Source organism: Grus americana, chromosome 1 (assembly GCF_028858705.1).
Source record: "Grus americana isolate bGruAme1 chromosome 1, bGruAme1.mat, whole genome shotgun sequence".
In the NCBI taxonomy this organism is placed as follows: domain Eukaryota; kingdom Metazoa; phylum Chordata; class Aves; order Gruiformes; family Gruidae; genus Grus; species Grus americana.
Window position 1 is genome coordinate 208,227,039 of NC_072852.1, and position 288,358 is coordinate 208,515,396.

The window sequence follows — 288,358 nt, forward strand, 5'->3', positions numbered from 1 at the left end:
GAAGACAAAAGACAGATTCACAAATATTCCCTGCCTGGTTATTTTCACTTTGATCCTAACACGATGCTTTACTCCACAGGGCTGTAGGTCATGTAGTATGTTCTGGCAAGGAGCTTGTGCTAACCCTACAGATTAACTCCAGGAGGCTCCAGCAGCCCTTCTCTGACAGATGCAGAATTCATCATTGGCACTCAGGCTCTCCTCTGGGCTTGGGCTCTACCAGCTCACGCCGTGTGAAAGGAGCTATGCCTTCTGGGCATCAGACTTCTCAGCTGTGTTAATTAAACCCTACCAGCTAACCTACGTCAATATAATTTCTTTATATCCCATTCTGAATACAGTCAATAAATAGTTGGCAGGAAAAGACCTTTTTTTTTTTTTTTCTGAAGGAGGCCAATTAAAGAAATAATTTGAGCATTGCCCCCATGAATAGCTGGGGAGAAAATGACATTGCCATTATTGGCAGATTTCCACCATTTGTCTCTATTAGCCATGTGTTGGCTTCTGTCAGTAAGATTTTATTTTTGTCTAGCTTTTCCTCATAGATATCGGAATTCTTTACAGCCCGTTAGGCTACTATGGGATATATTTGGAAACACAATTAGTGATCCTAACGCTCCATCCCTCTGTCCCCAGGGGAACTCCACTGAAATTGTTTTGGGTTTAGGCCTGTGCAGCAAAATAATATGGCTTATGACATGAGGGAAAACATTTTGTGCAAATGAACAGAAATTAAAATAGAGTCAATGAAAACCGCATTCTTCCTGGGCACAGAGACAAAAGATTAGGTGGCCAGCACTGTAATAAATGCATTGCTTTCCAGAAAGGAGGCAAGAACCAAACAGAACTAAAATACACATATGAGTACTTGCTATATGAGTACTTACTTCCCATTCCATGTAAGTCTGGAAGACTGCATTTTAAAATTAATTTCTGTTCAAATAGCCTCCTACCTAACTTTTAAGGAGTATCTGGACTACTTTTAACTTACCAGGAGTTTTCAAACAAATACTGAGGACTGAATAGCACAGCATGCCACTTCTCTGTCATCAGAAGTCTCTGACTTGTCCTCTGTGCTCCCTTCAACTCCAGGCTAAGTCACAATACAGAGACAAGAGCCTAGGTTATTGCAACCTATCTATCTACTCCAGATCTTCTGTTGGTGGAGACCAGTTCACTGGTCATTGAATAACATAATCTGTCAAAAACCCCAGGATTAATTTGGAATGACAGTTCCCACTGTTGAGAGTAGAACTGGACATTGTATCTTCCATCTCTAGGAAGTGTGTGATAGGGAAATACTTCTCCAGAAGGACTTTCCTGTGTCAGAGTTACCATGCTTCCAGTTCCTGAAGAAGTTCTTTTCTTCATAGCAGGTTGGAAAGGCAGAAGAGGCTCCCTTCTGGGGTGAGCTCTGTGGAGAAAGGCAGCACAGGAGCTATCTCTTCCATCACAGTGGAGAGATACTGGAGACATCTGTGATTGCCTTCAACTAGAGAGATCAAGATGGAACCAGGTACACAAACGTGCAAACACACGTACACACATCTTATGTACTATACCAAATGTCTCACGGGACATACTGTCTGCAAACTCAAATTTTAAAGATAACTGATGAAAAAACTTGTTTTGAACTAGAAGGTATAACATGATTTAAGAATCATAGAATCATAGAATGGTTTGAGCCATAAATACTAGATTGATAGTTTTGGTATTCCAAATAGGAGCCACTCATAAGTACTTTGGAGGCAGAATATGAAGACAGGGGATAGTCTGTATAAATCCTTGCCCAGTGCACCAGTGCATGTGAAACGTATGCATCGAGATCTGAACATTACTATGAGTATCTGTGAGAAAAAAAAGTGCTGTTACTGTAATTAAAACAGCATAAAACATCTCTGGAAATCAGAGTCAGGAAAAATTCTTTCCACCCTGCATGCTAAATGCACTGTCTTCACATTTGTTGAGGAGATATTTTGAATTAAAAGTCGATTTTTTGACTTTTTGTTGTTGTTTAAAATCTCCCAGTTTTTCTTAATGAAAAAATAGGCATTTTTTCAGCACACTTGAGTGTGAAATTGAAGAGGTGTTGTTATATTACTGTGGATAATGCTGCTTTATCTATTTCCACTGATTTTATTAATTTAAAGCATCAGTTCCTTTGACTGATTTGATTTAAGTGATGTATCCTCAGAAAAGCTGAGAATCCTCTTAGATTCCTTTAGCTGAAGATCCTTAAATTGTTGTGCAATAAGATTTTCTTGGTAGCTGACATTTCTTAAAGCATTTTTTTTTTTATAAAAAGAGAATGCATTGCCCTAAAAAGTGTTGTTTAATAGTAACAACTCAATTTTATCCTCTCTCCCAACTGTTCGATGAAACACTACTGTATGGGCTGGAGCAAGACACACAGCCTGCCAAGGTCTGACATTCTTTATCTGTAAAAAAACCCTATCAAAACACCACAAGAGAGCGTTGTGGGACTCGGCCTTTCAAGCGCCCGTGAATTGCCGGGGGGCTCTCGCTGCGTGTCACTGCCCGCCTGCTGTTTCATGAGTTTTGTGTTTCAGGAGTGGCAATGCTGATTTACCTGCACCCCGCATTCACTAAAATGCTAATCAAAGAAATACGGTCTCAGATATAGATTTTCATTTTCTTTGACTCTTCCCACTTAGCAGAGTGGAGCGATCCCCCAGGAGGAATTGTCGGAGAAGAAATCTCACTAGTTTACGACCGAACTTGATGAGTTTGCAAATGGCATTAAATGAGAAGTCCACCCCATGACTGCAGGCAGCCCAGATGTCCTGCTGAGTCCCCTGTCCTCTAGTCTGTAAAAGAAAACCAAACCACAAACAGTTGGGGAAAAAAAAAGGAACAACTTTTATTGACTTGGGAACAGTTTTGCTAGGGTTCACCACCTGCATCACATTAGCATTTCGGGAAAAACTTCCCTTGATGCTTATGATACCATTGCAATCACACTGGCCGACTGACAATTGGCAATCCCCTTACTGCTGTCACCAAATGGTACCACAGAGCAATAGTGTCAGCAGCTGTTTTCCTCCACATGAGACATTTGCCATTTTGCTCTAATTTGTACTGTTTAACTCGTACAATGGGAGCCATTACAGTATTTCATTAGGACTATTCCTTAACCATGAACTCCTCAAGGGGCAGAACAGTAACAAGCAGCCGTAGCAGCTAAGACTAAAGAGCCCTATTTATTGTTTGGTTATGTCTTCATGCTGTGGGGATTAAACCCATTAAGATATCATGGAAGAAACTGGCCTAGCCATGACTGAATATTAATACATATAGTCACAGAATCACAGATGGGTGGGGGTTGGAAGGGATCTCTGGAGATCATCTAGTCCAACCCCCCTGCTAAAGCAGGATCACCCAGAGCAGGTTGCACAGGATCACGTCCGGGCGGGTTTTGAATATCTCCAGAGAAGGAGACTCCACAACCTCTCTGGGCAGCCTGTTCCAGTGCTCGGTCATCCTCAGAGTAAAGAAGTTTTTTCCCATGTTCAGATGGAACTTCCTGTGTTCCAGTTTGTGCCCATTGCCTCTTCTCCTGTCACTGGGCACCACTGAGAAGAGTCTGGCCCCACCCTCTTGACATCCACCCTTTAGATATTTGTAAGTATTGATGAGATCCCCTCTCAGTCTTCTCTTCTCCAGGCTAAACAGACCCAGCTCTCTCAGTCTCTCCTCGTACAAGAAATGCTCCAGTCCCCTCATCATCCTCACAGCCCTCCACTGGACTCTCTCCAGTAGTTCCCTGTCTGTCTTGAACTGGGGAGCCCAGAACTGGACACAGAACTCCAGATGTGACCTCACCAGGGCAGAGTAGAGGGGGAGGATAACCTCCCTCAACCTGCTGGCCACGCTCTTCTTAATGCACCCCAGGGTACCATTGGCCTTCTTGGCCACGAGGGCCCATTGCTGGCTCATGGAGAGCTTGTTGTCCATCAGGGCTCCCAGGTCTTTCTCCGCAGTGCTGCTTCCCAGCAGGTCAACCCCTGACCTGTACTGGTGCTTGGGGTTGTTCTTCCCTAGGTGCAGGACCCTACACTTGCCCTTGTTGAATTTCATTTGGTTCCTCTCTGCCCAACTCTCCAGCTGACGTAGTTTAGCCCCAGCCCCAGCTGAGCACCACGCCACTGCTCGCTCACCCCTCCCCCGGCGGGATGGGGAGGAGAATGGAAAAACAACGGCAAAGCCTCGAGGGTTCGGATAAGGGCAGTTTACTGGGACGGCAAGGGAGAGGGAAGCAATCAACAGCAGTACTGATAACAGATATTCACAATGGGTGATAACAGAAAGCAATTTACCAATCCCAGACCCACTGACAGGACGCTCAGCCTGTCCCGGACCCACGCCAAACCCGCCCCTGCCCGACTGGCCCCCTTTTATGGTGAGCATGATGTCACATGGTATGGAATAGCCCCCGGCCAGCTTGGCTCACCTGTCCTGGCTCCTTGTGAAATTAACTCTATCCTTGCCAGAACCAGGACACCAGCCTGTCCAGATCTCACTGAATGGCAGCGCAGCTTTCTGGTGTATTGGCCACTCCTCCCAGTTTTGTATCAGCGAATTTGCTGAGGGTGCACTCTGTCCCCTCGTCCAGGTCATTGATGAATATGTTGAATAGGACTGGACCAAGCACTGACCCCTGGGGCACAGCACTAGCTACAGGCCTCCAACTAGACTCTGCACCACTTATCACAATCCTCTGGGCTCTGCCATTCAGCCAGTTCTCTACCCACCCCACTGTTCACGCATCTAACCCACACTTCCTAAGCTTGCGTATGAGGATGTTATGAGAGACGATGTCAAAAGCCTTACTAAAGTCAAGGTAGACAACATCTACTACTCTCTCCTCATCCACTCAGCCAGTCATGCCATCACAGAAGGCTATCAGATTGGTTAGGCATGATTTCCCCTTGATGACTCCATGCTGACCACCCCGATAACTCTCTTTTCCTCCACATGCTTAGAGATGACCCCCAGATACAAGCAATTGGTAAGCAGTATTAGCTGTCAATAATGCTTCAAACTTTATCTCAATCACAGCACCAGTCACGCTATGGCCACCACTGTAGCACGGTGTCTAGAGGAACTCAGTTTCTAGAAGAACAGCTGGTTTCAGTGGAAAAAGGAAAGTATGCCATGGTGATTTTTAACGTGCTTTTAATTTTTTTTTCAAAAAACATCTTGTCCTGAGACCTAGATCTGGCCTTTGACTACTACAGAGGTTACAGATTTGCAAATACATCATTCATTAGTGGAAACTGGATTCAAGGATGTTTGGGCTCCAAGGATATTTTGTTTGGGGAGTATCATTTATTAGACAAATCTGGTTGGCATTTATGATGATAGTATGCTATTTTCCCAAACTTGCTTGATTACGCCTCTGCCTTGGATCAGCTATGATAATATTTATTCCGATGGGATCTCATTAGTTGCAATGCAAGAAATTATTGCTAAATTAACTGGCTCAAAATATTAGTTCTGCATATATTTACTCATAGAACTATTTATAAAAATCATTTGGCTCAAGTGAGTATAAGATTCTTCATTAATGAAGTGAGACGTTCATATTAGTGCTTTAGTCCTTTGGATCTGTCACTATTTAGGGCCTGACACTAAACTTACTGAAGTTGTAGGAAGGTTCCCATTATCTTTAGTGGATTTTGGATCAGACTGCTTATGGTGAAGTTCTTTTAGATCATGTTAGATGTAAAAGAGAATAAGGGCTGTAAAAGAGACTAAGGGTCAGTTTTATCCATTTGCAAAGCTGCCATTTAACTTTCAAAGCAGAAATAGATCAAGAGAGATTTGCGAAGTGAAAAAAAAAGGCTGATTTTGGAATAAAATTTAACTAGTTAACTTCTTAAGGAGTTTTAGACATTTTAGTGTATCATTTTCAATACTTCATTTCTTTTCAGACCAATTGTACTTCAGATGATAGTACTTTTTAAAGCAGGATAGTTGGTGTATTTAAGGGCAACTAGTTAGAAGACTCTACAGACCTCCAACTTTTGGCACTTTGACTTATAATCATCCAATATTAATTAACACCTAAGATGACAGACTAGTCACTCCTGTAATTCTCTAGGCAAAAAGCATGTTTTTCTTTATGCATGGTCTTTATTAGGTATACAACCTAGCCAGGATTAACTAAAAATATTGGACATATTCTCAGAGTTATTACTTAGATCTCTTTGGAACTAAATTAACTAAATTGAACTAAACTGTTGGCTTTATAAAGGAAATGCTTCCCTGTACCACTACTCCATAAAGATCCAGAACACTATTCCTTACTGAAGAATACACACCGCCAGGGTATTTCTTGTCCTTTATTTAAAAGACTAGCAAGACAAATAAGAACTTAAATCTACATCTAGATTTTACTATTTCCTTGCATTCTCAGGAGAGAGGAGGATTTTTACACACAACTGCTCCGAACACTGGTAGCACTTTCAGACTTTGCAAGCTGTTTGCTTCAACAACAACAACAAAAAAAATCTGATTTCTGCAACCCATGATGAAAGAGCTGTTTACAGAAGCTCACCAAACTCTTATGTATATATGGGGACCTTATTTAAACTTTCAGTCTGTCTCTTTTATTTCCCAACAGCATGGATGTAGCCAAAGGCAATGCCTGTAGTCCCACGGTAAATGCCTTCTCTGGCATGGGGGCCAACATCCAAACTCTTTTTCCCTCCAAAATAGAGCGACCTTTTAATTGAGAACGGTGCATGGGCTGTGCCAAGTCCTAAATTATGCCTGGGAGTTATTTAGGAAACTTTGAGCATAAAAATACCCCAGGCTCTATCCTAACAATTACACAGTATAAACAATCACTTGCTTGTGTCTAAGACTGTGCCCTGGCATTGTCTAATTTACTGTTACTGCTAATAGGAGTACGTGCTGGTCATACAAAGTATCTCAGGTTATATAAATTCCAAGCCATGCTTAGGTGCTGAATATAACTCAGAAACAGATAGGCCCTATATTGGAATAAACCCAAATGGAGATATTTCCTATTTAAGAACTAGAAATACCTATTGATTAGCTATACACGTCAGCATATTCTCACATGGGATAACTCCCTGCTTCGCATTCTGCCTGCTATACTCCTCAACAGGGTGAATGATTAATATTTATAGATGCCAAACAAAAGTTGTATTCATTTGGGTAGTTATCCCAAATGGATGAGAACCCAGCTGAACCAATGCAGCCAGAACAACCCCCCCCGGTTACTCAGACTCCCCCCACACCCTGTTGTACCCTAGCAGCACCGCTGCTTTGCCCTCTTTTCCCACGGTACAGCAGTTTCTCCCAGCTGCTGGGTGCTATTTCTAGCTGCAGCCCTCCCTCTGAACATGCAGCTGCTTTTTGGGAGCAGTGAGGTCCTAGACTCGGCCATTCGGCATCCTTCCCACTACATCCTTGCTGCAGCTCTGCCAGTGTGATCCATACTCGGGTCTGGCTTCAGCCGGTGCGGTTCTTTGTTCAGATGCTGTCGCTACAGCCTCTGCCTCCTCGGGAGATGGCTTGTGCGAAACAGAGGGAGGTCAGCTCACAGGTGGAGGGGGGGAATTCCTTGTTCACTGGAGGTTTTCAAGATGTGACTGGACAGGGTGCTAGATAATCTCATCTAGGTGCCCCGTCCCATGAAAGGTTGGACCAGATGATCTTTGGAGGTGCCTTTCAGCCTGGGCTGTTCTGTGGTTCCATGGGTGCTGCAGGATGTAAAGTCCTGAGTCTGTGCTCATTCTAGGGATTTTATTGTTCTTTCAATCTCTTTGGTTCTTCCTTACAGGCCACTCTTCTGGAGGGAGTTTTCCACACAAGATTTTAGCCTTGCACTTTGAGATGAAAAGTCAGCTTTCTGTTTTAACAGTGGCAGTGAAAGCTTTGTGAACACGGCTTCCTAACAGGGCTCAAAATCCTGCAAGTAATAGAAGAACTCCACATTCAGATTTATTTTTTGAATCTCCTAACTCTGAAGCTCCTGTGAAGACTTCTGAAGGAAGCAACAATATTTGAGTACCTGGGTTTAGCGATACATGGCAAAGCTATTTAGAATATTCTCAGTACATGGGCTATTGTCTTACATTATTCTACTACAGACAAGGTTCTTACGCATTCAGTACATGAATTAAAAAAAAAAAAATAGAATAACATACTTGGTGCATGGATATAGCCACTAGATGGGAGGCAAGAGCTGGTTAGGAACTGGGACCACCAGTGCTACAGGATGCATTTGGGGAGCTCTCATCGGCTGCTACCGCCAGCTGTGACATCATACCACATGGGAGCTGCACACTAAGACATCTGGGACCACAGTGTACACAAGCAGGTTATTCACTGAACTGGAAACTTTTTTTATGAATTGGTAGTGGTGGTGATGAGGTGGTTGAGGGAGCGGGATATTTTAAAAATAAGTGTGTTAATTTTCTGCCTCTAAATGGCTTTGCCGTAGGAAATTCTCCGCTTTCATCTGCAGCGCTGATGGAAAGGAACATCTTTCACTTTATCTCATCTACATGAGGTCGATTAAAAATACAGCTGCCAAAGGCTTTTATGGGGCAGGCGTGATATCAGACTATGCGTTAAGAGGGTGGAATTCGAGTCCTTACAATGTCACAGACGTTCTGTGTAGCTTTAGGCAAGCTGCTTTCTTCCTCTGCATTTCAGTTCTTTCTCAGCTTCCTTTTTTTTTTCTACTTAAGTGGCATATAATGGAATTTTCTTTCTTCCTCAGTGGAGAGTAATACTATAAAGACTGTGCTATCATAATACTGTACAATACAGCAATGTCTTTGAGCAATTCATGGATACATTTTTTAACACGAAAAAGTCTGAATTTTTTGCAGTTTTGTGTGGCTCCTTATATTTAACTCTAGCCAAGATAACAGAAATTTGTTCCAGCTTTTGCCTAAAACTATTTGTAAAAAGTGACCAAAGTAAAAAAGATTTTAAAAATGTAATAATTTGAAACAAAAAGGCATACTGATCTCAGCCAAAAGGGGTGTGGGTTGAGTAACCAGTGGCCTAAGCTGGCCATGTAAAAAATTAAGAGTAACAGATGAATAAGTAAGAAAAAAGGTGGTTTAACTCAAAAGCCTTTGCTGAAGTTTTTTATACAGTGACAGAGGCAGAAAGAAGTATAATTTGAGACCTCTGACATATGCCGTCTATACCATTCTGGTAGGACCTCGAAGGGCACTGCAATGCGAGCACGCTGTCACATCCTCATCAAGGGAGTTACAGCAACGTCACTGAGACAGACAGAGGGACTCGGAGGATCCCTCATCCTCCCCACCTTTGCCAGCTTTGGCAATGTCTTGATATTAAACCTGGAGTTTACTTTGCCTTTTTTTTTCCTCTTACCTTTTTTCTATCTTTTGTTCTTATCTTACCTTTTTCTATTTTTTTTTTTTTCCCCAGCCAAGAAAGCATGTTCAGTAACTCTGCTGACAGAGTTTGCCTGGGCATGGAACAGCTCATTGAATCATGTTAACATATGTATTTTTCAGTTAAAAAGGTTCAAATAAGAACACCAAACCCAGAACCTATACATCAAGGTCCTTGCTGGAGTCTGGCTGCCTGCGCTCAAGGCCAGCTCTGACGTGGCCTCGTCGGGGACCTCTGCCCCTCGGCTCAGGCCCTTGCCCTTGGTTTTTGCTGATCCTGAACTGCTGACTTGCTTTGCTGACTTGCTGGCCTCGCTCTGCTCTTCTGGCTGGGTGTTGTGGGATGGTGCTGTGTCGGAGGGGCACTGCCCTGTCCCTCGCCATCACCTGCCTTTCCTGCCCTCGCCCAGCCCCTGCTCCTGCTGCTCTCTGACACCGTATTTTCCATTCTTCTTGCTTTCTTCTTTCTCCTTTTTTGAAAATTGGTCTTGCTTTGTCCTCAAGAAAACAGGACAGCAATATTAACAACTTCAGATCACCTCAATGAAATTGTCTTTCGTCTTCTCCCTACAAAGGACTATCTAAATGACAGTCAAATGTGGAAAGTTTCCATAAAACTCCCTCTCTTTTACAACACAGAAACATATCAAGTCATGTTGCTAAAATTATAACTTCATCAATATTTTAACTATCTTTCCTTTAAGAAGTTTTAATAATGTTTACCATGAGATGAAGCATGCCCAAATATCTTGACTTAAGCCTTCATATCATTTAATATGCTAATATTCTCCTTGGGATGAGTCTTACCGATGCCTTTAACTTCTGTACCCCTTTGGTCCACCAAAACTACCATAAAACTGATTATTTATCAAAGAAACAAGTCTTTCAGAAGCATTTTCCCCTGTCTGAGAAGGTACTTGTTCTAGCCAAACTGAAAAGGTTGGTAATTAATAGATCTTGGATACCTGTTACTGAAATTGTGCTTTAAATATGATACATGGAGAAGGTGGATTGTACTTTGGAGAAGCAGGAGCATATTCTAGCAGAAACAAACCTGGGCTTCCAAAGTTCAGTCCCCCAACAGGTACAGTCTAGTCCCTTCTCCATTCCAGATATTTTAATGATTTCCGAGGTGCAATCCTTTGCTAACAGTAAGGGTTAGCATCCCTGGGCTAACCACTGCAACCCTGCTGCTCATTGCTGTTCATTATCTGCTGCATCCTCCAAATGAAGTAATTGCCCAGTCTGACCCTGGAGGTCCAAATTCTAATCATGCTGTAGAGGTTAGAACTTGATTAACGGTATATGGAGATGTCCCCAAGGAGCTGCTGTCTGCTGCAGTACCTGTGACAGCACGACCCACTGAGCTGCTAACACAGGAGCATTGACCCACGTTGAAAAGCCTTCTGTGTCCTCAGTACAGAGTTTTAAAATCTTCATGGAGGACTAAATGGCACTTAAAGCCCATGAACTCTTCCACTAGGCATGAAGATAGCCTTTCCTCTCCCGCTCTAGGTTCGTAAACCAGCTTTATTATCCAGTGAAGGAAGGATTTGCCCAGGATCATTTCTTAGCCCAGCAATGTTTGGTGTCCGCCTCTGCTGCCTCTCCTCTCCTACATTAATAGCCTTTCATTAGCAAAATCTTACTTCTGGCCAAAACGTGACAAACTACTGCATACCTAGAACACAAGTATACAAATGGACCTGGCTCATTTGGTTCTCTCCCCTCCGTTCCCCAGGAAGTGACAGCATTTCTTCAGGGAGCCTCAGGCTGCTTCCTTGGCCTGGATTACCCTTTAAGAGCAAAAGAGTTGTGCTGAATAGGGGAACAATTTACACAACACTTTCATTTGTGAAATGCTATTGAACTGCTAGTAATCACAGTGCTGTAGTGTATCTAGGGGAAGCTGACCCAGATTGGAGGAACTGAGCAGAAATCACATCCATAGTTTCCTTAAAGCCTCTCACTGCTGTGCTGGTAAATGTCAGCAGCTGCTATTTTTATTTTCATACCGTCTTAATTTGTCTGAACAGGCCAAGGTAAAAAGGACTATGTCCTGTTTTCACTAGTGGCTATCCCTGGTCTGACTACCACTGAGTCTGGTGTTCTGGAGCAAGCTATGACTGAAAAAAGACATAACAGACACTTTTACTGGGAATGGCAGGGAGAACTGGATTCAGGAGATTCTGACCTCCATTTCTGTGTCCATCACACCAGAGACGGTTAAGCCTTAACTCCTGGTGTGATTCACAACATTTCTTTACACAGGAAAGCAGCATCTTGCACAGCAAGCATCTCCTTCCTCTCTCCACCTTGCTCATGCTCTGCTCGTGTTCCATCTACAAAGGACACTGCAACTTCTTGGCTCTTTTAGGAACTACCTGCTTGCTGACCCCCCCTTCAACACATCTACACCAGTGAACAAAATCTATACTAGTAACTAGAACAGGGTAGGGTCTTTTTTTCTGAGCATGAGGTAAGAAAAACTAACAGACCTAATAGAACCCAGCCTATATAGCTAAAGTCCATCACCCTCCAAAATGGAATAGCCACATCCAATCTTCTTGTTGGGAATGGTCCCCGTGCAAACTGTGCCTGGGAAAGTGCAAGCTCAGCTCAGAACCATGCCAGGTTTTTGATTAGAATTCAATATAGATAATTACAGAACAGTGGTTGTACTCACCATCTAATAAGCTAACTGGTATAGACACAGTCCAAATGGCTCCATAATGGGGCAGGTAGCCCACTCACAAACCAGGACTGGCACCAGGCAATCACCTTTCAAATTTTAAAGTTGTGATTGCCCCTTGCTAATCAATAGCAGATTTAAAACTCTCCACGAAATTGTCCTATTTAGAACATAAATTGGTGATGTAAATTGGTGGATTTCCAAAGATACATATTTTTTACTTTCAGACTGTATGTAATCCTTTAATGCAAACCAAAAGAAACAGAGACCTTTCTGGAAGCAGCAATGGCTTCCACCAAGAAGCAGCTCTTTCTCGCTTCAGTCCTTCTTTGTAGGCTCACCTTTGTATAACTGTTAAATACTTTCTTATTTTGTTTCTGACATCAAGCTTATCTCAAGCCCTAAGCTGAGAAAAGAAGAGGAAGGAATGATGAAAAGGGATAGTAAAAAGGGATGAAGATAGTAGTGTCATTTCTTTTTATGTTACATACAGGACTGTAACTGTAAATCAGTACCAGCACTGCATGAATCCAGTTTCCATTCTGTTGTCAGAAGTCCAGAGCTAAGTATAATATTCAGCATTAAATGAATATGAATTATTATTATTATTCACCTCAGTCTAAATATACAGCACTTGTAAAAGATGGATATGCTCATTATTTTGAAAATTTCTTTGTGAAGTAAAGAACAGAATGAAGTTCTACATAGAAGAAGAGGTGTTCACTGTATTGATAAAGTAAATGCCGTTCAAGGTAAGTACTCCAGAAGAAGTGGAGGTCAGCAGGTCAGGGGAAGTGATTCTGCCCCTCTACTCCACTCTTATGAGACCCCACCTGGAGTACTGCGTCCAGCTCTGGGGTCCCCAGTACAAGAGAGACATGGAGCTGTTGGAGCGAGTCCAGAGGAGGCTGCGAAGATGATCAGAGGGCTGGAGCACCTTTCCTATGAGGACAGGCTGAGAGAGTTGGGGTTGTTCAGCCTGGAGAAGAGAAGGCTCCAGGGAGACCTTCTAACAACCTTCCAGTACCTAAAGGGGGATTATAAGAAAGATGGGGACAGACTTTTTAGCAAGGCTTGTTGTGAGAGAACAAGGGGTAATGGGTTCAAGCTGAAGGAGGGTCAATTTAGATTAGACGTTAGAAAGAAATTCTTTACTGTGAGGGTGGTGAGGCACTGGAACAGTCTGCCCAGAGAAGTTATGGATGCCCCCTCCCTGGAAGTGTTCGAGGCCAGGTTGGATGGAGCTTTGGGCAACTTGGTCTAGCTGAAGATGTCCCTACTCACTGCAGTGGGGTTGTACCAGATGACCTTTAAAGGTCCCTTCCAACCCAAACCATTCTATGATTCTAAGACAACAGTTGTTAATGCATCCTTTTGTTCCACTAAATGCTTTATTTATGGGGTTTGGGATACAGTTTTATGCAATTGACAATTAAAAAGCAAACACTGCAGTCCACAAAGAATTAGATCTTCAGGGAGAAGAATATTTTTGTCAGACTGTAGTAAGATTTGTTTCTAATTACAGTGTAGCAGTACTCCTCTGTGAATGGAAGACACCATTTCATTGTATTTACATCGAAAGCTGAAATGATGGCTGCTCATTTGTGACACTGACATTTCATGACTCAAATGTGCTGCTGTGTTGGGTTTGTGTGGCAAGGTTTTGGTAGCCGGGGGGTCTACAGGGGTGGCTTCTGTGAGAAGCTGCTAGAAGCTCCCCTGTGTCTGACAGAGCCAATGCCAGCCGGCTCCAAGATGGACCCGCCGCTGGCCAAGGCCAAGCCAATCAGCGCCTCTGTGATAACATATTTAAGAAGAAGAAAAACACTTAGAGAGAGAGCTTTTGCAGCTGGAGAGAGGAGTGAGAAGATGTAAGAAACTCTGCAGACACCAAGGTCAGTGCAGATGGAGGGGCAGGAGGAGCTCCAGGCGCCGGAGCAGAGATCCCCCTGCAGCCCGTGGTGAAGACCATGGTGAGGCAGGCTGTCCCCCTGCAGCCCATGGAGGAAGGAAGAGGGGGTGTAGAGATTCCACCTGCAGCCCATGGAGGACCCCACGCTGGAGCAGGTGGAGGCACCTGAAGGAGGCTGTGGCCCATGGGAAGCCCACGCTGGAGCAAGCTCCTGGCAGGACCTGTGGACCCGTGGAGAGAGGGGCCCACACCAGAGTAGGTTTGCTGGCAGGACTTGTGACCCCGTGGGGGACCCATGCTGGAGCAGTCTGTTCCTGAAGGTCTGCACCCCATGGGAGAGACCCACGCTGGAGCAGTTGGTGAAGGACTTTCTCCCGTGAGAAGGACTCCATGCTGGTGCAGGGGAACAATGAGAGGAGTCCTCCCCCTGAGGATGAAGAAGCAGCAGAAACAATGTGTGATGAACTGACCGTAACCCCCATTCCCCGTCCCCCTTGTGCTGCTGAGGGGGGAGGAGGTTGAAGCCGGGAGAGAAGTTGAGCCCGGGAAGATGGGAGGGGTGGGGGGAGGTGTTTTAAGATTTGATTGTATTTTCTCATTGCTCTACTCTGTTTTGCCTAGTAATAAATTAGATGAATTCCCTCTCTAAGTTCAGTCTGTTTTGCTCGTGACAACAATTAGTGAGTGATCTCTCCCTGTCCTTATCTCGACCCATAAGCTTTTTGTTGTACTTTTTCTCCCCTGTCTAGTGAAGGAGGGGAGTGATAGAGCGGCTCTGGTGGGCACCTGGCCCCCAGCCAGGGTCAACCCACCACAGCTGCCAATAAAATGAGAAGCATGAGAATTTTTTACTGCTCTCCTTTCCCCTTATCCCGCCTCCACTGTGGTGGGTTGACCTTGACTGTCTACCAGGGGCCCACCAAGCTGCTCTATCACTCCCCCTCCTTCAGGAACAGACTGCTCCAGTGTGGGTCCCCCACGGGGTCACAAGTCCTGCCAGCAAACCTGCTCCAGTGTGGGCTCCTCTCTCCATGGGGCCACAGGTCCTGCTAGGAGCCTGCTCCAGCACGGGCTTCCCACAGGGCCGCAGCCTCCTTCGGGTATCCACCTGCTCCGGTGTGGGTTCCTCCATGGGCTGCCCGTGGGTATCTGCTCCACCATCATCCTCCATGGGCTGCAGGGGGACAGCCTGCCTCACCATGGTCTTCTCCATGGGCTGCAGGGGGATCTCTGCTCCAGCGCCTGGAGCACCTCCTGCCTCTTCTTCTTCACTGACCTTGGTGTCTGCAGAGTTGTTCCTCTCACATCTTCTCACTCCTCTCTCGAGATGCAATTGCTCTTGGTGGTTTTCCCCTTCTGAACTCTGTTACCCCAGAGGCTCTACCACCATCACTGATGGGCTCGGCCTTGGCCAGTGGCAGGTCTGTCTTGGAGCCAGCTGGCATTGGTTCTGTTGGACATGGGGGAAGCTTCTAGCAGCTTCTCACAGAAGCCACCCTTGTAGCCCCCCCCTGCTACTAAAACCTTGCCATGCAAACCCAATACATATGCTTTCATTCATCCTATTCTGGATTCCATTTCTTATACACCTGGGACACTGCACTGGTTTTGGCTGGGATAATTTTCTCACCCATGCTGGAGCAGTCTGTTCCTGAAAGGACTGCATCCCATGGATAGGACCCATGCTAGAGCAGTTGATGAAGAACCGCAGCCTGTGGGAAGGACTCATGTTGGAGAAGCTTGTGGAGGACTGTCTCCCGTGGGAGGGACCCCACACTGGAGCAGGGGAGGAGACTGAAGAGGAAGGAGTGGCAGAAATGAAGTGTTGGACTGACCGCAACCCCATTCCCTGATGCAGGGGAAGGACGTAGAGGAATTGGGAGTGAAGTTGAGCCTGGGGAGAAGGGAGGGGTGGGGGGAAGGTGTTTTTAGATTTGTTCTTATTTCTCATTATCCTGCTGTTTAATTGGTAATAAATTAAATTAATTTCCCCATGTTAAGTCTGTTTTACCCATGACGGTAACTGGTGAGTGATCTCTCCCTGCCCTTATCTCAACCCAGGAGCCTTTCGTTATATTTCCTCTCCCCTGCCCAGCTGAGGAGGGCAGTGACAGAGTGGCTTTGGGGGCACCTGGCCTCCAGCTTGGGTCAGCCCACTGCAGTGGGCTCAGCTCCACCTCCAGCGTGTAAAGTAGAGCAGATCGAAAAAGTATTAGAACACGAATCTGTACTTATGGAGACCCGACAGGCAGGAGCCGGCATGCAGGGGGCAGAAATGGTGGCTATTCTCGAGCACAACAGTTATAATGCAGTGGTCCAGATGGACTATGGCTTGCTCACAGTTTGAATATATTATGCAGGCAGAAACAGGCCATCAATTATTTTCTGAATTACTCGCATTGGGTCTGGTTATAAAGACTGTGCATGTGATTGATTTTTACTCTGTTTAATAGGATGGTTTCTGTGGATGGAAGGACAGCTGCTAATTACTTCCCGGATATGAGTGGCTGACCTGAATTTCTAAGATAAATGCCAAATGGTACACTTTCTAGTTTTCACAGAACATTAAATAAAGCTAAAAGCAGATGAAAAAGAGCTGGATTACCACATTCACTGAACAAATCAGTACTACTGCAGGTACCTGTATATATAGAGCAATTGCAAATTTCAGAATAATAAACTGATCCTGGGAAAATCCTACAGATGTACTTAGCCCAGTACTCAGTTGTCTGATGATCACAGATTTCCTAATGTCGAATACTTTCTGGCACTTTCCAGGATGTGCTATTTTTTTGTTGTTTGCTTGGATTCGGTTCTTCCTCAGAATTAAATGGAAATGACCTATGCAGCTATTTTTTAATTCCTATAATTAACATTTCCTGCAGCTTTAAAAAATATTTTCAAGCACATCTTGTAATCACTAACTGATTATGGTTTTACGGTGTCCTACAACTACTCTGACTTCAGGAAGCTCAAGAAGGCAGATAATCCTCCTCCCCTTCACACTTGTCTTTGAACACTACTTCACAGGAATACAAGGGCCATGAAAGCCTTGCAGCTGGTGGCAGGACAATCCCCCCAAGACACATGAAAGGAGTCCCCGCAGTGCATGCTGCGATCTGGATGTTCAGTTGCTCTGAGCTGTAGCGCTCTGGAGGTTTTCTTAAATTAGAGCAGACTCTGGGAGTAATGCTTTATGCCATAGGCTGTGCTAGTTCCCAAAGCTGATGTGAATCATAGGAGTGGGAGGGTGGCTGACAGCCACCTTCAGGCTCTGCTGGTGGGCCACATATTTCTGTGATATCACAGCCACAGGTATCAAAAGAGACCAGAGCTGATGTATTATATCTAGCTGTGAAAAATATGAATGGTAGAATTCCCTTTTAAAAAAGGAGAGATTTGTCTTACACCACCACAATTCTTTTCCCTTCTTCTATCATTTATTTTCAGTTCTTGTGTGTATACTAAATGCCGTGGAAACATTGCATGAGGACATGTGGGATGTTTGAAGGTGCAAAGCCTGCTGGAATAGTGTTGGAGGACTCTGGAAATGGAAGGAGCCAGACTTCACACATTCTTGTCCAAGGTGCTTTTTGGGAGCTGACTTGAAGAGGACCATCCCCTGGTGCCTGGATATAGTCTTGGAGAAATCTGGTTAGAGATCCAGAACAGGGCCACAAAGTGAGACCTCCCCACTCCTCTTTTATTACAGAATACTCCAGTACAAGACACAGCTGACCATAAGTTGGAGACAGATGTCAAGACCTGAAGCATCTCTGGTTATGTGCAGAACTTTAGATATCTAGCTAATTTCACAAGCATAAAGGCAGGTCCATGCAGATGTTTAGAGTAAATGGAGGGTTATATTTCTAAGACACCCTCAGAATTCAAGTTTTTCAGATTGTAGCACTGGTGATGTTAGCAGGATAATATGGAAATGTGTTGTAAACCTGACACACTGCCCAAAAATATCACATGATATCCTTGAGTGCGACTTGGTAAATTTGTCATGCACTGCATCTGTTTTTATTTAGATATTTAAGATAAATGAGATAAGAATGGACAAAGATTCACAAGTACCTGAACATCTGCAATATTTTCCTAAGTGACCTACTTACTGAAGGGATGCTGTACTTTGACTTTGAACTGTACTGAAAGGAAGTTGACACTGGCAGCCCACCAAATTAAACAACAGAACCTTGGTGTTGGCAACGCTTGACTGATAAGTCTCAGTATATACAGATCCATATGCAAATACAGATCTTTTATTTTCATTGAGTGACAGAAAAAAACATTTCACTTTAGCCACATGATAATGATTCATGCTGGGGAAAATCCTGACGGCGTTCTCAAATGTTTCTGATATTTGAACTGAGCTGATAATTTCTATTTGAAGTATGAACCACCAACAGCACTTTTGACAGCTGCAGCATCTTCCGTAATCATATTTATTCTTCATCAAAGCTTAAAGAGAGTCAACACACACCAGGCTTTTAACATTTTGTTACTCAACAGCTACGTTTTACAGATTCCAGGGGGAACCATCTAACATTTCTGTGTTCACCACAGGTGTAGCAATCAAACTTGTGAAGAGCAGTTTTGGAGTTTGAAGCATAGCTGTTGAACGCAATGGTCCTTTTATGATCTGTTCTTAATCCGTGACATTGACAACATGGCCGCCATCTTCAGCCACGTACCTCATGAACAACCCCCAGCATGAGTATATGCTGGCAAAAAAAGGACCTGGAGGTCCTGGCGGACACCACATTGAATGTGAGCCAGCAACAGGCCTTTGCCTTGAAGAAGGCTAATGGGCTGCTTAGGCAAAGTACTGGCACCATGTCAAGGGAGGTGATCTGCCCTTCCCCTCAGCTCAGCAATGGTGTGGCCACATCTGTGGCCAGAACTGTGTCCAGTGCTGGGCTCCTCAGTACAGGAGAGACATGGACATACTGAAGAGAGTCCAGTGAAGGGCCATGAAGATGATGATGGGCTTGGAGCATCTCCCCTACGAGGAAAGGCTGAGAGAGCTGGGACTGTCCAGCCTAGAGAAGAGAAGGCTCAGGGGGATCTTATCAATGTATATAAATACCTGAAGAGAGGGTGCAAAGAAGACGGATCCAGGGTCTTTTCAGTGGTGCCCAGTGCCAGGACCAGAGGCAATGGGCACGACCTGAAACACTGGAGGTTCCCTCTGAACATCAGCAAATACTTTGCTCCTGTGAGGGTCACTGAGCACTTGGACAGGCTGTCCTGAGGGGCTGTGGAGTCTCCCTTTGTGGAGATATTCAAAAGTTGTCTGGACACGCTCACATGGTCATGCCTGAGCAAGGGGGTTGGATCAGATGACCTCCCGAGGCTCCTTCCAACTTCAACCGTTCTGTAATTCTGTGATTCTATGAAATGCAATGGAAGATCAACCTCTGGACCTCCTTCCAAAAGACTTGTCATGGCAAAGAAAGGCAGGTTGCTCCATGCATAGCATGAAACTTCATAGCAAGAAGATGTTACAAAACAGTTCCTGATTCAACACACAGCAAAATAAGTCCTTCTAAAAACTTAAGAGTCTCCTAGTGTATCAACTGCACTTTTTAAAGATGTTGACCATTAAGATGCTGACTTTTTCACAACAGTTTAGGATGTTCAGTGCTTGATATTCGTATGAAGAAAAAGTGAAAATAGGAATCTTTGGAAATGGGCCATTACAGACCAGAACACTGATCATAAAGAATCTGTGTGAAAGGAAGCTCACGCTTGTGACCAAGGATTTGGAAAGGGGTAAAGAGATGTATACATGTTTTCATGTCAGCGACGAAATGACAGTAGCTATTGCATTTTGATACATAGATGAGCAGGATGTAATGAAATGTGGATGCCGTATTCATATTCAAGGTGATTTCAAAATGTGTTCTTAGATATAAACCAGTGAAATAAATCTTGGAGGAATGCCAATCATTTGTCAATCAGACAGGATTATAGTGGACAGACAGACAGATGGCAACATAGTTGAGGCCCACCAATGGCTCATTAAAACATCATGCAAAGTAATCACCTTGCAACTTAGTACCTGAGTAAAAGTTAAAATACAAACTGTTATAAAAAGCAGAAGTAAAAAACAGTCAGGTGTAGGCAAAAGGGTTTTTAGTGTCTTTGTGTGTCTCCAGGTCTGGTCTCCTCATATGCAAATGAACACACGAGATAGAGAGAACAGAGTGGAAGGGGACAGAAACGATGAAAAGCATGGAATGGCTTCTCTGTGAGGGGACATTAAATCGACTAGGACTCTTCAACCTCGAAAAGAGATAGGAGAGAGTATGACAGTGATCTGTAAAACCAAGAATGACTTGGAGAAAGTAAATGCAACAATTATTTTTACATTACTGAACTAGGGGTTATCAGATGAATATGAGGTAGCAGGCTCACAAGGCACACTTTTTTGCACACACACAATAATTAAAGTATGGGACTCACTGCCGCTGGATGGTCTGGAAGCCAAATATAAAGGATTACAAAAAAAGATTGCATGAAGAAATGGAAGAAAAGTCCCTCAAGAAGCAGCCCCAAAACTAAAGCTAGCTGACATCTGTGTGGAGGGATTGTATATTGAAACAGTATTTCTGTATATTAACTCTGTTCTTGTGTTGGTTTTTTCCCCCTAAAAAAGTGTGGAAATTTAGCCAGAGAGTAAACTCGGGTTTAGACAGACCTAGTAGAGCAGCTATTCTAATAAGGAGTATTTAAGTAGACAAGAAAAAAATTCCTGAAAATGGCGCTTAAAGATTTCAGGGTTAGCTTTTAATAAAAAAAATAAAAATAGAAGAAGCTGGGTATTGTACTCCATCTGGCCTTGTTCTGAACTAACAAAACCAACCTGAGTTGAATCCGTGATTTCTAAGAGGCAAGCTGTATATGCTGTTCAGAATATGAAGCCTTGGGTAAATAAGCATTTGGTGACTGCAATATTCAGATCATGAAGTAATTTTGCATTGATGGATGGATGACTAGAATTTAACCAGATGTTTGCATTAAAGCAAATCCTTCTATTCTTACCAAAGAGGAACAGAATGCATATTACAAAATAACAACTATCCATCACATTATAGTTTCTCCTACATTTTTTGAATATTCATTAATCATCACTGGTTACTCAGATACTTGATATAATTTTTGGAGCATATTAGAAAAATCTCTTTAAACACATAACAAACATCCTCCCAGAAGAAGAAACTTTCATGCAAACAGTGGCAAGTAGTTGAAACAAATCATTTTCCATTGGGTAGGATGTGAAATAAAGATGTATTACACCCTTAACGTTTTTTCAGTGTCTACACGGGATTTACTGTGAACCAAGTCCTGAGATGCAATGACAACAAGGTAGAAGGAATGAACACTCTTAAACTGAATACACATTCTGAATATACATTAATGACCTGACATGCTTTTCTGAACAAACTTTGGCATTATTAGAAACAATGGACAATACAGAATATCCATGGATATGAAGAAAATACATATACACTGCATAAAGGCTTGACACAAGCATTGTAGTTAGTGAGTCAGTTCCTTAAAATAAACAACCTGCAGTCACAGATTGCCTACTGAGAACTCTTTTCCAATATAAATTCGAGGAAGCTAAGTATTAACTCACTCATAGGGCTCATTTTTTAATGAAAGTTTGGAGAAGTACGTTATCCAGAAATAAACATAAATTTGACAATTGAAAATGAATGTTCTTCCCATTGGAACTTATTCATTGTAGATAAATGAATTAATGATGCTTGCCTGAAGATGACTGAAGCTTCTGAGAAGCTTTGGAGGATTCTTGCATAGAAAAAAGACAAATTATTTTATCATATGTTCTCATGGCAAACTTTTCTGTTTTAGGAAACCAACAGCCAGAAACTTTATTACTTAAGTCAGCCAAAGATATAGGCAGAACCTTTGGAAGTTTTGATGAAAAAATACCAATGGGTTATTCTGGGAGCTCCTAGCATAAAAGACACGTTAAAGGGTAGGTGCCAGGTTAGTGGAAGATCAGTCTCCAAGTGTTCAAAATTCACAACAGACCAAGCTTGCTGGGAGAAGGTTCTGTTGAAGGGTGATCCTTTTAGGCTAGACAGTATAACTTCAGTTGAAAATCCTTCAGAACATTATGTCTTTCTTTATGATAGGACAAAATCCTTTCCCTTCTTCCCCCTCAAACAGCCCTATATTAGGGTCTTCAAACCATGAAAATAAAAGTTCATGGAATTATAGAAGCTTTTGTTGTACAAGTCCAAAATGTTTAATTTCAGAAGAAAAGTTTAAGAGAGTAAGGATTCTGAATATCACGTCAGAGTGACCTGGAGCTCTGATTATAGCTTTGATTACAGAGTATGGTTGAAATCTATTTAAATGACTTGTTACATTTGATTTCTAAAATGAAAAAAAAAAAAAAAATAACAGGAAATACTGCTTTCTTTCAATATGGATAAGAACATTTACTTATAAGCTGAGAATTTCTAAGTCCATGCTGCTTTGCATTGTTTCACTATCTTCATTTCCCTGAGACGTTTATTTTGCTTCTTGGGGAAGCTGTTAAGAAATAGTATTCTTATTGACAAGAGTGTGCAGAGAAGATGCAGTGTTCCTGTGGAATCCACAAAAAGTGGAACATCAGTTTCAGGTAGTGAGTAATTTGATATGAAACAATTAGTTACAGATAGCACTTCATATTAGTAACTCTTTTCTTGTTCCAATGGTTGATCCATCATTAAGTATGATTTTCACAAATATCCTTTTGAATCATTTCTTGTTTCACATAGGAGAAATAATTTGAACTTGTTGGAGCCGATTTTCAGGAGGCCAATCTGCAAATCACTGACAACCTGAGCCGCCAAGCACTGATGAACTCTTGACTCCCACTCTTGTTTTCAGTCTTTGCTTCTTAATTATGGCTCTATGCTTGCAGTGCCCTGTCTGAAGCTGGGCTCCCCAGCCTTGCAGAGGGCAGCAGATGTCAGCAGGGCTTTATGGGGCCATCAGACCTGCGGCTGCTGCAGGACCAAGGAGCAACACTAATTCCCATGAGCCAGCCCATGCAGCTGCTCCTAAAAGGCTCTGAAGGAGGAAAAAAAAAAAAGGATACAAGTCAATTTTCTAGCGCTGGAAGGCAGACACAAATTACCCAATGTTTCATAACTGCATGAGCTGTTGCACATGGCGAGGGACCAGCTGCATGCGTTGCCTCAGGCCTGCTGCTCTTGCTGAGGGCCCATCACGAGGGGCGGCTGGAGCTCCTGCGTCCCCTTGCAGGGAAACCGTGTGCAGCCACCGCAGCGTGGCCAGGACGAGGTGTCCAGGATGCAGTGGGAAGCTGTGCTAGTTTCAGCTGGGACAGAGTTAATTTTCTTCACAGTAGCTAGCATGGGGCTTTGTTTTGGATTTGTGTTGCAAACAGTGTTGATAATATGGAGATGTTTTTGTTATATAGACATGTTGTTGCTGAGCAGTGCTTACACAGAGCCAAGGCCTTTTCTGCTCCTCACATCACCCAACCAACGAGTAGGCTGGGGGTGCACAAGGAGTTGGGAGGGGACACAGCCGGGACAGCTGACCCCAACTGACCAAAGGGATATTCCATACCATATGACATCATGCTCAGCATATAAAGCTGGGGGAAGACGAAGAAAGAGGGGGGACATTTGGCATTTGTCTTCCTGAGTAACGGTTCCAAGTGATGGAGCCCTGCTTTCCTGGAGATGGCTGAACACCTGCCTGCCCATGGGAAGTGGGGAATGAATTCCTTGTCTCGCTTTGCTTGTGTGTGCAGCTTTTGCTTTACTGACTAAACCGTCTTTATCTCACCCCAAGAGTTTTCTCACTTTCACTCTTCCGATTCTCTCCCCCACCCTGCCATGGGGGGAGCGAGCGAGTGGCTGTGTGGGGCTGAGCTGCCGGCTGGGGTTAAACCATGGCAGAAGCTCTGTGGAGAGTGAGGCCTGAGGGTGTGAGGGGGCACCTCCTGCCACGGACACCCGCCGTGAAGCTGACTCGCAAAGACCAGCCCAGGCAAGGTGTCCTGGTTTCAGGACAGGGACAGGCCTTGCTCACGCTCAGGTATTTGAAAGGGCAGATGCTTTAACCGGGCACCCACCAGCAGGGCTGCTGCTGCGCCAGGGCACAGAGGAAAGCGCAGAACATAAATCAGGAGGCGTCAACGAGCTCAACACGGCTGCCCACTCCACACCCTGCCTGGAGGACCAACACCCACTCTGCCCTGTGCTGGGCTTGTCTTTCCAGCCGCTATCTATGGTTCGCTCCCGCGGCGCGCGACCCGTGGGGCGGGGCGCATGCGCAGCGCCTCGCCGGCCGGCTCCACATTGGCGGAAGGGCGAGCGGAGAGCCGGCGGGGAGATGGACGGCGCGGGTGGGGAGGAGCTGGGTGAGGCGTGCCGTGCGGCCCGGTGGCGGGGGCTGCTGAGGGGCAGCGGGATGGCGGCTCGCTGCGGAGCGGAGAGGAGGAGGGGGCGTGAGCGTGAAGAACGGCCAACTTGCACCCCCCTCCCCTCGAGGCGGAATGGTTCGGCCCACGGGGGATGCGCTGCAGCGCTCAGCGCATCGGGGCGGGTGGGATGAACCATCCCACTTGGGGGAGGGGTGGGTTCTGTCCTCTCGCTCCTCCGCTCCAGGCGGCCCCGGCCTCCCCGGCGCGGTGCGAGGGAGGCGGGCGGCGAGGGCTGAGCGCCCCGGAGCCGGCCCGGCGGTACCTGGGGCTGGGCGGGGCTGAGGGAAGCGGAGCGCGGCGCAGGGACCGCGGGGTCTCTCCTCCCGCCGCGGTCTCCTCAAAGAAGGAGACTCGGCCGGGGGCTCTCCACGCCGGGCGCAGGGCAGGCCGCGGCCCCGCTTCGCTGAAACCCGCCGCTCCGGGAGGCAGGGACGGGTCTCTGAAGGCGTTAGTCTCACCTGGCTGGCTCTTGGTTTCGTTGGGAAGTCACGATCTTGTATAGAAGTTTAGGGAATGCTTTCTCTTTGCATCGTTAGGTGGTGTTTTTATCTGCCGTGACAGGTTGTAGGTTTTTTGTGTGTTGATATATTAGCTGTATTTATTAGAGGTTAGTCTTCGGACCTTTAAATCTGAGTGTGGGAGGGCACATAAAGGTTCTCTTGTCTATCCGTAGGTGGACAAGAGGCAACTCATAGCAGGTTTAGTTATAAATTATAACTGATTCTGGGCTGGGCAGACTGAAAGTCTCATCTCAAAGCTGTATTCCACTGTAATCTCAAGAATTTGTCCTGTCCAGTGGTAATGATGGGAAGCAGGAGATGTGCTTCAGATTTTATTGTCCCAAAGGCTGATCCATCTTGCAATGAGAGATTGTCACCTCCAAAGCAAAGGTGGCAGAAAGTAATGTTAGCTTCTTCTTGCAAAGGTTTAGAGATCTGACAGTTTCTCTGTTAGAAACGTTAGAACCAGAACTTTTTTTATGGGATTAACTGTTTAAAAATGTAGGTCAACACCTGGTAAGATTTCAGAAGATTTTACATGATTTGGTCCTATCAAATACTTAATAAAATGTAAATCTTACCAATGTGTTAGCACTTGAAAGTGTGTTAATCATGTTGAAATGTGTAGCTTGGTCTAGACAGAACAGTGGGTTATTTAACATCTTTCCAAATAAATGATCCATTGTGGGCTGGGGTAAAAGCACTCCTCTGAAAGTGTATAATAAACTACAGAGACCTGTGTGCCCTCTGGTTTAATAATTCAGATGTTTTATTAGCCTTCTGCATTTGACAGTACGATGCAGAAGCAAACAGTTCTTCCTGCTTACTGAGTGGTGTTATTGGCTTTCAGCATTTGTTTAGAAATAACTGTTCTCAAGATTAATAAATTCTACCATAAAGCAAAATAAATCTAATTTATTAAGTTACAGTCTGTAATGAAGAGAAATAAATGACACAAAGATATATTTTCCACAGAAAAACAGAGTGATTCAAATAACTACACCAAGCATACCTTTAAAGTTCTTGAAAAACAAACAAACACAACAAAAGCTAATGCTAACTTTTACTATTCTGGAAAATGTAATTATTAATATTTAATAAATGAGACGCGTTTTCCCTTTTAATTCACATTCTGGAAAATAGATTTTGGTTTGAGGTTTTTTTGTTTGTTCTTGTGTCTCTTGTGTTCAGTAGGAGTTGCGGTAGTGGAAAGTAAAAAAGGAGCTGGCTTGTGTATGGTTGAATGGGACTATCTGCTGGCTTCTCCCTTGAACTAGAAAAAGCTACAAAAATTCTTCAGTCTTGACAAGCATGCCCCTAGCACTACCATTCATAGTCACTTTGTGTTGATCCGTCATTTCTTCGGCGGTTGTGGAAGCACGTGACTGAGTAATGTGGCGATCCTGCCAGATTCACATGGGTTTGGTGGACAGCACTGTACTTTACAGTTTGATGCCTTCTGGAGAAATGCTGGGAACATTATTTATAGCCTGAAGTTTAAGGAGTGGAGAAACAGGTATTTCTCTCTGTGGTTGAGGGAGTAACAGAGTTATGCAGCAAGCTGCTTACTGAGCCATTTGCGGATTCTGAAAATAATTAGTGACAATGTTTTCTTTGTAACTAATTTTTTCTTGCGAGCCCTGGCTCAGAACGCTGAATGGAAAAGCTCTGCTATTCAGAGATGTGATCGCTAATCTTGTCCCATAAGAGCAGCCACAGGCTTGGTTAGGTGACAGAGGCTCTGGGCATGCCCTCTGGGTCATGAATATGGCATTCTGTAGCCTGTGAGAAAATATTAGCATAAACCCACATTTTAGGCTGGTGCAAAGATTATGTGGTTCTGATTTTCTCTTTTATACAGCAGTCTAAACAGCTGCTTATAAAACTGAATCCTTATTACAGAGGCAGTGGGTCACCCTCTATTTAATAAACACATTTCACAGGACTGTGATTCTTGTGCTGCATTTCTGGCCACGTTAGCATGTTCTTGTGTAGAAGCTGTGACTGAGCAGTGAAGTATCTACAAGATCCCCTTTGCCTACTGCTTTTTGACAAGCGTTTAATAAACATGTGAAGTGGTGCTCCAACAAGACCTGTATGTTCCTTCTCCCATAAATGAGTAAAACCAGCTGACATAAACAATGATAAGCTATATCCTGTCCCTCAAATCTTTTTATGCTTGTATGTCAAATCCAATTTATTTCTATTTGATGACACTGACTTCAAAACCCTCAAGGAAAAAAAACCCATCATATTGCTAAATTAGATTTGGAAACGGGGTTTTAGATAGGAGTTTGTCAGGGAGGTGACCTCCAAAGGAACAATGGGAGATTGTATTTGCTTTTGTTTTTAGTATCTCCTTTGCCTTTAACTTGCTGTGCAGCCCCGGCAAACTGCTTGATCCTTTTGCCTTTGTTTTGCCCATAAAATGAAAATGATGGAGATCAGTTTTAGCACTTGTGGTTCAGTTAATTTTGGAAGTGTTAATTGCTTGAGCAGTATGGAAAAATTAACTAAAGTTCCCAGTGAAAATTCATTGCTTTGCAGAGCTTTTGAACCAAAGGATTACTTGAGTGTGCTACAAAAGCTTTAGAATTAAGTACCTTTAGTAACAGTTCAGAGGTTTCTTTGGCAGTACGTCCATAAATGTTGGCAAGATGCTAGCAAATTCTAGGAGATAGAAAAATATACTGGAAGATACAAAACTGGAAATACTGGTCATAACAATTTAAACACTACAGATTTAAGTTCACTATGTAACTCATGGTTGACTAGTGACTGAAATTCTTCAGAAGTCTTTGAGGATACAGCGTGGACATTTATGCATGATTGTAGTGTGACACGTAGCTGTGATGAATCAGTGATTTATCTCTCCAGTGGGTTAAGGAATCAGTTTAACGTTGCAGTGGTAATTCTGGGAGAAGTTGAAATGCTCTTTGTGTTGCCTTGCTAGATAGTAGCAGTACTTGTAGAGCTTTTTGGCATCCTGCTGACATGGGTATTCACAGAAGAAAGTAGAAACAATGACAAATACTTAAATAACTGTTCAAGATGATCTGAAGACAGCATTTGATCTGAAAAGATTTTTGTGGTGGCACGAGGAGAAGAGAAATTTGTATTAGCTGAAGGAAAGACAGGGCTGAAAATCAACTGGCACTTTGGCTAAGTAAAACCAAAAGGGTGTGTAGAAGGGAATTTCCTCATTGTTAGTTGTGCTGAATAAAGCTGGTGCAAAATTTTCAGTGAGTCCTGTGACTGAACGCTGGGTTGGATCAGATCGTTAATAGTGTGTGGTGTTTGGATGCTGTCTGCACAGCTTGGTGGAGCATGGACCTAAGGCAGGCTGAAGTGTGCTCTGCACCACGTGCTTTGTGAGACAGCAGGCAGCCAACTTCATCTCTGATTGAGGTATGGCAGTGCATATGCTGTTCTTGTCGCTGGAGTTTTGAGGTCGTGTTTAAACTGCATGTACTGGACCTTTCTAGGAAAAAATCAGTCAATGTGTGCATTGTATGCCAATTTTTTGGCAGTGGCTGTGGACTTTCCAGAATAGTTAATTTCAGGCTAGGTCCAGTATGCAAAGCCCTTCCTCAAACCACAAGTTTGAATCCATTAAATTTGGGTGTTACACAAATCTGGATGTCAGTGTGAGTATGGACTGTGCAGTAGGGACATAGCCACAGTGTTCCAAAGGTAGAGATCTATTATAAAATGAAAACCCATCCTTAGAAATTTGCATGATCCAAACTTTTAATTACGTCCCAGTACCATTACTGTTAACAGATTCACGTCTTAGGTCAAGCTATACACCAGTCATGGGATAAAGGAGGAACGATGGAGAAAAGAGGCAATTAATGAGCATTTATATGGCTAGAATAGTGACCAAATAGCATTGTTGGAATACTTTATATAATGCAGTATTTCAGAGGAACCTGTAGTAGGTATAGTTACCACAATATGAGTTGGTGCTGATTGCTGTTACTTGTGTTTTAAAACTCTTCTAGTGGAATTTATTCTGAAATGAGCTATTATGTTAGAATAGGATCAGCAAACTGCCAGCCTTAGTGTTACAGATAGGAAGCAGATATTCTGAGGTCTAATTTAAGCTATTTCTGGGAACATGGGTAAATAGTTGACCTAATCTATTCCAGTTCTGTCTGTAGCTGTTGTCCAGGACTTGTATGCTAAAGGGTGGTTGAAGAGATTTGAAGGTACTGTTATGGTTATGAACTGGTCCCATAAGACAAAAAAAATAAATAGATGTAGATTTTAAAGGATTATTCTGTGGAGTTTTACAGGCGCAGCCTTCTACTGGGTGCTTGATCTGAAATCAGATTCTTTCAGTCTGGATTCAATTTCTTCAGAAGCTAACCTTTATGTCTTGGATTTCTACTTTTTTTTCTTTTTTTTTTTTTTCTGCTGACCTGCAAATATATTTTAGAGACAAGAGATTTAGTCTGTAGCAGTACACAAAATTTCTCAAGACTTACTATAACCTATACACATAAAGGACATATAACTTTAATTTGTGTTTTATGGGGTACTGTATTGAACAGTAGTAATGTTTTTTTATTATTGTTGTTTATATTAAGTTCAAATTTGTTGCTTTGATTCTTGTCTTTAAAAAAAGAATTTCTTTGTTTCCAGTTATATACTCAGAAAAATAAATTTCTGCGTAATAACTGCGTTAAAATAAATGTTTCTCATCTGGTAAAAAAGGCCAGTCATAGAAGATAATTAATTAAACCTCTTACTGTGTTTTACTTGTGTGCGGTTTTGCTGCTGTTGTAACCAGCTGCTACCTCAGAGAAAAGCTGATGGCAATGGTTTTTGAACTTTGGAAGGCCTGGTTGTATTTTTGAGATGAATTAGATGAACTTTTTTTTCTTTTCTTTTAAGGATTATCAATTTGATCAGCATTTTTAGAAGTTTTATGTTTAGTTACAGGAGTGTGCTAAACTAATAGCAATAAAATCAGTTACATAATGCAAATACTGTGGAATGAATGTTGGCAAAGATTGTATCTGTAAAAAGAAACATATACAGATGTTTGTTTTAATTGAATGCAACTTTAAAAAGCTTTTAGTGGGACATTTGGGGGAAATTGCCTTGTTTCTCTGTGGTCAAATAGACCATTTTAAACGTTTAAGTAAGGTGAAATCTTCCCTTCTCTCTGGAACAGCTGGTGCTAAGTTCTCAACATCAGGAAATTCCCTGTAAAAGCATTGTTTTGACACTTACTGGCTTGGCACAGGAATAGTCTGGCTTCCGCTTAGCTGTGTTTGAAAGAAGCACATTTAAAGAAATGCTTAACATCCTGCCATGCTATTAACTTCTATTAACATTCAAGTCTTCATTCATTTCAAGCCGTAGCCCAATGATGATGGACAGCTTAGCATGACGTGTACTGAAAGCAGAATGTAGGTAACTAATATGTAACAGAAAGCGGTCTGTGTGCAGAAAATTTTCAGTTCTTGCACATAGTGACTATGGAATAGCAGCTGCTCCTTCCAAATAGGATGTTCCCTGCTACTGGGACTCAAGCTTTATATGAAATGTGTTGCTTTGTACATCGAGCCACTTCGTAAATAAAACTTTAATGTGGTTTTCAAAGTAAATGTTTTTTATGATGCATTGCTTTTCTGTCGTTATCAGTGATAGCTCACGGCTTTCAGCTGGGAAGGCAATTGAGTATGAAATTGGGATGTTCTGTTGCATAAGTGACACTAATAAAATAGCAGAATCATGTGGGAAAACAGATACTAAAAAATATGTAGCTTATAGCTCCCCAGGACTTGGAAAAAAATATTCAAACCATCATCATAAACATATTTAGACACCATTTTTTCTCTGAAAGGATAGTCAGGTACTTAGGTGGCTTAAGTTAAAAATGCTGCTATATTAAATTCACCTTTGCCTTCCTTTTGGGTTAAGATGAAGACCTTGCCATGAAGAAGGAGCACAACTGTGCTTGAAGCAATCTAAAGTTGGAATAAGAAAATATACCAAGAGCACATGCTTACAGTTGTTTTTCTCAATTGTGAGGCTGTGTGCTGTGCTGCAGATCAGAGAACTCCACTGTGATTTTTGGCAGTTTTATGGGTCTTCCTGAATCTTGTCAGCGACTCTTGAAATGGCAGACTGTCTGGAGAAGAGTTCAAGTACAGAATGGCATATACCAAAAGGCGTAAACAGAAGTTACAAAACAGACTTTTAAAATGTTTGTACGGTGTGCAGAAAAAATGAATAGTTATGAGGCTGAGAAGAAATGTAATGTCATGGAGGCTAATGCACAAAGGTGAAAACAATCCAACCCAAAGTATTTGTTATTTTGATATGGAGATAATTTAGTGGATCCAGCAGAGAATGAAAAGAAGGAAAAAGAACATGTTGTAAAGGTTGTGTATGCTTGAAGATCATTTGTATGGAAAATCATTTAAGTGAAAGCTCGAGAAATAGCATGAGGACAAAATATTCCATCACAAAAATTCAAGGCCAGTAAAGGTTAGTATATGTGACTCACGCGTAGCAATAGTTTTTGCTTATGGAGGGGAAATTTTACTCACTGTTCCAGCAGTATATGATTCAAAATGCAAAACCTCTCCTCATGCAAATTTTAAAAAAGGACTATTACGATAGTGCTGTTAGTTTAGGAAATGGTATAAAATTGCCACTATACGTTATCTTCCTCTGCTCAGCATTCGTGAGACCCCACCTGGAGTACTGCATCCAGCTCTGGGTTCCCCAGTACAAGAAGGACATGGAGCTGTTGGAGCGAGTCCAGAGGAGGCCACAAAGATGATCAGAGGGCTGGAGCACCTCTCCAATGAGGGCAGGCTGAGAAATTGGGATTGTTCAGCCTGGAGAAGAGAAGGCTATGAGGAGACCTTAGAGCAGCCTTCCAGTTACCTGAAGGAGCCTACAAGAAATCTGGACAGGGACTATTACCAGGGCCTGTAGTGACAGGAGAAGGTGCAACGGTTTTAAATTGAGAGATAGGAGATTTAGATTGGACGTAAGGAGGAAATTTTTAGACTGTGGGTGGTAAGACACTGGCACAGGTTTCCCAGAGAAGTTGTGGATGCCCCATCATTGGGAGCATTCAAGGTCACGTTGGACGGGGCTTTGAGCAACCTGGTCTAGTGGAGGGTGTCCCAGCCCATGGCCAGGGGTTGGGGGGTGGAAGAAGATGATCTTTAAAAGGTTCAACTTCACTCCCGGCTTCAACCTCCCCCCCCCTCAGTGGCACAGGGGGATGGGGAATGGGGGTTGTGGTCAGTTGATCACACATTGTTTCTGCTGCTCCTTCCTCCTCAGGGGGAGGACTCCTCTCATCGTTCCCCTGCTCCAGCATGGAGTCCCTTTCACAGGGACAGTCCTTAACGAACTTCTCTAACGTGGGTCTCTCCCATGGGCTACAGTTCTTCACCAGCTGCTCCAGCGTGGGTCTTTCCCACAGGGTGCAGACCTTCAGGAGCAGACTGCTCCAGCATGGGTCCCCCATGGGGTCACAAGTCCTGCCAGCAAACCTGCTCTGGCGTGGGCTTCTCTCTCCACGGGGCCACAGGTCCTGCCAGGAGCTTGCTCCAGCGTGGGCTTCCCATGGGGCCACAGCCTCCTTCAGGTGCCTCAACCTGCTCCAGCGTGGGGTCCTCCACGGGCTGCAGGTGGAATCTCTACACCCCCTCATCCTTCCTCCATGGGCTGCAGGGGGACAGCCTGCTTCACCATGGCCTTCACCATGGGCTGCAGGGGGATCTCTGCTCCAGCACCTGGAGCACCTCCTGCCCCTCCTGCACTGACCTTGGTGTCTGCAGAGTTTCTTACATCTTCTCACTCCTCTCTCTGGCTGCAAAAGCTCTCTCTAACTGTTTTTTTTTCTCTTAAGTATGTTATCACAGAGGCGCTGATTGGCTTGGCCTTGGCCAGCGGCGGGTCCGTCTTAGAGCCGGCTGGCATTGGCTCTGTCAGACAGAGGGGAAGCTTCTAGCAGCTTCTCACAGAAGCCACCCCTGTATCCCCCCCAGCTACCAAAACCTTGCCATGCAAACCCAACACAGTGGGGAAGCTGGTTATCCTTTTGAGTCAGTATAGTGGGTCACATGATTGGTTGCAATCTTGAGGAGTAAATTGTATGGTGACAATTCTGTGTGAAATATACTTCGTTAAAACTCCATCATGCTCATGTAGACATCTCCTTAAAGCTCACGTTTACCATTATCAGTAGCAGGCAGAATATTGGTCTACTACCCAAATGTCCTGCTGTTTCTCCAGGAGGCATCCCTGAAAAGCATGGTGGTTACTGATAGATAGCAAAGGGGTTTTTTTCCCCACAAGAATTGATTCGTTGGAAGTGGTGATACATGAAGGGACTTAAGAATTTAAATGTACAAGGACAGTATGTACGGCATGAAAGATGGAGAGGCAGGAACAGGCTCATCAGCTGGGGAAGAGGCTGGCTTTTTGAAGTGGATCGCTGGCGTATATTTTCTAGTGTGAGCTTTCTTCCTGCCTCTTTGAGAATTCTTATGTTTTCATTGCTGCCATCATCTCGCTCCAGAACAAAGTGCAGGATGTAAGTCAAATGAGGAAAAGATGAAGAAAAGGGGTAATGGTCAGGCATTCAGTTGTATAGGTGAAGAGGCTGGCTTCTCTTTGAATCATGATTCAGTCTGGAAAGAGAGCACCCTCTCCGTTTCATGGGTTATCTGTCATTCTGTTCTTCTTGGTCTTCCATGACAAATACAGCAAATTTAAGTAAATCAGGACAGCACGTATTATCTGCCCTGCATATATCCTCCTTCTGTTCCATTAATTCTTACATTCAACAATGCTTTGCTTTTTCTCATAATCAATCAACTATTGTGTTGGACAAATGAGCTTATGGCTCAAGATCAGACGTAAGGCCAACCAGGGGAATGGAAATGTGTCTGCTTGTGGTGGGTTGAGCCTGGCTGGGGGCCAGGTGCCCACCAGAGCCACTCTCTCACTCCCCTCATTCACGAAACAGGGGAGAAAAGGCATAACGAAATGCTTGTAGGTCGAGATAAGGACAGGGAGAGATCACTCACTAATTATCGTCACAAGCAAAACAGACCGAACTTAGAGAGGGAATTCATCTAATTTATTACTAGGCAAAACAGAGTAGAGGAACGAGAAAATAAAATCAACTCTTAAAACACTTCCCCCCACCCCTCCCATCTTCCCGGGCTCAACTTCACTCCCAGCTTCAACCTTCCCCCCCTCAGCGGCACAGGGGGACGGGGAGTGGGGGTTACGGTCAGTTCATCTCACGGTGTTTCTGCCGCTTCTTTCTCCTCAGGGGGAGGACTCCTCTCATCGTTCCCCTGCTCCAGCATGGAGTTCCTCTCACAGGGTGCAGACCTTCAGGAGCAAACTGCTCCAGCGTGGGATCCCCCATGGGGTCACAAGTCCTGCCAGCAAACCTGCCCTGGCGTGGGCTCCCCTCTTCACGGGTCCACCGGTCCGGCCTGGAACTTGCTCCAGCGTGGGCTTCCCATGGGGCCACAGCCTCCTTCAGGTGCCTCCACCTGCTCCAGCGTGGGGTCCTCCACGGGCTGCAGGTGGAATCTCTACACCCCCTCCTCCTTCCTCCATGGGCTGCAGGGGGACAGCCTGCTTCACCATGGCCTTCTCCACGGGCTGCAGGGGGATCTCTGCTCCGGCGCCTGGAGCTCCTCCTCCCCCTCCATCTGCACTGACCTTGGTGTCTGCAGAGTTTCTTACATCTTATCACTCCTCTCTCCGGCTGCAAAAGCTCTCTCTCTCTAAGTGTTTTTCTTCTTCTTAAATATGTTATCACAGAGGCGCTGATGGGCTTGGCCTTGGCCAGCGGCGGGTCCATCTTAGAGCCGGCTGGCATTGGCTCTGTCAGACACAGGGGAAGCTTCCAGCAGCTTCTCACAGAAGCCACCCCTGTATCCCCCCCGCCACCAAAACCTTGCCACGCAAACCCAACACACTGCTACAGATCACCAAGTCGGGAAGAAGAGATGGATGAAGCCTTCTTTAAACAACTGGAAGAAGCCTTCTGTTCACAGGTCCTGGTTCTCATGGGTGACATTTACCACCTAATACCTCCTAGGGGGGCAATGTGGCAGGACCCAAGGAATTGAGGATTTTTCTGGAGTGCTTGTAGGATGATGTCTTTCATGCAAGTGCTCAATGAGCCAACTAGGGAAAATGCGCTGCTGGTTCTGCTACTCATGAATATGGAAGAAAATGGACAGCAGCCTTGGCTGCAGTGACAATGGATGATGAAGTTGAAGATCCTGAAAGCAAGGAAGGCGAGTTCTGGATTAAAGTACGCTCTGTGAGCGTGAATGTATACATGCTCAGGTTGTCTTGGTCAAGAGTCTAGGGAGAGTATAGCAAACATTTTTGTTCTATTTATTTTGTAATGGTAGAGCAGAAAATAAGAACTGATTTGTGTATCTCTCTAGTGTATACAGGGAAGAAACATTTATTTTTTTTAATGATGTAACCTAGAATTTAGATAGATGCTAAGCATTAGTTTCTAAATAGCTGCTCTTTTATTTTCCTGTCACAGTAGAACCCAGAAAAAAATTAGTGCATTTTTCCAGTCTGATTGTGCTGTTCTTTGGTGACAAAGTGGGAGGTAACTTCTTTGATGGTGTCTGATGGAATACTGGTAACTAAGAAAAACAGACTTGAACTTTTTTGAACCTTCTCTAAATATCTTTAAAATTTCTTGCTGTTAAAGATTTTGATACTGAAATCTTGTTCTGTAGTGCTTTAAATTTTTGTGGATTGTTTTTTTTTTTATAAGATATTTCTACTGTGAATTAAATCTACCAGTTATTGCAGATATGTGTATTTTGCTTTGGGCTTACTTGGTACAATATTTCATATGTGTTTGTGGAATGTACTGAAATAATCAGGACTGGTATTTACATAGATGACAGAATAAACTATAAAAACCACCCAAAACTAATCTTGTTTAAGGACAGTCCACTCTAAAGCAGTCTTTCAGTAAGCTACAAAACTACTTCACAGGAAATGTTACAAATGACAAATGGTTTAAAAAAACCCCTTTAAATAATAACACAGTAGGTGAACTGAGGATGATTAGATTGTAAACTCTTTAGGGCAGTGTTTTCTTACTTTGTTTCTGCAGAGCAATGAGTTGCTTAGCACTTCTAGACATGAAATTAAGTTAAATAATTATCAGAGCTGGGATAATGATAACACTTGGATGACTGGATGGGTTTAAGCATGGGCAGATGGAGAGGAATACCTTGTCTGAGAAAGCTTCTTATTACTTAAAAAATGAGGGGAATGCTCGACTGTGTCTAGATCTGTTCTTAAAGAACTACCTTTGTGATAAGAAGGATCAGGAAGTTGGGAGAACAGTGAAATGGGATGTCTATAAAATTCAGAGTCTTCTGACTGTGATGTGGTTGCGTGGTAAGCAGTGTGGATGTATGTATATATCAAGCATTTCAGTATCAGGCTGGAATGGAAGACGAGAAATTAACTTTTCTCTCTTGACTGAGCAGTTGCTGCTACCAGTGCTGTTGGTCCTAAAAGTTATGCTGGTCCCCTCATACTGCTAAATTGGAACCTGACTTGCTGCATGTTGTCATTATTGTTTAGCATGACAAGCAACATCCTACAAAATGTGATGGAGTCAAAACCGGAAAAGTAATTTAAAAGTGGTTTCTTTTATATGTTGTTGAATCTCATGTGATCACAGACTCTGCACACTGGTAGTTTGGCTTGTTCCTAGTGAAGGTGTGCTCTTGTACACTTAGAAATACCCTTTTTTTTTAAATAGGAAATGTTAAAAATACAGGGATTTTTTTTTTTGTGAAAATGATGGAAGTGGAGACTTACTCAACACATTTTATGAATGGATGCTGTGGTAGGCAAGTGTAAGATAAATAATCTTTTTGCTCTTGGCAGGATTTGTTTTGCTTAACTGTAGTAATTTAAAAATGGTTATAATTTAATCAACATTAAACTGGCGTAAGCTGTTAGTTTTGCCTGAAACGCAATTTTATTCACTACTGGCTGCTTGCTATTGCTTGGCGTTGTTATTTAGCTGGATGGTGGAATTGCATTTGTTGACTGCGGTGGCAGTTTATGCTATTGTAAAAGGTTCATGAAATTGCAGCTTTCAGACCATGCAGCCTGATTCCTTTATCTTGGTTCTCTTGCCAGTGGCTGGAGACATCTTCTGCAGTACCTGTCTTACCTATCTGTTTTAGGGTGGGATGACTCTGGGGAGTGCCCTTGCTCACCACTGATCAGAGTAGCCTAAATGCTTAGTTTTGCAGTAGGTCATGGTGGGTAAGATGAATCTCATCCTTTTGTAACAATGGATGACTTTTCTGTTTCGCTTTATGTTGTATTAGCTTGCAAAATGATCTAATCCATCAACATTTTGATGATACATAGTTGTTTTTCTTAATGAACAACTGTGTGTTTGGCAATAATAATGATAATGATAATGAGATGGTGTGCCACTTTAAAGAGAGAGAATTTCCTGTGTAAACTTGTTCTGTGTGTATCTATCTGCCTAAATCAGCTTTATAGTTAGCAACACATGTAAACCTCATGACATGGGAAGTTTCAGTTGTGTTTTACTTGTAAATGCTAAGTTTGTTTCTAATGCTAATATAGTGTTAACTCTGTTGGACAGACATGGAAGTAATGAAGCCTTTAATTGATGAACAAAATTCAGATGGCATCTCAGATGAAGAGCATGAAAATAATTTCCTGCCAGTTGAGAAGCATTACCAGCTTGATAACGAAGAAGGCATTACGTATGTGTTACTCTTAAGTACCAACTTAATAAAATTGGTTGCCTCTAACTTGTTTCTCATGAGTAGTTTACTGAACTCTTAAGGGCTTTTCTTGCATCTGCAGTAAAGTTTTGTGGTTATAAATAAGGACTTTGCATAGTTCTTCCAAAAAGCAGGCTATTTTGAATAGGTTCTCTGTTCTTTGGAAGCTAACAAATATCTAGTAATAGCTGTAAAATATTCCAAGGTGCCCGTTGTTAAAGTGATGGGGTCACTCAGAATCCAAGCACTGTTTAAAGAAGGTTTTGATTGATTTTATTTTTTTGTAAAGAGACTTCAGAAGACTTTGGAAATAATCTGTTTGTTAACATTTAATTAGAAGAACTTGTAAAGGTTTTTTTTTCTTTTGATAAAGTTTTGGATGTCAGATGTGATTTGCAGCTGGTAATTGTTTTGAATGTTATTGATTCTAAAATAGCATTGATGAAACTTGATAACTTTGAGGCAAAAGAACAATAAAATTGCACAGAAAATGACCTTTCACAAGCTGAAGGAAGGAACTGAAAATCAGACTTGTATGTTCTATTTGAGGGAGCTCACATGTAAAGATGAATAAGAACATTGTTTGAATGTGCTGGACATTCTTTAAAGTAGCTGAACCACCTTAAACTAGTTGAAGCTCACAGTTTATCCTTTTATTAATAAATGTCAGAGGGTGTGGTTTTGGTTTTGCTTTTTTCTCCCCCCCCGCCTCAACATACTTCTAATGTGACTTTTTGTATTTTTGTTCTCAGGTTTATACAAACACTTATGCACCTCCTCAAGGGAAACATTGGAACTGGGCTTCTTGGTCTTCCACTTGCAATAAAAAATGCTGGCATTGTGGTAAGAATTTAATTATTTTTCATAGATTTGAAAAATTATGTAGAAAGATCTACAGATATGTGTCTGAGCCTGAAAAACTAAAATCTTGATACTTTTTGTTTGTCATTACCAGCTGCAACAGAGTTATGTTCAATTTTTCCTCATTAGCCTAGTGAAGTTAGTGCTGATGATTGAGATTTTTAATTATTTTTTTAAAGTTACCACTTCACCCCTAAGACTTTATAGCATATGTTGTATTTTTGCTTAGCCAAAGTGTTTTTTCTGGCAAAAGCAAAAACTTTGTTAGAAAAAAGATTTTGTTTCACTCAGACTCCTACAGTGTCTCATTGGAATTGTTATTATGGGGTTCTCTTAGCTTTGTCCAAGCTTCTCTAGCCAGATTATATGTCCTAGGATGCAGCATCAACTTGTTAAATCAATCTCATGTTTCTGCAGAAACAGGGTATAGCACAGGCTAGTTTATATTGGGTAACAAACAATGCATTTCCTAAGACAGGGTAAATTTCATCAGTTGAAATATTCACCTTATTAACTAAATAATCTTGTAGTTCTTTATTACAGGATGTTCAGTTTAAGAATGAAAGTTACATGTGAAAAGCAAGTACCTTCTGTGAAAACTTTTGGTCAGACTTCTACTCTGAAACAAATTATTTAATTTGAAAATTGTCTATAACTTGTAATTGTAGAAGTTACCAGGGTTGTGGTGGTTTTCTTTTTTTTTTTTTTTTATACTGCACATAATCAAGTCTACTAATGTAAAGAAACCTTTATTATCATTAATGTTACCACTCTAAAGTGATTTAAACCACTGTTGCAAATTTTGCAAAATTTGCAGTCTTATGTCTGTCTTGCCTTTTTTTTTTTTTTTGGGCATATATCTTAATGAAGCTGTTAAAGGAGTGAAGATGTTCATGCCCATTTGGTATTTATGGCTTGATCACCCCTGAGTAGCTTTCAATCAAGTAGTGAACTAAAAGTAAGAAATGCCATAAAATATCAGCAGCCAGTCATCCTCTGAGAGGGAAAAAAATCCAGTTGCATAAAATTTTTAAATCTTTATTTATTTGCTATAATGTGAAATTTTTGCATGTAAAGATTTTCTCCCAGCATATTTTCATGAAAAATTCTGTTTATCTCCCATGTCCTCCCTTTTTTTTTTCCATACCAGATTGGACCAATCAGCCTTGTGTTCATAGGAATTATATCTGTTCATTGTATGCACATCTTGGTACGCTGCAGCCACTACCTATGTCAGAGGTAATGTGGAACTACTAATTCTGTTGCTCAGTTTGAGTATTATTTTTTTCTTCTTTTCTCTTTCTGATTTTTGGCCTACAGAATGTCCTGATGCTGTAGCAGTTTCTTCAGATCAGAATCTTGTAAATGAAAGAAACAACGCTCAAATTCTTGTCGTGCAGCTTATAAATGATAGCTGTGCTTTATGCAACACTGCTTTAATACAGTGAAAACATATTTCTTCTCAGCTCATACACAAAATGAAGTTGGTTTAATTTGTATGACCCAGTATACTGTTCCCTGTCTTAGCTGACAAATAATCAGATCTTTCTCATTTTGCTTTTAATTGCTTAGCTTCAGTCCTTTAGTCCTTCTTTATCTTCATAGCTTTCTTCATAGCTTCTGAATTTTCATAGCTTTGAAAAGTGCCCAATTTATAAACAACCGGTTTATAAATATGTTATAGGAATAAAAGGTAAACTAAGAATTGCTGTTAATGTCTTTCATGATTACATGCGAGCTCTGTCTCTGTGGATTGTGACTTGATTCTTGAAAACTGTAGTGCTGAAGCGATGCGTTAAAATGATGCTAGTGAGCAGATGAACACTAGATATTCCTCTAAGTGAGATGTACAATACTGGGAGGGAAGCAGTTATTCAAATTTAATTGATAGAATTTTTTGATTAATAGTGACTTTTATTAAACATTTTTATCCTACTGTCAGGTGTTAAAGAGAAGCAGTGGGAGGGTCTCATATTTAAAATGTGCAATGAAGTTTTTGAACTGAATAGAAACACAAAACTGTTTGTATCCCTGGAAAAACTATCTTACTAGTTTAATGTGATGTTGTACTGTGAAGGGATCCTGTAATTCCTGAATTCTTCCCTTTTTCCTCTGTAGTTTTGAATGGCCTTTGAAGATGTACATAAAACTAAGATCACTGAAACAATTGTGATTGGCTGCTTGTCCAGGAAAATCTGTTGAATCCCGATGAAGTTCTTTGTGACTTTTACATTTGAGATGAATTTAAGCTGATATTATAAGAATCTAATTTTGGATTAATTTATCAAGAAACTCATTCTGTAAGAAACTGATTTAGTACTCTTGAATTAGGGGGAAGCAGCGCTGTGGTGCACATGCTTGTAGGATGCTGAACAGCCTTTCCTGGGGGAGAGAAGCCTAAACTGTTCCTCTAAAACTCAACAGCCACAGAATGGTGCCACAGATCATTACTTATTATAACCCTGGGAGGCCACCAGTGTTGGCAAGGTAGGGACCTAGGCCCTCATCATTTCTAGTAACTCTGTTCTTTCTTCACTCTTTGATTTCAGGATGAAAAAATCCTCACTGGGATATAGCGATACAGTAAGTTGTGCCATGGAAGTGGGGCCCCTGACTGCTCTTCAGAAACGAGCTTCATGGGGACGGTAAGTTTGCATTAGAATTTAATTTAAATAACTTAGTTATTAAAAATTAATAGCTTCACTTGGAATGGTTAGGAGATTTCCTTTTTACTAAGGTGTTACCTGCTTTAAGAATGTGTTCTCCGGGCTTGAAATATTTTTCTGCAGTGTTATTTGTTACTTCCTGCAGCCAGCTAGTAGTGGTGACATGGGAGGATTGGGGAGTGTGTCTCTCTGTTAGGCAGTTCAATTTTTAGGTCTATAAGAGCTGTGAAGAAAGAATTCTCTTTAGTAATGTAGGAAGAGATGTGGTGTAATGCATTCTGTATCATCTAATGTAATGAAGTAATTTAAGTTTTCATTCTCTTTTACTGTAAACACATTTCTCTGTATCAGAGTTCACTCTTTGAGGAGGTTGACGCTACAAATATAAATTACTTCAATATATTTATCCTGAAAGGAAGCAAAGCAATTCGTTGATTCCTGTTTAAATATAACCTACAGATAATGGAGAGATATTTACTATATTTTGCAATAATGATATGCAGGTATTAATAGCTTGTTGTCTCTTAAATATTTTATCCCTCTTTTCTAAAAGACCATTATTTTTTCTTTGCCATTTGTTGCTGTATAGCTGTTTATTGAGTTTATGGCATGACTACACAGTAGTGAAACTCAAAAACTCAGACATGTTGTTCAACATTAATATAAAGTGGTTTTATTCTTCACTTGAGGAAGAATTTTTTGTGGTCCTGTTATTTTCAAGGATGCAGCATCTTGCATCCTGTGTTTTGGCTATTATGTTGTTTCAAAAAACAAACAACTGAGCTAGTCTTTTAAGATCTTTTGTGATGACTTCATAGGAATGGAGTAGAGCTCATTTAGAGGGAAAATTGGTTTGTAGTGAAATATAATGACAATTCTGTAATGCACCAAAGAGTTACAAGGCACAAACAGCAATTTGATTTCCAGAGATGTGGTGCTGCAGCAAATCCATTCTCTGAAGCAGATCTCTGCTGTATGCCTGACTCTAGCAAGGGGTTTCATTACAGCATGTCTTCAGGCCACCGTTGTGTATAACATTTTTCAAAAACAATGTGAACCATAATTTAGAGTGGTTTTTCAGTGAGACACAGTGTCTAAATGTGTATTTGGATAGATTCATATAGACCCACTTAGTAAGATGTGAAAATGTTTATCTTGAATTACTTTAACTTATATAATGTAGACTATATGAGACATTTCATCTCTGGTCTCAGTGGAAACGGCTTTGTCAGGGGCTAATGGACTCCAGCAGAACTTGTACTTGCATTGAATATATGTGTCTGTTGTTTATATTTGTACCACATTGTGAAGCCTTTGAATTTTCATTTTACGCCACTTTGAAATGTGACTACCTTTCTTTTATTTTTTTGAGAAACTTTGGTACCTACTCAGTGTTACCTTAAAAAAAAACCCCAAACCCAAAACAAAACCACCTTGTTTTGCTGGAAGAGGAACCTGCATTGCAGTTCTGGTGAGATTCATGTGGCACTTGAATCTAGCATTTTAACTGCTGTAAAAAGGAGTAGTAATTGTGTATTAGGTAGAAGTGAGTTAATTGTTTGGATCCTAAGTGTAATATATGTTTGTTTTTTCTTCCCCAGGTATATTGTCGACTTTTTTCTAGTGATAACACAGCTGGGATTTTGTAGCGTTTATGTTGTGTTCTTGGCAGAAAATGTGAAACAAGTGAGTAGTGTTACTGTATGGAAACAGCTATGGTTTTAGATTCATTTTTCCTCACTATTATTTCCTATCCTTATAAAGTCCGCCAGAACTACATGTAAAATGTGAAGTTGAGACATGCACAGAATGGGTTCTACCACAGTTTCCACAAAAGAGCTTTCGGTAAAGAGGAGCAATGTGCAGGGCGAACTACATTCAGATCTTGTGCAAGTATTTGTGGCTTCATTGCCCTCTGATTTGTTTGTTGAATTTGAAAATTAATTGTGGAAATAATAGAAAATAAGACTGGAACTGGTCTAGGAGCCAGTTGTCCCTGAATTTTTTTTTTTTTTGCCAGGCCTTCTGCTGACTTCCTTTTTTTTCCCTGACCTCCTGGGCATATTTTTCCATTTTCATATCACTGGAATCTTTCTTTGGTTCTTGTTTAGTCTCTTCCCTTTTCTAGAATAGTCTCATCTGCTACAGAATCAATTGTATCTAAATCAATCCTGATTTTTGTTCTTAAAAATGCCTGACATTGAAATTTCCGCAGCTTCCTCAGTAGGTTCCAATGGTGTCTTATCTGTTAGACTGCTGCTGCTTTGTAGAAGCTTAAAATTTCTTATTGGCATTGTAAGTCTTTTCTTTCATGTTCTAGCTATAAATAATTTATTCTTTTCTCTTTGTGGATACCTTTTATGTTTTTGAATATTGCTATCATGTTTCCGCTCTAATATTCTAATAATTGTTCTTGCTTTTCTGTGAACGCTCTGCATTTGTCACATCTCTCTTTTTTCCCAAGTTTTGTCCCTGAAGTTGGTTATGCTGCTCCAGCGGAAGTTTTGCTTGTGACCAATAGAGCTGAAAGGTTATTTCACAGGTCTTACAGATCATATTCCGGACTTGACACTTCAGTATAATGGTCATCTTGTAGGAGCATGTCATTGCTAACTCATGATTGACTTGCGATCCACTGTGATCTCTCAATCCTTTGCTGCAGAGCTGCATTTGGGCAATCCTTCTGGTTCTTCTTTCTTCTTACCTATAGAATCCTTTATTTTTCCTTACCAGGCTGATTTTTAACAGTTCTCAGGTTCAATCCTGTTCTTCAATATTTTTTCACTTTCCATCTGGAATAGATATTTAAATCCTGCTTACTATATCATCTGTGTTATTAATGAAAATATTAAATAGCACCACTCATGTAGCATTTCATGTGTTTTACTGTAACTACTATTACACATATAATACATAGTATTAAACATATGCAAACACATTTTGATATCTTATAGATTTTTAATTAGACTGGATATTAATTATTAGAAAAATACTGTGATTTATTTGTGCAAGTTGATTTATTTCAGGATGTCTAAAATTAAAATATTTCATCATGCCATATATGAAAAAGTCAATTAAAAATTGCAAATGAAACCCCACAACCACAAATGCCTATACACCTCCCAAGCAACCCCCAAACCTTCCAATAAAATCCAATATCCCTTTTCTCCCCCCCCCCAACCATCTGTCACTGACAAAAGCAAACAAAACCATGTCTATCACTTTCATGACAGCTGCTCCTGCTTTCATTCATGTTTTTGTCTCTCATTATCCAGTCCTTCTAAGCGCTTGGAGATGAGCTGTGGAGATTTTTCTGTTGATGGGGTCCCTGATGTCTCCTGGTCCTTCCTCTTTGCACACTCAGCAGTTTGTGTGTCTGAGCTGGTGGCCCATGGGAGTTCAGCCAGCACAGGGTGGCTGCTCTGACAGGAGCCACAGGCACTTTGAGCTTCTGGTGCTCTCTCCTGCATGGGCTTATTAAGATGCCAGGACTCTACCAATGTACTCTGCTGTGTTTTCTGCTCATGAGATTAGGTTTATGTCAATTGAATAACCATAATGAGGGTGAATCTGAGCCTATATCTAAACATGTATGCTTCTCATATGTAATGAGTGAAGTTGGTGAGCATTACTGAGCATTAGTCATTCATATAGACTCTTATTCTACCCAAAAGATAGAACAAAGGTGTCTTTGCCTAGCTTAACTTACTTTAATGAGGAAGAAGAGTGTCCCCCTGGGCAGTTAGTACATTGAAGATAATATAAATTCCCCCCCCCGCCCCGTAGATGAGCATTTATATTGTGTTTAAAAAGTATTCCAAGTTCTACAGATAAACATCCTGTCAAGATCAGGAGAATTTGTGTATTTGGAAGCTGGATATTCTGTAATTTGCATCTTGGAAGAGAAAAAAACCCCCAACCCTTAAAAAGTACAGTCCCACTGTCACAATCTCTCTCAATACCTAAAAATCCTATTTTACATCTGATGTCTTTTTGCTGGCCTTCTGAAGTGGGGATTTTTATTGCATGCTTTGCAATGTAAGTTTGAATTAGAACTTTTCCCTTCGGGTAAGTATCTAATCAACCAGTTGTTATGTGTGTATTTTGACCTTAAGCAAAAGATGAGACCAAACACACACTTTTGTAGATTTTGAAAAACCCAAAACCTTTACAGGAAACCTGTTTCTGCTTTATTGAAAAGAGTTGAAAGATCTTATAGAAAGCAACCTCTGCAAAGGCAGTGGCTGCAAAGACCCATGATGAATACTGTGTGAATGAATTAAAAGTCATCAGCAATTCAGAAGTTCCACTTCCAATTGTATTGAATTTAGATTGCCTCGTGCTTTCTCTTCTGGGAGGGAGAAGGCTGTGGTTTCTTTCTGGCGACTTTCTGTTGCAGAAATCTGTCCCGTAGAGGGCACCAAAGAACACAAATTGGTACTGCTTTCAGTATTATTTGGGGTAGTGGAAGGATGAGGAAGTGAAGAGAGGGAATGTAGGGGTGTAGAACTAAGAGGAAAAACATAATGAAAATGGTACTCATACCACTCCTTCACCAATACCTCTGCATTATGCTCCCTACTCATTATGTTTGCGTGTTGGTGAGTGCAAACTAACAGCCCACTGGAACCAGTGGGAACCTCCACTGAGATCTTTTCTTTGATATTCCTAGTTAAAACTAGTACCAAACCAAACTTAGTAGTCTCTTCCTTCACCTTATTTACTATTTCACAGAACAAAAAGCAACAAAGCATTTTAGAATGGTTCTGCCATGTGAATTGAGTATTCATCAATTCACTTTACTTTGAGGTGAATATTTAGTTAGACACACAGTGGTGCATGTAAGTCTAAATATTTATTTCATCTCTTGAATTCTGTGAAATGTTTGGTATACCCTTGTCACTAATGGATATGCAGCATAGGTTCTGGTGCTAGATCTTTTCTGATTAGTGTTTGTGGAATTATAATGATGTGGGCTGCATTACAATAGAGTTTTCCAGACCCTTTGTGCTACAAAACGCTGTTTCTAGTTATATCAGATTTGAAACAAAGCTTTTCGTGAGGAATCAAAGGAACGCAGGTTTGTGGCAAGAGTTCTTATTAAGTCTGGCAGCACGCAAATATGGGGCTTACGGTGAAGGTGTCTGTAACTGGAGAAGAATGGTAAAACTGGAAGAAGAGCTGGAGATTGACTGCAGCAAGACTGGAGCATGAACATAGTTGGATAGACAAAAAAATCTGTGCCCAAAAGGCGATGGTCCCCTTTCATACCATAGTTACTTTGCTCTTCCTGCTTGAGCAATGGAAGACCTGAAGCCAAGAGTCTTGGAATTTATCAACTTGCTCGTGAGTATTTGCTGAGTTCTCTGGAAGTGTCCTTTTCTCATTGTTTGCTGATAAAGCTAAAAAATGAAAACCTGTTCTTGCTGTGTGGGAGCACTGTATTAGATCTTTAGGACTTTGAAGATGACACATCAGTGGGATGCTGCATAATGGAATTTTGACCTTTTTTTTTTTTGGTAAAAAGGAAAAAAAAAAACCCACCCAAAACTTAGGAAATTGTGCTTAGACATAAAATTAGAAGTGTTAAAAGTGTTCCAAAGATGAGTACTGAGTAAAATGAAATACCAGAACTAAAAGAACTGTGAAACATTTCTTTGACCTTTTCATGCCAAATTACAGGATTACAATATATTCTTTACCTGCTTGATAACACTGTTTTTGTGCCAGATCTGGCCTTGTCTATTGTACTGGTTGTTTTTCTAAGTTGAATGAAGAAGGAATAAGAAGGAACCAATGAGCTCAAAGACTACTGTTTTGATCCCACTAGATGTTGAAAAGTCCATGGACTGTGTGACAGAAAGACTGGGTTTTGGGATAAAGTCAAGGAAACAGTGGTCTTGGTTGAAGAGACTGAGGAAATGGAATTATTTCTTGCTATAGTTCTTGGCAGAAGTGTGTTCATCAGTTGAACTGAATTTTCTGCAGTCACTAGTTGTGCGGCAGTCATTTTCTGGGAGCCTGACATCAGGAATCTGATAACCAGATTTGCACAGTGTTCATGGATACAGCTGACTGTGGTGGATGCTGTGCTTGGGATACGTAAATGAGACATTAGGTGAACCACTCCTGTAAACAAAGCTGTTTCAGACACCACGCCACCGTGTCAGTTACTCCTTGAATAATGGAAGTGACTTCTGATGAAGTCACCTTGTGACCAGGGACTTCCATGCCTGTGTACTTCCTTTCTACAACCCTAATGATATTTCTTCATGTAGTTTAAGGGAACGTTTGTGGAACTTCCAGGTTCAGCTATGATAAGCAGCATAGAACAAAATGCAGATAATGTGTGTTCAGATTGGAAGTTGAACAATATCCACTGAGTTCTGTGACATACAAAAGAATGTGTACGTGTGTGTTTTTCAAGCACAGATCCATTGAATGGATAAGTGGAAAGATTTGTCTAAGTTGGCTGATATTCTGACGGTATTTCAGATTATATTGCTTTGTTTATAGGAGAGAGGCAGTTAGTTATGATGTCTGCTGTTCTTGGCCCGGCGTGACTGCCATATGCAGTGATATGCTAGCAGAGAGCAGCAGGAGACTGAAAGGGATTGTTGTCCGGAATAGGAATCTGAGATTATATTAATTCTAATATTTAGGAGAGAAGGTTAGACAGAGAGTGAGTCGTAGTCAGTCCTAACACAATCAGTAGTAAATGTGCACTGAGTTAAACAGCATATGAGAAAAAGTTTTTTAAAAAAAGAAAAAGAAAAAAGTCCTACTGCTGCTTTGTATTTTGTTACTTGTTAGAAGAGTTTTAAGTGTTATCTGTTTATTTATTTATTTTTAATCTAGTAAAGCACTTTGAAAGTGATGGTAATGTTAGTCTGCACCTGAATAAATCAGTATAATCTCATCTTCATTAGAGTTTTGCTCTGCTGCTCTTTACTGTCAAGTCTCCCACAGCCAATTGCTCCACTCTAAGAGGGAGAATAGTGGTCCTTACTTTTTACAATTTTTGCATTTTACTTTCCAGCTCGGCTTTCTTCCACCTGTCAGTCACTCTTGCCTGTTTGTTTAGCGCTCTCACAAGATTAACCTTTGCTGGATCTTATCTGATGTGCCTCTTGTGAGTCAATGTACAGAGTCACTATTCTGTCATGTCCCAAAATCCACCTCTGAGGTATGGATAGTTCCTGTGGCCTTGCCTAAACCTGTAAGTGGTACTGCCCTCCTGATGTTGTAAAAGCTGCTTTATTGATATGAAGTTGATTTAAAGAGGTGTATGTATATCCACAAAAGGGAATGAACTGTCCTCCTGTGCTTTTATGTCAGTAGAAGTGATAGTACCAGTTACATGGCATGTGCATGTATACATAAAATTCACTCCCAAAGTATTTTAGTAATGTAAAAACTTGTATATAATGGACAAAATGAGAATGGCTTGACAGTCAACAGTTGAACTGAAACTTTCAAAAGTTTCTTTTTTTAATAAATTGAAATATTAATTTTTGAAGTTAGAGGCTTCATATTTTGCTGAAGTAATAGCTAGCGGAGAGTAAATTTCAGAAACGTCCTCACCCAGACAACACTACTGTCTTCAGCATATTACAGTTCACAGTAACCTCTTCATCTGCTGGCAAGCTGATCTCTAAAATACTCTTCCTGGGATAAGTGTGTGCACTTTCAGCAGTTATTAGGGGATAAGTAGAACTTAACTAACCATTTCACATGCTTTTTCTCTCTACAAAGCCATAATCCTCCATAGGATAGGCTTCGGGAAACAGGGCTGTTTCAGGTAGGGCTCTGATTTTTTTTATTATTTATTTATCTAAAGAATTACAGCAGAATAATCTCAGTAGGGTAAAGGCTATCACAAATAAATAAGATTTGTTCCATTTTCTGAGTAGAGTTACAAAATACCTTCATACAAGGACAGCTGTGACCACACAGAACAAAGATGGGAAGAGAGTAAGGAATTACCCTGCTTTATATTGTTGCAATCTGGTTAAAGCAGTGGCACTGTTGTGCTCTGAAGACACAGAGAAAGCAGGGAGTCTGGGACCAGATGGGCTGTATCCGAGATCTGATATTTCTGGGAGAAACTTAAAGTCTTTGAAAGACCATACAGAGTGGGGGAGGTCCCTGAGAACCAAGCAGAGGCAAATGTACTTATCTTCACAAAAGGCCAGGAGAATAATTTGGAGAATTACAAGCCAGTCAGCCTCTCTTCAATCCCTTTGAAAGTCAGGGATTGAGTCTTCATGGAGCATGTTTCTGGGTACATGAGGGAGAATAAAGTAACTGGAACCAGTCAGCATGGATTTACCAAGGGACTGACCAACTTGATTGACTTCTGTAAGGAAAAAAAAAAGTCTGAATTTGTACATAATGAGAAAGCACTAGATGTGACCTTGATTTTTAGTAAGGTTTTTCATGCTGTTTCTGACAACATCCTTGTATCCAAGTAAGGCTGTTACGGTCTGTGTTTTGCCAATTCTGCATCAATATTCATTCATCTGCTGATGGCTGTGGAGAGTTTGTGTGCAGCTGTAGTATGTTCTGTGCTTTCCTTATGTTTTTATGAAAATAAAGAACAGATAATTATAAAGGTTATTTTGTATGACCACTCTTACCTAACACAACATGGAGGTGTGATCTGATCTCAGGGTAGCTGATCACAGTAGGCCTAATCTTGAATAGAATTATATAGAATATGGAATATTGTCTACTACATTTTCCAGCCATATTAGCCAGTAAACTCCAGTTGAATGTCTAGTTGGAATTTGGTGGTGTTAATAGAAAAAAAAATCAAATATTTCTGATTATAGAAACTTTTTATTGGGATTTGTGTATAAAAATAGAATGTCTTTGTCTTAAGAGAAAACTGAAGTGGTTGAATGCTTGAAATGATTGGAATAGAAGCAGGTTTATACTGTGGTATTTTAAAAATGTATTTTAGAACCCAAACTGTATCCTGCCTACAGTTATTTCTTTAGGAATAATTTTTTTAATAGCTCATCAGGCTTAAAAACATTTATATAAGTCGAAGGCACATTAGATTAAGTATTTATTATAGCTGAGGTTTTCAATGGGACTTATATGCTCGAATCACTTTGTAATTCTTAGAAAACCCTCTTATGTGTCCTTGTGTGCAGAGCAGCTCTGGCTGTGTAAACACATGAGGCTGTTGTTAAAGTGAAAGGCTGTTAAAGTGCTTGTTCTGTATTTCTATTTTAAATATGGTGGGAAAGCAGGAAACTTCTACAGAGAGCTTTACTTCATGTGACATTAGGAAAGTAATTTGATTAAATGTTCGACGTATTGCTTGGCAAAGTGGAGTTATTGTAGCTGTGTGGATTCACTGGAAGTCAGTTCTAAATTGTGCTGGTTTTGGCTGGGATAGAGTTAATTTTCTTCACAGTAACTAGCATGGGGCTGTGTTTTGGATTTGTGCTGAAAACAGTCTTGATAATACAGAGATATTTTCGTTCTTGCTGAGCAGTGCTTACACAGAGCCAAGGCCTTTTCTGCTTCTCACATCACCCCACCAGCGAGTGGGCTGGGGGTGCACAAGGAGTTGGGAGGGGACACAGCCGGGTCAGCTGACCCCAACTGGGATATTCCATACCATATGACATCATGCTCTGTATATAACTGGGGAAGCTAGCTGGGAGGCAGGATCGCTGCTTGGAAACAGACTGGGCATCGTTGGGGTTTTTTTAGGGTGGTGGTTTGTTTTTTTTTTTTCTTTCTTTGGATGGGCTAGTGAAGGGTGTCCCTGCCCATGGCAGGGGGGTTGGAACTAGATGATCTTTAAGGTCCCTTCCAACCCGAAACATTCTGTGATTCTGTGACACTTAATATTAGTGTTTCCGTAATGGCTGGTGTCCTCTGTTTTGATTCAAAGTGAGATTTGTAGAAAACATGTGGTTGCAGAATTGTCTTTTATCTTTCCCTTTTTCATAATGAAAAAATCTGTCTAGCACTTTTTGTTACAGAGAAAAGAATTTTAAGTTAATTCTGTCTTCCTGAGTTTGTGGATTGTTTGAAACAACGGAAATAATTTGTGTATTTTTTTTTTCCTCCTAGACTTGTAAAGTCTGAATTTTGGCGAACTTGCTAATTTGAAAGACTTGGTTTACATATGCTTGGTTTTACATTATCAGCTAACTCCCTTTGCCTCATGAAAGTATCACAGTCCCAATGATCCCTTGATTGCCTATCGTATCTCCAGCCTGTCCTCTTTTCTCCACTTTGTCCTCTTCCTTAAAGTAAAAAATTAATAGCCTTGAATTACTGTGACCTACAAAATAAATGACATTAAGTACTGATAATTGTGGTGGTTGCTTAGAACTGCCATGGCTACGTAAAAACTCACATAGTAATGGTAATACTTGCCCATTTTATTGTAACAGCTTAACGTGTTTGGATTTTTGAGGAAGTATCTATGATCTTACTATTTCACTTGCACAGATAACAACTGATATTTTAAAGAGCAAACCAAATTGAAAGAATTGCCCATAAATTAATCAGTCTTGGGACCATGTCTGTGAACTGTGTGATAAAGATAATAATATTTAAGAATCGCTACACTTTTACGCTTCTGGGATTGTAGGGTTATACAGCCTTCCTCTGAGTTCTGTTCTATATTAAGTTTTAAGACTGTGGCGATAGTAGTTCATTGTCTGGCAGTACTTAAGGGTGAGAGTATTATCTTAAGTTGTTTTGCTATATATTGATTTCCCATTTTTGTTTGTGCTATAAGAACTAATTTTTTTTCACTGTCTAGGTATCTTTTCATAGTCATCAAGCCAAAGGCTTTCTGCAGCATGAGCAGATTAAGCAGAGTCATGTGCTGATTTGTAAGGCGGTGAATGCAGTGGAAACAAATTTTGGCAGTTATGGCCACATTAACATTTTTCCAAAAGATGCAGTGAGAGTTGTGAATAGTGCCAAACTCAGTCTTCTGAATTGCACCGTAGGCAACTATTGTAATGTTACATACAAAAAACCTAATACACTTTCACATTGTGTACTGCTGTTTATCTATAGGCATTAATTTATATCAGTTTAGGACTCTCAACTCTTTCTAAGCTCATGTGGGTTTTTTTTAAGTTGAGTTATCTTTGATTAATAAAAGAGTGAATTTAAGAAAAAATAATTTGAATTAAAATAAATATAGGGAGGTTCATATTCCAGCATTCTTTTGTATGCATGCTGGTATGATGTGGATAGCAAAGGCATAAGATTTTTAAGCATTGAACTTGGGTACAATAGCAGTTGGTCATCTAACCCCCTTACTCTCCTTAGGAAAATTCAAACTTTAATACTTAGGCCTAGATCCATCTTACTTGCATTCATTTTACCAAAGTCTCCTTTTCTGAAAAGAATCTGATCTAAACTGCTCATGTGGATTTCCTCTTTAGTCAGTGGTAGGATAAAAACGGTTTCAGATCTTTCAGGTCCTGATTTCTCATTTGTCTTAAGGATGAAACACTGGCTAAAAGTGCCTTGTCTTCCTCTCTGCACTGAGAGTACAGGGGTCCTGAAACGCCTGACACTCAGCAGGTAAAGCAGAGGGACAAATGCCCCTATAGAAGAACAGTGATGTGACCATATACAGAGACTCAGTGCTACCACTGTTTAACACGTTTGGGGTTTTTTTGGTTGTTTTTTTTTTTTTTCCCCTACAGGTCCATGAAGGATTCTTGGAAAACAAAACTGCTCCCATAAATGTTAGTGCCACCAGCAGTTCTTCTGAGAAAAGGAGTACTGATTTACGAATATACATGCTGTGTTTCCTGCCATTCATGATCCTCCTGGTCTTTATTCGTGACCTTAAGAGCCTGTCCTTGCTTTCATTGCTTGCCAATCTGTCCATGGCTGTCAGCCTGGTGATCATTTACCAGTATATTGTTAGAGTGAGTATAAAAAAGTTTATTATCTTTTTTTTCCCCAGTGTGGCAAGGTGTATTTGTTGCATGTGGCAGTTGGTCTCTGATAGATCTATACTGACTATTGCTGAAAGGCAGAATTATCTTGTATTTTATCGAGGCATTTTAATTTAAGGAGGTGCCTTAATACTTGAGACATGGTGTAAACATGGACTTTTACAGTACTTTTGAAAGAAAGGATAATATTGCTGCTCTTAAGAAAATAGAAGTATGTATTGTAATGACCTGGAGTCAAGTGGAAGTATATGTGAATTTTTATGGGTTGCACACAGAACTTGCAAGGTTTTAATCTGTGGGCAATCTTTCTGTTGCAACAAAAGAACATTTCCGACAGCAACATTTATTTCTAGTGTTTCTCCAGTACAATCAGGAAAAATTTAACACTTACCCTTTAAGAATAGATATTGCAGAATTCCATCTCCTGAGAAGTTGAATAGTTGCTGCATTTTCTGGGTTGCTGCTGTGTTTCATATTTGGAGGCATTTTGTAATGGAACAAATTAAACTGATGGGTGGAAAAAAATCACATCTAGAAACATATACATTTTTATTAAGATTTTTGAAAAGTGCTAAATGGTAGCCACTGTTGCACACACAGTGTAGATAAGTGGTGGGTGTCACTATTGTTTGAGAAAACTTTCACGAGTGTTATGAAACAAGCGGGAAGTAGAAGATGGGGAGGAAGGCAGAAAAGCCAGCTAGAGGTATTGGCTGGGCAAGGAGGCAGTAGAAGTTAACATAAAGAGATTGAGTGAGATAGAGAGTAATTAATTGTTATGCAGGAACTCGCCTTCCATTAACAAGATTTTCTTTTACTGTCCCTTATGGTTGTGAAGAATATCTGTGCAGTATGAAAGCAGATAAGAAAATGCAATACTCTGGCAATAACATAAGTTTGCAGAAGGTTAAGTTTGAGGCATGAGCTTTCCCTTTTGTTTTAGTTGATGCTCACTCATATACACCAGTGTGATACTTTAAAAGTGAAAAATTCTAGCGTCAGTAATATGAACCTAGAATAAGTATATCTGCAGGTGTCTGTGCATGGGTGGGAAGGTGTCTATAAATGTGTATAAAGGACTAAGTTTGGGAGGAAACCTGAGGATTCTAAATAGCAATGTATACACCACTGTCAACATGTACTGAGTTTTATTTTCAATAGCATAACAAATCAGTTAAAATTGTAGGAACAGCTAATGCGCTTTACATAGCACTGTTTTGCTTTGTTTTCTTCAGGATATAGTAGATCCTCAAAAACTGCCTCCTGTGGTTGGCTGGAAGAAGTACCCGCTGTTTTTTGGGACTGCAATATTTGCTTTTGAAGGAATTGGTGTGGTAAGTGCTTTTTTGTGACTCTTTAAAATACCTGAATCTGTGCTAGATGATGGGATACAGGCAGTTTTACTCCTATTGTTATTTAGTTGTTTTTGTTGAAGCACTAATCTCCCATGTTGATATGAAAAGGATTAATTTACCTTGTCAAATAAGGCAAAAGTTGAGGACACAACATCCCTGTCAAAGCGGAGTTTGGTGAATACTGATTGCTACATGGACGGTTAGCAGGTTCCCAAATTACAAGGATGTCTTTACTTCCAAATAGATGGAGATAAGAGTGTAATAATAGCCAGTATCATAATATGCCATATAATAATATAGTACTCAGCTAATATGATGATACTATAATTATAATGATTCAGCAGCTCAGTTTTAGGTGATGAGTGTGTAAAAATAGAAATGTATTTATCATCCTTCTTTTTCTTTGAGATCACTGAGGACAAAGTGATTTATCAGAACTACATTATTCTTCTTGCCTCAAACTTATCTTATAGATGTGACTTGATAGAGATGATAAGGATAGAAACGTCAGAATATTTTTGATTCATTGCCTTCTGACAATGAACCTCAGTTCTTCATTGTTTCCTGAAAGATGTCAATTCAATAGATTTATCACTCCAAAAATCTGTTTTTTAAAAGTAGATCTCTTTTAATCTCTTTTATTCGCATATTTCTGCTTCTAAAGGCTTTCTCATTGTATCTCACGCTAGCAAAGTTTACAAGTTAGTTAGCACTTTTGTTCCACGTGGTATATTTTTAAAAATAGCCAAAGAGGCTTCTGGGAATGAAAGATGATAATGTCTTTAAACTGTTGGGAAATTACAATATACACTTTTTTTTGTTACTAATTTAATTACATACTTCAGCAAGTGTTACTGTATGCTTAAAACTAATAAACAAACAACACCCCCCACCTTCTTAAAAAACCCTCTAAACAAACCAAAACAACCCCAAAACAGCATGCAATTAATCTGAAATGATTGTCATATCACAGGAGAGTTTTCAAATATCTTTTCTTTTCTGGAACTGTCAGCACTGAATTAAACCAGAATATTTCACCCTACTGCTGTACTGTCACTGCCAGAAGCGCTGAATTGCAAAAACTCTTAACTCCTGTTATGTTATAGAAGTGTGTTTTCACACACGGGATATGTGGATCTAGTGACTGAATCTTCATTTCTCAAACTGTTCTTGACTGTTTCTCAAACTGTGAACTGACCGGTATGGAGGTTTAGCTACCGTATATCTGAGTGTATCTGGACATCTTTCCTTTTGTCATCTGGAAGTTCTGTCATAGGAAAACAGCCATTTATCTGGGATTGTTTGATTGTTTGTTTGGTCAAAAAAACCCCATGCTGAGTGAATCTGATAAATTGGACTATACTAAGCTTCTTGCTGTTAAATTGTATCGTCTGGGACTTACTGCATGTGTGTAAATGCAAGTCACGTACAGTAGGTCTGATAGGTATCCCAGTTGTATTAGATTTGTTGCTCATGTACTGCATAGCACGTGGGGGTGTGTTTGTAGCCAGGAAACCCCAAATGAGAGTCCTGTGAGCGTCAGGAAAGTGCTGAATGCTTACTGTTTGGTAGTGGTAGTTTATTGAATTACAGGTAGGGAATTGATTTATGGTAATTATTTTCTGGCACATTAGATTCCACATTAGACAGCTTGTGGTGGGTTGACCCTAGCTGGGGGCCAGGTGCCCACCAGAGCCGCTCTGTCACTGCCCTTCTCAGCAAGGCAGGGAGGGGAGAAAGGAAGATGGAAAAACAATCCCAAACTCGTGGGTCAAGATAAAGGCAGTTTAATGTAGCTAAAGCAAAAAGCCGCGCATGGAAGCAAAGCAAAAAGCAAAAGATTATTCTCTAGTTTCCATCAGCAGGCGATGTCTGGCCACTTCCTGGGAAGTGAGGCTTCAGTATGCGTACTCCTTACTCCAGAAGACCAACATTGTAAAAAAAAAAAAAAAAACCAACAACAACAACAACAAAACCCAACAACGAATGCCCCTGCCCTGTTCCTCCCCCTATCTCTCAGTTTCTTATTGCTGAGCAGATGTTCTATGGTATGGAATATCCCTTTGGTCAGTTTGGGTCAGCTGTCCTAGCTGTGTCCCCTCCCAAGATCTTGCCCACCCCCAGCCTGCTGCTGGTGGGTGAGAAGAAATGTTGGAGAGACGGCCTTGATGTGTGCTGGCACTGCTCAGTAGTAGCCAAAACACTGGTGTGTTATCAACAGTTTGCTAGCTACCAATACACAGTACAACACCATGAGGGCTGCTGTGGGGAGAATTAACTCCATCTCAGCCAAACCCAATACAATCTCCACCCCTTATTCCATACCATTTGTATCATGGTCACGCCCCACACACTTTAATACATATATATATATTTTATAACCATTTCATTGTATTTACTTCTTATTAGCTACTATCTCCAGTCCTTTAACAGATAGATGTTACGCTGCCGTTCTGTGAACTTCCTCTGCTCCTCCAGATGTTCATGAACTGGCTATGACTTGGGCCCAATCCGTCAGGATGGGTGTTCAGGATAGGAGTAGCAATATGTTCAGTTGTTGGGCACCAACATTGGCTTGCTTTGGGCTGTTGTTGCATTCATCTGGCTCCCTGTGAAACTTGCTCTTCGTTGGTTTGGGTCATTCCTTCTACATTACTTCCTAGAACGTACAACTCGCATTACAGATTATTTTACCCCAAGGTTAAATCTCCTTGAGGTACACACCGGGTCTCTCCATCCTTCTGCATTACCCACCAAGTACACCCAGGTCCTTGAGCAAAGACAATCCCAGGAATGGGTTTGCCTTTTCCCATGGGAGGAGCAATCCACACGGCCTTCCCCAGCCACTTTCCCACGTGTACTACAGCGACCTTCTCTCCTCCCACAGTATGTAGGGGTTTTGTTTGGGCAGGACCAGGATAGTTAGCAGATCCTCTGGTATTAATCAGCCAAGTGGCTTCTGCTAAATTTGTATCCCAGTGCTTCCATGCCCCATTACCTAATGCCCTCAACATAGTCTTTAACAGTCCATTATATCTTTCCAGAGGCTTGTGGGTGATAGGGGACCGGTTTGCTGGGATTGCTTGCCTGTTCAGGTGTGAAGTCTCAGGCTATAGGAGGTGATAATCGCCCTAGGAACCTGCCCAAATCCTTCCACACACCCTGCCACCTGGGGACCGGCTGCCTCAGGGCACGTTTCAGTATTGCCTCACTCAAAAGTTGTCTCCCCTTAAACCAGGATAAAACCAAACTCCACAACACCCGTAATATGCCAGCAGTATTAATTAGTAATATTAATGAGCTTACATAAGGGTGAACAAGGACCTTGGGAGCCTGCATAATGAAACCATCCACATCAAACCCAGGTAGAGAGATGTGTTCCCCCATCATCTCCACAAGATAGCTCCCCCAGCACAGCAATAACATCGATGCCAGGGCTATGCACATAACCATTGTTTGTACTAGCATGCTCCCAAGTTCCTTCATCCTCCTCACAAAATAGCTCCCCCAGCACAGTAAGATCATCAACACCAGGGCAAAGCACAGAGCAGCCATTGTTTGTATCAGCATGTTCCTAAGTTTAGCAAAATGGAGATAAGCAGCACAACTAACAAACCCCGTGACGTGCACAGGAGCTTGCAAATTAATAACTACTATAGCTGTAGCACGCTTAATACAAAACTGCCATTGTCGTGCCCCATGTTGGGCGCCAAAAAGGACTGTGGTGGGTTGACCCTGGCTGGGGGCCAGGTGCCCACCAGAGCTGCTCTATCACTCCCCTCCTTCACTAGACAGGGGAGAAAAGGTATAACGAAAAGCTTGTGGGTCGAGATAAGGACAGGGAGAGATCACTCACTAATTAACGTCACAAAACCAAAGCAAAACAGAGGAAAGAGAGGGAATTCATCTAATTTATTACCAAGCAAAACAGAGTAGAGGAATGAGAAATAAAATCAAATCTTAAAACACCTCCCCCCACCCCTCCCATCTTCCTGGGCTCAACTTCACTCCCAGCTTCAACCTTTCCCCCCTCAGTGGCACAGGGGGACAGGGAATGGCGGTTGTGGTCAGTTCAGCACACATTGCCACTCCTTCCTCCTCAGGGGGAGGACACCTCTCATCGTTCCCCTGCTCCAGCATGGAGTCTCTCTCACGGGAGACAGTCCTTAACGAACTTCTCTAACGTGGGTCTCTCCCATGGGGTACAGTTCTTCACCAACTGCTCCAGTGTGGTCTCTCCCACAGGGTGCAGACCTTCAGGAGCAAACTGCTCCAGCATGGGTCCCCCATGGGGTCACAAGTCCTGCCAGCAAACCTGCCCTGGTGTGGGCTCCTCTCTCCACGGGTCCACCAGTCCTGCCAGGAGCTTGCTCCAGCGTGGGCTTCCCATGGGCCACAGCCTCCTTCAGGTGCCTCCACCTGCTCCAGCGTGGGGTCCTCCACGGGCTGCAGGTGGAATCTCTACACCCCCTCATCCTTCCTCCATGGGCTGCAGGGGGACAGCCTGCTTCACCATGGTCTTCACCATGGGCTGCAGGGGGATCTCTGCTCCGGCGCCTGGAGCTCCTCCTGCCCCTCCTTCTGCACTGACCTTGGTGTCTGCAGAGTTTCTTACATCTTCTCACTCCTCTCTCTGGCTGCAAAAGCTCTCCCTCTAAGTGTTTTTCTTCTTCTTAAATATGTTATCACAGAGGTGCTGATTGGCTTGGCCTAGGCCAGCGGCGGGTCCGTCTTGGAGCCGGCTGGCATTGGCTCTATCAGACACAGGGGGAGCTTCTAGCAGCTTCTCACAGAAGCCACCCCTGTAGCCCCCCCCACTACCAAAACCTTGCCATGCAAACCCAACACACCGCTCCTTAGATTTACATCAACACTAGTAGCATTGACTTCCAACATAAACCTCTGAAGAACTGCCCAGAGCGTTGTGCTTGATTGAATCCCTGGTTGTTACTAATGAGATCTTTAAGAACTCCAAACTTTTTTCCTTCTTTTATTCAAGAGCATATAATGTTGGGTTCATTTGAATGGTACCTTTAAAACATAAAAATATTGCTTGATATTATTAGATATTAGCATCATACAGTTATTGCATATATTTCTGTATAGGTTGTCTCAATTTCTTACTTGATGTATTGGGTCTGGGTGGGATGGAGTTAATTTCCCCCACAGCAGCCCCACAGTGCTGTGCTGTGCTGTGCTGTGCATCGGTAGCCAGCAAGGTGTTGGTAACACACCGGTGTTTTGGCTGCTGCTGAGCAGTGCTGGCACACACCAAGGCTGTCTCTCCAACATTCCCCCTCAGCAGCGGGCTGGGGGTGGGCAAGATCTTGGGAAGGGACAGAGCCAGGACAGCTGACCCAAACTGACCAAAGGGATATTCCATTCCATATGATGTCTGCTCAGCAATAAAAGCTGGGAGAAAGGAGGAGGAAGGGGGGGGTGTTCGTTATTTATGTTTGTCTTGTGGAGCAACTGCTATGCATGCTGTAGCCCTGCTTCCTGGGAAGTGGCCAGACATCGCCTGCTGATGGGAAGTAGAGAATAAACCTTTTGTTTTTCCTTTGCTTCTGTGTGCAGCCTTTTGCTTTATTAAACTGCCTTTATCTGGACCCACGAGGGGTTTTTTTTTCCATCTTATTTTTTTCCTCTCCCTGTCCTGCTGAGGGAGGGGAGTGATAGAGCGGCTTGGTGGGCACCTGGCATCCAGCCAGGGTCAACCCACTGCAATTGATCATAATTTACTTACTTTTCAAACCAAACGAAGAGTGTGTTTTAGTTTTTTCACTTTCTTACTGATGTTTACAAACTAATTAAATGTTTATGTTCATTATGGTTTGATATACTTTGTGTATTACACAAGACAAAATAATGTGGCTAACTGCAAATTAAAATTTTTGTAAAAGTGAAAATCTAGAGCTTAATGTTTCTTCCTTATATGTAGAATGATATTAATATGTCTGTGCCTCTCAGGGATATTTTGAACATGCATAATGTTTGCTGTGCATTCTTATGCATTCTTATGCTTTAGTTGCGTGCATCACTGAGAAGATTTGAAGAAAAAAATATTTTATAATTTCGAATAATCAGTACTAAATAAAGTTGTTTAAGCATGAAATAAAAAAGATGAGTGAAGCAAAGCGAGACACACGTTTTCACTTTAAATAGTTAATATTTCATACAGTTCTTGGTGATTGATTTAATTGATAATTAGTTATTACAGCTCAGTTACCATCATAGACTGAACTGTGATATATCTGTATGCGTGTTTGTGACCTCCTGCAAATGTGAGGTGGAACACGTTTAAAATTCTTTCACTGAGGTGTAAGCTAATGCGTTTCAATTCATATTACAATGGATTAAGAATATTCACGTAGCTGATGATTTGTGATAACCTGTTACTCTTTGTCTTAGTTACTGTTGTTCCTATGTCCATGTGGTTGAATAGTTCTGATAAGGAAAAGAAACCCCACCACTGAATTAGATTGGCTCCTTAGTCTGTTCTCTCTGACTGCAGGCACTCAAAATGGATTTCCGTCATCTTAGTCTTGATGTTAGAGACTTGATTTTAGATTTTTTTCTGGAATGTCTTGCAAATAACACATTTCTGTGAAGCTATCTGAACATCAGATTATAAACAGAAGACTTAAGGTCTTAATTTTATCAGAAAAGTTGATTATGGTTGATTCATTTTATGCATTAAGTTGGGTGTAAGCAGTTATGAGGCCTCGTTTTCCTTTTCCTTGATTCCAAACATACTTTGTGCTAATTCACGCTGTACTCATCTGAGAGCTGCCAGATTATTGAATGTTATGAACAGGGACAGCAGGTGAACTTCTGAGTTCTTTTGGCTGGTTAAGTCTTCTTAAGCAGAACCTGACAAGAGAGGAAAAATATCCTTCGAGTGGTTTGTCTACCACCATTTTTCTGTGTAAAATGGTCTTTCCTGCTAGGAATATTTAATGATCAACAATTTGAGTAGAGGAATAAATGATAGATAAGGCACAGTATAAAGCAGTACACCTTAGCCATAGTAGTCATGAGGATTTTTTTTCAGATACTTAATTGATTTTGTTTTCATTTACAAGGAGTGGCTAATGTAGAAAGAAAATAATTGGCAGTTCATAATGTCATGCTCAGTATGGAAATATGTTTGTCTGGTTTCTTTGAACCAAATAATAGACTGCAGAGGAAATACTCTAGCACTGATTTTTTTTCATTCCATTGTTCCAAAAAGCTTTTCATATATTGATTTTTTTCTTTTAGTTTAACACTTGTCATCACTTAAAGTATGACTGTAGTTCTTTAGTAACTCGATTAAAATTAGTGAGACTAATTAAACAGAGGAGTCTGACGTCCTGTTCACAATGGGGAATGTGATTCAGGGAGGTGCAGTGCTTCAGCAGATTCCTAGTAGGATGTCCTTGATGAAGTGTATTTCTTTTTCAGATGGTGAGTGTAGGAACATGGGTTTTGGTTAAAATCTGTCATTAGTTTAGGACTGATTAGCTGTCCCTGTGTAATAAGAAAATCAGCAGTATGAAAGTAGTTTGGAATATTGTTGCTTCAGCTGTAGTCGATCCCTAGATAAATAGACTTTAAGAACCTTAATTTTACTGAATTGTGTTTGTAATAACTCAAAGGAGGAAGAGTAGCCTATTTATAATTGAAATCTAGAATCTCAAATAAACCAAGTCATTGCCTAGAAACTAATACTCTTGTAATACTAAGAGGTAGTTAAACATTTCATAAGCCAGTGTTGGATAACAATTTTGAGATACTTTCATTAAAACTAAAATTAATAATATGATGAATTGAGCTGTTCATATCTATCTGAGAGTGCAATCTAAACTCATTTGCTGGCAGATTTGAACTATTTTGACATTTTGCTGAAGTCCAGGCAAGTTGTTAATTTATTGCTACAACTACTACAGCAGAAATAACATCGGTGCCATCGAAGGGCTGGTTAATGGTAACACGTGCTGAACTCTGAGTGATGCTTGTAACAGGATTAAAAAGTGCTGCAGTCTGTTGCTCGTACTATGCATTTCTTTGCTCCCTGTTTGAATAGTCTGTAGAAATGAGGTCACTGCTGATTGGTATAAGGTACCTGCTGCAAATTGTGAATGTCTTGGCAGCCAGGTGGTAATGATCGCTGTGTGCTAGCAGGAGGAGTTGGCAGCAGGGGTACCCAATGATCCCTGAATATTGAGTTAAATAGGAACTGAGGGCTCGGGACTGGCAGTCTGGTGGTTATCATTCATAGTGTGGAGAGTCGTTTTGGGTTTTCAACACTTGTAAGTTAAGATTTTAAGATTGTCAGGGTGACCTTGTGAAAATCGTATTGACTAGTGGTATTAATACACTTTGTGAAACACTAGTAGCAACAGAAATGCAGTACTATTAAGTGGATACAACAGACCATTTTAGATATTTGGTTTTGTTTTAATCTTGAAAGTGAGGATTTCTGTTCAGAAGGCAATAATATGTTGATTAAGAGCTGGAGAAACTATATTCAGCCCTCTGTGGACCTTTTTAAGTACAGGGCTCTGCTAGGGATGGGAGAATCTGCAGCTGCTTCTTTCCCTCTGTGCTATAGCTCCTCTCTGGCTGTGGGTTCCCTGTGCCAGATGATGCTACCTGGGAAATCATGGGGCTTGTGTTCAGGCCACAGAAGAGAAAGGGAGTACCAACACTACTTCTTGAATACATTAACTGCAGGTGATATAAGGGACTGAATGTGTCTTTCAGAGAACTCGTAACGTTATTTTGTAAGAATCATGTTCGAGAGCCTCTTTCATATTCCAAAGGTGAGTAGGTCTGTTTTTATAATGAATGTGAGATTTTTGTTACTCAACTAAAAAGTAACTTCACACTGTGATCCTGAGTGTGCCCAAAATGTAGTTAAACCTCTTGAACATACTTTTCAGAGGAGCGTAAAACCAAAGCCTTCAGGCTTGGATATGTCTGTAGCATTACCGTCTGCAGGTAATAGCTTTGCATAATGTTATGCTTATATAATAGCAGTTACACTTAATGAATATTCTGCAGTGAAAGTCTGGTTGGCTTTCTTGTTCAAGGTATAAAAACCAAATCCAAATGTGGAAGTGATATTTTAATATAAGCTTCAGGGGGAAGGAGGATGAAATAGATTCATAACATTTAAACAAGAAAGATAATTTTTCTTCTCTATTACATATAAATATGCTAAGTTAAGTACAGTTTGTACAATTGAGTACATTTGGGTTTTTTTTCCTGTTGAGTGCTGCAGACTGATTAGCCTACAAAGTGAAAATGGTACTTTCCAACATTAATTTCAGGTTTGGGAAAAAAGGCTTCTGATATTTTAGCCTATTACTTGAAGATGTCTATTCAAACTGCTTTTGAACCTGGATATCACAGCTTCGCAGTAGAAGGTAGAGTGGCATTTGTACACTAAAGGACAGGCTCTGGAATCCCATTAGGCAGCCGCTAACCAATTCCAGGATTTTAAAAAGAGAAAACTAAGTGGATTATAATTTTAAAATGTCATTATTTGGATTTTGAAAGTGATGCAGATGAGCTTGTTAGGCCTGTGGCTTTGAGATAAAAGCCTCTCATTGTCAGAAATTCTTTTGCCAGATTAATATCATCCTTTAAAACAATTAATGAAACCCAGTGGCACTCTTCTGTTAAGACTGTGGTGGGTTGACCGTGGCTGGAGGCCAGGTGCCCACCAGAGCCGCTCTCTCACTGCCCTCATTCACTAAACAGGGGAGAAAAGGCATAACGAAATGCTTGTGGGTCGAGATAAGGACAGGGAGAGATCACTCACTGATTGTTGTCATGAGCAAAACAGACCGAACATAGAGAGGGAATTCATCTAATTTATTACCAAGGAAAACAGAGTAGAGGAATGAGAAAATAAAATCAAATCTTAAAACACCTCCCCCCACCCCTCCCATCTTTCCGGGCTCGACTTCACTCCCGGCTTCAACCTTCCCCCCCTCAGCGGCACAAGGGGACGGGGAATGGGGGTTACGGTCAGTTCATCTCACGGTGTTTCTGCCGCTTCTTCCTCCTCAGGGGGAGGACTCCTCTCATCGTTCCCCTGCTCCAGCATGGAGTCCCTCTCACGGGGTGCAGACCTTCAGGAGCAAACTGCTCCAGCGTGGGGTCCCCCACGGGGTCACAAGTCCAGCCAGCAAACCTGCCCTGGCGTGGGCTCCCCTCTTCACGGGTCCGCTGGTCCAGCCAGGAACTTGCTCCAACATGGGCTTCCCATGGGCCGCAGCCTCCTTCAGGTGCCTCCACCTGCTCCAGCGTGGGGTCCTCCACGGGCTGCAGGTGGAATCTCTACACCCCCTCCTCCTTCCTCCATGGGCTGCAGGGGGACAGCCTGCTTCACCATGGCCTTCTCCACGGGCTGCAGGGGGATCTCTGCTCCGGCGCCTGGAGCACCTCCTGCCCCTCCTTCTTCACTGACCTTGGTGTCTGCAGAGTTTCTTACATCTTCTCACTCCTCTCTCTGGCTGCAAAAGCTCTCTCTCTCTAAGTGTTTTTTTTCATCTTAAATATGTTATCACAGAGGCGCTGATTGGCTCGGCCTTGGCCAGCGGCGGATCCATCTTGGAGCCGGCTGGCATTGGCTCTGTCAGACACAGGGGGAGCTTCTAGCAGCTTCTCACAGAAGCCACCCCTGTATCCCCCCCACTACCAAAACCTTGCCACACAAACCCAACACAAAGACCAGACTGCTTTGGTCAGAAACAGACATTTAACAGGTAAGATGACATCATCTAAATTTGCTTAGAGCATCTCTAGACCGGAGTGTATCAATTTTATTAGTGTTCTTTTGAGGTGATGCAAAGGCTTGTATCATCAAACTATAAAAGGTGGGAGTTCTCAGAGGATGTTTTTGCATTTGGATATCTAAGCGTGTAGGTGACTGGATTTGATGACAGTGGAGATAACCTACTCCTAAATGTACGTGGTAAATGTGGACTTTAAATGTCTTGTCAGCAAGAGGCAGGGTATAGCTGTTGTGCAAAATCACTTGGTTTGGATGCCTTCTGAAGATGGTTAATGTAAGAGAGGAGGAAAAAGATTATGGGCAAATGTGTAGAAACAGAATGTTTTTAGATGTAGCAGATTAAAAAAATGTATCAGAAACTAAAAAAATTGGTTATCTGTCCTATTCAACTGAATGCTGATAAAATCTCAGGCAACTTGATATTACCTCTTTATCAAGTTAAATATTCCCTACCACTTCCTGAGTCTGGAGAAACGTCTTTTTACCCTGGAGAACCATTTGCTTGTGCACATTCTAACTTTAATACTTCCTGTGTTTATTGCCGATCTTACTAACACAAACAGAAGACTCCTGAGCGTAACTTTTCAGGCAGCATTCCATACCTGATGCTTGCAACATTCAAATGTTTCTTTTTCCTTAGAAAACTCAAGATATGCATGCATTTACACAACTAGGAAAATAAAGGCATTTAAGTTTACTGCTTGCTCACCTAAAATGTTTCTTAATCATTATGTGATTGGTGACTTTGGAGAAACAGAAAAAGAACAAGAGGGACAGTGTGCCAAGCTGTCGTGTTCTGCTTTGCCAGCTTGTGGCAGGTGGGTTTTGGAGTCTGATAAACGTGGCTTCAGATGGAAAACCCTGTCTTAGGTGGAAAACTTGTCCGTCTTTGGCTCTGCTGCACGTATACTTGAGAGAGACATATACTTCTTATACTAATTATACGTGTAATTGAGAAGCAGAGTTAAATAATTTCAGGTAGAAATATTTTATGTAGTTTATTTTCCTTTTTTGGTGTCAGATTTTTTCGTTCCCCCCAGCCCGTCCTCCTGTAATTCTAAACTGCTGCTATTTTGCATTTACTTGTAATGGTTTCAGGTAAGATTTCCTCCTCCTTTCCAATATGGTCTGAGTGACTGCTTATCTGCAGTATATGGAATTGTCCAAGTAATATTTAAATATGAATTTTTATTATATGACAAACCTTTTGAATATAGCTGTGAAGATGCAAAAATGTTAGTAACTTTTCCTGGAGAGAGCAGCTAACTAGAATAAATGCTTGCATCCTTAGTTTTAGACTTTCATATCTGTCATTTAATTGGCAACATCTTAACTTTACCATCTATAATAGTATTTTTTTTTCCCCTCTCTGAGCAGCCTTTTCATCAATGACGGTAGCATTGCAGTGTGTGTGTGTATAACAATAAATAAAATTGAAGTTCTAGTTTACCTCTTAAATATTTTGCCAACATATTTATTTTATAAATTAAATCTACTGCATGTCATAGAATAATTTACATTTATTGGATCAAGCATGATGGAGACAACAGGTTTTTTTTTAAAAAAGTGATTTTATTGCTAAACCACAACAATGTCTCAAAATACTAGATATTAATAGACCTATGTTTTTGTCAAAGTACTTTTAAACTCAGTAATCTTCTTGAATGTTCACTGAAGAATAGTGTTTCTAAACCAAAAATTTTTTATGAATACACATTCTCCCGTATTTGAAAGACCCCTAATCATCCACTGTTGAACACTTCCGCAAGCATCAGTAGCGGCTCTCTAATAAACATTGTGGCTTAAAAATCATATTGATTTGTCAAGACCAGCAGGAAAAAAACACCTGAAGGAGATGGGAGAGGTGGAAAGGAAAAATATTGTAATGGTGAAGGCATTTGAAAGAAGAAGGTTATAGTAGGAAGTGGTATGTTGTGTATTCTTCAACTTTATTGTGTATTCTTCAACTTGTCTTGTACTTGAGCTGTTTGAGCGCTTCACAGAAAAAGTGATGAGTAGTTTAGCTGTCAAGGTGCCATGCTCTCTTGTCAAATGGAGGTGTATAAAACTTTCTACTCTTCTAAGAAAAGCAAATAAAATTGTCAATGTCTTACCTCCCTTCTATTTTGGATGGATTGATTTTTTTCAGAATAGGATGGTTGTTTCTTTTGATGATGATCATGTTAAAATCTAAGATGTGAATTGCAAACCCTGTCTATTGCTAGGCTTTCTATGTTGGGGTCCTGTCAGTTTTTAACTCAGTCTAGGAGCGTATATGACTGTTTTAAATGTTCCTTTTACCAGGATAGAGAAATTTCTGTGTTTAGAGTTGTAAAACTTTATAGCATCCTTAATCCTGTTTATTTTCTGTGATACTTGTTAATCCTCGATAAAAACATTGTAATTTATTTTTTCACTTGTGCAGTCATGGAGCTTGCTCAGCCCTGTGTGGGACCTTGCACTATATGTATACTTTGTCCCATGTCACTTCAGAAGCTAAAGCAACATGAGGGTTGAAGAGCATTTTGGACAAAAGTCAAAAGGCTTTGTGGGAAGACTAAATGGTTTTAAACTGTTTGCATTGAAACAGATTAAAGTTCATAAATTGTTTGACTCCTGCCTAGAAAGAAGCAGATATGGATAAGTGAGAACTTTGTGATCATTATAGCTTATTTTAAGGTGATTGAAATTTGATGTGGGTTTGATCCTTGGCTGACATAAAGGTTTAAGTGTCATTGCAGCTTTGGGAAACTTGATTTTTAACTCACGAACCAGAAACAGTCCAGAAATACGTGGTCATGTACTATACCTTTATGTATTATTGCAGTGAAATATACTCTTCAGCAACACTTGTTGTGTTTCTAACTCATGTTTTCTTTTATCATTTATCCTACAGAAATTTTGAGAGTAGTGTAAGTTATGGAGGACATGCTAGAATATAGTATGGTATAGTCTGTAGGCTACAGTTCCAGATGCCGGGGGGACAGAGCGAAACTGAAGAGTGTGGCTGGAACTGTCTGACTAATTAGGAACATAATTTTCTATTGACTTATATCTTTTGCTGGATAAAATTACATACTAGTGTAAAGCATATAGCACTTTAATGATTTTGACAGGACAAGTATAAAATATTAGTGACAGAACTAAGATGCTGCTTTTTAGTTTTCAGTTTGCATTGTGGGGAAGTATTTAAGATTTTGTGAATATAGTCAGATAAGACATGATGGTACAGAAACTTGCATAGATTCTCTCCAATTTCAGAGCAAGCTAAAGATTAAATAAATGTCATAAGGGAGTGATAAATGAAGCTCTTAAGCATAAAAAAAAGTAAAAAGGAAAAAAGAACTTCTGGAGAAAATGAATGCTAGGTTCAGATGGCATGCTAAGTAGGATTTATATAATTCCTTCAAGCATTGTTAAATCAAGGCCATCAGAATTGGGCAATAGATTGTTTTTTGTGGATATGAGTAATTCTTTTTCCTGGTGAAACAGATAGGAAGCTGCTTTGCTGGAATCTGAGAAGATTGTTTTTTGGAGTGATTGAAATTGCTTGGCAGATTTCAGAAGGTAGTGTTCTGTAATGAGAACTTGGCTTCTGGATTTATTTAATTTGTACAAATCTTTTACTATAAAAATTGATGTACAGTCACCATTTGGTTTGCATCTTTCCTTGGGTAATAGTAGCCACCCTTTTATTTGCAGTCATGAGGGATCTGTTAAGGAAAATTAGATTGTTTATTGCACTTGTTGCAAAATAGTGACTTTCTGTATCTTCCTCGAGAGAGTGAGCTTTAAAAATGTATCCAAAAGTGATGGAATAAAAGCTTGTTGCTCAAAATTCTACATAAGACTTTTTCTGTACAGTGAAGGAGGAGTGGACAAGGGCAGGCAAGCAAAACATAGCAATGTAATAGACGTGTTATGATCATTATTTTACTTGGAGAAATCATACTTCTTCTGCAGACAGTTCGCCAGTACGCTGTAGGGTTGTAGATCCACCTGTCAGTGAACAAACTAGTTCATTGCTACCTTCTGCAGACAAGAAGTGTAGGTCAGACCTGGGCTGCAGTGGTTTACGGAGGATTCCATCTTCTGGCTTTGGGGGTTAGGTAGTAGAAGTTATGTTTACATACCTTGAATATTTTTGATGTCAGCTTCCTCAGCTTTTGTGCTTTCAATGAACAGCGCTTTATTTTGTTGTAGTAGGACATGATTATAGATGGATTTTTTTTTCTGAATAAATATTAATATATTGGTTTTAATTTTCAAAAATTCTTGAGTTGTCTGTACCTTAAACTAATCAAAACATCTGTATAGCTGTCTCTTCTACCTGAAAGACTTCTTTTAAAAGTGTAAGGGACGGAGGGTTGCTTCATTCTTGCCATTTTAGTGGCATTTCCTGAAAAAGGGAAAGATGACCGTATGTATTTAAACATTGAGCATGTCTGCTATTAAGTTATCCGTTACAAGATTAAGTTTTAGTGGCCATGACAATTAAAACGCAGTTCATCTGATTATCTGCAGGCTGAATGCTCTTGCAGGTTTTTTGGTCCAGTCATATAAAAAGTACAATAGAGATTTCTGGTTAGAATTAGACAGTCCCGTGCAGCGCAGTTGTAGAAAAATGGAGTGTAGCAGGATATTCAAGGCAAGGAATGAGGAGACGGTGGTATTACTGGGAGATTAATGTTACAGTGGTGAGGCACTGGAACAGGTTGCCCAGAGAGGTTGTGGAGGCCCCCTCCCTGGAAGTGTTCAAGGCCAGGTTGGATGGGGCTTTGGGCAACGTGGTCTAGTGGAGGGTGTCCCTGCCCATGGCAGGGGGGTTGGAACTAGATGATCTTTGAGGTCCCTTCCAACCCAAACCATTCTATGATTCTATGTTTATATCTACTGCATGCAGTTTGAAATGAGAGGGAAGATACTTTGCATAATGGTTGATGGTAGATTAGTCAGGTTATTTCAAAGATTTGATTATGATGCTTTGCCAGTAAATTGTGGGAACTTTTGAGTTTATTTGGTGGATGAAAGGAAGATGGATTATGCTTGTTTTGTAAATTAAGAAACCAAAGTTACTGAAGGAATCAAGTATTGAGTTTCAAGGAAGATAATAGTAGTGACATGTGCCAGTGTCTCAAAAATGATAGGAACATCTCTGTGGAGCGGTGACAGGGAACAAGATGGAGAATTTATTCAATTGAGGAGGGAGAAAAAAGGTGGAAAATGAGAAAGTATGAAAAGGATCTGTTTTGCCTAAAAAAAATTATTTCATAGGTGTTTAAGGCTATGACAGGGGACTAGTGTGAACTGGGGGAGAGTGCACAGAGGAAGCAGAGCATGGAAATCAGAAGCAGGGAAAAGATCCTTGAAATAAAAAAAAGTTTTTTTAAAAAAAAAGGTCTTTGAAACTCTGAAACTTAACTTATCACATGGATCTCATGGTTCTCTCGCCTCCAGCATTCTGCCCCCAGTGACCTTGCTTAGGAGAGAAGATTATTCCCCAAAGTTTTCCCTGACCATAGTATTTCCCATCACTAGTTTGTGCAAAGTTGTATGTGTGGTGATAGGTTAGAGGTCTGAAGAGTGTGGGAGGTATTCGACTCGATTAATGATACTGCCTGTTATAGCAGAAGGGGTTGTTTCAACAAGCATAGAACAACTTTGAAGCCTTAGTGTGAGACACTGAATTGATGCAACATCCCTTTTGAGAGAAGATATTTTGACGCAAATATTGGACAGATAGATTTGGAGGTGCACCTTTTTTCTTTCAGAGCTATTTAGTCATCTCGGTAGGGTGTTAGCTTTTTAAGAAAATAATTTAAAAGAATTGAAGAGTGAAATAAATTTCTGGCTCAAGAAAATAAGGACAAGAAGGCATATTCAGCTCCAGTGTTCCAAAAAGGAAGAAATAAAACCAAAACTAAAAAGCATTTGTGAAAACAACCTTATCTCTTTTGCATTGAGTTAAAACGTTAGGCTTTCTGAAGTCATTGCAACAGGGACTGTACAGGGACTGGAAAGAAATTTAGAGTGAAAATCTATCCAGCAGCTGCCCAGCAGTGACATAGTGTCAGAACAAGCACTGGCTCATGTCGTACCTCCCGTCAGCCTCTGTCCTCTTATGAACACTTCATGGACCTTTTGGATACTGATGGAATTTAACAGCTTAGGGAGCAGGGAGTTTGTGTAGTGTATGTGTAATTGGTTGTTACTTGGCTTCATGTTAATCCTGTGAGGTACAGAATTTTTCAGCTTGTCTGGAGTAGGTGCTACTGGAAACTGTATAAAACCTGGCTCAAGTCCTTTGCATAATTTCTTTGGGGATCAGTTCCACCAAGGGAAGAATCTCCTGCAGTGGCAGCAACTGGCTCAAAATGCCTGCTGCTGCTCAGAGAGAGTGCCTGAACCTGGGAAGGCTTGCCGCTGAGGCTGGGAAGGGACACTCTTGCCTAGACTGATGCAGGGAAGGCTGTGTTAGCATCCTCATCTGTTCAGTCTGGAGGTGGATCTAGTCCTGATGCTAACTCAAGAGTAAGTAGGGAGAAATTAGCATTTTTAAATATAATTTCTCATGGCTATAAAAACCAAAACAGACTAAAATGTCTTTGACTAATGATATTATCCTGTATTTCTTTTTGCATATCTTTTCCTTAAATTCAGTATAAATGAAGGTTGTAATGTTAAAGTGAGGTTGATGATGTGGGAACACATGTTTAGATGTAGTATGTTTTATTTTGACCTACTCATTAGTGTGCATGAAGTGACATCATTAATGAGGAAACTTGGTTTAGTGGATAGTTAAAAGCAAGAGTTAGTATGCTTAAGAGAAATGTCCTATAAAGTTTTTAAATTGCTTTTTTATTTTTTTTCAGTTAGGTCTTTGTTTTCTTGGAGAAACGTGGGTCTTCAGAGTGAGTGGGTTTAAATGCAAACGATAAAAAATCGTGGTACAGGTAGAAATTCAAAAAAACCTATATTTGGATGTTTCCTCTGGACTCAAGCACATAGTATGTGTTTTCCTTTATGAACTAAGTTACAGATAGACAATTGTGTCATAATCTTGTCTGCCTGTAAAAAGAAGTTTGTGAAAATATAAAAAGATTAAAAAATAAAATATAGACAGCTATTAAGAATAGAATAGAACAATAGTCATAAGTTGCCTGTGAGGAATTGTAAGGAATTGTATTTGCTCTTTGTTCTATTGATTTCACATTACTTCAATTCACATATTGATGTCTAGATTGAATTTCTCGTAATAATAACTTTTTCAATTTTTTCACATATGGCCTATGAGAAATCACAGCATCTTGCTGGAGGTAGCAATGTTTGTCCATAGAACCACAGAAAAATTAAGTTGGAAAAGAGCTCTGGAGGAGATCAAGTCCAAACTGCTGCACAAAAAAGGTCTACCTTCAGTTGGATTAGTTTCCTTGGGACCCTATTCAGTTGAGCTATGAAAGTATCTGAGAATGAAGACTCTACAATCTCTCTTGGTAGTCTGTCCCAGCAGTTAGGTGTTCTCTTTATTAAATTATTTTTCATTATGTCCAACTGAAAATTCCCCTTGTTGCAACTAGTGACGGTTGCTTCTCATTCTTTGACAGCGCACCTCTGAAATTGGCTTGGTCTTCTCTGCAAGCTCTCTCTTCCTTTGGTTAGCTGAAGGCTTCAAGGAGATTGCCTGCCCTAGCCTTCTCGTCAGCCTCTCATGTGCTCCAACCTGCTAGCTAACTTGACCTCCCTCAGCTGAACTTCTCCCGTATGTGAAGGTCTGTCTTGTATTGGGTGACCAAACCTGGACGTGGTATCCAGGTGCAGTTTCTCAAGTGCCAGAGAGGAAGAACCACTTTCTTTTGACCTGCTGCCTATTCTCTTGCTGGTGTAGCCCATGTGCATGCACAGCCTGCATAAAGGTGGGCTGCTGACTCATGTTCAACTTCTTGTCTGACTTGTGGGTGACGTGATGGTTGGAGGCGATCACGAAACGATAGAGTTTTCGATTCTCGGAGAAGTAAGGAGGGAGGTCAGCAGAACTGCCACCTTGGACTTCTGGAGGGCAGACTTTGGCCTGTTTAGGAGCCTGGTTGAGAGAATCCCTTGGGAGGCAGTCCTGAAGGGCAAAGGAGTCCAGGAAGGCTGGGCATTCTTCAAGAAGGAGATCTTAAAGGTGCAGGAGCAAGCCATCCCCATGTGCTGAAAGATGAGCTGGCGGGGAAGAAGACTGGCCTGGCTGAACAGAGAGCTTTGGCTGGAACTCAGGAAAAAAGGAGAGTTTATGACCTTTGAAAGAAGGGGCAGGCCACTCAGGAGGACTACAAAGATGTCTGGGAGGTTATGCAGGGAGAAAATTAGAAAGACCAAAGCCCAACTAGAACTTAATCTGGCTACTGCTGTTAAAGACAATAAAAATGTTTCTGTGAATACATAAGCAACAAAAGGAGGGCTAAGGAGAATCTCCATCCTTTATTGGATGTGGGGGGAAAAATAGTGACAAAGGATGAGGAAAAGGCTGAGGTCCTTAATGCCTTCTTTGCCTCAGTCTTTAAGAGTAAGACCAGCTGTTCTCTGAGTACCCAGCCCCCTGAGCTGGAAGACAGGGACAGGGAGCAGAATGAAGGGGAGCCCATTTCCCCCAGGGGGAAATGGTTAGTGACCTGCTCCACCACTCAGACACACACAAGTCTACGGGGCTGGGTGGGATCCATCCGAGGGTACTGAGGGAGCTGGGGGAAGCGTGCATTGTGTATGTGTAAATGTCATTACTAATAATAGTTATTTATTAAAATTTGGCACAGTCATATAAACGTATCTTTTAATGTCTTTCTTTCAGAATGGCCATAGCCAGTTTTTGTCATACATACGTAATATTTTGCTATTTCAATTGAAGATGTAGCCAAAAACTAGGAAGCTTCTTTCTCTTCTGCATTTTTATGAATAGCCTGCAGGGCTTTTTTGTCTGAGAGAAGGCATCATAATGAACAGTCCCGTAGACTTTGACTTGGTCTCCCTCTGACTCTGAAATCACAGGAAATTTTTTTCCTCCGTTAGTAGTCTCCTGTAGATTGCTTTTGCAATTTCAGAGGGGCAAGCAATCTCTAGGATTTCTTTCCTGCCAGGAGTCATGGTGGAAATACATGATTTTTTTTTTTTTGTTGCTGGCATGTGTGTCTGAGTTCACTGCCCTCCTTCTGCCAGGAATGTATGAAATGAATGCTGGAGACTCAGGAAATCAAATCTTTGGGACAGTGAACTTATTAAGAGACTCCTGATATCTGTAAGCTGCGCAAGCAGTTGTCATTAAAGCTCTGCAGAGAAAATATAGCTTGGAATAAGATCTTACTGTAACAAGTCATGCTTGTTAAGATTCCCAGAAGCTGTAGAACATGGTAGGACTTATGCAGAAAATATATTCCATTTGTAATCACCAGAGAATTAACAGATACACACTGAATGAGCATTTTTATTACTGGTCCAGGCCCAAATGCTATCTGTTTGTAGGAAGTTAAGAATGGGAAAAATCAGATGAAGGGAAAAATTGCCTGCAATTTGCATCCTTCAAAGCCCTTAATAAGGAGGTATGTTAAAACAATCTAACTGCAACTAAGGACAAAAGAATTTGAAGTGCTGTCTGTCCTACCTGGCAGTTTTTGATGTGAAATATAAAAAGATGACTTGATAGGTATTGTATGGACACAGATGCTTAATTCATTTAGAGGAATGAACTAATTTTGTCTGTGTGGCAGTAAAGTAATACTTCTAGCCACATGTCTCCTTTTGTATTTTTCTGCTGCTCAACACTGTCATTTAAAAATTGAATTAAGTTTTGAAACTCTTCCTGTTTTAAATTTTGCATTCTCCACCAGATTGTTACAGTGCAAGCTCGGATTGCTTTCTGAAGGAAAAACATAAGTGGGGGCTCTGAATTATATAAAGAAGATCCTCAGTTAAGATGTATAATGTATTTTAATTGAAGATGAACAAAAATTTGGAAATGCCTCCAAATGTGCATCTTTTTTAGAGATCTCTTTATTCCCAAGTATAAAGTGACTTCTTCAGGATTTCTGGTGTAGGAGAAATAAAACCGTGTGGGATGGATTGGCAGTGGTGATACTCAATGATAGGTCAGGAAGTGAGTATCAGTGGGTGACCAAGAGGAGAGGAATGATTGCCCTATAGAAAATAATATGGCAGCAATTCAAATATACCAATTTGTTTGTTAATTAGTGGATGAAATCTGCTTTTTTCATAACTTGTATTCATTAAATTGAAACCAGTAAATATTCAGTCATTTAAGAAGCAATTTTGTATGAGGGACAGTAGATGTTACAGGGCAACTCTGATAAAGATTTGACATGTGTTACCCAGAGATGACAAGCTTGTTTAATTAGAGTGTCATTCTGTTAATCAAATATAACTTGCATGTCTACTGAAAGATAAGCTCAACTGCGGTCTTTATTCCACTGACTATATTGAGTAGCTCTTCGTTACCGATCTTCATTACAGAAGTTTAGACACTTTACTTATATGTAGGCAGGTCCAATTAGGTGTTTTAATCTTGAATTATCTCTCACATTGAGTATCTGAGATGAGTGTGCAGTTCTTCTGAATGACATAGGGAAAGTATGTTTGTCTAGAGCATCCACATACTTTCAGTTTGTGTCTTAAGGAAGACATGAAACGATCTGTTATGATGATGAAATTCAAAGGGGTAAGAGCAGCAAATGAGCTTGTTACTTGGATTTCCTGCCTTGCCTGGGAATCATAGAATTGGTTTGATTGGAAAAGACTGTTAAGATCATCAAGTCCCAACTGTTAACCTAGCCCTGCCAAGTTCACCACTAAACCATGTCCCTAAGCACCACATCTATGCGTCCTTTAAGTACTTCCAGGGATGGTGACTCAACCACTTCCCCGGGCAGCCTGTTCCAGTGCTTGACAACCCTTTCAGTGAAGAAATTTTTCCTAATATCCAATCTAAACCTCCCCTGGCACAACCTGAGGCCATTTCCTCTTGTCCTATGACTTGTTACTTGGGAGAAGAGACCAACCCCCACCTGGATACAACCTCCTTTCAGGTAGTTGTAGAGAGCAATAAGGTGTCCCCTCAGCCTCCTTTTCTCCAGACCAAACATCCCCAGTTCCCTCAGCTGCTCCTCATCAGACTTGTGCTCTAGACCCTTCACCAGCTTCGTTGCCCTTCTCTGGACGTGCTCCAGCACCTCAATGTCCTTCTTGTAGCGAGGGGCCCAAAACTGAACACTGTACTCGAAGTGCGGCCTCACCAGTGCTGAGTACAGGGGCACAATCACTTCCCTAGTCCTGCTGGCCACACTATTGCTGATGCAAGCCGGGATGCTCTTGGCCTTCTTGGCCACCTGCGCACACTGCTGGCTCTAATTCAGCCGGTTGTTGACCAATACCTCCAGGTCCTTTTCCACCAGGCAGCTTTCCAGCCACTCTTCCCCAAGCCTGTAGTGTTGCCTGGGGTTGTTGTGACCCAAGTGCAGGACCCAGCGCTTGGCCTTGTTGAACCTCATACAGTTGGCCTCGGCCCATTGATCCAGCCTGTCCAGATCCCTCTGTAGAGCCTTCCTGTCCTCCAGCAGATCAACACTCCTGCCCAACTTGGTGTTGTCTGCAAACTTGCTGAGGGTGCACTCGATGTGTTGGTGGCTGAAAACTTAAGTTGGAACTTGCTAAGTATATTTGTTTATACGCTATAGTACATGTAAAAGGAAATCTCTCCAGGAAACTGCATGCAATAATGGTTGTAATGCCTGTATCTTCACTTTGAAGTGATGGCAAGCCCAGCAAGCTCGCTTGGCTATAGTTTAGGCTCAAAGCACCTACACAACATTTAGGAAAAGCAGTGCTTAGTGTGCCTGGCCCTATCTCTGTCAGTAAAATGTAAAAGAGGATGGATCCGTATTCTGGTTGTCATGGACTCAAGCTTTCTGACCGGGAAAAGCTGAGACTGAGCATGAGATTGCGTGTCAACTGTGTGCACGGTAGGTTTATCTGTGATGAAGACTGATAGTGGAGACATACCTAATAAAAATAGTAGATAGTCTTGGATTCTGAACAATTCAGTTAAAAAAAAAAAATGTGTTTTTCATATTGCCTGTGTATTTTCATCTGGGCACCATAAGTTTCTCTTGTCAGTTTTTCTAACCTGTAAATATTGCTTTATATTTCCACACTGATGCTCTTTTCCCACCAAGATAGGTGCTTTTTAGTAATTGAGCATTTCTATTGACTGCAATAAAACATTGTGATTTTCCAGGCTTTAAAACATTATTGTAGAATAATCTTTTTTAATAACAACACCTAAATTTTGGAAATTGGCTTTGAGAGGGGGGACAAAACTAGTCTTACTGTGAGGCCATAAAGTGTAATTGATTCTCCCTCCATTTCCAGGTACTCCCATTGGAAAACAGAATGAAGGACACCACGCGTTTCCCGCAGGCGCTGAATATTGGCATGGGAATAGTCATGACCTTGTATATCTCATTAGCCACGCTGGGGTATCTGCGCTTTGGGGATGAAATCAAAGGCAGCATAACTTTAAACCTGCCACAAGATAAATGGTAAGTACATACGTGATTTAAAACCAGTAGTCTAGAAGACAAAAATGTTGCAGAGGTTGTTCCATGCCTCAGTGCTGTCATGCTTATAACTGAGGGGTGCTCAAACTCTTTTAAAATATACTGTATATACTCTCTTTGTGCCTTCTATAGTTGAGCTATCACCCTGGCCAGCAATTTCTTGCATATTAAAAGGAATTGCCTCTGGAAACAGATCAATGATGTTTATAGTAAAGTATTGCATCTCTAGCAGAAGCTAGTTCCAGCTGTATTGAAGGAGGGAATATGCAGTTTCCAACCAGCTATATTGCAGTTCTGAAACCAGCTAGTTTTATCTTGGATATCTTGGTAATTTAGTGGCCTTTTTTAGTGGAATTACAGGGTTTAGCAGGTAAACAACCGGAATAGAAGATATCAAAGCTGAATAGATTTCTAGTTCAGATGCAAATCCATGGATGATGTGTAGTAATGGCTTCCTATCAGGAAGATGAAGTTTGTGGTTGTCAGTGTCTCAGGGATATAATTTTTATTTAGCTTTTTTTTTAATGCTACGAGAGCTGCACATGTCACATGCTGAAGAAGCGCTGAAGACTATTTCGACTGGTGCATTCTTAGTTCCGTATCTATCTACAGATGGATATATACTGTAACTATTGACTTAAATATAGCTCTTAATTTTTTAGTACCTTTATATCTGATGGGCCTAAAATTAGGTATATCAGCAGTGCACAAGTGAAAAGCTGAAAAGTATTTTCATGTTTTCATTCTGATCAAGTAATGTCTTACATGTTATATGCTCACATCTACTGGTTGTTTGGTGTCTGTTGTGGTTGCATATTGAAGTAGTGAAATCTCCAATTATGTGAAGCAAAAACTGAGTGCTGACTCCTTTTTTATCCTTTGAAAAAGAGTAGAATGCATTTAAAGAGTGTTCTTAATTTTCAAATGTTACTTTTTTACTCTATTTTTCCATTTTCATTCCTTGGACTCAGTATGAACTATTCATTTTTAATATTCTTCAAAAGTTTTGTTTAATTGCCTGATTCCAATGCTAAATACATGAAGTGATAATAAAATGCATCTTGAAGGATGAATGGGTTTTTTGGTTGCCAGAATTTTCATGTATCTATTGCTGCTTTTTTTGCTTGTTTTGTTTTTTTACTGCTGTTATGGAAACAGATTTTGTGATGGGGTTTTTTTCCTATTTTTTCCTATGGTTCTGTTTTTTGAGGCATATTGCTCATAATATGCATTTAATTGTGTCATTTCATTGGACGTACATTAAAAAACCTAGAAGTGTTCAAACATTTACTGCATCTGTTCTGTCTGTACAATGCATCTGAAAGGGAGAATACATCTATTTGTAATATTACATGGTATTGCTCGCTGTTAATAGAATTAGTGAAAAGTTTGTTCTAAATGGTAGACCTGGGTTTACGTGTGCCTTAAGAGAAGTCCTCTTAAAAGAGGAAGAGGGAGAGGAATGTGGAATATAAGGTAAAGTTGCTCACTCTGTTGCTTTTTATTGCACTCGTGCAAGCAACAGGATGAACTTTATTCTGCTGTAATATTCTGCTTTATTCTGCAGCCCTGCTGTCTAACGGGGCTGTTCAGATAAGAGTTTTCAAATAGCTCTTGGCTACAGTGCAGATGTGATAATAAGATGATATTTATCCTGATGGCTTTACAGACCCTAATGCAAAGGAAGAGATAATAAAAGAGATGGAAACTGGTGTTCTATAAGGTGGAGAATTGGCATTATAAGTTTAATAACCTCAGAGCTGCTCAGGGCACATATGTAGAAATAACAGTCATCTGTTTTCTTCTTACCCTGGCTACTACCCCAGAGCACCAAATAAAATTAGGAGGACAAGCAGCTCAGTGGTACACTCATGGGTCGTGATGTATGATGCTATTGCTGCGCAGTACTGTGGGTCTAGCTGATACAGTACTGATGAACAAATATGTGCAATTAACTGTGCTAGCAAGACAAATTTCCAGTGAACTGTATGACAATATTTTGTTATTTGGTCCTCACATAAAAAGCCAGTAAGTGGCTGGATTGAACTAGAAAAACGCAAGGAGCAGATGAGTTTTTATAAGAAAGCGGTCATTCGAAAGAGCCTGGAATGTAGCTAGGCAGTGAGACTTGGCTTATGTGTTTAATTCCAGGTGGACAATCCTTGTCTTAAAAATAAACCTTTCCTGATAAAGAAAATGAAAATTCTGCTGCTTTCTGCATTTTATTTGATGTTCTTGCAGATGAATTGACCAGAAGTCATACATAGGCCCTAGACCTGTTAAGTTCTTAAGTTTAATTTAAATAGATGACTGTTCATATTCTTAAAAACATTCTGCTAGATTGGAGCTTTTAGAGAAGAGAATTGTTGTGGTTCTAGTTTAGATTGTGTTTTGGAGTACAACTTGGCACTCAACATAATATATTATTTAGAATATGTTGAAAACTGACTTTATGAAAAGAGTAGTTTTCAGCTTGTTTTTGCTGATCTTTAACAACAACTTCTTTCTGGAACCAAAGAATTCTATTTTACTGCATTAAAATTTGTATTTTTTACATGTGGTTATGTTTAGCTGTTTGGAATATCTTAGTAATTGTTTTTCATGTCCTCAGAAGTATGCAGGGTACCTGGTGACATGAATCTTTTTACTCGATTCATTGTTGACTGAGGAGAGGACACACAGCCACAGAGTACAGTTTACCTGATTTATTCATGATCACTAGCTGTCTCCTGACCCAAGCCAAGGAGGGGCACAGTTTGCCTGAAACAGCACATATTTATAGTCAAAAAGTGCATAATTATTGTCACGTGACCATCAGTTCAAACCAAGTCCTGCCCCATCTGCAAATTTAGATTATGGAAGTTCTGCTTTAGTATTCAGTAGTGTCCTTGGTTGGGGTCTCATAAAATCATAGAATGGTTTGGGTTGGAGAGGACCTTTAAAGATGATCTGTTCTATCCTTGGCATGGGACACCCTCCACTAGACTGTTGCCCAAAGCCCCATCCAACGTGGCCTTCAACACTTCTAGGTATGGGGCATCCACAGCTTCTCTGGGCAACCTGTTCCAGTGCCTCACCACCCTCCCAGTGAAGAATTTCTTCTTTGTCCATGGCTGAGGTCTCATCTTCTTGAGGCTGAAGGTTCTTTCCACTGTCTGTTTTTTCATTAAGATATAAGTGACATTCTTTGTGCAACAATTCCCTTACTATGAAACCCAAAGGTTAACTACCGTACAAATATTATAGCATATTAAAGTTCAACAAGATGTTACATGGTACTAATTCAAGTGGAAGCTTAGCATAATAAATGCCCTATTTGGTCTAGCTGTATTTATGCAAGTTTTATTACAGTAGTTTCCGATTTTTTCCCTTAAAAGAGCTACAACATAATCTAAAACGTAAAATTGAAGAGAGGCAGACTTTTGTTAACTTCTTTTAGCTCGTATAAATGATTTAGAACTTGTGTAATGGAGATGCTTACTTTAAACTACTATGTATTTAAAGCTTTGATTCTTGTTTTTGAATATCTTTTAAAAATTATTTTTTTAAAGGTTTGGGGTGATCTGAAGCCTGAGGATTACAGGCTAATTGTGGGTAGCTGGTCAGTTTTTTCTTTTTGTTAACCAGCTAAAATCCATCTAAGCTTCTGGAATAAGGACAGTGATGCAGAGCTGATAGAAAAGTGACTCTGTTTTTTCCTCTACATTTCTTAAAGCTGCTCGGCAATCAAAAGGAAGCGTGTCACGAAAGCAGTGGCTTCTAAACTAGCTACACCATTATGTCACCATGTAAAGTGATGTAATAGTTTTTCTGTCTCTTTGAATATGTCATTGGGGCTTTATTGAGTTGTCTATAGTGATAGTCGAACCTTTGATACAAATAATTTAGGACCTGTTAGTCAAAATGTACTTTTAGTCAAAGGGTATTTTTCTTTCCCCATATATACTCTTTTAATTTCCTCTGTGTATTTGTTCAGCTAATAAAAAAGCTGATTTTTTTGTTGTTAGCAGTCTTTCAGTATCATCAAAAATTGATAACTTGATGAACGGGCTTGCAGTTGTGAGATGAGAAGCATGTAAGACTGGGCTGAAAGGGCTATTCAAGTTCATCAGCTGTATTCCTCTGCTCAGAATCACTCAAGTGTACCAAAACCATTGCTGGCCATGTGTTCAACACTTCCTTCAAAATGCTGAAGGAAGGGTGATGGAGGTGTCCTGTTGTGGTGGGAAAGAGCTGAGCTGTATGGATACAAATTCTGCCATGCCATGCCATTTGGTGGCCACAGGGCGAGGGGTCAACAGCAGTCCTGGCTGGATTTTATTTACTAATAACAAATACGGATTATGATACTGAAAGGGAGGACACTTTGAGTGATTCCTGCCAGGCTTTGAGAGATACAGATAGGGATCTAATTTGTTCTTTCCCTGCTCTTCATGCTGTCTTTTGTTTTCTTACTGTTGCAAGTTGCCTTTGCTTTCTAGTTGAGGTTGAACCTCTTTCTGAGGACTGAAGCAAATAAAGGTATTGAGTGCTTTGGTCTGCTTGGCATCATCTTCTGTTATGACAGGTTGTTTATGAGAAATATTTCATCTCTCATTTGTGAAAACACAACACCTCATGGCAAATGAACCAAAACTTTACTCAAAAGCTTTGATCGTGTTCTTAGTTCCATTCTTAGAAAGAAAATCATACCAAGAGACTCATAACTTCAGTCAGTTGGCTGAAAGCAAACCTGTGACAAATGCTTATAGTTTATGCAGCATGGATTAAAAATGCCTCTCAATTTAAAACTGTTGGTGGCATGGATAATTCTTTGTTGCCTGTTCATTCAACCACAAGTAACAGTGATAAGAACATCTGCACTTCACGTTTTTTGGAAGAGTTACTCTAGTTTTTTGAGAATTGAACAAAAATTCTCAAACAAATTTCTTTGAGACCTTCTCTTGGAGTAGATCTGCAGACATTTAGTTTACAAAAAGCTGGAGATGTAGGAAAACCTTCATACAGATGAAGGAAAAAATAATGCTACAACCATATAGCAATGGATTTCACTGTGTTAAGTGAGATAAGAGCATGAGCGTGATATCTAAAAAAACTTAACTATCTTGGGGAAATAAAAGGTATTGGTTACCTAAAATTTCACAAGACAGTGCCAATATATAGGTTATTTTCCAACATAGGTAAGGAAGCAAGATGCATGAGTCCATGCAAAATAATATTGAAGTTAGGCTGCCAACCCATTCAGGCTTTTTTTTTTTTAAATATTTTCCTTATTTTATACCTCAGCCTCACAGCTGCTTTTATTATATTTCTTACTGAGATATAGTTTATATGAGGGTAGATGTGAACTTTTTTCACTGATATCTTCTTTGTCTTCACCTTTGATATGACACTTTTTTCCTGATAAACACTAATAATCTTTTCCTTTACTCACAGGATAGAGTTTTCTGGTTCTGCACAGATTTAAAAAAAAAAAAAGTACATAAAGATTAAAGCTGAATGATCTGAAATCAGTTAATCTATTTGGAATATTAAAGAGTATTTTGAACCAGTTTATGCAGAAAGAAGTTAAATGTAGCTGAGTTTTATATTGCTATAAAGAAACTGTCCATTGTGTTGCATTTTCTGAACATTTTTATCTATACTTTGATGACATGCAGGGTGGAATAACACTAGAATGGAAAGATATTAATGAGAATAGAAATTCTTCCCCGTTTTTAAAATGTAGCTTGTGCCTTTTACCAGTCTGTTTAGAGATAACTTTGCTTTTTATGTAACTGAATTCTTGGAGTGGTGCAAGACAGCAGCTTGTCTTTGTCTGGCACAGAATTTAAAACCATCTCAAAGTAACTTTTCAACAAAATGCAGAGTCTCTGAAAAAAAAAAAAATCTTGATCCCTAAATGTTTGTCTAGTTACAGCAGCTCTAGTTCTTTATGTTAGGACAGACAGACATTCCTGCATCAGAACGAACTCTCTTCTATACGTGCATACATTCTTTTTCCAATTTCATTTTCTTAGTAACATATCCTGCCAATCCACCACTGGCTTAAGGTTGGCACAATTTGGAGCCGTAGAACCTAGTTCTCCTTTGTGTTGTTATAAACCCTATGAAATGCCATCACATGGCACAGTAATTTAATGGTATTCTATACCTAGTGGTTTTGAACAGGAGAGTATGGACAGCAAGCAAATTTGCTTATGGATATTTTCTAGCCCTAGAAGGTACTCCTTCCAATTTTAATAAGTAAATAAAATTTCTTAGGTGTTCTCTTCGAAGTGTGAAAAATCTTTTTAGGGACACTTTGTGAATATGCAGAAATCTGAAGGATATTGGCCTTGGTCTTTAAAGCGTCCAATGTTTACTGCCACTGTGAAATGTTTGTCAATGTACAGATTATATTTGATGTGAATTTGGAATTTTATTTTCTCAAATAACTGTTGGCTGTTTAACCTGTTCTTCTTTAAGTTTATTAATTTATGATTGCATGATACTGATATTTTTTGGGGGGGTGTCCATATTTTGGTAGTTGTCTTAACTTCTGCAATTTCATAGGCAGTTATAACTTGCAAAGCAGATAATGTTATCTTCTTGTATGCTGGGGGGGAAATACATATATGTATGTATAGCCTTAGTGCCATTAGCAAGCTAGTTTTTTATGAAAAATTTGCTGCTTACATGCATGTGTGTAAATATTTTCAACAGGTTGTATCAGTCTGTAAAAATTCTGTACTCCTTTGGGATTTTTGTGACCTACTCGATTCAGTACTATGTCCCTGCGGAGATTCTCATTCCAGCTGTCACCTCCAAAGTGGAGCAGAAGTGGAAGTTACTCACTGAGCTTGTGGTGAGAGCATTATTAGTCTGCTCAACCTGTAAGTATGTGCAGAACGCCCATAAAAAAACTTGCTATTACACGTTGTTGGGGCCTGCTTATTTAAATGCATGTTTTGTTATTTATTTTCCCAAGACTAGCAAACCTGAAATTTTGTTTCAATGATTCAGTATGTTTTGACTTTCATGAACAAGAGAATCTAATGTTGTATTTGTGTTTTAACCACACTTTTTTTAGTAGCTGTGACCGATTATTTGACAACCACGTCTTTTGCCAATAACACTCTAAAGCTGCCAACTTGAAAATAATTTTCTTAGAATTAAAGTTTTTAATAGACACATATTACAGTTTCCTGTCAGCATTCCTCTATGCAGTCTGCAGTACATGCTGCTCATGGAGAAACCCTTTTTCTGTTTTGTTGGTCGGAGGATTAAGCCTAAGGTGTGCTGCTCTGTATCCATAAAACAGCACTGGCAAACACGGATGCCTGGCCAGAGTGTTCATGGAGCGCCACTTATTTTCGGTGATAATGCTCCAAAGTAGTTCTGTATCTCTCCCTTCACTGCCTTTTTTACTGCTGTTGTTTTTTTCATTTGTCCCCTACTCTTCCCATCCCTCCTACTGTGTCCCTGCTTTTCTTACAGCTAGTGTAGATCTCATAGATACTAGGAGTTAGCAGCAGCGCTCATTGAATGGTGAGCAGTCTCATCTAGGAATCAATACTCCTGAAGATAATGAACTGAGGAGGAAGTTTAGGTTTGTCTTTACAGCTCCCATCTAAAGTGCTGAGTAACATAGGAAGCTTTTCTCAAAGATGTTATAAAAAATTGTTTCTAGTACAAATCTGGCTTCTTGACTCTACCATTTGTACTGAAACGAGCTGTTTACATTAAAAACAATCAAAACTGCCAAACAAGCAAAACCTGCTAAACCTTATTTTTTTAGGGGGTAAGTATTGATGAAAGAGAAGAGTTTCGTTTCTGTTGGCTCTGTTCTCTTGGTGAATGCTGACCAGTGGCTAATGTGCCGGATGGCAGCTAATAATTGTTATCAGAGAGAACCTGAACATCCAGTGAGACCTTCTTAAGGTCAACCCTGTTGAGAGAAACAGTTTAATGTCAGTGCAATTTAATTACTGCAGTAAGCAAAAGGAAATACCGTCGATCTAATAACTTGCTGCTCTGAAAATACATCTGCTATGTGAAATTTAAAAAAAAAGGAAAAAAAGTGAAAAGCTTTCTTGTATAATGACATGCAAATGTCCCGAGGTACCATATAGCCTGTGTTCGGTTTCCAGTGTTCATGATGCATAGTGAACCTGTTAAGATTTTAAGATTGAAGACAGATGAATAGCTCTTGTAATACCTGAGAAACATCTAGATAAAAATGCTTCAAGCTCTAAAATGCTTTTTAGTGTCTCTCTGGGACCCCACTAAATTCTCCAGTCTTAACTGTATCTTGGTGTCACGAGGCCCTCAACTTCCGCTCATTCTGTGTGGCCCTTTATGTGCCCCTTAGAACCTGCCCTGGCAATGATACCACGATAGATCTGAAAAGCTAAAATTCGTGTAGATCCAAACTGTTGTTTACAGCTGAAGGTTTTGAGAGTTTAGAGGTCGAAAGAAGTTTTCAGAGATGTGTCTGATGAGAAGAGCTTGTGGTGAATAGGTTTCAAAGCACATTTCCATGTTTGACTTGGGAAAATTATAAATGACTCCATGATATTCAGCTGCAGCTTGATCGTTTGTTTCTTTGTTTTCTCAATTTTAATACTGAGCTTTGTAAGTAGTGGCTAGTCTGGGAAGGCAAAACTGTGGAACAGTCTCCAAGAAAAGTAAGTAGAAAAAGAAAGATTAAAATCTGGAAGAAGGGTCTGTAAAAGGTAAAAAGAAATGTAAGCAAATCAGAGGTGGGGTACCTTGTGAGTGGGACTTGCAAAAGGACCGGTTGCCTATTGGGTATAATTAACTACAGTTGGGTGAATTGGGACAGGAAGAATCTAATCCAGCATGAATTGTGGTGGATCCCTTTTTCCCAGAGGTATGTTGGCACATATTCTTTCTTCTTTTTGTTTTCATGCAATTATTTATTGTGCTGCTTTTTTTTCCCCAGATATTTCTTTCTTTAAAAAACAGCAGCAAATGGTCTTTATTTTCTGAAGGCATAATAAATACTTTAAAATTATTCAGTATAAAATGAATGCTATATTTCTATTTCTTTTAAAAAAATCAGTGTGTAGAAAAATTGGACCTGGTTTGTGCATTCAGACTTCTGGTTTGTGCATTAAAACTTATCTGTGATGTGAATCTGTAAAATGGACCTGCTGTGGTGTTACAGGTGTTCCTGGGATATTTAAGAGTATTTAATTGTTTGCTGCAAGGCACAGAAAAATAAAATTAAAAGTTTGTTCTTCAGTGTTTGATATTTGCCAGGCTTTTGTGTGATAAGTTGTATTTATCCCAGTTGCCATTTCAGGGTTTTTTTGGGTAGTTTCTACAAATTGTATACATGCAGTATCTATAATACTTTTTCACCAACAATTGTGTGTGTAAGCTCCATCCTCTGTCATTTTTCATTGAAGCACTGGTTATAAACAGAATTGATTTAAATAATGCTTCACTTTGACTAAGTGCAGAACATGGTTTCTAATATGATTCAGAAAGTGTTTCTTTAATAGAAAGAAAAAATCCAAAGCCTTTTAAATTGAGTTTTAAAAATTAAATGGTTCTGGTATCAGTGACAGAATATGTTGTAATGTCTGGACCATTCAGGGGTCATACACTGATTAAAGGGACTCCGCTTGATTGAAAATAATTGTCTGAAAAGAGAAACTTCAGCTATGTTGCTGATAACACATTAGCTTTTTAAGAGAAGACTTGAAAAATCAGTTATTACTAATTTTGGGGGCTTTTGCATTACTGAGGTAAAAATTCGGTCATTCTTTTATCATTACAGTATATCAGAAACTTGCTGAGAAAAAGCATACCCCAGAGTGTTGGGTGGTTTGGGGTTTTTTTGTGTCTGGTAAGGTTTGTTTTATGTTAGGACTTGGCAAATGACTGGAGATGTAACACGCATCCAGAAACCCATAGGTATTGCTTAGGGTTTTTCATTATTTCCTTGCTCACTTTTGGGCACTTAGCATTGCAGGAGGATGATCACGAGTATATTATGTATTTTTAGATTTCCATGTTCTGCTTCCTCTGCTATTGTTTCACAAAAGAGACGTTATCTGAAGCGCACTATAGAAAATACACTTAACCCTTAATGTCACCTGTCTGAGCCAAACCTCCAAGCTTGGGGCAGTGGAGGGGTGCACCCAGCACTGGGAAGTGCGCGGCTGGGCTGAGTGGTCGTTGCGTTGGGACTAGGTCAGTCTTGGCTCACTGAGCAGTTCCTGCAGAGCAGTGAGATCACCTTGACTCTTTCTAGACAGGATTGGTAAAGCTGTTCAGAAGATTGGTTTTTACCATATTGGAAAGGATTTTACAAATAAATTTAAGAAAATGTTTGCAGTAAGTGTCTGAAATTTCACATCTGTTCTTAGCAGCTTTTTCAAGACTCTGACATGCTATTACTCAAGGTAAAAGCAAATAGTAAGGGGTATTTTTGCTGTGAGAGTGCTAGACTGGCAAAAGCATACTTTTCCTTTGGTTATAACCCCTTGTTTGTACTTTTGAACAAGGAAAGAGGGAACACAAATGACTTGGCAGACCTTGTTCCCTACTGTTTTTCTTGCTTCTTCTAATTTAAAAGCATCTTAGTATTGCATGGGTGAAAATGCAAGTCAGATACTTTTGAATTTTAAGAAAAGGGGAGGGGGATGTTTCCTCCGCATTTGATATTGAACACTTCTCTCCGTTTGATTTCCAAGAGAGGTACATCTCTTCCTCTTTGCTTGGATTTCACTGTGTATGGTGTCACAAGTTGGAAGATCACACCTTACTTCATAAATCATAACTTCATAAACTAAATCGTTGTTTTACAAACTCAGGCGAGCACCTTGTGCGCTGACCGGAAGGATGAGCTAGGCTTCTGGTGAAAGTCCAGTCTAGAGCTGGAGACTGGGTTTGGTAGTTGTTGAAAGCAGGTGGGAGCTAGTCTTGTAGCTAGCTAGGCAGAACTATGCTTGAAAGCTGGACTAAGCATCACTGTGGGGGGCCAAGTTAGGAGTTAGGAACACATACAAACAGAAGGAATGGGACAGGAGCCACTGCAGGATTTGGAAAGCACTGAGAACAGATATGGAGGTGCAGTGTTGTGTAGATACTCACTGGCTGTCCTCAGGTTGTGCTGGGAAGTTCATCACTACAGGAGTCCTCCAGGCACGTGCCTAGGATCTCCAGCATCTCTGCCTGATGACTTATCAGCTTTGTCCTTTGGTGAGTCAGTTCAGCTTATCATAATAGTTAGAGACACTCCTTGTAAGACATAAGAGGACAGAAAATCTATTTGATTATGCTCAGATAGTACAACCACATCCTCATAGCATCAGTAGGTTCTGTTACTGTCGTGTATGCATTTTTAATTGAAGTGTAAATGGTTTACGTTTGTTTTCTCACAGATTTTACTTAGCATTTGTGGTATTTGAATGTTAGATAACTTCAGTACTTTGAAATATCTGTCAAAGTGGAATTTTTTTAATGTTGAAGCTATTTACCCTCAATTTATATCTTTAAAACGCATGTCACAAAAATAGTTTGGATCTGTGTTTGCTGTATCTGCTTGGATACAGTTGGACACCGTGCTCACGGTTCAACCCTTAGCTGAGCCTGTCGTGTGATGGGGTTGTGGCTATTGCACATTGGGATTAATCATTTGAGTGTGAAGCTTTTTAGTTTGCTTCTGAAGGAACTGGACCATCCTGGCTGAATTTTTAAAACTTTGTTAATTACTTTACATAGAACAGTGTAAGTTTTACTTTTATCTTTTGAGAGACCAGTTGGGGAGAAAAAGACAAAAACCTTCTACCCAAATGAGTCCTATTTAGTGCATTGCTTGAAATAAGCTGCCATTATATCATGAGATTCTTTTTCCTGCTTACCTGACACTGATGGAAGTGGGGAGAGTTTGAAGAGGTTTTGCTGAGCCTAAACAGTTAATTCTCCTGTGTTAACAACTTCAAAATATGCTGAGCACATGGAGATTGAGAGGAGACATCACCAGCTTCAACTGCCAAGCATTAGTCAATATTGATGCTGAATAGCATCAAACATACTCAATTCTATTGATGCCTCAGGGGAAAACTGTGGTTAAAAATTTAGGACAGGGCAAGATTGTAAGTTTCTAGTAGAATGTAAATGTCTTGCTTACTGTCTAGCAAAGACTTACTCATGTCTTCTGCCAGAAGGGCAATAAAATTAAATTGTGCTTGCTGGAGGTGTTGGAAGAATTAAAAAAAAAATAAAAAAAAATAAAATTTAAGAAAATTGTTTTAATGTGAATGGTAGCAGCAAATCCATGAAGAAGTAAAGGAATAACATGGAAAAGAACAATTTAAGTGGTACTTTAGTTTTTAAATAATAAGTTGCATTTGATTTATTAGTTTCAGTATAGTACTGAAAGATTTTTTTTTTTTTTGGTGAATTGGTAAAAGCTGCTGAAGAGCTTCAGCAAATACAATGGAGAAATCTGGAGTTGGGAGTTAATAATATCTTTCATCCAAACGAGAAATAGAGATGTCTTTTTAACAGCTTAATTTAGAGCTGCATTCCTGCAGCCACAGTGCTCCTGTTAAAATGAAAATTAAGAGATACTGCATATGGATATGGATATGGGGATATCGGTTGAATTGTCAGCTGTTTTGATTGTTAGCTTAAAATGAAACAAATTGAATTGAAAGGCTGATCCAGCTGAGCGTGAACTGAGCTGTTATTGAGCTGCTTTCCATTTAAAAAAAATTAGCCTGAGCTTTGTGTGTAATTTTACCAAGAGAATAAATGCATTATTCAGTTGAATTTACCAGTTATGCTTGTCTAAATATTTCCCCATTTTAACTGTACCTGGTTTTAGGAAAGAACAGTTCTTGATGCTGAACAATTAGACACAAGATAACATGATGTTTACCAGATATCTTACATTGTTCACTGACATTGTGCTGATAAAATACTCGCTCAGGGTAGCTGCAGCAGAGGTAACACGAAGGAATTTTAAGATCTATATAGATTTTAATACATGCTTTTAGGATTAAGTGATAATCATTTCTACAGAAGTGGTTTGTGTATCAGTCATTAGACACAGAATTTTTTAATAAGAATTTGTTCATTTTAAAGAGTGATATTAATGACAGATATATTGAATAGTTAACTTTGTGATTTAAAAAAATTCCACATGGGTTTTAGGATATTTGTGTGAACTGTTAACAGGCCCCTTGAAGTGGGCTTAAACACAAAATAATTGTGTATGAATTGTCAAAGGAATAAAATGAAATATTAGATTAATTCCAATTTTTTTTTCAGTGTGTGTTTGTATTTTTTTTCTTGGATATGGGTGGCTGATGAGCATAATTCTTATTTCCTAGTAGAAGATCCTGTGCAGTGGTTTTCAGTCGAGAGATGAGAACAAGCATCATTGTGTGGTTTTTAGGCATATGCTTAGGCATGAGAAATAGATATGTAAAATCCAGGTTCTTCCAACCTGTTTGAGTATCTTTGCAAGAAGAATGGATCTGTTAATATCAGGGTTGTGTCCTGATGATGGTTTCCTTCTTTTGATGTGCCCTTATGAATTATTGCACATCTTAGGAATTGCCATTGGTATAGGCATCACTTTATGTACGTATAATAACTAATGTTCTTTCTCAAAGTAGAAATATTAAACTTTTTTTTTTTACCTGATGTTAACATATGGATACCAGACATCTATGGATTATGATTAAAGGTTAAACGTTACGGAGTATTTGAATGATGCTAGAAGTGTTTCTTTTTGCTGGTTGTTCTAGAGACGTTAACTTGTGAATATACATTGTATGAGATAATGGGTTGGGGGTTTTCTTTCTAAACCGAGCGCTGCTCCAGAAGTAACCGTAGGGTCCAGCAGAATGGTATAACGTTAGTATTCAGCAAAGCCTTGTGAAGCCAACTGGTTTGGTTCTTCCTTCTGGTCCGTTGCTTCAGCTGACATCAAATCTTCTTTAACAGTGACTTTGATATGGACCCAAACAAGATATTACTTGCAAATGGTTATACTTTTAAAACCTTACTCAGAAAGTTAAGGTTGTGAAGTAAATTATTGAAAGCTTTAAACTTGTCCTGCTTTATTTATTTTTTTAATTCTGTTTTAATTGTTTTTTAATGCTGTGTTGATTTGGCCTCCTTTGGTTCATATATTAAGATTCTGTGCATAAATTCAGATTTTGAAGCATAGCTGTTGTCCAAAAATTTTTCTAGGTATTGGATAGGAAGAAGAGTATGGGCTTTGTGACTGAAGTGAAAAATAGCAGATTTTAGAAGAATAGTAATAAAAATTAAAAGTATTTTAAAATAACAGCAACGTCTTTGTCATAAAATTTGCTTGCTTTTTCTTTTTGGGACATTTGTTTTATTATTTAAAAAAAACCACTTAAGAACAAATAGTTTAGCAGTGCATTTATGTACTCTGAAATAGTTGATCCTATTCTGGGGCAGGAATTACTTCCTAGTAAAGGCACCTTATTACTTACCACAGTTTAGTGTTAGCATTAAATATGTATTTTATAACTCTGCAGGAATTCTTGTGGAAAAAGCATTATAGTATTTTAATTGAAAATTGGATTTATAGCAGGGCCTTTTTTTTTTTTTTTTTTTAAGTTATGGTTTCTTTTACAGGTTCCTTTGCAAAATTTAATCTAATCTATTCCAGTTTGCTTTTGACACTTTTTATATGAATTTTGGTGATGTTTATTTTTCTTATTTCTAACTATAAGGATCCCTTTTCTCTAATGCTTTATGGATTTTGTGCCAGGCACTGATACCGGCTGGGTTCCTTGGGACGGCTGGTGACGGCTGGGTAGTAACGGCACCGCTGGGCTGGGCAGTCAGGAGCCTGCTCTATACACGGCAATGAAGGCAGAATTGTGTGGCACCACACTCTTACATGTGCAAGTTTATTTTGTAGATGTGTAATTCTAAATGAGATGAACTTTATTCTCTGTGGTTTATACCAGTTTCCATCTGACTGGTTTCAATATCAGTATAATTTTAATCTATAAAACATGGAGCTTTCCTATCCAATACCACAGCGCAATCTTTTTGCTTACTCCCTATCTGGTATCTCCTGAATATCAATCTTACCAATTTTCAGTGACAGTGTAGCTGTAAAAAAATCATGAATCTGGTGTTTTCTAAATTTATGACTTGAAACTTTGAAAAAAATATGGGAAGTTTAACTTTTTTTTTTTCTTTGCTCCTAAAGGAAATTCTAGCACAGCAAATTTCTTGATACACTTCTGAGCCTGATGAGAAGTAACACATGTGCTCAGTTATCCTGAGCCACAAAGATGATCAGAGGGCTGGAGCACCTCTCCTATGAGGACAGGCTGAGAGAGTTGGGATTGTTCAGCCCGGAGAAGAGAAGGCTCTGGGGAGATCTAATTGCAGCTTACCAGTACCTGAAGGGGCCTACAGGAAAGATGGTGAGGTACTGTTTATCAGGGAGTGTAGTGACAGGACAAGGGGTAATGGGTTTAAGCTGAAGGAGGGTCGATTTAGATTAGAAGTTAGAAACAAATTCTTTACTCTGGGAGTGGTGAGACACTGGAAGAGGTTGCCCAGAGAGGTTGTGGATGCCCCCTCCCTGGAAGTGTTGAAGACCAGGTTGGATGGGGCTTTGGGCAATGTGGTCTAGTGGAGGGTGTCCCTGCCCACGGCAGGGGGGTTGGAACTAGATGACCTTTGAGGTCCCTTCCAACCCAAACCATTCTGTGATTCTATGATTCTATGATCCTGCTGCTATTCAGGAGAGATGGGTTTAGTTTTGGGCTGTGACATTCTGTGTTACTTGAAGAACTCATATGATCTTCCTGGATATAATACTTAGTATTTAGGAGCATTCCAAAGCCATATACGTGTATTTACTATGAGATGGTCAAGTACTGCAATGAGAGTATAGTAACAGAAATAGTGCAGCAAATGTAGATGCCAGTGTGTAATACTGAATATCTGAGTGGTTTATATCTGTGTCTCACTAAGGATTCCTGCATAGGGCATAACTTCTTTAAATGCGTTAACAAAATCACTCTGTACATGGTGAAAAGTGTTTTTTGTCAGAGATAAGACTTAATATTTTGTTTTTGTAGTTTAGATGTTATTAGTGCAAAGGAAGCCAGGAAAAAAGATGAGAATTATATTACGTTTGAACAGTTTAGAGATTCCTTTCTAACTCATGCCTTCAGCAAATACAGTGAATAAAAATCACCAGACTCTGTTTACTATTTTCAAATACTTTTAGTTACTTCTGCTACAGTGACTTACTGTGAAGTGCAAGTTGAAGATTCATAATACCATTTACAGTGTAAATCTATGTGGCAGTCCACGCTCTGAAGATTTTAGGTGAGGTATGGCATAAGTTGCAAAGTGCTTCATGGGTTAAGAGTCATCTAGTTTAGCGTGCAGGAGTCTGTTCTCTGGACCTCTACACCTGCAATGGTCATCCTAGTTAGATAGTTGGAATGTCACAATTCATCTGATCTATTTTACATAATTGCTTCTAGATGAGCTGAACTGGGCCAAAGAAGTGCTTCTTTCCTTCTTTGGGCTATTTGAAGGAATACAGGAGAGAAATAAATCTAGCATTCAGTATGATGAATCCTTCTCAAGAGTGAGAAGTGATGCTGAAAATCATGGTCAGTTGCCTGCAATTCAATCCTGTCTTTCTTTTCTAAAAATTTTAAAGCTAATCAACCCTACTTTTATTTTTTGTTCCACTGTATTTTCCATCTGTATGCTTACAAATATAATGAAATGGTAATATGAAAATTCTTTGTCCTAATAACAAAAATATGTATATTCTCTAGCTAATCAAAAATGAACTTTGTTTGCAATATGTTCATGACTTTGAATCTCTCCGTTATTTTGGCCCATTATATTTCTATGCATGAACTGACTTAGAAGAGAAGGTCATTATGGGGTGTCTTCTTAAATGTCATGCAGAAGTCAGTGATTTTCTGTCACGCTTACTGAGTGCAGTAGCTATTTTTGCATGTACTACTTACGTATTTTACATCTATCTAGTGATTCCTAGACTTGAAATTTCCATAAGATCCAAAGATTCCTGAGGGGAAAGTAAAGGAAAAGGCAGATGGAAAAATACCCCTTTTTCCTAGTGCCTGGTTAAGAGGAAATAGCTAATGGTGCTTGACATTGTTAACAATCTCCCAATTATTTTCAAGAGATTGGCATATGTCTTCCTTCCTGCCTTTTGATACACAACACAGGGTTGAAAAGGTATATTGTGATAATGGCAATACCAAAAGTAATAGGATGCCATGCTATGCTTACTTGGTTGATCTGAGTTAAATATTATTAAATATTTATCTGTACTTTTTCATTTGATAAGGTCCCACAGTGTAGATGTAATGATAATGAACAACATTGATTTACAGTTACGGAAATTCTAAGGGAGCTGTAGCACAAGTGCTATCCTATTCACTTTTTAATCCTTGTGTTTTCAAAGTCATGTTCAAGGATTCATTCGTTTGTTCTTTCCTGTTGTATCCTGTAAACTTCTTTTTTTTCTTTTTTTTTTTAATTTCTTCCTTCTCCCCCCCGCCCATTTTTTTTTTTTCTTTTTAACCTGGAACTTTTCCTAGACCTGACTTTCACTGTGGCCTCAGACCTTTCTCCTGGCACAACCAGAAATGCTGTATTTTTCAGTTTATGGCATGAAGGGAGGAAGAGGAATGTCTTTACAGGATGACTTTACAATACATGAGTCAAATTAACAGTTTACTGCTTACAAATGTAGGATATCTTACTCTTCTCCTATTCTCTCTGTTTTTTTTTCTGCTACCCTGGCATGTAATTCCATTTTCTTCCTCATGCTGGCTTTGGCATTTGATCAGAAAAGAGCAGATTGGAGTCACTAATCAGCACAACCCCCACGTTCTGTATTTAACTGTTTCGTTTATTTTTTTAATTCAGCAAGTGATGGAATGTGTTGTGGTCTGACTTGCAGTAATTGCTCATTGATCAAAGCCGTTCTGCAACACAGAAAAGTATAAATTCTGTGTTTTGAACTTTGGAGTTAAATTCCGTTTTTTATTTCATGCGAGTTTTTCTAGTAAGGTTATTTAAATTATAGTTCTTCCTTCAGTAAAAAATATCTTGAATCACATTACTGTCCAATAAACTGGTAACTCTTTAGCAAGTCATTTCTGTGGTAAAACAAAGCATACATAACTGATAATAATACAGTATCAGGCAGTCCCATTTTAATTATAAGCTTGAAAATTGCAACACACTCCTTTTGAAGTTTTATATATTCCACAGCGTTTCAGCTGAATGTCCTACTTACTGATACGCCATGCTCTCAGAGGGCAGTTTTGACAAGATGACTGAGCACAGGCCACCTGTGGATGGGGTGCCTAAAGCACTGGAGGATGCCAAAGGATGTTTTTCTGTGAACTCCTGACTGGAGCTGTTCATTGGTATTAATAGTTTGCCTCGTCTGGCCTTTGTGCTGTTTGGTGTATGTACTGGAAGCTTTGATTCTGCATTAAGGTTGAAGTACCTTAATTTGTGTGCCAGTTTGGCTGATTGTTGGGGCAATGTTTCAGACTTTAGTAAGGGAGCTTAAATGAAAAGGACATCAGAAGAATGTCTGTGCTGTGCTAAAACCTGCACTTTAGTATTAAAGACAGTTTTCTAGCAAAGAAAGATGTAGATGAATTTTCAGATTAGACTAGCATCAATGTGTGATGACTTCTGTTCACTGCAGTCCTGACTGGTTGAGGAAAAAACCTGTTTACTCACCTTCCCAGATGGATTTGGTTTCCACTGTTGCCAATAATGAGGAGTCGTAGTAAGTCTAAAAATGTTCTTTTGATCTTTTTTTATTTTTTTTTTTTTACTTTCAGAAACTTTTGTCCTGCAGCGGAATCTCATAAGGTGTTTGTCATGCTTAAGTTGGTATCTAGTATGTTCTGTAACTACAGATGATGGCATTGCTTGCCATAGGGGATGAGTTCTGTTACTGTGTCCCACAGAAAGAAAAAAGGGAGGAGGCAGCAGTTTTGGATGCAAGACCAAAAAAGTACATATTATTTCATTCTATTTCTGTGTTCTCTTGGAGCAAGTCAATTTAAAAATTCTCTTAGCAGATATTCTCTTATTTTCATCCTGGTGCTTTACCAAATTTCAGACCAGTTCTATAAATGTAACAAGTCTTCAATTACAGAAACAAAATTACTTCAATTAGGACGAGTAGCATGGCTGTGTAGTTGTTTTCACATGGCATGATTTATAAAGATAGCTGATGCAAAATGTCAAACAGATTTCTACAGTTTGAGTCAAAAAAATAACTTAGCTTTTAAGATAGAGGTGTCTTCTGTCTTCTCACAAGTAGTAGGATATCTTATAATGCATGTTATATAAATGTATGGTATGAAGCAGGTCAGGGAATTGCTCGAATTGCCATTTTGGCTATAGCTCTTGGACATTGCGAGAACTTTGACACTGAGAATCAATTAGCCAGGACTACCAAGACCACTGATATGACTGTCGAGTAAGACCTCTCATTAGCTTGTACACCGTGTGTGTCACACGCTTATTTTTCTTTTAATTTATATTTTTATAATATCAATAGTCAAGTCAATATTTTTATATTCTGTTTTATTTCCTTTAAAGCTTATTACTATGGAAACAACGATGTAATTGGTCTAAGCAAAGTTAGGTGGAGTACACAAATTTATTATGCAGATCCGAAATGGTTTAAGATTTCTTATGATATATGCAGTAGTTTTATCTTGCTTTCCTCTGGTCTATTCTAAGCTCAGCAGACTCTGGCCAGGTAATTCATAAATTACAAACTTTCAAGGGCAAGGAAAGTACAGATATACGAGGGAGCTGAATTTGAAGAACCTCTTCCATCTGAATCAGGATGGATATATAGATTTTAAGGAAAAGTAATTCTTTACAGGTGGAAGTTCCATATCAAATAAATGTTTCTTACTGCATATAATCCAATACCTGCTTGAAATGAGAGTTGAATTATTGTACCTATTATTTTTCTTGAATTATTCCAGCTGTCTACTGTCCTTTCAGTGTAATGGTGCACATGTGCAATATTGTACCACTGCTATATGGTTATAGATAAATTTTTGCACTTGCATAAATATTCTCTTTCTGGATAAAAATCTTTATGATGACAATGCTGTGCTCTGAAAATATAAGAAGTTGTATTATGATTACCATGATTACATGAAATATTTGTTGGTATTACCTACCTAAATGTTTGAAAGAAAATTGGAGACATTTAATTTCAAAAGGTCTTTTAAGAATTTTGTTGATGCCAACTGACATGTTTTGTGTAATTGTGTAGTGGCCTTTTAGAAACTATATATTTCCTACATATCAGTTTAGTACTTTCTTTAACACGTTGGTAGGAAGGACATTTATCTATTATGGGAATAGGAGAAGAAACATTCTTGGAGGAATGTTCTTAAAAGTTCATTGATGGATTATTTTTTTATTTATTTTTTTTTATTTAGTTTGATTTCATAGTTTTGTAGAGCTTGACAAGCAGTTAAGATATTTGCAGTAATATTACACTTGTGATATGTGAAAGAAAGTTTTATATCTAAGTCTGTAAAAACTTGTGTTGCAGTTTTGAAAGTCAATATTTCAAGTTCTTTTTAAAGTAACATTTTAGTTTTTTTTTTCTTGGACTCAGTATTTTGTAATCTTGTAAATGTGAATCATATGCCAATGAAGAGACTTCCTGCCAGTTGTGTTCTACTTGAAGTACAAGGTATTATGTTCAGGCAGATTAGTAGCTTCTAAAAATAAGAGAAGAGTGGAAGGATGTACCAAATGCCAAGATTGTTTTGTATTATAAAGGAGAATCCAGGACAGAAGAAATGCTAAGCAATTTCTTCCTGTAGAATCACTTGCCCCAGCTCCAATGCCTAGGGCAAGTTTATTAGCCTTCACTCTGTGAAGCAGTTTAATAAAAATTGATTAAAGATTTTCAAGGAAAGTGTGTCTAATCAAATAAGATGATTTAGCTACAAACATTGATTAGTTTGAAACATAATTTCCACTACTGAAGGCTAGTTGGTTCAAAGTCAGGTTTCCAAAGGAATTAGGTGTATACAATTGTTCCATCAATGTATCCCCACAAGTTGCTTTTAAAATCATAAAATAATAGAAGAATTTAAGATTGGAAGGGACCCTTGGAAGTCATCTAGTCCAACCCTGTGCTCAAAGTTAGCCTAACTTCAAACTTTTCAGCCACTTCTGAAAGACAGCTGATGGTGTGAATGACGATAGTTAATACAAATTTTTCATAAAACTTAAGTATAGGTTGGAGACTGGGTGTTTCTACTGCTGGGAAGATGGGTAGAATTTAATATTGTGTGTTCTGTTCAGCATTAGATGTTTAGTCTGAAGGCTCAATTCTGGACTACTAGTAAAGTGTAATGCCTGTTGGGAGGGCAGTAAGGAACCTGTGGAAGAGAAACTGGGGGAGGCAATTGGGGGGAAAAGTTAGAAATCCAGGAGAAAGTTGAGTGGCAACACTAGCAGAATCTCCTTTCAGGAAAATACTGAGATAACATATTTCATTTTGATTATTCATGCATATGTCTCTTGTAAGGAAAACTCAGCTCATACTTGACAAGTTAAGGAGGAATGACTATGCATTGTTCTCAGGAAGGCTGTTGGAAGTTGCTGTAAGCATGCTGCGCTGTATTACTAGACTCAACAACAAAAAGTCCTAATACTGCCTCCTGTGCAAATATTTCTATGAAATGGAGGAATTCCAGTATCAAGTAAATCAATGAGAAACTTGTATTTGTACAAAAACATCTTAAAAAGGGTTTCATAGGGTTGAATAACTTTGTGTATCCAAAGACCCTAGGATGGTAAATTTGGCTTCAGAATATGATTCCTGCCTACTGGGAGGGAAGGAGGATGAGAGAGAGGGTAGATGGGGACGATTTTTTCTCTGGGTAAGTCTTATTTATGTGATTGATTATATCATATTCTGAATCATGGTATCTGAACAGATTTAGCTTGTGCCTCTGTAACAGAGAAATATCACATCTAGGCCACTTACTGGAGGCTGTCATTTCTGAGAACAGGGAAGAATGGGATCACTGTGCATCTTTTTTGCCTTTTTCACACTTTTGTGAGTGTGGCAGATCAGGAGCACTAGCTAAATCTACAGAGCTAGTCATTACCTTTTTGGTTACTCTTTTCTCTTTACAGCCTGTTGACAGTCCTTCTAGTAGGAGTGCATCTTATGCAGCTGGGAGTTGCTACACCTATTTTTAACAGTTACATCTTATGATATAAAAAAATAAATATACAAACCCATACATATTGTAACATATAACCAAACACAATGAAAGTAATGCTCTGCAATAGCTTAACTAGCATATATGTACTGTACTGTATGCAATGTGGTAGGTATTCAGATATTTGTTCTCCAATTTGCAACTTTCAGTCCCTTGTTTACTATTGAGATGATTTTTGATAAATCACAAAAAGTCTGACTGCCCTCTGTTAGGAATAAATCCAGTTCTCTCGTATCATGGTCTCACACTGCCAGCTCTCATTCCCTCTTCCCTGGCTCCGTGTTGCTTCTCATGCTCTAGGTTAGCAGAATTCCTGTCTTCTTATCACACTTCTTCCTTTGTAGCCTTTGCGACACTTTTGCCCTCTGTCTTTGCTGGATTAAGATCAGACACCACATTTTTTTTTGTTCTGTACAATTCAGCTGTATTTCTGTGAACTACTGCTTTTTCACTCTGTCGGTACCTGCCCCTTGCTAATTGCATCCTCCTTGAACTTTCAGATCTCTTACCTCCATTTTTGCTTTTTGTTGGAAATAGCCACTTAATCTCTAGTTATGTGTTTATCCACTATTTCTCCAGTATCCAGAAACCTTTTGTTTTGTAACTTTCCTGCATTTATTTTATTTTTTCATCTTTGTTTGTATGGCTTTCCCTGTACTTTACGCTTTGTTTTAATTGTTTAACTTAATTCATCTGTTATATCAGACAAGGAGTCAGAGGATTATTAGTATAAATGCATGGAATGAGCCATTATTATTATGTGACAAGTAATCAACTTGACACAATATATTCCAGATCGGAAGTCTAAGTGATTTGGCGAAGACAGCTGCAATTACATGGTTTATGTTTCCTTTAATTATCCCTATTTGATAGTTACAGACTATATTTCTTACTGGAATGTGGAGGCAAAGTGATTGCACATATTTGCTGCAATGTGTACTGCTGGGTTTATGGTAAGAGTTTAATTTTAAGACCTGGTGCTTAGATGTATAGACTAGGCTAAAAAAATTTACTATTAAATTAAATGTAAAAGGATGCATTCTAAATGTATGTGGAGTTGGATTTAAAATTTTTATCTTCTTTCAAGTTTGCTGTCTAGAAGTTGTGTATTCTGTGGAAATGTCTAGTAGAGTTAATATGCAGCTCAGAGACCTGAATGAGTTTTGATTGCAGAAGCACATGTTCTAGATTTGTCACTCTGAGGAATACAGAGTAATCATTTTGGATATCATTGCTTAAATTAAAGCCCTGTCTCTACAGCGAAGTAATTTTTTTGTAATTCTTTAACAAATTCAATCTGAAATAATACTTAATGAGCTAGAAAGAAATTGCAAGGCAGCTAGCTGAGGTTAAGGAGAGGTTAAAGTATCATGAATGAAAACTAAAATAATTAATTTTTGTGGCTCTATTGAGCTGGATGTCTTAGATCTAATTCTTATTCAGCTTTGTGCCAAAAAAACTGTGGAGTAGTGATAAATTAACCTGCCTTCTGAGAGTACAACAGTCTGATGTGGTATTATGAAAAACTGAATTGCTTGGCAAAGTTAACATTTCTTTAGTAGAAGAAAAGGGACCAGAACCCTTTGTGTTTTGGGTCTTACTGGGTGCCTTTCCATGAGTCAGTGTTTTAGAAATGGCTCTTTATAGCTTTTTTATTATCTATTAGAAGGAGCTGCCATCCTACGTAGCTTTTGGTTGTGTCCACTTCAAATCAGAGAAAAGTGCTTGAAGTGTTGGGCATGTAAGTCTCAGTTAGAAAGATGACTCTAGTGGCTTATTACCCATGCTATTTTATTTGTGCCTTTAAAATTTTTCCGTTTGCTGTGGTACATGTGTCAAGTTTTAAATTTTAGTTACTGTGCTTGCTTATCTTCTGTCTGCTAGGTCTAAGGATCCTTTCTTACCACATTTTTTGTTCCACATGTTAATGCAAGCAGGCTATAATTAATTTATAGTTGGTGTACTCTTTGGTAAACTAAATAGACAGTGTAGGAGGCGTTTTCCAATCCATCTTGTTCAAGATAATCTTTTTATGCAGAGTATAAACGAATACTTATACAGTCTCTTTCACATCTGCCAAAACAGAAACAATTTTCAGTACAGAGCAATAACTTCCCTATTTTTACTTATACTCTTTCATGTTTATTACTACCTTATCATTTGTGGTTGTAATATCAGCCTCACATTCACCTGGGCATCTGCCATGCTTTCCAAGATGGTAAAGCTGAGTCTTTCATTCTAGACCAGGAGTCCTAGGGCTAGATGTTTGTTTAAGGCCAGGTTGGATGGGGCTTTGGGCTACCTGGTCTAGTGGAGGGTGTCCCTGCCCATGGCAGGGGGGTTGGAACTAGATGATCTTTGAGGTCCTTTCCAACCCAAACCATTCTATGATTCTATAGATCAAGCCTGGTTCCCCCAGCCTCTTCTCATAGGGCAGCTACTCCAGCCCCCCAGCCACCTTGGTGACCCTCTGCAGATCATGCTTCAGTTTATATAAATGTCTGTCTTGTGCCAAGGAGGCCTAAAACACTGTGTTACACTGCCACAGGATCACTTTTCTGTATGACATTTCACCTTCTCTCAAGGTAAAATTCCATTTTGTTGCTCTGAACGTGAAGTATATGCATATCCATGGCACTGTAGGAATAGTGATCACTAACGATGAGAATTACGGCTATTGGACACTCACTCATGTCACTGAAAGTTAAGTCATGCACAAAATTTGAAAATTCAAAACCTCAAGGTTTTGACTTATCCCAAATTTTACTATACAATAAAATACTACCTAAATTAAATACACTTTTTTGTTGTTCTAAATAATTCTTTCAATATCAGTATTTCATTTTTAACTGTCGTAGACCCACTTAGCTAGTTTGTTTTTTCATAGAGCAACTAAATGTTATGGGTAACCCATAAGAGTCCTGTTCTTCAGGAATACTGAGTTAATGCGAGTTTCCCATAAATGTGGGTGAGAACTGTGCATCTAACTCACCACATTCTCAGCAGAGAATAAGCCACTTCCTTATGCATGTCATGTTCCAGTTATTTTCTCAAATAATGCTAGTTATAAACATTTCTTAATTACTCAGTGTCACAAACAGTTCTTGTTGAACGTATGTTGGTGACAATTACTGAAGAGTATTGCATATGATTACTTACTGTAGGATAAAACCCAATTACTACTGAACTCAGATCTGTTATTACATTCTGGAAATTTTATCCTATCAGTCAGACTTACTGGTAACTCTAATTTGGTCTGATTGTAACTCTGCTGTACTGTTGTGTTTATTATTCACGTCAAGTCTGTTTTGTCCTGTTAGAAGCTCCAAACTGGTTTGGTGCTGCACCAGGAAAATGTTGTAAATTAGATATGGCATCTCTGCTCTGACTTCTGCTAATACGTTTAAAAATGAAATTCTTGCAAAAAGGCCTATTGTACAGCTCAATTTTGTGAGATATCAGGGAAGAATAATAGTATTGTATTTTAAAAGATAGTATTTGTTTATTCCTATTTTGTTTATAACTCATTCAGTAGTACATATTGTAGAATATGCAGTAGATAATGTACTGTTTGTTTGCACGTCTTTCAATTCTAGCTGTCTCCCGTAGCTTTTAACAAGTGCGTTAATAAAGGCCATGTGCTGTGACAGACTTCCATGGTCTTTCTAGTAAGCAGATCTGTGTTAACATTTTATTTCTCTTGCACAATTCTATGTCATTCTACATCATCTCTGATTCTACATAGTTACTGTATTTATCAGAGCTGCTTCTGATGTCCTTTAAGACTCAACCATATTTATTACTCTTGGAATTTTGAGACTGTAGATTTTGTACAGAATATTTCCCTCATTTAGGACATAATACAGATGGTGCTTTATTAACAAACTGCAAATCATTATCCACTTACCCTTCAAATCTAGTCTGGAAATTTAGTAATTTCCAAGGTCCTTTTTTGTTTTTTTTTTCCACTAGTTTTTAAATACATTATAAACACAAATGTGTTTTCAGAATTTCTACCGGTCAAGTGAAAGGTGAGAGTTAAGGTGGAAAAAACTAAGGTAAAAACTAAGTGTTCTTTCATAAGAAGTGCTCAATTTTAAGCATTTAGAATATTATTTTTCAGATTACATGGCATTATATAATGTAATGCTCTTCATGTGGTGTCAGTGCAGATTCTATTGCCATCAGCTGCATCTGCAAATGCTCTGCACTTCTGCAGTCCCCCTCCTTTCCCTCGAAGTGCTTTTGTTACGTTTTGTTTCGTATGGAAGTTCTCACAGGTGGCATTTCTATGGTGTTATGCATAGATGCAACACTTGTTCTCCTGTAAATTAAGACGGAGCTTAAACTCGTAAGGGGAGTATAATGGTCTAGTTAGATCCTCATAAGCCTCATTAGATTTACATGTACTTTCATGCTTTTAGTGACAGAGATCCTACACTGTTTTAAGGATCATTATCTTTAATTCAGTCATAAAGCATAAAGTTGTCATAAACAAATTCAGTCATAAAGCACAAAAGTCTTATCAACCAGTTCTAACTACTGGAGGATTATCTAGGAATGCAATTTGTCTTGCATATCTCTACATGTGTTTACATCTAAATTAGTTGCATTGGCTCCCACTACTGTGGCATAAGTTTTAATCCATGGGGTCAGTGGAATGTAAGATCATAGTGTCTTGCTTTCTGAAGAGGAATTTCATATTTGGTTAGGTAAATTGTACCCAAAATTTAATTTACCATGTTGACTGGATCTCTACCTCATATAATGGAGTCTACACAACTACCTTGCCTATAGGCACACAGATTTAGGTGAGAAGAATTCAGTTCTATTTTTTTTATATTTGTGTAGATTTCCTTTAGAAAAGGAAAGAGTTGAGCTAACTTCTTTCTATATTCCTGTTTTTCTCCTGAAAATTCACCTGAGAGTCCTAAAGGAACCTAGTACTAAAATGCAAAACTGTGTGTGAACTAATATTAAAACAGCCCTTGCACCATAGGACTGGCAGGCTGTGAATCTAATTTCAGTGTATTTAAAAAAAAAAAAAAAAGGGTCTAGTGGGGATGGAGATGATAATCAAACCTTATGGGTAGTAGAATTCCATGCCAATGGTGAGGAACTGTTGAAGGAGCTTGCAAAGATGAGAAGCTTGCAGATAGCTGGCAGATGAAATTAATTTTAGATAAATTGTTAGGTAATGCATCAAGAGGAAAGTAATTTAAATTGTGCTTACAACAGTGCTGGGCTTAGACATACCCATTAAAACTTGGGAAGGGATGTTGGAGTCATCGTCAAGAGGTTTCTGAAGCCATCAGCTCAGTATCCAAAAAGGCCAGTGAAATGGTCAGAGAACAAGACGACACAGGGCATCGTTTTGCTGCCATATAAAAACTCGACTGCCCACAGCTGTGAGTGTCAGTGCAGTTCTGATCTCTGTATTTTCACAAGGATGTACTGGGATGAGAGAGAGTGTATGTAGAAGAGCAAGTGTTCTCTGACTTCAGCCCACGTTCAGCTCTGGGGGATTCAGTTTCTTATTAATACATGCTGGTAAATATATCCATTCCTTGGCCAAAAAAAATGTTGATAGTTCAATGCAAAAATAAATAATACCGTAGCTATTATTTCATGTTACTATTACAATTTTTATTGGCAATTTTCAGAGGGATAAGAAGATAACTTACTATTTTCATTTACTTTTTTTGTTCTTTGCATAGTGGAGTTTTTTTGTTTTGTTTTTTTTCTTTAGTAGATGGTTGAACCCCAAGGAAAAGAACAGCTTGGCTAATGAATGGTCTGTATATACATAACTGTGCTGTACTCTTGGAATGAGAGAGCTGGAATGACAATAATCACAATAAAAATAAACACACAGATTATTGTGAGCAATTGTTTTAGCCCAGATAACTGTCAGTCTACATAACATAAAATTACAGGGGATAAGCACAATAGAAATAATTGCTATGATTAAATATGAACAGAGTGCTTGATAGCAAAATAAAGCAAAACCACATTATTACTGATTTGGTTACCAGAGTGCAGGGTAGCATTTTAAATTCACTAAAGATGATCAGTCTTCAGGTTCTTTGTAACAAAGGACTGCGTATAATGAAAAACAATAGTGTGACAAGTTTTCTCAGAAGGATCTTGGGTCCTGTGGTTCTCTGTGCCACAAATTGAATTGAAAAGCCATGAATCTAGTAGCATTCATGGAGTGAGTTCAGAGCAATTCACAATGGTGACTATTGCCCATCTTACTTGCCAGGATATGGAACATAGTAACAAATTATATCCTTAGGCAGACAGGCAAGGTAATGTTTCTACTTGGTATTGAAGGACATTTCTTAAATAAAAGGGAACAGAGAGAAGTTATGGCTGACTTTTTTGTCACATATTTCTTCAGCTCTGTCACCTGGAATAGCTACACTTTGCAAATGAGAGGTGCTGGAAAAACTGGTATGGTTATACTCAGCATAGTTCAGCTAAGGCTGATTTTCCGTGTGTTGTGTATAGCAAACACTAGACATGCTGAATAGCTTTTGATGCTTCAGAGGACTGGAGAAGGAGTTTCTATTTAGGATATCATTCATATTTGCTATTCTGAAACAGGATATTTTGAAAAGGGTTAGCATTTCCATAAAGCTGCCTGCTGGTTTATGTACAACTATAAAGTTATTCCACAAGCTGAGAATCAAAATATTTTTCTCTAATAATATCACAGTGGAAAAAATTGCAAAATACATTACGTAGTGGTTTGTTTTGTTGCATATATTCAGATATGTGTCTGTATATTTCTCATGCAGACCACAAAACATTAAAGAAAGAAAATTTATGAAGCAGACTCTAACCACTCTTGTATAAAGCCAGGTTCATTAAGTCTCTCACAGCAGTAGAGAGTAGGCGAGCGTTTCTCACACTATAAGCTATAGTCTATAGTGTATCGACTAAGACTGTAAATCACCAAAATAATGGCTGGTATCAACAGCACGCATTATAGCTCAAATTATAGTTAACCTTTTCGCCTAATTGGTAGTATGCTTGCATGGCAGCATTTCATACACTAAAATATCAAGGCAGTTTCTGAATTTCTCTTCCAGTCTTTCTCCTACCTTCAGATCACTTTTCCTTGACCTGCTTAAAATATCTATAGTATTTATACCAATAAATTTCAGCAAAACTGCTTCCTCAGATACCAATATCAGTATGTTTTTCTGATACTGAAGAATTTAGGATGCATATATTTTTTTATATATATATATGTATACAAGAGGGGGAAAAAAAGATAATAGGGAGCAAAGACATCTGACACATATTTGGAGTCACTAAAAAAACCAACATGTAATTTCAGTTTCACCGTTGTCATCTAAAGGAATACCCATAGTTTTTCGATTCTTCAACCAAAGGCAGGTTATGATAGCTCTCTCCTTTCACAAATTCATTGTACTTAAAAATGATACAATGTTAGTGGATATTGGACAATGAGTACTGGAAAAGATAGATACTGTAAGTTAAAGCAAAATTTGTAAACAGAGTAAAATACTGGCACAAATAAGTTAATGTTATATATTAATAATTGGGGGTTTGTACCTTTTGAAAGATGTGGCCAGAGTTGGTGAGTGCATTAAACTGGAAAGTGTGATGAAGGGCAAAGCATGTGCCATTATAAATGGTAATTTATGTATGAATGGACTATATGTTTTATGCACAGAGAAGAACATATGTAGCCCTGTCAATAAAGACCTTTGATCTCAATTGAAAACAAACAAGAACGGGCAAGAAAACACATGATTAAGTAACTACCCAGCAGTTGTTCATCATAGGCTGGCATTTCTCTATGTACCGTTAGCAGTCAGTTTATTGAGAAATTCCCAGCTATTGTACATGTAGATGATGCTAAAAGTACTTTGAGGAAAATGAGTTGAGAAGTATATGTTCTGCTTCTTTAGTCTTCACAGTTCAGAGTGCAGTTCAGCTGCACGCCAGTGGCTAGTGACAGAGCTTCTGCAAAGGTGGTGTATGAGGTTAAAGTAAAATCGTAAAATTTACTTAAAATCTGCAAATAGTGGAGTCCTGATACCAGAAATCTGTCCTTAGGGGCAGACAGGCTGATGAGAAAAAGATGTCCCTTGTTGGGGGCGATTCCTTGGTTGAATCAGAAGTCATTGAAAGTCCTGATACTGTGTTTCTTGTTTACGCACTTCAAGTAGCACTGAAATTAGAAGACCTCGAAGAGACTTTACAGAAACCAGTGGTTGACAATATAACCGAAGAAGGATAGTGCATATTTTAGAGAGCTGGATGATGCGCATGAGGTGTTAATAATTGCTTCAAGAATCACCTAACTCTTCTTTGACTGGGAAAGAGTAACTCCTGCATGGGGATACTTAACGTTAGGAAACTATTATCTGTGTTTTGATGCAATTCACTGGACTACAGGAAATGAAAAGATAAGGAAGAATTCTACTATTACTGTTCTTTTAAAAAAGCTGTTATACTTTTGTTGTCCTCTCCTTGGAACTCACTTGGTGCTGTGATCCTGCAGTGTTGCACAGGCTATTTCAATTGGCTACTTGTATGTATTGAGATGACTTGGAAGAGATTGTACTTGTATGTCCTTTCAAGATTTCTTTTATTACCAATTTCTTTGTTTCCTTTGCCTTTCTTGGTCACAAGGTTCATTTTTTTGAAATTCCTACACTGCACAACAGTTGAAAATCTTTCATTTCTTCCATGTGCATGGAATCATGGAAAATTGGAGTTTCACATAAGTGGTTATCTAACTTCCGGTTCCTAATATAAAAATTCAATTTTTTCTAAACAAAAAAAAAATCCATCAGAAACAGTGTTAAAATAAAAAGCATGGAAAAAAGTAATGTTGAAGGAGAAAGACTGATTTAATATTTATAGGCGTTTTACTTGCAGAAATATTGGGACTAAATTATTGGTAATAAGAATGTGTTTTGAAAGCACAAGAATTTGTAAAAATACATCATCTTCAGCTTCTGTATCTAAACAGTTCTTCCATCTTGCTTTTCTCTGTTTTGATAGAAGTCGTTCTGTGTTGATTTAGTGTTGTCTTGGGGTATTTTTATGCAGAGGGTACTGTTTAAATTTTGGAGCAAAGGAATTGTTTTGATTTGAGTGTATAATCTGTTGTTTATAGACAAATGTGAACTTTTTGAGGTTGATAATAAAATGATCTAGTTAGTTACTTTTTGAACTCTAAGGTTGCACCAGAAACTTGGGACTTGTTTGAAGTGAAAAACCAATAAGTTACTTAAAATATAAATTAGTTTGAACTTAAATTCATCTAGAACATACAATGAAGTAGTTTAATACAGCTCATAATTTACAATTCAGTTTCTTATGACATGATAGCTTTTTTAAATAATGAAACTGGATAATTTGGTATATAATTGTAGTTCCCTTAATTTCATAATTCCATAGCCTTTTCTGAAGATTACACTTTGGTTTTGATCACAACCTTTTTAATCAGTATAGAGCTGAAATGGAGCAAACTATAACGCAAAGGAGCAAGGTTCTGAAAAAAATGCTGGTAATTTTGCTCTCTAATAGCGGGTGCTGGTACTGACTGCAGCACCCCTGCAGAGAGCTGAAGAGTAGGTGAAGTATTTGCCTGACCTCTGATTCGGTGGGGAGAGGAGAGATGATGGCAAAACTTAAAACAATCCTTTGGGGATTTGGGAATTTCTGGAGCTCAGGCAGGGAAGGAACGTTTTACAAGGAAAGGTGATGCACAGAGAAGTGGGGCCAGACAGTTGAATGGCAGGAGAAAGATGGTACCTTCATTTTTTCCTGGAGATCTCTTGCCTCCAGGAGTGGGGGAGTGCTGGTGGTGCTGGAAATGTTTCTGATCCCAATGAACTCTCTTCCCTTGTCATCAACTGGTATTCAGAGAGACGGAGAGACTAAAGCAGTTTAATATAACTGTTAGTATTTTATGTGCTCAGCTGGTCAATGCATGAGCTGATTATCTCAGATGGATTTAGCTTCTTTTTTTACAAATTCAAATCTTTTGTTGTTCTGAACAAATTATTATTTTTTTTGTGCTTCTACATTCCAAAATTTAATTGCTTTATCTGCTATGTTTATTTGGAGATAAAGAGACAAATTGCACAATCTACTTCAGTGTTGTACTTACGCTTTTGGGGACAAGCAAATTTGGACCTTACATTTTGCAATTGGATGTCTTATTTAAAAGTGTAGCCTTCAGAGTCTAGGCTTTTCTTAAGTGGGAAACAAACATTCTACAGTAGTGTAAGTTATGGTTAAACTTCTGGGATCAGTAACTTTTTTCAAATAACTTGTTTTACGGATACAGGCAATAGCTTCTTATCCTTCAAAGAGGCAGCAGAGGATTCAAAACTAAGCAATGGTTTTCCTTATAGGCATTTGAATTGATTTTTCAGTTATTCGTGTTGGCAATGTGATTAGATTTCATGTACTAGAATTCCTTTCCAAAGTGTATAATGCAGAGATTAGTCCGAGGAACCTTTTTTTTTTTCTTCCAGCTTCCCATGATTTTGCACATTTCTTTCAGGCCTTATGCTATCAGAGCCAGTCACTCCCATCCATTCCAGGTTGTTTGTAGGGTATGTACGTATGGTGGTTTTCAACTTTTATTCTGAAATGTCAAGTGCTGTAGTAGTGTTGTACGAAAAACACTCCATAGACTTTTAGCGAGTGACTTCCAACCTGTAAAAAAAATACATGAGGAGCACCTGGACCAGGGCACAAGGCTTGTTTGACTCCCACCCTTATGGTCCTCAACAGTACTGTCTGCATCTCCAGCTTTTTGGTGCAGGCTTTGCTGTCTCCTGAAGTTTGTCTTTAACTTGTTGGGTGCTGCTACAATCCAGGACATGTGAGAATATATTTTTAAATGATAAGAAGATCAATTGTTTGAAAAAAGTATATTTCAGTATAAAATACGGAGTTCTTTTAAAGCCAGTGCCTTCATGGTACAGAAGTGGAAGCAGAAAAAACAGTCAAAACCGGGCTACACTGCACAGTGCTGGCAGTGGCAGAGTTGTTGCAACGTCTGAACTAAGTCTTGTTTAATTACCCTATATTTATAGTGAAATGCTGTATAATCAGGTAGTAATTATGTTTTATGGATTGAATCATAATTATCTGTAAATTTCCATCTCATTCCAGTGATCTTCGTGTATGAGAAAGCTGAAAACTGTAGTGTAATTGCAGGGTTTTTCTGTTCCATAAATGCTAATGCTTATCAATAGACAGCAAAAAAAACCCCCAAACAACCTTAAATAAATGAAAATTGTAATTAGTTGTTTAGCAAAAGTAATTTTTCTAGCTATTGGCCTGATCCCAAGCCAGTGAACTGAATGAAGGGTTTGGGACTGAGCCTTTATGTGTGTTTTTTATAGATCCTGAGGCGTAAGATGGGTGAATAAATCTGGGAGCTGTAGCAGTTTCCTGGGGAGGAATGGGAAAAGATGAATCTTTATTTTAGAGAAGATAAAGATACTCATTGTTATGAAGGGACAAGAGTCATGGTGCATGTGCGATGGCATGTCAGAAAGAAAAGTATTTAACAGCTACCGTAAGCACAGGTGTGGAAGTGGACTAGTGCAGACGGCAAAATGCTGTTGATCTGAATTAAATTATCTGAAGTTCCTTCTGAAACCATCAGTGGTTTAGCTTTGAAAAACCTACGTACAGTGTAATAGACTGAAGTTCTGTGATCAATAATATCTTCTTTATTGTGATACAATAGCAGAGCACATAATCATACATACAGTTGGCTAAAGTCTCAATTAGAATTTATTCCTAAATTTCTTTCTTTTTTTTACACTCAAAATTTTGCTACGGGCTAAGACAGAACACATTATACACAAATGCAAGGATTTAATAATCAAGTGTAATTAATATTTTATGAGTATAATTAAAATACAATGCAGTTGTTATTAGTCCGGTTACAATGATACTAGCACTCGGTCCAAATGAATTATGGCAGAAAAGCTATATGCAGTGTGAAATTTCTATACACGGTGTAGGATTATTCAGTAGGTACATGAGTTTGCTAGATTGTTAACATATATATTGTATTCACAGAACTAAGCTAGAACAAGTTAGGCAAAAATCAGTTTGACTGTTTGATGGCTAGAGAATTGCTCTCACAATTAAAACAAGGTAAAATCAGCTCAAGCTGATACAGGTCCAGAGACCCTGCGCTGTTAGGTGTGTAGAAAGCGTGTGGACTCTTTCTGGTAATAGCAAAATCATATTTAATGGCTTAGGTGTTTAATTAAATTATATTTTTAAATATTGTTATGGATGCAAACTAATTGCATGCAAAACTGTTGAAAAAAGATACTTTAAATGTATCAGAGATTTTAAAGACTGAATACTTCTGTTTATTCACAACACAATTCTGTACCATCTTTTTGTAGCAACAGAATCTTCTCTTTGCTTGGATGAGAAACCTTCACTTTGTCTTTTCCTGACTTGTAAAATGTTCTCCCATGTTCTCATATTACGATATTCTGTTGGGATATGATACATTCATGGAAGAACTGGACATTACATTCCACTGTTGGAAACCAGATGTTAGTTTTGAGGCTTCATCAATGTTAAATCTCATTTTCTTTTTTTTTTAAAATGTGGACGAACAGCTATTTCTGTTTTCCCTGTTCTACATCAGTAGCGTCTCTCCTCCATGAAGTAGCAATGCTAGTGTGTATGTTTTTGTCTAGTGGAGATGTAAAACATAGTACTTACACTGTCTTCATTGTGCCTTATCTGCTCTGAGGGGATGGCCACCGAGCTGGTGATGCATATACATACTGGGAAAATAGATGTTCCTTTGTTACCATCTTATGTTCTTGCCACCTACTTATTTGTCCAAGTGCTCTCAAGAGATATCCTAATTGTTAGGTACTTTGGAGTTCTAGAGAATTGGCGCCATTTAGCACGCATGTGACTCATTACAAATACTCTGATTTTGCTTGATGTTCTTACAGCGCAGTTAATCCCCCTTTCCCCTATTGCTAGTTGAACGGTTTGGGCTTTATAGACAAAGGGACACCCTTAGGTCATTTACAAAGAATCTCTGATTGAGATAATTAGACACAGGGTGTCTAGGATAGTATAAAATATGGATGTTTATGTTGTTAATAATGCTGGTATTCACAGTGCCTGCCTTTCAGAATTGCACGTATGTTCCAACCATACAAGTTTTTAAAGTCCTCTAATGTGGTGTAAAAGCTATGATTCCAGTATGTTAAATTCCTTTCACTCAGTTTATTTTATAAGTATACAAAAATCAGGTTGGAGAAAACATGCAGTCTGCTAAACCTTCATTAGCTATGATCTCACATTGAAAAAGATAAATGCTTATATTACCGAGATAATGCACGTACTTCTTGTGCTCTTCAGTTTAGACTTTACGAAGTTAACCTCTATTCTGTCTGTCTTTGTGTTCAGTATTACCATTTAAATTATTTGTGCTCTTCTAATTTGTCCATGCAACTCTATGTGCTTGATATGGCCAAATTACTTTTATTCTAAGCTGGTATGGGTTTTTTTGCTTTTGAAAATACTGATCTTACAAGTGTTCATATATATGTGTGTGTATACAGTTTTATGCCCCCTTCCCAGCATTATTTCCAACAAGAAAAAAAAAAAAAGAGGAAAAATGTGGAAAAACTGAAATGTATATCACCTGTATATAAGCAGTTCCATTTACAAGTAAATGACAAAAAAATCTTCCAAAACATGAAAGCAAATCTAGAATCACAGAATAGCGGAGGTAAGAAGGCACCAGTGGAGGATGTCAGCCCTGGTTCCCTGCTGAGCGCAGAGCCAGCGAGAGCAGGCTGCTCTGGGCTCTGTCCAGGTGGGTTTTGAACACCTCCAAGGATGGAGACTGCACTTGTTCGGGAATTTGACCACCTTCACAGTGAAGATGTTTTTTCTCATGTTCAGAAAGAAATTCTTGTATTTCAATTTGTTCCTGCTGCCTCTTGTCCTGTTGCTGGGCAGCGCTGTGAAGACTCCAACTCAATATTCTTCACTTCCTCCCATCAGGTACGTGTACACATTGACAAGATCCCCCTGAGACATCTCTTCTCCGGGCTGAACAGTCCCTACTCAGCCTCTCCTCTCATGAAAAGTGCTCAAATCCCTTAGTCATCTTTGTGGTCCTTTGTCAAACATGCACCAGTATGTTTGTGAACTATGCAGATGTGCATCCTTTGATCTAAAAATACAATATTAAAATGCATTTAAGTGTTTTAAGAGCAATATTTCTTTAGATTCCAGTTCTACTTGTTCTCAAAGCTACTTAAGCACTTTGAAAATTCAGCCTAACTCTCTGAGATATTTAAAATACAGAGAATGCCTAAGAAGATACGGTCAGAAGGGTAAATAAGAGATTTAGTTGAAAAAGCAGTATATTTTTAAATCCCACTATTTCCTGTACAAGCCTATGAGCCACAAGCCAGTGGAACAATTGATATATAAATTAACATATAACCCCTAGAAAATGACGCCGTAATTAGTGAGAGAGGTGTGGGACACAAGGTAGCTAGTTCCTAAAACTTCTTTTCCATTACAATGGTGAATTCATCATATAAACACAAAAAGTTTTTATGACTAGCCAAATAGTAAGTATTCAACATGGTAGAATGTGTCTAAATTATAAATTGTCTTTTGTATTTCTGTATTTATTGTCTAGGTTTATAAGATAACACTTTAAGGAATGACAGCCTACAATTAATACAGCCTAGATCTAGACAGTTACACTTGCTGAAGTGCTGAGCCACCCAAAAAGTGTAACTGAAGAAAAGTGGTGGTGGTTTGGTGATTAGCATTTCTGACATCCAGCACATGTTTGAATATGGATTTCTTAGTTTAGTTCCTGGTATCTGTCAGAGAGGAAGGAGGAAATTTCTTTTTCTTTTTTTTTTTTTTTTTTTTTTTATTACTGTGAGTTTATTCAGCAAGATTGGAGTGTCCACCCTTAGCCAACAAGATAGATGTAATCCTTCAGCTTTGCAGTCGTTCGGAAATGGTTGTTAAATCAATACATGCACTGAACAGCAGAGGTGATAAAAGGACTTAGCTCTCACAGAATGGTTGCAGCTGTTGGAATTATGTTTATCATGTTTTACAAATGCTTGTAGTTTCTGAGTAGTTCCTAGCAGTGAAGAGTGGGATACGCTGTCTGTACCTTCATGTGCCATTGAACAGGACCTGGAGCTCCATCGTCCTGCTCTGCTCTAGGCTGCTCTTTCTGTTTCTCCCATCCTGTTGAGGAGGGTAAGGCTTTCCCCTTTCCATAGCATTTTTAAAGAACTGCTGGTTCCTGTTGCCTGGAGACCTAGATAGGCAAAAATCAGAGCTGAATCCATTAGTTCCTGTTTATGTAGGCAATAGGAGTGGTGTTGCAAGAGTGAACTGGGAATCTTTTTACTACCAACAAAAGTTACAGCTTCCTGATGAGTTGCCTGTTACCATTCAGAAAAGACTCAAAATTGCAGACTTCAAAACTTTTCACAATTTGCTGTTTTGGTGTGCTTTAGAACTATGTAACTTTTTAGATTATTTTTTCTGAGTCACACACTGATCTAGTTTAAATCTCAAGACCAGACTCATTCAGCTCAACACTAGGCACTTACCTCTCGTGCTAAAATGAGGAGCATCAGTGCCGTCAACTTCCTTTGGAGGGGACGAATGCAACTTCAAATCCTAGAGGGGCTCATTTCTGCTCCGACAGCTGCGATCTCTCCTATGTACTTGGCCAAAGGAGTGGTTGCAGCAAAAAGTTTGAGAAACAGATAAAAAATACACCAACATTTCATTTTAAAAATACATCTAAAACATTCCCAAGGTTGTTTTCCCTGTGTAAGCATGTTTCATGTTTTTGAAATACCTGATGATGAGGCAGACAGTATGGATAGGTGCTTCTTGAGGGTGAATCAATCTTCCAAATTCAGCCCAGTTAAAGTCAGTACAGGAATGTACTATCAGGCATGTGAAAACGTCTTTCCTTTAATCTTGTCTTGTTTCTTAGTGTGACTAGATCTTAATGTGATCCACTTTTCATTGCATGAAGACTCAATTCTGCCATTTTCTCTTTTTTTAGTAAAGTGTTTCCATTTTAATTCTTTTAACAGTTACTGGGTTTTGTCAGATGGTCCTGACAAAAGCACAAGAAGAGGATAGTTTGCTCAAGTGGTATGTGTTAGAGTGCCTCAGTCACAGATCACTGCGTTCTCAGTAATTATTTCTGCAGTAATACCATGGAATTATTTTCCAAAGGCATTTTCAACATGAAAAATTGATGCTGGTGGTTCATGTGCATGCATCATGTCTGTAGAGCACCTTGCACACATCAATTAGGTAAACATTACTCTTACGGTAGATAAAGCATTCGTAAAATACTACTGGTCTTGCAGGTTAGACTGCACTCAGAAAATAGTGTCAGTTGAAATATATAATGATGTTGATTACTCAGTTAACCACAAACTTGTCCTAAAATGTCATGCTGTACTAAACCATTTGTTTTGCATCCACATTCATGGGTATCTGTCTGAAATTAATACTGGGATTAAATATAGTAATGGTATAATGAAAATACCTGTGACTATGTACTGCAAATTTGTCTAGAGGAAAGAAAAGAAAATGTGATATATGAACTCTCTGTAGAGGAAACAATTTGTTTCAGCTAAGGAATTAAAATAACTTACAGCACATGGTTTAAAAGTCAGGAGAATAAACCTTGACACAAAAATCTAAGTATGGTGATGATTTTTTTTATCCGATTGCTCAATTTGTAAGAACACAAAGAAGAAGGGGAAGCAGAGAGGTGAAATGTCTATTAGCATGCTGGAGCAGAGCTGTACTGTGAGCTTCAGGAGCAGAATGGTTTATCAAGGGGAGCAGAGTTCTCTGGGTAGAGATTTTCAGCAATTTTGTGAAGCTGTTCAATTCAAACCCTTGTTATTTAAATGGTATTGTAATATTTCATAGTATTCTGATTTTTTTTATGTCATGAAAGTCTTCATTGGCATCACCTATGCCACGCACAAGTTGGAAAAGACATTTCTTATTAAAGAGTGTTTGTGAGATGTTTCATTGCACTGAAGTTATAAATTACATAATACGTTTCTTGTTACATAGTCCTTTAGAGCCATGGCATCATTGCTGTATTTTTTAGTTTCTTAAACCAATAAATGAAGCTGAATATCTTCCCCAGGAATTTCTTAGTAATACTCAGTCATGAATCTTAAGCATATCTACTTTAGCTGATACGGAAGGACACCTGTGACATTGAAGAAATCATTGTCAGCTTGTCTTTTCTGCACAAAAAGAATTATCCACAAATTAAATAAAATAATCAAAACTAAATAGTTTTCATACCTTCTCCTATTCCAAAGGAGCTAAGAAAATGGATTCTGTGAAATTCTGCGAGTTGGTAGATGAAAGGAGCAAATAAAGGGATGAGAGACAGACAGGTGATGTGTATCTACAGTAAACCTTGCCAACAGAAATGCTTCTGAAAGGAGGGATGCTTTTTGGGTTGCTTTTGTAGAAGAACAAAATGATAAGCAGAAATAGATTCAATACGCTTCATATCCAGCACATTCCTATAGAGAAAAAAACCCCAAAAAAACAACACGAAATTGTGACATACTGAGGGAACAGGTGTGTATCATTTCCATATTAATTATCACTGCATCAATTTAAATTGAGTTCTTAAAGGAGGCTTCCATTTACATTGGAAGATGTGGTGAAAACTTCATTCCTCTTCCACTCGAATCCGCAGGGAATCCCTGGTTGCTCTTAGCACTGGCTTCTCAAGGCACTCATGGAATGTAATCCCTATTGCAAATATCTGGTGGACCTGTCAAGGATTTCTGTGCATTCCTGGTGCTGATCACTTGGAAATCCTGGGGGACAAAGTATGTTGAGGGGCAGGATTTAGTAGTAGCAGTTCTTAAATGTACTTGATTATAGTTCAGAAGAGAGTTTACCTGTGGCCCTTAGAAATGGAATACAGCTATGGTATTATCTTGATCGACCTTACAACACCATGTAATACCTTGACTGCCATTTGTGATGGCTAGATTAAGAAAATAAGAAGAAGGAAACTGGCTGCATGAAGGGGCAGTCCCTGTCCGTAGTTAGCAGCAGGTCTGACTCTTCCTGCAGGAAAGCAGAGAATTGCGATGCAGAGAAAAGGACTGCAGCGTCACGGATAGCATTTTTCAACCTGAAAGTTTGTTTTGAAGCACACTTCACGATTCCTTCTAGGCTTCAAGTTTTAATTTTGTTTGATGGACTGTCAGGATTTCCGTGGGTCAGTTGCAGAATAATCATGCCTAAGGGAAAGCTTAAGGCTATTGTGGAAACAGAAAACTTGACTTTGACATCCATCGACTGGAGAAATTAGAGGAGTTTCAATGATATGCCTAGCCTCGTGGAGCACTTGATGGTTTGTGTAACATGTGGCTTTAACAAAAGCATTTGCATCGTATGGACAAGTGGCAAGATAATTGCAGTGGAAGATAGTAAATAGATTGCTTCCCTAATCCAGTTTAGAGACAAGACTCACAAACATTGGTTGAAACATTTGAAGGAGTAGTGACTTACAGCAAGTAAAGTACGAGTTTGTGGCATGGTTTTTTTTTAAAGGCAGTAAGTGAGTTTGAGTTTCTCCCTGCTGTTTACTCTGTATACTTCTTTTAAATGGAATGTCTTTACCATTCCAGTTAAAACAAACAACATGGAAATTCTGCATTTAAATTGTGCCCATGAAATAATGTGGTGGGTTGAGCTGGCTGGGGGCCAGGTGCCCACCAGAGCCGCTCTCTCACTCCCCTCATTCACTAAACAGGGGAGAAAAGGCATAACGAAATGCTTGCAGGTTGAGATAAGGACAGGGAGAGATCACTCACTAATTATCGGCACGAGCAAAACAGACCAAACTTAGAGAGGGAATTCATCTGATTTATTACTAGGCAAAACAGAGTAGAGGAATGAGAAAATAAAATCAACTCTTAAAACACTTGCCCCCACCCCTCCCATCTTCCCGGGCTCAACTTCACTCCCGGCTTCAACCTCCCCCCCTCAGCGGCACAGGGGGACGGGGAATGGGGGTTACGGTCAGTTCATCTCACGGTGTTTCTGCCGCTTCTTCATCCTCAGGGGGAGGACTCCTCTCATCGTTCCCCTGCTCCAGCATGGAGTCCCTCTCACGGGGTGCAGACCTTCAGGAGCAAACTGCTCCAGCGTGGGGTCCCCCACGGGGCCACAAGTCCTGCCAGCAAACCTGCCCTGGCGTGGGCTCCTCTCTTCACGGGTCCACAGGTCCGGCCAGGAACTTGCTCCAGCGTGGGCTTCCCACGGGCCGCAGCCTCCTTCAGGTGCCTCCACCTGCTCCGGCGTGGGGTCCTCCACGGGCTGCAGGTGGAATCGCTACACCCCCTCATCCTTCCTCCATGGGCTGCAGGGGGACAGCCTGCTTCACCATGGCCTTCACCACGGGCTGCAGGGGGATCTCTGCTCCGGCGCCTGGAGCTCCTCCTCCCCCTCCATCTGCATTGACCTTGGTGTCTGCAGAGTTTCTTACATCTTCTCACTCCTCTCTCCGGCTGCAAAAGCTCGCTCTCTCTAAGTGTTTTTCTACTTCTTAAATATGTTATCACAGAGGCGCTGATTGGCTTGGCCTTGGCCAGCGGCGGGCCCGTCTTGGAGCCGGCTGGCATTGGCTCTGTCAGACACAGGGGGAGCTTCTAGCAGCTTCTCACAGAAGCCACCCCTGTAGCCCCCCCGCTACCAAAACCCTGCCACGCAAACCCAACACAAATAAATACTGTTAAACTTTTTAAGGTTGGTGAGGAAGTTATATAAAGCTAGTGTGAGCAGAAAACACCTGAGTGTGATGACGGGATCTATCAGTATAGGTGCTTACTTAAGTTGAAAATGGGATATGTGATTTTAGTTTTTTGTTGAAACAAAGAGGAGGGAAAATTAAAAGAATGTGTTAAATATGGGGTTCTTATGTTTTAATCAAATCCAGCAACTAGAAAATGAACTCTCAAATAAAATCTAGGAATAATAATTTTTCTTGTCAGTGGTGGTGTCCAGCCTTTTTTTCTGTTGATTGAATACATTTGTATGGATGATACCAAACATTCATAGCTGATACGGTTTTTGTATGTCCATGATAACATGAATGCTGAAAAATGGAATGGATTTCTGTCTGGAAAAGTTATCCTTATTTTAAAAAAGTCAAGCATGTTCAATATGCAGCATGCAGTTTTGTATTCAAGTCTGGTCTCAAATTGTGTTATCCTGTACAATTCCTTAGCTTTGCTATAAAGCCTTGACATCAAGAAATCACGAAATCAAGGTTGCCTTTACAGTCTTAATCCTTCCTATTGTCTAAAGAGACTACTACATTCTATATATACAAATATATACATTTGTATAATGTCATACCCATTATTTATGCCTACATACTTTTCTGGTTGTCAAAGATTTGTGAAAAGTATTTATATTAAAAATTTAAAGTAAGAGCTCCCACTCTCATAAGCAGACCACTAGGGCAGTGCAATCAACAGCACTAATTCTTCCATATTCTTCTTTTTAAGACCAGACCCTTAAAAATGTGTCTGTACAATATGCAGACCATAGTCTTTGCTTTATTTTGAACTCCCGCAGTTTAGAGTCTCTTAATTTGTCCCTGATACAGCTAATATAGGTAGGAGTTTTGTCTTCTATTAGAGTACTTCACGTTTATTGAAATATCTTTCATTGGATGGGATTGATACCTTAACCCCAATCAAAGTCACAAAAGTCTGTTGGAATAAGGTGCAATATTCTTTCATTTTAAGCAAAGGCTTATGAACCAAAGTAAATAGGTTTGCCAAACTTTTTTTTTCATTTCCTGTCCAATTTTGTCTGGCTTTTAGTCATTGAATTTTTGAAACACCATCCTCCACAAAATCTAACTATATTTCTACATTTTCTTTTCTCCTAGTACAGACTAATCAGTTTTCAAATTGTTCCCATCACCTGTTTTTCCTTCTGATCTGCATGTTAATAAACTCAGTTTATTTCATCATCTCTAACTTAGCATTCAAGTGTCAACTTCATTAATGCTGAATGAGATGTTAAAGTTCCTTCATGCACCTATTCACTTCTTGACAGCCAAAGATTCAGCTCTGTAGAATTGGGAAAGTATAATTTAGAATGTGATCTCCAGTAGTCCAGATCTAAAAATTCCAAATATTAAAAGCACTTACATTTGAGAAAGTTTAGATGTTTGAGACGTTTTTTTTTTCTAACGTTTTTCTATTGCTATCCTAGGGTATTCCAAATCCCTAAGGATTTATTTTTGTTCGAGTCACGCTGCTCTGTCTGACACTTAGGTTAAATGCCGTCATTCAGACTCTTGTCTTGAATTATCCTTGTGTGAATACATGTAAGTAATTTTAAATTTCAGTTCATCTATAGGAAGCAATTTATGATTTGATGAGGTGCCTAAGTGGTATTTAGCTTTAAGTGTATGAAAACACTCTGATGTTCAGATTTACACAGCTGATATTTTTGTGCAGTGTACCAGTAAGATTTATTTCTTTAGTTTGTCTCACGCAACTGCAGGTGATCAGGCTGTGAGGAAAGCAGTCTGCGTATTTAGATGCCATAATGTAGAGATACAATACTGGGAAGATTTAATTGACTGTTTTTGAGGACCTGAGTTTGAAAATTTGGCCACAGCAAATCTGCAGGATGAAATCATGTTGCATTGATTTCAGTTAGTCTTTCTGCAGTTCAGGATATGTCTGGGCCAACTGGGAAGTAGTAATTTTAGTCTGATTTCTTCAAAAGTCCATAGTATTTGATTTTTTTTAATTTAAATTATCCATTCAAACAACTATCGATGCCAACTGCTATGTGTTCTAAGGTCATACTATATTGCTTTGGATTTCATCCCATAATTTGTTTTTTTTTTTTGTTAGCAGAACTGTGTGATATCAGCCATAAATAGTCCAGTCTGTACAAGAATGTGGTAAGGTAACATGAAATTTGTTAAAATTTAGAGTATTTAATATGCAGTACCATAAAGTATTTAGTTAATTCCAGAATGCCCATAGAATATAACATACGTATGTGATTACGAAGGGCTGTGACCTTTAAATTTATTTGTATTATTTTTATTTCTTCATTCGACATAGGTGAAAGTATTTAATAAAAACAGTTCCAAAGCTTTTAGAATTTGTGAATATGTACCTGTTGAGAAAACAAACAGATTGTATCTCATTCTTTAATGTAGAGAAGCAAATCTCTATTGGACATGTGTGACCGTGTGATGTGTATTAGCAGTTGCGCTTAGGCTAACTACTTTTAGGGTATAGACTGGGTAGTTACTTGAGTTGAAATTCAGTGTAGTCAATGGAGGAGCAGAAGAGGCAGGATAAGTCTCATCCCTAAGGTAATCCTCAAACTGATAACTAAATATTGAATTAAATTTTAGAAGAAAATCAAACTTCTTGTGCTTTACATCGATAGTGGTTATTCTTTTTTTCTGTCTTCAACATGGTAGAAGCTTGAATAACGGCCAGAACTTCCAAGTTCTGCTGTACTATTTTTACAAAGAGTTACTGTGCCAACATTTCTGATGTAAAAAGCGTGTTTATTTGGATAGCGTTTGATTGTCACCATTCTGCAGCTGCTGCATCACACATTGCATTGTTACGACAAAACTAAGCAGTGCTACGATGTTGATTACAGCTTGTCAAGCATTTCAGGCTGCTCCTCTATACTTAACTGAAGTAGATATTTTCTAAAAGTATGGGTCTCCAGCAACACCACTAAATTTCAGAAGTTTCTATTTTATACCATTTTAAACTGTAGTATTATACAGGAAAAGATTTTCTTTAAATTGATTTTTATTTTCTTGAATGGAGAAATGAAATTGTTTTGAATCCTTTTCAATGTCATTTCTAAAAGGTTTCATTTTTAGTGTACAATTTTATAGGCAGTTGAAAATAATGTAGAGTGGACTACGTTTTTATTTTTGACACTATAATACAAGGCTAATGAAATATAAAAACACAGCATTGAAGTAGGCAACTATTTTTGTTCTGATGTGCAACTACTACATCTTACATTTAGCTTTTTGTTTGATTATAAATTCTGCAGGGCAGGGACTTCTGTATAATAGGTATAAAACAACTTGTAAAATATAGCATGATTCTGCATCAATTTTATTCTATGATAAGATTAAAAATAAAATTACCTCCTTCATGCAGTCTTTCCGTGTTTCTCTGTTGATATATATTTACAAGAAAATTGTGCTGAAGTCAAAAGTGAGATTTGTTCACCTGAAGGCATGAGAGATTTTCTGGAAGGAAACAGAGCTGTGTGAAATAAAACTGATGGTGGTTTTATATGACATTTAGCACAGTGAACTCCTGCCATAGAGATATTATAGATGTCCAAATATTAATCATTACAGTGTCTTACCTTATTGCATTCATGATCATTCTGATATTTTCTTTCCTTGAGAATCTTTATTTTCTCTTTTGTTTCACCTCTTTCCATCTCCATTTCTTTCACTGCAGCTAATTCAGGGCTTCCCAAAATGCGTGAGTATGGCAAGAACCTGAATCAGTCGGTGCACTGTTGTTTTCAACGACTCATACTGATGCAGCTTTGTAGCTGTTTGACACTCAGTACACTGAACTGAGAGTGACAAGTCTGCCAGTCATAAAAGCGGTAGACACCGCTTTTTCAGATCAAAAAGTGAAATACGTTTCTCTTTACCAACATTGAGAAAATGTGAGCTGAAAGCCATTTAAACTGCAATAGAACTGCATGATACAGCGCTCTTGACAGGCTCTCTGGGTGCATCATCTTGCTGCCTCTGCAACTCCTCCTCAAATGTTTTCTCCTCTCTGCTTCTTTTGATTGCATATTGCCTAGGGAGGAAATTAAACCATGTCTTTTTATCACATTCCCTTAAATTTTCTTCTGAAAATTTAAGCTGACTTGCCAGTTATTTTTAAAATGTAGTTTATTAACCTCCTTCAGGAGGAAAGTTAGAATAAGAAATGTTCTTGTGGTGGGTTGACCCTGGTTGGAGGCCAGGTGCCCACCAGAGCCGCTCTCTCACTCCCCTCATTCACTAGACAGGGGAGAAAAGGCATAACGAAATGCTTGTGGGTCGAGATAAGGACAGGGAGAGATCACTCACTAATTGTTGTCATGAGCAAAACAGACCGAACTTAGAGAGGGAATTAATCTAATTTATTACTAGGCAAAACAGAGTAGAGGAATGAGAAATAAAATCAACTCTTAAAACACCTCCCCCCACCCCTCCCATCTTCCCGGGCTCGACTTCACTCCCGACTTCAACCTTCCCCCCCCTCAGCGGCACAGGGGGACGGGGAATGGGGGTTACGGTCAGTTCAGCACACGGTGTTTCTGCCGCTTCTTCCTCCTCAGGGGGAGGACTCCTCTCATCGTTCCCCTGCTCCAGCATGGAGTCCCTCTCACGGGGTGCAGACCTTTAGGAGCAAACTGCTCCAGCGTGGGGTCCCCCACGGGGCCACAAGTCCTGCCAGCAAACCTGCCCTGGCGTGGGCTCCTCTCTCCACGGGTCCACAGGTCCAGCCAGGAGCTTGCTCCAGCACGGGCTTCCTTCAGGTGCCTCCACCTGCTCCGGCGTGGGGTCCTCCACGGGCTGCAGGTGGAATCTCTACACCCCCTCATCCTTCCTCCATGGGCTGCAGGGGGACAGCCTGCCTCACCATGGTCTTCTCCACGGGCTGCAGGGGGATCTCTGCTCCGGCGCCTGGAGCACCTCCTGCCCCTCCTTCTGCACTGACCTTGGTGTCTGCAGAGTTTCTTACATCTTCTCACTCCTCTCTCCGGCTGCAAAAGCTCCCTCTGTTTTTTTTTTTCTTCTTAAATATGTTATCACAGAGGCGCTGATTGGCTTGGCCTTGGCCAGCGGCGGGTCTGTCTTGGAGCCGGCTGGCATTGGCTCTGTCAGGCACAGGGGAAGCTTCTAGCAGCTTCTCACAGATGCCACCCCTGTATCCCCCCGCTACCAAAACCTTGCCATGCAAACCCAACACAGTTCTGTTTTACTTTATGTAGTGAATTCAGTAACAAGAATTGCAAGAAAAGCTGGAATTTATTTACTTCCTTTTGACATCACAGGGAGAGACAAAGGATTGTAATGAAATAGTGCAGCCCGTAAGTAATTAAGAGTCTTAAGCTCTGTTTGCCAAAATGTCTTTGACAGTGAGTCTTGTAGCATTCCTTAATTGTATGTTGCTTCATCTATTTTCAAATTACTGGCAGAGGTTGTACTTTATACAGAAAACTTTATCCGCAGTACCAGTTTGCACCTTCCAGTAATGAATTTGGTCTTAATTTTAATTTCTTACAGCAGCCAACAAAGGTACTGTTGCCCACCTGTAATGTGAGTGGGTATGTCTCCCTTTGGAAATTAGGCTGCTATGTTAGAAGCCTAGTGCAACTTTTATTTAAACTTTAAGGTACTGATGATTTTGTCTGTAAAAATAGGTATATTTTATCTACATTACCTATTGAAAAGTTACAATTTAATTTGCAGTGTGACAACTGACAATAAGATGCCGAATCACTTTGAGTAAGTAGCTAACGTGGATTTCTGTTGAGATTCCTGCTTGGGACTCCAGCTCTTTTTTATTAAAAGTCTGTCCATGATGTAGCTTTTGAGTAATTGTGTGCCCCATCAGTCCTTTTGTTAAAGCCTGGGCAATTAGGTCACAGCATGTGGACAAATTTGATGGGACTGCAGAGTTTCTGCAGAGCTACAATAATCACTTCTTCAGCCATCCACTAACTTTTCGAGGACTTGAGTAAGAACCTCCTCTCATCCCTTCTGAAATGCTGTGTGAATGAAAGCTGCTCTTCTTCTTGGTGATGGAATAGGAAAATTTCTTCTGAAGGATGATCAGTGTATTGTGCTTTGGAGAAAGAATTGCTGAACTCCTTACTTGGGCCGGAAAAAACGTAAACAAACCCAAATCTACCAAAGGTATAAGTTGGTAATTGTACAACAGTAAGTTGCCAATAATTAGAGAAAACATCTTCAAGATCTAGCACAGGTTAAAGCCATCCTGGAGCAAAACCTGGTTTTGGCGGTGTTTGGCAGAGCTAAAGCACGTAGCTCAGGAAGAAGTTGTGCTGAACTGGTTTTGGTGTGGAAGTTTAAGGTGAAAACAGAAGACTTCAGTTTGTTAATGAAGAGATTTCGAAGAAGATTTTTAAGGGCTGATATTTGAAGAAAATTAAACTAACATGAATAAGGATCAAATCACCATAATAATGGAAAGGACGAGCCAATAAAAGAATGAAAGAACTATATTCTGAAGATAAAGATATCATAGTTGTAATATAACTTACATAGTAATCTCTTGCTCATAGTAATCTCTTTCTCTTAATGTTTGAGCAGCCAGCTGAAGTGATTGCTTTGATCATGGCAGAAGCCCTCCTTTAGGTTTGGTTTGGTTTTGTATCCTTAGTAATTCTCAGCATATTGCTGTTTCATTTTCCTTTCAGTGGTAGGTTACAGCTTACATCTCAGAAATTCTTAAAAAATCGTTTACCTTTATGACTGAAAACAGATTTCACAGAATGTGCCTGTCTCTTCATGGAAGCCAGTTCACAGTAAAAGAATAAGGGAGTCTGTCACCCATAGGATGAATTATCTGTTTTAGAGCACTAAAGGGAAAAAGTCTACTATTTTAAGTTCTCTTGTTAAAGAAAACATACATTTATGGGGTTTCTATTTATTTATATTTCTCTGCATAGCAGAAAATGAAATTTGAAGTTGTTAGTAAAGTATAATACATTTAGGCATAAGAATTCTGTGTAGGGCTGGTTTATCTCATACGTCTTTACCCTGTCTGATTGTTGTGCTACTGAGTTGATCTGTATTTCTTGCAGTATCGCCTTATGAACATGGCTTAAGGAAAGGGAAGCCCAATTTTCCTACTTCTCCCTCATTCCACTGGGATTTATCACAAATTGTTTTCCCTTTCTTATAAAGTTGTATCCGTACCTTCAGTGGCATCCAGTCAGCCTGGAGTGACGCGTTTAGTTGAGTGGTCTTCCCTGTGGCTCTGGCTTTAAAGAAGGATGAAAGAGCCAGTGAGTCCCTTAATTGATTTTCCTGTTTGCAGATAGGATGTTTATGTAGCCAGTAGAGACATACAAGCTAATTAGTAAGTTGGAAGATACTGAACATTGTCCCCTCTTGCTGAGAACCTAGCTCAGGAAAGATAAACAGTTTTGTTATGGAGCAGTTCAATTTTGGGAAAAGTTAGGTACAAAAAATTCAACAAAACCAGCTCAGATAAACTCTTCTGACTGACAATTAAGTCTATGACGTGGCTGGGTACAGTTTTGGTTTACAAATTGTTGGCATTTTGTTTTAATTTTCTAGTGGTAATTATTTTTCCTATCTAACAGACCAGCAAGATATTCAACCGTGGTTCTAGTAGAGGCACACTGTGGTTCAGTGAATTCCCTGCTATGGGCTCTGTCCGTGCAGAGTTCTCACTCCTCTCTCCAGCTGCAAAAGCTCTCTCTAACTGGTTTTTTTTCTTCTTAAATATGTTATCACAGAGGCGCTGATGGGCTCGGCCTTGGCCAGCGGCGGGTCCATCTTGGAGCCGGCTGGCATTGGCTCTATCAGACATAGGGGAAGCTTCTAGCAGCTTCTCACAGCTTCTCTAGCTACCCCTGTAGCTCCCCCCACTACCAAAACCTTGCCATGCAAACCCAACACACAAGCATAGTGTTAATTCACATTTTTATGTTAATTTACATTATTTTTAGTAATGTGGAGACTACAGACAGCAGGTGTACACACTTCTATGTGTTAACGTGTGTGTGGCACTCTGGGTATCACTCAACCGACAAGGGGCATTTAGGTAAGATTTTTATCCAAATTTAAGAGTGACAGGGAGTCAAAGTGATTGTGTTCCTTTAGCAGCACTACGTGGTAGAGAGCAAACTCTGCTTTCCCAGGGAAGGCAGGGGAAGTGCAGTTTGCACCTGCGATTGACTGCAGTCTTGTGTGAGCTCGTAATCAAATGAGTGAAAAGTGTTCTTTACTCGTCTGTATTGCTAGGTTAGCATGAGGGAGCATTTAAAATTTGAATAGTGAAATACCATTTTTAATGCATACTGAGTGAAAAAAATTTCAGAAATTGATTGGAAGGCTCTTGAAATGAGCCCCAGCAGGACATCTGCTGCTAAGGTTGGGTTGCAACTAGCAGGAGGTCCTGAATGCAGACTTCGAATTAGAAAAGCCCTTTATTTTCAAAATAATTTCCTAATTTATAGATGAAGAAAACTATTTTTTGTTGTGCAGAGAGCCAAATGTGCATTTTTTCTTTCAAGATGCTTGAAATGATAGGCAGATTGCAAGTAAGCCTTTTGAAGATCGCAAAGGATAAAGGTAGCAAAAGCATTTCTTGAAAGTATTTGAGAACTTTTTCACTGCATATTGAAAACAACTAACAATAAAGAAAATATAACTTTTCTGCCAGTTTGTATACCGGCATCCTAGTGCTTCTTTTTCTTTTTGATAAAAGTGAAACATTGCTTTGTTTTAAATTGTTTCTTAAAAAATTACTTCATAGCTGGAATTAGTCACTCCAGGCATTTTCTTTGCTAGTGCTTTAAATGAGCATAAAAGCTAAAATATTAATGATGCCTTAGTGCTATTCATGATTAGTGGTTTGATAAGCTGATCCTCGCAACAGGCTTTCAAGTGTCTGTCTTGTTTTATAAAGGATTGGAGGGGAATTGCAGGCTGCTAGCAGCAGTTGTGTGCTTCTGTGTGTCTTCTGAACTGCCATGGGTCAAAATTAACAATTTGTTTTGTTTTGTTTTGTTTCCTCTACCCTTACCATGTATAAAGGGCAGCAAAGTTAACTCTAAGTCTTGAGATACAGGTGGAACTGTATGAGAATTAAGTCCTTTGTGACTTGATTATAATGACTTCACCAGCCTGCTGCAGTTAGGACTTCAAAGATCGCTTGTCATAATGAAGGTATACAGCCTTAAAATGTCAGAGAAAAATTAAGAAAAAATGTATAGCATGTTTAAATGAATTGCATCCTTGCGGTGTTACACTTTCACATTACTGTTTTATTTTCTTTTTATGTGATTTTCCTTTCCCTGCCTTATGGAAATATTGCAACTCGCTCTGAAGAGGAAGATGCTTATGAATGGCTCTATGATCTGCTCATGCGGATGTGCCACAAACAGAAGGGATGGATAAGACCTTGTCATTTACTCTTCCTCCTCACTGAAAGAGTATCTTTTTTACATTATATTCCCAACTACTTTGTCTCATCCAAAAAGAATCATTTACCTTGAGAGTGTTTAAGAGATCTTGTGATAACAAAAGGGAGGGCCAAAATCTGAGCATTCTTTTGCACAAAAACTGTTCTTCATTTCCTTCGTAATTGATCCTTCAAGGTCTTTGGGAGAGGATCTCATAGGCCTCCTGAGATAAAGTTCAGAATGTGTGTCTAATCTATCCACATTCAGTGCAATTAAGTACCTATCTTTTTTTGCTATACTGCTTTGCTTTTTATACATTAACTGCAGTATAATGATAAGTATTATTATAGTTAATTATAAATACAATTTATATAAATTACATCTAATATATAAAAATAAATATAGTAAGCATAATATTTTTATAATTAAGTATATCCAATAAATATACTGGGTAACTCAGTCCATGGGGTACACACTAAACTGCCATTTACACAAAGACAGTGCATTGTCACCAAGGTATGGATATTTGCTGGTGGGACTGAGAGCAAAATTTTGACCTACTGTGTTTTCTGATAATGTTAACGTCTTCTGCAGCGCTCTGTGGTGTTCAGCCATGCCCAGCCTATAAAATCTGATTTTCTGTGACACGCTGTTTACATTCAAGATTGATCCAGTCATCACTTTTTGTTTATCTCAAAAAGCAACAGTCAATACCGACCTACCTTACCATAAGCCCCTTTTACTTAAATCCACATCTACTATAATTTTTCATTCTTTTTCTTTTACTTATATTGGAAAATCCTCTTAGTTCATTCTGATACAGTTTGATATAATGTTCTCCTGTGAGTATTTTCATAATTCCTTTTTCTCATTTCTTTCATGACTTTGTCTTTAGAGGAGAACTAATGAGAGGAAGTTCTTCCCCATCTGATCTATAAATGGCAGTATCATCTCTTCTAATTGACAAAACTTGTGGCAATTTTATGTTCTTAATAATTCACTTGTTTTCTAAATTTATTCTTATAACAACAATGGGTAGATCAATAGTCTTAACTCCATGGTTATAATCGCATCCTTAAATCAATATTTACAAGGCTCTTGGCAAGGAATAAACTGCTTCCTCAATTTAAGTTGATAGTAAAGCAGTGCTCCAACATCCAGATCAATATTTTGGAACAAAAACCAGTATAATATTTTTTTATATTCTTATCCCACAAGGCTAAATTTTTTTAACAAAAGTACTCTAAATTTGAATATTGCATATAAATATAGTGTCATCCAGAGCTAATGATGAAGTCATAGCACTAAATTTTTTTCATTTTAAAAAGTTAGTGTTTTGATGAGTTTCAAGCTGTGGTAGGTTGACCCTGGCTGAAGGCCAGGTGCCCACCAGAGCCGCTCTCTCACTCCCCTCCTTCACTAGACAGGGGAGAAAAGGTATAACGAAATGCTTGTGGGTTGAGATAAGGACAGGGAGAGATCACTCACTAATTGTTGTCATGAGCAAAACAGACTGAACATAGAGAGGGAATTCATCTAATTTATTACCAAGAAAAAAACAGAGTAGAGGAATGAGAAATAAAATCAAATCTTAAACCACCTACCCCACCCCTCCCATCTTCCCGGGCTCGACTTCACTCCCGGCTTCAACCTCCTCCCTCCCAGCGGCACAGGGGGACAGGGAATGGGGGTTACGGTCAGTTCATCACACGTTGTTTCTACCGCTTCTTCATCCTCAGGGGGAGGAGGACTCCTCTTATCGTTCCCCTGCTCCAGCATGGAGTCCCTCTCATGGGAGACAGTCCTTCACGAACTTCTCCAACATGGGTCTCTCCCACAGGGTGCAGACCTTCAGGAGCAGACTGCTCCAGCGTGGGTCCCCCACAGGGCCACAAGTCCTGCCAGCAAACCTGCTCTGGCGTGGGCTCCTCTCTCCACGGGTCCATAGGTCCAGCCAGGAGCTTGCTCCAGCACGGGCTTCCCATGGGGTCACAGCCTCCTTCAGGTGCCTCCACCTGCTCCAGCGTGGGATCCTCCACGGGCTGCAGGTGGAATCTCTACACCCCCTCATCCTTCCTCCATGGGCTGCAGGGGGACAGCCTGCCTCACCATGGCCTTCTCCACGGGCTGCAGGGGGATCTCTGCTCCGGCGCCTGGAGCTCCTCCTCCCCCTCCTTCTGCACTGACCTTGGTGTCTGCAGAGTTTCTTACATCTTCTCACTCCTCTCTCCAGCTGCAAAAGCTCTCTCTAACTGGTTTTTTTCCTTCTTAAATATGTTATCACAGAGGCGCTGATGGGCTCGGCCTTGGCCAGCGGCGGGTCCATCTTGGAGCCGGCTGGCATTGGCTCTATCAGACACAGGGGAAGCTTCTAGCAGCTTCTCACAGCTTCTCTAGCTACCCCTGTAGCCCCCCCCCACTACCAAAACCTTCGTTGCCCTTCTCTGGACGTGCTCCAGCACCTCAATGTCCTTCTTGTAGCGAGGGGCCCAAAACTGAACACTGTACTCGAAGTGCGGCCTCACCAGTGCTGAGTACAGGGGCACAATCACTTCCCTGGTCCTGCTGGCCACACTATTGCTGATGCAAGCCGGGATGCTCTTGGCCTTCTTGGCCACCTGCGCACACTGCTGGCTCTAATTCAGCCGGTTGTTGACCAATACCTCCAGGTCCTTTTCCACCAGGCAGCTTTCCAGCCACTCTTCCCCAAGCCTGTAGTGTTGCCTGGGGTTGTTGTGACCCAAGTGCAGGACCCAGCGCTTGGCCTTGTTGAACCTCATACAGTTGGCCTCGGTCCATTGATCCAGCCTGCCCAGATCCCTCTGTAGAGCCTTCCTGTCCTCCAGCAGATCAACACTCCCGCCCAACTCGATGTCATCTGCAAGCTTACTGAGGGTGCCCTCGATCCCCTTGTCCAGATGATTGGTAAAGATATTAACCAGAACTGGCCCCAGTACTGAGCCCTGGGGAACACCACTTGTGACCAGCCACCAACTGGATTTAACTCCATTCACCACAACTCTTTGGGCCCGGCCATGCAGCTTGTTGCCCGGTGAAAAGTACACCCGTTCAAGCCATGAGCAGCCGGTTTCTCCAGGAGAATGGTGAATTATACTGCTAAGTAAAAGCATAACACCTAATTTAAATTAAAGTTCATTTAAGGACTTTTATCTGAAATCTTACCTTTTTTAGACGCTTATTTTTGAGAAAGAAAGATTGAGTTTAAACATTAACTCAACAGTAACTGTTGGGGAAGAAAAAGTTGGGGTTTTTTTTCCCTGTGGAAAGTTGGATAATGATTATCTAAATAGCTCGAGGACAAATATCAGCACCATGCTTCACACTCATCTCAGATGAGCTGTAACTGCAAGCATACTCACTTGACTTGCCAGATTTCTTCATTTTTATTTGGAATGCTACCTACAGGCACTGTTTTTACTTTGGGAAACTGATACTTTTAAGGATGTTGGCAGCAGTGGTTGTAATGCCTGCTAGTTAAAAAAATGGCATTATAGTACAATAATATCTTGTGCTTGATATTGCCTTTTATCCTGTGGGAGTCCATACTGCTTTCTAAGGTATATTTACACATAATCATTCCACTGTCCACTTAAAAGCATTACCAAAGAATTATGGTAGAGTTCAGTAGAGGAAGAAAACCATCCCTAAAACAGACTGCAAAGCATTTGAGGATAGCCCACAAAAAAAGTGTCTGTTCATGTAACACCAGCTCAGTTTCTTATTTACCATTTATCATGTAGGCACATGGACAATTAATGATGCTCTTGGATATTAGAGTTCCAGCATAAGTATTAAAGCTCTAACAGCTGTTGCAATGATAGTAAAGTTTATTATTTTCGTAATGTTTTTATCTATCCCTGTCAAAGTGCCTTACAAAGGAACTCACTGTTATTGTTGCCATCTCACAGATAAGGAAGCCAAGGCATGGGGAGGGGAAGTGATATGCCCAAAGCTACTAAACGGACCAGCGCAAGTGAAACACGCTGAAAACAGGTTTCCTATGCACAGATCAAAAGCTTTATTTCTAAGGATATAGTGCCTTCCCTTTGCTTATGGAGAGAGACACAAAATGAGCGCTGGAGCACCTCTCCTGTGAGGACAGGCTGGGAGAGTTGGGGTTGTTCAGCCTGGAGAAAAAAGGCTCTGGGGAGACCTAATTGCGGCTTACCCAGTACCTGAAGGGGCCTACAGGAAAGATGGTGAGGGACTGTTTATCAGGGAGTGTAGTGACAGGACAAGGGGTAATGGGTTCAAGCTGAAGGAGGGTCAATTTAGATTAGACGTTAGAAAGAAATTCTTTACTGTGAGGGTGGTGAGGCACTGGAACAGGTTGCCCAGAGAGGTTGTGGAGGCCCCATCCCTGGAAGTGTTGAAGACCAGGTTGGATGGGACTTTGGGCAACCTGGTCTAGTGGAGGGTGTCCCTGCCCATGGCAGGGGGGCTGGAACTAGATGATCTTTGAGGTCCCTTCCAGCCCAAACCATGCTATGATCCTATGATTCTATAAAATTACAGCACACACAATCCCAAATCTTACAACCGTGGGGGATTTGTAAGCTGTTTGAGAGATTGTCTTGTTTTGGTACTTTTACAGTGTTGAAAATCACTTTCATTGACTGTATCTTTAGACCAGCTGCATTGCTTGTCTCCTGATAGACTGCGAAAATGTTAATTTTCCGGTCCATAGTCCATCAAGTTGCTTTCTGCTTCTTTGCTGTCTTTCCTTCTCAGATAAGTGCTTGTTTGGTGTGCTGCTGTTTCTGAGCGACCTACATCCTATGACAATATCCTATGCGGATCCATCAAATCACTGGCTCTTATGAGTACTGTTTTTAACAGAAAATTTCTTGATATGAAGACTGCCTGCTGGTTTATGTTGACCATTATAGGGCAGGAAATTTAACTGCTTCGTCCTTAAATAAAAAGCTGATTTGAAATGTAACTTTAAGTTTGCTAAACTTGGGAACAGTAGAAAACATGTTTATTTCAGAAGTCATAATGAGACTTTGACAGCTAGATAATTTCTATTTTGATAACACACACAGGTTTTAAAATGTTTTGTTTCCTTTAGAAATGTTGAAATGGAGCTGCATTTTTAAAACCCTGCAGAAAATCTGAGAATTCCTCTGGCAAAACTTCAGTGAGTCAGCAATTTAGGGATCTTGAATAATCTTATGACTCAGGAGTAAAATTAAAATTTTGGCAAACTTCTTTGGGTGATTTAACTGGCAGTAGTATGTTTGGGGGGGGGGGGGAAAGAAAGGTAATTTTGTAGGTAAAAACTATAAATTCAATGTTTGAGACACTCAAAGTGGGATTTAAACCTCAGCTCCTTGAGGAGAGCACTGAACCCAAGTCCCTCTATTCCTGTGTGACCGCTGTAAGCACCAGGTTATTATTTTCCCTCTCCCATCAAGTTGAAAAGATGATGGTGAGCTCTTTGAAAATTATAGCTAAAGGGTAGTATATAGTGGTACAGGCTTACGATGTGCAATCCCTTATATACGTTGGGTATTGATTTACTTGGGTCACAAAAATTTAAGAAGGAAGGAGGGTGACCCCTTCTCCTGGGCATGTAGAGCATACAGGGGGTGTTTCCAGGCATCCAGCAAAAAGTGACCTGCACAGCGAGCCCCAGCCTGCAGCGAGCACGGCTGACTTGACTCTGGGAGAGGATGGCGCTTCAGACACACGCTGCGCCTGAATTTCCCGTGCTGAGCTGTAGGCAGCTATGCGTTTGGCAGTCGAGTTTTCCTACGTGATGAAGCAAGCAGCTCTCTCTGAACTTCACTTTGCCAGGTGAAATGCCAACAAATTAAGATTAAAAACATCTGCAGATGACTGCATTTTTTGATGGATTTGGACTGCAGGCCATAATTCAGTACTTAATCTGCCTAAGCCTGTCAACACAGGAGCTGAACCTCAAGTAGCTACCGCACGTGATTCTCTCTGGGAAGCCAAGGCACTTGGCAGCTTGTTTCTTCTGTATCATCAATCAACACAGCAGGCTTTAACTAACTCATGCCTGGGACACCAGCTGTTGCAAAGCATTATTTCGGAAATGCACTGGTCATCCCACTGCAGTGTGATTGTTGTCTTTTTATGGACGTTATTTTTTAATTTACTTTTTATATGGTGCAGTAAATTCACAAGTCATTTCTTAGCATGTCAGTAATAAAATAGTATGTGCCATATGCAATAGGTACTGATCGTACCAAAATCAGCCCAAAACAAGCAGGCCAATTTAGATATTTAAAAACTACATGAGAATCCAAGTATTTGCTTTTTATGAAAAACTTTTAACATTGTGTGAAATCAGAGTGTGGCTTCCCATTTGAAAGTGGCTCCAATTTCTCTGGCGACTGAAGTATTTAGTTTGTAAGATACTTAGCACTGCTATTATTTAAATAATATGACATAACATCTGAAGTTATAAATAAGCAAGAATGAATATCTAAGCCATTTTACTTAAGAAATAAAAAAACCCCATGAAGTATCACTGTTAAAATACAAATTTTAATCCAGCTTTGAATCATGATTAAAAATCAATTATTTAAATTAATTTGGACTTAAATATGACAGCCTACTTTCAGCACTGTTACTTTGTGCTACAGGCACTTTTTGTGAGAAATTAGTATTGTAGTGAGCACGTTATCCTTTTATAGGCTTAAAGAACATAATTCACGTCATCTTAAGTGATCATTTCAGGTTTTTGTCAGTTAGAGGAAGCTTTTACTTTCTCTACTAGCTGTAGGATTTTTACCAGCCTCCAGGTAGAATGTGACCCATTAACCACTTCTGTCCAATGAGGTTTTTACCCATCTGGTTTCCCTCCATCCAGATACAAGAATATTGTGGGAGGCAGTGTCAAAGACCTTTCTGAAGTTGAGGTAAGTGACATCTGCTGCTCTCCCCTCATCCATAAATCCAGTCATTGTATCAGAAAAGGCAATCAGGATGATCAGGCATGATTTACCCTAGATAAATACATTTTCTGTTCCCAGTCATCTTGTTCTCCTTCATGTACCAAGAAATGTGCTTCAAGATGACTTGCTCTGTGATTTTTCCAGGGACCAAAGTGAAGCTGACTTGCCTGTATTTCCCTAGATTAAGTTAACTTGCTGTTTGGTCTGATGTCATTCTTTATGCTTCTTTCTGCATAAGGAATAAGAAGAATATAAATATTACTTTTTGTAAACGGCTTTGAAATCTCTGATGCAAAATAGTGTAAAAAATGAATTTACTTACACATCTTTGAGAAACTGATGTGCAGGGCTCTGGTGAAGGGGTGGATCTCCCCATTCCCTGAACGAGTTATTAGGGCTTTGCTGTGTGTCGGGATGGTGTCCTTGATTACCTCTCATTGTGAAGGGTAAGGTTATTTAAACCATCTTCTCCTATATGAGTCTAGTCTTTCCTACTAACATAGGACAAAGCAATCATGAACAGTTGTAGTGTGAGGGCAAATGATGTGAAGTACTTTCTGTCTCTGCATACTGTATGTTGCCGGAAGATAATGATGAAAGAGTTGTTCATTCCAAAGGGAATAAAGCCAAACTGTTATCATGTGTGTGGTTGTCCTGTGTGCAAGCTGTATCTCTTTTTCTCTCCAATGTGAAAGTAGAATTTGTCACCTTATAGTATAACTGCAGTTAATCTTCTGCTTTGTTCCTTTTTCTGTTTGGTTTTGGGTTTGAGATTGAGCTGGTTTAAAAGCATGCTTTTTAAGAAATTGAGTTAAGAAAGTTATTTTTGATGAAGACTGAATCTAAATATTTTTTAAAAAAATTACCTTCAGTATATATCTTATAGTCTTTTGATGTCTCAAAGAATAGCTAAAACAAGCACCACCTCAAACCCTAATTAATTACCATTTTTAGCCAGAAAAAATAATTTTCAAATTAACAATTATGTAATATCAGGATCTTTATCTAAAATCCTTTTTTAAAAGCTGCATCCATCAATATGTAGATTTATTTCTACCTGTGTGCAAAGCTCTGTAAATTATTTACAAATTTTCTTAAAGTGATTATTTGTATTAGTTTATCTTCAGTTTAATAGCAGGTTTCTACTTGGTCTCATATTCCTTTATACATGCATATCAAAATACAGTTTATTTTTCATTGTGAAACTCTCAGGGAAGGCATGATTTTTTGTTATTTATTTAAACGAACAGCTTTTTGTTGAAATACTAAGTTCTGTTAGATTTTGTCATTTTTTAAAAAAATTGAATTGTTTTAACTGTGATGTAGTATGTTACTGTTTTATAGAAGAGAGTTAAATGGTTTATCATGGTTCTCTAAATAAGTCTGCAATGTCCAGCTGATGTCCGAGGGGTAGCACGCACTGTTTTCCCTGCCTTCAAGCCAACGTGGAGGATATAACTCATGTACCGAGCATAGAAATACATTTGCAGAGAAAACACAACATGGATCCCCTGGTCAAATGACCACTTGAGAAGATGTAAATATGCTGATTTTCTAGTTGTCTAGCCTGCATGTGTAAACTTCAGCCAAACCTGCTAAGCTTTCTGGGGGAGTCTGTAGCAGAGAAATGGTTTTCTATTCTCTTAGGAGGAAAAAAAATGCCCAAAACTTAGGCAATGTGGAGGAGAGTGTTGCAGAAAAGGAGTGAATTGGAAGAAAATATGAAGGTGCTGCATTAGGGAAGGGGATCCAGGAAAGCATGTGGTAAGGTGAAGGGAAGAAGAGGATGCCAGTTGACTGGCTGAGCACTACTGCAGTAAGGAAGGATGGGCAGAGGGCACAGCCTGGGATATTAGAATAGGAAGGAGGATTCAGGCTGATATTTTGAAGTGCCATTTTGCTTACAGCCAGAATTCTTTGGCAAACATTTAGTTGTAGGCATTTTTTCTTCCTGGCAGGGACTCTTTCTTTGCCGTATCATAGACATCTCTCTGTTAAAAATACAATTTTGCTTTGTTCTTTTGGAAAGTAGTATGCATGTCAAACACCCATCTTTAATACATCAATGCTCCAGTCTTCTGATTTGGTCCTGGAAAAGTGGTACAAATGGAGAGTAAGTCTGGGATGTGCTGACTTCCTGCAGAACAGGGACCTCTTCAGCACTATCACTGCCTATGAAGAAAACTCTGTGTATCGCTTGAGACAATTATTTTGCTCTTCAACTGTATGAAGTTACCACTCCTTAGTAATATCCAACACTTCTCATGCTTAAGAAGCCTTAAGTCTTTTTGAACATGTATATTTATAAAGTCTGCTGCTAGAAAAAATTGCTTGGGCCATAGTACTGGTCTCGTAACGTATGTATTACTTCATTTCTTCAGATGCCCATGTATAAATACCACTGACCTGTTGTTTGTCAGAATTATGTTTGAATACTTAGATAAAATCTAAAACCTGATACTATCTGGAAAGTAATTTCTTTTAATGATTTTAGTAAAGAAATATTAAGTAGCTTTATTATTGGGCTAAAGGAAAATTTAGTAGAAATTATCAGTATTATTAGCCTTTTAAATTTCAAAATTGCTTTCTGGCTACCTATAAGATGGTTATAAATAAATTAAGTTCTACTAGAAACATGGAAAAAAGACTTTTTAAGTGAGCTGTTTAATTAAAATCTCCTGAGGAAGTCATAATATATTTTGCTTTTGATCTGTGTATGGACAGGACCAAAATTATAATTAAATCTTTACTTAGATCCATAGATCCTAATTACAGCAGTGCCCATCTTGCTCAAGGATTTAGCATGTCATATGCATTACTTTTTGATAGAAATGAAGTAGCTCAATATTTGATTACTAGAGGAAGTGTTGAAATATGATAATCACATATTTTACTTTATCTGCAGTTCTAATGCGCTTTGGTTGAGTAGTAGTAAAGAGATGGCAAACCTTTTTTTTTTTTCCCCAGTGGTCTCACTGAAATCACCTGAGCAAGCAAGTCTGGCTAGTGATGTGATGATTCTGTATCAAGGAGAGAAAGTTGTAAAAGAAGCAGCACTATAATATAAACAGAGTAAAATTAGGGGTGTCTTTCCACTGGGATGATATGTCCCTTAAGAAAATGGAAACATTCTACTAGAGTATTCTTCACAGATTTACAGATTGGTAGGGCTTGGAAGGGACCTCTGGAGACCATCTAGTCCAACCCCCCTGCTACAGCAGGATCACCCAGAGCAAGTTACACAAGATCACATCCAGGCGGGTTTTGAATATCTCCAGAGAAGGAGACTCCACAGCCTCTCTGGGCAGCCTGTTCCAGTGCTCGGTCACCCTCAAAGTGAAGAAGTTTTTCCTCATATTCAGATGGAACTTCCTGTGTTCCAGCTTGTGCCCATTGCCCCTTGTCCTGTCACTGGGCACCACTGAAAAGTGTCTGGCCCCTTCCTCTAGACATCCACCCTTCAGATATGTATAAGCATTGATGAGATCCCCTCTCAGTCTTCTGTTCTCCAAGCTAAGCAGTCTCAGCTCTCTCTGCCTCTCCTCATATGAGAGATGCTCCAGTCCCCTCATCATCTTTGTAGTCCTCCCCAAAAAAGCCCTAAGTGGGACAAATGGGCGACTCCATGGCTCAGACAGGCTGGGGAATCCATTCTTACTGGGTTTTGAGATTAGACTGTAGAGTTTAAAGTAGAATTCATATGTTACAATTGCTTATTATCTCTGTGGGATGCTTTGTTCATATGGCTCTTGCTCTTTCATTCGAGCCTGAAGACAATTTATTTAACTGTTCGCCAATAAATATGTCTCATATTAATATATCGTAGGACTTCTTTCTTCAGTTGGGATTCCCACAGCTTCCAAACCAGAAAGTTTCATGAATGTTGATAAAGGTTCAGAATTTCTTCTGTACACTAAAACCTGTGTGTGGCTGAGAAAATCAGACTTTGCCCGTAGGAATGCCCTGTTTACGTCTCCTTGAAACCAGGCCCCTTTCTTAACTCTTGAGGACATTCTTTGGTAGATAATAAACATGAGTTGTATTTCTCTTGGATTGTTAGAGGGTAAATAAGACACTAATTAAAACCTTGAAACACATTTCCAAACTTTCTCCCACAGCAATATCCAGATTCATACAAATTTGAGCAAGACAGATTTTTGACGAGATCCAAACCAACACAAAGCATTTTGCTTTTCTGTAACCTGAAGCAATTATAAACTCTAGTTTTATTTTTTTCCAATTAAAAAAGTATGAAAAATATTATTTATATAAAGCAAAATGTTTCAAGCAAAACTATGAACTATAAATTAATGAGTACCTTCTAAATTCTGGACACATGCAGAATTGAAAGAGGTCTATTACAGAAGTTGAAAATTTATATTTAATGAATACACCCACTACATCTATTAAACTGGCAAGATAGTAAATGTGCAGCCTTCTCTTTTGCTTCAGAAGAACACATTCGACATATTCATTAGCTGAGAGTTTGACTAGTCATTGCAAATACACTTCAGCTGCACTTTTCAATTACTTATGAACTGTGGAAGTACCAAGCACACTTGCGTCAGTCTGATCTGAGTGCTCATCCTATCTTGTTTGGGCACTCATGGTGCCTACTTTTATGGCTTGAGGGGAGTTTTGGCTGCCAAAGCTGTAGAGGTGGGTACTTTGTGACTTTTATTAACTTTGCCACAATTCCTTTCTCATTTCATTCAGGTTCATCCTGGATAATGTATAAACATGTGACATTTCCAGTCTTTATATGTCATGTTCATGTGATGGAAGAACTGTTTGGTATTGAGTGGGTCCATCGTAACAGTGGGATAAAAAAATTGGCTTTTCTATTTTTGAGTGTCAGGGTATTTCTAAGGTTTTCTGAAGGACACCTCTGTCTCTGCCCAAGCTTCCTTTGGCCACATGGTGCCTCTCATATCTCTGTAGAATCACAAAGCGTTAATAAACTACAGTCATGACAAGCAAGACCAGGTTAATTGACTTTTCTTGGCAGATCCATGCATGATTATGTTTCTTTCAGATGGGATAGACTGGAGAATCCTTTATCCCTCTGTGGGCTCACACCTTCTTACCTCCTTTTTGCATGAGATGTCTGTAGTTAGGGGTTTTATTAAAATGTGTAGCAAACCAGGTAACCACCTGGTAGCAGCAGATAACTCTTGTGTTCTGCAAGTGAACTTTAAGTGTATTTGCCAATGCAGTTTTTCCCAAGTTAGATATTGTCAATGGAGAGCATCAAGCCTAACATAGTTTGAGTATGTCACCTTTCAGAATCAGAAGTTGTCAAAATTTGAGGCAGCTGGTGGCATTCATCCCAGAGCAAAGATCTTGAGAAATTATAAAGCTTATACGCACCTTCTGGTTTTCATCTTCATGTGTTATGTGAGAATTTCCTTTCTGCTTGTTCCATTTGTTTATAGCCATAAACATTGTTTATGTAATATTTGGTTGGTGGAGGAGTTGCTGTAAAGCTAAACATGCTTTTATTATGGCTGAAGAGTTATGAAGGGAGGTGTGAAAGAGCCAAAACATATTATGTGATATTTTTGATTTGCTGGTGGCTTTTACATCAGTTTTCCCCATTCCCTTTCATCCTGATTGCTTCCTTCTCTGGATGAGAAGTGATAGAAAATGGCAAGCAGGCAGATGCTGTGGACGTTTACGATAATGTCTGACAGCTAGAAGGCGATATATTCGTGGAAGGGAAAAAAAGAGATGTTTCCACCATGTACAGAGGATCATATAGAGGTCTGTGCTCAACTGGTCTTTGAAAGCTGTTTTCTAATCCAGGACTGCAAACATTACATGGCACCTGGTGTATCTGAGTATCTAGGGTACCTTGCCTACATTTGCCAGCTGAAGGGGTTAAAACCAGAAGCAGTTCTGGTCCAACATAATGATTCTGTTTCTGTGAATGGTGTAGTTTCAGGTGGGACTGGTCATGCTGTGCTAAAAGGCTTAGTGGACCTCATGTTCAGAGTCGTCTCTTGGCAGAACTAAGTTCTCGTTTAGTTAACTGGGTAACTATTATAGTGGCATTTTACAAATTGAATGCGTTTGTATAGACCGAGATTTTTCAAGAGGTAAGTTTGTAGGTAAAAGTGACTTAAATGATTGTGCGACTGCCAAATGGCTAGCGGGTTTGGTTCATTTTGAATAATGTTATGTCACTTTTAGATTATTAGTAATATATAGTAATTAATAGTAATATATTTTTGCACAGTGCCTCCTGGGCAGCATGCAACAGCTCCTTCCCCTGCTCTGCCTGAACTTTATTCTTCTGTCTTAAAAACCCAACAACCACCAAAAAAGTAAAACGTCTCCGTACAATTCATATTTCTCATTTCTCTGTGATTTGCAGGCCAAATTTATTTACTCTCTAAGTACAAGAAAACTTTAACTTGAAGCTCTGCCAGCTTGTGCAGAAGTTCAGAATTGAAACTAAGTATCTCACGTGAGCATGAAGATGTATCTTACAAATACGTGCATTAATCCATATAGTGCACACCACTTGTAGCTGGAAAAATAGTGAATGTCAGAACTTTTTAGAAAGCCTGAGCCACTAGATTATGTGTTTGTCATGGTTTTGTTTTTCATGAAGATGTTGAATCTGAAGCCACTGTTACTCTTCGTGTATTCTAGGTGCTGTAGCGGTGTTGATCCCTCGCCTAGACCTGGTAATTTCTTTCGTCGGAGCCGTCAGCAGCAGCACTCTGGCACTGATTCTGCCACCTCTGGTTGAAATCCTCACTTTCTACAAGGAAAACTTAAGCTTATGGACCATATTTAAAGACATTTTTATAGCTGTCATTGGAGTTGTTGGATTTTTAACAGGGACATACGTGACAGTTGAAGAAATCATTTATCCTGCATCTACAGTTCTAGCTAACGCAACAGAGAGCATCTCTGCAGATTTAAATGCTACTGACTTGGTGGTTGGTTTATAACCAGGCACTGTGAACTATTTTGTTCCTTAACAAGAAGTCCTAGACGGATGGCAGACCTACATGTGGGGCAAATTCGCATCGATTTTAAATGAATTTTTGAAAAATAGCATGCAGCTCTTTCTCATTCTGTTGTTTGTTCTTTCCTTCATTCCTTCCCATCTGCTACCTGAATTACCTGAATTGCTCTCAACCTCTGCTCATCCAGTGAAAAACTGAATTGATGTCACAATTTAAAATATATATATGAATCTAGGAAGGAAATATGACTTTAGGTTATTTGCGAGAAGAAAAAATGATTTTTTTAATAAGGAAGGCACAATGCCTTCCTCCTCAGAAAAGGTGGAGGTCAGTCCCTTCATCATATCCAGGCAGCAAGTCTAGGCACTACTGTTTTCACTCCAGCTCTGTTGTAAGGGTTGGAGTGGGAGCTCAGTGATGCATAGACCTTCTCTTGGCTGTTTCTGACAGGGTGAATTGCCCCCCAGTGAACCAGAGACACTATAGTTTTAGAAGAGAGCAGCTGTGTTTTTCACTTCCATTTCCTTTCCATTCTGGGGACTCGAATGTTTGCTGTGGAGAAGCTGTTGGGTAGTTGCAGTTGCCTGGCTCTGGTTCCTGGGAGTCGGTGTGTCTGGAATCAGAGTGCACGGTGCAGAATGACTGTGACTCTTGTTCAGCCTTTTCACGTCGGCTCCAACGGGAGTTTTTCAAGCAGTCAGAAGGACCAAGCCCTCCCCGGTTAGTATAGCAGACCACTGCTGGTGGTGGGTTACATGATAGAAAGCATAAAAGCATTTTGTCGTGCTGACCATCTTAAAATTTAAGCTGAAGAATGGAGAAGACTGTAAGGTAAGGTTTAGAGGGAAAGGCTGGATATTTTATTAGACCAAAAGGCAGCTAGTTAGGAATGTTACTGCCGTCTTACACGATCTGTTACTGTATGTTCCTGTACCATGAGCTGTTCAGCATGGCCAGACCCCTGCTCCAGGGACATGACAACTGTGATGCTCAGTAGAGCCACGGAGGTCTGACTGTCCAGAGCAACTTAAAGATTCATGATGTTAATTTCTGTATGAGAAAAGAAAAGGTGAGACACTACTTTCTAGACTGGAGCTTGTGCCATACTTTCACACGTATAAGCTGTGGGTTATCTGTGAAAGAATTTGTGATTCCATAGCACTGTGAGCTGGAGGGGCACTGGGGATGTCTGTTTGAAGCCTTTTCTTCCTCAAGTGCACCACCTGCCTGCAGCTTGTCTGAAGATGTGGGTTGTCTCAGGACTTGCTTTCAACTACTGATACTTTGTAGAGAGCTACAGCTTACATGAGACCTAGGGTATACGTCTGAAAATATGATTTTTTTTAGAAAGTAATTATATATCCCTTTCAGATTTTGAATGAAAAGTTACAGGCTGTGGTTTATCAGAGCAATATTACTTTCTTTAATGATGCAAAAACATTCAATACCACAAATGATAAGTTTATTTTTGTACATTTTGGTAACAGCTGTCCTGACCCATTTTTTACACCATTTCTTTATCCTTAATTTCAACTATACAAATGTATAAAATACTGTATTTTTTTTACCTGTTACTAGAAGTCTGTAGACTGCTTATCTATATTTCTATTGTAACATATAATAATTATTTTTGCATTCTTATGTTCTGCCTTAAATAGTATCTAACATGCCCTTTACTGATTTTTTGCTTCTTTTGTCCATTTTGGAAGAAAAAAAGAACAAGATGATAAGTTGGTAATTGGGTAGAAATGAGTTTTGTTCAGCAAGCCTGCATGCTGAGTCCCCAGCTGGAACCCTGATTTTCAGGGTTCATATTTGACCTTCTGGCTCACACTTCATAGATGACTTTCACTCCAAATAGTAAAGCTATATTTTTGGTCTTGTTTTCTAAAAACACTCTATATTTTGTACAACAACTGTATTTATCATACTCATTCCTGTTATGAAGAAACTCCTTTTTCTACAGGATATTTTTAATTATAACATTCCCCCAAGAAATATGGTATGCCAAAACCTCTCTACTGTATTCATACATATTAAGATAGAAATATATGTAATATTTTGCTTGCCTTCAGTATATTCCTCAGAAATCTACCATTTGGTAATCTACCATTTGGCACTACAGTCCTAAAATAATATAGTGTTAGATATATCTATATTTATATTTTCTCAGAATATTTCTCCAGTCATCTACCATGTGGTGACTGTATTTGGGCACCTTCATCTCCATGTTGGTGAGGGCATTTCTGATAGGGATTTGTTATAGCACGTAGTTTGAACTGCACATATTTGTTCAAGCAATAGTTCTGAGCAATGCTGCTCTTTTCATTTTAGCGTGGACAAAGTTCAATACTTGGCAGGCACTTTAAAGGGATGAGTCTCGGCAGGTATGATACTATAGAATTAACCTTTGGTATGAAAATGCCGCAGAGAAGCAAACACAGGTAGTTAGCGGAGAGGCAAAAGGTAACTTCAGCTTTACGTCCTAAAGGTTGTTTAGTCTTTAAGCTGTTTGAAAAGACATTGAATCTGTTTCCTTCTGTTTCATAATGAATCTGTTGTTTACGTAAACCATACACTACCCACTGATAGAATGTATTTCTGTGCAGCATATTTTACTTTACAGTAAATACTTCTACATGGAACATTTTTAGTAAGACTGATAGGATTTAAATGCAAGTGCTTTTTCCTCTTAGTTTTGCATCTTTGTACCAATGTGTGTTTGGAGAATAAAGGACTGTCAGGTACATTCATATCATCTGCTCTGCATCGATTGTGTCCCAGTGAGCAACTCTGAGAAGGTGCTTCTGCCAGGGTGCAGAGGGACTTGACCAGTTCAGAGTTTGGTGGTGATTTTTGGCCGATGCAAGTAAATACTGACCTGGTACTGTCCGTGAAGATTTGCTGAGCTGGGTACCTAGAACCTAAATAGGTGGCCTTGGTACCCAGGTGAACACAGCATATCTTTTTGAAAGTTAGGAGACCTGTTTAGAAGCTTGACAGGTTTGAGGAATCTCACTGTAGCCATCAAACTTTGGATAACCTGGCCCAAATAGAAACCCTTCCACACCTTACTGCCGTGCCTGAGCGGGAGCGGCCCATCAAGGAGCACGTTTTCAGGCTGAGGTATTGCCCCGGACTGACCAGGGAAGAAGAAGTCTGTTTATTCAGTGAGCCAGTGTTGCCGTGTCTAGCAATGTTGTATCTTTTGAATCTTTAAAATGTTTATTAATATATTTTGCACGATGTCAATTTTCTCCTACAGTGTAGGATTTTTGTTATTTTAACACTCATACTGTGTGTTTGTGTGGCCTGCTCTTTCAAATAGAAAGAGGCAGGAATGAGGGTATCTTGCTTTGCATAAGACTAAAATGTCATGTAGTAAAAAACCTACTAACTCTGAATAAGAAGAGTGTTCCTGTGAAACATTGCCAAAGATTTAAAAGATAGGAAAGTCTGATGGAAACCTCTTCTGAATAATAAGAGTGTTCATTCAGCTCTTAAAGTACTGTAATATAAATTGCAAGTTAAGATGCAGGGAGGGACACTGAGATTTAATAGGTATGGTTTACATTAATATATATTTAAGATGGAAATGTACTTTAGCACAAGCTAAATTAAACTGAAAAATGTATGTGATTGGCTTATGTTCCTGACAAGGAACAGAAAGCTATTGTATTTATATACTGTACACGCACTTATATTTTACGATATAATATTGTTAACGGTTTTAATGTAATTTAATCATTAGCTGTACTATAAGTAACTGGATCATTTTCTGGTCTGTAACTGTTCATCCTCAAATATTGGGCAAGTAAGAGGGAGGCTTTGCCTAATGTTCTGCAACTTAAATCTTCTGTATCAATAAAGATGACAATAATATTATCCTGCTAACTCTCTGTTATCCTGCCTGTCACCCCTGTTACATCACTAGCAGAAACAGCTGTCTTAACTTCAACAAAAAAACAAAGGTAAATTCTGCATTATCCAAGGAATAGCAAGCGAGTGACCTGAGACTGTCAGACGTGCTTAAGAGGTGACTTTTAATTGAAGATAAATCTCACTTCGAAGTCACGTTGGCACTCCTGAAAAATCCCACTTCCACTCCAAGGTTTTTCATGAGGGCACACCTGAAGTTAGGCTTCTGCATCTTTTTAGAGGTGCTTTAGTAAATGAGTTATTTTCTAAATCTACAAAGGCAGCCGGAAGTTACACTGAAATTCCAGTTCCCATTTGGAAAACTGCAAAGAAAAAGCATTGGACAAGCCCTTATTACTTGGTACGGACTTGGCCTTAACTTTAACTATGGAGTGTTGGATAATGAGGTATGGAAGAAATTGATATGAATGTTCTCTAGTTTCTATCAAATTTGAAATTACTAGTTGGAAACAAAAATGACGGCATAAGGTTTCATATTCTCACCAATTATCAGATATACCAGTTTTGCAAAAGTACTCGTATTCCCATTTTAATACAAGGCCCTTTGAAGGTTGTGCTCAGTGAGGCATCCAGAAACACCCAGCCCATCCCAGAGTTGCCTGTATAAATACAGCGTAGACAGAAGTAGTATACAAATGCCCTTGAGAGTCATCCACCAAAAACCCTGTTTTATAAATAAACCTAGGTGGCCTTCAGTCTCCTGGGAGTCAAGAAGAATTTGAATCCGTATCTCCCTAAAGGATGAGCAAAAGCACACGTGTGGCCAAATTCCCTCTTGGACCTAGCTGTTAGGGACATGTACTTTTACAAATGGACTGTCAGCAGCACTCCTACGAGTCCAAGTCCTTTCAACCAGAGTTTTCAGTTCCTACATTTTGTGAGTTCTTTAAATCTGTTTATTTCTTTTAAAAATTGACCCTAAATGGCTAGTTACTGGGAACATTGAATTCCATTATTCTCCTCTAATGTGTGGAGAAGTAATTTCTAAAAGGTTAGACAGAAATGCACGATAGTCAACACTTCACATTTTAGATTATTTTATATATCATAGATGTCTGTGAGACAAAACTAGTTCACAAGTGTAAAATGAAAAATGGATGCAAGAATGTAGTTTTCCTTTTTCAAACACTCATTTATTAGGCTGAAAATGAATACTTATAAATTGTAGTGTGTGGGAGGGAAATGAATTTCCAAGATATGAAAAGCCTCTGTGGGAGATTTGGTTGCACATGAATGAAGCAGCAATCAGAAATGAGTAAGATAATTTAATAATTTTAATCCCTCTCAAGTTTCAATCCCTGACCTTGCAAAGAGTTTGATGCATATAGACAGAACAGTGAATGGTTGCCAAACTGGACTTAAGAAATACCAATATGAATACTCAGGCATAGGATATGTTGCCCACACATAAGCACATCTTGTCATTTTAGTCACTGTGGGATATCTTGCACGACATTCACTCGCCGTGGTCCAATAAAGGCTTGGCCCTCCTGTAGATCCTGTGTCATACTGACTTCTTCCGTAATTATGGATGTCTTTGCTACCAACGGGCGTTTCAAACAGCAGTAGACACCTGTGGTTAGGTGCCTGAGTCATGGTCTTAGAAAATATCAGTATGAACTTTTAGAAAGAATCTAGGGCTCGAGTAAGTTGGTTAAGTGTAGATATTGGTGCCATTTGAGATGGATGAGAGCATCTAGACATCCATCTGCGGTTTGTTCTATATTGCTGTTACAATTGCTGAACTCACGTCAGCTTGGGTGAAAGGCTCTTATTTTATATATATAAATCTATTTCATATATATTTATTAAAATTAGCTGTTCTCTTCCTGTGTAAGCAATTTTCTTGCAAGTTACTGCTATGCCACGCAACCAGTGATCTTTCCTGGCTCAAAATGCAAGGCTTGCTCTGTCCCTGGCTCTCAACTTTAGACTAAGTCATGCTGCTTGTTACCGTGCCGTGGGCTGTTTATGCTCTGCTTGGTTCATTCAGAACACCTGTATATCATAAATGCATAGCTGAATTAAATTCATTCCAGAATCTCAAATTTCTGCTTGTTTAGTTGAACTCAGTTGGCACAGCTGATTTTAAAAGATGAGAATCGGAGGGAGTCTAAGGACAGTTGGCAGTGATGCTAATAAGAAAATGTGCCTGCATTCAATGGAGTTATCTAAGAAACGAAGCAAGGTACGTTCAACTGTTGTCGTGGTTGTCTCTTTAGATGGGAAGCAGGAAAATTCCTTGGAAGGCTTCCTGAGCTACACGTACTCTTTCTGTTAAGTGGTGTCAAAGATGACACTAACAATGGTGTTGCAAAGATCACGTGCAACAGCAGCACAATAGCCCCCAGCCAGCCAGTGGACCTGTGTGCTTTCTGAAGACAGGCATAATGGTTACAGGCACAGGAAATCCCTAGTGAGGTCCCTCTGGGCTTGATAGACCCAACCAACCATGAGACCATGTGCCCGCTGCCCACAAGTATAATGGTTGTAAGTAAGTGACAACCCGTAGTGGATCTGGATATGGGGTTTTATTTGCCAACGAGATGAGAGCTTTTACCGTACTCAGTTATCTCGCATGTTCATTCTCTCGCTCCCTCCCAGCACTACGTTCACCAGGTCCTGACTTTCCCTCCCAGCAGGAAGGCTGGGCACAAAGTTGTGTTGGTTGATGCCCACAGTTACCAGTCCTGGGCATTAATGGCTGAGGTCCCCAGGCATCACCCAGCATTGATCTCCATGCATCTCCCCCATGTCCAGGATCTTCTCTACTTCCAGGATCCTTCCTCCCGCCAGCATCTTTACCTTGTTCTTCAGAGAACTGTTAAATCAGAGGATGGTTTGGGTTGGAAGGGACCTTTAAAGACCATCTAGATCATCAGGGCCATCTTTCACTAGATCAGGTCATCAAAGCTCCATCCAACCTGACCTTGAACACTTCCAATAACAGGACATTCACAACTTCCCTGGTTCTCTTCTTTCCAAGACTACTTCTTTTCAGGATGCCTTCTTTTCCACCACTGCTTCCTACTTTTCCCCATCATCTATGTGCAGAAGCACAATGCACGATCAGCCTCCTGACTGGCGGTCCTGTCTCAGGGTTCTTCATTCATTGCAGTGTTCAAGACTTGCCACTTTTGTTTAGGTGTTATCAAAATTTACAACCAGCCCATACCAGTTGCAGCAAGCAAGTATAAGCCTTCTACTTCAGAGTTCAAAAGCTCAGTTTTGGACATTCACTCCCCCAACACACATATACACCTAATTATCCACTGGCTCTTAGCATTACAAATTAAGCTATTTTGCCCACAACAGAGGCACTAACTGTCCTTCCAAGTCCTATGAAGTTTCTCAAAGCACTGGACAGAAAAGGTGACCCTGAATTGAGACACTAATAGAAAATTTGGCTTAGAAAGCCTGGAGCTCTTCAGATAAGAATTCCATGAAAGAAGCCTCTCAGGGGCACCCTTGATAAAAACCTCCTTAAATACCAGTGCTCCTGTGCCCTCAGCACAGACAGCTCAAGGAAAGGCGTTTTTCGTTGTGCTCCTTCAAGTAAGCTCCGAAGGTTGTTCACTGGGACACTTGGGCTGTATCTCAAATATCTTTAGCTGCCCTGGGGTCTGATTCTCCAGTCACCCAAGTCAAAGACCTGGCCAGTGGGCCATGACTCTCTTCTGGAAAACCCACCGTTTGGGCTGGGGAGGTAGGAGGAGAGCAGGAACAGTGTGGGCCATGTCTCAGCTGAAATGCAGCTGAAAAAGCTGAGATAAAGATCCAGGCTGAAAGCTGGCAAACCTTTCTGGATGTAGTCCAATTGCTTGGGGACAACCTGTGGAGATTGTACCTCACAACACCTGATCCACTGTTGAGAAAATCCCACAGCGACAAGCAGTGGCCCCAGCTCCTCCTTAAGGCCTTTACAGGCTGTTTATAGGCTCCTCATCTTTCCCACCTATTTTTTGCAGCCTCAGAATTCATAGTTTTGCTGGATCTTGCTTCGTTCACAAAAATCTGCATCAGACAGTCAAGCTCCTGTTCTTCCAGAGATTTCCCTCCCTGTCTATTCAGCACACAGCTTCTGTTTTCATCAGGTTCAGCCAGCTCAGCTGATTATCTTTCCTCTTTAGAAATGCATTTCTGCCATGTTACGTTTTATTTAGGGTACATGCCTTGCTGTGTTGGGTTTTGTGTGGCAAGGTTTTGGTAGCGGGAGGGGCTACAGGGGTGGCTTCTGTGAGAAGTTGCTAGAAGCTTCCCCTGTGTCTGATAGAGCCAATGCCAGCCGGCTCCAAGATGGATCCGCCCCTGGCCAGGGCCAAGCCAATCAGCGCCTCTGTGATAACATATTTAAGAAGGAAAACAAAAGAGTTAAAAAAAGCTTTTGCAACCGGAGAGAGGAGCGAGAAAATGTAAGAAACTCTGCAGACACCAAGGTCAGTGAGGAAGGAGGGCGAGGAGGTGCTCCAGACACCAGAGCAAAGATCCCCCTGCAGCCCGTGGTGAAAACCATGGTGAGGCAGGCTGTCCCCTGCAGCCCATGGAGGAAGGATGAGGGGGTGTAGAGATTCCACCTGCAGCCCGTGGAGGACCCCATGTTGGAGCAGGTGGAGGCACCTGAAGGAGGCTGTGGCCCGTGGGAAGCCCACGCTGGAGCAAGTCCGGGACGGACCGGTAGACCCGTGAAGAGGGGAGCCCACGCCAGGGCAGGTTTGCTGGCAGGACTTGTGACCCTGTGGGAGGGACCCCACGCTGGAGCAGTTTGCTCCTGAAGGTCTGCACCCTGTGGGAGAGACTACACTGGAGCAGTTCGTGAAGGACTGTAGCCCGGGGGAGAGACTCCATGTTGGAGCAGGAGAATGTTGAGAGGAGTCCTCCCCCTGAGGACAAAGAAGTGGCAGAGACAACGTGTGCTGAACTGACCGTAACCCCCATTCCCCGTCCCCCTTGTGCCGCTGAGGGGGGAGGAGGTTGAAGCCGGGAGTGAAGTTGAGCCCGGGAAGATGGGAGGGGTGGGGGGAGGTGTTTTAAGATTTGATTGTATTTTCTCATTGCTCTACTCTGTTTTGCCTAGTAATAAATTAGATGAATCTCCTCTCTACATTCAGCCTGTTTTGCTCGTGATGGTAATTAGTGAGTGAGCTCTCCCTGTCCTTATCTCGACCCAAGCCTTTTGTTATACTTCTCTCCCATCCCGCTGGGGGAGGGGTGAGTGAGCGGCCACGTGGCACCCAGCTACCGGCTGGGCCTAAACCACGACACTTGCCTTACACCACCACATGCAGTGCCAGTTGCTATTTATAGCTTCTATGATTTTGTCCTGTAAATGTTGGTATTTTCTTGTTTTGGAGGCAACACTACAATTTGTAAGCTTGTCAAACATTTTAATTATGGTCCTGGGCCTCCACATTGAAGATATTTTATTCATAGTATGGAACTATTTTCCTTTGTTAAATTGTAGTGCTGCATTTCTTAATTAAAATATAACGAGATGGCCCTTTTCAATGTCCTGAATTATAATGCTCTTAGTTTTTGATATAGAACAGGGCTGTGACACTTGGGACTGCTGGAGGCCAGGCTGGTGTTGCAGTTTTTCTACCACAGTCATGTTATTCAACTCAAAGAGAAATGATCCCTGGCAGATATTGCAACGCCAGCAAAATTTGTTGATATAACAGTGTTTTCCCAGTGCAGTTTATTTCTTTTGGGGCTTAGATAGATGAGGAAATGTGTAGTTTGTCCTGCAGTGAGGTGAACTACCCTATGGCAGCAAACAACACTCTGGCTTGCCTAGAGACTTTCCCTTCAAACCATGTAGCTTCTGGTTTTGCAGTGGTTGTTGACTGCCATATTTCAGTCTTCACTGTCGCACCTCTCTGTATTTATAAGAGAAATTGTTTCTTTTTTTCTTTTTCTTTTTTTTTGGTTGAGACTGTATAGGCTACCCCTCTCTCTCCGTGTTGTGTTAGAGTTAGCTGAGGTGGTAAGGCAAGAGAAGTAGTAATGTTCAATAAAAAATATGAATCAAAAGATAAAAAGATATAAAGCCATCACGGTGTTCTGAAATCAAAGTAAAGCTCTTATTAGCACTGAAGACAAGATGCTGGGCTTGATAGACAAACATAGCAAATAAATCCATTTCCCTCAAGAGTGTGCCGCCTCTAACGTCTCCAGTGTTCTCACTTACAAACAGCTTTAGTTCACTGTGAATTGTCTTGAAAGCACCTCTGTAAAATAGATCCCCAGTGTGCCGTGCTTTGAGGAAATAATTCAGATTTGTATCAGCTTCAGAAAGGATTTGGCTCATGGTGGCAATTAAGCAGGTGAGAATAACTGATACCTTTCTTTTTTGGTTTCTTTCTTCTTTCCCTTCTTTGCTACTGAAGCAAGACACTTCAAGAGCAGTAATACAATCCATTCCTACCAAAAGATCAAACCTAGAGGGGCAATTACCCAGAACTGTCTGAAATACAGGCTCTTTTTTGCAGTATCTCAAGTCAGGCATGCAAGAGAAATCCCCAGGACTGCTAGTTACTTTTGAAAATCTGGGCTCATATCAACACAGCTATAATTAGGAAGCGACTGCCCATCAGATAATTATGGCAGATGTTCAGTGCTCTGCATACATAAATGTGGATATAGGTGGCTCACTTCAGGCAATGTTTGCTGCAAGTAACAGGTATTTATTAGCGTTTGCCTTCCCCATACCACACATCCTCCCTGTAAAATAGTACATGAGCACTTAGGTGGGTATTTTCATCCCATGTTCGATTACCTCCATCAAACTTTGGCAGGCAACATCATTTTCTGTTTGCTTCATCCATGTAATGAACAAATGTCATTGCTGCATGTTACAAAATACGTCCTTAGCATTTATTTGTATCTATCTTCCTTTTTTTTTTTTTTAACAGGAAGTTAGAACATCATAGAAAATTTTTGGTAAGAATCTCCTACATTTTTCCTGAATTCAGTGAGTGATATGGAGTCATATTGTCATTAGCAGTATGAAGGATTTATAACTAGAGAAGGATAATGTGCATCTAAACCCTCTATGCTGCTTCGAATATCTCATCTGCAAGTGTAGCTTCCCTAATCATTTGCTTAATTCATGAATAATCAGGTCTCTGCAGCCACGTGAGGAGCTCTTGGTTTAACAATAGCTTGGAAATCTCTAAGAATGCTTAGATTTGTGCTGCAAAAACAATGCCATGCAACACAAGGGGCCCCAAGCACAGCCCTTGGCATGCACTGGACAAACACCTGCAGATCTTGGCCTGTCCTTTCCTCTTTCTGTCCTGCTGACGTACAAAACACAGGGTGGGTGCAAATACATGCATTAGGAAACAAATCTTTCTGGCAGATCATCTTGAGGAACCACCACCTGATGTTTACTTGTCTCAAACATCCCTTTCCACTGGCTCTGCTGCTTTTTATAACCCCACCTAGGGGTCTCGGAACTTTTATCTTTGTTTTATTGCAGCGAACAGAGATAATGGAAGAAAGTATCTGCTTCTTTCTGGCTATGGGTACAGGAATAAGTAGGTACTTTCTTTAGATCATGTGTGCTTCAAAACATTTTAAATCAAGAAAGTTCTCCTGTAGCATATTGCAGGACACTCCAGATCCTGAAATACTGGCCAAATTCTGGAAGACTGAAAATTTCTGATTTATAATTTCTGATTTCCTGGGCTTTCTGTTCTGGGGAGACATGGAGAGAAGACTCTGGAACAGAAAGGTAATATCTAAAGATAGAAAAGACTAAATTCCTCAGTCAGTCAGTCAGTTGTAGTGCTTATTATCCAATACTCCAAAGGAAGAAATTATGAGTTTTACCTAACTTTTTTTCTATTTTTCTTCCTTCTTTCTCATAAATATTTATTAAGCTATTAATTTTGAGAAAGATAAATTTATTACCTAGGGGTGAGTTTAATTTTCATTTATTTTGCAGTTATCTATGAGTAATAGCTGTGTAAATGCACTCTCTGGGTTCTCAAAGGCTGGCTTTCTATGAGGCTGCTCCTAGCAAGAAAAAGACACCTTTATGTCTCACCACAACCATTTAGGATAAGGCTGCTTCAGAACTGCAGTATTTTCAGCTTAGTCTCTAGATAGGCTGTTACAAATTCCTTAGCAGATAGGTGGCTCCCATTACACATTGAGGCCCCCTTTGCATTAAGTTCCTAGCAAGAAGTAATTCCTGCCCAGAAAACAAATAGAGGACAAAGAAATGGTGGAGGAAGAAACAGGGTACCCCAGAAGTACAGTCACTGGGCATGGACCATGCAGGTGATTATTAGGCATGGGTACAGATGCCTGATGGTGTGACTAGTATGTTGTCCTCCGTCTGTGCTATGTGCTCTGCTGAGGCCTTGAGTTCTTCTGGTTTCTCCATCTAGGTAGAATTTCCTCCTGTTTCAGATCTGATGCAAAGCCTAAACACGAATTAAGCCTTATTTTTAGGGCTCAGTACTTACATAGTAAGAACATAGGCTGTTTCGGGGCATGCCATGTTGGTGAATGTACTTTTGGCAAAACCTCCTCTTTCTTTACTTCACCAGGGAGACATCTTTTCTGTTTAGCTTGGTCATTTTTCTGGACTCTGCTTATCACTTTGGAGAAATTTGAGGGACTTCTGAGGATTTTTTTTCCTGCCCCAGCTATGGAGAATACTGGATATGGGCCTATGGCCCTACGCAGTCAAGTGTCTCCAACAAGATCTGCACAGCTTTCTGCCCCTAAGATACTGGATTTTCCTTTTGCTCCAAGCTTCTCTTTCCCTGTTTTCACCAAATGGACTATTGATGTGCTCCTCTGTCACACATCCCACCGTGTGCTCTTCCAGGAACGTTGTCCTGCTTTCCTCCCCGCTCCCGCAGCAGCAGCTCTGCCAGCTCTGGCCTCTGGCGGGATTGCTCAGGGTTAGGATGGAAGCTCCACACTCTAGTTTGATGAACTTATTGTTTTGTATCCAAATATAGTTTGAAAGCAGAAACAGAAGACGCATAAGGCATCTAGCTCATCCCTGCCAGCAGTTATCTGTTGCTGGAAAATATATTTACCCCTGCGTTGCCCAGTTTAGGCATAAATATCTGGAAGTTGTAAGTTTGGAAGCTCTTATCCAGTCCAATACCACTGTGTGTCAGCAAATCCTGATTAAGACTGGTTGAATTGTTCACTGGGAATTCGTTTCTCTCTTGAGCTGAACCTTATTTTGCCTCCTCTCTTTTTGCGAATCTCCTGCAGCCTCCCTGAGCACTGCTGGTATCATCTGCCTTTGAAATGGTGTCTTTAACTGAGGTCTGAGAAAGGTAAAGGCATTCAAACTTTCCTGGAATAACTGTATTACCTACAGCTCACAAATCTGAGCATTTTTAAAAAACTTTTCTGTTAAATCAGTTTTTATTTGACTTGTAATACATATAGAAACAAAATAAATATCTACAAGAAATAATGCAGTTCGGGATAATAACATGCTGTGGAAAAGCCTCCCAGGCAATATAAGGAAAAAACCTTCAGGAGGTATTTTGCAAAATGCTGTGTAAATACGCAGAAAATGCACTTCTGCTTCTCTGGTTTCACTTCATACTTCACAGAGTTTAGCTGGCATTTGCAAAAAATATGAAAAGGTATATAGAACAGGAGTACGAGTAAGAGACTAACACCTCTTCTTTTGTTCATTACTGGATAATTCAACTGTTGGAGCAGAAATGGGTATTAATAAAACATGGACTGCTTTTAGTAAGGCTAGGCAAAAAGTGTTAGATTCCTAGAGACTGAAACAAGAAAAGGAGCAGCTGTGAAAGTGTAAAGACAACAATATTCACAGAGCTTAAAGAGGAAAAAGGGACAGGGGATCACCAAACCTGGGTCTGGTGCATTACAGATGGTTAGCTGACATCCAGTAACCTTAGCCCTTAAACAGAGAGGCATCAGGTCACTATGCGAGAACATCAGAGATTGAAAAGCCAACATGTCCTCTGGTGTTTTGCTGAAGAGTTGTTGTGGTTTAACCCCAGCTGGCAGCTCAGCCCCACGCAGCTGTGCGCTCACTCCCCCCATGGCGGGATGGGGGAGAGAATCAGAAGAGTGAAAGTGAGAAAACTCGTGGGTTGAGACAAAGACAGCTTAGTCAGTAAAGCAAAAGCCATGTGAGCAAGCAAAGCAAAACCAGGAATTCATTCCCCACTTCCCATGGTGTTCAGCCATCTCCAGGAAAGCAGGGCTCCATCACGTGTAACAGTGACTTGGGAAGACAAATGCCATCACTCCGAACACTCCCGCCACCCCCATCCTTCCTCTTCTCCCAGCCCCTTATAAGCTGAGCATGACATCATATGGTATGGAATATCATATCTTTGGTCAGTTGGGGTCAGCTGTCCTGACTCTGTCCCCTCCCAACTTCTTGTGCACCCCCTCTGGAAGGGCGGTGTGAGGAGCAGAAGAGGCCTTGGCTTTGTGTGAGCACTGCTCAGCAACAACAAAAATGCCTCTATATAACAAAAACATCTCCATATTATCAACACTGTTGCCAGCACAAATCCAAACCACAGCCCCATACTAGCTACTGTGAAGAAAATTAACTCTGTCTCAGCTGAAACCAGGACAAGAGTTTAGTCTCTCTCACTGCTAGAATTTGTTTGTAGTTTCTAATTTATGTTTGGCTTCTTTATGCTTCCAGGCATTTTTTTAAAACAAAACAAAACAAACAATAAAAAAATTTATTCCCCACCAGATTAAATCCCCATTCAGGACTTAGAACACTGTATTTTCTCCCATAAAGGTATTCCAACATTTGAATGAGATAATTTGTTGATTAGCTTTAAAACCAGATTGAACTCTTCAGTCTTTCACTAAGGAATAACGTTTTTTGAGCTTTTATTTTTGTAGTCTTTCACCACAGATCTGCAGTGCGTGCTCACATTGAACTGCCTGCCCACTGTAACCCATACAGATTTTAGCATTTCCCCTCGGTGCGTAACTATGGCAGTTCTTTTCCCCAGGAATATGAATTTGCACTTATTTGAATGAAATCACTTCCCTGACACCTGTCTCCGTTACTATTTTCCACTCTGCCATTTCTTCCATCATCAGCTCTATAAACCTTATCTGCAGTGATTTTACACTTACTCTAGTTCATTGATGAAAATGTTGAATCGTGTCAGGTCTAATATTGATTCCCAGCTGTGACAGCTGAAACAATTTCAGGCTGACAGCGCAGTGAGCAGCTCTGAATGGTTTGGATGAAGGTCCAGGCCAGGAGAATTCAGGGCACATGTGAAGATGCCAGTGAGAGGCAGCCCTGGGGGAGTGTTACCGGACGATAATGCTACCAGAAATGAGGGTGTGTTGCTCATGGACCCATACTGTATAAACACACCATGTTTGGTGGTCTCACAGAGCCACTGTCAGGGACAGAAGGTTTAAGGGCCATTCCAGCAACAAGGTACCAGTGAAAAAGTCCAGAGAGTGTGGTTCAGCCCTCAACTCCATTACTGATCTACTGGGGGACTTTGGATAAATTCCCTGCACCCCTTGTGCCTTAGGTCCCCTGGCAGGAGAAGTAAGAGGGTATTTCCCCACACTCTTAAACTACCTTGAGATCATTAGACTATGGCCGCTGCAGGCAATTTTGAGCCACTGTAGGGTCAAACTGGGGTAACTCCACATTGTGCTGGCCCCATTTAAAGCCCTGCACGTTGGCATGGACACATGCAATAGCACAGAATCTCTTGTGGATATGACCTTTTTGAGGAAAATACTATATATTCCTGGTTTGTGTATTTCTAGATGCTAAAGCCAAAATATAGCCTTATGGTAGTCAAAATGAACTTTCATCACAACATAGAAGGTCTTGAATACCCAATAATTCCTGCAGTTGGCTTTAGGGTGGAATATAAAGTATCTTTGCAATAGTACTTATTATTGGTTTAAAGCTATGATAAAGAATTTGCCTTCTCAGCACTACATTTACTCTGATTGCCATGTCAATTGCTGGTTTTGAGTTGTCCCTCATGTCTTAAAAACTGCATTTTACTTCCAACTTTATAGTCCTAGCTTCAATCCACAATTTTTGTGCCTTGCTATGACACGTATCTATTATAGAGGGAATCCTTTGCATCTATTCCTCAAGAAGGTGTGAAATAATCACACCTGAATTATCGCTTCATTTTCTCTTTGATAGATAAATATGTCAAGTTTCTGTTCACTCCCTGCAAACTAGATTGCATATGGAGTGTACTATTTTCTCCCTGGTGACATTTTTTTCCGCCAAATTTGCGATTTTTAGCCTGATAAGCCAAGGCAATGAATTAAAGAGTTGCATATGTGGATTTTTGCCTGTCATATCACCTTTCACTGACCTCAACACATTCTGGCCAATTCACCAGTCTGGCACAGGGCACAGCTATTACCTTTAAAATTTTGTCAAAGCTGTGGTTCTGGGAAAAGAATTCAAATGAACTCTGTGTGATTGTCATCTGCTCTGACTATGGCGCTTGCCCGTGGAGTGTGCAGGTCCAGCAGCAGCGCTCCCAAACCTCTCAAGCAACCACAGCTTGCACCAACTTTTGCCCCTTCAGTTTCTAGGAGATGGATAGGGAGTTTTGCTAAAGGAAGGAAGGAAACAAGAGGCTGTAAGCATCATTAAACACAGATCTGTGTGATATCAGGCTTCATTAGATTTATTCTTCATGGAGGAACCTGTTTACATAGTCAACACCAACTGTGATAACTGGTGGGATGAGGTGGATTAAGTTAGTTTACTTTGTGTTTTTTTATTGTTCTCGGCCTCACTCCGGAATCTGTTTGCATTTATAGTCTTTCATCTGGAAAGAGAGGGAACAGATAGGCTATAAAATAGAAAAATGTGTTTGCAGAGAATGAAAAAAGGCTAAAAGAACATTGGGTAGATGTATATGGCACTGCATTGTTTTTAACTTGGTTTTGAAAATAAAAGGACTACTTGCGTTAATAACGTCCTTTAAACAGGGCCTTTGATCTTATTACCACAAAAGCAGAAGAGAAATGTGGGGAAACTTGACAGAGAATGCTCTGGCCTGTAGATGTGAAGTAAGAATAATTGGTTTATGCCATTAGCTTCACACAGGCAGAACAGAGCGTTGATGGTCTTTCTTCTACTGATTGATATAAAGTCCAGAAAGCATTTCTGCAAGAGTGGTGATGTTTGCAGCACAAAGTGCTGGAGCACCTTTGAAATGTTCCCTTTGATGGGAAGGTCAGAGACCAACAGGTCTTGATGGCTTATTGCTAGCTTGTTATGGAGCAGTCTTCACGCTAATTGACTGGTTTTCTGAGAAGCAGGGTTATTTTTCAAATGATATGTGGAAATAAGGTATATTCCACACAGTGACTTGATGACACAAAGTATCAACTCATAGATGTAAATCCTGTGGCATAATTATTAATATTTCTTACAGAGACAAAATTAAACTTTTTTTTAAAAAAGAAATCTCTGTGTTTTAGCACTTTGAATGTTGACTTAGTTTGTAGCTGTGCCAATCATCTCCTTTTCTTGATGGGCTGGAAACAACTGTCCTCTGTGGAAGGGGCTGGGAAGGCTCTGTGTAGTTTCCTTCTGAGCTCAGTCAGATGTCCAGCCACATTTTGAAGTAATTATGCAAATATCAGATGCAGAAGAGAGCTTTGTTCTGAGATTAATGTGGACCTCACAAAAGATGTGTCTTGCATGAAAGCAAGTATGGTTTCATTTACTGTAAGACCTCTAGTCTGGATTTGATTCAAGTTTGGAAGACTTTTTTGTAATTTCAGAGTCTAAGCGCCATTCAGAATTTGAGGAGGAGGATTCAGAAGACCCATGATGGCTGGTTAAAATGGAATAAAACCTCACCAGATACAATATCAACTTCTTATCATCATAAGTATAAACTAAAAATCACAGCTATTACAATGTATATTTTGCCCTCTTACATGGCCTATATGGCACAAAAGGATAGATTGTGTTTTGAGTCAGGTTCATATTGCGTAAACCTGATCTTTCTCATGTTCCTCATTTCAGTGATTCCCTCTGGGACAACCACCCATCCTGAGTCTGTGAAGGACAAAGTATAGAAGGATGAAGAATTATATTTTATGAGCTAGCGCAAGTAACATAATCACAGCTGAAGTGTAATAATTTTCAGTAGTGCAAGGGAAGGGACAAAGAAATAGATTATGTCTATGGAGCTGTCTACCTGTATGTGCTTCACTAGCACAGTGTCTGACATCTTAAGTTACAGTAACATATTTTTCCTCATAATATGCCTGCAAGATAGTGAAGCTTTATTTGTATTTCATGGACAGTGGGAAAGGAGGAAAGTTAGTGTTTTTTAAAATTTGCTAGTAATTTTTTGTTTTCAACAAACAAAGGTATTGATATACTTGCAGATGAGATCCAAGATGTCTCAAAATGAGTAGCTAAACTCCAAAACAAGAAAAAAATTAATACGTTCTTTTGGAAAATATTGGTTTAGGTCAGTATCCAAAACTTCTTGGCTATAAAGAAGAGGAAGAAACTTTGATAAAATACCTAGTTGTCCTGGTTCGGCTATGCAAAGTTGGCATAATGTTATTTACTTTTATGGAGGTATTCCAGCCTAATACAGAAATAGGTAACCAGCCTAACAGAGAAAAAAATTTGGTCCTCAGAAGCATGAGGAAAAAATGAGTATGTTTATAAAGAATTAAGTCTTGCTAGATTTTTTTTTTCATAGAATAACTAAGATGGTCATTGAAAGCAAAGCAATTGATCTAGTTTATTATGCTATTGGATTGTAGCACATCATTTCATTAAGCAGTGAATGTGCATGAAATAATGCCTGAAAATCTCACACTTAGAAAGAATTCAGAGAACCCTGAATATGAGCTCTCCTGGGACTGAAAATGAAATGAAGAATATATAAGCTTAGGACTAAGGGTAATATTTTTGGTGGAGCAAAGTGGTAAGCCAAAGATCTTTGTAATTTCTGTTTTAAAGTAATTTCTTCAGTAATGGTGCAGAAGGAAAAGAAGAATGTGTCTTAATGCAATTGAAAGTCCTCCACAGAGAGGAGCTGGGCGAAGACAGAGATGTTGGAGATGGGAGTGAGAGCAGAAGTAAAACTAGGAACATACTGTGGAGGAGGAGGAAAGGGGGAAAACGTAATATTGGAAACAAAAACTACTGAATGTTAAAGATTCAATGTGAGGTGGTTTGGGGCAGTTTGGGGCTGACACAGTCCACTAACCGTTGTGAGAAGTTAGGCAATGGTCCCTGCTCTCCAAATCTAACTGGTGAAATACACAGAAAACACAAAGGATGGAACTAGAGGGACAAAAAGAGGAAATATTTTGCTTAAATTTACAAGCAGGTCAGCTGTAGAGCTGATAATGAAGCAGAGGTCATCTGTCTGCCATACTGGCGAAGCTCTTGAGTATCCTTGAGGCATAAACTAGCAAGTTTCAGTGTTTTGGGAAAATTCATTGGGAAAATAAAGATTTAGAGAGTACTGGAGTTTCTCTTGAATTTATAGGGATTATGCAGGGATTAACAGGAGATATCTCAAAAAAGCTGGCAGTCTGGTAAAAGATGTATATGATAAAATGTAGAACTTTTAGAAGGTTGTTCATGCTCCTCAGATAATTGCAGAGCAGGAACTTTTTTTTTTTTAAATAAAATCTTTACTAATAAATTTACTATTAAATTGTGAATCTTTCCCGTTCGCTCTCAATGATTTTTTTTTGACAGATCTTAATAAAATTGTTTGCATAGGGAAATTTTAAATATGAGCTCTTTTCTGCAGGAGTTCTGACCTGTCATCCCTGAATGTGTTTGTGATCTGTGAGCTGAATACAAGACAAAAGAAACAGGGTGTCATGACTTGTGTATCAGCCACACCAAGTTCCCAAGGGGAAACACAAAAAACTGCAGAGTGCCTTCTGGAGGTATGAAATGTTTTACCATAAACGAGTGTATAATTTGGAACGGTGAATACATTTGATCCTTTTACAATCTTCTCATGAATCACCTGCAAAAAAAAGAAAGTGAAATACAGCTAAGAAATAAGCCAGCATGGTTGCCTTTGCTCCACTCTTTGTATATGTGCACAGAGTAGCCTGGCCCGAATATTTTATTCTGCTATTAAATCTATAGCCTTGTTAGGGTTAGAGGAATAGTACACAAATTAGAAGGTGGAGACCTTTGGTAGGCAGCTAGAACAGATGACTATGTGAGGCCACTCTCAAGTTTATATATTTTCTCTGTCTTTTGCAATTAATACACACACACACCCCCCACACCCACCCAGGCTGCCCTGTACTCTTTTGCGTGATACCAGCGTTCTGTCTCCTTAAGGGATGTGGTAAGCATTCCTCCCTTCTTTTTCCTTATTTCCTTGATGTCTTTCTTTTGGTTTTCTTTTTTCTTTCTCTTTTTCTTATTTGTGGTCCTTAAAATTTCAACTTTATCACTTTCAGAATTTTCTCTCTTAGTTTCAAAGCATCCTCAAATTCTTTAAAGAAGGAACAATTGCTTAGAGAGATGTTTTAGAAAGGGCTCCTAACTTCCTTGCTTTATGTGGACCTGACTCTTACACCAGTGTTACTCCCTGATGCAGATGGGAAACCGATTAGCCTGTCTTTGCAAAGTGGAGTGCCCCTGTGTTTGCAATGAGTTCTGACTTAAAGTCTTTGAGAAATAACACAGATTTGTGTCCTCCCATCCTGTTGGACCTGAATCCAGGTCTTTAATAAACTTAGAAATAACAAATAAACAAGAAAGCCCTCCCTCACCCCTGGAAAAACATCCATGCTGTGTTAGATACACACAGCACCTCCCATGATCAGAGCTGGGATGAGTTTGGGCTGCTATAAATCCAGTTCTGATGGTTTCTCAGCAGAGATGCTGTTTTGGCAGCAAGATGGTCCAGTGATGTCCATTTCCTAAGCTTTTCTGACATCCTTTCTTGAAGAATTTCTTTCAGTGGACTGCATTCTCATTCAGATGTATAGCCGTAATTTCTCATTAGCTAAGAAATGGTAATTCTTTATTACCTGGATGCAGATGGCCAAGTAATACTGTTTCTTTTAACTATAATAATTAATCATTTCCTTTCCCTCCTCATGTTTTGTGTACCTTTATGTCCCTTGGCCTCTTTCTGTCTCAGGTATGATATTCAACGTAGCAGGGAGAAGCCATCAGCCGATGAGACCCACTCCTCCCTGTATCGCCTACACCTTTCCCTGCGCTGAAACTGAGCTCTAGGCCTTTTTTTTTTCTGACACACTTCTAGCATCATGCATCACCTCCTGTCCTGCAAGCCAAAGTCTCTGTAGGCCCTATGCTCAGCTGATGCAAAGTGGCTTATCTCTGTTATAGCTATATGGACATGGTGTGTTGAGCTACCTGAGACCAGTTCCATTTAAAAAAAAAAAAGGCACAGAGAGAAGTGTTTTCTTGTTATCATTGCAAAAGTATTTGTGCATAAAATATCTTAGGCGTTATCCTGCAAGAAGTACTGTGTACTTGAGCATTAACATCTCAGCAAATCTTTCCAGACCCTTCAGAAGATGTGGAGAAATACAATGAGATGCGCAGTGCACTCAAGGGGCAGTTTGTGACAGATCTCCCAAGTCACGATCTTGAGCATAAATTGGGAAAAACTTTCTCAAGGGCAGCAGGTTTTCCTGTGACAAAACAAAGATTTTGTCCATTTCCCAGAGTGCACCCTGGGCTGTGGCACATTGAGACAGCCCTAGAGGAAGTCGGAGCAGAGCATGAGCAGAGGCTCCTATACACAAAGCAATAGGTCACTTTGCAGCAGGTCAGTCAGTTGGAGTGACCTGGTCTGTACTGAGCTCTGTGAGATAAGTAAAGGGACTGAATGAAAGGCACAAGTTATCAGCTGGATAGTGTGGAGGGTTTGTGAGAAATATTTTTTCCCATTAAATGCCTCCCAATATTTGTGCAAAGAAGTTTGGATGTCCTTCAGATTGTCACAGTGAAATGGTGATCTGCCGTGGAAACACTGCGCCGAGCAGCAAGGATCGGAGGGGGGAAACAAGGCGTGGGAACCTGGTCCTGGGCTTGTGGTGGGAGCACCCAGCCTGGGGGCTGCTCTCAGCACTGCTCTTGGAGATCCAGCCTGCTGTAAAGGGAAATGTGCCTGGGGCGTCCTGTGGGTTTTACGTACTTGAATTTCAACGTAGACATGGGTTACGTAGCCCAGAACCACGTCGTACTGAGAACACTGGACAATTTGGGGATTTATTTTTTTTCTTCTGAGTTATGCGACATAACTGGTTTGTGCCCCACAAATGAGAAAGAAATCCTGAAAGGTTTCACAGGATCATTACAGGTTTTGCAACATACCACCCGGTTTTGTATATTGATTCAGATCAGGTGCTAGGAAAGGTTTAGTAAAGAATATTGGAGGAGTCAATATGAAAGAGCACAGAGAGCCCAGGTCACTGTCCTCTCAGGTGGGAACAGCCCTTTAGACACCAGGTAAAGGCAGATACAGTGGCAGCCCAAAGGGGAAGCAAACTGCACATAAAAACTGGAGTGTGCCCGTAAGTAGTGTCACGTTTTGTGTCTGGGCTAAGACCTTAACTTTGGCTCTGGTGGCACAATAGTAAGCTTGTTTTTTTTTTTTTTCAGGCTTTGACATTAATAAATATGTTTTGCAATCTCTACATACAGAATAAGTGATCTCGCTACAGAGAGAGAGGGAGGATATAATCCTGAAAAAACAAAGGTGAGACTGGGTGACCCAGGCAGTTTTTTTCTGATATAAGCCTGCATAAATTCCAGTGTGACAGTCAGTCCTGTGTAATATGCACAGCCAACCCACCTCTTATAAACCTAGGAATCCTAGATTAGTTAGTTCTAATTTAGCAAAGACTGGTATCCCTGAAGTAGAGATTTTCCTAGAGCACGCATTATTTTTGTTTCAAAGCAAGAGTTATCTGCATAATACAATCATAAGACTTTGGGAAAAAAAAGAAAAATACCTATCATTAACTACTATATTAACAGATAAACTATATCTTCACTAAAAGTTGTAATCCTATTCTCCAGAGAACTTATACTCTCCCTGTGTCCACTTGTTTTCAGTGTTAGGCAGTGCTAACAGCAAGAGGAGTTTGGCTCCAGTTGCGCAACTGCACACTAGCTGGTTGCAAATCAGAATTAGATATAAAGGTGCCAAAGAGTTCCCTTCTGGAAAAAAATTAATGAGAGCCATTCTCTTCCTCCAAAAATTGCTGTCATTCAATTTGACTGAAATATTCCCTCCTCCACCATGCATTATTACCGACCAAGGAGGAGTTAATAGTATTCCACTGATATAGCAAATTAGTTTTCATTGGTGATGACGCAACATGCTCGAGAAACTTTGCCCCCACTTTCATTTTTTCCTATTCTTCCAATGTGATTCACCCTCCTACATCTTTTCTTCCATTGTCTCACGAGTAATTTGTCTTTATCTGCATCAAGCAAATGTAATGCTGTAAAAAAGCTGGAAACTGCTGCTTTTGTACTGTAGTTACTATTAATAAAACTCTGGTGCTAACGGTTCTCTGATCAACGCATCCTGATTTTTCCCTTGTGAAATGTAACATTTGTAAAAAATTGAAAAGATACAAATCAGACATTTATAGTTCCTCATAACTTGAGCAGTATCTCAGATATGCCCTTTCCTTTAGTCCGTCATTAGTAAAAGTAGATTCCATGCGCACACCCTTTTCAAGGTAAATATCATTCCCGCTCTGCGGGGATGTTGTCAGCCATGTAGTAGAAGCAGTATGAGAGGGCAGACCAGTTGACAGGGCATATATGTTGTCAGCTTTCTCCCCAGCTTGGGACATGGAAGGGATGTTCCATGGAACAAGGAGGTGCAGCAGCCTGGGATTGTCACAAGGACAAGTTAGTTGAGATAACATTCAACAATGACTGGCAATGTGGTAGCTGTGGTAAAGGAAACAGGGAAATCACTTACGGGCTATTTTCACCCCATTTAATGGCAGCCATCTAAAAATAAATTGGTAGTCTCCTTTTTTGGTTTGAGCAAGATGCCCAGGCCCATTTGTCAGCCAATGGTGAGGGAAAATAAAAGCATGGGAGATGAGTAATTCATCTCACATATCTTACCCCGTGTCTTAGAATATAAGATGATACCCTCCAAAAGTCTTTCCCTGTTTGTTTTCTCTATTGGCAAGTCGGGGAGGGAAAGAGGTGGGTGCTACATGCCTGTTTTAGATTGTTTTCACTGACTTGAAGATGACTGTCTTCAAAAACAGCTCAATGTTTCCTCTCTGGAGAAGAGGACTAGTCCAGCAGGGGAAGCACCACTCTTTGAGAAAAACCAGCAATGGCTTGTGGAACTGCACCAGTTAGACCGGCACTCAAAAACATACATTGCATGGGTGGGAAAGAAGAGTAGCTCCATCACACTTGTAATTCAGATCCTTTGCAGCAAATGGGCAATGTGTATGTTGCTCCTATAAAGTCCTTGGAAGCAAAACCAAAGTCAGATGGTAAAAGATTACTACCTTGCTATTGAAAATAAAAACAACAGAAGGATGGTAAATGTCATAAGATTGGGTTATTAGGAGGGATTAAACCCCTTCATGTCCTTAGATTTTTTCTGCTTCAGACTTAACTGGGTTATTGAAACAATTTCAGAAAGATCAAAGGTTCACCAAGGTACTATGAAGCTGTGGAAGGGCCATGTGCTGCTGGAAGATCCAGATTCTCCCTCCAAAGTACAGCAGCAGGTGCTGCAAGCAAAATTACTTTTACTGCTCTGGACAGTTTTCAGAAGAACCCAGGTTGTGGCTCCCAGACTGAATACGTGATGTATGACATCACCACTCTGCCAGAATGCTACTTCTGCTACATGTTTTAGCTTCTCTCTGATATTATCTTAATTCTAGGCTATTGATGTCCTGGTAACATTTCTAATCTTTAGAAATAAATTTAACAAAAGTTATATATAGAGAGAATTTCTGAATTAGTTATTTCTGATGAGCGATGATTTCTCACTGTGAGCAACCACTGCCCCTGCTTGAGAGAAAGCAGCCCATTTTTTCCTTGAAAAGGGTATGAAACTGCTTCTAATATTTGTCTCGGCTTTTTACATCATGTATATCTTTTGGGGAATCTGAACATCTCAGTGATATATTAGCACTGGTGACACTGCAGCATTTTATTGTGAAACGCTAAAATATATGAAACTATTATTTTAATATTAAGCAGTCTTTTCCTTTGGGATACTGAACGTTATCAGAGACCAAAAGATAAATTTTTAATCTATCTCTCCATCCATCCATCTCTCCATACTTTAAAAAGCTGTTGTAAAGCAACTGCAAAGTTACCCTTTAGACCTCGCCCTGGATGGCGGTGTTGGCAAATGACATTATGTCCAGTGAGGGTACAAACACAAATGGAGTGCCTGACTGGCGATGAGAGATCAAATATCAAATGGCACTTTATAATACATAGCTGATGCCGCTGTTGCTCTGATTCAGTCATCACTTTCCCTAAGAGCCTTATCAGTCATCACTTTCCTTAAGACCCTTAATCAAAATAAGGCAAATTAGAAATAAGATTGACAGGAGGGGTCAAAAGCAGGGGTGAGAGTTGCAGAGGCTCGCTAGCATTAAACAGATGACACAAATGTGAAAAAACCCAATGGAGGTTGAAACTTCCAAGACCTCGTTTGCTTCAGTTTTCAGAAAAAGAATGAATTGCAACTAGATCCTTAACACCATCAGCAAAGTGAAGTTCAGAACAGAGCCCAGACTAGCAAAGAGTAGAACCAATGGTAATGAGACAATTTAAGCATACTAAATTAACCCGTAAAATATGTTAGACAAATTCATCTGGTAAAATCTGTTGTTTGCTGATTGCTGAAGCAATCTTAGAACATTTACTGATTACCTTTGAGAACTGTGGAGGACAGGTGAGTACTGGAGAAAGGCAAATATACCACTTGTCTTTAAAAAATGAAAGAAAAAAGAGGATCTGGGGAATAATGACCCAGCCTTATTTGAAATACTGAAAGACACTGGTACAAATGATTAAACAATAATTTTTTAAACCTCTGAGGAGAGAAGGGAGATAAACGCCAGCACAGTTTTGTCAATAGCAATTTGTGTCAAGCCAAGCTAATTTCCTTTCGTTCAGTGTAATTGGCCTAGTCGATAAGAAGGAAGCAATTATTATTAGATATTTTAGCTACAGAAAGGATTTTGGCACTCTCCTATTGCAGAGGGCAATATGGCCTAACGTATGTTATTACAGAGTGGATAGACAGCTGTTGGCATTAAGAAGCCCAGCAACAAACTGAAATATTTTCATAATTTTAATAATTTTTTCAAAGGCGTAAGGAGATAATTTGAATTTGCAGGTGGCAGTTGCCCAGGAATGGCTGTAGGCACTGTTGGGAACAGGGTTAGAATTCCCACGTCTTTTCATTAGAAAAATTGTCTGAAATTAATGATATGAAATTAAATTAAAAAAAAATGAATGTTCAGGAAGTACATGGATAAACAGGAAATAAAATACAAAGAAAGGGGTTGGGAAAGTAGTGAAACCATAAGCCAGAAGGATCTGGGGGGCAGCATGAGACAAGTTGATGTGAGTAGCAGACGTGATGGTTTTGCAGAGAAGGCATGTGCTCTCCTTGGACACCACATACATGGTCTGCAACTGATCAGTCTTTCTTTTTCTTACCTTTACCCAGGTTGGTTTGGACTCAAGACAGTGTGTTTTAAAAAAAAATTTAAAAAATGGTTAGACAGTAATATGTCAGGGATCACCTGAGTATACTTGGAGTAGGATGCAGTGACTCACTTTTACAAGGAGAAGAAAAGCCTGCAGCTGCAGACTTGCCTGGAAGCTTACGAATCCCACTGGAAGGTAGCACAGGATAGTCTGAGACTTTTCAGGCACTGAAGAGGGCTGAAATCCACTTCTGTTTCCACCAGTGCTCCTTGGTCATATTTTTGAATCGAAGTTATTTTACAATACTGTCATGCTTTGTGCAGGATTCAAGGCTGTCAGTGTGAACTCAAAGCTTCTAGGAAAGTGCCGGTTAAAATTTCATACGGATTTTTAAGATTGCATCCTTCAGTTTAGGTGCCTACCTACATTTTACCATGGGTTTAAAGGAAGTGTCTCAATGCTTTGGGTCAGAGACTGAGGTTTATTATTGAAACACGCAGTGTCCAGAAACAATAGGATTCCAGTTAAAGCTTGGGCAGTGTTGTACAAATAAACACGATAGGCAGGTAGGTGCGGGTCACCATGGAAGGGGTTTTTCTTGCTTCCCTCCCCTCTAATCACACCATTTCCTACACTGTGGCAAACAGCTTGCTGTTCTGGTCCCTGCTGGTTTGCAGGTTGTGTTCTGCCAGGGCTGAGCGCTGCGGCCAAATTACAGCGTTTGAGGTGAAGCAGACGAGCAAGAGCAGCAAGCACTCGGGGTCTGACCTCAAAGTACTCTCGCCTGGATTGCACCGGTGCTTAAATGGGTAGTGAGGTGAAGTGTGTTGAAAAATCAGATGGGAGATTTACAAACAAGCCTTCCTCTTGCCAGCTCCCTGCCCTGTTTCTGGGCAGTTGTGCCAAATGGTGTTCTCCTGGAGGGTTTTGGATGAGGGTAGGTTGGCTTGGTTGGGTAATTGTGCTTGGAAAATGCCCACAAGAAGAGGATCCCCTGGGCAAGAGGGCTAAACAGCCTTTCTGTGCTTGGGTGGGACCTTGGCCTTATAAAAGCTGAGGGTTCTCAGTATTTATTTTGGGTTTTGCATTTCCACACACTGAAAATGAGCTGAAGGAGGCTGTAGCCATCAGCAGGGGAAGGTAGTTGCCGAGACAGGGTTTTGTCAGATGCTCAGTGCTGGATTCAGGCACTTCAGTGCTTCTCTGTATCAGGCTCCTAGTAGATAAATGCATAAATCGTAATAAGGCCCTTGATCCTCTTTAGCAATGACCTAAAAGAACTCTTGAGATGTTGTTTTAACATTTTAGAAAATACTTGAACCTGTATTTGACAGACATCCGGCTGCAGGAAACGTATGAGGTTCTTTGCTCTTATCACATTAGCACAAAGGCCAGAGCTTAGGGCGATGTTTTATAGCGCAGTGCAGCTGCCTGGTTAGAGAGAGCTGAGCTGGCGCCGAGTGAGCTCCCACATCTTCACGGCAAAACACAGCGTATGCATTTATCCCAGAAACAGTAGAGCTCTGCTGACTCTTTTGTACACCTTTCCGAAATTAGCTTGGGGATCTTCTACAGTACGTGGTGTGGAGAGCTCCCCAGAGTCCCCGTGTCCAAGTCCCTAGCTTTAATTAGCCAGGAACAATCTTGTCCTGCATTCTGTACTGCATACAGAAAACTAGCAATTGGTTTTAACCCCACTGGAGATGAAATATATTTCCAAGTTTTGCAAAGTCTTGCAGGTGGTTTGCAAGCATTAGATAAGAGGTAAGGAACAATTAGGATGCCAGAAGGACTTTTATTACTTGTGTTTAGGGTTGATATGCAAGATTCTGAAGATTGCAATGCTATTTTTGAGGCTGTTTCTTCAGTTCAGATCTCTGTTCCTTATACAAGAGAGAGACTAAACAAGGTGGGGTTGATTTCTAAGAGCTTTGAGTGGCTGAGCTGAGCTGTATTGCAAAAATAATTGTGGGAAGTGTGAACATGAGCCAGGAAATAGAAATTAAGTGATAGAAGTGATAAGGGATAATAATTTATTTTCCCTTAGGGGTGATGATAGTTTTCAGACAGATTTTACCTTTACATGGGAAATAGTCTGAATGTAAAGGATTTTCTGCTGTAAGTGTATGTGTTATTTATTACACTGTTTGGAAATACAACATATATTAACACAATTAATAGGTGTTTTGCAGAGCAAGAACAGATCTGATTTTCTATTCCAAAGCTTTTGGAAAGTATGAGTTTAAGAAGTGTATTAGAAAGATGGCTTGTTGATAAAATCAATAAATAGTGATATTACATAAAAGCAATAAGAAAAGAGGAATAGAAAACATGATGACAATAAAGGTAGGACTCTGAAAAAGGTAGAGGGAAACAGAGAAAGAGAATGAGGAGGCAAAGTGAAATGAGAAAAAAGGAAATGGAAAGTTCAGGAAAAATATAAGATGTCAAAACAGGCAGTGAATTTGATACTTGAATTTGATTTATAAGGAGTGCAGTAAGGAAAGAAGGGCTTTCAGCAAAACGGCTTGTGGCTTGGCTAAAGGACACTGCCTATTTCAAGTGTGAAATACAGCAATGCAAAGTGTATTTTCGGGACTGAAGTCTCCAAAACTGGTTAACCCTGCTAGAACATATTGCTGACCGCTCATCCAGAGCCTGCTAAGTCAATGCAAAGACTGGGAGAGTGGAATTCATTTGACCATGCTTAAATATGCACATCTGGCTGCTCATACGAGACTGCCTCTGTATGCCACAGGGAGAAATGGGCCCTGCGGAGTGACGCATCTCGTCCTAAAGCAGATGACTAAAACAGGCTCGAGGAGTCATGATCTGAAAGGGTGTTTCTCTCCACAGATTATAAGTGGAACCTAACGTATCTGTCTGGAAATCTATATTTAGGTAAAATAAACTTCACTGCTCTGACTTCAGCAGGCTTTGGCATGTTTTGAAGGAAAAGCTGTGTGTGACATTTTGTTAAAACGTTGTTAGTCACTGCTGCCTTCTGGGAGGGCTAGTGTAAACGAGCCATTACTGAATATTTATTTGTTATCATTAAAGCACAATTAGTCCTTCGGGGAGGCTGCGTCTGTAAACAAATGATGAATGGCTTACATTCTTTATTTCCTTTCTACTTATATGCCCAAGGATGAGGACTGCAATCAATTTCTGTAATAGATTTTTTTTTTTAATGGAAATACATTTGTTCAGTCAAAATGGCTTTTCCATGAAGTGCAGAGCTCTGTTTCACTGACTTCTTTTGCGCTCAGAGGACTGCTGGCACTTCATAGGAGACTTTGGGAAACATTTAGGTGAGAAACAGGCTGATTTCTTCAGCAAATGTTGAGGAAGAACGAGTTTCTATCTTTCCATTCTGCTTTTCTGTAATCCTTTTATGAAATCAAGGTGCTGGCTTCTGTTCCCCATTCTCTTTTGTAAATCTGGAGAGAGATCTGCTGACAGCAGTAGGTTGGAAAGCTCCTTGGCCACTTCCAAAGTATGCCAGCAAAGTGGAGGCTGCAGGCAGACTCCCCGACTTGGTCCCTGCTGACCATGAAGCTGGTATTGTGGGGAAGCCTGGGTTAATAAAACCCTGACTTAGCTCACATGGGACAGATCAACTGGTGTGGTGTGGCTGAGAACTAGGGTTAGCTAACTGCAGCACAGGGCTGACTCTCATCTGGTCTGCACCTTGCTTTGCTCTGGGTTTTCATGGCACTGTGTGCCTGTGGACTTACTGTCTTTCCTAGGGTAGTTATTTCTGTATCACTTTGCTTTTCAGAGGGTGGACAAAACCCTCAGCCTTAACTGGAGGCAGCCATCAAAGTATGTCCAGAGAATCTCTGTCAAATCTTGTTGGGTGAGCAATGCATTTTTTATCTGAAGTTGCATTTATAATATATTGTCTGACTTTCAAGTACAGAAACTACAGACAGGTAGCAGAAGCTGTTGAAGATATAAATGAAAAGTATTTATTTGGGTAAGGTGTACTGTGCTGTTAAAAAATAAGTGGCATTTTCAGATGCCCTTCTGCGGCTCGTGCCTGTGTTAACAGGCTGCTGCCTGCTGTCAAAGTGGCAGCAGTGAGGGGGCCAGCAGTGATTAGAGTTTTAGGAAAAAGGGGTGATTAGCAAACTTTTTTAAACCATCTCCTCATTCAGTCGATAGTGTTAATGGTCATTGATTTTTGCATAGCCAGCAGAAGGCGTGTTGCTGCTATTTGCAGTTATCTCCTAACAATTTAAAATGTGGCAGAAACCAGCGTCATGCCTCAGTAGTCATTGCTCACTTCTGCAGGGGTTGGTGAATCCTGGTCATTCTGAGAGCCAGGCTGTGCCCAAGCACTAATGGGAAGCATTGTTTTTACCTGGAAAGGAGGCAAGACTCAGAGAAAAACCAGCCTATAAAACCCTAAAATGCAAGTATCTTAGCCCATGCCCGGCTACACTGAATTGCTCCCTACCTTGGTAGAAAAGTTGGTCTGCAACCTGCCCTCCAAGGAATCACTACCTAAGTTGGTGATTTCTCTTGCATGTATGCTATTAAAGAGCTGAGACTATTAAAGAGTTTAGGCACTAGGTTCCTAGCATAGAGGTTAACTGGATCCTTAATTCTTGTGGGTATAGCACTGCAAACATCCTTAGTGTGGCTCTAGTAAAGAGAGGAAGACAAGGAGACGTGAGAGCTGCATTTCAAACAGTTCTGGGTCTGAAAGGGGCTAAAAGTGATTCCTACTTCTTAGTATCGTAACAAGTCTGGTGTGGTACTTCTGAAGTGCTTCTGGCAGATGAAGAGTCTGGCTTTTCTTCAGCCTTTCTTTATGACCTCTTGTTGGCACCAGACCTGCAGAGACTGACCTGGGGTGTTCCCACACCGCTGAGCACCTCTCTCCCCGGGATGAATTCACAGAGCTGAGGGAGGTGCAGTGCGCAGGACAAAAATGTGCTTGCAATGCCACTTATACCCTGAATATTAGGTTTCTTGAAGGCATCACCGTATCTCAGGGAGACTGAATGGATCCTGTAATGTCTCTGGGTCTAGGCTAATATCATCCTTTTGAATATGGATAATACACCATTTCCTTCCTTTCAGGAAAGTAAGGGCAGTATTTCCACTACCAACTTTTTATGTAATAGCTTAGTGAGTAAAACACTTATCCAGATATGAGGGATTTTTACTTAATAACACCTGGTCCCAGCAAAACCCCCTTTTATAATGAATAAACTGTTCCCTGGAGGGAGAAAGAAGGAAAAAGAAAAAAGGAATAAAAATCACATTGGCTTAGCTCTAGTATCTGAACCAAATTACTTTTTCTTTTATTAGTCTGCTCAATTTTCTCAGCAGAGTTTCACAGATTTTTAGCAGCATTGGTTTTGTCCCAGATCTTATCTCACATTTATTTGCAGGTATCACATTAATGCATTAAGGGAATCATTTCATTTTGTGCTCACATGGTGAAAAAAAATTAACAGAATCATAATTTCCGCTACAGCCATTTATAATGAGAAATACTTCAGGAATAAGCAATTTTAAAAAGCATAAACTGTTTCTCCCTCTAGCGAAAAGTCTGCAATCACTGATGAAAGGGCCCTTCTCTTCAGCACTGGTGATGAGCAGGCAGCAGTATGAGCTTCTCCAGCCACCCAGTGTAGAGGCCATCGATTCATGCCAAATATTCTGGTACTCTTATATACTTGTCAGGAGAGGAGCAGCCTCCAGAAACAGTCACCGTGGTCTTTCCCGAAGCTTTCAATTTTTCCAAACCTGCTTTCTTACATTAGGTTACGTCCCCTCTTCACCAGGAGGAACTCCTTCTCCTGGAGGAGATGGCATTGCAGTATGTGAGCCAGATGCTGGGGCTAGTTCCAAACTTTATTTCTGCTGCAGGAGATACATGGGGACAGGAAATCATTTGCTGGAGAGATCCTCCTGTTGGGGGGGACAAGAATGATCAGCTCATATACACTCTGCAAGAAGGAGGTGGTACCTTTGCTTTGTTATTAGCTTTTGTTACTTTATACTGCTTCGTAAGGGGATAAAGGAAGTAGAAACTTAAACCAAATTATCACAGAATATTTTTTTTGCTCATTTCAGCTAGAGCCAAGTCATACTGGGTATGACACCAGACATGAATCTCTCATCCCCTGAAAAGAGATGTCAAAAAAGGCTTCCAAAATCCTTCCCACCTTCCACAAAGAGCTCTGACTTAGAGCCATGGTGGCAATATTTGTGAATAAGGTTTGTTCTAGTGCGAAGAACATTATGAGAATGTGTTTTGTTGTTTGGTGTTTTTTTTTTGACTAAAACCAGTTGCTGGATCCTTTCCCTTATTATCAGTCTTTCTGAGCTACCAAGCACTCATTGCATTAAGTTTTCAGACCCTCCTTCAGCTTTTTTAATTTTGTAGTCCAGTGGAATATGTTGTCTCACTGTTATAAATTACCTTGCACTGTACTCCAACCTTTATTGTGCAATTTGCATCCCTCCAAGCAGTGTTCAGTTGCCAGCCTGTTATCTCCCTTCTCTAGCCCAATTAATTTAGAGGCAATCAAATTAATCCTTGAATAGTTTGCACAGATGATTGCATCATTCCAGCTCCTGTACATCTTTCTCTGAAAGCTTCTTTGTTGGTGATGCATGCTGCATGTCAGCCCACATTGCGCATTCAGGGGTACCATTCTTCCACAGAATTCATGACAACGTCTCAGACAGCAAATAAGGGTTGTCTTCATTCACAGAAGCTTAAGCCAAATCCAACCTGTCCCACACGATTGACACAGGGCTTGTACAAAACCAAAGCAGCAGGTTTCATTTTGCTTAAATAATTTTGTTTACAGAAAGGCTTTTCACATGTTGAGCTACATATTTGTGTGGCTGAATCACTGGGGAGAGAGGAGAGAAAGAGCCAAGATTTTTCATTGAGTCATTTTAAAAACTGCGAGGCATTTTGTCAAGGAAAGTTCGTGAGTTTCTGTGCTCTGCAGCAGTGCTTTTGAAGGTATGAACCTGCTGGCAGTGGTTAAATGAATAGTGTTCTCAAGCTGAACCTTTCAAAAGGAGTTTTGAAGAAGGAATTGGTCCAGAGCCAAAAGCAGAGCAGGAAAAAGGAAAAGAGCCACAGAGTAAAAAAGCAGCAGGAGGGTCAGCAGTGGGTAGTATTGTGGGTAGCATTAAAAATGGTGACATTTATACCGCAGTAGCATTTTGTTGTGGTTTAACCTGGCAGGCAGCTAAACACCACACAGCCGTTCGCTCTTAACTTGTAGGTTAAGATAAAGACAGTTTAACAGGACAGAAAGGGATAATAGTAATTATTATTATAATGATGAAAGAATATACAAAACAAGTGATGTCCAATGCAATTGCCCACCACCCACTAACCAATGCCCAGGCAGTTCCTGAGCAGCCCTCCCCCCATGACCAACTCCACTAGTTACTATACTGAGCATGACATCATATGGTATGGAATATCCCTTTGGTCAGTTGGGGTCATCTGTCCCAACTGTGTCCCAAATTCTTGTGCCCTCCCAAGCCTCCTCACTGGCAGGGCAGGAGGAGCTGAAAAGTCCTTGACTTAGTGTAAGCACTACCTAGCAGCAACTAAAACGTCAGTGTGTTATCAAAATTATTCTCATACCAAACCCAAAACACAGCACTGTACCAGCTACTAGAAAGAAAATTAACTTTTTCCCACACAAAGAAGCACAAGAAGCTGGGATAGCACAGCCAGGACAGCTGACCCAGACTGGCCAAAGGGATATTCCATACCATACAGTGTCATGCTCCATATATATGGGGAAGCTAGCCAGGAGGCAGGTTCGTCGCTCGGAAACAGAGCAGGGGGTATACATCAGGGGTATTTTTCTGTGGGTGGTGAGCAATTGCATTTGTGCATCACTTGTTATTGTTGTCATTGTTGTTATTATTATTGTTATTGTTATTATTATTATTATCTTCCTTTGTTATCCTATTAAACTGTCTTTATCTCAACGCACGAGTTGGTTGATTTTTTCCATTCTCCTCCCCATCCTCCTGGGGGTGAGCGAGTGGCTCTGTGGTGCTTGGTCATCGGCTGGGTTAAACCACAACAACATGTTTGTGAGCAATCCAAGTGACAGTTCATGGATTTATAAGAGTAATCTATGGCATGTGTCCTAGGGCCAAGTCACTGGTCACCTCTAGCTCTGCAGGAGTCTGTGTTTTCAGCCCTGCAGTGAGTACAGGCAGGATGGCATTGGGGGAGTTAAAATTCCCCTGGTTCTAGCTGCTGCTGAATCAATGCTGTTAGGATATATTGGTGGTTCAAATGCCATTAAAATCTCTCAGAACATCTGCAGACTAAACCAATCCCCATATTCAATGCCGGGCAGTATCTTCTCTGGGGTCAGACTGACAGGGATCACTCTGTATTTTTTGCCTTTATTCATAGCGCAGGATGTGCTGCCCTTTCCCGCCAGCATTCACTAACATCACCAAATTGTTCCCTGATGTTGAATGGATTGCACTGTCTGTGCTTTCAGTCTCACCTGCTCTTTTTGTTGCATGTCATAGTTGGTGGCTTTTAGTATCAGGTCACAGGTTCATTGGAGGGGCTGGGGAGTGCTTTGCAAGCAGCTGTACGCAGGGCCACAGAAGGCGGATTTGCTGTGGATCCCCCTTTGCCTAAGCATCCCTATCAAGGCTGCCAGTGATGGTAAGGGGGGCAGCTTTGGTGATCATGTCCTCTGCATCCCTCGGTGCTGCGGGGACAAGCAATGTAGCGATTGTCCCTGACTGAAAAAAGCTTATAGGTAGAATACCAAGTGAGGCATGGCTGAAACCTGGAGATGAGAGGCTTAGAGGTATTAACATCGTCTGCATAGCCAGTGTGCTGAGCACAGGCAGAACAAAACAGGATCTTGATAGCTTGTAATTTTTTTAAAGCCTCTTTTTCTGGTAGTCAGAATATTCTTGCCACCCCATGCCTTTAGTCAAGACTTTGCTAGTGTTGCAGAGCCCACCATTAGCTTAAAAAAAAAGAGTGGCAGTATACTCATGGCAAAGTGTTTATCATAAGGTTTTTACTGGTCTTTGTATATGAAATCTTGCTACTATGATCATCTTAAGTTAGAGTTTAATAAATCTCCTTCTGATAAATTATTCTTATTTTTCAAATAAATTAATCCACAATAAAAACTAATTTAGCTGTGCCTAAAATTGAAACAAGGAAAAATTAAAAAGGGAACTGAAAAAAAAGCAATTAGCCATTTAACTGTGCTGGTTTTATAGTCCATCATTCCTGATACGTGCTGTACTCTCTCTTGAAACATCTCAGATCCAACTTGTGCATTATCAGAGATTTGTCCCTTTTGAGATAAATATCTGGAGCAAACAGAAAACTGCCAGAGAGGAGTTTGTAGTACTGTCTTTATGGAAGTTTGTATGTCCTTCCACTGGGATTAGGTGTCCCAGAGAATCTGCACCATCCATGGCATCCTCAGGCTATCTTGTGGCAGGGACCGAGCTCACTCGTAGAGGACAAACACAACTCCTCTACATGAGGACGTGGTTATGCACTGTGAATTAGGACTTGCAAGAAGTGGTTGGGTGCATTCCTAATCACTCTTTGGGCCCCAAAGACCTTCTTTTTGTAGGACATTTGACACGGTAGGTTTTGCCCATAGAAGAACCAAGGCTGTAGCTGCCAAGCCAGCTTGCACTGGCATCCTAAGATGCTGAAACCAGCAGGTTTCAGTGAGGTGAGACATGCTGGTGTGCAGTTTGGTGCCAGTGCACGCAATGCTGACTACTGTGTTCTTCCATCAGCAGTCTGCTTTTGTTGTGTGTTTTCTCGACTTTGCTGCTTCCTCTTTGCCTCTTTTTTTTCCAGCAGGACTCATATTCAGCTGTCCCAGCAGAAGCTACCAAGAGACACTCAAGCACAAGAAACCTCAAGAGTCTACAGAAATTTTTTATTGTCTTACATAATATACACATTATTATACATGATGATATAGATAAGAATTTAATTACACCTTATTAAATTTGTTTGCTGTGTAAACCTGAACTATTGTATAAAGTAAAATAAATAGGAAAAAATAATTGCTTTCCAATATTTTAAAGGGGATTTCAAGGCAAACAGATAGAAATTCAACCTCACAAAAGGGTGCAACACATCTCACTTTTAACTTCTCCTATAGGCAGTGCAGGTGTCTATGCTTAAGCTAGTCACCTTGGGCCCTTTTTTTAACTGTGATGAGGAAAAGATTCTTTTAATCAGGATTCCTCTTTACTGCTTTAGAGGTCTCTTCATCAGCTATAAAGGGATCCCAAGGTGATCTGGTTAAATACAGGCACCTGCAGTTTCAGGTGACCCTTCACTCTAAACTTCTCAAGCCAGATGTAAGCATTACTGACAAAAAAGCTGGCGGGAAAGATGGGGCTGGCATTTGATTCTCTTGCCTAGCCAAGTTTCTTATTACTAGACAATGCCTTTATTTAAAACTTTTTTCAGTCACAAACACAAGGTTTTGAGGCTGTTCCCATTGTCCTTCTCCCTGTCTGAGGACTCCAGTCATCTATGTCTCATGACTAGGAGACATGAACTGCTAATGGTGGCTTAGTCCATGGGCAGATGCACGGACAAAGATCACGAGAATGGCTTCCTACTGGTACGCATGAGTGCCTGGCCCAAAGACAAGTGATGTGTGAATGGAAAAGCTCCTAATATCTTCACTGAGATTTCAATGAGGCTCATTGTCTTGCTGACCTACAGGAGATGAAAAGTGATGATTATTTATAAATATTGTCTTTAGCCATGCTGAGTATATGCATGACTGTCCATAATACATATGCACAATGTATGTATAATTAGGGAAGAGGCAGTATGAATGGCTAATTCACTGACGATTTCTTTACAGAAATCTGAGTTCAAATAGCACCTCTCTGCAGATGTGGCAAAAGATGTATGTTAAAAAACACTCTTGTCTTCTTACATGGTGACAAATGCAGTACATCTGGTATATATTTAAAGAAGAGATTGGGAAGATGATTCAGCGATTAGAATTGTAATGAGGGTCTCCAGGGATGCTCTAGCAAGAGCCGAGTATCAACTCTATACCCGCAGTCAAGAGGACATTGGTGAAAACTGGGCATTAATCCTGTCCTTTCATTATAGTTACTGGGCAACTGCAAGCGTTGTGGTAAAGATGAAAAAAATGGGTAAGCAAATAAATTTCATTTTTAATTGCATTCTCCCTAGACAGATTCTTACATTTATTTCACTTTTATTAAAAACATGGCTAAAAATGTATGTGTCCTGCAATGTCTTCTTACGTGAGGATGATGAACCTAATAAGTCCTTTTCTTCTCTAAATTCTCTCCTGCAGTGGAATCAACATCAGGGGATTTATGTACATTTCTGTGGCTTTTTTATTTTAAAATCTTTCTCAATTACTTAGTCAATTAGCGACTGTCATTGTACATCAAGGCCAAGGAGATGCTTTTTTCAAATGCAACTTACAAAATCATTAACCCTTTTACCTTCTTGTTGCAGCTTAAATATTCACATATCTTCAGTGCACATTCAGTTAGACAACAGTAAGTTTCCCAAAGAAAAGCTTAACACTGGCATGTTGCCAAACTACTTGTTTGGCCAAGTACAGGAACAAGATGGACAAGCCAAGTAATCATCCTAGAACACACTGGTCCCAAAGAGGGCTCTGTGTTTACAGGGACCTGCATCTTCCAAAGGTAATTTGGAAATGTTTCCTATTGTGTATTTCAATAGAAAATAAAATATAATTTCTAATTGACTTTCCACAAATAAGAGTCTTAAAATGGTGACAAGCGCTATAAATGACATCTGCTTTGGATGCACCCTGTATATAATGATAATACGGGAAACTTCTTGCAGAAAGTTCTAAAATTGTAAACATTAATCCAAAAATAAATTGAACTCACTTTGCAGAACTAATTTGTTTTGTGAGTTGGTTTTTTTTTTTTTTTTTTGTCTCCCCAAAATGTGTTATTCTGTCAAAAAAAAATTCTAATTAAATAATACTGGAGGGAACACAGAAGTAACAAGAAAATTTGCACAAACCTCAGTGTGAACAGGAGAATAGGGATCCAATCTACTAACCAGCCCATCACAGTGTTCTGCAAGGGCTTGGGAAGTAACTCATTGTTTCCACAGAAGTTTGGATTTTCTTGCTCCAAATCTCAGCTGTGCAAAATCTGCATGAAAGATCCATAACATCATATTGCTGTGCCCCTGGAATCCAGATAACTCTTCTACAGTAATTTCTCTCTATATATAAAGCTGGGCTCATAGTTTGTTACACAGGGTGATGGGCCTAACTTTGTCTCTGCAGCCTTCTTAAGTATTCCTGACTCCCTGTTCTTATAAAGCTACATCATTGAAGTTGCCCAAAACTTTCTTGCATTCATCTTCCCTCCCTTCCAAGCACTGCAAAGCCCTGACTCACTCACCTCTCTTTACTGTGGTGATTTTGCTGTGATTCTTTTGTCATTCTGTGCTTATTCCACATATTTATGGTGTTCTAACTCCAGGTTTGGTAGCTTTCACTCTGCAGAATACAGAGTTTATATGTACAGTGTAAACGTACCCCTTGCTTTCTTCCCATGCTCATTACTTATTTGTAGTAAGCTGTATGATAACCCTAAGCATTTCCAAGCTTACTTGGGTACAACTGTACTCACATAAGTAGGTGGTGCTAATTCTGTAGACTTTACCATCTAAAAAGAAAACAGGAAGGACAAAAGAAAAAAAAACAAAAAAAGGAGCAAATAGATGAAGTGACAGGTCATACAGCAGCAATGGTACCAGCATGGAAAACAATTGCCAGGAGTTGTGGTTCCTGCTCTGCTCCACTGACGGCAGCTAGGTCCTCCTGCTTTAATTCCTTGAATATCATAGGTGTTCATCTATCATCTCTAGTTGTGTCACTTTTATACACACAAAAAGTGTCACAGGTGCAGGGGAGGATGTTTACTTGAAACTGGGGCAAGCATAACAGTGTGTTTAGGTGAATATAGCTCAACTTGTGTCACTGAAAGCTAATTCCTTTTTTTAAAGATTTTGTGAGTTTGAAGTAGGTCTGAAATTTAAAAGTAAACCAAAAGAGATTTGAGTTAAAACGTGATGTGATCAGTTCTATGAAATGAACAGGTATAAGAGCAATTTTGGTCTGCTGTCTTCAGTGGCATTAGGGAGAGAAAGAATTTAGTGCCTATTGCTCAGATTAGCTCTTAGAAATTAAGAAACATCGCCAATAACATACATTTAGCCTGAAGATATAACAGTTCTTCAGAAACACTTTAATTAGTCTCAGAGTACCCTTCTGTGTAGTTAGTGCAAACTTTTATTATGCTTATTTTACAAAAGACAGTGAAACACAGAGGGTTAACTTATTACTCCAAGACCATTCAAATGGAAATTGCATTGAGGAACCCTAGAGTCAGGGTCCTGAGGGCACCAATGGGCCTCACTGGCCCTGGCCAGCCTCACATGGGGCTCCCCTCACCCCTGCCCATGAGTGCAGGACCCTACTTCAGCTCAGCCTGGGGCCCTCACTTTGTGCTAGAGCTGGTCTCCAGCTCTGCTGCTCTTCTGGATGGACCTCTTTGACTCACACTGCAGACTTGTCTCCAACCCCATCTCCTGGACCTCTCCAGCCCTGATTTATTGCTTGCCATGTCTGGGGCTGTCAAGGACCTTGTTACCAGTCCCTGTCTGTCTGCCATGTTCAGGTTCCTCAGAACTGCAACCAGTCAGTGAGGACATGGCTTGTGCTTGGGTCACCCTTCTTGGCTTCCCTTCCCTTCAGCAGCAGCTGGCCCTTCCATGCCCTGATGCCTACATCCCATTTTTTCTCATTTCTTTCCATCGTACTATTCTGTTAGAATAAAATATTTTAAAAATATTTTGCATGTGGGCTGTGACATTATTAAAATATATGGGAAAATAATGGATTTGCTAAAACAGTGTAGGCTTGCATTATATTATTCTTGATTTTTTTTTTATTTCAAATTTCTTCTGTGATAGAAAACCTTAAATTTTATTTAAGACATGTATTGCTTGTTTTTAAGATTCTCCAGCCATATAGCCTCTAGTGTAACCAAGGAAGCCAGTATCACTGCAGTTATTGAAGATGGAGGTGGTGGCTGTGGACTCCGTATCTTCCAGATGAGTATCTCTCCTGCAGTCTTATCCTAGAGGACACTTCCAGTAGCTTGCCTGATACAGATGTTGCTTTGTTCCTTAGCAATGTCTTGGAGGCAGCTCACTGATGAAGACTAACCATCCATACAAGGACATTTCACTTCAAGGCATATTCTATTACAGTGTCTTAGCACAGAGGGTTCGGTTGGTGGCAGTGGATAGAGAGTTGTATGTGGACCTGAAAAGACCATGCATGATATCCATGAAGCAACTTTTGCCTGAGAGAGATTTAGCACAGACTTTAAATAGTCAGGGCAAAAGGCTTCTGTAGTTATTTTAACAGAGAAATAGCTCTGAGGCGTGAAAATTCAGCACTGAATAGCGACAGCAATGCTTTGTGTGTCAAAAAGGCATTGCCCTAGTGCTGTGAATCATAGGGTCATAGAATCATAGAATCATAGAATGGTTTGGGCTGGAAGGGACCTTAAAGATCATCTAGTTCCATGATGATGATTCCATGAGCAGGGACATCACCCACTAGACCAGGTTGCCCAAAGCCCCATCCAACACTTCCAGGGATGGGTTATCAGCAACTTCTCTGGATGACCTGTTCCAGTGCCTTACAACCCTCATGGAGAAGTATTTCTTCCTTACATCTAATCTAAATCTACCTTCTTGAAGTTTAAAACCATCACCCCTTGTCCTATCAATACATGCCCTTGTAAACAGTCCCTCTCCAGCTTTCTTGTAGGCCCTTGCAGGTACTGGAAGGCTGCAATAAGGTCTCCCTGGAGCCTTCTCTTCTCTGGGCTGAATCACCCCGACTTTCTCAGCCTGTCCTCATAGGAGAGGTGTTCCAGCCCTCTGATCATCTTCATGGCCCTCCTCTGGACTCGCTCCAACAACTTCATGTACTGGGGACCCTAGAGCTGGATGCAGTACTCCAGGTGGGGTCTCATGAGAGTGGAGTAGAGGGGCAGAATCACCTCCCCTGACCTGCTGGTCATGCTTCTTTTGATGCAGCCCAGGACACGGTTGGCTTTCTGGGCTGCAAGCGCACACTGCCAGCTCATGTTGAGCTTCTCATCAATCAATACCCCCAAGTCTTTTTCCCTAAGGCTGCTCTCAATTAATTCTCCTCCCAGCCTGTAGTTGTGCTTGGGATTGTGCCGACCCACGTGCAGGACCTTGCACTTGGCCTTGTTGCACTTCATGAGGTTCACATGGGCCCACCTCTCCACCTTGTCCAGGTCCCTCTGGATGGCACCCCTTCCCTCCAGCATGTCGATCACACCACGCAGCTTGGTGTCGTTGGCAAACTTGCTGAGGGTGCACTCGATCCCACTGTCTATGTTGCCGACAAAGATGTTGAACAGTGCTGGTCCCAGTACCGACCTCTGAGGAATGCCATTTGTCACTGGTCTCCCCTTGGACATGTGACCATTGAGTGTGATCATCCAGCCAATTCCTTATGCATTGAGTGGTTCATCCGTCAAATGCATGTCTCTCCAATTTAGAGACATGGATGTCATGCAGGACAGAGTCAAATGCTTTACACAAGTCCAGGTACATGATGTCAGTTGCTTTTCCCTTGTCCACCAATGCTGTAACCCTGTCATAGAAGGCCACCAAATTTGTCAGGCACGATTTGCCCTTAGGGAAGCCATGCTGGCTGTCATCAATCACCTCCTTATTTTCCATGTGCCTGAGCATAGTTTCCAGGAGGATCTGCTCCACGATCTTGCCAGGCATGGAGGTGAGACTGACCGGCCTGTAGTTCCCTGGGTCTTCCTTTTTTCCCTTCTTAAAAATGGGGGTTATGTTTCCCCTTTTCCAGTCAGTAGGAACTTCACTGGAATGCCATGACTTCTCATATGATGGAGAGTGGCTTAACAACTTCATCCACCAGTTCCCTGAGGACCTGTGGATGCATGTTATCAGGTCCCATGGACTTGTGCAACTTCAGATTCCTTAGATATTCTTGAACCTGATCTTCTCCTACAGTGGCCAGTTCTTCATTCTCCCAGTCCCTGACTTTGCTTTCTGTGACTTGGGCAGTGTGGCTAGAGCATTTGCTGGTGAAGACTGAGGCAAAAAAGTCATTGAGGTCCTCAGCCTTCTCCATATTCCGGGTAACCAGGTCTCCCATTTCCTCCCAGAGAGGGCCCACATTTTCCCTCGTCTTCCTTTTATCACTGACATACTTATAGAAGCGTTTCTTGTTGCCCTTGATGTCCCTGTCCAGATTTAATTCTGTTAGGGCTTTAGCTTTCCTGACTCAATCCCTGCCTGCTCGGACAGTTTGTCTGTATTCCTCCCAGGCTACATGTCCTCGCTTCCACCCTCCGTAAGCTTCCTTCTTTGGTTTGACTTTGTCCAGGAGCTCCTTGTTCATCCATGCAGGACTCCGGGTGTTTTTGCCTGACTTCCTCTTTGTTGGGATGCATTGTTCCTGAGCTTGGAGGAGGTGACCCTTGGATATTAGCCAGCTGTCTTGGGCCCCTCTTCCCTCCAGGACTTTGTCCCATGGTATTCTACCAAGCAGGTCCCTGTAGAAGCCAAAGTCTGCTCTCCTGAAGTCCAGGGTAGTGAGCTTGCTGTGCACCCTCCTCGCTGCCCTGAGGATCTTGAACTCCACCATTTCATGGTCACTGCAGCCAAGGCTGCCCTTGAGCTTCACATTCCCTACCAGCCTCTTCTTGTCAGTGAGAACAAGGTCCAGCATGGCACCTCTGCTCATTGGCTTCTCTGTCTCTTGGAGAAGGAAGTGATCATCAATGAATTCCAGGAACCTCTTGGATTGCTTATGCTGTTTTTTCCCTCCAGCAGATATTAATGTGGTTGAGGTCCCCCATGAGGACTAGGGCTTGTGAACATGAGGATGCTCCTGTCTGTCTGTAGAGGGCCTCATACTATCAGTCTTCCTGGTCGGGTGGCCTGTAGCAGACTCCCACTGTAGTGTCATCTGACCCTGCCCTCCCTTTAATCCTGACCCATAAGTTCTTGGTGGGCTTCTCACCCATCCCCAGGCAGAGCTCCATACACTCCAGCTGGTCATTGACATGGAGGGCACCACCCTCTCCTCATATCCCCTGCCTGTTCTTCCTAAAAAGCCTGTATCGTTCAATTCCAACACTCCAGTCACAGGAGCCATCTCACCACCTCTCCATGATGCCAATGAGTTCTTAGCCCTAAAGGCATGCACATGTGCACATGAATGTTTATTTTGGTGTGAAAAGGGAGCCGTTTCTATGATATTTGAGAAAACAATTCAACCCATGGTCAAAAAAAGGTCACTACTTAGTCTATGGAAGGCAGAAAGGAGTCGGAAGTTGGATGACAAATATATTTGATTGGGAAATGTTTCATTTTTTCAGGAAAGCTTTAGCTTCAAACACATGAGAAGATTAATCTTTATTGTCAGTTTTCTTTGAAATGCTTTAACTTTTCATTAAAGAGAAGAAATATTTTGTCAAAGTAGTGATTCCATTTCTGAAGGCATTTTCTGTTGGGAAGACTGATAGGAAATTTTTGACTGGCTTCATGACAGTTATTGTGTTCTTTAATGAAATGAAGCCTCCAGTGAACACAAAGAAAATGTTTTCTGCAAAAAAAATTCACTTGTAAATAGAAAAAGAAAGTTCAGTTCAAGGTATTTTTGCGAAGCTGTCCTATTTTCACAGATGTGGAGGAATAGCTGTGAGAAGCAAAAAATTACTTGACACTCAAACAGGATGCAAGTATTTATACTTACTGGTCATATCTTATCCTCTCAGTCAGCAAACACACACCTTGCTCATTGCAGGAGGGAAAACCTGAGAGTTGGAGTGATATAGAACATGATCATGACAGTCTCATGTGTTCCAAAAATCCTGTTGAAAACAAAAGAAATACTCAGAATGGGACTGTCTACAGGTGTCTTATCTAAAGTAGCAAGGAACACACCTAACGACTTCTGATTTTTCTGCCATGTTCTGCTTCCTGTATACTCCTGTGAAGCCTGAGCAAGATTTTTAGAAAAACAAATCAGTGCAGGACAGCACTCTATTATTTATTAATGTACGTACCACACAAAAGGATGAAGCCAAAGCAGTAAGAGTATTCTCTAGGTTTGGCCTGAAAATTCCTTTTTTTTTTTAAAAAAAAAAAAAAAAAAAAGCAAGCCCCCAAAATAAATTAAAATAACATAAAGCAAGAGCAATAAGGTACTCTAGGGAAAGTTTTATAGGTCCATTACTATACATGCTTCAAGGCCTTGAAGGGAACAAGGCCTTGTTGATGTCCATGGAATAGCTATAGAAAATGTGCCCACTTGTGCCTTATTGCGTAATTAAATGCTATATAAATTATTGATGTACCATGATAGCACACAAGAGAATATAAAAGAGGAGTATTATACAGAACCATCAGTTCAAACCAGCTGTCTCCTTCTACAGATTAGCTGATGTTTTCACCACCTAAAAGGAAGCTAAATGATGTATGAATGAGAGAAGAAGCAGAAAGCCAAAAGCAATACAATTAGTATTTTGCTGCTGTGTTTTTTAAAGCATAAAATTGCCATGGATAGTGCTGCTTGGGGCGGAAAGTTTATTTTCAAAACTCAGTCTCTGTGAGAGGATATTTTGCAGTTGAAGATGGTATTTTTCAGTTGAGGTTCTATAAACAGTAATAACAGAGGACCAATGGGATTCACCTATTTAAGCCTTTAATGAGTCTCATCAACTCAGTTTAAATGAGTGTAAAAGCGTTATGTTAATTTAGGATTTGGAAGAGATGTATCTGTTTATAGGGGATTAAGAACCATGGAGTGGTTACAATGACTGGTCCAAGATGACTCAGAGAGTGAGAACTAATCTGCCCAAGAAAAATAGAGACGCTCCCTTTAATTCATTAAAACAAATACAGAAATCCTTCTGGTGTACAGAACTATGACTGTCTTATCCATAGAAGCTGATAATTATGGTAGAAGAATAATCGATTTCCACTACTCCATTCTTATAATCAAAGGGACCTTGATTTATTATGCTGATGTTGAATTCAAATTCTGGGCTTTCCATCAGTGAGACCTGCCACCCACTTTGAGTTCTTATTGGCAAGTCAAGTTTAAAATAAAAGTTTTACCAAAGGCAGAAAAATACAGAGCGGGAGTTTCAGCCATAGGCCAGGTTAGAGCAGGCTGAAGATTTAGTGCACACTGCCTTAAGACAGGACATTGACTTCTTTTTTCTTACATTGTATGTTTTTGTTGTCTCTCTTGCCTGTGTGATGAAGGCTTCTTAGTGCTGGGCTCCAGACAAGCAGTCGAAATGGAGCTAGAAACAAAGCCTGCTGTTGCAGTTATTAAAATGTAACCCATCAAGGACACATTAGATGAGCAGAGTCGACAAAATTGCGTGCCAAGAGGAAACTTAGCACAATGACCACCTCTACACCAGCTCAGATGCTTGACTTCAAGTTGCATGTTAGACATTCCTGGATGCAAAACTCAGTCGTCTTTCTTGGAAAACCTCAGCCTAAGAAACGCCTCAGTGTCACTGTCTTCACCTGAATTTGGGTTTCTCTGTCCTTCTATCTGAAATTATTTGACCTCTGAGAAATACAGGGATGGGAAAGAAAGAATAATTAGTTACGGTCATTTGCATTCAGATAACTCAGCATAAAGGATTTGCTAACAGATATCTTGCTGCCCTCCACAGGATACAATCAGAATTGCCCATTTGTTATCTGTGGACTCTGACATTAGTAGTCAAGACATTCAGAACAAAATATGGGTTTGTTTTGCCTTAAGTTTGTCACAGGAAAACTTGATATTTTTTCATAAGGAAATAAAAATGAAACATTTCTTTTCAGATTGCTTTTAGCCAAGATGTCCTTCTAAAGGCTAAATACATCAATAAACTCAATGTTTCTGAAGCATTGACTTTTGAATCAGTTACAAAAAATGGAGTGCATTTCTCTGTACCGCATTTCCTTTTGGAATCCCTGTTACCAAGGATCTGTTTTGTTTACTTCTGAGTATGGGTCTCTGGAGACTCATAGATAATGTGTTGATTTTTGTGTGACTGGCTATGAGATTTATCAAGAGCCCTGGGGATATTTTGAAAGTAACCCAGGGAATATGGTCAGGGGAGGCAATGAAGACAGATGAAGAGCTTACACAAGGCAATGGCTGAAACAAAAATGTTATTAAAATTGAACAGACTTCTAACAATGATTTACGTGTGTCCTATGAAACAAACAGTATGTGTCAATATTGTGAATTTCAAAATGTGTTATTTTGATGATGCACGTCAAAATAAAAAGTCAACATTTCCAAATTCATTCACTGAAAAGAAAAAAAAAAAAAAAGAGAGAGGATAGCTTTATCTTGTTTTCTGTGGAACTGACAGAATTTCCCTAAACTGTTCAGATCTTTCTTTGTTTTACTCATCTCTGTAACAGGTGCTGACCGTACACGTTGCAGGGGACAGATACTTGGCTTTCAGCACTAAAAGCATGGGGATCTACCCCTGGACTAACAAACACTTTTGAATACTTACTGTGCTTGCTGTGGTGATCTGTCAGTGATACCCCAAATATTCTTTCCATTAAGACATTTTTTTAAAAATCCCATCCTTTTCTGAAAAGAAAGACCCGTCTTCTGCCTTTGCTGACTCACTGTATTTCAAAATGGACAAAGTATACGATATAATAAAAACCAGAGGGTCCTTCTAGATGACAGATTCTGTATGACTACACATGTTTACAAGTAGTAGTTGGATTCTATTAAAAATTGTCAAGCTGCTGACATTATATTAGGTTTGGAATGATAATGGTTAATTCAGTGGGCTATACTTTGTTTTCCATTACTGCTTATTGAGGTAGACTTCTTTTCAGGGAGAGGCAACAGGATGTTTCCTTCCCTTTTAGTCAGTTTTTGCTTTTCTCTTTTTTCTTCTGAATATTTGATAAAGTCCCAGTCCCCCAGCTCAGATTTTGAAATGAGCTTCCTTGGAATCAAACGTAGTTGGGATCATTGCCTTTCCTGAGGAGACTGGGGAAGAGGAGATTTGGTAATAAAATGTAGGGATTTTTCTTCCTTTGGAGCTCATATCATGGGACACGTGAACAAACTGGTGGCCACTTTTTTCAGGGATTGTCGCACCATGCTGTGCTTGTGCATAAGGGCAGTAAAATCCAGTTCTCTGCAATAATAATTAGAAAATTACTGTGACAGTTGGAAATAATTGCTTTTGTAAGGTTATCAGATTCTAAAGCTGGTGACATTTCTGCTCACTTTATTTTTATCACGAAATCATATTTGAGTCAATTGTTTGCTCTCAAAAGTGAAATAATTGTAAGAACTTAATTTCAGGAGCAGAGAGAAAAAATCAAAATGAAAAGTTAAGAAAAAGTAGCGACATTTATTTATTGTAATTCTAACACCCACCCTCCCCACCCCCCTCCACCTCCTTTTTTTACAGTCTGTGATTTGGGAGAAAGGGGGGGCTGATTCACGCTCTTCAGGGTGGTTGCAATATGATCTCTGCAAAGTGCCAGATGTTCAAAGCCCAAGCACAAGAGGAAAAGAGTGAGTAATTCAGTGGTGTTTTTTTCTTACTCTCAATACTCCACATCCCTCAGGATTGCAGCCGTGCTGAGCAGCCAGAGGGTTTCATGAATTGGTGGCTCATTAAACTGGAGCACAAAGTAGATAAGCAGAGATGAAACGGAGATAATAGTGGCTTTTCCATGTGTATGTCACGAGGAAAATGAATTATCCGCAGATGAGTTATTTTCAAGGATGGTAGCGGTGCAAAGGCACCAAGGTCACAGGTGTGAAAGGGCAGGCGGTGGAGGTAACGTCCTGACTGATGTTTCATCTCACAGGTGCAGGACTGAAAGAGGGCAGAGCCTTAGCTGCTGGATTTGGGAGGCTGCAGGCAGCAAGTCTGGCTCTCTGGCACCATGGCTAAGCTGAACTTTCAGCAACATCCATGAAGGCTTTGGGTCACCAGAGTGTAAAATAGTGTTCTTGATTAAGGAGAGCTGAGGAATTACCCAGCATCAGCTCATGCATGACCTCCTGGATGAAATGGGTGGCCCTTTCCTTAGGTGAGTTCATAGTAAATATTTTGGTACTATTTTAAATATTTCTTACTCCTATGGAAGACAGTAATAGCATTAATTCATGAACAGTAAAGGCCTCCATTAGAGATGATAAAATCCATTTGAAGACTGTTTCTTGCAGCCTTCTGTGCACAATTTTTCTTGATCTTATAGCTTGCAAAATAGCGTAACTGTTAATTGATTCACTAATAGTTTGAGAATGAAGCTGTCTGCCATGACTGGGTGTTGCTTCAGTATTTGACAATGCAGCATTAATTCCCACCACCATATTCTTGGAACAAACTGTGACAGAAAACTTCCTCTCCCTGGTCCTGTGACTTTTTTTTTGTCCACGTGCCAGGTGGTGATGAGATTTTTTTTTTTCACATTCAAGATGGGATGCTAGTTTGGTTGTTCTCATATTCACCCTTTAGTTGGCATTTTGGCAAAAAATATCAGATTTCCATCAGCATTGACTTTGCTGCAGTGCCTTTGTCCTATGTCATGTTTATAGTGTAGTACATGTGGCAAATTTTTCAAAGGTAGTGAAAATCCTGCATGAAGAAATGATCCAGAAATTCCTCAGTTTCTGGCCCAATGAAGGAAGGAAGGAAGAACTTTTCTTCAATCTGTATTATGAAGATTTTTTTTTTTTTTTGCATTTTTACCTTCAAGTTAATTACTTTCCATAGAGCTTTCAAAGGAGAAGGCAGAGGAGCTGAATCTTTGTCACTTTTCAAAATATCTTCATTTAGACTGGAAACTTTTGGAAGGAGACACTTTTTTTTTTTCTTTTTTCTTGTAGTCCAATGTGAAAAACTTGCCCTGGCCAGTGCAACTCCAGTCTCTGATCAAACTCCTTATTATTGTAGTAGAGATACTAACCCAGTCAATGTCAGAGTCCCACTGATTGCTCCTGCAGATGCACACATTGAGGACCGTATTTTCTGTGTTAATAACATAAAGTTTCTTTTTTCATGTGCTTAGAGTTTTATAATCTTTTCTTAGGAATAAAAAAAACCCAAAACAAATCAAAACAAACCAAAAAACCCCAGCAAAATACAGGAGCAATGATAATTTCAGAATTGAAGCAATTTTGAAATCTCATCTATCCATTATATGTCAATAATATTACAACAATTTAATCTTTTCAAATGGAACCACTTAACATGTATCACTGGATTGCAGCAGGAAAAAAAAAAAAAAAGAATGCTTTCCAAGAATAAGTATTAGCTGAGGCTTATGTATATAACACTTGTGACATGGGAAACGTACCTTACCACTTTACATTTCCTACCAAATTTAATTTGTGTTTGATTAGTAGATAGCTTGGGTATCATCAATTTAGCAACATGATGTTCCCTCTGTCATGTGGCAAATAATGTTCAGCAATAAGTCACCTGAATGATGTTATACTAAATTAAATTCCTGTATTGCCATTTATACTAAGTAACCATAAAATGTTACTGGTTTGCATTCTGAAGGGTTCAGATACATCTTAATGTTAGCAAATATGATTTTGTGCTCTGCATCAGTCCCTCAGGGATTTTTTTTCTCATGTCTTAAGAAAAATCAAGCTGATCTGACCGTAGGAGCTTGTGTGGAGAAAAGGGCAGAGCACTGAATTCAGAGGACCTAAGTTCTGCTTCTGTAGGACATAAATTACTTCCCCTCCCCATGTGTAAAAGGGGAGAAAAGATACTGATTTGTTCTGTAAAACACTCCGGAAACATGGACCAGCTTTTGACAGGCAGATTGTGGCAAAAGCCTTTTCAAACAAAATGCTTCTGAACCACTCTCAAGGCCAGGAGAAGGAATTCCAGCACCCCAGGGACAGAGGTCCTCTCTAAAACTGCATCACCTGAATGACATAAAAAAATACTGGGACAGGATAGGATGGGATGTGCGAAGTCAGGTGGGCACAAAGCATTATCCCCTGTATGCTAAAAAAACTTAAAGGTAAAAACATAAATCTGCTTTTCAGTAGCTTTGTTCTTGGTACAAAGAGTAGAGCAGTTGGATTAAATAAGGGAAGTGCAACTGATATTATCTACCTGGACTTGTGCAAAGCATTTGACGCTGTCCCACGCGACATCTTTGTCTCTAAATTGGAGAGACATGGCTTTGACAGATGGACCACTTGGTGGATAAGGAATTGGCTGGATGGTCACACTCAAAGAGTCTGCTTGTGATGATGTTCATCAGGATACACAAGTACACTAAGAGAAATTAACTTCACCTAGTCTTAGCCCTCCAAGTTGTTAGGCATCCAGACTAAGATGGGCTCCTGCTCAGATTATTGGAAGAATATTGTGCACCTCCAGAGAATAGCTCAAGCCATCCTAAGACAGACAAGAAACATAGACAGGATCACTCTGGTTTACATGGGGGCTCTTTTGTATCTCTTTTGCCCAATGAGGGCTTGTAGATAACTAGTTTAGCCAAGATGACTCAGCTCCAGCCTTTTGTGATTGAAGCTAGAGAAGATGAATTTCCCCTTAGGTAACCAGAATTCAGCCAGGAGGGCAAATATGGTAATAGGATGCTTTATCTTGAGATTCCCAACTAGAGAAACCTGACCTGAATAACTAGCTTCTAATGGAGGTCTTTACATGTTAATTAGTAATGTTTCTTTCCCTGAACACAGTATAAATTATTGAATGTTCAGTTTTTCTGACCTTATCCAGAGAGAAAGCCTTTGTAATAGGCTGTAATAAACCTAAAGTCTCTTCTCAGGATGATCTATGGCATGATTTTGAAGCCGTTAATTTAGCTGTCATATCTCTTGAAAGCATAATATAAATCTAGACAGGAAAAAATGGAGTAGGGTTTGACTGGTAGAAGCAAGCTGGAGCAATAACAGCCTGAAGTTGAGACAGTAGAAAGACTTTGTCATCCTCTGGCAGGGTGAAAGGTGAGGATGACTCTGGTGTGAAGCTGCTGCACAGAAGAAGGTAAGGGTGCAAGGCAAGACCCTGTGGAAAAGAGGGAGAAGGCTCTGCGACACACATGGGAAATGCCCATCAGAGAGTCTGAGTCTGGCTGCCGAGGTGCTCAGCAGCCTCACGGACCACTGCACCCAGATGTGTCACCAAGAGGTGAGAAGATTGTGTGGAGCTGAAGTTGTGTGATAGCTAGCATTGGTGTAACTGCTGCCAGGGAGAGCTGATAGTCTTAACTTCTCTTTCATTGTCCATTTGTTTCCTCCCTTCTATTTTTAATTTTAGGTTACTGCTCTTCTCCCAATCCATGATCAAGGGCAGCACAGCACCACAAACCAATGTGGGTCAACATCTGTACAGCAGTGTAGGAGTTACTGTAATTTTAATAATGTTAAGATGATAGTCAGCCACAAAGAGCATATTAACAAGTTCTGGAGTGTCAACTCTGCAAAAGATTTTGCTAGGAGAAGTTTGAGCAAATGAGAATACAAGTTTGGGTGAAGACTCTTAAGTGGAAAGTCTGAAGATGAGTAACTGTTAAAACTCAGCACATAACAAATGATTTGTTACAACAAGAGTTTATTTTGACTGCTTGGTTGCTGGCTTTTGCTTTTAGCTTCCTAATGGGATTTTCTTGGTAAGAGATAAATCCTAATGAGCTACATGTAATTGCAGAAATAAGTGGATTACAGTGGGATCACTTCTTATTGGACAAATACAGAATTCCCATTTCATCCTTCTTGACAAATTAGAAGACTAAAGTCAACCCAAAATAGCTTTCAGATGCCTAAACTTCCACTGACTTCACTAGAAGTATGCGTGGGAGAGCAGAAATTAGATGACAAACACCTATTCAGTTCCTGTCTTAACAGTTTAAAGGAACGATTTCACTTCTTGTTTGGAGAAAGTGATTTCATACAGACTTTTCTATTACTGCCTTCACCATGCTGTCAGAAGCAGCTCCTAAGTAAGAATATACTTATTCTTAAAATAAAGAGGCAAAACCAGATTATGGCTGGGAACTTTGTTGTAAAGCAGTGGTGTGACAAAACATCTTTTCTTGTAGCAGAGAAAGCCTTGTGCCCTAGACGCTTCAGGTGATCTGGTTGTGCTCTGCAGCCCTCCATGTTTCTGGGGTGCATTGGGTTCCCCAGGCAGTCGCTTCTGACCATCAGATGCGTTTAGCCTCTTGCTTGCCCTGTGGCCACATCCCCACTTGCTGCTGGGGTAGATGCTCAGGACAAGCCTGCTGTTCTCAGAATATCTCACCTCTGGGAGACCCATGGTAACAAAACCCAGGAGGCATACTGGTGAGGCTAGATGAATTGCCTTGGTAGGCTCAGGTGGTTCCCAGGGTGTAGGGGGATGCTCTTTTTTAAAGCATACACATGGGGAAGCAGAGTTCAGGGTGCAAAAGTGAGTAATCACATGATGATATGACCTTTTTTTATATATATATATATTTTTTTTTTTTTCCCCAGGGCCCTGGATAATTGACTATGAGGTTGAATTGGGGTCAGATGAAGAACCAGCACTAACCCTGACCCCCAGCTTTCTTGAGCAATACTTGGGTGATCAGAACCAGCCAAGTGCTGGTGAGACATAGGAAATCTAACAACCAACTTGGATAACCAGAAACAAAATTTATTTGTAGAAACACATGACTTTTTGACAAATATTGATTTTTTTGTCCTGTTCCTGAAAATCCAACACCCTAGAGGATGCTTTACATGTCCAATCCCTGCACTTTGCCAATAAAGAAGTTATTAACAAGGAAAGGTTAGATGAAACATTTGTAGTTGTTTTGGTTTTTTTCCCCAGAAAATCAAATCATAGACTGAGGACAAACCTTTGAAATGTTACTGAAGGAAGAAATAATTGCAAGCAGTAAGCTGTTGGAAACTTGGAAATAAATGTCTTGGCCTGTGTGTGGCATTTGTCTGCAATGGGGTACAGGTGCCTGTAGCTTCAGCTGGAACTGGAACACTACAGAGCCATGAAGTTTCAATATGATCGTATGCTTTGGGACAGTCCCTGGCATCATATGCAAGGCTGCAGCCTTTTTCACTCCAGAATAAACCAACACCCCATGATTCACAGATTCACACAGATTCACAGATCGGCAGGGGTTGGAAGGGTCCTCTAGAGATCATCTAGTCTAACCCCCCTGCTAGAGCAGGATCACCCAGAGCAGGTTACACAGGATCACGTCTGGGCAGGTTTTGAATATCTCCAGAGAAGGAGACTCCACAACCTCTCTGGGCAGCCTGTTCCAGTGCCCTGTTACCCTCAGAGTGAAGAAGTTTTTCCTCATATTGAGAAGGAACTCCCTGTGTTCCAGCTCGTGCCTGTTGCCCCTTGTCCTATCACTGGGCACCACTGAGAAGAGTCTGGCCCCTTCCTCTAGACATCCACCCTTCAGATATTTATAAGTGTTGATGAGATCCCCTCTCAGTCTTCTCTTCTCCTGGCTAAACAGCCCCAGCTCTCTCAGCCTTTCCTCATACGAGAGATGCTCCAGTCCCCTCATCATCCTCATAGCCCTCCGCTGGACTCTCTCCAGTAGTTCCCTGTCTGTCTTGAACTGGGGAGCCCAGAACTGGACACAGAACTCCAGATGTGACCTCACCAGGGCAGAGTAGAGGGGGAGGATAACCTCCCTCAACCTGCTGGCCACACTCTTCTTAATGCACCCCAGGATACCATTGGCCTTCTTGGCCATGAGGGCCCATTGCTGGCTCATGGAGAGCTTGTTGTCCACCAGGGCTCTCAGGTCCTTCTCCACAGTGCTGCTTCCCAGCAGGTCAACCCCTGACCTGTACTGGTGCTTGGGGTTGTTCTTCCCCAGGTGCAGGACCCTACACTTGCCCTTGTTGAATTTCATTTGGTTCCTCTTTGCCCAGCTCTCCAGCCTGTCCAGATCTTGCTGAATGACAGCACAGCCTTCCGGTGTGTCAGCCACTCCTCCCAGTTTTGTATCATCAGCGAATTTGCTGAGGGTGCACTCTGTCCCCTCGTCCAGGTCATTGATGAATATGTTGAATAGGACCGGACCAAGCACTGACCCTTGGGGCACAGCACTAGCTACAGGCCTCCAACTAGACTCTGTGCCACTTATCACAACCCTCTGGGCTCTGCCATTCAGCCAGTTCTCAACCCACCTCACTGACCCCTCATCCAACCCACACTTCCTAAGCTTGCTAACGAGGATGTTATGGGAAACAATGTCAAAAGCCTTGCTGAAGTCAAGGTATACAACATCCACTGCTTTGCCTTCATCCACCCTGTTTGTCATACAGGACAAGACTGTACTAGAGGAGAAAGAAGTATTTTTATACATATTAATATATATATGCTTGCCCTGTGGTGACTGTGGTTATAAGAAGACTTTAATGGGTTAGGACTCCTATATAATTGTTGAATAAGCAAAGAACAAAAGACTTCTCTTTGCCCAAAGGAATGCACAGCTTTAGCCTGCACACTTTAAATTACTTCCTTATTTTGAAAAAATTAGCCCACATAGGTATTTCAGGCATCATGTCTCTTACTTTTTCTGATTAAATGAATAACCTATTGCAAATCACATAAGTTATTTTTTCTTGTTCGATTTCTTATATCCTTCAGCTTTCCTTTCTGTACATATACATCAAGAAAGACAGTTTTGTATATGTGTAACCTGGGCCAGAATTAGCTTCCAGAAATATGCTTTAGGTAAGGAAAAAGTATTAAAGGATTAATTATAGGTTTCTGCATATGTGGTATTTACTCCTCATGTTGCCATAAGCACTGAGGTATGAAAACAGAGAGAATGGTAATTTTTAAGAGAGTCTGCATTGAACATACAATATTTATTTTGATCACTGTCCTGCTCCAGATCTAAACAGCATTAAAACTCTCGGTTCCTGAAATGTGGCTAGTTTTATAGTTAAAATAATCAGGAAAAGAGCATTGGAACAGATGCATATATATATATATGTATATAATAAGGAGAAATAAATAAGAGTAGGAAAAAAACCCCGCTGCTGCTGTACTGCTGTCAGGACATAGCTATGGGAATTTCACAGGTAGTTATTATTACATTTTACATTCTGTTGGAATGAGATAATTTTAAAATGCTAATAATGCTCGGATAGTAAAACTGAGTAGGGTTCCAGCATTGATAAAGTAGGTAGTAATCTTCCCTTTGCTCTGATGCATTTGTAAAGTTTAACTACCATCCCAGAACAAATCACTGGAAATAACACTGTATTTGACATGAGTTCATTTTCAGTGTGGCCACCACTCTGGAGGGTGCAGTTGGGGAGCGAAGGATGAGGAAGGGATAGGAGGTGTGTAGGACATTGGGAATTTCAGAAGAAAGATACATTACATATAAAACAAGAATTTATTGTTCATATGATTGAAATCTTAATAGTCTAATCCAAGAATCAATAACAGTCCAGTTCTAATTATTGCATAAATATTGTTTCAATGCAGAAAAAGATTCAATAATAATATAATAATGATAGTAATACAGTTAAAATTATTATTCGCACCCTGCTAAGTTTCTAGACCTTTTTTGCCTCACCCTTCCCCTGCTCTTCTGGGTGCTAAGGTCAATGGTTTCATTTTGGTGGTGGTGATGAAGGAAGGGAGATATAGCCAGTTGTCAGCATCCAGAATCATTTGCTGGGAGGAGCAATATGTTCATGGTGGTGACCTCCTCTCCCTCATTTCAGGACCCACGGAAGGTCATGTTTATGTGTTTGCTAACACACTTTTACACCTTACTCTTTATTCATTGCTCTGCAATGCCACATTACATCCAAATTTACTATATATGGTGCATTTTACAGTTGTTAGAAATACTTTGTTCTCTTTCTTACCCCTAAAGCCAGTTTTGTCTAGCTCCAGCTTGTCCAGCTTGCGCAGCTTGTGCAGGTTGAGGAAAGCTCAGACGGAGCAAGGCAAGCCTGACCAGCCTTCTCCTGAGGCATGAAAAGCTCAGTTCAAAGCCTGTGGCTCGTGAGTGGCAATGGTAATACTATATTACAGGGTTACATGGTAATAACCTGGCCATTTTCTGCAGTCCATTCCCCTTGCGCAATATCCAATCATTGAATTTGAAATGTTTGAAGGTACCTCCTGCCCACCCATTTAGTTTCCACTGATGGGCCTGTTATGAATTTTCTATATAAAAAAAACCCCGCAAGATTAGATATAATTCCAGAGAAGAAGAAATTTAAAATTTTCAGAGACAATTTGACTTAAATCTGCTTTTCTCTTTATTCTTTAGATCTCCCAAATTAACTGTGTGCTTGATCTGTTAAGTGGTGCGTTAAAGGACCCACTGGGTACAAAGAAAGAAAGTTAATTCATTAGATTTTTCTCATATTGCAAAGTCTATGAGAAAGGACCATTTCTTCTTAAATGCCTGTAAGAGCATAAGCACATGGAGGTTGGAATCTCATCCAAATTACTTGGCAAGGAACCACGAATAAATCAGATTAGACAGATAAACCCACTGTTCCTGTCATGTTTCATTAAATTAGTTTTCAACAATCCTATTGCTATCTGCTGAAGATATTTCAAGGGGTTCAGTGGTGACTCAGTCCATCTCAAACAGCCACCCAAAGAAGAGGGAAGACAAATTGCAGATGAATGCACAGCTCACAAAGGGCTTGAGAATATTTAGTGCTTTTCATGTGATTATCCCTAGTGAATATAGATTTGATTATCAAAGAATCATATTCATAGAATAATTTTGGTTGGAAAAAACCATTGAGATCATCTGTAAAATTATGCTGAATTGAGACATCTACAGCTGAGCTAGTCATTCATTACTCTATGGTTAATGGAGAGAGAAAAGGTTGGCTTTTTCAGGGTGCAGTTCATCTCATTCAATGCAGACGCTGTGGGACCTCGCAGTGCAATCTCTGGTGTGAAAGAAAATGAACATACTCTTCAGGAAACAGGGGAGTTGGTTCAAGTAACAGATGCATTTCGCAAAGCACAATCCTAGTTCTGTTTGCACAGGTTTCAAAACTCTCAATAAATTCATCAGGAACGGAGGAAGAGCTTTACTTTTTGTTGCTGTTGTCACCGCAATGATTATGTTTCATAGAAAACTGCTAGAAAGCCCCGAGTCTGAAACCCACCCAGCACTCACAGTACTGGTTGGTGATGGGCATTGTAGTGAAGCACTGCAGCACCTTTTTTTTCCGGTGGTCATCTTGCCTTTGAAGTTGGGTATTTTTATATTTGCAACCTTCCAAACCTCAGCCTGTTTGTCTCCTGGTAGAAGGCGTAGAAGTCTGTCCTTTCAGCAGAATTGCACCTTCTGCTTTCCAGAGAGCATCTTTGGGTGATAAAATCATTCAAGCCCAGTTGCCAAGTCATTATCTCCAACCAAAGCAACAAGCTGACACCTGTTCTTTTGTCATATTGCGGTTGGATTTAAATGGAGAGGAAAGAGGCTTATGGAAGCCAACCTCGCCTGTCCTCATTTGCACCTGCCACTCACACACACAGGTTCCTGATCCATGAACGCAGGCCGAGCCTCACAGCTCCTCATGTTCACAATGCTCCAGTTAGATAACTAAAACATAAAGGTTCAGTCATCGGCAAGTTGCAAGGGCTGTACAAAAAATCAGTGGTGATGGTAGGATTAGAATTCAAAAGTCAACCTTAGTTAACAATGTCACAATCCTGTGGAAAATACTGTTGAAATAAAGCAGTATAATGAGTGCCACAGTTGAAGGAATTTAGCTAAGCAATGAGGAGCAAATGCAAACAGTTCTTTTCTCCTAGCTTTTGTTTAAAGATCTTGGGTGGGGAAATTATTGGGGAAAGGAGAGGAAGGATTTATGCTTGTCATGAGTCCAGTTTTCCAGGCAAACTTGTTTGTAAGGATATAATCTTTGGGATTAATATCTCTGTGTGCTTTCATGGACATTTATTGTAGGAATTCAAACACCTTTTCTGTATATACCTCTAGTTCAAGGTCATATATAATATAGGAAAAAGTCTAGAAGCATTTTATGTTTAATAACTTTGGTGATTTTGGCCAAAAGACCTGTAGTTGTCTAGCTGTATAGTCATCAGCCAGTACAGGATAGTCTATCTAGAAATCTGTCTGAGGACTTAAATCTAACACGTTGGTGAAGTACTAGAATGAAAAAGATACAGTTAATGATGGTCTCAATTGGGTTATGAGAAAAACTGCTATTTTCTGTTGGATACAGTATTAAAATCTGGGAATCATTCATTCACTTTCTAGTGTCTCTCTGGGCTTTCAGCAAGGGCAAGACATGGCTGAGGTCAGCAGCATCCCTATTGCTGCATCCAGTAGCGTTTTCTCTACTTAATCCATTGTGAAGGTACTTTCTATGTAACTAAGACCTAAGATACCCTAAGGAATCTCTTAGAGATACTTTAACAATAATTTAAAAGGAGCTGGAGTCTGAAAGCTTTTACACCTTCACAAATCCCAACAGGTCACTTTTCCCAGAGACAGGATATTTGAATAGGCAGGGTGCTAAATCTCTGCCTAAGCACTGAAATGTTTAACCACCCTCTCAGAAGCCGCCTCTGTGGCTAAAACTGCTGGGTCCCCATGCCTGGAGTAGTTGTCAGCCTTTTCTTGGTGTCGCCACCCAAGGAAGAGCAATGGCTGAGATGCTAGTAAGGCCCCTGTTAGCAGTGGCTGAGAAATTTTTGTGTGGATTGGTACTGCAAATTTATCCTGAATAACTTTATTTCCTAACTTTACTCAAGACTGTTTTCTTAAAGAGAGTTTAGAAAAAGACATAGGGTTGTCCATAAGCTGAATGGACCCAAACCAGAAAAGTGTCTTGTGGTACTGACACTTTCCCTCCCAGAATGTCTTTTTTTTGTACACTGGTGCAAGGAAAGTGCTTTGAAACTGTGCTGTGACCCTGAGAAGGTCTGTAACCTCCCTCACTGCAAATATCTATGACCTTTTCTTCCTGAGACTGTTTCTGTCTGAAAGGCACTAGCAGTATGTATCCCACCACCACCACTTCTGAGTTAAAGTTCTTTAAGCTTCAAGCCGTGCAGGTGAGCACATGACGGGTGAGGGAAGTTCCCTTGCAGATAGAAGCTGTTGGAAGAGACAAGATGTAGGTAATGGCTAAGGAGTCATGAAAGAGATACTGCATGCAACAGCCTATGTCCTGAAAGCAAGCATCTCCCAATGCTTGTGCAGCCCAGAGCACCCCAGAATGGAAGAACTCCAGCACGCACAGCTAGCGCTTGGTTAATTGTTTCAGGACTTAATAAAAAAATTACTCAGTCCATGCTCAGCAGCAAACTTTCAGTGTGAGAGTTCAACAAGCATTCATCTGCTTATATCCCTTTCTTTCCTTCATCCCTCAAGGCTGTATGTAGTTCAGCAACTCTGTCAACCAGGCTAGACATCAAGAATGAGAGCAGGGAGTCTGCTTCTCCTTCAGTCTCAGCTGGGACAGAGGAGGAAAAGAAGGAAGGGAAACAAAGGGAAAGAAAGATGTGAGCTGTGAACTGGGACAAAAACAAGGGTGAAAGAGGAAAGTGGGATGAAAGCCTGCCAAGAAGAGTACATGGAGATAAAGCAGGGGAAGGAAGAAGCTAGATTAGCTCTGATACTGTGAATGTCCAGATCAAAAGACCTGTCTGGGCAGGGAAAGAGACATTTTGTCTTGCAGTCCTTGCTCTCTACTACACAACTTTTAAGTCCTACAAGTAACAGCCTCCCACCATAGAGCTTGTTTCCACCCCCAGAGCAGAGCTCCCTCAGTCTGGTTGAAGACTTACTGTAAGACACAGAAGAACTAACCTTGCATGGATAACTTGATTTATTTTTTTTAACTCTTCCTTAACTTTTGATCACTTGATTTTGAAAATCAATCATCGTTCTTTGATTCAACATTATGCTTTCAATATAACCACCATAGAACACATCAAACAGTCCATTTTGATAGAATTAAAGTATCAAACGTTTTTTTTTCCCTCTTTTTTTTTCATTGTGAAGTCTTCACATTCTAGTTTCCAGACACTTAAGGAGCTAATTGATGCAAGCAAATAAGGCAATTTTAGCACCATTAGCATGTCTTAGTTTTAATGACTTAATAGTTATTTTGTTCTAATTAATTACCACATTTGCATCCCAGTTAAGATAGTTATCAGAATGTGTTTCACTTTATAGCACAGGTAACAAGTTTGTGGTTTAAGGTTATTAGGGTCAGATAATTCAAAAGCATGAGAGGGAAAGTGAATAAAGAGGGCAGGTAAAATCACTCAGGGACTGACATACAAGAACAGATACTTTTCTGGTATGTAAGTTATGAAAGAAATTGAACAGCAATCTTGTTTTTGTCTACAGTGAAGAAAAATATCAGTCCTGATTGTGCTGTCTTTACTAGCTTGGTACTCTGTGGATGATCCCAGCCAAACTTGAGGGGTTTAATGCAAGTTTCAGAAGGAAGCATATTTCTGGAATAAGGTGGACTATAAGGGCAAAAATTCATAGGATTAGTTTCTTCTGATGCTCTGAGAATAATAAATTCATTCTTTAATCAATAGTATAGAGTAATTGCAATGTATAGAGCTAATCCATTCATCAAGCAAGACAAAATCTAATGATAATCAGTGAGAGATTCAGGTGATGACTGGGAGCTCTCATCACAGCAAATCCTACTGTTTTCTTTGAACTGTCCCAGTGAATACTGACAAACATCAGTGAGAAACTGAACTGTTAGAATCAGGGAACTTTATATATTGTAGGATTGTGTGATCAGATATTTTTGCCATGTGCTAAATACAAAAGCTCATTGTTCTTCCACGTTAGCCAGTGAGTACGCTGGGGTTTTCATAGCAATATCCTGTTACTTGTACATCTAAATGCTTTCAAGTCATGGTAATAATCCAGTGTGCTAACAGTCAGGTGGAAAGCACTGTGCCATTTCAGGTGTCCACATCCTTGCAACCAGCCAATTAATCACAGCAGGCAACCACAAAGTGCCCCACAGAAATCATCAGGAGGCATTAAGAGTAATTGGGAATTTCACCCTGTTATTTCAATTAGCACGCTTAATCCTGACTACTGGTTGGACAGCGTGGTGGGATAGCAGCAAACGTGGCATTTGCAAAGATGTGCTTTAGACTAGACTGCAGGAACAAAATGCTGGATTGAATGGAATTGCCTACTATGTGGTTAATTATAGTAGCACTGATTATGGCATTCAGTGAAACACGACTATATTTGGGTCACACTTCAGCTCAGGCAGGGTGTCTCTTCAGGGAAGAGAGAAGTAATCGCCATTACAGTGAAATGTGTTTCTCAGTTCTGCTTGCTGATACAATCCCTACAAATGACTCTGTGAGAGCCACTGGAACAACTTCTGTTGGTTTAATGGGTGAAGGATTAGTCCATGGAAGGAAATGGGCTGTGGTCTTGCCTCTTTTCCAAACTTTTGGGAAGCAAGCACCCAAAGCCCATGCCTTGTTTTGGGGCACAGAATTATACTTCCCAGTTTCAGGGCTTTGGATTGTAACTAGTTAGTCAAAATCTGTCTCCTGATTATCTTTGAATGTTAATTGTTCCTTAATGCTAAGTTATTAAGGAATTTTTTTATAAACAACCAGTGGCCTGACTCATTTCCTCAGAATTAGTGGGGGTCCTTGCATTTGACCACAATGGACTTTTACCGTATGATTTGAAAATTAAGCATGAGAAGGGTTAGCAGTTTAAACTTAGAAAAAGTATTCAAACATATTTTTTCCCCACTAATGGGATTTAGAGTTATGCACAAAAGTAGTCAAGATTTTATATCTTTCATTTATAGTATTAGAGTATATGCAACAGTCTTTTAGCAGAAAAAATATCAATGCAGATGTTGGGTATTAACATTTCCCTGAAGAGTTATTTTATTTCCTTGCAGTTTTCTTCCACCTGACTTCCACTTTTTTCCATAATAGATCGAAGAGGAAATGCAAAATCATTCCTTAAAATGGCTTTTTTCTTCAGAAAATTTTTGTTTTCTCTTTGGTAATGCATATGTAGTGAACAGCCCCCTCCTGCTAGAGGTAGATGGCTCAGAGCTTTTGCCTCTAAAGGCTAGTGGCTGAAGTAAGTGATCAGCAGGTATTTCAGTACCAAGAAAGTAGGCAGAATTTCAGAAAGGCTAGGAATTTGGAGTGCTGAACTCAGTTGAAAATCTAACTTTAGTGTTTCTAGAAAAGCATTTATGGCCTCAATGGAAGCTGAGCTTTTTTTTGCGCTCTTGCCCATCGCTGGAATTGAACCCTTGAAAAATATTTTTCTAAATTACCTTTTTTAAAGCCTGCCCAAACCAACAGGAATTTCATCTCTGTTATTGATTTATTTAAAATGAACTTAATGTGTCTAACTGGTGTTCAAAGGTAGTCATTACTTAGCTAATATTATAACATAAAATACATGCTGGATTGAAGAGGCTAGAAATACATTTACTAATGATCACTGGGATTGGGCTATGGGACACCATGGGAGGCTTCCAGTCTGCCTCCTATTCGAACGTCTGCCCTTGGCTAGGAGAAACAGGAACAGATTCCCTCCAAAACACTGTCCCTCCAAGGGGAAGGCACAGTCTGCTGTGAACCAGCAGTACGTCAGTTCTGTTATATTTTTATCTGAGCTAACATTCTTGATTACTGACCGAACTATTATACCCCTACTTCTTCAGACTTCCTCAAAAGGAGGAAATTCCAAGATGGATGAAATGTGACTTTGATACTACAGGCTCAAGTCTCATGGGTACAGGTCAGGTTATTTCTCAGGATTAGTATGCCAAACCTCCTTATGCTGCTGTTCTAGTAAGAGACATTAACTGCTTGTGGTGGGTTGACCTTGCTTGGCTGCCAGGTGACCACCAAGCTGCTCTATCACTGTCCTCCTCAACAAGATGGGGGGAGAAAATACAACAAAAAAGCTCATGGGTCAAGATAAGGACAAGGAGATCACTTACCAATTACCATCATGGCCAAAACAGACTTGACTTGGGGAAATTGATTAAATTTACTGCCAATGAAATCAGAGTAGGATAATGAGAAATAAGAACAAATCTTAAAACACCTCTCCCCACCCCTCCATTCTTCCCAGGCCCAACTTCACTCCCCATTTCTCGCCCTCCTCCCCTCCAGCGGCACAGGGGAACAGGGAATGGGGGTTGTGGTCAGTTCATCACACGGTGTCTCTGTCGCTCCTTCCTCCTCAGGGTGAGGACTCCTCACACTTTGCCCCTGCTCCAGCATGGGGTCCCTCCCACAGGAAACAGTCCTCCATGGATTTCTCCAACGTGGGTCCTTCCCACGGCTGCAGTTCTTCACCAACTGCTCCAGCGTGGGTTCCTTCCACGGGGTGCAGACCTTCAGGAACAGACTGCTCCAGCGTGGGTCCCCCACGGGCTCACAAGTCCTGCCAGCAAACCTGGTCCAGCATGGGCTCCTCTCTCCACGGGGCCACAGGACCTGCCAGGAGCCTGCTCCAGCATGGGCTTCCCACAGGGTCACAGCCTCCTTCAGGTGCCTCCACTTGCTCTGGCATGGGGTCCTTCATGGGCTGCAGGCAGATATCTGCTCCACCATCATCATCCCCCATGGGCTGCAGGGAGACAGCCTGCCTCACCATGATCTTCTCCCTGGGCTGCAGGGGAATCTCTGCTCCAGCGCCTGGAGCACCTCCTGCCCCTCCTTCACTCACCTTGGTGTCTGCAGAGTTGTTCCTCTCACATCTTCTCACTCCTCTCTCTGGCTGCAATTGCTCTTGGTGGTTTTCCCCTTCTGAACTCTGTTACCCCAGAAGCACTACCACCATCATGGATGGGCTCAGCCTTGGCCAGCAGCGGGTCCATCCTGGAGCCAGCTGGCATTGGTTCTGTCGGACATGGGGGAAGCTTCTAGCAGCTTCTCACAGAACCCACCCTTGTAGTCCCCCGCTACCAAAACCTTGCCATGCAAACCCAATACAAAGGCACAAAGCATCTGACAGCAATCATTCTGGATGCACCATAGCTAAATGATAGCTCCGGCCTTGGCTGCTGCTGGTATAAATAAGTGATGTGCTGAGCTAAAAGGTTATGCTGCATGCAGGCCTCATCCTTCATGGGTTAGGCCAGAAGGACCACAACACATATTGGTCAGTGAGCAGTGATGATTCAGTATCATCCTGTTGATGGCAGGTTGTGAGATGGAGTATGACGCCAACTCATGACAAAACACTGGGAATTGCCAAGACGTTTCCCTGGATGGATCAGGAAGGAGAATTTTCTTAAACCATATGAGGCTTCACCCTGAAGTGAAGAATAAGCATGTGAAAGATTGTGACGAGGTCTCAGAAATTCAGTTTAGATACTGGAAGTCTCTTTCAGACCTGCATGTCTCCCTTTTCTACTGCCCATTCAACAATAGTTCCACCTTCAAGTTTACCTAAGTGCATGTTACCTCTCTTTGAGGTTTAGTCTTCCAAATTTCATCAAACTAATTCTTCTAATGGTAAAAAAACCCCCACCAAATTCTTACAGAATGAAATATCAAAAAGTAAAGATTACACTGATAGTAATTTAGTATACGGTGTCAATAATTTAGAGCTGTGATTGAAACTGGCTTTATGACAGAACATTTCTAAAAGTTTTAGCTGCATTATTTCAAACACAGCTTCATGCTGAGCTCCCCTTTCAGACATTACCTCCTGTGGTCTGTTCACCTCCATGCTGTTTCTTGGTTTTGTCCTTTTTGTGGCAAATGCTCCACCTAGCCACTATGAAGGTTGGATGTCTGTGAATTGTAGGGAATTAATAGTCTGAGACTTGCTGACAAGAAAAAAATCATGAAATCAGAGTTAGGTGCCAAATGAAGGGCACCAAAGGGGAGTTGAAAGCTGGAGGAGAATTTACAACAGGAACAGCAATGAGAATTGATGTGCTCCAGCTCTGCTTCAATGCAGTAAACAAAAACAAGCTTCAAGAATCTCATAAGCAAATGGCAACCAAAAATAGAATCATAGAATCACAGAATGGTTTGGGTTGGAAGTGACCTTAAAGACTGTCTAGTTCCAACCCCCCCCACCACGGGCAGGGACACCCTCCACTAGACTACAGCCCAGATGGCAAGGCAGAGGCAAATCTATTTTCTGGCATTCATCCTATGTCTTTGTTCTGGGTGGGGGTTTCGGGGGGTTGTTTTTGTTTGTTTGTTTGTTTTTTCTAACAGAGGCTGAACCCAGGACAATGAGGAAATAGCATTTAGAAGGCAAGTTGGAGATTGCCATGATTGTTCTGGTGCTGGGACTAGGAAACACACATAACATCAACCCAGGACAACAAACTTCCACTTCTCTAGAGCCTTGTAGTCCAAAGAGTTACTCCTCAAAGTGAGAGAACAGTCCCATCGACCCCAAATGGTATAAGGTATGGGAAAAATCCATCCATACATAAATTTAAGGTGAAGCTGTCACTGAAATGTGTGTATCTAAGTGTATATGTGGTTAAAGGGAAGAGGGAGAGCATAGTATGATGGGGTGGGGAGGAAGGCAAACTTGCATGACACTGTTTTTTGGGTTAACTTACGGGGTTGAGTTACTGTGATCATTTAATTTTGGTATCAAGTGAGTGCTTGGTGAGATCTGTGTGTACAGGTGGGTTTTTCTGGAAGGAGCTTTCCATTAAGAACATCAGTAATAGTTTGCTTCAGTACATTGTGAAGTTTAATCAGAATAGACAGAACTTATGTCCTGGCAAGCTAGGAACAGTATGTGGCAAAATGAGTAAAGGAATGGATTTTAATGCTATGAACACTAAGCTCCACTCACTTCAGTGTCCTAATTAATGTCTTTGAATGCCTGAAAGGTGAGGCTGTAGGTGTGACCTTTTGTAGTGCAAACCCATATGACATGGAGCCCTTACTGACTTACGTTATACAGCTACAGCTCTCACCCATTATCCTGATGCTGCTGGATGCTCCTTCTCTTTTGCCCCTAGTAAATGACATATAGAGTCGAAAATCCAGGCTGAGTAGATTTCCCTACCCATGTTTGGTCACGGAGGTATCTGTTGTGCAGTGGGCTCTGACATGCAACTCAAAAGCTCCTAGGCTAAAGTGAACATGATCAGCACGATCTTGAGTGGAAAATCCCATAACAAACATTTACCTTGGCACTGAGTATAAAAAAAGAGAGCAGCCTACAATGAAAAAAGAGAGTTAGAAGCCAGCAGTTTCTGACAGTTTGATTTTTTTCTTTTTGTAAGTAATGCTGATGGCAGTATTTTGGGGCTGACAGAAGCTGAGGTGTGAGGTTATCTGAGCATCTCAGCTGTACTGTGGGAGGGAGGGCTCAATTTTATTGTCTGCTTTGAAGACACATCATGTGCAAGGTGATAACTTCACTTATGGATACACTCAAGCATGACAAGAGAAAACTACATGAAATTACATTTTTGTTTTGAAGAATCCAGGCTACATGTCCTTGGGAAAAAGGATAATAGGATGATGCTGAATATAATTTCTGGTGGCAGGCTTCTAGTCCACCAGCTCCTGGAGTTGAATCAGATCCAGAGACCCTATGTTTTGGCAGCTGAGGCATCGGTCTTCCTTAATCTGTTACATAAAGTACTTTGAAGATCTATGGGAATAATTATATGTCTTTTTTTGTGTGTGTGTGATATTTGGGCACTATTGAATGATTTTTTTGAGAAAATCAAAAGAGAAAATATCCAGTTTTGTGTGAATACAGTCAGACCTATCCTAACTGGCAGAAGAGAGCCTTTTTGTTGCCGTGATAACTTTTAGTGTGCAAATCCTGAAGGCTGAAAGACAGAAGGCTCCTGGCAGAAACACCTAGGGTTTCCAAGTGCTATCTTCTAAATCTCATGATCTTTAAAACTCTGTATTTGGGTGATCTCACCTGTGACTTTGTACATGAGGGTTGGCCAGAAAGTTCATGTTATTGACTGCTGATATCTGAAACTGAGATTCGAAACAAAGAGCTGGATTTTAAAACAAGCTGAGGAAGCTGAATGTGTTGGCATGTATGATTAGAAAGGCACTTTGATCACAAAGTCTACCTGCCAGGACTTCTCATGTGCTGGCTGAGCAGCTAAGCTACCCTTTGTACAAAGGCAGTATCTCTCCTTCTCTCTCAGATCTGTAAGTTTTTATTTACTTTTTAAAATTGTCATCATAACATGACACACACTGTCTTGATTTGTGGGATGTCTCCTGGGAGATTTTCATGGCAGTAGCTTGATTAACCTGTGAAGACTTGCAAGCTAAACTGATGTAAGCATACTGATTATAAAATAAGCCAAATTATGCTTTCTTATCCCCTAACACAGGAGAAGAAACACTCTGTCAAAGACGCTGCTCTGCAGCTTCTCACTTTTCTGAGCTGGACGACTGTCATCTAGGATTCCTCTACTGAATTTGTTTCTATTACTGTCCCTTTTTGTCTTTCTAGACAAAACTATCTACTTCCCTGGGCACTTAAAAAGATAAAATATGTTTATGAGTGTGGGCCATATCAGCCTAGCCATATAGTTTCACATCAAAGTGGGTGGTCAGAATTTAGCCATGCTGGGGATCTAACCTTAATCTGACACTTAAATAAAAGGTGAGGTCGGTGAGGCCATATTTGCTGAAACCAAAAGGCAGAAGAAAATCATCCAGACATCTGTGATGTGAGGTTGATAAACTTTAATGGCCCTTCAGTGAGTTCAAGCATCTTTTAGAGGGGACTTAGCATCTCACAGTAATTGCATCCTTACGAAACAGAAATTATAGTGGCTGGCTTGCAACAGAGTGATGACAACTATTTTTCATCTCATGCTGTACAAGAAAATGAACCTTTCCAAATACATTCTGTCAGTCATAGTCAGGCAGTTTAGACTAACATCCTATTTCATTGTCAATTGTTGTATTTTCATTCTTTCGTATGATTTATGAGAAGAGGCTATGAGAACTGGATATGTTCAGCCTGGAGAAAAGGAAGCTAAGGGGTGATTTAGTTGCAGTTGTTCACTCTCTTAAGGAGAGTTGTGGAGATGTCACAGCCAGCTTTTCCTCAGAGCTGTGCAGTCAAAAGACAGGAGGCAACGGTGAGAGTTACAACAAGGCAAACTCTGATTTAGTATAAGGAAAAAAAATCCTCACGATGAAGGTTGTGCAGCACTGGCATGGGTGCTCAAAGAGGCTGAGGAACCTCCATCCTTGGAAACATTCAAAACTCAACTTGACAAGGCCCTGATGACTTTGAGTCTAGTCCTTCTCTGAGCTGGGGGTAAGTCCAGATGACCTCCAGTGGTCCCTTCCAACCTAAACATTTCTTGTATTCTGTGACAAATGCCATCTTTTGCAGGGGTTACTGTAAAAAAAAGGTGTCACTAATACTGGAATTACTTGAAAGGGTAACTGGAAGTGACACAGGAAGTGTCACTAACAAGGTGATACCTCAGAGTTTTGGCAGGGATGCAAAAACAGGATTGCAGTGATAAGTGGAAAACACCCCGTGCTAAAGGGGATCCAAAAGATGTGACACAAGTGGTGAGTTTGGAGGATCATTGAAACAAATTATTTGCTTGCCGGATGCTAAAGGAAAGCAGATGGAAAGAGATAGGTAGACTATTATATATGAGTCCATGAAAACCAAGGTTTTCATGGATAACTGTGAGTACCACCAAAATGTCAAAAGGAGCTGGCAGGTGAGTGTATTAGTTCTCTGCTGCACAAAAGAACAAAACTACAAGTTTTGTATCACAAGTTATGGAATGCTGGTTGTTCCCTTGCTAATGGGAAGATCCTGGAGAAACCACCTCCTGTAACTGTAGGGAAGTCCTGAGTGACCACTGTTAATTTTTCAGTCCATTGTCAGTAATTAAATTTACTCTTCTTGGGCAAGAACTCTGCCTAGCCAGGACTCACCTGTTGGCGAGGCTGCATGTTGACTTCTACCATCTACTGTTTGGAACAAAGACTATTACATTACAAATAAGGAGTTTCCTAGCAACAACAAGAATGTACCTTTAAATTATGCCTGTACTTCTGATTAAATGTATGGAGACTAAAGTTTCCAAATAATGGAAAACAGATAATTTAGTTTTGTATAGCAGACAATCTGGTGCTCTCCATATGTGTTGCTTGACCCATTAGCCTTACAAAGATTTTTTTAGACTAACAGAAATGCAGGCAGAAAAGAAGCAGACCTTGAAAAATCCCTTTCATTAAGATTCTAGCTTCTTGATATAATGCAATTTTTGGCACTATCCGCTGAAGTTGGCATGTTACCCACAGTAGTGTAGCAGCTTCCTGCGGCAGAGCATGTTAACTGCATAGGAAAATTAAGCTGGAATTGTTAATTGGAATCGTTTTTGGCTAGCAACAAAGTAGAAAGCAAAGGTAATATAGTAATAAAGTCATGGTCTTAGCACACTATAGTGATAAAGATCTGGCCAATTAAGTATAAGTTAATTATTTGGTTGTTCTATGAGAATTTAGTATTCCAGAATCTTTAAACATATTGTTCAACAAATATATTTTGCAAAAAGCTTGGGAAGTCAAAATATAGCATATATAAGTTATAAAAGGCATTTCAAAAGGGATTTCCTTTTGAAGTTTCCCTAGGGTGAAGTGGATCAGTGTCACCACATTGCAGCTTAGGAAGATATGCAAGGCTGTAATCATGGATGCAAGCTGAAGCTCATTTTGTTTTGTCACTCTTTGGTACTGGCATGGGAGGCAATAGCTTTGATTTTGGAAATTAAAAAAGATATTAACTTGTGTCTCTCCTCCTGTTTAGTAGACCTAGGATCCGGTAATAATGTAAAGGAATTGTTGGCAAAGTAACAATTACTTAACAGATACATTTTAGTCCATTAAAACCACATGCAGGAAGCAACAGAAATATAAAACGACTGAAATAAAAAAAAAAAGCACAGCTTTTCTTCATTGGGGTTTCTCTGGAGCTCTTCAGTGTTATTGTCTGTCAGGGATGATGTGTTATCTGGCTGTCATTCAGTTTCATGAAGAGAGAAGGGAGACTCATAAAATTGAGGAGATGCAACAAGAGAAGTGCTTGCATTTGATTAGTTAGGCTTTACAACCTATGAGCTGTGTGATTTTCAGCTCTTCCCTGGTAATCCTATGACAGCAGTGAAGCATTGCCCTGTGGTGACCCTCGGCCCCTCAAGCTGTCAGGAGTGCCCAGTTCCTGGTCTGAGATTGCTTCAAATTCTATGTCAAGAGATGTGATTATCTGGGCTGGAGCACCTCTCCTATGAAGACAGGCTGAGAGAGTTGGGGTTGTTCAGCCTGGAGAAAAGAAGGCTACAGGGAGATCTAATTGCGGCCTTCCAGTACCTGAAGGGGCCTACAAGGAAAGATGGTGAGGGACTGTTTATTAGGGAGTGTAGTGACAGGACAAGAGGTAATGGGTTTAAGCTAAAGGAGGGTCGATTTAGATTAGTTGTTAGAAAGAAATTCTTTACTGTGAGGGTGGTGAGGCATTGGAAGAGGTTGCCCAGAGAGGTTGTGGAGGCCCCCTCCCTGGAAGTGTTGAAGGCCAGGTTGGATGGGGCTTTGGGCAACGTGGTCTAGTGGAGGGTGTCCCTGCCCATGGCAGGGGTGTTGGAACTAGATGATCTTTGAGGTCCCTTTGGATCCAAACCAATCTATGATTATGTGATTCTATGAGCTCTCTTAAAACATGTAAAGACTGGCATTTAAGATATGATATTAGAGTCATACCAGATAAAAGCAGGAAGCCAAATCTAGTACTTTCAGGGGAAAAAAGGTTGGGATTCACCAAGAATGTCAGCTGTTCACTTATGACAAATGGGTGTTTACTGATGAGTTTAGCTTTTTGGAAACACAAACTGGGAAAAAATAGGGCTAAGAAAATTGCTTTGTATGAGGGAGTTGTATGACAGATATGCTGACATAAGGTAGCTATTTTACTGCTTAGAAAGTTTATAGAGGTCTTATTTGTTAGTTATGATATAATCATCATTATTTTTGTTAGTCTGTTTTAATTCTTTAGTAGACGTGGTTTTGGTTAGTAATAAAATGCAAGATTAAGGGTAATAATAATAAAGCTATGGAAAAACAGTAATAAATGCTAATATAAATAATAATTATTAATCTAGCCAATAAGAATTGAGGCCTAACCATTAGATTAAGAAAAATTAGAAAATGAAAATGCAATGTAAAAGCCATGCTTAAAGTAAGTTTTCTCCAAATTGGTTTCTCCTTTTGGTTTGGGTACCACAGATTCTGCCAGATCCTTATCTCTACCTCTTGTCTATAATCCTTTTTGTAAAAATTTTGCTGTAATAGTGAGAAACAAATTTAGAAAAAATAATCAAGTTTACCTAATGCAATTGTTACTACCAGATTTGCTCCAACAACAGGACTGTTTAACCTGAGTTGATGTGTGGCATGAGTAAAAGAAAAGGTAGGACACATAAGGATTTAGGAAAACATCATGTTTACTTCATATATATACATTAGAATCATGTTTTATGCTTTCTTCTTACAGGTGATTGTTTCCAAACCTTGTAAATATAATTTAAAAAACATTATGCCTTGCTAAAGAAGCTTGTCTTCATTTTCCTCTCTGATGCTGGGGAACAAGGTGAACTGGGGTGAAAGAGGAGAACTGAGATTGTACCTCCTCCACAGTGGCTGTGAATCCCTGTAGTGGGAAGATATCCCCAGAGCTGATGCGTGTGAGCAGTGCTGTGTGGGGCTTGCACTGCCGGATGCCTGCTTTCGGGGAGATGTTCCCCCCAGTAGGCAGTAACAAATATTCCTGAATGAATTCAGATGGCTGAACATCATCTGGCTGCCCTAGGGTTCACGCGGAGGCACGGTTCTTTCTCATTTCCAACTTGCCTGACCACTATCACTGCAATCCATGCTTTTTCTGCCTCGATTAGTTACTGTAATGTGCTTTACATGGAGCTACGTCTTCATGCCTGATGTTTCTCACATCAGCAGGTAAAACGATCGCCCATGGACAACAGATTAAAGAACTATTGGAGGCGATTCAATTACCATCCGAACTAGCAGTGATATATATTAAAGCACACACCAACCAAGAGAATCAATTGGCAAAAGGGAATGCGCTTGCGGACGAGGCTGCAAAAGCAGCAGCCCAACAAGTCATCTTTGCAATGACACTGACCCATCAAGGAGAACTCGACCTGGAAATACCAGACATGCAGAAACTGTATGAGGAACTTCCCAAGAAGAAAGACAGCTCTGGGAGAAGCTAGGAGCCGAACAGCAGAATGGACAATGCACTCTAGGGGGTAAACCATTACTCCCAAAAAGGTATTTAATACCGATCGCACGATGGCACCATGAGAAAACCCATGGTAGACCTGAAAATATAGCCTTGAGAGTGCAGAGATTGTGGGCAGCACCGGGGATTTACACTGCTATTAGGAGAATTTGTGAAGGGTGTCGACTGTGCAAAGAGTGTGCCTCTTTGAAAATTCAGGCACCAGCAGGAAAGTGACCTCCAGCAACATATCCTTTTCAAAAACTACAAATTGACTATGCGGAGATGCCTAGGGCTATGGGATATGCTTATTTACTTGTGATTGTTGGTCAGCTTTCTGGCCGGGTGGAGGCTTTCCCAACTCAAAAGAATAACTTGAAAGCGGTGGTTAAAGCTCTGTTAAAAGAGATAATACCTAGGTATGGAGTTCCTGAAATAATTGACTCGGACAAAGGAGCACATTTCTTTGCCGCAATTTTAGTGCAAATTTATCATTCATTAAATATTAAGATGCAATTGCACACACCTTATCACCGACAATCATCAGGGCAAGTAGAAAGGATGAATAGGATGATCAAAGACAAATTAGTTAAAACCTGTAAACAAACTGGCTTGAAGTGGCCAGATGCGCTAAATTTAGTACTTTGGGACATTAGAAACACACCGAGGCAACCAGTAGGTGTATCTCCAGCAGAAGTTTTATTTGGGAGAGTCTTAGCAGTACCTGGAACTTATATTCCAACAAAAATGAGCCTTTTGGATGGAGATGAACAAGTAACTCAATATTTGTTGTACTTGCAAAATTTTTTTATGCAATTGCGAAATCATGCGTATTGGTATCAAGGGATTGTATGTATAATAGTGATTTTTCAATGTTGTATAACCTGCTTTTCTAGTATAATAGCAAAATTGCAAGGAGCTTGGAGTTATAAATAATTGCAGGGATGCAAAAAAACCAAAAAGAGGGAATTGTAGAAAATATAGAAGCTTAGCTATAAGAAAACTTATGTTAACTAGAAAGCTGCTTAAAGCCTAGAACTGTTTTAAAGCCTATAATTGTGGGAAAAGAGTTTGTAACCAAGGTAATAGGTAATGAAGCTAACTCACCATGGCAATGTACAATGCTGCTACGTTCCATATACAGTCCCTACCCAACCGGACAATAGGCCGGGAATATTAATCTTGTGAAGTAGGTTGTTATGGACAGGTACATCCACAGTGAGGATACTGCGCGTGCCTGGAAGAAGAGGATCATCCAGTGGACACGGGTGCGCGACCACTGACGACTACCAGAGACCCCTGAGGACCACCGACTCAAATCACTGAGCATCGTGATGGGGAGGAGAATATGGAAATGGATTCTAAGAAATGATTATCATGGGACTGCCTTTTCTGAGAAAAATGATGAATATGTATATTTTGATTCTGAATAACCTGTATGTTGGTAATCATCTGCATGCACGTTGGGTGGAGCTGTTTCCCCCATACATCCAGCGCTGCAATAAAGCAAACCTAGGGTAACTCACGTCCGGTAAATTTCTTATACCCTTTTACACTCAGAGAGGGATATTTTCCAAGCACTTGTATGTATTTGCAAAAGAGTGCATTTTGCAAGTGCCTCCTTGTTTGGGGAAATTTTTTGGGAGTGCCCAAGATCACTGCTCTGAACTGCAGTGGCTGATGTTGATTACAGAGAAGTCAGGAAAGTATTAGTATTGGTGAGAGCTGAAAAAAAGAAAATGTAGCATAAAGTGACCATATTTCTTTTCAAAGTCCATTTTGTGCATACTGAAGTGCACAAAAGTAGCTCCATTCTGTTTTGAAAATGTAGATTGTTCATTTAAGCAGCCAATTCTGGGAAAGAAAAGCAGAAAAAAAAATGAGGCTGGATGGAACAGGTATAGGAAGGAACAAAATTTGCAAATATCAGGTTTTATTTTCTTTCTTTGTCTTCAGTTCAACTTTCAGCTTTCAAAACTCTCCAGATTTTGCAAAGTTATAAAATGCCAAAAAACCTGCTTAATTTTATTTTTTGAATATTTCTTTTTTTTTCTTTCTCCCCCAAAATTGAGAAATTTCAAAAATAACATGGTAGTAAAATAAAGAAGAGGAGAAAATATCCATTTATATGTCATCTGATCCATCACACACTCAGGGACAGTTTCCAAGGCAGGTTGAAAGTGAGCTCAGCTGGATAGCCTGTACCCCCAAAGGGGCAGAGACCTAAGTGACCACATTTACAGCTTGGGAATTTGGGATCAAGGATCTTTGATTTACTTATGCCACTAAGCAAGGGACTGGGACTCTGCAAGGAAAGAAGGACTGAATGCCAGCAGCCCAGGGAGCAGGAAACTAAGCAAGAGGTGATCCTGAAGCTTAAAGAATGGAATTCAAGGGGAATCAGCAAAGATCTGAATGGACTGTGTACAATAATGAATTTGACATCCCCTGTGGGTGTAGTTGGGGCCACATGCTGCACAGCATGAATTCTAGGTCTTCAAGGACAGAGGAGCGTGCAGCTACAGGGTCTGTAGCAGGGTTGGCAGCAGAGGAAGAATTAAATGCTGCAGGGGAAAGGAACCTGCTCCAGATACCCACTGAGGGTGTGCATAAGCACAGCTCTGAAATGCGTATCCATCTCCACTTGTGGTGGTGTGGAAACTGCACACCACAAAGGGTGGGAGATTCAGGATTGTCAACACTTCCAGGGAAAACCAAAAAGCTGTGATGACTACAAAATCCTGTGTGAAGATGGTAGGGGACAGCCTCTGCCCAGAGGTCCAGAGACTCCTTGAGATGTGCCAGAGGGTACCTGGGAGGTGAAATATTACTGAAGGCTGCTGAGGCACATCCAGACCACCGTCCAAAGCCTGGTTCTGCTTGGTCATGTGAGCCCTGCTAATGATCCTACACTGATCCAAAGGGACTGCAAGATACTGGAAGGAAAAGTGAAGGACTGGGGACTCCCATCTGTCCCTCCAGTGAAGGGACAAAGCACATCCACATGAAGATGCATCCAGTAGACAAATGTATGGCTAAGCAGATGGTGCTGTCAGAAGGGCTTTCACTGCTTCCTCCAAGAACATTTCATGAGTTATTCATTGACTGATGACAGAGTCCAAAACACATAAAAGGGGAAGAGAAACTTTGAAGATTGTTTTGCAAATCTATTGAGGAGAGTTTTAGTCCAGGACCAAGACTAGTGTGAGACAGTGGATTACGAATGATTATAAACAATGCTGACTTGCTGAGTTGGACAAAGGCTTAGAAACTAGAAGAGAAATTTACTCATTATAGGGTTGTAGGAGTAACAAAGGGGATCGTAGCGTAGCCTGCCAAATATTTTAGGTTTCAGTATATAAGCTAAAAAACGTGGGAAATACATATGTGAACTTGGAATTTTTCATGCAGATAATCAGAATGTGATTTAATTTATAGAACAAACTTGGTGAGAAAATTCACATAATTGGCATATTAACATAAAAGGGCATAGTCTGTTTGTGGAGAAAAGGCTAGAAAAAAGACTGTGAGAAACGAGCACAATCAACCAAAACACATATCTTATGATAGCGGAGAATCTTCAATAGCTGGGAAAGGAACATAGGAATATAGAGGTTATATCAGTTCTGCTAAACTGGAGGAGACAAGAACCTATCTCTGGGTCTGAGGACAAGCATGCACATTGGTTTGCTTTCTTACTGTTGAGGACAAATCTTGTTTAGAGCAGATGAACACTGTCCGCACTTCACAACACTTGGTCCTAAGACTACCTGGATCCCATGCAGCACAAAGCATAATCATGATTTTGTATGATATCTTCCTTTGCAATTCAAAGGGTCTGAAATAATGGAAGGGCTGTGTTATAGCTCACCAGGCTGTTGCTTTCATAGCATGAAACTCAGAACACGTGCTGCTTACCCTAGGGGTAACATATGAATTTGGAGGCCTTTGAAAACAGGTTATGTAGTCATTTGTCAGGTGAGGTTTAGGGTAAGTGTTTCTTCCTTTGGAAGAAGAGTAAAACCCAGCTGGCTTCTTAAGCCCCATTTTCCTGAAATTTCTTGATTTACCATCAAGAAAAGAAGGGGAGAGGAGAGAAGAAAATTTACAAAATAAATCAAAATAAACCTATAAATTTTGAAAAGAATAATTTAAATAACAAATGTGAAAAGCCTTTTCAAAGTTTCCCAGTGACAAATCTTAAATTTAAAAAAAAGGTGTTTTCCTAAAATAAAAAGTATTTTGCTAAACAATTTTCTGTGGGAAACTATGTTGGCTAGAAAGTCTCAAATAATATGACAATATGAATGTCCCTAAAATATGAAGGTCTCCTACTTCCCCACTTCAAAGTTTGCATTTTGTGCTCTTTTTCTATAGTTTATATTCTACATATTCCTTCTGGGCTTGTACACTTACATTTTCTGAATTAGGTGTGAAAACTTACCAAAACACGTTGACTCCTGATTTGAAACAGGATATATGAAAAACCTATATCTTCTTTCTGGCTTTTGGGAAGAGAATAGTTATCTGGATTTGGAAGATCAGTCTGTGTTTTGGGAGGTTGCTGTGTCTGTTTGCTGCATTTATGTGTTCTATTTTTAATGTACAGTCAAAATGCCTAGAGCACCAGCAAGGCAACTTTATTATTTTTCTATAAATTTGAACAAATAAAGTAACTAAATAAAGGAACCAAGAAAACCAGAGTGGATTTTTGGATTCAGCTGCTGAGGAAAATCGAGGTATGAACAAAACCCTAGAGCCTTGGGTACATTCCCTTATATAATCATACTGCACAGTGCTGTTACGCACTTATAGATAGTCCTCCTAATTCCAAAGTAAACTATCAACCATCTTCATTTCAAATAAATGGAAATTGGCTTGGCTCCCACCAGTGCTTCTTGGATCACATTAATACTCCTTCCAGAGGAAGAAACTTTCCATTGGCAATGTCCATCTCTGTAAGAGCATGACTCTTTCTGACCCACCTACTTCAAGGCCATCCCTTGGCCTCTGTGTAGCTGTTGTGTGCTGGAGGAGGACTGAGACCGCTGTGTGGATCAGCATGATCCTCATGGTCTTCAGGTATTGCTCACCCCACAGGGCAGCCTATGATCACCCTGAGACCGTGCAGTTGTCATCACTGTAGGGTCTGGAGTCTATCTTCATTGCAGGCATCTAGTTTCTTACTAAATGGTTTGGTCTTCAAGAAAACTTGTGCTACTTATGGGACATCACTCTCAGTTCAAGGCTCTGCAGGAAAGAGTTTCTCTTTTAGAACACTGACAGTCTTATCTCTATTCAACTCCACAGGATTTCTGAAGCCAGCACTAGCTTGACAATCTGACTTTATTTTGGAAAATGTGTATGACTAACTCAGGGAAAATTAGTGAGAAACCCTTAGTGTAAAGCAGTGGAGGTTCCAGAAAAAAGGCTGGGGCACTCCTGTCTGCTGCCAAGGAAAATGCCTCTTACAAAGCAAAGCATGCACTTGATTTGTGTGCGTTTAGAGCAATATAATTAGAGAAGATGTACATGCTCTCCTTGGGGATTAGGTAATGCTTTATGCTTTGCTGATAAACTTCACAAGCTCCTAAGTGTTGTGCCTCTGCTTTATAACACAGTTTTAGAATTGAGACACAAACTTGCCACATTCAAAATAAAAAGAGCGGGGTGGCACAAGCAGGCTAATTTACCATTTCATGTCTCTCTACATAGGTACATAAATTATTGCTGTTTGTGTCTGTTCATTTTAGATAAAACTACCATTTGTGAAATCTTTTAACAGAGTTTTCCTTTAGGGGGTCATGCTTATACAATACTTTAAAGTAAACTCAGAAAAAAAAAAGCGTAGTTCTGTTTAGATGAAGAATAAGGATGCTTGATTTTGTGTTCAACTCACATGATTTCCATACAGTGATTACCGCTCCTGCTCATCTGTCTCAAAAACAGATAAGGTCATTTCTTTGTGGAACTTGCTGCCTGCAAAACCAAAAAATTGTATTTAGGGAAAAAAAAAAAAGAAAAAGGATGCAAGAAAGGAACAGAGGAAAGTCTCCAATTTGCATTTTCACATGCCTAGACAGTTTTGTGGAAGTATAAGTTTAGGGAACAAAGCTTGGGAAAAGCAGCTAACAGTGGGTTCCTTACTTTAGCTTTTTGCATGCATGAGGTAATGTAATATATTGGATGGGGAATCAAGAGAATTTCTGAACTTTCAGCCAAATCTTTACCCTGATGTATGTACTGAAAAGCAAAATGTCAGCACTGGTTAAAAGATTATTCCAGAAGGTGATTTTTTTAATTTTTAGACAAGTGGCCAAGATACTCCTAAATATAACTTGGCATATCTCAGGCTCCTTCAGTTATTGCTCTGGATTTGCCTCCCTTACTAAAACAGTGGAGCACTTTTTTCGTGCCCTGATTCATCCCCTTATTTCATACCTTTTATAAATGTTACTGGCTTACTTGTCCCAAATGATGATCTCAGGGAGTTAGGCTAAATGATCCCAGTGAAATCTTTCAATCTCGCCAAGCAAAAGGATGCAATAATTTGAGGTTTGGCTTAAGTTTATAGTTCTCATGAGTTGAAATTGAAATACATTGAAAAGACAGGATACAGGAAAGAAAATGGAAAATCACTCATTCGCTGAATTCTCAATCATCTCTGGTGTATAAAAATACCCCTGAAGGAATTATTTTTTTATCACATTCTTAGTTTAATAAAGCACATATTCTAATTACATTATTAAGCAAAGTTATAATGATGAAAGGTCAAAGTAATCAAGAACTATCTTTACTCACAGTGTGAGTTGCCCATCCCCATACAAAGAGCTGGCTCTGCCAGCCCTCCTCCCTCACTGCTCGTGATAAGGAAATTAAGCAATTGTTTTGAATGGAAGTAAGAGCAAGTGACATATTACAGCTAATTGAGATATCAATTTAACACTTGCCCACAGGGAGGACGGAGAAGAATGCAAAGATTTATTTATTTATTTTTAGCTTTCTTTCCTTTTAGAACTTCATGATCTTATTTGCAGCAAGTAGACCTTGTCTTTGCAAGCTGCAGCTGGCTGATTTGGGCTGGCAGAGTCCCATCCTCAAACCAGGGGATTTTGGTTCCACCACAGAATAAAAGAGTGGGGTTCTGATGCAAAATGCTGTCTCAGGGATCCCAGCACTGTGAGACCACCTGAGGCCTATAGACTGACTAGATGGTGGCAAGCACTGAAATTTACTGTATTCTCCATCCTTGGAGATATTCAAAACCTGACTTGGTATCCTGAGCAACCAGAGAGGTCCTTCCCCACCTCTGCCATGCTGAGATTCTGTGATACGTTTGGTGCCAAGTGGAGAGGTCAATATAGATGAGATATTTCTTGATGTAGTGGGGAAAGGGAAGATGTGCCCATCCTTACTCCTTGATTTGCTTTTGTCTTGAATATGGTCTTCATTTATATCAAACCAATCTCAGCATCTGTCAGGTCAAGAAGACTCACATATTCTGGGGCACATTTTGCATAATTTGCCTGGTTTTATATAAGTTCAGTCCAACTAACTGTGTATGCAGTCAAACAATACACTAGTTCTACCTGCAGCCAACAGAGCATCGAGATTTGTGGCTTGAATTGTAATTCCTGTACTATGAGGCTGTCTGGAGTTGCCTTTCCTTCTGAACAGCAAGCAGAAGGTTCAGTCTTTTAGTTCTGTGTCTTTAGTATTTACAATCCAGCAGTAAAGTTTGGCCTGCTGGACACTTTTAGGTGGAGACTAGAAAGAATATAGTAGAATAATTAGGTATCTCAAGTACTATACTGTCCCCTTTATTTTGTTGAAAAGTTATCACTCTTGATGAGAGAGAAGTCAGGTAGACAGCTTGCAGATACTGGAGGGCTGCTGTTAGGTTCACCTGAAGCTGTCTCTTCTCTAGGCTGAACAAGCCCAGCTCCCCCAGCCTCTCCTTGCAGGTCAAGTGCTCCTGTCCTAGTCATCTTCATGGCCCTTTGCTGAATTTGCTCCAGTTTATTGATGTGTTTCTTGCATCACTGGGACCAAAACTAGATGCAGAATCTAGATGTGGTCTAATGAGTGATCTCATTTTGGATTGCTCTCTTGTGTATTTAAGTGCTTCCTTGTGAATTTAACATCTAGTAAATGAGCTCAAGCTCATACATCAAACATAGGAAATTTGTGACCAAGCTGAAAACCTTACTATATGTTAATTCCATCCACGTAGCAGGTGATGTCCTGGTGCCAGCAATCAGCCGCCTCTCCACTTGTCAGGGTACTGGTGACAGATCTTTCAGATGGTCTTTTCAGATTTGAAAAAAAGGAATAGGAGGCTGTTGGCTTGAGCAGGTGAACCTGTTTCTCACATCATAGATGATTTCTTTAAACACTGTATAAAGGGAATGTTGTACTGAGGGCTTGGTTATTTATACAAACTGGAACAGCATAAACAGGAAAGAGTAAGATATCCTTACTAGCATAGCTTTGGCATGCAGAGCAGTCTAAAAGTGTATCTGTGTAGATATATATGCCTGAGTCAGCTGTGAAATAGCTGTCTCAGGTGGTGGCAGCCACAGAGTGCTTGGAACATGGAGTTCAAAACAGACTGCTATTTACACACTTTCTGTGTTTGTCATGGGGATTTTTTGTTGTTGCTTTGTTTTGGTACTTTAATCAAACTCTTGATTAGTTTAAGCATAAATGTGGGCCTTAAAATCCCATTGCCTGAGGTACCTAGTGCAAAGCTGTCTCTGTTATCCATATGGCAGCTCTGTGGCCTATACATTGACTGCAGTATGGGTGTGCTTCTGAAGAATACTAAAACCTCCGTATTTCTGATGGTGTCAAGCTCTGGTGTGTGATATCTGCTATTTCAAGGTGGGTGCAGTTTGTACTGTTATATCAAGTATCACAACTGTTTCATATTACTCAGTAACAACGGACTTAACTAAATGACTGGGATTTGCTTTTCAAATTTTTTTTCAAATTTTTGTTAGATTCCCCTTGACACCCTTGAGGGGGTGCAACCAGCTCTCAGATGGTAGCCTACAGCTTCAGAAATCCATGCTCACTTTCTAGTTTTGCAACATCTTTGCACCACTTTGAGCAAAACACTTGCTCTTTCCCGGACCCTGGTTCCGTTTACAAAAGGGGGATTATAATCATGTTTTTCTTCCATCTGCTGTCAGTCTTTAGATGTGAGTTTTGCAGGTCAGACGGTGCTGTGCGTGGATGGCATCTGACCACAACGGGGTTCTGAGCTCCCTCACAGTCACTAGCCTCTGAGGAACACAAGTTGTGAGTTAATTTAAAATGAAAGGTTGTGCAGTTCTGTAAATGTACACCACTTGGAGTGTGGCCTTGGCTAATCTGAAAGCACTGAGGATGCCTTCTGCTATACAAAGGAATCAAGACTCCTCTGTTCCAGTCTTTTTTCCTATCTTTCATAAACTGCTTACTTCCCAATGCCTTGGTTTTTAAAAGTGAATACAGTATTTTCTAGTTTTGCCTTTTCAGCACAATGCCATTATGTCATTGTAGTGAATGGGGTAACATCTGGTTGGTGGCTGATCACCAGCGGTGTTCCTCAGAGTTCAGTTCTAGGGCCAGTCCTGTTCAATATATTTATCAACGATTTGGATGCAGGAGTTGAATGCACCATTAGCAAGTTTTCTGATAATACCAAACTGGGAGGTGCTGTTGACTCTCTTGAGGGACAGGATACCTTGCAGAGGGATCTAGATAGATTGGAGCATTGGTCTATGATTAATGGGATGAAATTTAACAAGTGCAAATGCACATCCTGCACCTAGGATGGAGTAACACCAGGCACAAGTATAAATTGGGAGAGGAGCCGCTGGAGAGCAGCTCTGCAGAAAGGGATCCGAAGGACCTGGTCAACAGCAGGTTCAACAGGAATCAGCAGTGTGCCCTGGCAGCCAGGAGGGCAAAACACATCCCGGGGTGCATTAAATACCCAATATATGGTACAGTAATAGTATAACCAGCTGGTCAAAAAAGGGTGATTATCCTGCTGTACTCAGTGCTGGTGCAGCCTCACCCTGAATACTGTGTGCAGTTCTGGGCCCCACAATTTAAGAAGCATGTGAAGGTCCTTGAACGTGTCCAGAGGTGGGCAATAAAGCTGGTGAAATGCCTAGAAGGAATGTCCTGTGAGGAGAGGCCAAGGACTTTGGTCTTGTCTAGTTAGGAGAAAAGGAGGCTGAGAGGTGACCTCATGGCTCTCTGCAGCTTCCTGAGGAGGGGACGTGGAGAGGGAGGTGCTGATCTCTTCTCCCTGGTATCCCGTGACAGGACACATGAGAATGTTTCAAAGCTGCACCAGGGAAGGTTTAGACTGGATGTTAGGAAGCATTTCTTTACTGAGAGAGTAGTCAAACACTGGAACAGGCCTCCTAGAGAGGGGGTCGATGCCCCAAGCCTGTCAGTGTCTCAGAGGCATTTGGACAATGTCCTTAACAACACGTTTTAACTTTTGATCAGCCCTGAATTGGTCAGGCAGTTGGACTAGATGATCCTTTTAGGTCCCTTCCAACTGAAGTAGTCTATTCTATTCTATTGAGGAATGAGCATGCAAGGTAGAGCAGAACAACTCTTGCTCCATAGCTAATAGGCAAAAAGCTATCACAGAGTGAAGCTGAGCTTATACAACCAGAAAAGATCTTTAATATATATACCTAAAGGAATGAAGGTTATTAAGTTTTCTGAAGAGTTTGGTACATGGTTTGACCACTTCAGGATAGTCAGCCTGCTATGCATTTACAATTAGATTTTTAAAGTTCGAAGCTGGAATTTTCAAAAAGACTGCCCCAACTTGCTTCAGCTGGAGTAAGAGGAGTTTTCCACTGACTTAATCCAAATCAGCAACAGACTAAAACATCTCAGAATTTTTAAAAATTGAAATGATCTGAAGGCTCTTTTTCCACTTCTGCTGCTGACTGAACGATGCCACCAAACACAACAAATTATTAGAAACTAGCGAGTGTCATAGGGTCTGCATGGGATGGCTTCTCACCACCAGTTCTACAAAAGTCTTCAAATATGAGTCACAGGCACAAACTCCCAACTTATTTTAAGAACACCTATGTCATTATGAAGGGCATATGAGAGTGCATGTGGGATAATAAAGGACCGGATTCAGTAGCCCAGGCATGTGTCTTTCCAGCATACGTTCCCTGAGTCCTTTGAGAGGTTACTGAAAATCAAGCATCTAAGAATCTGATGTACACACTGACCAATTTGGTCGGGTTATTTAAATTTTACTTTCATATTTAGACTCTTAAATAAATGTCCCAGTTATGAGACATAACGAACAAGATTTACTCCCTTTGTTTTTAAGTAGTAAGCTTCCTAAAGTGTGGAGTCTGAAAAATTTCCCCTTTTCTCAACACCTGAACAGAATCATTCAGACTGATTTTAGCAGGATAGGTGCTTGTGAAGTACTTAAAGAGAAGGAGCTGTTCTTATGCTAACTCAACCTGCTCAAAGCTGCTGGAAATTTCATAAAAATTATTATTCTCCAAATTTCAATCATGCTTCGCATTTTTTTAATAGTTAGGATTGAAAAGAGCATTCTTTGGATGATGACAACTATTTTTATAATGACTAGCAACAGCATTCATTGTTGGCAGTCTAGGAATGTGATCAGACATAAAAGGTAAGATAAAGGAAGTGCTCTGAAATCAGAGGTGTAAAAAAGTACTGGAGATGTAATATAAAAACACTGATAAATTTATAATGCCATGTACAGTGAGGTAAGGACTATTTTTGTTGCATGCTGCGTGATAACAGGAGAGAAACTTAGGTTTCTAAAATTGAACTGGCACTTCATTAAACAGTGAGATGTTTATCAAGATGATGTGACTGTTTCTGATGTTTCCAGCTAAAGACAACTGCAGCTCCCTGGCTGTATCTCCTGTACTTTGCATGACTCTGGGTTTCATTCAAATTCCTGCAGTTACTGTTACTTTCTCATCCAGCACTGGTTTTGTTGGTTTGTGGAAAGCTTTTCCACCCAATCTTCAGGGGCTTTCAGCTTAATTTCAGGTTAATGCATTTTTCTGATAACTTACTAAAATAAATAAAGCTGCTATCCTATTTTAATAACATAAAAGCCCAAAGAAGAAAAAATGTAAGCGTAGCAAAGTGATTATTAGGTCCTTTCCTCAGAAGTTATTTTGACAGGGAACTCTGTAGTACAAGACCCTCTTTTTGGTCTGTGTTTGTACTACAGCACCTCACTGTCTTCTGGATATGACAAGACTCTTTGAGTGCCATGACAATGGAAGAACAAAAACCTTGCAAATGCCAAACAGTCACCAAAATAACACAAATTTCTGAGCTTGCCAGGATGGTCCTAACAGAAGGATGTAAATACTGGACTAAAAAAAAAAAAAAAAGGTAATTTATTTTTGTGCTTTGTTTTGCTATAAAACCTCACAGCCACTTATCACCTCTGTGTCAGAACAGGGAAAGGAGAAGAGCAGTCATTTTCCCCTACAGGTCTGCAGCTTCTCTGCTGTTCATCTGTTTCGCAAGTGTATCCAGCTCACGTGTGCTGTCCTTGAGAGGCTGCAAAGTTCAGATCTATGGCAGCTTGCAGCTTTGCTACCTGTGTCTCAGTCAGAGCTGACCTTCGACCAAATACGCATTTGCTCTTGGAGTCTGGTTCAAGACCTGAGCCATGGCTTTTTCTTTTCAATTATACGACTAATAGTTCAGCCTGAAAGTACATCATTCGATTGCATCCTTTTGTCTGTAAACCTCCTTTGTATCCAGTGTGCTCACTTGTGAGCAAAGACTTGTCTTACTATGTCCTGAAAGCTTTGTGTACAGTCTGGTCTGGGCCAAATTATAACAATGATAATTTACAGCCCTATCCCTCCCATACCAAGATGAAGAATGAAAAAAAGATGTATTCAGTGTAGGCAGAAGATCTCAGCCCACACCTTTCTCACTGGTGAATAGCAGCAAGTGAGAAGTTGATAGGACCTAATCTGCTTCACTGCTGTTGAACTGTTAGTTCCCTACTGGGAGCACCTTTAGATGGTCAGGGCAAAATGAGACTTTTTATTCTGGAAGATAGTTTGAAAGTCTGGCTGATATTTAATATCTAGCAGCTAAACAAGACAGGACAGAAGTACACAAGCAGAGCTCCGTCAAACAAGCATTTTGTTGCATCAGATGCATCATGGAGTAAATTTGTCTTTAATAAAGTTCAGTAACAACTGCAGCATTAGATAGTATGTCAATAGCTTTCTGTGTATTGAAATTGGCTGTATTTTATTACAATACCAAAAGTTTTTTGACTGAAACCCAAGAAAAGATATTGCTCATGCCATAAAAAGACATGAAAAAAAAAAAAATCCGTGAAAAACTAGTGAGATGGTCAAGGGGGAAAATGCCGTATAAAGAATATGGTTTGATCCAGTAGTATGGTGGTGAGTTTTTTGGGGGGAAGGCAGAGGGCCTGATTCTTTAAAGACGCCCATAGAGAAGCCTTGTACATGCCCTGATATAGAGCACTTGAAATAATAGACTTTCTTTTTTTCCTTCCTCTCCCACTATCTGATGGTCCACTCTCTGTTTCTAAATCAGTGCCTGATATCATACATCTCTATATTTTCAGTCTCTTATCTTACAGCAGAGTTTTTTTACTGTACATGCCAATATCGAATTGCATTCCTTTGCAGAGATGACCTGAAATGGCACCTTTGGGTGTGCTGATGCATAAGATCTCTGATAATCTAAAGAACATAAAAAGTACAACAGTAATTTTGTTGAGAGGTGGGGTATCCCCTTGGGAAGGTGTGTTGGGTTTGCATGGCAAGGTTTTGGTAGCGGGGGGGCTACAGGGGTGGCTTCTGTGAGAAGCTGCTAGAAGCTCCCCCTGTGTCTGATAGAGCCAATGCCAGCCGGCTCCAAGACGGGCCCGCCGCTGGCCAAGGCCAAGCCAATCAGCGCCTCTGTGATAACATATTTAAGAAGAAGAAAAACACTTAGAGAGAGAGCTTTTGCAGCCGGAGAGAGGAGTGAGAAGATGTAAGAAACTCTGCAGACACCAAGGTCAGTGCAGATGGAGGGGGAGGAGGAGCTCCAGGCGCCGGAGCGGAGATCCCCCTGCAGCCCGTGGTGAAGGCCATGGTGAAGCAGGCTGTCCCCCTGCAGCCCATGGAGGAAGGATGAGGGGGTGTAGAGATTCCACCTGCAGCCCGTGGAGGACCCCACGCCGGAGCAGGTGGAGGCACCTGAAGGAGGCTGCGGCCCGTGGGAAGCCCACGCTGGAGCAAGTTCCTGGCCGGACCGGTGGACCCGTGAAGAGGGGAGCCCACGCCAGGGCAGGTTTGCTGGCACGACTTGTGACCCTGTGGGGGACCCCACGCTGGAGCAGTTTGCTCCTGAAGGTCTGCACCCCGTGAGAGGGACTCCATGCTGGAGCAGGGGAACAATGAGAGGAGTCCTCCCCCTGAGGAGGAAGAAGCGGCAGAGACACCGTGAGATGAACTGACCGTAACCCCCATTTCCCGTCCCCCTGTGCCGCTGAGGGGGGGAAGGTTGAAGCCGGGAGTGAAGTTGAGCCCGGGAAGATGGGAGGGGTGGGGGGAAGTGTTTTAAGAGTTGATTTTATTTCTCATTCCTCTACTCTGTTTTGCCTAGTAATAAATTAGATGAATTTCCTCTCTAAGTTCAGCCTGTTTTGCTCGTGACGATAATTAGTGAGTGATCTCTCCCTGTCCTTATCTCGACCTACAAGCATTTCGTTATGCCTTTTCTCCCCTGTTTAGTGAATGAGGGGAGTGAGAGAGCGGCTCTGGTGGGCACCTGGCCTCCAGCCAGGCTCAACCCACCACAGAAGGCCTAGCAAGCAGCTTGGTTTGGAGAAAGTTTTATTTGGATCCCATGTGTAGTACAAGAGAAAAGGAGATTTGGAGTGCTTTAGGATGTGATGCCATGTGATATTTTTCTGTTGTTTTAGACAGGTATAGTTATGTTTCCACATACAGAGAAGTGACTTGAAGAGATTAATGATTCCTTCTCTACAGTTTATTTATTTATTTGTAAAGGCAAGCTTTTATTTTCATTTTGCTTTAGCCAAGTAGTAAAAAGTAGAGGCAAGGTATAATAAATTTGGCTAAGGGGTTGATACCCATCCAACAGAGTCTTGCCCACTATCCAGCACTGTGAAGGCTTCTGAGCTGGGAATGCCAATGCTAGAGGTTACTTATGGGACATGCTTTTGAATCTCTGCAAAATGTAGTGCTCATGTTCTCTGGTTGTTGACAAGTGGTGTGCAAGCTCCCTCCCATAACTATTGAGTGATTATAAAAGTAATATCTGCATGAAGATCTCCATGGTTTGAAAACATATACAGTAGTTTCAAAGCTGTGATGTTATTCTTCAGAAAAATTATTGCAGTCCTCTTATGCAGGGTGAGAGCACTAGTAGTCAGTGAGCCACTGGCTGTGATGATAAGAGCTATTTGATATTGACAGCCCTTCTTGTCTGATGACAAGAAATCATTCCAGAGTAATGAAACTCAGAGTTGTCACTTTGGAGTTTAACATATGGTGTTCCTGGGTTGTCAACATCTGTTAAATTTATCCCTAAGCAGGGAAAAGAATCATGGAGTCATGGAATGGTTTGCGTTGGAAGGGACCTTTAAAGATCATCTAATTCAACCCTGGTGCCATAGGCAGGGACATCTTTCACTAGATCAAAGCCCCATCCAACCCGGCCTTGAACACTTCCAGGGGTGGGGCATCTACAACTTCTCTGGACAACCTGTTGCAATGTCTCACCACCTTCGTTATAAATAATTTCTTCCTTATATCTAATCTAAATCTACCCTCTTTTAGCTTAGAGCCATTACCCCTTGTCCTATCACTACAGGCCCTGGTTAAAAGTCTCTCTCCGTCTTTCTTATACGCCCTCTTTACATATTGAAAGGCCACAATAAGGTCTCCCCAGAGCCTTATCTTTTCCAGGCTGAACAACCCCAACTCTCTCAGCCTTTCTTCATTGGAGAGGTGCTCCAGCCCTCTGACCATTTTCATTGCCCTCCTCTCTACCCACTCTAACAGGACCAGGTTTTTTCTTGTGCTGCAGACTCCAGTGCTGGACACAATACTCCATGTGGGGTCTCACGAGAGTGGAGTAGAGGGGGAGAAACATCTCACTCAAAAAGAGATGAGAAAAAGTAAGGAAGATTTGTAAAATCCATTTAAACTGTGTAAAACTTCATTCAAAGAAATAGTTTAACAAATCATCGTTTTGCCTGGAGAAGAACATCACAGCAGATTGGAAATCTGTACTTCACGCAGACCTGTCTGTGTCACCATATAGATGCTTTCATTCATTATGCCCATCAGTGGCTTTGGGCAACTATTCTGTTTGACAAAGTCCTGCATACACAGTGAAGGGATGGAGTTCAGCTTGTAGAGCCTAACCCTTAACAGAGTTAGGAGCAGTTGGAAACAGCTGCACCAACACATGACCAGCGGTGAAGAGGACACAGAAATGAAATCCAGTAGAGCACGTTTCCACTCTGGTTAGCCATCCAGGCAAAAAGCAAAGTTGAGCTGAGAATTTGGGTCCTTCCTAATGTCATGATAAATCCACAGGGTCACCACTGTAACTCCTTCTTCCTTATTCCCCTTCTCTGTTCTATCTTCAAAATTGGCTGATCAAGTGAACACCAACATCTGAGCTCTGTTACTACAGGTAATTTTAATCTGTCTCATTGCTTCCTGTTTTTGTCAGCGTGTTCCTCATCACTGTTCCTCCAGGAACAGCAACATGTTTCTGGCTGTTACTCTGTGCATCAGAAGCAATGTCTCAAGTGTCACCCAGAGCCTGAAACTTGAACACTTAACTCCAGCTTCAATTCAGCTAAGTCTCTGTCTTATGAAGCAGAAGACTGGGTTTGCTTACACCCCCTAATGATCTGAAACACCAAGCACCAGCAATCAGCTCATTTAATCTTCTTAGCCTGAATCCAACTTACTTCCAGCCCCGATCCTTCCTTTGATCTGATTTTCTGTCAGACCCTATATAAAAATTACAAGTGGCTTTTGTCTGTGTGGACTGAGTGCAAAGTCTTCAGCCAGGTGGAACTTAGCGCCCTGCAAAGAGTGTAAGGGATGATCTGGCCTGTCATTCCTCAGAGTTTATCAGTTTCACATCTCTTTCTAACAAATAATGTGGTAGGAAGCTCTGTTGTTTCTTATGGCTTCAGCATTGCTCTGATTTGAGACTCATCTATGAGACAATGATTTAGCAAGACTCCCCCCGAGAATCCCTTTGTGCATTTAATCATTGTAGCCAAGCACTTACACAGCAATCAAAAACTTCTTAAAAGACAGCTAGATAAACAGCAGGAACTCTCCCTCTGTGTTGACATTTGAGTGGAAAGGCTGAACTGTAAGAACACACATTTCAGTCCTCAGACTTTGATGTAGTAACATCACGTTTTCAGTCCTGAGCTTGTGGCTGGAGTCCTGTCTCTTGAAACTGTTACTATTAGACTTCTGAAGTCTACCTACTTAGTGTTGAAAGATTTAGCTTTTCTCTATCAGAAAACACATACCACCTACTGCTTACTAGCAGAGCTTGTTCTTGGTTAGACATCTCAGAAGTAAAGGAGAACAAGAGTCTGAAGACATATTCTGGTCCCTCCTAGCTTTTCTAAGTAGAGAGCAGAAAAATTCCTGAGAAGAATAAATGCTATCAGAACTGTGGGCTGCAGTCTAAGCTGAGTTTTTCTAAACTTGCATTAACAATTTTTTTTCTGTCTTTTCCTCAAGTCCTTGAAATAAAATGGAAATTGAACTCATGCTTTTACCTAAGACTGAGTCCAAGCCAGTTCATTTGGCAACTCTGAAGATGTTTCAACAGCATGTAATAATATTTTACATTCACCTGCTTCTGTATCTGCTACCCTCAGGCAGAGGGGACTGGCGGGAAGACAGTTTGCCACAGAGCCCAAGCACTCCAGTCTGCCTGGAAGGCGCCTGGAAGGATGTTGGTTCTGCCTGCTGTGATTCCAACCTCCAATTCTTCTTCTTCAAGTTCTTACTCTTGAAGAAGGAGACCAAAAGCAGATTGTCCTGTGTGATTTCATACCACATTAGTTACCTGTATACAAAGAAAGAGTCTCCCATATTGTCTGCCATCTGAGGGCAGATGTGTCCAGAGCTTTCGAGAGCTTGCATCATTCTTCATTGAACTGCTGATGCTGACTCTGAACCTTTGATCTGCCAGCATAAGTGTGTGTGGAACTCCTGTCTAATCCAATTAATTAGACATGATCTACCTTCTCTTAAACAGTTTAAAGTAGATCTCTTGTAGTCGTAATTGTATTGAATGAATTCTGCTCAGAAGCAATTATATGGACAGTTATACCAATGGATGCGAAGAACAGTGACCAGCCTTTGGGCATAGGCCAGGGACAGAAAAATTTTCATTCTTCACAGCCAAAGACTAATCTTACAGTATTTTGCACACAGGTAATATATATAGACCTTTGGCGAAAAGAGCCTGCTATTGAATGCACAGCAAGGTTTCAAAATAACTTTAAGCTATAAATTACTGAAAAGTCAGGACTGAGTGGTTGTTGGGATTTAATCTAGCCTAACAGGTAGTTTAAAGGGACAACATTAGTGATATAAACCTCATGCCCAACTTTAAGATAGTTCCTTTCCTGATAAAGAGTAGAGGTATTTCCCTTGGTTATTTTGGGAACTATTCTTTTTTCTTCCTTAGAGAGCTGACATTTTATTGAATTATGTGTCAAATACTCCACAGATCAGCTCTACCCACCACTGACACCTGAGTTAAATTTATTAAGCTTTTAGCCTGTGTTGTGTTTCTCAACCTTGGGAATTGTTTCTCTTTTGGATGTGATTTTTCAGCCTGAGGTCTTTGCATCACTGGAGACTACAGACTTCTAAGAGGTCTGCAAAAACAAACCAGTTCTGAGTTAACTTAATTGATTTTGTAGGGGCCCATGCTTTTGTTGGAAAATGTTTTAGATGTTCGAGGTTCTTTCACAAGAAAAAGACAGAAAACTCACTGACATGCTGTAAATTACATTAGACATAATTAGTATTGTCAATTAACTTTAATTAATTTTAATTAATTTATTTATTCACTTTAAGTCATTCACTTACTAAATGTAGTTGCTGTACAGCTAGGTCTTTGTATTAAAGATGTTTGTGTGAATTGAAGCTGACAAACTACTCATTATCTGAACTGCTTTCTCCAAGGAAAGTGGTGATTTAGGAATATGGAGAAAGTTGAAACTCCATGTCAAACAGTCCCTTAGTTTTGAGGGATGTAGAAACCATGCTCAGAACTATGTGGCCACTATGTGGCCTATAGCATTATCCTTTGCTTTCCAAATCTCCACAGCCCACTACACTACAGCAGTGTAAATTTAAGGTGCTCTCTGGTGTCAGTCTTTCATTACTGATGTTGCAAAGCTACATTAATGTTGCTAATTAATGAAAGTCATTCTTTTATTATCAATGTTGCAAAGCCTTAACAAGCTAAACTTTTCTATTGATTTTTGCACGTCAACTGCCTACCTGATGTAGCTTGATTCCTTGCTAGATTCCCTGCAGAAAGTCCTCCTTGTTCTGGGGGCGAGCAGCCCCTCTGAGTAAGCAGTGAGAGGCAACAGGGAGAGCTGCCCACGTCTCCGCACACAGTATGATTCAGATCTGTGTGGGAATGTCTCTAAATGCTGTGTAACAGGCTCTTGCCTCCACCCTGACAACATAATACAGGGTTTTAACTTACCTACTGTGAATGTGCCGTATTTGTTTCCAAACGAATAGTGAACAGACTGCGGATACTATAAATATTCTATGTGGTTACTTAATAAACCCAAATGGCTGTAAATAAAAAGGACCTTTCTGTATTAGTGAGTAAATAATAATTGCTCAAAGCCTTTTTGTCCCAGCAGACCTCAATTACAACTGAACAGTATGTCAGAAAACATTTAATTACCTTCCAGAGGGCTCTGTAATTCTGCTTATAATGACTACCTTATAGAGGGCTCTGTAATTCTGCTTATAATGACTACACCTCCCTATCACTCCTGTGCAAAAATTACCCCTCTGATGAGTTTTTGTTTAGGTTTTGTTGCTGTTTTTGATTCAAGGAAACAAACAGCTCTGGAGGAGTCTTGCTGCTTGTCCATCAGTCCCTCTTGCCCACTAGAAAATTTCCTGTTGCTTGGGCTTAACTCTTTGTTTTCAGGGCTGGGTATGGTGCTGACACTTTGGTGGGATCAGATCTGACATCAGCTAAAGTCACTAGCAATAGCGTTCAGTTCTAAATTAAGACGTCAAAATGAAAATTTTCATATATGAGCCAAGTGTCTAAGCTCACATCTATGAGACATCCACTCATAAACACCAGGGAGCACTGAAAGCAAATTGGCTGACCAGCCACGAGGGGTCCAACTGACCAACCTATACAAAGGTGTATTAATTATCTGAAATGTCCTAGGGTTTGTCTGGAAATGTATACATTTCCCGCAGGTCCTTTGTCATACCTTAGAATATAGCCTCAGGTATCTCAGGTTATTCGAAACAGCATTAAATACCTATTTTTAGGCAATTGGATGATATCTTGGATATCTACTGTAGGGTGAGCTGAACTAGTGTACACATTCCTCTGTGTAGTATAACCTTGGACACCCAGATCACATGCAGATATCTACTACACTGATGCAGATATCTCTAAACTGAGATGTCGTAAGACTGATATCTTACCCTTTCTATAGAGAGTAATAATTTTACTAGAAAGGACAAGGTGTGCTACGAAGCTAAGATAAGAAGCAAGTCCGGTTATATGTGGGTTTAGCTCATTTCAATTGGACATGTCCATCACTACATAAGCGGCTGAAAAATACCAGGAGTATTGCTTTGAATAGTCTCCCTAACTGCTGTCTGACAATGTATCTTGACCAGCAGGTTGAGGGAGGTTATCCTCCCCCTTCACTCTGCCCTGGTGAGGCCACATCTGGAGTTCTGTGTCCAGTTCTGGGCTCCTCAGCTCAAGAAAGACAGGGAACTACTGGAGAGAGTCCAGCAGAGGGCTGTGAGGATGATGAGGGGACTGGAGCATCTCTCGTATGAGGAAAGGCTGAGAGAGCTGGGTCTGTTTAGTCTGGAGAAGAGAAGACTGAGAGGGGATCTCATCAACACTTATAAATATCTAAAGGGTGCATGTCTAGAGGAAGGGGCCAGACTCTTCTCAGTGGTGCCCAGTGACAGGACAAGGGGCAATGGGTACAAGCTGGAACACAGGAAGTTCCATCTGAATATGAGGAAAAACTTCTTCACTTTGAGGGTGACAGAGCACTGGAACAGGCTGCCCAGAGAGGCTGTGGAGTCTCCTTCTCTGGAGATATTCAAAACCTGCCTGGATGTGATCTTGTGTAACTTGCTCTGGGTGATCCTGCTGTAGCAGGGTGGTTGGACTAGGTGATCTCTAGAGGTCCCTTCCATCCCCTGCCATTCTGTGATTCTGTGATTCTGTGATCTCCAAGTCAGTGTGTGTGGTGACAGAAGCCATGCCGTACAGGGGGTGATTTCCAAGTCTTGCATTGGAACAAGTTGGCTTCAAAGCTGATCTCTTTGGGAGTCACCCTTTAGGCTTCACAGGGACTTGTAGAGAGGATGTCTTTCCCAGATGGTGTGAGTGCAGTCCTCTAGAAAGGAATTTTATGTTACTAATTGCAAAGGACAGGAGAGCATGACCTGTAGCAAACTGCACCTATGTCTAACAGAAACAAAGGAATCTATGAGCAACTAAGTAGATAGTTTGGTAATTATGGGTTTTTCTCTCTCTTTCCTGATCATAGTAAATAGTACTTTAATTTGAAGGAAACCTAGCCACCTTCATGAAACTGATATATCATTTAGCCTGTGAAATACCCTCTGTTTAAGATTAAAGATTAATGTATGTGTCCATAAGTTCAAAACCTGAAATTTAGGATGAAAGAAAGGAAGAAATAGGTTGGATCTTATTGGATTGGTAGCGTTTGTTTATTATGGATTTCTACTGACATGATTCTAGAATTATCCTGGAGTTTCTACTCATCTGTGGAGGAAGACTGTACCTGATATTTTATATCAGGAGCCTGTTAAGATGAAGGAGCATAGGTGAACCAAATCAAGCTAAAGCCAGTGAACTTACTCACTGCATCTTGAGGACTGTCTAGAAACTCATCACGCAGCTTACCAATGTGGCCCTGTGGCAACTGGGTGACAGCAAAGAAATCTGTAGGACCCTACATGCCTATGTGTGCTTGGTGGCTTAATATGCCTGATAGGTGTCTTAATCCACTAACAAAAAGACATTAACACCCTGTCTGGTGGACACTCATATGGCAGCCTTACGCACAGGAATCAAGGAAATCTAAAATTGTGCTCATGGATGCTCCAGAATGGTCTTTTGGATGAAGTATGTGTAGTAAATATAACCATTGTGCCCTTGTCACTGACTCTGAATATAGGGAGAAATGCAGAGTGTAGCTAGATCTTCCATACATCTCCTACCGTTTGTTTCTGTTTCAGGAGAACAGAGATGAAATTTTGTGGATGCACTGATTGAAGGAAATAGTAAATAATGGAAGGAATTGGCAGTTGATTTTATTTTTTATATTGTCTTTGAGCTCCTGAAGATTTTTACTTGATTCCACTCCGGTCAAAAGACCTCCTTCCCATTTTACCATGACAGGATGAAATCCCAGGATGGTTTTGCTTGCCGTTTATTTACTTAGCACACACACTTGCGGCAGAACAGATGCCATATAGTAGCCATGTATGATTACTGCTACCCTACTGAAAAATGAAATCTGTAGCATGCAGACTTCCTCCTACACCAACAGTCAGCATCACTATTACCAATACCATTGGCAGTTTGGACTTAGGTCTGGAAACTGTACACGTGTCTTTCATAAATACATCAACTGTACCGATAGGTTGCTATTACTTATGCAGCACGGTATGAGGCTTCTACCTTGTTTTGTGGCTGCATGGGGGATTTAAATGGTCTTTTCCAAGACCATTTCACAAACACTAGATGCAACCTGAGAATGACTGGCCTCTATTTCAGTGTAGCTAATCAGTTAACAACTCAGCTGTGACCACAGGTATATTTTCTTCTGCTGAAACCCTTGTCTTCCTCTTTATGTAACTATGGATACTTCTTCCTGTAGAGGAAATGTCATTCCAACATGAAAACCTTCATCGTGAAGTCTGGAAATCATGTAGCAGTTTAGAAGTTTGAAGTTTAGAAAATAACACATTAACATTTAAATGAAGTGTAAAAACAATAGTCTGCTGCTGAAGTTCAAAGTTGAGGATGTGAATTTTTAACAAAGGGCACTTGCATCTTCAAGGAAAGAATCATGGGCTTTTGAAACTCGTAAGGTAAATCTTGCATCCTATGCCAATCCAGTAAATATAAATGAAAAGTGCTACGATAAAGAATTACAGGGGCTCTATAATAAGCTATGCAATAGTTACCTGGAATGAAGGCATCTCAAAAAGGTCTCAGTTTACTCATTCTTTCAAAATAAGCTAGTTTAACACTTGGGTGACCAGAGGATCCTCAGTCAAATCTGAAGCATTTGTCTCTGCATGAAGAGATAGCCATTATCCTTTCAGCAGCTAATGCCTCTGAAAAAACGTAGGAAATGGTTCAGCTCTCATTGCTGTCAGATCTCATATAGCAGAGAAGAAATATGAGCATTACAAGTAATATTTTATCCTGCTTTTCTAAACACCACTTGGATGCCTGCTTCTTCGTTTCCTGGTACTTCACACTGCAGATGAAGAGGTCTATCAGCACATCTAAAGGCAAAAGAAGCCATACATTACATACGAGGTCATAAAAACCCTGTTAGCCAAGTGTTTTCTTTTAAGAGATTTTAAAAAATAATTTTAAAATACTATGTGTTACAAAATATCCAATTAAGACTATGAAGAAATTGCTTAAATGCAACAAACAAGTCAGCTGTCAGCCACTTGGAAAGAAAGAATGTGTTAACTACTTATGGCCTAATGAAAGAAGATTATGCTTACCCTCCAAAAGCATACACACCTTTTATAATACAGAACTTCTAAAGAAGTAACTAATTTCTTAATACAAAAAGCTCTATAAAATTTAAGGTACATATTGTTAATGCCTATACTGTTTTTAAAATATAAGTAGGCAGTGACATTTGGGGGAAGAATAAAAGAAACTTCGTTTTTTACCTTCATGACTACAAATGTACTTTGATGTCTTTGTGTTTCCAGTGGAAAAAAAAACATATTCTTTCATGTGATTTTGTTGAGACATAAAATAGGGTAAAATGTCATTTGTGTTACAGAACTGTTCATCTCTTTATCCCATTTTTGCCAGTGTACATGATCATTTTATCCTAAATTTGAGAAAATAGAATTACAGGATGGAGTAGGAAATTTCAAGTGAGATTTTCCCATGTTATGGCACAAGACCTAAGATCAGACCTTCCAACACAGCTAGTATGTCTTGATTTCTTCATTGTATCCCTCCTAAAGGCTCATGGTGGTTTTGCAACTGCATAAATAACAGTTTAATCCCGTCCTGCTTGTGCTGAGTCTTTTATGGCATAACAACTCTAAGGACCTCGTATGTTTATGTGTGGTATTATATGTCCACATATACCTGTAGCTGACATTTATTAGCTATCCTTATGTACATGCTGCCAGTATACCAAACCTTTACAGCAGCTCTGCACGCTAGGTCTTCCTTCACGCACACGTATGGGCAGTACAGGACCAAGTGGGGAGCACAGATCCCAAAAATATTCAAGTTCCTTCGAATCAGGAGGAACAAGGAACCACACATTATGTAGCTGTCCTCTCTTCAGCTGCTTCAGCGTGTCCCGTAAATGCCTGAGGTTATGGAGTGCCTTTAGGGTGTGGGTGTAAGCAGAGCCCAGGACCTCTGTGGAGCAAATCTATGCAGCCAGAATTGAAAGCTGGCAGAAGTGCTGACTTCTTGCCCTTACCTTGGTCATGAGGAGGCTTTGTCTAAGCTGGGAATACCAACACTTGTAAGACATTGAACCAATACTGTCTACTTTTCCATGTTTTCCATGGAGCCAAGAAAAATACTGCATGTTTTAGCTTTGTGTCACTAAACTATAAGGCATCCCATTCAAACTACTTATTAAAAATATCTAGGAAAAAAAAGAAACAAAATACTCCCCCTTTTTCCCCCCCCCCCGATTGTTTCTAACACTTGTGGTTTTATCACTCATGATAGTTAGGTGTTTTCTCTAGCATACAATCTCATACAAATGTTAGTGGCAGCACTAGAGCAGGAGGACAGTAAATATTGCTGACATGGTCATTGAGGAATTCTGAGCCTACTTAACCATTTTCTGAGCAACCTGGTTTTGTAGACATCTGCTTGTCTCCCAGAGGAGGGTGTGAGAAGTTCATAGAGACTCCAAGGTGCCTGTATTTGTGAACGTGATGGGAAAAGAGGCCATTTCCAGAACTAGAGTGTCATTACTCCGAGGAGCAGAAACATGTCATTCATTTGACCATTTATCTTACAGCAGCTCACAACAAATTTGTCCTCAAAGCCAGTGTAATTTGACCTTTTACTTGGATCTCTGCTCTCTAAGGCAGTATGATTTGTGGTGTTAGCAAATCTGTAGAGATCAATGAAAAAAAGCAAAGGCAGAAAATCTGCTTACCTGGGTTTCATTTTCAGTGAGCCACGTAGGTCTTGTTGTGCTAACAGAGGTTCGTACTGCTCTGGAGAGTATTCAGTGTATGCGAGTAATCGCATGTGTATGGTGTGTGACAGCTAGGAGGTTCCCATACCATGGATTGAATTACATGGCTGTAGAGATGCCTTTTATGATTTTTATTCATGTCATGAATAAAAATTATGAGGCATTTAACCACTCTTTTCATTAGAGAGAGCTTTCCTGGAAGGAATCTGAGTAACACAAATGTATTATTTAATAGGAACAACAACAACAAAATTCCCCGTATCCTATTTGCTGCATACTGGACTAGAGACAGACGGAATGGATCATGGTTTGCATTCATGTTCTCTGGTGATTTTTGCAGCTTCAAATGCCTTTAATTAACAAGCTATGAAGAAGGCATCATAGATTCTGATATGTTTTTAATTATATTTAGATGAGAGAGCCACATTCAAATTTACTGTAAAATCCCTTCCTAGTTCCAAGAAAAAGAGCAGAAGGGAGAATCGTTTGAGCTGAAAAGGGCCAGGGATGAAAGCCTTGTTGTAACAAAGCTGTGGTCCTCTGGGGTGGAGTGGGGGGCACAGAACTAAATGCATCAGTAGCACATCGAATTCTTTCAAACACCACCATTTTTGATTCATAGGTGTCAGTTAAATCCATGCTTTTTTTTTTTTTTTTTTTTGGCATAGGAAAAGTTAAGACGATGGCAGAAGACATTGTCATGCTGTGTTTGTTGGGTTTTTTTAATTGTTCTCCTCACAAATAAATCTAGGAAAAAAAAACCCATAAGCAGAATGTGCTTCAATACAGATGACTTGAATGCCATATCATTTATGATATACACCAGAGAGGGCTATTAGAGCCATTGTATTCACTTTTTGTATTTCCAGCTGAAAGCCTCGCATTGTAACCAATGGCCCAAGAGTATCCAGATCAATCACTGTGGTAGCTTTTTGATAGTTCATATCGGCTAATTATATAAAATACTCTAAAATACTAAAAGTCTGCTTGAAATTGAGCAGCAGAACAGGCTTTCATGGCATTGCAGTGACACACAATTAAGATCAGTGCCACTTCAGAGCAAAGGGAAAAAATCTTTTGATGCACTATGTTTAATGATGCAACATTACTTGAAATTCCAATTTCCTGCTGTGCTATTATGTAAAGTGCTGGACTAAGACAAATTAACCATTGCAAGAATCTAGTCCTACGAACACAAAATTTGCATTGATTTCCAATGACATAGCAATTAAAGCATGACAAAAAGGCTGCAGTTGATTAAAAACTGAATTAGGGCTTACTATTTGAAAAACATTGGGATCACTAGCTCTTGGCTTTATGAATTATAGTATATAAGCTAAGGTATATGGGATTGGTGAATACATTGCCACATGGAAAATCTATCTTTTCTATCTTATTTTAAAAATTATATATATTGCATATACTTCATATACATATTTTTGGTTCCTTACCTTTTAAACAAAGTGAATAATAAAGGCCATAGAAAAAAGGTTTGCAGCAGTTACTCTGGCTAAGAGCAACTTTTGACAAGGATGCTTTAACACAGAGAGACACACAAGTGCTTGAACCAGACTGATGAAATGGGCTTTCGGTGAAGTTCTTGAGAATAATGAAAAGTGCAGGCTATGATAACAACTTTTTCAATGTCAAAAATATCTTTTAGCAGTCCCTAGATTGGTACTGAAATATAAAAGGAAAAAATCCCAAACCCTGATCTTTCTTTTTGATTGATTGATTCCTTTACAGAAAGATTTACTTCTCACCATGCTCTAGCATTTGATCAAAAGGCTGCTGTCAAGGAATATTAGATGACTTGCCAATACAGTCTCTCTCCTACTGGGGTATGCATTCAGTTTGGATCATCAAGAATATCCTGTGCCAGCTAACCTTTCTCACTATAGAAAGTCATACAAAATAGCGCCTACTTCTCCCAGTTGCAATGTCAGGCTGCTGCAAATGGAATGGAAAGGTAAAAGCTTCTTCAGACTCTGGAGCAGAGATTGGAATTGAATCAGTGCAATAATCTCCTTCACATGGTACATAGTCCAGGAGGGAGAAAGGTGAAGGGCTACAAGGAAGGTCTTTATAAATACCTTGGTATTAAAAAAAAGGCTAAGGAGCGTGGGCTCCCGTTTGTTTGTGGGGCAGGGAACCTACTGAGAAGCTACAAAGAAAAGACTGAGGTACTCAATGCGGTTTTTGTCTCAGTTTTCAATGGTAAGGCTTGTCCTCAGTCATCCCAGGTCCCTGAGCCTTCTAGCAGGATGTGTGGGAGTAAACCAGTACCTGCAGTAGAGAAAGAAAGAGTTAGGGATCACTTAAGCCTCTTGTGCATACACAAGTCCATGGGACCAGATGCGATGCATCTACAGGTGTTGAGGGAGCTCGCTAATGACATTGTGATGCCACACTGCATCATTTTTGAAATGACACGGCAACTAGGGAGGCTCCTCATAACTGGAAAAAGGCAAATGTCACGTCGTGTTTAAGAAGGGCACAAAGGGGGATCCAGGGAGCTACAGGCTGGTCAGTCTCATCTCAGTCTCCAGGAAGGTGATGGGGCAAACCCACTCAGAAGTCATTTCTAAATTCATGAAAGACAAGAAGGTGATTGCGAGCAGTCAACACATGTTTACCAAGTGGAAATCATGTTTGACCATCATCGATTTTTATGTTGAGGTGACTGGTGCTGTGGCCAAGGGAGGGCAGTGGATGTTGTACATCTTGATTTTGACACAATCTCCCATAATCTCATCACTGAATTTGTAAGATAAGGGCTGTATAACTGGACAAAAAGGTGTGTGGAGAATTGGCTCAACTGGTGGACCTGAAAAGCTGTGATCAGTGGTGAAAAGTCCAGCTAATGATCAGTAACTAATGGGGTCCGTCAGGGATCAATAATGGGACCAATGCTGCTTAAAGTCTCTAGTAACGACCCAGATGATCGGACAGAGTACATCCTTAGCAAGTTGTGGACAACACCGAATTGGAGAAAGCAGTCAATATCCTGAAAGACAGGACTGCCACTCAGAGACACCTGGACAGGCTGAAGAAATGGGTTTCAAGGAACATCATGAAGTTCAGTAAGAGCAAGACATTGCATGTAGGATAGAATAACATCATGTAACACTACAGCCTGTGGCCCAGCCATCTAGGAAGCAGCTCTGCAGAAAAGGACATGAGGGTCATTGTGGACAAGAACTTGACGATAGCCAGCAACAGATGCTTGCAGTAGAGGGCTGCATTAGGAAAAGAGTCACCAGCAGGTCAAGGGAAGTGATCCTTCCACTTTATTCAGTGCTTTTAAGACCTTGTTCTGTTCTGGGCTCCCCAGTGCAAGATAGGTACTGATATACTGGAGTGAGTCCAGCAGAGGCCACGAAGCTGGTCAAGAGCCTGGAGCACAGGCCATATGAAGAACGGCTGAGAAAGCTGGATTTGTTCAGCTTGGAGAAGAGAGGATGAAGGGCAGACCTTACTGCTGTCTACAAGTACCTGATCAGAAGATGATAGAGTTAGTCTTCTTGAAGGTACATAGTGATAGGATGGGAGCCAATGGGAGCAAGTTGCTATATGGGAGATTCCAAATAGACATTAGGGGGAAAAATATACAATAAGGTGATCAAATATTAGTGTAGGATGTTCAGAGAGGTTGTGTAGTCTCCATCATTGGAGGTATTCAAAGTTGACTGAGCCTGGTCCTGAACAACCTGGTCCATTTAGATCTGTTTTGAGCAGGGGATTGGACAAGATGGAGCCTATGATTCTGGGATTCTGACAGTGTTACTGAGATTGTGAGGGAAAATATAGTTACTCATATACTGATTACCACACAGATGTGAACATTTCAAGCCAGAGGTAGTCTTTATTTTAAAATCTCTTAAAAATGGTTGTGAAGGTTTTTTTCCTTTTCAGTAATAATTGTGCAAAACCAGAAAAAGTACTGACATTGAAAGCAACAGGCTGTGAAAGAGGTTGTTCTTCCTGGAAAAGCTTTTTTTTTTTTTTTTTTTTGGTCAGTTGTAGAGACAGCTTCAGGGTCCTCAGCCATATAAGCAAATTTTTCTTAAGGCTGAGGAAACAAAGCTGGACGAAGCCACTCCTGACATGAAAAAGGGAGCAGCATGAGAAAGAGGTACAAATGCAATGCAGTGAAGAGCCAAAAAATAGAGCCCTGGAAATTTGCTGCCAGCAGAGGATGAGAAGGAGGAGACAGTGACTGCATCTGCTAGAAGAACATTCCTATTAGCAATAGCTGTGGTCTTATCGTCCCACAAACCAGCCTGGACAGCAGCAAAAAGCTTGGATTTCCAGAGTCCTTCCTGGGCCTGGCATACTAGTGTACTCCTTTTGTGTTCACAGTAATCAGCTAAGCTCTGGTTAATGGACAAAATAAGAAGCACTGAAATTCTCCATGTCTGGAGATCATTGTGCAATCTTCCATATTTTGCTCTCATGTTATTCTGTGTGTGTCTTCAGTGTCTTCTGGAGACTGCTGAAAGTTAGGAATTGCAAAGTGTATGTTTCCACAGTAGACTACCTTTTGCCTTAGAACAGGTTAATATTATTTTATTTTTTTGAATTTTGTAGAGCTTTTTGGATTTTTTTTCCATGATTAAATGGTTACATTTACACTAAACACATGCAAACAGGTTTCTCTGTGAAGCAATTTAAAATTATGGTCACATGGCTTGCTTTCACAGGCTTTGTTGTTGTTGTTGGTTTTGTTCTTTTTTTCTTTTCTAAAGACAAAACTCACTGTCAGTTTATAATTAAAAGACCACAGCTGGCATCAATGGACCTCACTTGTCACTGCCTATAATTTCAGTTGGCACACACTTAGTTGATTTTGTCACATGACTGCAGGTAGAAGGGAAGCTCAGTAAGTTTACAGAAGAGCAAAATAAATCAGTACATATTTCAAACATAAAACACGATTTTTAAAATGCTGTTACCATCACCAGCTCTTCTTTATTCTCCCAAAGAATGATTCGTTATACAGCAATTTCAAGGCTTCAATCTGCAGCCATTGAACTATTTGGAGTTTTGCCTGCACAATGACATGAGATGATTAACTTGTTCTGTGAGGACACAAACAAATATTCCATAGGACCTTCCCAGCTGTACCCAAGGCCTAAAGCCCTCAGGGCTGGACACAAGAATCTCTATGGTTAGTGGATGTGACAGTCCCACCTCTGTGGCCAGGTCCAGTGGGACACACAACAGGTCACGTTCTTTGTGGTTTCAACCTCCAACTCCAGTTTCTAATTTCAGAGTATCTGTTTTTTGGCAATGCATTTGATGTGGTTCTTACCCCAGAGTAAATTTATGCCACAAAAATATTGATAAGAATATACATTTTTTAAAAGTTTTTAGTTATTTTTTTCTTACTACAGCTTGAGGTGTTGCTAACAAGAGGATGAACAGGAATCAGTGATGTGTCCTACAACTAACATCCACAGCGGTCTTTCTGCATGCTCATTATAACTTGAGGCAAAATATTGATTTATTATTATAGACCAAATGTGTAAGATCCAGTTAAAATAGCAACATATCAATAGATGACTGAAAATAAATTGCCTTCCACATTTTCCATCGAATCTGAAAATGCCTTTAAATGCAAGAAATTGTTCAGATGACCAAAAGTGTGTTATATACATATTAAGAAATATATACAGTCTTCCATAGCTATTTATTCATTGTGGAATTCCGAGACTTGTGCAGTTCTTAAAAATACAGTTGGGAAATAAAAGTAATAATCTTTTATCTAAATGTGTTCTTAAAGGAAGAAGTGGAGAGACAGAAGTGCATTTCTGCCCCTGAGAATGAGCCAGGCAGAATTACTCTATTTAGTCAATAATTTGATGTGAAAACCTGATCTCACTGAAGTTAACAGTGATAGGATTGAATCCTTAGTTTTAATTCTTCCTTGAAAGTGAAATTTTCACTTACACGGAGAGACAGGATAAGGCTAATGCATTTCTTCAGTCTCATGTAGACTTTACCACACCTCCACTTCCTCTTTACTGAAACAGAATTTACAAGTGGTCTTCACCCACCTACATAAGGGTAAGTATTTTTCTAATCAGTTATACTGTAAGAACAATTCTAGAATACATTTATTTCTTTTAATAAACAGAAAACACAACACATTTAATCAAGATAACATTAAATGCTTAAAAACACTCCAAATTTTCTGGAAACAGGCTTTGTCCCTGAGGCCCTAGTTTTGCCTTCACTAGTTACCTTGTGCAGAACATCAAGTCTACCTGACTTTCTTCCTCCTTTTTCTTAAAGTGTCTATATCTGATATGCTGGTATAAATACTTTTACATAATGGAAATAATAATTTCCTCAAAGATGCATAAATCTGCACAGAGCTGATATGTTCTTCCTGAGTACACTTTCTAATCATATCATAACAATATCACCTATTTCCATGGTTAGTTACATTTTAAATTGCACTTATAATTTTTTCTTCAAATGTAAATTGAGGGAAAATGGATTTTGAATTGTAATAAGAGAGGGATAAAACTAATTTAAGGCTTTTGATGTAGATAGATGGATACATAACTATACGGAAAAATAAAATATTGTTACATAAAAAAGTTTCACCATGCAAGAGCTGCATCTAGTAATCTAAATTAATATAAATTTTATGAACTTGATTGATTTCCACATCAACTCAAATGCAATGCTTTGTAATAATACATGGTATAAAAACTTACTTAAGCAGGCATGAGTTATTGTCTGTATATCAGGACTCAATAAATAACAGTACCTGGCACACTAAGTAGCTCCATTGGCTTTGTAGACACCATGCAGAGCAGGATCTCATTCAGAAAATGTTGTGGTGGTAGAATCCACACTTAATAATTTAGTACTGTTCCAAAAATTTTTCATAATTTGTGAGGAAGAATCAAATTTTGGAACACTTCTTTCTTTGAACAATGCATTAATGTGTTCAAGTACTGTGCTCAGCTCTGGGGGCCCCAGCATAAGAAAGACATGGACCTGCTTGAGGAGGTCCAGAGGAGGGCCACGAAGATGATCGGGGGCTGGAGCACCTTCCCTATGAGGACAGGTTGAGAGAATTGGCGTTGTGTAACCTGGAGAAGAGAAGGCTTCGGGGAGATCTAATTGTGGCCTTCTAGTACTTAAAGGATGCCTACAGGAAAGATGAGGAGGGACTGTTTATCAGGGAGTGTAGTGATAGGATGAGGGATATCAGTTTTAGACTAAAGGAGAGTAGATTTAGATTACATATTAGGAAGAAATTCTTTACTGTGAGGGTGGTGAGGCACTGGAACAGGTTGCCCAGAGAAGCTGTGGATGCCCCATCCCTGGGAGTGTTCAAGGCCAGGTTGGATGGGGCTTTGGGCAACGTGGTCTAGTGGAGGGTGTCCCTGCCTGCAGCAGGGGGGTTGGAACTAGATGATCTTTGAGGTCCCTTCCAACCCAAACCATTCTATGATTCTATGTTTCTATTCTATTACTCGTGTGAGCTTCATTTAGGATAGCTGAGAAGGTACCAGCGCAAGGTTTCTTAAAAGTGATCTTTAATTTTTAATGTGAAGAGATAATTTGTAAAATGACTTCATAGAAATTTCAAATCTTCTTCCCATGACTATGCAGAATGATAGCTGCTCACTTTTATGGCCAAGTAAGTGGTAACAATGTTTAGATTTGTTTTAAGGATTTAAAGCAATAATGGGAATTTGATCCAAATTCTGGGCTGTATTCTGACTCATGTCAGCAAGGGATAAACCAGTGTCAATCAATTTACTTCTATCCTAGTTCATCTACAAGTCAGGTAACAAATTTTGAATTTCAAGTCACAATTTTGATCACTCATAGAAGTCAGAAAAAGCAGGGTTGTCAATGAAGCAAACTTGATGTTCTTTCCTGCAAGTTTCCCAGACTCTTGAAACTCCTTATTTACTCTGGGGGAAGTTTTGCATTTAGACATATATGTATATTAGTTCTGTGTTCAGTACCTTGCTGTGGAAGTCATGAGGAAAGACAATACATATAGAAACTGTGTCAGACTTATAAAATTATGTTCCACGTAGAACAGATTAATGATTGCTACTTTTAGCTACAATATTTTTTGTTATCTACCACCAGGTTAAATTTGTCCCATCTCTTTCTTGCCATTGTTCACAAAGTTTTCACCTTTCATCAGGCTACTACTGTTTGAGTCCTAGGGTACTGAACTTCAGAGATTATCAGAAATTATCTGAAGAACATGAAAGAAGCTAGAAGAATTATCACATTTGTTACTTTGCTGTACTTTACATAGACTTTTGGCAAGTAAATAAAACATTTAAAATACTCTGGTTCTTTGATGGTTTGCTATAAGTATAGCAACATGAGGGTGATGTGTAATATGTCTTTATGGCTTCAGGAGCAGTGTGTTGGCCACACGAATTAACAATACCACAGAAATATTTTTCATAATAGCCAGGTCAGGAAAGCCAAACTGGAATGTAATAGCAACCTAAATTCCTCCTTTTCCTATTTCAATACCTGACATGGATTTACCAGAGAAAAGCTAATTGGCCTATCTCCTCTTTCCTGAACAGCGCTACTAAAAGTAATGTGCATTTCAAGTCTAATGATAAAATAACTTAATTGACTGTGTGTTTGCACACAGATCTCTAATCTTATTTAGAGATAATTCAAACCACATTGTGTAAATTACTATGATGCTGTGGGGTACAACCCAGATTGTAATCTGATCTGTACAGTCATTGTTACAATGTGCTACCTGAAAAAAAAGACATTCAATTTGAAGTTGAGCTGAGTCTGAAAAGAAAATGGAAAATCATCCATTTTATGAACTGTGCAAATATGAGCTGTAGGTACACTAATTATGGGATTGAGATCACCTGTCTTTGTCTGAAATGTGTCTACATGAGCTGCCTGATCTCCATGACAGTCAGTGAAGATACAGTCAGTGAGTCTGATGATCAGTTCCTCTGACCAATAAAGGGGCCTGTTTCAAGATAAAAGGAATCATTTCCTAGACATCCATGGACTACAATGGGAATTTAGAAAATAAATTGGGTGTAAGCACTTACACTAGAGACATCCCAATTTAGGCAAGATGAATCCCAGTCTAGCTATCCAAAGTGAGATGTTTGAACTAGTAATCAAAGCTCCTTCTGAAGTCAGTGAGAGGAGACTAGAACCTCCACAAAACAATTTATCTCATCTTTGGATGTGAGTTCATGACAGGTGGAAGGAATCATATCTCCACTATAGGGAACCTTGAAGGTTAGTTTAGATGAGACATCAAGAGTGGATTTTGTTCAAGATTAGATATCTACATGTGAGGCAAGTATATCAGCTACCATTATACTCAAAAGGGCTCATTCTTTTGGTCTAGTGTCATTTGAGATGATCTGAGAAATCCTGAATGGTGTCCAGTTGCCACTCCAGATGATCACAGGTCATATGCCGTAATTTCCGGCCTGTGTGTAAGGTGGGCTAAAGGACATCAAATGACATTGGATGCCTATGTATAGATAAATAAATGGAGTGCAAAGAAAATTTAATGTTCTCCAAAGGAAGAATATTGTGTTAAGCAAACATAGAAGAAATCAACCATTTGTATTATATTATCTACCATAAAATCAATCACAAAAGATGAACAGAGTAAATACACTGAGATTTGAAATACAGTGTGTATAAGCATGAAAAACCTGTGAGGAAAGGCTCTAATGTTAATATGTGCTTTTACACCAACATTCTTCTCTCCAATTTACAAGTCTGATTCAAAGATACTACTACTGCCACCATTACATGCACAGAAATGTGATGTTTGGCTCATGTGTGGAAAAGAGAGTATCTGTTTCACCCTCTTTGTTCAGATACAGGAGGGAGGAAAATATCACTCCACAGCCTTGATGAGCTGCTGTGCCCATAGACAAGTACCTTCACTACATCTTCTAAGAGATGAATCTTGACCTTGTGTAAAGAATGCAAAACTCCCGCTGAAGTAAAAAAAATGCTCCATTCATATGTCTGGGAGCAGAATTCAACTCTCAGAACTAAAACAGCTTGCACTCCCCTGCTGCTTTAATTCTGAAATGCATTTTCAATTGATACCTTGTATAAATCATGAAGTGAGAGCAATGTGCTTTATCAAAAGAGAGTATTCCAGTCACAAAGTGCCATCCAAATGGAAAGCCCCCAAAAGTAAGCAAGAATGATCAGAATATTACAACTATATTCTTGGAGTTGTCCATGACAGACTCTTGCATTGACATTTATTTTTACACCTATTACACATTTACAAGGTATCAGTTTTCATTTGGTCATTGTTGTTTAAAGCAGGAGAAGGCTTGCTCTTCTGACCATCAGTTCCGCCTTTGGATGTGTCCTGGAAGAAAAGCCTTGGCATCCACAGTGACATTAAAATTCGTTTGTATTCATTCCGAAAATTCTGGTTAAGGAGTCCATATATTATTGCATTAAGGCAGCTGTTGAAATAGGCCATGAAGTAGCTTATAATGAACAACCATTCAGGAACTTTTGGTGCCATTTCCATGGGATCGATGGCTACAGCCAGCCCAATGAAGTTTAGAGGTGCCCAGCAAAAGGCAAAAATCACAAAAACTACAAACATGGTAAGAAAGTTTCTGAAGTCACTTGGCTTCAGTCTTGGCTTTGTTTCTGACTTGACTCGTCTCCTAACTTGAAGCACTAAAACCCAAATTCGAAGGTAGCAGAAGCTCACAATGGTGATAGGGACGATGAAGTGAATTACCACAACAGATATCGTATAGTAGGAGCTTGCAGTCTGAACAAATGTGCATGAATAGATGCGTGGATCATACTTTAAAGAGCCAACAAAAAAATTTGGCACAGTTGCAATTACTGTTAATACCCAGACTAAGGAGACGTACAGCATCGTGTTCCAACAGCTGTACACTTTGTCATAGGCAAAACTATGACATATATAGCAATATCGGTTTATTGCAATTGCAGTGATGTTGAAAATAGAGCCTATTACACTTAGTCCCATCACAAAGCCACTCACTTTACAATGCATTTCACCCAAAGTCCATCCATTGTGGAAAATAGCTAAGAGCACCAGTGGATATGGATACAAGGCCACCACCAAATCAGCCAAAGCCAGGCTAACCACAAATGCATTACCTGGGAAAAGAGAAAAATACATAGACATAAGACTGAAAGCAAGCATAGTTGTGAACAAGAAGAAAATATGATATATTATTTTGGATATCTGCAATGCTAAATTATTGATGATGTCAGCAAGCAGCAGATATACAAGACCAATAGGTCTGTATGGGAAGTAATTCTACAGTTCAACTTAGAACACCATGGAAATACCTGCAGCAACATGATGTTTCAAATCTGTTGGTGGCTCAATTATACTCTCCTTTCTATTTTAATCTTTAATAAACATAATCATCAGTGAGCTATTACATAAGCATGTGTTGAGTTGTTTCAGTGTAGCTAACTCCACAACTGGATCCAATAAGGTAAAAAAAAAAAGTCTAAATCGTGCCAGGTAGGCAGGCTATTATGCCATTCTAACCTATCACTGGAGTACAACAGGCTCAACAGGTATCAAGGGGAATGATATAAAAACCTAGGTCTGTAGGGATTAGAAGGATGCGTTGGTTTATGTCTAAATTGCTACACAATAGTTTGTAGTATAGACATTGTCTGCATAAATGGCCTACCCAGACTGTACTTATTTTCCCATTAGATTGACTAAGAAAGAGTGAATTGCCTTCACCACCCCCTGTAGAAAGGCTTATTTAATTATACAAAGGAAAAATACATGAATGCAACAGAAAGTATTCAACTTCATGGGAGAAACCTTTAGATCCTTTTCTGCCGAAGATGTTTAAAGGAGTTTTAGTGATATGATTGAGACTTATTATTTCTCTTTGAACAGTGTCATTTTCATCAATTTGAAATTTCTGGACATTGTATCTAAGGATACTTTAATAAAACAGTGAGATTGTAAACTATATTCCTGAAAAATGAGATTCTTACCATTGTAAGTAGTGCCTTCCTTGCTTTTTAAGAAAAAATTGAAATAATTCTCTAGGAACTTCCCCAGAGACAGAAAACAGAGGTAATAACTTTAGATTCTTGGCTTTTAGGTAGTATAAAACACATTTCTGGTTTGCATACTCACTTTTTTGCTTAAAGTCCTTCACAGAGTGAACAGATGCGCAAAAGACTCAAGTAGCTTTTAAAGTTGTGTGCAGAACGTAATTAGTTTTTGAAAAGAGCAATTAGATGCTCAGTCCTACAAACTCTGAGCTTTCTAGTCCTCCTCTATGAAAGGAGTTCTTCATTTAATTTTAAGCACAGAAATAATGCTGTGGATAATGATGTAATTAGCTGGGAGCCATAAAACCAACAACCTTGTAGGATTAAACTCCTCGAAAAATGGCAGTTCACCTGTATACTGTTTCCTCCACCTGCTCTGTATCTGTAGCTTGCTTAACCTGAATTACAGAACTCTCTCCCATATGCTTTAGGGGAAGACCACGCTCATCAGAATTTGCACAACAGCTGGTGAACTTAACAGGAAGCAGGAATATCCATCTGTAGCTACAGAAACATGGCTCATCTCAAGAGCAGCGTACAACTTATTTTAGATGGTTACTTGTTATGCATTAGCAGCCTGTCTCATACTCTCTTTATATTTCATAAAGGCCACACAAGTGTTTTCATAGCTACAGTTCACTGACATGGTACTGGATGTAAGGCAATTCCATGCTATTTGTCTCAGAAGTAGGATGTAAACCCATTAGTATTGTGTTGGGTTTTGTGCCCTCCCAAGCCACAATCACTCCCTGCTTGAGGGTGAGGCAGGTCTATTTGAGTATGGTGGATCTGCACAAGGGGACGTTTCCTGCTGGCTTCATATGCGCTATACTGAATACAATTCACTAATGTCATGCTGTTGTGAAAAAGGTAAACATCATTTTCAGGTGCAAAACCACATGAAGTAATTTTTCTGTCTTACTTAGGATTGTTCAAGCATTAGACGAATGTCTCCAGTTTGGGGCTTCGCACTTCAAGAAAGAAGTAAACTCTAATTAGAGCAAATCTAGAACAAAGAAAATATTTACTAATTTTATGATTTCTGAGGAACGATTGAACAAACTAGGGAGAAGACTGAGGCGATGTATGATAACAATCTTCAAATAAGTGAAGCAGGAAAGATATAATCCATTCCTATGACTGTGGTGAACACAAACAAGCTTCAGTTACAAGGAAGTTTTGGGGAAATTAGTTTAATTTATTACCAATTAAATCAGAGTAGGATAATGAGAAATAAGAACAAATCTTAAAACACCTCCCCCCACCCCTCCCTTCTTCCCAGGCCCAACTTCACTCCCCATTTCTCGCCCTCCTCCCCTCCAGCGGCACAGGGGGACGGGGAATGGGGGTTGTGGTCAGTTCATCACACGGTGTCTCTGCCGCTCCTTCCTCCTCAGGGGGAGGACTCCTCACACTCTGCCCCTGCTCCAGCATGGGGTCCCTCCCACGGGAGACAGTCCTCCATGGATTTCTCCAACATGAGTCCTTCCCACGGCTGCAGTTCTTCACCAACTGCTCCAGTGTGGGTCCCTTCCATGGGGTGCAGACCTTCAGGAGCAGACTGCTCCAGCGTGGGTCCCCCACGGGCTCACAAGTCCTGCCAGCAAACCTGCTCCAGCATGGGGTCCTCTCTCCACAGGGCCACAGGTCCTGCCAGGGGCTTGGTCCAGCATGGGCTTCCCACAGGGTCACAGCCTCCTTCAGGTGCCTCCATCTACTCCAGTGCGGGGTCCTCCATAGGCTGCAGGTGGATATCTGCTCCCTACCAGCCTCCATGGGCTGCAGGGGGACAGCCTGCTTCACCATGGTCTTCTCCACGGGCTGCAGGGGAATCTCTGCTCTGGCACCTTGAGCACCTCCTGCGCCTCCTTCTGCACTGACCTTGGTGTGTGCAGAGTGGTTCCTCTCACATCTTCTCAATCCTCTCTCTGGCTGCAAAAACTGATGCTCTTTTTTTTTTTTTTTTTTTTTTTTTTCTCCTTCTGAACTCTGTTACCACCATTGCTGATGGGTTCGGCCTTGGCCAGCGGTGAGTCCGTCTTGGGGCTGGCTGGCATTGGCTTTATTGGAAAAGGGGGAAGTTTCTAGCAGCTTCTCGCAGAAGCCACCTCCATAGCCCCCTCACTACCAAACCCTTGCCATGCAAACCCAATACAGTGACTCAGCTACTTCCCTGGGCAGCCTGTTCCAATGATTGATAACCCTTTTGGTGAAGAAGAGATTCCTAATATCCAATCTAAACTTCCCTTGGAACAACTTGAGGCCGTTTCCTCTTGCCCTATCACTTGTTACTTGGGAGAACAGACCAACACCCACCTGGCTACAACCTCCTTTCACGTAGGTGTAGAGAGCGAGAAGGTCTCCCCTCAGCTTCCTTTTCTCCAGGCTAAACAAGCCCAGTTCCCTCAGCCGCTCCTCATCAAACTTGTGCTCTAGACCCTTCACCACCTTCGTTGCCCTTCTCTGGACACACTCCAGCACCTCAATGTCCTTCTTGTAGTGAGGGGCCCAAAACTGAACACTGTACTCGAATGTTAGGGGGAAAACTCTTTGTTTGGGTTTAAGGCTTAAACCCCTCTCTAATAATCAGTACTATGTTTATAACGGAATAGTCTTTTATACTGGCTGACAATGATAACAACTAGAGTTTTTCTATGATATCACTCTAACAACTACCTGTAGGTATTTATCTGTACCAAAGGAAGAGGAGGAAGATCTTGACTTTAATGAAGTAAGAGTCCTATCATTCTAGAAAATGAAGCCAGTCATTCCTTTGGAGAATTCACAGTAACAGGCATCCTCAAGAAGAAGTTAGACTGACAGGCTCTGTCCATACACCTTAGGCATTTCTCTAGCTCACTCTTCAGCCCCCTTTTTTATTCCTCTGCAGACTCCTGTAGCCCTTGTACTAAAAATGAACTTAAAAAGGAGAGTGCTGGAAGGCTTCTGATAGCTTTCTTGTTGTGGTTGATGTATGAAGACAGAATCTGGGCTCAGGTTCTAGACAGCCTTACAGTCAAAGACACAAGATATCACTTCAGGGATGCATGGTGTCATCCGTTCTGTGAGTTACTTGCATATAAACACTAAGCGTACAAAATGCTTTTTTGCTCTAGTTTTTAAAATGTTCACAAAATACACAAGGTAAGTCTAATCTTTTATTTCTTTCCTGTAAGTCATTAAAGGAAAAAAAAAAAAAGTTTTACAGTCTTCATCATAATTCCAAATTTCTGCAAGTGATATGCTGCTTGCATTCAAAATCCTTCCTCAGCCGTGACATCACCTCTCTTTAATAAAGGTACTTGGCTTGGTGTGGAAGTTGCTGGTGGCTTATAATTTTTGTTTCTGGTTACCAGCAATTTACAGAAACAAAATGTTATTTTTATAGTTTTAATCTTAATGTTATGGCCTTATATTATCTTACATTAATGTAAAATATCTGCCTTTTAGGGCCCTTTAATGACTGCTGAGATTAATGGGAGAATTGCCATAGACTTAAAGGACACTTTAATCAGATATAAGAAAAGAAAGACCTCTTATTAACAAGAATGTGAAATAATGAAAGCATTTGGTCCACATAACAAGAGCAACAAGGAAAAAAATGAAGCACTTGAATTATATTTAGATGTAAAAGAACAAAAATCAAAGCCTAAACCCCTTTCATAGTTCCTATAACTTTTAAAAGAGCAGATTTTTGAGCAACCTGGTCTAGTGGAGGGTGTCTGCCCATGGCAGGAGAGTTGGAACTAGATGATCTTTAAGGTCCCTTCCAACCCAAACCATTCTATGATTCTAGGATTTTATGATCTTACCTTCAGACAAAGAGAAATAGCAGTGCTTTAATTCCAGGGCATGCTAGCCAGGTTTCACTACAGCAAGTGGTTTATCGGATCTATTGCTTGAGTCTAGACCAACATGGAGGTTGAAGAGGCATATGTAACAGCTTGAAGAAAACAATCAGTCCTTCAGTCAAGAAGAATGTTCCTCTTTAATCTCCCTTTGTCTATGATTACTAATTAGTAATAGAAACTATGCAGCTCTGATGAAGTATTGTCTTGAACTTTCTTGTGCAACATCACCTTTTGAGAACCAGGCTTAAATATAATTTCCAGGCTCCAGATCCTACTGAATACTCATTAAAGTGAGTCTCAAGGTCTGGACCAGATAAAACAGGAGCGTACTCAACTAAGAGCAAATTGGTATAAAATTGACTTCACTTGTCTACGTCTCCACTCCTGGTTGTATAAGAATAGCCCTGAGACTGAAAGGAAGGACCAATCTGCTCAGCCAAACCATTTAAGCAGCAGATTATTCTAAGTGCCAGCCTAAGTGCAAACCTGAGCAAGGTAAGAGTAGTTTTCCAGCTCGGAGTTCAGGATTTTGGCAAAACAGATGATTACTGTGATGGAACTGTACAGCTGGTCTCACTCCTGGAGCTTCTTCATTATATGTATGTCCAAGAACACATGGACACTTACTACTTATTCAGCTTATTATCTTTCCCAAAATTTGAGTTAGTTTTGAGATATTTTATTGAAGAATTACATAACAAGACAGGTGGTTATGCTTTCAGAGCCATGACTTCTGCTAAATTTCCAGATGGTGGTTTTTAAAGGGAAGCCCTGGCCACCTTATTGCTGGTTCTTGATGCTGCCAGTGACACCTACATTTCCTGACCTATGATATTTTCCACTGGGCTTCAGCTCCTATAATTCTTGCAGCTCGTTTCAGGCTTGGTTGTTAGGGCTCTTTTTAAGGTTTGCTCTTTAATGTGGAAAGAAAAACATGACTCTGGAGGGGCTGAAGAACTGCCACCAGGTAGGCAGGCAGAACTAAGGACTGGGTAGGTTTTTGTTTCTGTTTCCAGCGTGGCTCAGCAAATATGGCTTAAACGGCATGAAGGGAGACGTTAGCTGCTCTTGGAGAAAGACTTATGCTTCTTACTTCCTCACTATTAATTTTTTATCTCTAGTTTTGGCTGTTTTGATCAGTAATTTTTTACAGTATTTAAGCTCTTGCAGTTCTTGATTTTTTGTTTAAATAGTTAAATTTTAAATCTGTTTAAAATAACCTGTCAACTCCTTTTTTTTTTCTCACATTACATCAGAAAAAATTAAAACTGCTAGCCTAATCCAGATGAAATTCCACTCATGTAAGCAGGAATGAAGCCACCACAAGTGGACAGCGGCAGCAGGTGGAGCAGAGAATTAAGTCTTTCACAGACTGACATTTGAATTCCCTGTGACGCTACAAGCCAAGACCTACGGTAATCTTTGATTTACTGAGACATGTTAATCTAGTATAATGTTCAACAGTTTGTTATTAACAGAAGGTTTAACAATGCTCCAAACAAGTGCCAGATGGGTTTGTGTTTTCCTTGAATATGAGAGTTTAAAAGTGGTGATATGCTCCTTTGTAGTCATGTTTCATGATTTCAGATATTAGTGGGATATACTGCAGACATTGATGTAATGGAGGGGGACAGACAATATATTTTCCCTAGAACCACAGTATTTTAGAGACTCTAGCAAAAAATATAACATAGACAATGAATCAAGGCTGGTCATTGATCTATGGAACATCCAGGTTATTTCTTTTTAGGAAACATATGTTCTATGAAAATGTTTAAAATATTCGGTGAATATAATTATCTTACGATATATATAAGGAAAATTCTCTACCATCACTGAGAGTACTACACGCAGAGCAGAAGAGGAGTATTCACTGTGGCAGTTATCCTTTTATTGTGCAGCTACTCAAAGGCTTTGGAAGAGCTTTCTGTTCAGAAGAAATCCAGGCCTAGATACCCTGAAAGTTAGATGCCTGTGTTTTCACAGGGAAGTCTGGAATCCAGACTAAATAAGGTTTAAACCTTAGTCATGCATTTTCTGGATGAAAGCACTATGTTGTTATGTAGAAGAGGAGAAGAGGAACTTTTCGTTTTAAGATGAAACAACACAAACACCCACTGTGGGATAGTTTAGTGGACAATGCTCTGTACACCCCTTTTTCAAGCTGTTCTGCAATGCAAAGAATGCAGGATTCACATGAATAGAAGCTCAGCATGTAAAAAGGAGATTGAAATTGTGGCTTAGTGACTTGCAGGCTGCTGGACTGGGACAGACCTGTGTTCTTGGCCCTACATCTGCAAGTACGAGTTGGTGCTGGAAGCTACGTTTGCAGGAGCTGAATTTTAGGCTTATGAGCCGTAGCACTCAGATGTCAACATAGTCTTACTGGAAAAAGACACCTAAATTGCACTGTTGATTACTATGCTTTTGAGATCATGATTTTTGCTTACTTGGCAGCTAGGTATGAATATAACCCAGTGAGCAAAGCCTCTGGTTTTCCTCTGTGCTCAGGCTTGTTCTTCCTGTGGTTAAATATGGAAGCACTAGCACTTGCTGTGAATTTGCTGCCACGAGTTTCATAATAGACTTCAGGTGCAAAAAGTATTTCTAGCGCTGTGCTGTTAGAAACTTAGTAAAGGCTTGAGATTTTTAACTCCTAGGTGTATAATCTAGTGGCTAGCCTGTGGCTTCCTTTGGTGCCAGTAGGGGCAGTGGTGACTCTCTATTGCCACCTAGTGCACCAGCCACGGCAGAGACAACACATCTCACCGTCCAGCACGGTGGAAGGCAAAAGGTTGGCTCTTTCAGAGCTAATCAGATAGTATGTTTACAGAGTGATAAATACTTTTCTGGACTTCTGATACTTTCTAAGATTGCAGGAACTTTCCTGGTACTGGGTGTTTTTCAGTGAGAAAATGGGAAGCAGAAGAGGCGAGACAAGCTCTTTAGAGAATTCCCTGTTGCCTAGAACATTTCCTTGGTAGATGAGCCTTGCTTTGAAAAAACACTTGAGCCTATGTCTCCCATAGTCCCAAGAGAGTGCCCTACTCACCAGCCCTGCTGCTCTTCTGGGGTTAGCCTGCTTGTCTCTTTCTAGGTTATGTTCAAGAACTTCACTCTAGAACCAGAACACAGAATTACATTGTAATTGTTCTTCATCAGTCTGTTTCAAAGCAAGAAAAAAAAAATTAAAATCCTTCTCATGACTGAACAGGTGGGAAACTGAGATAGACAGGTGGAGGGACTCTCCCAAGACAAAGACTAGGAAGAACACTCAAGGTTCATAAGCCTTGTTCTTCTCTGTTGGATAATACCACCTCTATTAGGTACACCTTGGAAGAAATGACAGCACCTGTCCAGTTCACTGCTCCAAAATGTCCCTGTAGTGGCATACTGGTACTGAGGGACACAGCTAATAGAAGAGCTGGACCTATTAAGTGAAGCTAGTGGGTTTCAAAGCAAACAAAAGGGAGTGGTTGCTGCAATAGGTAGTAAACCTGTGGAACTCCTTAACAGATGTTGCAGATACAAAATTTTGCCTGTATTCAAGGGAAGGCTGAAATAGTACTTGAAAGAGACATCAGCTGAAGGCTACTAAACAGATAGAACATACCAGGTTCAGGAAATCCTCTGAGCTGGAAGGAATCACAAGTTGAGAGAATATAGGAGAAGTATCATACCTGATTGCTCTGTTCTCTTTTTTTTCCTGAGCGCCTACTTGTGTCTGCTTATATCTACAATGAAAGACGGAGTATGAGCCTAGCTATGCCCTTGGTCTGTACCATTACAACTGCTTTTATGGTGAGGACAGTAGGCTTCAGTGACACCATTCAGAAGCACATCTCCTTTTTGGGCTCCACTGTTATGCTGATCTGAGTGGTACGATGTGACATTCTCATTCAGGTCCTTGCCAGCCACTCCTCTACAAAACCAGACCGGTTCTGTTGACAAAATGTTTGAAGGGGCAATAGCCTTGTTCTGTACGTCTATGCACCTGCAACTGAGCTGCATTTTGCAGTAGGTGCAGGCGTGAAGATCCCTCGTACCAGTGCCCTCACACTGAAGTCAGGATCTTGCCTTCAGGGTAGTCTAGGATGGCGAAAGGCCCCTGTCGTGGCTGAGAGAATGTCTCTATCCAGTGAACTGTTGCTTTTCATGCAGGGAATGAAGCCAAGACTTCCACTCTGAGTGCTTACCACTGTGGGCACCAGTGACAGCCCAGCTTCAAAACTGCCAGTTGCTGAGCACAATCACTGAATAACAACAAAACCAGACTGGTTTTTTTCCACTAATTCATGAAAGAAGTCGTGTTTCCTGTATCTGTTAGTACATATCAGCTTAATTTTCTTCACTTGAAGTAATCACAGCTGTTGATTGCTTCAACAAAGGGAGAATAGGAAACCTACATGAACAACTGCAAGTATGAAAACTCATTCACTGCTGACAAAGGGGCTAATATGAAAAGCTGTAAAACATAACAGGTGCAATCTAGTCAGATCCTATAAATAGCTAGGCAACCTATTATTGTTAATAACTTTTTTTTTCAGTCTCCCAACACTATATTACATTTAATAGGAAAAAAAAAGGCAAAATATGTAGCATAGGATGCTATTTTGTTAAAAAAGAAAAAAAAAAGAAAAAAAAGAAAAAAAAAGAAAGAAAAAACCCTAAAACTTGGTTCACATCAACTATAAAAAACTGGAGCATGGAAGCAAACAAAGTAAGGAAATTTCACTGCTAAAAATACTGGATAAAAATTTATTGTGTCCTGGCAGATACTAATTTATATCGTGTGAAAGGCTAGCTCATTTTCTATTATGTTCTATTACCTTCATCTTTGCTACTGTCTTTAGCCTGAATTTGTGTCAAAGGAAATGTTGGGTTTTGTCTCTCTTACAGCAACAAAACAGCATTCAGGTCCTTAGAATAACTTGTCTTCCACCTTCTTTTAGAAAGGAGGACAGGAAATTGAAGAATGAAAGTAATTTTGTGCAAACAAAACCCATGTTTTTTTTTATTAAGCTGGTTGGTTTGTGTTTCATTTTCTTTTAATATACACTAGGAGATTAGTTGAATTAAAAAAACCCCAAACAACAAACCCCAGAACATAAAAAAATCCTATTTTGAAATATAGGGCTCAAGACATTACAAAAGATATTCAAAATATCCAGCAGATATATCAAGTGAATAAAATTGGGAGTATTGCAGGCTATGGGACATACTCAGCACCAGTTAGCCAAGAGATTTGGTTAGCTATGATAAGATACATCTTGTAGCTTTGCCCTGTAGACCCATTTAAAGAGAACAGAGCATTTTTACCAGTACAAATGTTGGGAAATGAAGACATGCAAGTGGTCATTTCCACAGTGATTTACTCAGCTGCTCTCTGGGGCTCCAGATGAAAGACTCGCAGCATATGACAGCTACACAACCAGAAACAAATTAATGCAAACTAGTTACAGCTGCAAAAAGAAATCAGATCTAAGCCTATCATTGCTGCTATGTACTTTTAAGGGTTCCCATGTTCAACTCCCAGACATAGTGGGGGATCCTAAGCCTTGGAATTCTATAAAATGGGATCTGATACACTGCAGGAAATATAGTATCTGGGAACATCTAATATGGGGAACAATTATGTTGACAAGTTGCCAATGCTTCTAACATTCTCTGGAGTGCCTTCATTATGATCTTCTTTGCCCTTCTCTTGTTTCCTATTTTGCAAAGGAAGAAAATAGATGATACTTGATGAAAACGGCCATTATAACCTTTCAGTGAGGAAACATCTTACCCTTTTTGTTCTGAGCTTTTGGAAGGCCTCATCACTGTACATGCTTGGGGAGATGAATGTCTTCAGAAGCTGTTGTCAGTCTGTGCCATCTGCTTCTTTTGGAAACAAGGTCTTAAAGCAAAGTACACTGACGTGATTCATCTTATACTCATAGGTTTGTAAACAACATGTAAACAGATGAGTAAATAAAATGCTTTTACAGAAAGTGATTATGTATTCTCTTCTAAAGTATTGGCTGGTTTGTGTTTCAACTCAATACAGATAAAGTATGTAATGATCATTTCCTGAATTAAGGTCTTTTCTGAGAGCCAGTAAAAGCGTTGCAAAATGAGTAGACAAAAGCTTTGTTCGGGCTGGGCCTGTGAGTCCTGATTATTGGTGAGATAGTTAAATGAAGGGTGATAGGCATACACATAACCAATATAACCACAGAATCATTTATGTTGGAAATGATCTCTGGAGATCATCTAGTCTAACCCTCCCATTCAAAGAGGGGTCAGCAACAGCTGGTTGTTCAGGGCCATGTCCTGTCAGGTTTTGACTATCTCCCGCCATGGGGGCTCAACAGCCTCTCTGGGTGACCTGTTCTAGTAAGGAATGGGTATACAGGATATTGACTAGGGAAGAGGGGGAAGATGCTGTTGATTTTGCAACAGATGAGGGCTCTACTTGATTTACGAAATAGCAGAGAGTATCTAAGATTGTACCTGCTACTGTGTAAGTAAAGACGTGGTCATTAACAGTGAACTAGAGTTGCTTGGTCAGTAGAACAGGTCCCAGTGCAGATTAGAGTAGGTGGGGCTTTGTTTTGTTTATGCTTTGTGTCTTCAGATGCCTTGTGGCCGCAGAATCTGAACAGTCTCTGACTGGACATAATGGTCTGAGCCAAACAGAGAATCCAGACCAACAAACGTTTACAGACCTGGAGCGCAGAGGGTGGAGTGTGGTGAGGGCTGCACAGAAAGAGGGAAGAGGCACCAGATCCTAGCAGAAACATTTTTGGAAACCAATTCCCACCGGTTTTAGCAAGGCCAGAATTTCTCTCCTTATCTAGGTACTCAAATACTAGGTTCAGCTTACCCAGGTTGCAGAATTCTTTTCCACATGTTACTTTGATGATCTTTGAGCACTGTGAACTGCAACTAGCTACTCAGACCAACTCCTTGTGGGAGTCCTAGCTGTAACCCAAGTGAGTGACCTGGTGGTCTGTTATCTAGAAAGAGCAGTGGGTGACTTCTCTCTGCGTGAAGTACCGAGTCACACGTCTTTTAATGGGTGAAAACACCTGAAAACTGCGTCAAACCAATGCAATTTTTACTAAATCAGGCTCAAATGGAAATAACTTTTGTATATATTACATGAGAATGTTGTGTTTGAGCATTTTGTTTGGTCTCCATAAGCAGACCAGAAATTCTTACTTCATATTTAACCAGGAAGCTGAGTGTAAGTTTTACAATCTTTATGGTCCTAGCCTACCAGGTGTTTCATAAGAGGGACTAAAAGGATTACATTGGTTTTAGATTATCTAACTAAAGGCATAATTACAGGATCTTACATTAGTTAATTTTTGTTCAACTTTGAAGCAACAAATGTCCAGTGCTGAACTTAGACTCTGGATTGTGTAGTTAATGTTTCATACCTGGGACCATAATCATAGGTAAAATCTTTTTAACTATTTCACCTCACTTACCAGTAGAATATTTTTTCTAGGTAAATCACTATGGTTAAACTGTCTTTTTACAAGGCCTGCTTCAACATCTGATTAACATTTTACGCATTTTGCTTCTAATGACTGCAAAGAAAGCATAAAAAGAGAAAGGAAAATCTTGCTTAACATGAAAACTGATTCAGAAAACAATGTTGTCCATGGGCTCTAACCCCACCTGTGAATCTAATAACAAGTATTTTTGCAGTCACTTTAGAGGTCTCACAAATAGGCTTTGTGTCCTTGAGTAGAACTGCTCTGTATTCCCACAGCACAACAGTCACTTTCTGCCATTATATTTTATGCCAGTAAAATAACTGCAATATGCCAGTGTACTACCTGACTTCTGGCAGGGGACTTTGAATTCTAAATTTTCTTTCTATCATGATCTCTAACGTAACAAGATAAAGCCATATAAAGATACCAGTCCCCTATTAATCAAATAATTGTAGCATTATCTAAGTATCAGGTCTTTCTATTTAACAGAAATTTCTTTATATATAGCATTTTCTGTCAGGTGACCATGCTGATGTAATTAAAAGTGTAAGAAAGTGTGCAGCTTTGTTTTCTCTTTTGGAAAATTATTTTTATGTTTCAGTGAAGAGTTGGACCTAGTGATGCAGAAGATTCATGAGAGTTTACCTCCCAGATGCTTTCAGTATCACTGTATACTGCAAATAGAGAGTTCTGCCAATACAAACTATTCTCTTCCTATTATTTATGAAAAAGCTATCCCTTGCTTAACAGATGACATGCAAACAAAGGCACTAATACTACTGCAAACATATTTCCAGCTTCACTTTCTGTTCCTGCTTGGTATTTTCCAAACTGAAGCAATAAAGGAATGGAAAACTAGTGGCAGTAAGCAATAAGAGACCACATTAAAGGCAAAGGAAATTTACCACCTTTAAATATATGTGCACTAAAAAACCAAACAAGCTTTTCGGAAATAAGGGATCTCAGAAGTCAGGGTGAGTCAAAGCCTACTTATGTGTTTGTAAGCCAGTGCTGTTAATAGAGTTCTGCCAATTATGTCAGATGAAAATCTTTCCACCAGTACTTAGGTTAAAATACAAGTTTTTTTACAGCAAATTATAGTGTTGTGCTGGAGCCTTACAGAATTACTATATCACAGACTCTTTTAGGTTGGAAGTGACCTCTTGAGATCATCTAGTCCAACCCCTCCTGCTCAAGCAGTGTCAGTGAGATAAGGTTGCCCAGGACTGTGGCCAGTTGTGTTTTCAGTATCTCCAGAGAAGGAGCCTCCACAACACCTCTGGGCAACCTGTTCCAGTGTTTAACCACCTACACAGTGAAAAAAGTTTTCTTGTGCTCAGATGGAAATTCACAGGTTTTAATTTGTACCTATTGCCTCTTCTCCTCAGTGGGCACTACTGAGAGGAGTCTGGCTGCCTCTTCTTCATTCCCTCCCACGAGGTCTTTATACACATTGATAAGATCCCCCTGAACTTTCTCTTCTCCAGGCTGAACTTCCACAGCTCTCTCAGTGTGCCCTCATACAGGAGATGATCCAAACCCCTAATCATTGTAGTGGCCCTGTAGTGGACTTCACTCCAGTAAGTCCATCTCTTTCTTGCATGGGGGAGCCCAGAACTGGACCCAGCACTCCAGGTGTGGCCTTATCAGTGCTGAGGGGAAGGATCACCTTCCTCAGCTTGCTGGCGACACTCTGATGCAGCCCAGGAGGCTGTTAGCCTTCTTTGCTGCAAGGGCGCATTGCTAGCTCATGATCAGCTTGTTGTCCACCAGGACCCCAGGTCCTTTTCTGCCTAGCTGCTTTCCAGCTGAGTGTCCCCCAGCATATACTGGTGCCTGGGGTTGTTCCTCCCCAGGTACAGGTCTTCGCACTTGTCATTGTTGAACTTCATGAGGTTCCTGTCAGACCATTTCTCCAGACTGTTCCCATCCCTCTGAATGACAGAGTGTATTAGCCACTCCTCTCAGTTTTGTATCGTCTGTCAACTTGCTGAGGATACACTCTGCCGCATCATCCAGGTCATTAATGAAGAAGTTAAACAGTATTGGTCCCAGTATTGACCTCTGAGGCACACTGCTAGTGGCTTGCCCTCCTACAGGGCTCTGTGCCACTGATCACAACCCCTCTGGGCCCAGTCATTCAGCCAGTTTTCAGTCTACCTCACTGTCCACTTATCTAACCCCTACTTTGTCAGCTGCTCTATGAGGACGTTACAGGAGACAGTGTCAAATGCTTTACTAAAGTCAAGGTAAACAACATCCAGTGCTCTCCCCTCATCCACCAAGCTAATCATGTCATTGTAGAAGGCTATCACGTTGGTTAAGCATGATTTTCAATTTGTAAATCCAAGCATGTTACTACCAGTCACCTTCTTGTCTTTAATGTTTTTGGAAATGGTTTCCAAGATTAGTTACTCCATCAACTATTCATTGCCTTATTAATGAATCAGAAGTGTTACTTTCTTATAGCATCCTGCAATTTTATTGACTGCTTGTCTTCCAACCATTAATTAAGTCAAACTTTGCTTAGATTATGATATAATTAATCTAAAAAGCAATAGCCGAGAGTGAGACACTAATTGGAAACGTCACATATTCTCATAGGCTGAGGCTACCCACAGGCTTGTAATCCTGTCTTGAAAATAAATTGTACATGAAATTTCTGTAAGTGTTGTGGAAGGCATTTCAGCTCTTCAAATAAGTTCTTTTGACCTCAGTGATACTGATGGTGTTTGGGGGTAAAAGAAGGAATTCATAGCTGCATCTCTTACAGTTACCAGAGTACTTATGTTTCAGTCCTTTGCAGATGAGTTTTATTTACATTTCATGAATGAAGCATTGGGAATCTGAAAGAGCACAGCATTTTACTCAGAAGATAATGCATGATCAGCTTTGGTGGAGCTTTAAATAGTGTAGTTAGCTGGTTTAGCATAGTTACCAGTTAGTTACCTGATTAGTTACCTGGTTTAATGCAGCTACCAGTGAAGTTACCTGTTTTATCTGGTAGTTAGCTACACTTTAATAGTGTAGTTAGCCAGTTCCTGTAGAAAAGCTTCAGGAACAGACATCTATTTGCTTCAGAATGTACAGAAGTATTCCTTGTGTAAAGCGCCTCACATCTGCTTTCTGTGAATTCTAACACTGTAGATAATGGAATTAAGCAATTTTGCATATAGGTGTAAAGTCGGGGCTGTTGCTGAACAGCTTGATGCCAAATAAGTTCATTGGCTTGTGAGCACTGTGGAAAATCTGCTGTTTTCATTTCCTGCTTATGTAGAAGTAATGGCATGCCGACTCTTTCTGAATATCTCTGTATTCACTACGGTGGGTAAAACACCCACATTCTTAGCAGCTCTTGGATACATGAAGGATGCAGTCCTTAAGCCTGAACTCAAGAATTGTTAACAGCCTCAATGAATGAGGTTAAAAATGCCCTCCACAATGAGTGGCGTCACTTCAGAGAAGTGCAGTAGCAGTTACTGTGTAGTTTACTACATCAGAAGGGTTTCGCTGAGGTGCTTTTAAAAAAATAGTGGAATTAACTTTTACCTAAGAGGCTGAAAAAGATGACCCTTTATTTTTAAAGGAAAACGTGGAAAACCCCCCCCCCCAAAACAACAAAGCTGTGTTAAAGTTGCATGCTGTCTTGAGTTTGCAGACCAGAAGGTTTGTCTGAGTGAAGATGGAAATTCCAGCTAAAGTGTTGTGTGAAACTTTTCCTCTGTAACAATCCGAAGATTACACCCTGTGCATTACAGTGGGTAATGCCTGATTTCAGGTAAGTTTGCTGGAATGCTCAGTCTCTTGAATATAGATTCCCAAGAGTCTTAAGAACCATAAGTTGTCATTCACAGGAAGGAGGGATGAGATAGCTCCCAGTTGGCATGTAGTGACTACGCCACCTGCACGTCTTTACTTGTCTTGAAGCGAAGCAGCATGTTTTAATGTAACATCCTTTTACTTGTCAGTAGAAAAGCTGAATAGAGTTGTCTACTTCTAAGAACATCTTTTAAAAACCCTAAAGACTACAATGCTGATGAACTTCATCATGGGCAGGATCTGCACAGCTTGAATAGACTTTTTTTAAAAAAAACCTATGCAGATAATATTCAGTAAGTAGGTTATGTTTACTTGGATGAAAAGTAGGAAATAAAAGTACCTAGATTGATTAGATTACACATATTCATAGGTGACAGTCATCTGACATAAGGTCCCTTTCCCTATTTGAACACTCATAAAATGCTGTGTATGTTGAGGTAATCGGAAAAATTGCACTGGCTTTAGAATGAGAGGACGCTGAGAATTTCAGGCAGGATTTGAGCAAATCTTAGAAACATGAGGCTGCCCTTCACAGGTCTCAGTCTTTTTGGCAGCAATATATTTTACAATTCAATGTTATTTCTGAACTTATAATTAGTTAGCATAATTATATTCACAAGGCTGGTGTATTAAGCAGATATTTTTCCTGTTAGTCAGACTACTAGCTCCAGTGGCTGTATGTTATATTTTCTGACAACAATTATTGCCCTTGTTGTGCAAATATGGCAATCTAAACAATAGATGAACAGATGTTGTTCTATGGCAGAAAGATGATAATGTTTGTGGAAGTGTCATGTAATTATTATAATCTTCATACAGGTATTTAAACATTGAAAATGAGCCAAGTCCATAAAAAGCAGCTGAAAAAATTAGTAAATTTGTGAGAAGGGTTGTTTTTCCTTCAGACGTAATTTAAGCAGCATTTATTAAGCAGTGTAATCAAATACCTCTATAATTAATAAATAATTAAAAAACAATCCCAGCAGTCAAGATCCTAGCCATTTAATAAATGTGTTTAGGCTGATATTATTTGTTGTCATGTCAAGACATGAGTGTCCCATGTACAGCTGAAATGTCAGGAAAATGCTGACACTGTGATATAACTCAGTCCTTAATGGTATTGAGACCAAAAGTAAATCAGAAGATTCCAAAGCAGCTACTGTTGTTAAGAAGGACAATGGAATTGCACTCACAGTGATTTAGACATATTTCTGTTAGTTTTTGCTGTCGGGAAATCTGTTTCATGCCCATATCAAGGTGGGAGTTTAAAAACTGGAACAACCACTCAGATTGATTTTTAGGAAGATGAAAATTACGATAGCATTTCTTACTTTCTGCAAAGGCAAAACCAGATTTTGTTTTATCAGCTCAGGATAACATAGCTGTTTTCATATGTATTCTTGGGAACAAGGCAATGTTCTTGACAGTCTATGACAAGGTACCAATATGTGCTTGTAAAGGATAACTTCTAAACAGCTAAAATCTGGAGCATATCTGAAGATACTGGTACTCAGAATAGATCTGAATTGGAGTAGGAGTAGAATTTACTCCTAGAGACAGAGAGCAGGTTATCACTGATTTAATGAGATTAAGGTAGTCTCCTATAACATCCTCAACAGAATGGTTCGAGTCACCTGGTAAATATATTTCTGCTAAGAATAGCTGAAAAAATTAGTCTTTTAAAATTAGCTGTCCTGGCTCTCTGTGAGTAGATTTGGTCTCTTAGCTCTTTGGCCAGTTGTGTCAAAGAGCACCATGAATCATTGAATTGCTTCTGCTGGTCCATCCAATAATAAAGCTTTACTGCAGAGAGGTCATGCCTCACGCAGTCAGTGAGTCTTGCGAAAGAAACACCAATCAAGAGTCCAGGAGAGAGCTGGCAGCAAAGGGAGTGCTGCTAAGACAAATTGGAATTGCCATACTATAGCTGCTAAGAGATTCTTCTAATTTCCTGTATCTGAGGGTATGTTTGCATTTGTTATTTCGGAAAGATGAAAGGAAAGTTATTCATACTTGGAGTTGAAAAAAAAAAAGAGCTGTGTGACTGTGTTAGACTTGGGCCTATAGAGACCCTGGGTATGGTATTGCAGGCAAAGCATTACACTGAAATCATCCTTTGATTTTCCAGAACATGGGTAGAGTGGACTTGTGCCAAATGAAATACACAACATAAACACACCCTTAGATTCTTCTGTTACAGGTTCAAGAAAACCCTTATACTTCTCCAGTTCAACTAAATGTTTATCATTCTATTTCCTCTAAAGATAAGCACACTAATAGCTCCATTCACCAAGTGGAATAGAACTTAGCTTTATATTCTAAAATAAAAGTGACTTGGAGCTGACCTTGGCAACATACTTCCTATTCACTTATCAGTAAATTGCTCACTTCCTCTACAGGATAAAAGAAAATTATAATTTAGAGCTATTATCCAATACGTTATTGCCAGGTGTTCTTCAAAGGAGGATACAAAGTACACTGTAGCTGCAGAATAACCTGCCTCAGATTACAATTTTACTCTAATCCTTAGCTGCTAGAATTTGATTTAAGCCTGCCAATAATGTATTCCATACTTTCTCCAATTTTTGGTAGCACTAGCCATTATGACTTTGAACACTCAAAATATTCACAGAAGAGCCAGTAGTTCTTTAAATTTACCAAATCCCTGACTTCCATAGGTTACTTAGCATGTGAGAAAGTGACTTCCATTTTAATATTCTCCATCTCCAGATTATGCTGAACATGTCCTTTGTCTTGTGTCATGATTCTCTAGATGGTGAAAAAAAGATTATTCTAGTCTATCTTCTCTAAGGCTATCCATTATTTTATAAACAGCATCATAGAAAGCCATCTCCTATTGCTTTTGAAGAAACTGGTTATCTCCTCAGGATTCCCTGTGATCTAGACTGATATGGAAGTTATTTTTCTCCTTTATGATGTTTCTGTACTCCTAAAGGCTTCTTTGAATCCCTTCAGGATGATAATTTCCTTACAAACTTTCTACTTCCAAAATATTTTAAAATTCTATCTTCTTCAGATTTCTTCTCATCTAGAATATTCTTAGGTCTCTGATTTTCACTTTTTCAAAATTTACTTGCAAGGTTTACTTCCTTTCACTGAAGGATACTTCCTTTCTTAAAGTAATTTTCCTAATTTTCAAATTAACAATACCGGCTTTTCACTTTGCTCTTCTACTTTTGGAATTATTAACAGGTTAACAAAGTTTAAAGTTATTATTTTACAAGTAACTTTGAAGATTTATTTTCTCAGCTGGCTACTGTTTGAACCAAGTCTCACAGAAAAGAGGATGGAGTTGGTGATGAACTTATATCATTTCCTCTCCAAGAAGAGAATGGAAATGTAATTAGAAGTATGAAATGAGTCATAGGCACATGACTGAATAATTTTAGAATTGATGTATAAAGACTTGGGAGTATTGATCATTTTGAGGTATTCTCTGAGAAGAGGTTTCATATCTTCATGGACAGGCTTCACCTAAGCATATGGGATACCAGCTTGCAATCCAAGCTGGCAGAGTGAATAAAAAGAACTTGAAATTGAGAAGAAAGATTGAAATTCGGAAAGAAAGCCTGAGAAGGAATCATATAGTTTCTTCATTTAACACCCAGGGCAGGGGGAATTTTGGCTTCAGGAAGGTGGTGGCAACAAATATAGAAAATAGGAGCTCAAAGACTGAGGAGTTCAACTGGAGTGGTAGTAAAAAAAATCACTAGAGTCAGTAAAAGAATGCCAGAAACCTATGCAAAGAAATAGGGGATTCAAAACCAGTGAGAGATTCAAATCAAACTTTATGGAAATAATGCTGTTAGAATGGAATTGCACCGATGATCAGAGAAGAGAAATATTAAGTGAAAGGTGTATAGTCAACCTAAAAGGAAAAAAAATAAAATTAAAAAAAAAAAGGATAATATTCTGGTAAAAGCCAAAATTACGCTGGGGAACAGTTGTAAAGACAATGTGCTGGGAAGTATGCAGAAACCTGCAGTAGGATGAGATCACCTCTGTTTTAGTAGGGAAATACTAATGGGAACAGCTTAATAATGGGACACTGCAGGTCCTCATATGTAAAGGAGATAATAAACATACTAATGGCTGTTGAGTGCTGGACATACACCCAGTAGATTTCTTCAGTATAGAGCCTATTTGCCAACATACCCTGGTCTTTATTCTGACAAAGAACAAAGACATCCCTGAAGAGCTTCTCATAGAAAATAAGGTCGTATTGAAAGTAGATGAGATTATTTTGTTTAAATTAAATGGAAGAATAAACAAACCAGACATAACTAAGAAGGGGGTTTGCACATATTGATAAATAAAAGAAGCTAATTAGGAAAGTGAAGTCAACTGTATTGAGGAGCTTAGGGACATGAATGTGGAGAAAGCTTGTCATTTCTTCATATTAAAGATACAAAAATATTCCCTGGAACTTGCACTCAAAAGAGGGAAATAATACAAGAAAAAGTTCCAGATCTAGCTGGAGGAAAAGTTGTCTCAGCAAGGATATACAGGCACGAAATGAGGCGAGAAGGAACAGGGAAAGATATGTCCACCAAAGAAAACTGCTAGAAAAAGAAAAATTGGATAAAATGGGAACTGACAGAAAAACCCTAAACTTAATTGGCTTTACAAAGACTTCTAAAATGAATAAAATGCCCTTTCACCACATTAACAAAAGGAAACAGGAAAGAGGAGTTACTGGGGGAGGGGAATTGAAAATCAGCTTAAAATGGCTGCTGGTCTGAAGAAAGATTTTGCTATAGTTTTTAATAAGGACAGTAATGGTGGGCTTGGGGACAAGGCAGTCTGGCAGGTGAGGAATTAACATAGCTACAGTAGTGCAAAAATGTCAGAGAGATTGAATATACTTGATGGCAGGAATTTTTTAACATTTGTTATCTCAGAGATAGTGTCATGGGTTCCGGAAGGACAGAGAGCTACGTGTGGGACCTGTAAAAAGGGGACAAATGTGTTCTCTGGTCCTCACTCCCAGTAGGGAAGTGCTGATTTCTCTCAGGCTGTGGCACAGAGTTTGGCTTCCACATGCATCCCAAAGAGCAGTTTTGCCATGACTCACCTGCAGCTGTGGTGCTCTCACACTTTACTACCCATTTCCTCCTCCCTTGTTATGATGCTGGCACAAATGCTGTTTCTTTTTGCATGAATGGTGCTAGCAATAAGTCAGAAAAACAATTAGTCAGGGAGCAATGAGAAAACTAAAACAATGTTGCCACCTCTGGAAGATTCATTTGTCTGCCATAGTGTATATGCTAACACGGCACTTGTACTTAAGGTGGTGAATGGCCTGCAAAGGAAGAATGAATTGAGAAATCTTCAGGCTTCTTAATCTCGTCTTAACTGTAGGCAGGGCTGCAGAAACAAATTTGGAATGAAAGGAAAGTTAAAGATGCAGGCAAAGACAAACGGAATAAAACTCAATGAGAGCTTATACAAAGTAGTTGTACCAACTAATCTGATCACCTTTATTTAATGAAAGCTGGACTTGGACTTTCTGTACCTGGGAGGTTGCTCTAAACTGATCTAGCCTTGCAAGCACATGTGCTAAGGTACCACACACAGTCTGTTGCTACCACTGCCTGGATGGTCATGAAAGAAAATTGTTGGACTGGAGGGAAATAACCTACATTGAACTAATTTTGTCTGATTCAGAAGTATTATGTCACAAAACACAAAGAGAACTAACGAAATGTTGTGATAATACAAAGTTGAGAGCCCACATTGATACATGGAAATGTCAAGATCTTTTTTTTCTTGAGGACTAAAAGAGCAGAAAGTGGATAGAGTATAGTAGCATGAGGTATGAGGTCAGGTACTGAAGGAATGATAATTGTGTGGACTGAAAAGACAAAAGAAAAAGAGCTCCATTAGCAAGTGACTGCACCAAGAACAGTCATCTATATGATGCTATCGCATAAAAAGAAAATGTGTCTCCAAGGCATACCAGGTCCACTTTGTCCATCCAGGGAAGGACAGAACAGAATAGAATGTTAATATTATTTTCTTGAAAATATTGGTGTTACTTCACCTGCATTGCTGTAAACAGTTCAGTTTTCTCTTGTTCAAGACAGATTAATTCAGCTGGGATAGGTGACCTGAAAGGCCTAAAACAATCAGGGAAATGAAGAGCCTGGTTAATTAGAGGAAACTAAAAGCATTTGTCTTATTTACCATGGAAAAACACAGGTTGAGAGGTAAATGCATGATTATTCTCCATTAATACTGCACAAGAGTTCTCACCAGGTAGAGAGATGATCAGTCCAAGTGAAATGACATTTATGGATCTACAAATAAAAAGATCCACTATAAATTAACAACTAATAAGCAAAAAGTTATAATAATAAAAAGTTTGAACCATAGCATTATTACAAAGAGATGGAAGAGTTTTATTTTAAGTGCTGGGTTCAATGAACTTTTGTGAATGTTGAAGTCATGTTCCCATGATTTTCTTAGTATTGGGCAGCTTCAAGGCTGGAGACCCTGAATACGAGAGAGAATGTGAAGGCCAAACACAGACAGTTCCAGGGCTAAGAAGTCCATGGATCCAGGGTTCAAGAAGTCAGCTGAAACCATACGAGTGGGATCTCACGCTCTGCTCCTCAAAATATGTTCCTGTCAGTTTCACTGCTGATATTAAAAGACAATTTTGCCAAGCAGTTTCAGGACCCAGGAAGCCTATTGAACATTTCAGTTGTATCAGTAATGTTTTTATATTTTTTTTTATGTCAATCTTATTTGAATCAATATGATCTCTTGGAGGACAGGTGGTGAGAAGGAAAATGTGCAAATTTAACAATGGAACTTGACGAGTTACTAGAAGAATTACATGATGACTTCTGACTTCACATGTTGATTTCTTCTCACTTGAATGTAGGTGACTACACTGAGATAGTCCCTCATGATTGTCTTCACGTTCAGTGGAGAGAAATAAACACTTTTATGGGCTGAATCATGTCATCCCAATGTAGATGTCAAAAATAAATTAGATTAACTATGCCCTAAAAATGCTTATTTTTCTCCATTGATTATAAAGGGAGCCCAAGGGAAGAAGTTCAGAAACAGGTATCTCCACTGTAATCTTCTAAGAGATGAATTCCACCCCAGGAGACAACTGTCCTCTATCCCACTCAACAGGAATAATAACAGGGGAGGAACAAAGGAGAGAAAGAGAACTGGTGTGGCCAAAGAGATGAAGATAACTGAAACCAGCATGTAACAATGGAGAAAACATGCCAAATAGGGAAATAGCATGGAAAAAGAGTACTAGACTTGATTATATTGCCAAACATGTTTATTTAATAGACAGTTGAGTACCGAAATTGCAATTCCATGTGCAGGAATGTTTTATTTTGAACAGACATACACATGAGAAGTATTGTCCATTTCTACAGCCATGCACGCATTAGATAGAGCTAAACATGCAAATACACCCATGTTCTTACAGCTAAAAGAAACATGATTTTTGATTTAATTTGTGTTGCAACAGCACCTTGCCATTCGAATGGAAATCAGGGTCTCGTCATGCTGTGTTAGCTGTTATATATAGAAAGGAAAAGAGGGGAGATAGTGAAGAGGGTTGACACAATGCACTAAAAATATCATTCTCTGCTAATGTACTCTTTGGCAGTGCACCAAGGTTAATATTAGGCCTTCTGCCAAAAGTCAAAGGGTCCCAAGTCCTCACTACTCTTTGAAATGATACTGAGTTAATGTGCCTAATTCTTTCACCTCTCACTGATTTTCTGCTGGCTTTAAGGCCAATGAAATACAAATGGTTTGCTTTATCTCACTCCTGTGGGAATGCCTTGCCACTTCCCACCTTCTGAAGTGCTTCCTACTGGGTTCTTACCCCAGCCCATAATGTTACAGTTATAGCTATGGCTATACAAATGTATCCTGAAATTCTTAAAAGCATCTAGTGGTTTTGACTGACTTGATGCACCTTCAGGATACTTGACTGTCCAGCAGTGGTTGTTGAGCAAACGTAAGCTTTAACATTTCAAAAGTTTAGCACTTTAAAAAGCTGCCTTCAACTGGACAAAGTTACTGCCCTCTCAAATCAGAAATGATAAAAGCATTAATTGCTGTAAATCACTTTTAGAGATCAGAAGTTGCTCAGCCTCTCACAGAAAGACTGGGTGCAGTTATGTAAGAGGACAAGCATGTTGATTCATACTAATTATGCTATGCATTACTTGGAAAAGCCTGCACAAATTTTCCCCTCCCCCTCCAAAACCAAATTTAAACGTGGGAAAGAGGCTTCTGTATGCTATGAAACAATCCTTCCGTTGTAAGGCTGGCAAAATTCCCACTGTTTAAAGGAGTGAATGAGCAATGTCTAAAAGCACCAATCCTACCCATTCTCCATTCTCTCTCCTGCTAAGTATAATACTTACCAACATAAAGGCTAACAGGTAATTTTATTTCACTCCATTCTTGTGCCTCATATTATATAACAGCATTAAAATAAATTTGCTTTTGATCACACTTTAATTTTAAGGAGAGTGATGCATAATTACATTTTTTGAAATTATCAGATTTCTCTGTAAAGCCTAGGACAGAATAGTATGGATAAATCCTGTGAATATGCTAAAGCCCTGTTTTGCTTTCTGAAGGGAAGATTACTACTTGTACTAGAGAAGTGGGCAGAGCTGCTTAATTTACTCCTCATACACCTGTGCCTTATTTGAAGTCCCAAACTCTCATCCCCACCCAAGAAAATCTCTCATTAGCTTCTTCAAAGAGAATTGAGTGTTCATGATCCTATAGCTCTTCATTTTTCCTTTGGTCATCCAGACCTCCTGTCTCCTGTCACAACCATTCCATTAGCTCCATCTTGTCTCTCTCTGACATCCCTTACTACAAGTCTAACTCCTTTCATGCCATTTTCCCTCACCATTTCACTTTCTACCACATCCACTTCCCTTGCGAGTACAAACACATTTCTGGTTTGCTCAAAAAGGAAAACCTATAAGTGCCTATGCTTGTCCATCTTCTTTCCTTGGCAGAGGCTAATGGCTCCCAAGCACTGGCTTAGCTCTCCACCACCTCCCCATTCCCTCCATCACTCCACCCACATCAGTTTACAGTCCTTTTCCACTCTGCTCCCTCCTTAAGAAATTTTCTCGGAAAAGACCTCTGTGGACATTTACCAATCTATCCTCTTTCATCTTCATCCCCTATAGCCATCTATCCCTGATGGAAAACTAAGAACTGGCAATTTAAAAGGTATTTAACTTTATGAAGATTATGCAGAAGGAACTCCCTACTGTTCTTCAAGGTACTTATAAAAGATTAAGAAATCCTTGTGACAGGGTCAGTGACATGAAGAATAAACCTAGAAGGAGATCAATCAGTAGCTACTTGAATTAGATAAGACGACCATGTCTTATTTCAACAGTCTTAGGACGCCACAGAGCACTTTGATCATTATCTAGAAATTTATTCTTCCAGGCATTACTCTCTTCCAGTCCAAACCCTCCCCTCTGTTATCGTTTGAACGAAGGAAACGGCTCAGAAGAAAGCGTCTCTCTTGCCCCCTCCTCGGCCGGGATTTGATGCCACGGACGGACCGCGCTGTCCAGCGAGAGCCAGCCTGCTCCCTGGGCGCTCGACTCCCCAGAGCGCAGGCGAGAACCCCTCCGGAAACGCGCTTTCCCCCGGAGCCGAGGGGCCGGGAGGGCGCTGGTGAGTCACGGGAGCTCCCGGGGGAGCGAGGCGAGGGGAGGGGGGCTCCCTCCGCCGCCGCGGCCGTGAGCCCAGCTCCGCTGCGCCGGAGCTCCGCCCGCCCGAACCCGGCGCGGCGCTGCTTGGCGGCCACGGCGGGCTCCGGCTCCCGGCACTGCTGGCTGCCCGGGGGTGCCGCCTTCCTCGGTACGGGGTAAGGCTTTACCGACCTCGGGACGGCGCTACTACTTGGATGCGGCTTGGCTCCCTTGGATGCACAACCCAAGTACAAGCCAAAGGATCGTGCCCGGTGCCCCGAGCAGCCCCCTCCCTATTTCTTCCCTTGCTCACCCAAACCACACTTTCGGACGTCCTCAAGTTTGGCGCTGCTCCGTGGGGTGTGCTTGCTCAGCCCAAAAAAATCCCACCAAACCCAAACAAAAAAAAAATCACCCCGGAGAAACAAGTCAGCAGGTCTCCCTCCTTCCCCTCGGCGAGTAAGCACCCCGCTGCCGCTTGCGTGTGGGGCTGGACCGACATGATACAGAGCCCGCAGGAGAGGTGGTGCACCTGCCTTCCCTCAGCTCTCAGCAAAGTTTTGTTACCTCGAACCTGCGTGCACATCGCGAAACGATGTCATTCAAGACCTGAATAAGCAAGCAGTTTCGGGAGCTGCTTGGTGCTATGAAAATCTTAGTAGACACACGACTATTTCAGGGGTAGCACCTTATACTGCACCAATAGCCGAGAGCCAGCCGAGTGCAGGTACGCGAGCAGCAGCCAAACTCCGCACAGCAGGTAACAACTGCAGCCGGCTGCATCAGCCCCGTGGGGGGGGAGCGAGTATCCGCGTGGAGCGGGACGTACGTGAGTCGGGTGAATTGGCCGGAGGGAGGCAAATCCGAGAAGCTGGTGCCGACTACAGAGTTTTGTAGTGTAACTAGCCCAGCGAAGATGAGGAGGCAAATAAGGTTAGCAAATAAATAACAGAGACATTTTAGCACACACAAAAAACGATAGACACGATTCAAGAAAAACGCCTCACTTTATTTGCTGCTTTCTGGTTGAAGACTATTTGGCGAGGTGACAAAAAGAAAGACGATTTCACGAAAGACTATTATGAACTCCGGTGAAGACTTCGGAGCGTGGGCTGAGCCGCTTTCCTACACACGCACAGCATCTCATCCTCAGAGGAACTCTTAGGAAGTTTTAAAGTTCCTTCTTTCTTCCTCCAACCGCTTTGGGCACGCTCTTTGTCTCCGGTATTTTAGTCGGATGGTACCCATTCCCCTCATCAGTAGCTCCACAAAGACTACACAATGCCTCATTAGGAGCCACTTTGTGACCCGCATTCCCCCCTGAAGGGCTAGGGCAGGACAGAGCACAGGCTAAGGGGAGCGCAGGGACAGTGTACTAGGAAGCACTGCCACAGGACTGTCCCTGCACACGCTACAGGGAAAACACCGATACAGGCGGACTCTTTGGTCCCCTGCCTTCACCAGGCGGCCCGTCCGGACTCCACAAGCAGCCTGGTCTCCTCAGGGCAGCCAGGAGCGAGGACTAGAGTGCCCGTGGGGCTCTGGGCGCTCGTTACCACCTGCCGCCGCCGGGGCGGGTGCCGGGACTCAAGCCCTTACCTGAGTTCCTGAGCTTGCGGTTCTTGAAGACGGAGACGATGACCAGCAGGTTGCCCAGGATGTCCACCACTGTGGTGAAGATCAGCACGCTGGAGAGCACCGCTACCACCCAGGCTGGCCGCGGGGCACCCGCCGCCTCCCGCTCCGCCAAGTCGAAGCGGCCTCGCCCACCCGGGTCGCAGCAGTTCCTCAGGGAGCCATTCTCCAGCATCGCTGACACGCAGTCCCAGCGCGCTGCGCTGCGCTCCGGCCACCCCCTCGCGTTGACCGGCCGCTGTCTCGGCAGCAGCTCGGCACCCCCAGCGCGGCAACCCCGCTGACTGACCGCGCGGGAGGGCGGGAAGGCTTTTAACGGCCGCGCCGCGCGCGCTGCCCCTCCCGCTCCCCTGCGGAGCTGCCGGGGCGGGGTCAGGGGCGGGGCTAGAGCCCCCCAGGCGGTAGGGGAAAGCCCGGGGGCGGGCACTTCGTCTGAGCCCCGCCCCCTGCCCCGCCTATGCGCGCGGCGGCGGTTGAGGGAGGGGGGCGCCCCTCGGCGGGGTGAGGGGATCCCCGGCCGGCGGGAGGGCGTCTCTCCGCGCTGCGAGGGCGGGAGGCGGCGGCGGGGCCCACGGGCAGCGGAGGCGGCCGTGCTCAGTCATCCCCGGTGGAGAGCCCGGGAGAGGCGAAGGGCCAGGCGAGGGCGCCCGGCGGCGAAGCCCCGCTCCTTCAGCGCCTCTCCCCTCAGCAGCCCCCGGCTCCACCTGGCTGCAGGCAGCTTCCCGCCTCTGGGCTCAGCCGCCAGCCTCCACCTTCCGCGGCGGGGAAACCTTTTTATTTCCCTGAGGCTCGGTGCAGTGTGTTCCCGGCAGTGCAAGGCCAGGGAACCCCTTTCCCCTCACGGCCTCCAGACACTCGGTTCGCCCCGGCGGGTTTTTCTGATGCATTCCTTCCTTTAGATTGGGCTACAGATCTAAGAAAGTTTTACACTTACATAGCCGCGGCCTTGTTCTTCACGTTTGAACAAAACAGTCTGTCAGATCAAGACTAAGGACAGTGCCCGTAGGGAGATAACTGCAAAAGTCACGGACAGGACATACTCCAAACCAATGTCAACTTTGGCAAATGTGTGCGTTTCAGAGGTTTTTCCTTTCAAGCTGCAGGGCATCGATGGGCTTCAGTCTGTAATTAAGTTTGAAACATACAGCTTCATTTGGGATCCCAAAGTGACAGATGCCATATGCTCATTTGCATTAAATAGAAAAGATGCATGCCACAAAGGAGGACAGACCCTGCATGTCTCTGTGCCCGGCTTCCAGCACGGCTGGCGTAGTTACCTACTGCCATGGGCAGGGTATCAGTGGGTTCACATAGCATGGGCAGCTCACAGCAGACATAACTCGGAAGGGTTTTATGTTCTACTTTGCATTATTTTCAGGCCAGCCAGGCCACACCAGATCATTGTCCTGCTTCCAGGTTTTGTCGCACTTTTGAGAATGATGCAGAAGCTACACCTGCAAAAAACGTTACTCTGTAGCCCTCTTCTTCCTCTTTGTGTCTGTTCAACACAGAGAAAGGTATGCCTCACAGTTTTTCAAGAATTAGATCTTGAGATAGCCTGCCTCATCAAATTAATTTGGAAAAATGGGGCAAGTTTCTGTCCTTTCTAATAGCAGATGATTTATTATAGCACATTGCTTCTTTGAGACTACACAAATGTGCAGTGGTGTAATCAAAATACTACAAAATATTGTGTGGACTTCTTTTTCCAAATTAGAAATAGTTTATTGTTGTTAAATTTAAATATATTCCTAATTAATTTTAGATATACTAAAGTACTCCTGGTTGGAACAAACATAAAATTGTGCATGTGGCTTTTTGCACCAGTCTTATTTACACTGATTTAAAAAAAAAATCATACCTCAGATGCTTTTTGTTTAATGTAGACAATATGTAAGGCATCATGATCCTTTCCAAACTACAGATGATGTTATCATGGCTTCACAGCTTGAACCAAAGAAGGACTGTCTTCTGAGAATTATCACTCCTCAATAGTTATTTTGCAGTTCTGCCATAGGAAAGTAATAATTGCACACTTGACAGAACAGGCTCATTCTTGATGGAAGCAAAAGTTTACTTGATTTTTCTTTTTCTTTCTGCAGAAGTTTGAAAGGAAGTTTATCCAAGGAAATGCCTGTTTTCTGTATTCATCAGTGCAAAGAAGGATTTTTCTCCAGTGAATAACCTACCTTTAAGAAAAGCTTTTGCATTACAGTGTCTCCCTTTATCTGTGTCTGTTCCAATTTCCCTTTTCAGAAAGTTGGTATCCTCACTGCCTGTTATCTGTGTACGACTCTAGTCTTATTGACTTATTATGGAAAACTTACAGATATTATCATTTATTTTCATGCCTTGGGCTCTTTCTGGGCATCTTTCCAGGGTCTGTGTAAGTGCTTTTAGGAGAAATGTACCATTTTGTTGTCTGTTATTACTACAGGATTTATCTGTAACTGTATGTCAAAAGCTTAAACTGTCCCTGAGCGTAAATGTGACTTTTCAAGGTAGACTTCGCTCCTGGCATTCTCCAGGTTTGCAGTTCATACACGCAAGAGGAATACTATATATTTTCCCTGCCACACACAATTGTTATGTATCATCACTCATTTTATTTTATAGCTCCCAAAATTGTGCCAAATGATTTAGAGAAAAATTAGAAAGCTATGGCCTGAACTTGGCCTGACGTATAAGCCTGCTACAAAATGTGAAATAAAATAAGTGTTGCTGGCTTTGTAACAACAGTCTGTCTTCTGTGGCTGCACTGGCATTTGACAGTAGGAAAACAAGTAGGTAGGAATCAAAATGGTAGCCTTTCTGCCTCAGCAACCTGTAAAGGGCAGGTTCTTCATCTGATCTGAATTCCAACTCTTCGTTTATATCAGTAACATTAGTCTGAATTATTATTTAGAGCTATCTATAAAAGGATAAGTTATAAATGTTAATCTTATTTGCTTTTCAAAATGATTGATTAAACTGCATTAAACAATCTATAGATGTTCTTACTCAGCTTTTTAGTAGCCTTATTTCAAATTAACTAAATTATCTTTGAAAGTAAAATGTGTGTTTAAGCCTATTGATTGTTACAGTTAAAATGAAATAATTCATTGTTGCTGGAAGCACTCCATCTCAAAGAAATGGGTATGTTCTTCACAGTTGGATAGTTAAGACCTTTATATGTTTAAGTTTTGGGAAATTTTCTTCTAATCCCATGTCTAGGAAAAGTAACTGTTTCTGTATTTCTTTTTGAAAGCAATCTAAGCTTTATAAGACAAACTATATTTGTGTTGCAGGATAAGACCAGGAATTGTCTGGATGGTAGATCAAATATTCCATGCATTGATCTGCTGCTGGAGGCTATACTCTCTTGTTTGCCTTTTTTTTTTTTTTTTTCTTTTCATTCTGAAGACTAGTGGCTGCTTCCTAGAGATACATTCATGCACTTTGTTTTCTGTGTTTTGTTGATTTGATTTTCTGAAAGAACTTATCTTTAATTGGTCATGGAAGTCAAAACTTTTCATGAGCATGAATGAAATTTCAGGACAGAGGCTCCTATTGGTGAAATCTCTTGAATTTTGGGTACTCCAGTAGAACAGAAGAAGAAATTCTGTCTCCTATGTTTATTATGTCAGCACACATTCCTACAAGACCAAAGGGCACTTAGAGCTAAAATACACAGTCTCCAAATAATGTTCCTACTTTTAACTGCCTCAGTTTGAGTTGACTGTTTTCACAGTGTACAGTGTGGCAGAGGCTGGAGTTTGGATTTCTGTACTGCTTCCATTTCTATCCAATTATTTTTTTTTAACAATTCTATATATATTTTTGAGTCAACTCGAGCCCAACCACTGTTTAAATGAAAGCCTGTTTGCCTGTCCACTGCTCTCATGAGCCTGCATGGAAGTGTCTCCTTCAGTAAAGAAGAATATGTCTTTTCTGTAGGAACAGAAGATTCATTTATTAACATTTTCTGGTTTGGGTTTCATCTTTCCCCATGCAATGTTAATATTTTTTAGGTAGTGTCAGGGTTTAGCTCTGGCTGGCAACTAAGCACCACGTGGCTGCTCACTCACTCCCCCACAGCAAGATGGGGGAGAGAATCAGAAAAGTGAAAGTGAGAAAACATGTGAGTTGAGATAAAAACAGTTTAATAGAATGAACACAAAAAGAAGTAGATAATAATAATAATAATAATAATACTACAAAACAAGTGGTGAACAGCACAATTTCTTATCACCCAAAGTTAATGATACGCATGACCCCCAGCTGCCCAACCTCCCAGCCCACACGTGCAAGCAAAACAAGACAAGGAATTCATTCCCCACTTCCCATGGGCGGGCAGGTGATCAGCCATCTCCAGGAAAGCAGGGCTCTGTCACACACAGTTACTTGGGAAGACAAACGCCATCACACTGAATTTGATGCTGTGTAAGACACCCAGATGCTGTGCCAGGCCACCAGCTGACACACCTCTCAGCCCGCCCCCAGTTATAAATGGGACATGACGTCATATGGTATGGAATATCCCTTTTGTCAGTTGGGGTCAGCTGTCCTGGCTGTGTCCCCTCCCAGCTTCTTGGGTGCCCCCCACCTTCTTATTAGCAGGCCAGTATGATAAGCTGAAAAATCCTTGACTACTTGGCAACAACTAAAACCATCAGTGTGTTAGCAACATTATTCTCATCCTAAATTCAAACCACAGCACTATACCAGCCACCAAAAAGAAAATTAACTCTATCCCTGCCAAAACCAGGACAGTAGAAATCAAAGCCTTAGAGGGGGAAGGGTTATTTTGTTGTCCGTAATTTTCCAACCCTTTTTTCCTGCTGGAAATTGCCCATAAAATGAGATTTGTCATCTTGTTCTTAATAATTTATTAGTATTTTAATCACATTGAATTTCCATGGCACATAACAGGATCCTTTTGCTGTGAATTGTCAATAAAAAGTCACCTGGTTTTGAAACTTTAAATAGATTGGGCAAAACAAAGATGGGGCGCAGGAAGGGATTTAGGTTGGGTACATCTCAACCTGAGAGAGAGAGATCAATCTACTTCCAAAGGACTGTGTACGTTCATTGTATTGTCATCCTTGGATAGGTGTGGGAGGTAGGTGGAATGGATAGCCTTGTGCCTGTCTTTCTGCCTAGACTGAAGAGGAGCTTTGATGACTACCTTGGACTGGTGTTAGGTGGTTAAAGGTGAGTCTCACTTGCTGGAGATTACTGCAAGGAGTCATAGCAGGGATGAAACTAAACCTTGATCACCTGATTCGGATTCAGTATCAACAATTCAAAGCCATCCTATCTCTAAACAAGCTCACTTAGTCCACCTTCCCTATTCTTTAGTGTAAGTAGATACATGTATATATGTACTTTGTATACTATACATATATGTATACACACACACACACTTTCTGTGTATACTTGTATACAAGCTGCTGTTGCTGTTCCACTCCCAGGACTGTTCTGCCAATTTGTGTTGTGCTTTTCTAACATAGAAGTGCTAGGTTGGAATGGAAGAAACTGATTTTCATTCACGACCCAAACTGATATTTGAACCTACATTTTTCAGGGGTGAAAGGCTAATTCCATAATCCTGCATAACCCTTTGACTAATCCTTTTTAAGATGGAAGACAGAGCCAGAAGAAAATAATTGGTTTATATTATTAACCACAATCCCTTGTTCATGTAGCATTCAGGTGCTGTTATCTCTGTCCTTCAGCTTGTTTTTGCAAGCAGCTGCTAGTTTTGTCACAGTCAGGAGGCCCAGATGGGCTGGGGAGAGAGTGTTGCACTGGCAGTCATGAGGTTCTGAAGTCCTAGTGGTGATGTCCCATGGATTTGCCACAGCACTAGGGCTAGCTAACTTCATTTCTTTGTCTCTTTTGTCACATTAAAATGAGGCTAAGGAAATTGTTATGTACTTCTTGGGAGGGAATTGAGAGTTAATTAGTTAATGATTTAAAATAGATTTAATTTTGGTATGCAGCTTATTGTCTTTTGTTTAAGTTAATGCAAAGCCGTCATGGATGGCCCAAGCTGAATAAAACCAGCCTGTAGTTCTCTGCCAATACCAGCAGTAACAGATGGTCTACTTCACAGGGTTGACCATGAGTTCAACATGAGCCACAGTTTGGAACCAAGGAATAATTGGGTTTGGTGAATCAAACAAGTTCACAACTTAAATACAACTTTTTAATAAAGAAAGGGGTCAAGTTTTATTCTTACCACCAGTTTCCAACAGTGTTGTCCCAGAGACAGTATGAACTGTAATGTCTTGAGCCGTGTCATGGTATCAAGGTATCAGCTGAGATATGAAGTATCACCTGAGATCCGTCAGTTGGCTGACACAATATGCACAAGACACAGAATTACAACTGCCTTTTTCTCAAAGGAGCAGAAGTCTGGCTCTTCTAGCCAGCTCCTGATTTTCACAAAACCTCTAGAAGTATAATAACCTCAAAGCTTGAGGCTATGACTCAAATCTGGTGGAATTTAGCAAAAGTTTAAATACTGTTGGGGTGGGCTAACAAAAGGACAGATGTGTTAATAGAAGGCCTGATTATCTTAAGTCCCATTTCCATAGGAAGTTTAGGTTACAGTGGTCCAGTACTTGGGGTGCATCCATCTAGACTACCTGGTGCTGTATCCACTTGGTTCTTCTATGCCAGAGAAATAAGGACTTGGACTGGACCTGGAACATGATGGACTAATAGGAATAAAAAGCAAGTCAGACTTGGTGATTGCTAGATTAGGATAGATTATTTTCTGATAACCACCATCACACCGACCAAATAATATACTTAGCTGGATTTGTTTTTCCACTGTTACCTATGATTCAGAGGCAACAGTCTGGCCCTTTCACTTTGATAACTAACCAGAGTACCAGCGAGTCAACAGTGGTTGATGGTGTGGTGCCATTCAGTTCAATCTAGACGGATTGTGTCTTTCAGGGTTGGGAGACAGAACAACAGATCATTGTGCAAATTGGAACTTATTGTCTGGATTCATTGCCTTGCATGAATAACAAAAACCGAGCCACTGATTTATTGGCCACCCTAGGTATAGCTGCTGTTTGGGGGTAAT

At 40.4% G+C, this 288,358-nt stretch overlaps 2 protein-coding genes across 3 annotated transcripts; one reads left to right on the forward strand and one right to left on the reverse strand.

The window, feature by feature from the left end:
* Positions 1 to 24,404: 24,404 nt before the first annotated feature.
* SLC36A4 (solute carrier family 36 member 4) lies at positions 24,405 to 147,555 on the forward strand. Of its 2 annotated transcripts, XM_054809673.1 has the most exons (12): positions 24,405 to 24,458; positions 37,707 to 37,830; positions 38,604 to 38,694; positions 39,863 to 39,951; positions 41,262 to 41,357; positions 42,980 to 43,064; positions 53,078 to 53,305; positions 54,571 to 54,669; positions 77,897 to 78,066; positions 84,790 to 84,959; positions 136,627 to 136,675; positions 143,369 to 143,591. In XM_054809673.1, exons 1-12 carry the CDS (start codon positions 24,431 to 24,433, stop codon positions 143,466 to 143,468), a joined length of 1,329 nt encoding a protein of 442 aa, XP_054665648.1. In that variant the 5' UTR covers positions 24,405 to 24,430; the 3' UTR covers positions 143,469 to 143,591. The 2 variants fall into 2 exon arrangements, with proteins under 2 accessions (XP_054665648.1, XP_054665641.1); XM_054809666.1 differs by lacking the exon at positions 136,627 to 136,675 and having other exon boundaries at positions 143,369 to 147,555.
* A 102,143-nt stretch (positions 147,556 to 249,698) lies between these two features.
* On the reverse strand, positions 249,699 to 281,538 carry MTNR1B (melatonin receptor 1B). The gene is made up of 2 exons (XM_054846702.1): positions 281,242 to 281,538; positions 249,699 to 253,809 (listed from the first exon to the last, which is right to left on the reverse strand). The coding sequence occupies exons 1-2, from the start codon at positions 281,450 to 281,452 to the stop codon at positions 252,941 to 252,943; spliced, it is 1,080 nt and encodes a 359-aa protein (XP_054702677.1). The 5' UTR covers positions 281,453 to 281,538; the 3' UTR covers positions 249,699 to 252,940.
* Between the last annotated feature and the right edge of the window lie 6,820 nt (positions 281,539 to 288,358).

Bases quoted from the DNA above. Each gene is read 5' to 3' on its own strand.
- MTNR1B (XM_054846702.1), bottom strand. From the start codon at position 281,452: ATGCTGGAGAATGGCTCCCTGAGGAACTGCTGCGACCCGGGTGGGCGA. The intron at 253,810-281,241 runs GTAAGGGCTTGA...CTCTTTTCCCAG, and splicing joins CCGCAAGCTCAGGAACTCAG to GTAATGCATTTGTGGTTAGC.
- SLC36A4 (XM_054809666.1), top strand. From the start codon at position 24,431: ATGGACGGCGCGGGTGGGGAGGAGCTGG. The intron at 38,695-39,862 runs GTAAGAATTTAA...TTTCCATACCAG, and splicing joins TAAAAAATGCTGGCATTGTG to ATTGGACCAATCAGCCTTGT. The intron at 41,358-42,979 runs GTAAGTTTGCAT...TTTCTTCCCCAG, and splicing joins AAACGAGCTTCATGGGGACG to GTATATTGTCGACTTTTTTC.